Genomic DNA, 269,925 nt, shown 5'->3' with positions numbered 1-269,925 from the left:
TTTTAAAAGATGCCAGAGAGAGATACCAAAAGACAGAGGAGGATATTACTCTGACATGTGTGTACTTTGGAAAATGCTCATCACATTCTCCAGGGGCATTTCTAATTATGTGACACTATGAGAAAAAGAACTGAAAGATCCTCTTACTTTATCACCATTTGATAGCCCAAGATGCCATCTGAGCATCCTGTTTGCACAAATTTGTATCTATGAAAACAAAATAATGTTTCTAGATTGTATCATATTCGTTTAAAAGTGCACATTTGTGTACAGGCAACAAAAATAAGTATGAATATATATAAATAATAATTTATTGTTCACTTATGTTCCGTTCTTTATTGATAATTCATTAGAATCATGAATGCCTAATAAAACTACATTCTGTCACTGCTGTTACAATGTTGAAGCATATTTGTTGACATAAGTTGCAAATGGCTGCAGATGCCTACAGCGTACAAGTCTACATCTGGAGTAGTCACCTTCTGTCCTTTTTGTAGACAATGAAAAATTTCCAGAGTTCACTTTCCTCTCACACTTGCAGCATATAGTATAGAGGCCTCATCTTTTGCCGCTAAAAATCTTCAGCAAGAATGCTAAAATCTTTTTTATCTCCATCTGCAGTGCTCTCACTGTTATTCTCACAAAAGTTCTTCTGAGCATGGTTCCCATCAGAAGCATATCTTTTGCATTAAAACTCTCCAGCTTTTTTTCACTGCTTCAAATTCAGCAGTTCTCCAGGGAGAATTTGAATAGTGTCCTTCTCCCATGCAAGTATCTGGTGAAAGATTTCTTTACTACAGAAGCTAAGGATGAACTTTTTTTCTCAAAGTCATTGGACAAATGACAATGTCATCAATGTCCAGGGGGACTCCAAGAGCCAAAGTTCAATTTCTGATTTTAGGAAAACACTGTGTAGAGATCTTGAAGTTAGGAGCCTTTCCAGACTTCAGTGCAGGAACATGTTTGACTCGTTACTGGAGATTGTTTGCAGTGGTTAGTGGCAGTTACTCTGGAGACATCCTGATAAACTCTGAGACCCGCTGGGCAAAAGACCCACATGAATCCCATAAGTGGCTCCAAAAAAGTTTGAAAATTTGACAGAAAGTTGGAAAATTGCCAAAGCTAGTGATAATTTCCAACACACTGGAACAGGAGTGGTAAGGTGAAATAATTTTATTGATAGAAACACATACTTCATTAAAATAGTCCAGCGGTTGATCTCTGAACACAAAATGAGGAAACAGCGATAAAGAGCAATGGGAGACAGGGAGTGTCCCTGTGATGATAGCCACATGCATCTTTGTGTTGACAAGAGCTCTTCTGTGTGGGTGGTGGTTGGTTTTTTCCCCTATTCTGCATGCAAGATAATACGTTTAATTTCACTTTACCAGATTAATTGTATAGTCTAACCAACCATCTGGGTCTTACTTTTGAAAGGACATTTTTATGTCAGAGGTTACATCTAATTAATAACTAAGAATGAAATCCATCTCTGGAATAATTTCTACCTGCTTCACTGGCCTGTAGTCTGAATATTAAAACCTTTGTTCAGAACTCATGGCTTTCAAAATGGAAAAAATACCCCTCAAACAATAGAAATAATGCAGAACTGTTTCTTCTAGCAGAAAAATATAAATGAACTTACAAGCAAACAAAATTGGCTACTCTGTGTCTGACTACACAGACTTATAGTCCCCTATAGAAAAACATCTGTTTTACTACAGGCCAAGTTCTGAATTGTTTTGAGTCTGTCTGGGCATACATGGAAATTATGGAAAAAAAAAAAAAAAGAGGCATAGCTCTAGGGGCAGGAAAATGTTGAAAGCCTCAGTTCTCCATATATACTAAGGGAAAGAAGGAAGTGGATATACAGACATCTTCTGAATACGATGCCTGTCTTAGAGTTACAGATTTGTCATAACAGGCATACCTGAAAGGAATTGTAGCTGATAATATCCAAGTCAACATAGTCGAGGAGAGTTTTTCCCAGAGATAACATTACAGTGATGAAATACAAGAGTTTCACAGAAGACAGTGCTCGGTTCCATCGTCTCCTTAGAAAAGCCTCTTAGAGCCAAGTGCAGAAGCTCATAATGGAAGCGAAAGTCTAGAAATAGCCTTCTTTCTCCTTGTTACACATTTTCTGATTGAAAATGTCAGGGCCATTCTAGACAAAAAATTATACACTCACCTTACCACTTTGTAAGTAAACACCAGGTGAATGTAATGGGCAACACACCTCCACTATGCCCTAATTTTTACAAGAAATATACAGAAAAATTGTTTTGATGTATTTGTCTAATGTAATATATGCAATCTGAAGGTCTTGCCATGAACATTATTTTATTTGTAATAGTTTTGACAGCTTAGATAGGTTTTTCCATTATTAATTAATAAAGAATAAACAAGGGGGTTATGGTGTTCAAGAAGCAAAGCAAAGACAAGTTGTATTAAACGTTAGGAAAAAATGAGCTTATGCAAATAATTGTCATAGTGAAAAAAAAAAAGTCAGATTTCTTTTTAAGTTTGGAAAATAGACTAACAAGGAAATGAAGTGTGGAAGTGGTCATGATAGCCTAAAAATACCAAACATGCATTTTGAGGAGAATGGAGATCAGATGTTCAGGTCAGGAAAAAAAAAAGATAGTCATAATTTATAACAAAGAAGGTTTCTATTAGATCTTATGAAAGCCTTCTAACTGTACTGGTTGTTAAGCACTAGGACAAGCTATATAGGAAGGTTATGGAAATCCCTTTGTTTTATAGGAACAAATGGGATTAATTTCTACCAGGGACTGTTATAGCACACTAAATCCAGCCATATTTGATGCAGAGAGACAGAATGGAACTGCTTTGGATGTCCCATGTACTCCTATATTTCATTACTTGTGGTGTCTTTATAAAAATTAGGGCAAATCTGAAGATTTTGCTTCAACAACATGATGTCTCTCCTCATTCACGTGAATCTCAGTGTGCCTTTACACATATTTAGCTTGCTCGGTGACCCCTTCTTCCTCAGACCATCTTTTTGGCTACTTGCAAAGATCTTCACAATAGTTTCCCTTTCCTTCCTGAATGTTACACTGAAATATTGTACCACAGGCCTTAATGATGTATGCCAGATTAAAACATAGCTGTTTACTTACTTTAAAGAAAATTACAAGGATTTCAGAAACTTTTTTTAGGCTGAGGATTTTTCTTACAGCCTCCAATCATGTGGTCATGCATTGCTTTTAGCAGGACTCCAGGGCTCAAAGGGGAGTCCAGCGTGAATAAAAATGTGTCAAGTAGAAAGCTCGGTATGAAATTCATCCAGAATAACTGAGAATTGCCTAATACCTCAGTATCCAGTTGTTGAGCTGATCAGGATTGAAAATGCAGACTCTTACCATCTGAATTAGCACCCTAGTGTGTAGGAGGGCTCACCTGGACCTGTGAGGTGAGTCAGAGCGCTGAAGTTGGGCACCAAGATTTGTGGTACAATCAATGGCAGGAGGCCGTCACCTCCAGGAGAGCTGCTGAACTCTCCGAAGAGGTGCTGAGTGTGATATTTAGCCCGGACTTTTCCACCAAGAACAGAAGATAGTAAGAAGGAGATCATAAAGTAGGATGGCTCTGTAAGCTAGTGGTTGGGTACTCAGTAGTGAAGACGTGCTCAAGAATATATATTTTTTTTCTTTTTATCTAGTACTTAATAACTGGTAAAAACAGCAGAGGAAAGGTTTTCTCCCTTCTTTTTTGAAAGTTGAGCTCACCTTTTCACATCTGAATTGGGATAAGAGTCAGGTGGGAACCTCCGTGGCTGCTCTGATCAAGAAAAAATTGAAGGACCTTATGGCATAAAATATAAATGTCATCTGAAACTGTGTTCGGGCTTACGTCATGCTGGAGTGCGAACATTAGAACTCTCTTTCTGAGTCTCAAGCTTCTTAATTGCTCTTCAGGTTTATCATTGGCATCAAAGTAGGTGATCTGAATCTTATCCTATGTGTTTTTCACAATAGGAGCAAATTCGGGTGAGCTGTATTACCTATGAATGGAACTTTACTTCAGAAATTCCTAGGATGTTTTGCTTTTTAAGGATGTGTCTAAGACTTCAAAACAGCTATTAAGGTAAGGAAATGGTTTAGATACTTTCTGTCTGTTTCCTTCTTTTGTTGAGCCTTTAATAAAAAACTAGAACATTGCTTAGGTGGTGATACAAAACAGAGGTGGTGGGCTGAAACCTCCTTGTATTTATAGCGATGTACTCATTTTATAGTTCCTGATTTTCCTTCCCTCCCATCTGCAATTGTTTCATTAATTGATCACCATTTCTAGAGCCTGAAGAGAGAGTTTTGCAAGAATGGAGCTGTTTAAACAAGATTTCAGGGAAGTCCCATGTCTCATGTTATGCAGACAGTCAGAAAAGATAATCACAGTGCAGCACTAACTTTGTCAGTTATGGACTGGTTTGTGTTGGATTTCTGCTCAGCTCTAAACAGAAAAAGACCTGATACCCACTCGGTGCATTTAAGTGCTACATTAGTACCAGGCATAAAAGCATCATTAGTGATGTATGACAGGGTCCTTAACGGCTCACAGAAAGTAGAAGCTGGTTCCTTATATTGATGGCAGCTAAATGATTAGCAAGAAATTTCTAAGCATAAATATATGCTCTGCTTCCAAAAAAGCTTTCAGAAATTCTGATGACTGTGCTTATGAAGCATATTGCTGTACATGTCTTCTATCCAGCCTCGCATGCTGGTCTCATGAATCAGAACCTTTTGCTGTCTTGTTTCTTCACAAGTGTATAGATGCAGTAGAAATCCACATACCACTTCAGTCTAGTTTTTAATATATTGCTTCCTGTCCTATACCTTTTCCTCAGCTTCTGTCCCTTAATTTCATGGCATTACACCCAGGAAGTGGAGGGATCCAAAGCCAAACCAGGACTGGACAGGGGGCTTCCTGGAGCCATGTACTGATGCTGGATCCAAAATGGGGGACCTGACGCTTCTGAGCATCCAGCTATCACTAAATGATGCAACTACCTTGCAGGTAGGTCTGTCTTAGAGCTGATGTGGCCAAACAGCAGTAGAAAAAGGGAAGAAGACAGAGAATGAGTCAGTCGACCCTCTCTGGACTCTGGCTCCCTCAGCAGCCCTGCTTAAGTGGGTTTCTCTTATTATGAAGAAGGGGCAGCAGGGAAGATAAAAGAGTTTTAGCCTAGAGTCAGTGCTCTTCTGTGGCTGACAGGGAGTGCTAACCACCTCCTGTTTGTCTCAGTTACCCAAACCACCTCAGTCCCATCTCACTTCTGTCTGGAACTTTAGTGGTGCCCATTCAAATGATTCTAACATTGAAGTACCCAGCAAAACTATGTGATAAGCAGAGAATTCTGAATCTTCTTCAAGCTCAGTCTGATCCTGTGGGTTTGATGTTTATCTGTGCCCAGCTAGACCAAATTCTAAAAATATAAGCCAAATTATGTGATGTGCTGGCCGTCTAGAAGCCTTACCTTCAATCCCAGCAGAAACCTTTTCCCCTTACTCTTCTGCCAGATTATGCTGTTGAGGGCTTCAGGGGAGTTAGGTTAAACTCATAATAGGTGTTGAAAAAGAGGGTGCTGTGGAACATGCCAACTTTTTTTGTACATCCCTTATCTTCACAGGGCCTCAGAATAAGAATCAAGCCCAATATTTTCATGTGTTTTGTTAGGCAGTCAAAATAGGAGGAGGCTGCTCTGCAGCACGTATTCCGCTAGAGAGCTCCAATGCAGCAGCAGAATTTGGGATGCTATTGTCATCTTGGTTATGGGCTCTCCACGTCCTCCTTAGTGGCTTGTTCAGATGAACTCAGGATGGGGCCCTCCCAGTCAGGGACAGTGATGAGGACAAAGGTTATCTATGACTAAATTCTGGCAGGATACACTCTGCAGGTCCTCCTAAGACTTTCCAGAGTTTATGTTTCAATAATATGAAGAGTATGTATGCCCATACTTCAAGCCACAACCCACCACCATACCCCCCAGCCCCAAACTGATAACGGTTGTCTCTCCCTCTCTCTCTCTCGGCTATGAAACCTTTTTCTTCCCCTATTTTGCTTCTGAGGTTTTTGCTTAGACATGAGATTAGAAACAAAAGCAAAAAAAGTGGTTTTTTTGAAGCTGAAATCAGAATTTTTTACGGGACTTTATAACATAGCTGACTGAAGATAAAAGTTTAAAGGAAAATCCAAATACATCATTGCTCTAAAATAAAAATACTGTTAAACTAAAACCATGCATTTCATAGTAAGAAAGAAAGACACGGGGAAGCAATTTCTGTATGCAGACTGACAAGGAGGTTTTGAAATCCCCAAGCCTAATTGTTTCACTTGTTTGGAAAATTACTGAAACAGAGTTAGACACACAAACACATCTGTATTGAATACATTTATAAAGAAAGTTTTCTGTTAGGGTCAGCTTTAAAAGTAGAGCAGAGCTATGTCCTGTGATGGAAACATGAAATTAAATGGAAAGTCTGAAGCTACCCTTAGACAGGTAAGGGTAATGTAATCCTCTAGGGAAGATTTCAGAGAAAAGCAGGTTACACTGTCCCCCACCTCATGCTATGCTGCATCTTCCATTTTTCATGTTATATAAAGTATTTCATAGGAAGAGCTCTGACATTAAACCTTGTTCACAGGATTCGTCTTTGTTTATTCTGGAGGCAGAAATTTTTTTCCTAGGGTTTTCTCACAATGACTTCCTAGACCCTAGACTTACCTGGCACAGCGATTCCCCGCCTTGAATGTATGCAACAGAGACAGGTCAAATCTTGGAGCTAACACTGAATTTTGCTACTCCAAGAAATAGACCTGGGGGGTGGGTGGAGGTTGGCTGGGGCTGAGCAACTCCCACTACCAGGAGGGAAGAGGAAGCTGGTGGGAAAATGTGTGGAGCTGGGCTTGCTGCTTCTGCTACTTCCCAGGAGACGGGGAAAAAAAGGATGGTGCCTGGATAGAGCTCCTCTTCCTCCTCTCCCCAGCACTACGCACCAGCCCACTCACCACAGGAAGACAAACATCTTTGCAACGCTCCAGTATCATAAACAAGGGTAAGGGAGAAGAACAGCTGGGGTTTTTTTCTGTATCTGCTTTGCTAAGCAACTGCCTGCATTGCCCACAACTAAATCAATCATCTATAGGAGCTAGTTAATATTGCTGTGCACCTTAACTGTGATTGCTAAGTCTTTCTGTTAGAGAGAAGAACAAGGCAATCTAGTTTCTCAGAACAGCGTTGACAGAAATGGCTGTAGGCAGCTACTCAAGCTATCATTGATTTATCTCAAGTACAATCTATTTCTGGCAAGGCAAAGCTCAGTGTGAGCTAATCTGCCTTTATGTCAATAACAGGTTTATTTGTATTAGTCCAATCTGATGAGAGTTTCCTTTTGGAAAACGCATCACGTATTTCTATAAAAGCTGCAAAGCATTGTACTGCTTCATTTGGAACATTTAGTATTGTGGAGTCCCTGTCTAGAGCCTGTTCCTGCTACACCTCTTTTCAGTGACTGTCTCCCCATATGCCAAGCCATCTCTCCTTGTTTCTTAGCAGTGCAAATGCTCTTCTTCTGGCGTTCAGGTTCAAGCTCTAAGTTTGAGATCTACATATATTATAAGAACAGTGTGTAAGGATTCACAGAGATAAAATATAAGGTTTATTGGAGTTTGCTCATCAGCACAGGGACACACCTCTGACTGGAGTACTAAGGTACCCAGGAATGGTCAGAATATCCGTGTTTCATTCAAACGCAGTGGCCCTCCCTTTTATACCTGGTTCACTGAGTTATGTGGGGACTCCTGCAGTGGTTCTGGAAGGTGGTCCTCTTTCCCTTTCCCAGTAAGAGCAGACAAATTTATGTCCTGTGTTGATGTCTCATTGCTGTCACTGAAATAACACGCCACTGCACATTTTTCAAAACCAGAATGCACTTTTCCCCCACTCTTTTAAAACTTAAATGGATTTTAGTAAGACTGCGTAATATAGTCATGGCTATTGTCAGGGACATGGCTGGCATCCATAGGCATCCATCCATGGCTGGCATCCATCCTTTTTTTCAGGAATGCTTAACTATCTTTTTTAATTACACATTTCCTCATATCGAATATGGTTTACATACTGTGCCTTGGTTCTTGGAAGCTGTAAACAGTCGAGGACTTCCACTTCTCATAGACGATTTTCTATTGTCTTGGTTATGATTCTCTCAGTGAAATGCTGCTTCTAAAATTTTCTTGCCTATTATGCACAATTGTTGGAGATTGCTTTCTAAGAAGGAACATGTTTGGGGAATTTCCTTTAACGGACTAAACAGCACCTCTGACTGTACCTTCTCATTCGGATTTTCTCGTTGACATAGTGAATAATTTTAGGTATTTCCTGAGATGCTTTGTGAGAGTAGTAATTTCAAATGCTACTTCTCCGAATTCTTCATTCTAGTGTTTCACCTGAGCAGTGGCTATGTCTTCTATTAGCAATGTAACTTCATGGTGAGATCTTTAACTTCTTTTGAAAGAGGCTAATTGGCTTTTACTTAGAAAAACACAGTTGCTCTGGTGCTTTTCCTTTGAGTAAGTGCTGTATTTCATTATTATAAACAGCATAAAAATGACAAAAAGTGTTCATGCACTATGCTGAAATGATGTATGTGTATATTTTTTAGTAAGCTTTAATGTTCTAGTTGTACAGAAACTGGATATAAAACAGTACAGGCTAATATTTAGTGTCAGCTCACCTCTGATTTATTTGCATAGATTTATACCATGAAAGCCAGTGAAGTTGTCTGAAGTTTCTGGATAACTTAGACACTTTGTGGAAGAATTTTTCTTAACAATCTGCTTTTAGGAGCTTTTTTGAATAAGCAATGTAGATTTCTGCTTGTCTTCAAAATAATTCTGGAACTTCGATCTTAAGGTAATTATTGACAGGCAGAACCAGGCTTGTTATAATGTCTTCTTCTGAATAAATTGTTTAGGAACATTTTCATTTTGATGTTTCAGGTAACAATTCCTGAATTTAATCTTTTGATGCTTACTGGACTGGAGTTATGAAACCTTCCTTACAGCACTAACAGATATCGGAGGGCATAAGGTTATGCTCTTTTACCCATTAAGTTGCCAAGTTGAATTGAATGAATTTTCATCACTGTGTCTGTGAATTTCTCTTCTGTCGCATTATACCAGCATTGTAGCTGCTGTGATTTGGTGAAAAATAAAACAAAAACCACCTCAAAACACCCAACCCCAAACCCTATTTCCAGTTGTTAAGGGCACGCTCCCAAGTTACACTTGCCAGGTTTGGTTTGCTGTTACCGGTGTGGGATGTTGATCTTTCAGTTTGCAGGACGCTGCTTATTGGAGCTCTTTCTCTTTGTAAATGTGGCAAGATGCATGTGATTATGCCCCTTTGCATTCCTTAGGAGCCCTCGGACTGGCAGCCACTTAGCCTTTTGCTGTTCAGAGAAATGCCCCTCCGTCCGGCACAACCAGCAACTTTTCAGCTCCCACTGATTTTTTGGTATTTGCACAACATTTACTCCTAAAGGTCCTAAACAAATGGATCAAACAGACCTTGAAAGATTTGTTTTTCTCTTTAAAAGGGCACTCTATTTCAGGAGAATCTGGAACTTTTCTGGGGGAACACAAGGCTTGGAGAAGGGGGTATGTTGTTAGGGTTTTTTAGATGCTTTCCGAATACTGAGACAGTGGCTGCTGTGATTCTTATGCTTTGGCATTTCATAGTAGTAATTGACAGCACTCCTACACAAAAAAAGGACAATTGCAATCTAAAATGTACAAAACAGTGATCAGCATGAAACTTTTATCTGAAAACAGATATTCCTGTGACCTCTGTCTATAATGCAAACAAAAAATCCAAGTCAGGAAAGCAAAGTCTGAAAAGATACAGAAGGAAAACTTAGCAGCTGAAAAATGGGAGCCTGGTCCTGACTTCTGAATACCAGTTTTGCTGCTATTATTCTATTGACTCTAGGGAATTTATTCCAAGTCTGCTCTGGATCACTGTACAATATCCTTCCGCGTACTTAACTGTTAAGGAACCAGAACATCAATGGGGTTGCCCAGGGTCTGCAATACCAAAGCTGCAAGAGCAGCAGAGGGTATTTAATTAGCCTTAACATGCTTATGTATATGTAATGAACACAGTCACAGAGTACTCGGTTGTGTCTATTTTCTCCCTCATGCTTTATAACTGGAAGAGTGAATTTGAGAAATTTACTCCACTATAAATGGGTATAAGAGGGCATAAGTTCTGATAGTAATTACTTTACTACAGCATGGTGAGCAGGTTGTTCTTTGTAGTAAATTCTTGCTATCACATGGTCTCACGATACTGTTTCAGAGGAGCAGTTATTCTGGTATCCCTGCATTTCCCACAGCTATGGCTCAGCAAAACTCAGGCATGTTACTAGAGCACAGGTCCTTCCCCCCGCCCCGATTGCTCACTGATTAAATACCACTTCCTGCTTACTTAACTCGAAAATGTGATTATTCTTCAAGATGCAGGAAGACTGAAATTTAGACACAGTTGGAAACTGCACAATTTTTTTCCCCCAGTAAAACAACAGGGACAAACTGTTTATGCAGCTATTGGCACGCTGTTCCTGGCAGCACTACACAAAATGCAGCTGGCCGGCTGGCAGTTCTGTACTGCTCCCAGAGGCACAGCTGGAGACTTAATAAATAAAACGTGTTTCTACCAAGCACTACAGAGAAAGCAAGCTGCTTTAATGGCCACAGCAGCCACCTATCATGTTTTCTTTAAAGATTATAAGAACAGATCCATTTTCTGAGAAGAGTTTCAGTCCAGAGTTCCTTTAAAATAATTCTTATTTTAGAATAAAGGCTAATTGTGCAATACGTTCTTCATAGTTTCTCATGCAAACAGTTCTTACTGGCTATGACCCACAGCCAGTGGAAAATTCATGGACAAATCTCTGGGACTGTGAACAGCCTTTGCTAACTGCAGAAGGTCACAGAAGAAGATTATCATGCTTGGGGAACTGAAGAACTGAGTTCTTTAGCCTCACCCATTTGGTATTAAATCATTCATTTTGGAGTATTTCAGTCCATGTAGCAGCACATAATCAACTCTGTCCTTTTTAATGCAAAGGGATCTTTCTGGCCATGTTCCACTACCACAAACAAAAAAACTAAAGACAAACCTTTGAGTACTCTAATCTATACATGTCACTTTGCAAGGCAAAGAGTGCACTGGATTAATACTTTAAAGGAACTGTTCATAGCAGCTGATAATTTTCTGCTGTAACAGAATGCTGGGAAAATGCTGGTGCTATAAAAAGAAACTCTCTCCAGTTAGGTAGCAAGTAGGTGAATGGCTGGGCTTGCTGGGCAGACCAACTTCAGGCTGCTCAGCCTGCTGGCTGCCCTGCTCTCAGCCCAGCTTTTTCTTGCAGCTCTTCATGTCCATTTCTCCCTTAGTAGATTTTTCAGAAATTTGCTCTATATGCATTTGAATTATATACATATACTTAAACATTCACTTCAGTAATGAAAAATGTATTATGTTTGTACTTCTAGATACATGATTTTGACCAAAAGTACTGCACACACACTTTTTACAGTATCCTGTCAAAAAATTGTGAAATTCCATACCATGCGTGCAACTATTAACAAACAATAATAAACCAATTATCTTTCTTTTTTGTTCTTAATGAACATAAAACATAATTCACACCCCTTACATGGCAGATACACACATATATAAAAGACTGCCATAAAATATTCAATAATAGAATGTAAATACCTTTTTTTCCACATAAATGGTCTTACTTATCTTTTCTTGATCAAGACTGAAATGCCATTTGTATGATTAAGTAATAAACATCATGTAAAAATAACAAGCAGTATTCAAAGTGCACCTTACTGCTTGCCAGTTCCCCTATTCCTGACAAGCTTAGTTAAATATTAAAAAAGTTTTATCTGACAATCTCCTTGCTAGATTGTTTTTTCTGACGTGGGATAAAATACAGGGACAACTAGCACGTTCTCTGTGCCACTGTAAAATTTAAAGCTACCTATTTTTTCTTCATGTAGCAGTACGTTTAGTGTAATTACAGTCAAAAAGGTGGGGGACCACTGGTGTCACAGCAAAGGGAGGGAGTTTGGAGATTTGTTCTCAATTCTGATATACCAGCTGTTTGGGCTCTGGACCAAGAGGTCCTGGTTGAAGCTGAGGCACCCTGATGAGCCTGAGCTGTGATTAGCCAACCAACTGAGCCCTAGCATCTTGCAAGCCACAGAATTTAATGTGATTATTCTTGAAGATGGCGGGTAATTTGGGCTTCACTAGAACATATTTGGTTTTCACTAAAATGTACGTATCTTCCAAATGCTGGATTAGACCAGAAGTGAAAGTCCAGTGGCATTTGGAGTTGACATGTTTTTGGCTAGAAGCCAGTTCTGAAGCAGTCCAGTACAAGTGCACCAGTGAATGATAATCAGCTTTTTGGGTGAGGCTTGGCTCTAAGACGAGGCTAGTTTACAGCAAAAGACTGAGGTGATACATTATCTAAGGTCTGCACATTAAACAGAGAGGAAAGAATGATAATGAAATTATGAAAACATGTGGAGGCAAATATAGCTAACAAGTATATGCCACTCAGTTGATCTGAAATAAATGTGTAGCCATAATTCGCTACCCACAAAGTGGAGAATATGTTGTAAAACAGTGGCACTCTTCTTGAAACCCTAAAAGAAAGGAAAAGCATTAGAAAGAGGAAACCTGATCCAGAAAGCTCTGACTGGTTTTCATGACTTTCCTGCATGCGTTGTCATAGCACGAGCAGTAGTAGTACAGTAGACAGACTGGGCATGCTGGGTGCTTGTCAGCAAGGGCTTCTGTTGTGGCAACATCAAGTTGCAAGTTTTTAGTCTGTCAGCATAATCTATGCCCTTTCTAACACAATCCTGACAGAATTAGATGTGACTAAATTGAAATTCCGCACAGGCTTCAATGTCTGAATTGAAATGTGGGCATATGGCATCAAAATTAGTTCAGAAGTCCTGATCACAAACTCATGTCCCCATGGGAGGTTTTTGGTGGGAGAGGAAGATAGTATTTTGCAAACAATCCAAAAAATCTTTAGATCCTGTTGGTGAAAATTTTCTGGTATAAATGCTAGAGAAGCCAGCCAGGTCTATGTTAGGAAAATCTCATTCCCTAACTATTGTACCAATTAGTCTTTATAGTATGACACTGTGAACTTTCTTAACAGTATGACATTGTATTAGCTTTCTTAAGAGACACATAGTTTACGTTGAATACTGCATAGCCATGTTTAAGTCAGTATAATTAAAGGGCCCCAGCTCATCACAAGAAGGAGGACAGCCCCCACCCCAAAGATAAGCACCTTTATTTCTTGGAATCTTAAAGCCAACTGAAATAACACCAGCTCCTACAACATCTCTGTGAAATCATCCCACTATCTGGCATCACAGATAAATAACAGTAGCAAGACCTACTTCAGGGACATGTGGATCAAGAAAGAAGCAGATGGATGGTGACACCATAGCTTAATAGTTGCTTTTAAAAATGTTAGTACGTATGTGTTAAGTAGTGATTGGTCAAATCGTGTTGTACCTGAATGCTTGAAAGTTGTAAGAACCATGTGTAAAACCACATTTGGTGTGGCTCAATTTGAATGGGACACCTCATAAACACGGATAAAGAATTAGTCTTTTAATTCTATGCTTTGCATCCTAACCTCTCTCCTCGGTTGGCACAGGCCAGTTGCAAAATTTTTGTGACATCTATTTGACTTTCTGCCCACAAAAATCTGGTGGTAGAAGTGATTGTAGATGGTTGTTTGTACTGTAGTGACCATGAGATAGTTGAGTTCAAAATCCAGAGGAAGATGAGGAAGAGAAGCAGCAGAGTTAGGACCTCAGAACAACTCGCTTAAGCTTATTTAGGGAACCTCCAAGCAGAATCCAATCAGAGGCTGTCATGAGGGGGAAATGCACTCCAGAGATCTGGCTAACTTTTAAAGAAAACTTACTGAAAGTTCAAGAACATCTCCACACACAATCATTTTCTAGAAAGAGGGAGAATTTTGATGGTATTCCAGCTTGACAAAGCAAGGAACTTCTTAATGAACTAGTACGTACAAAGCATAGAAGATGTGGAAACAAGGACAGCAACACATCCGAGTGTTCTTCAGGCATTTAGTGAAAACATCAGAAAAGTCAAAGCTCAGCTGGAGCTAAAGCTAGCCAGGGACGTAGTAAGAAGGGATTCTACAAGCATGGCAGTTGAGAGATCTGTTTTCACTGATGAATGGGAGAGTCAATTTGGTGACAGATGACTCCGAAAAGGCTGAAGTATTCATTGAATTTTTTACCCCAATCATCACAAAGACTGCTCCCAGACCACTGCCTATAGGAGACTGAGAAAGAGGTTAGCCAACAGTGGGGATGCAAGAAATTAAAAACTACTTAAAAAAGCTGAGTGTATGCACAGCCATAGGCTAGCTGGTATTCACTGAAGTGTGATTGCAGAATGACTGTCTGTTACCTACAAAAACATCATAGTGATTGGAGGAAGTCCCTGCCTGGAAAGAGGTTAATATTATGTTCATCTTTAAGAGTGGCAAAAGGGAGGCTCCAGGCCAGAAAGGTTGATCAAGCTCATCTCAGTCTTGACATCATGTACTTCTGCAATCCATTTACAAGCACTGGAAAGGCAAGAAAATCCTTCAAGAACAGTAAGCACAAATTTACCACAGACAAGTCATTCTTGACCAGCTTGACTGCTTTATATAACGAAATGGCTGGCTGTGGGGACAAGGGGAGAGCAGTGGATATCAGATGCCTTAACTTTCATAAGGCTTTTGACACCATTTTCCACAGCCTTCCCAACTGTAAACTGAGGAAGCCTGCGTTGGATGAAATATGCATTGGATGGGATGAAAACTGAATCAACCTTTGGGCTCAAATGATAGTAATCAATGGCTTGACATCTAGTTGGCAGCTGATAACAAGTACTCCAGGGTTTAATACTGGGATCGATATTCTTGAATATCATCAGCAGCATCTCAAATGATGAGACAGACCACATCCTCAGAAAATGTATAAGTGACATTAAATTTGGGTAAGGTGGTTGATATGTTCACAGTCGAGATTCAGTCCAGAGGGATTTTGAGAAGCTTGAAGACTAGACCAACAGAAACTTTATGAAATTCAACAAGAAGGGTGAAGTTCTGTGCCTAGGGCAGGATAACACCAGGCATCATTACAGGCTTCAAACTGACCTGCTGAGCTGCAAACTTGCTGAGAAGGCTATGGTGGACACCAAGTTGAATATAAGCCAACAGTGTGCTCTTATTGTAGATAAGGCAAACTGCTTATTGAATAGGAAAGCATGTCCAACAAATTGAGGAAGCCATTATTCCTCTCTCCATGGTGCTGGTGTGGATGCACATGAAATATTCTGTACAGTTTTGGGCCATCTCAGTCTAGAAACTGGAGACCATCCAACCACTAAGATGATTAGGGGCCTAGAGAGTATGACTTCATGAGGAGAGTTTGAGGCTGATGGGTTTATTTAATCTAGCAAAGAGGAAGCTAAGGGGCAATGTAACCACAGTCTAAAACTACTTCAGAGGCAATTGTAAAGCGAAAGCCAAAATCTTCTCAATAGTGGCAGATGTATAACAAGAGAAAAGAGCCAGAGGCTGAACATTTTTGAACATTAGGAAAAGCTTCTTTACTTCGTGGGGGTGGGATAATGCAGCATTGGAAGACTTCATGGAGAATCTGCCCTTGGAGGTTTTCAAGGCATAGCTAATCAAGGCTGCAGCTGGTGTAATACAACATTGATGAAACTCTTAGTTTAAGCAGGAAGTTGGACCTGAGACCTCTGGACATACCCCTTCCAGCTAATATTTCTGTGATTATCTTCTGTTGTGGATCTACATTCTGTTCAAGTTCAAGTTCAGGTGAATGTGTATTTACTTGGTCTGTCTAAAGATGTTACACTGAAGAAAGGGAGTAAGAATGCACTTCAGGTAGTAGGAGATTGTCCTCTGACTTAGATCTGACTTCAGCTTGACACTGTCTTACGCACTTTGCAACGTAATCTGAGAACATACTATACTACATACAAATGCAAGAGTCAAACAGTAGTGAGAAGGTACTGTAAGTTCATAGTGGGAACTTCTCTCTGTTTAAACCTATGACAGTTTCACATGCCTGATGCTTGGGGGAAGAAAAAAAAAGTCCCAGATGCACTAGATACAGTGTGATCTGATTATGAATTCTTCTGCCTGTTGCCAGTGAACAAATATTAAGCCATACACTTCATTGTCAAGCAATGCAGTTGTGTGATTATGCAGTACTAGTTGCCCAGATCTCTTCTGTGTCTACATAATCCTATGTGTTCCTTCAAAGCTATGAATGAGAAGAAAATATTTCTCATCTGATATCATGCCACTGTAGTTAAGGAGGTGGAGAGTATTACCAGTAATAATTAAGCTTAAATGACACTGTAATATATACCATTAGCAACTCAATCCTATCCTCTATTTCAGTCTTTGTTTTTTTGAGCACTCTTGTAAGTTGCTCTGATTTAAACTTTCTATTACTTTATTTTATTTTATGTATTTTATTTTATTTCATTTTATTATTTTACTATAAATCCTCTTGCTGTGCAGAGAACAGTTTTGGGGGCTGTCTTTTTTTTCTATAACAAAATTTGTCTCTCGCTCATGCAGCTGTATTTGACCTGACAGAAATTATTGCTGAGTCAGCTCAACCCTGAATTCCAACATACTTTGGCTGCACAATTTGAGCTGGTAGGTTAACCATGGCAGCATGAGCAGGAGTTTGGCCTTGTGAAAATGACTCTTCAGACAATCTTCTACAACATATATAGGTATGGCTTGTTTTGTTCCCTGGGGGGAGATAGGAAACAGGTGGTGATACTTTAGATCCAAATCTCTTTCTAGATCTGATCTTTAGCTTTGCAACAAAATGTTGCCCTTATATGAGCTGTGATAAAACTACAGTTTAATCAATAGTGAGTGATGAAGTCATGTTTAAAATGAATTGTCAGAATGTGGGTATCCTTCCAGGAGATGTCTAGAAACTCCTTATTGATTCTGTTTGATGCTGAAGAAACCCTACAAGGATCTATATTATGTTGCAAACCTAACTATGAGGACAGGGTTAACTTGCCTGTCCGGGTGCCGGAGGCCATGTTTAGATATTTGGCATAAATATTAGATATGCCTTTAAACTAATTAAGCAGCTCCTACACTCTTACCGTCATATGTTTTCCCTCTGTTTGTACTGCTTCGAAGTTCACTGTGTTAGGGAACATACCCAACTGGAAACTAACCCAGGAAAAAAAGGTTTTGGTTATAATGACCCAGAAGAAGGGACAGATCAAGGGCTGAGAACAACTACCTGGTGACAGATGAGGAATGCTTAAAATAACACAGCCAATGAAGAAATGAATGCTCAAGTCTTATTTTTGTATGTGCTGAACTAGTTTTCTAGGAGATCTTCTGCTGCAAAAGAGACACTTCAATGTCCTCTTCCCTGTGCAGAAACCCTTCGCTGCCCAGGAGAAGCTCATTTTTCAGTTCTGAATTGCAGCAGTTAGTAAGCTGCACATCTGCTGAAGGGACACTCTCATCATTCAGGAATGGTGTTCAAGCTGACCATCTGACGTAAATTGTCTCACCATTTAATTAACAAATGTGTGGCCATCACCATCTAAATGCTTGTAACACACAGCTGTAGTGCATATAACAGCTTGCCTCTTCGACAGACCCTTTGTGCTGAAGCCTCTTTACATCTATCATCCCTTAGACTTTGTATTTAGAAGTCAACATTCTTAATTTGTTCCCTTTAAAGAAACTGCTTGTTTTTAAAAGCACTTAAAATTTCTCCAATGAGCCTTCAGGTGAATATATGATGATAATAGTAATTAATTAAGCATGGTCTTTCTAAAGATCTCACAGAAGGTTACAAAAGCTTTTAACAAATTAGTCCTTAGAACACCACTGTGATTTGGGGAAAGATTTATTATTTTTATTTCTGATTAAGAATATTAAACTTGTAGATAAATCCCTTGTCCAAGGTCCAAAAACAAATTCTGGCTGAGTACAGATTTGGAGTTCCATCAGAAGCAATGAGTTTTACCATTTGGTGTCCATATCAACAGAAAAAAGCTCACCCAGACTTTAGTTGGGCTGACTTCGTAATTGACCATAACTTTTCAGAAAACCGGAACCCTAGATAAAGACTTGAAAAGATGCATTCAAGTCTTTCTCTGCAGGCTATAGTCTTGCTCTTTGAGTACAACTAGTTGTAGAATTGTGCAATGCACAAAGCTTTAGGATTGTGCAAAGGGTAACAAAAGTAATCCTCTTTTAGGGTACTTCTTCCATCAAGTTCTGAATTCAGGTGAGTTTTGAGTGAGTCTGTAACAGTATATGGGAAGCATGTTCCTCATGAGAAGATGCTGACTGCAAGGTGATCTTCTGTAAATGTGAGTTTAGGGATTTAGAAAGGTTTGACCTCCTCTGCTGTCAGGAATGTACTGTAGAACAAGCTTTCTGGACCTGCAAACACTTAAATGACTCCTGAAGTGAGAATACTTTTCTTTGGTTATACAGGAACATTGAGCAGGTATTTGGTTAAACAAGAACTCTGAGCAGACTGAACAGCTGAGGAAAGGAGGAGACATCGAGGTAAGGTAAAGGGGCCATGTAGTCCTCTTCTTCACCACTATTTCATTCATCCAGCCAAGGATCAGAGTTTTTCTCCATGTCAACAGAAGGGAAAAAAAGGGAAGTAAGTTTAATTATTAGCAAAGGAGATTCAGGGTGGTCATTTACAATAATATCTGATGATGCATTTCTGTTTAAAAAAATGGCAATTTCCAATAAAAGGAATAACTGATATACAGAAAATATTTGGAAAAATGAGGATAGAAGTGGAAGTAAATTACTATTTGTTGCTAGTTTACAAATTGCTTTTTTAAAAAAAAAATCTCTACTAATAAATAATAAAAAGTATGTGCAAGAAAAAGGAGCATGTCAGGCTACAATAATTCATTGGTATTTCAAGACACTAAGAAAAAAAAAAAAAAAAGGTTTCCACAGGACAGGAATTATTCTTTTTTAGTGCTCAGCAAAGATAAAAGCCCAGGAAGGAAGAACTGAATACAGAAGGCATATTGATGATGGAGCAGAAAGTACTGATAAGAAGACTTTGCTTTCTGCACTCATGGGCTGCAGTCCTGAGCATGATGAGGAAGAAAATCAAACAATAACAATTTTGTTAACCAAAAACTTAAGAGAATTTACACTGAGTTTGGACTGATACCAAAGAAAGAAATTGGGCTGAAAGCTGAAAGCCAACACGGGGCTTTGGAAATGGCAAAAAGTTAATGGAGCTACCAAAGGTGCAGTCTAGTCTTCTCAGCTTCGGCACTTGCACTGTGCCTACTTTTAGGCAGCTGCTGATAACAGTCCTTTACAGGAGTCGGTGTAGAGTGAAGATGACCTAAAAGGGACTGTCTGCCCAAGTTTACATCTATTTATTAGGCAGACTAGAGCCCATTCATGCTGAGCATCTGAGATGTCAAGTGTCTCAAATATCAAGATCATGTAGAAAGGTAGGAAGAAATTGAAGTTTGAATGCCAAAACTATGATTTCACTGAAGCATCAAGATATCTGGTTGGAAAAACTGCAGGGCTAGAATATCTATATAGAAAGATGTAGTCTTTCTATGTTATCACAGATTATTTTCTCTACAGACTGTATTTTCTGGAAGGGCACTGTGTATGTATACCTTTAATGGCCTTCTCCATAGGTAGAACCTGAGGGAATCTTAATTATCCACAGAACTGTTTGAAAATAATAGACCATGACATAGCCCAGCAAGTTCTCAGAGTGTGTTGGGAACAAGTTTTTCTTTCAAATAACTGAGCAGGTAACTAAATGGACAGTACAATTTACTTCTGTTGAAAACTGTGCTCCCTGAGAACACAGAGAGAAAATGCTATCAGCATAACAACTCCTCAAAACATCATACTGCTTACTCAGAGAGGTCTTTGTCTTATTGCTATTCTATTGCTTCAGGAACTTAAAAATGATAGGCAAGGCAATTTAGATCCCTGATATGTGAAAGAAGTTGGAATAGCAGAGTAGACTGAATACTGTAAAACTGTTTTCCACCAACTCAGGAAACTACTGGATTTAGTCTTACGGTATAGTATAACAGAAAAACTCTTAATTACCAGATGACAGTCTTACAGGTATAATAACAAACCGCTTAAAGGGAAAGAGAGATAAGAATCACAGTAAAAGAGCACTGTAACTTCTTTGGGACCTCTTAAATAGTGGGGCGGGGCAACAGTGACATAAGCATGATCACGCGTGTGACACTGGTTTCAAACTGATAGTTAAGGCTTTCTTGGTGACGGGAATTTAAACTCCTCTTGCAGACATAATTAAATCTACAATCGCCACATCCTGCGTGGGTGCTCAGATCACTTATATAGACACCCCTACACACATGTGTATGAGGAAAATGACTTATAATGGATTAGCATTGAATTAACTTTAGGTGATCTGTAGATGTTCACACAAATCCAAGACTTTTCAGGATCCCAGTGTGCAGCAGACAGGCACATTTTTGTCGCGGGCAAGGCAACTGTGCTTCTAAGCAAGTAAAGGAGTTTAGCTTCTGGCATTCCAACATATTCCAGCAGGGCAGTAGGTTGCTAAACATCCTCCTATATGTGACTGTGTAAGTAGTTTTGTTCCTCCCTGTGTAGTAATTCAGACCACATAAAGAGTCTCACCAGATGACACTGGTATGAAAACAACGTAATTAATTTTATTGTCTTTGTCCATCAGTGTCTAATTAGCTGTCATGCACAAGTGGCAGAGGGTTGGTTTTTTTTTTCTTTTCTCTGGGTCTACAAATGTTAAATACAACTACTTGTCACCATTGTGTACTTTCTGTCACGGCCCACCTGACTGAAAGCTGACACTAGGCATGCCTTGATCCCTAAAAGCAATTTCTGCTTGATTTTAAGCTTATATTCTTTTTGCAACTAAGACAGGATGGCTAAATGATCAACTATGAGTGAAGGATTTCCTTGACTGTGTCTCTAAGTAGTTTTGTATGTAAGTGACCATTCACTGCTGGCTTTCCTGTCACGAGTCTTACTCACGTACGAGCTATCTTTGTGCCTTTTCTGATACTTCCTCTTACAATTTGTTCTTAGTTCATTTACCCTGGAGATCATTTTGCTGGCGCAGATTTCCTTATACGTGCTTCTAAAACTTAACCTAAAATCTGTCTCCTGAGGATCTCCAGCTCCCTATGATGTAGTTGGTACAGCTTCTGTCCTGTGCCTCAAGTCTTTGTGGTATTATAAATCAAATTTGGAAAGTGACAGATAGAATCAGTCTTTTGTAGTGACTTAGGAGAAAGTCTATGTGTCCTGAAAACAGGACTTGGATGCAAATTAAGCCATGTTGCATGCTTGCTGTACTTTACATGTTGTAATTATTATTTTTTAACTTTGGCACTCCAGTCCCATATTTGTTAACAGCACAGGTGAAGCACTCAAGTCACCAGTGCACAGGATTTAACTTATTTTGTCTCTTTGTTCTAACAGAAACTATGGGATGATCCATAACCACCCAAAGCATGTTTTAAAACAGGTGCAGAAAAATAACTTACATTGGTTGTGATTTGAAGTAGTTGGGGGGATTACAAATATGACAGTTTATGTATATGGGTAATAGAAGATAACTAATTATGAAACAGGAAAGTCTTATGCAGTGGCTATGTCAAGCCAGTCAAGTTCTCTGACCTTTCTCAAAGTATGTCAGTTTTGTTTATGAATACCTTTCAGTTTTATGCAAAAATGCTTTTGCCTGTCAAGTCAAAGTAGAATCAGTGGCATTGTTGCTGGAGGTAGAAGGTTTTCAGCCTCAGTGGTTATAAAGTGGTCCTTGATTTATGTGACGTTCTTTTTTAAAACTCTCTGGCAGATTGACAAACATCCCAGTCAGTGTATAAAAACAATGCTGTCAAAGCTAACATGTGAGTGCTAAAATGCTGGTGTTTATTAGATTACTACCATGAATTCTGAGGTGTAATTTTGTGATAACTGGAAACTTTTAAGTTCATCCCAGAAACGGTTAATAATGATGTGCATTATTATGCTACCTGTAAAGTTTCTGACTGAAACTAATTTTAGGGAATATCAGGAGTAAGCCAGTGAAGCTCCTTGTGTGTTACAGCATCATTCTGTCAACTGAATGATGATTGAAGCAGAGGGGTCAAGTGAGACTGAATATTTTACTGAGGTTTGAATATGAGGGCTCTTCAGACTGGGCAAAATCCTTCATCTTCATCACTCAGAGCCTTGCAACTCACTTCTGTTCCTTTTTCTTTGCACCTCATGCTTAGTTGTTGGGGTTGTGAAGCTTCCAGAACATGTTTCTGTCTTGTTTCCCTTCCCTTGTCCGTTTGAACACAAGGGAGATGCTCCCAGGCATGAGATGGGAGAGGAACGGTGGAGTGCCACTTCGTGCAGAGGCAGCTCGATGCAGCACAGAGGATTGAGGGCTGCTCTAAATACTGGAGCTAAACCAGGAGGAGGTCTGCAGCTGTTTTTTTGTCAGGATCCTGAAGGCATCAGTAGACCCAGTCCACCCCGTCCTGGGGCCTCCCCCACCCTGCCCATGGCCCAGGTCCCCATTCCAGCCCAGCCTGGTGCTGTCAGCCCCTGCCCCAGCCCATGGGGAGCTGTTGACCTGCACTGCTGCAAGATTTTAATTATTTTCTTTGTCTCTCTCGAATCTGCATACTTTTCATAGCTGAAACTTTATGAAAGAGTCATTGCATCCAAGAGGATTTAGGGGTGCCACCTCCTTGGAAATAGTAACACAGGTGATTATTGCATTCTTCCAAGTCTTTCAATGTTAAGCGCTGCCTTAGAAAGTGCCAGATTGCAGGTTGTCATTTCTATCTTTAGCTGTAGGCATTAGTACAGCTTATGAAACACGCAAAAGAAAAACCACCCAAACTAAAACAAAACAAAACAAAACCCCAACAAAACTGTGGGAGTTTTCACCACTGTCCTCAAAAAGAGCTGAATCAGGATTGCAGATTCTGTACCATTTGCCAAGATGACACTTTGAACATGGTGAAGGTCCACAACATGCAGCCTGGGTAGTGTGGAATATTGGTCCACACCCTGCAATTCTGGATTAGGGACCATTGTGTTAATTAAACCGTATTTTGTGCAATGTTCTTACTAGGAACATTTATGGGTTTTTTTCTTAATGAATAATTATAGTAAATACTTACTTTTAATTACTGGGATTACACTGCCTTTTTTATTTTTGCTTTTTTTTTTTTTAATCTATTATTAGTATATTTTGTAAGAACAGTTCAGTTCATGCATGCTTTAAGAAAAAAACCTGGATCTTTTCCAGTGTTCCAGCTCTGCAAAGGAAAAGAAGCAGGTTTCAGCACTGGAGTAAACGAAGTGGAAAACCCTAAAAAGGAATAATACGATGAGGCCTTTGTATTGTCAAAAAGATCCTAGTGTCTTTCTCCTTGGTGAAGACACAGAGTAAGAGCCCTGGCCTCATTGCCAATTGTTACAATATTTGATCCTTAAATACATGCCCAGCACTCATTCTCTGGTCTAGTCCCAGTCACTCTGCTTTTTATACCTACATACACATTTATCCCCAGTGCTAGCGTGAGGAAGGAAATTACCCCCAAGAGGATTTGAGGCCTAAATCCAGACGTTTAGTGGATTCAGTGAGGTTAAGAGATTAGTCACTTCAGCTCCACCCTGCAGTTTATAGAAAGCAGAAGGGGACTAAAGTCCCAAAGATCTGAATTGCTTTTCCAGCTTCCTGACTTTCTCCAAAGAGCAGAAAGGCAAATTAATTTAGCTAAGGTAGGGATGCCTGGGGTACCTTTCACCACTATTTAGACATCACAAGCATCCTAAAAATCTTCATTCACCTAATGCCTCTAAAAGTCTGTTGATACTGCCAAATGTGAAAGGATCAGAACCAAGCGAGGACCGCTGAGGCCAGCTGGCACTGATTGTCCTATATGCACAGTGCTAGAGCTAGTTGGAGTGGTTCAAAACAGGCAAGGAGTTGTTGCACTGAGAAGTGCTGAACACTCACACTCACTGTTCAGGCTACCCTTACTTCTTTTTATAGACATACTCATCTATGGTCTTGGTGCCTGAATTTCTTCTGTCAGAGTGTACATACTCAAAGCTGCTGAGATACAAGGTCGTCTTACGCTTGGTGAATCAGGTAGGAGAAAACCAACAATACCTGATCCTTTCAGTACCCCCTGAGCAGCATTATGACAAAAGTCCATGTTATTCAGAGGTAGGTGGGGAAGTATGAATTGATTGTAATCTTGAAATGGGGATGACCTTAACTACAATCCCACTTAGAAGAAACAACTGCCCGTGAAGGAGTCCATCTCCATAGCTGAGAGTTCATGGTTAAACATCTTATGTTGAATGAGGCATTTATCTAACCTACACTCCCTTTCTTCTGCCTTTCTTGCTTGGATAAGTTATGTAGCTGTTCCCTTGTCTGTGCTTTATATGAGGGTCACACAGTTCATGCTAGGAACTACATGAGATGTTAAACATGAATTTGGAACATTGCAACACTTAAGTGTGTTATGGACATATCGAGTTGAGCAACTTGCAAATGTCACTCAGGAAACCTGTGGAAAAGCTGGAACTTAATCAGGTCTCCCACAGTATAGGGAAGCCTAATTCCCTGTTCCCTCTCCTCAAAATGAGCTAATTCTGTAGCTTCTTACGTACCTCACACTGGCAAGGTCTTCCTTCTTTAGTGCTTCTTCCAGTCCTTGACCCTTCAGATGCTTGTTTGATTTTTCCGGGATCAGATTAAGAATCAAAGTATTGGGCACCAGGGAGCTCAAAGGCAAGAAGATGGCAAGTGGGAGAAGACATTCTAGTGGGAAAAGTCCAGAGGATATTTTGCGTAGCCAGGGTCTGAAAGAGCTTCTGGTGATCCTGTCACCACATTTCATTATTAATGTCCGTGCTACATTTATAGCATCCTTCTAATCAGGGACTGATATAGCAGGCAGTTATCTTGGCCAGAAATCCTGTGATCGTTTTTGGGAATTAAAACCAGGGGAAGCATGGCTATGTGAACTCAGAGTGATTCACTGAGGACAGTGAAAATAAGTAACAAAACATGATACCGGTAAGGAGGCAAAGAGGAGGAGGGGATTACTACTGCAATACAAAAAAGACTAAGGAAAATATTAGGAAAACATGCTATTGTGCAGAAAAGTAATAAGAATTACTTTGGAGAAAGCCAGATTTCTTTCTAGAAAGAAACCTAAAAACTGGGGGGATGATAGGTAAAGACAATATGGATGGCTGTTAGTAAGAGAAAACTAATAGCGGGGTACAGAAAGAGAACTATTAGTTGTAGAGAAGAAGGATCTATTTTAAATAAAATAAAAGTTCTTTTGACTTTTAAAAAGTTAAATAATAGTTAAAAAGAGAACAAGAAGTCAGAAAAAAAGTTGATGGGGATTATTTGTGAATATTAATGGCTCATTTGAAGGTTACCAGTGTATTTCCTGAATACTTCACTCATTTTTGTAGGATTTTTCTCTTCCCCTTCTAAGAAAATCTAAATAGGAAACAAAATATAAAATTAATCACAAAAGCCACACTGTTAGAGCCTTGAGACTCTTGACTAATTGTATTTGTGACTCCCTCTGAAAAAAACCCCCTGTAACAGTGAAAAACTTCACTCTACTATTAAGCATCCCATGGGGCTCTGTTTTGTAATTAAGAATCATATGAGATATTAAAACAAGTAGCATACTCAAATTTCACTCGGCTGTATTCATGAAGAAACTCTTTGTGACTCCTTTAATTAGTCCACTCAGTTTGAATACACCTGTCACAGTCTCTAGGGGTAGATATTCCTTATCCGCAACATACATGAAAAGAGGCATACCTACACAACAAATAAACACTGGAGTGCCAAACAGCTAGCAGCAATCAGAACATCTGCATACAAGACCTACTCTGCCAGATAATTGTTTCTCATAATTTTCTTTAGTCAAACCACTCTTCAGACTGCCCCAAAGTGAAATGAGTTGAAATGACAGAAGGATACCTGCAGAAGAAAAAGGTTCTCTGCAGTGCAACATGTCAGCAAAAGAGACCAAAAAAACCAAAAAATCGTAAAGGTCATCTTGCTCTCAACTTTCTCCTGTGTACCCCTAGGACTGCTGCTCTGTTCTGCTGAACTGTGATATTTTACTCATCATAGCTGGGAGAGGATCATAACTGAGAAACAGAAAACTCATTTTACTCAGTTTAATTTCAGGGGCCAGGATTGAATCAGTCAGATGTAAAGTCAGACTCCTTGGTATTACACGAAATACCTGATTTTAATAAAGATGTAAGACAAAAAAAAAGAGATCAAACTAAAAGTCCATCTAGCCTAGTATGCTGAACACTACCTAAATAGGAAATGCTTACAGAACAGTATGAGAGAAAATTTCTCTTAAGTAATCCCCCAGCCTATAGCAGGCTGTAGCTTACTGACAAAGAGCTTTTTGTACTAAATAGCTTTAAATAGATTTTTTTTTCAAGAATCCTTTTCTGTTACTTTCTGAACTGAAGTAAATTAATAGCAGCAAGTAATTCTATAGCTTGACTGTGTAAAGGCACACGTCCTTTTGTTTTGTATCTGATTTTGCCTCTCTTTGGTTTGGTTTGGGTTTTTGGTTTGGTTTAGTTTGGTTTTATTCCACTCTAAGGGGTAATAGATTTCATTCCTGTATTGGAAGAAAGAACAATTCACTTTTATCATGCTACTTGCAGAACTCTGTCATGTCTTACCTCAGCAGTGTCTCTTTCAGGATAAAGAATTCAATACAGTTCCCAACATTACATTTGCTATTCTGACTATTATTCAGAGGACATTCTCATGGAACTGCCTATTCTGTCCAAAATCTCTCATCACTCAGATTCCTGACTGATAACAGCTCAGAATTCCAGCAATTTTAGGACTGTTTTCTTCTGTGTACATCACTTCACTTACATTTTCAGAAAAAAATTATTGCATAGTCGTTTAATGTCATAAGACTTTTCTGCGATTCTTCACACTCAGTTTTCATCTTTCCTGCCTGAATAAGTTTTTATTAGCACTACACTTGTCAATTCATTATTCCTCCTCTTTGCCTAATCTTTAAAATTTCGCTGACCTCCATGATCCCTAGCACAAATCTCTGGGGAATTCCCCTGCTGATCTCCCAGCTTTGTTATAATCATTAAAAACCCTGATTACTTCCTCTTGCCATCTGTTGCCTATCTTTTGTGCAGTTCTTCTTCATTCATTTAAGGATTTTCCTTCTCATGCTTTGCCATTTTGGGTTTCTTCAGGAACATTTGATGGATGATTGTGTTGAACAATTTTTTCAAACTGAAGTGACTGCATACACAGGATTTCCCATGTCCACTTTTGCTCACTTCTCCAAAGAAATGTCTGAGGCATGACTTCCCGTGACAAAGGGGAGGCCTTTATTAACTCTTCCCTGGTATTTACCTATTTCCTTGAGTTATGTTAGAACAGAGTTCACATAACCTCCCAGCTTCAAATTAACAAAAAACTTTCTGACTACTAAGACTGCTATCAGACTACTGGGTTAGATACTTGCATATGGACCTGGAAGACTGAATATTCAAAAATATGGTCAGCCTTCTAAAGAAAATTCAAACCATTTAACAATTGAAATAAAGTTCCTCTCAAGTTCAGCTACTTAAATTTTAGGTAAGAAGCTAAGAACAAGAAACATAAGTAGTCCCAGAGGCAGTTCTTCATATTCTGACATAGGACTGGATTATAAATGAAATTTTGATGCTTTCAGGCTCCAGAACAGGCTGTAGGAGGGGGATTCATTATGCTGGCATATACTCCTTAGCGAATGGGATGAAGCTAAGCCTGGGTGCCAGGTGGTTGTGCTCTTGGCAAAAGTACTTTCCTTTTGTGTAGGAGTCTGGTGGTTAAGGATGTCATGTTAGAGACTGGAGATCAAAGTTCAGATTCTTTCTCAGCCTGTCCCATTTCACCTCTTTGCTGTCCAAAACACCACACTGTGGAACAGCAGAGAGGAAGCTGGGACTTAACCGTCATCCAGCCAAGTCAAAATATTCCGGAGACAAGAATCCAAGATTTTAGAATAACTGAAGAAGTTCACCTTGGCAGAAGAAGACATGGTTACTAACAGGAGATGACTGCCTATTTTTACCGCCTTATCAAACCTTTCCCAGTTTCGCATTGCTGTGAGTTTCCTTCCCTCTTAAGTTTTCTGTGCAGCCCTTCCCTTTCAGATCTCTGCTCATAGCAGCTGTCTTCTTTGGCTGTAAAACCACTGTGCTTACGTGTAAAGGTTGAGAATTCTTCTATTTTTTTGATAGGAGTTTCATTAAGGTCCATGCTTGTGTGTCTAGGTTACTTTAACAGCGGTGAAGTGCAGTAATTTCCAGTTGAATTTGTTGTATCTTGCTTTGTAGCTGGGCCTCTCCTCTGCACGCTTTCCTCTTTCCTTCCTCCCTTCTACCTGCCTGTCTGGACTGCTGCCCAGCAGCATTTACTACGGCTGAAATGTGCCCTGGATTGCCAGTGGTGCTGGTGCACTTTCCCAGGTTATTACTCATCTCCACCAAGGAACCTGGCAGACATCACCAACCAGAAGAGCTCTGCTTAGTGATTCTAACTGCAGCTCTAAAGTTATGATTTGTTTCTTCTGCATGCTTTCAGTTGTTGGCAAAATTATTATAATCATTGTATCTCGCTGATTTAAAGTAAAACAATATTATCTTAATTCTCTACCTGTATAATTTGGACTGAATTCTAAACAATAGATTAATCCTCTACTGTTTTGATTTATTTCTAAGACCAGAGCTATAAAAAATAGATGTTCCAGAGCTTTTCTGCACTGCATTTTTAACATCTTCCACTCCACATAAAGCAGAATAAGATAAAAGCTCTTTACAGTGATATGGAATACTGTGGGATAACACCGACCTGTCCTGCCTCAGATAGGGAATTTTTCTGTTAATCATTTGTGATCATGTTTTCCCAGAGTATGTTTCAATTCTGAGAGACTTTGAACGCTTTTTATTGTATCATTTCTCAGACAACTCCTGTTGCCAGAGAGGATTTCAAGACTTTGCCTTACAACTGATCTTTTACATAAACCAGGGGAGGATTTGTTTAAGTGTATTAATTTGATATTCTGACTGAATTGGAGAAATCCCAATCAGTTACTCACTGCACTAGGTGTTGGACTTACTATTGTGGATTGAAGCTTCTGCCCCAACAAAAAATAAGGTATTTTTCTACACACAAGGGACACAAGGACATATTGGTATATTTCTCAAAAGGAGATTGCATTTGTTGCACCAGATTTGGTCTATGCAAACAGGGCTTATGGGCTTACTTGGATTTTGGTTTTTATAAATTAGCATAGAAATTGCAACTTAGACACCCCAAATAAAAATTTTATATTCAGCAATTGCCCACAGCTCTTGCTGAAGTAAGAAACCACCTAGCTTCTCTTTACCAATCACACCTGAATACAGAACAGACTCTTCAACCATAGGTCATGTAACTGAGATTTGAGCTTTCTTCAAGCATAAGTAAACTACAGAGGACAGCAAAATGCCACTTCTCACCTCCACCTCCCATCTGCTTAACTCATACATATTCAGAGGTGACCCCAGCTGCAGATAAATAAAACTCGAACTGTGTCGGAGCACCGATTAGCATTAACTCTTCATGATGACTATGAGAGAGAAAGAATCTATTAACTCAGTTTTTGTTCCTATCTGCTCAGCCTCACTTACTCCAGTGGTTTCTTCATCACAGCTATCAGGAAAGCAGTCATTTAAAGCAGATGTGTAAAGTGGGAGGGAAGGAAGTTCGGGATTTGCAGTCATCAGTCAGAGCTGTCAGTTCAGCCCAACTTTTCTATTTAGTTGAAGGTATGAGTTGGGATGTGAGGAGAAATGGTTTACACAATGTGGAAACCTTGGAGCGTAATAACATATTTAATGCTGTTGAGCAGTTCAGACAAGCCTTATTTTAATTAAACAAACACTATAAGAGAGTTTGAAAATGGTAATGATGACAGTGGCATGTCATGAAAAACAGATACTCCTGGAAGCTCTCTTGCCATGACAAAATGAATAGAACTTCAAAATCCTGTTCATTCCCATGTCACCTAGCAAAACTCCAGGATTTACAATGAAAATATGCACGTATCTATTTATCACACGTGGATGCAAACTAATATTTCAAGACAGTTGCAAACGTATTATCATCAAAATTAGTATGAACTGCCTTGTAACAACACAACTATGAATACACTTGCTTAATTAAAGTATAAGTAAATACTTCTTGAAAGCAGTTTTATTCCTGTTAGAAGGGCTTTTTCCACATACAAAGACAGCCTACACTGAAGATGTTTGATTTCAGCTACTGCGTTTATAGGTTTGTTTTTCCATCAAGACTTCAGCTGGTGTTGAATTATTCTTTTTAAATATGACTATGTTAAATCACCTATGTGGTTTGAAGTAATTACTGATTTAGGCAGCAATTGTAAGCGACAATTTCTAATTGCTAGATGGATGACAAGATGCTAGAAATAGACAGTGCACAAAAAAACAATTAAGAAATCCTCATTCACATTGGATCTCATCTTAATGACTGAGACAAGGTCAGGCCTGTCTGCTTGATGATTAAGGGCTGTCTTCCTTGTTTTGTTCACGTACTTCTCTGTGCGGAGAAACCCTATGACACTGGGGAGTCAACAACAGAACATTTTCCTCATAAGCAATGTTTTAAAATTGGACTTAATTCACTTGCTTTTAATCAGAACATTTTAAAAGAATAACTGGTTTCTTAGATGCTATTGAAATAGTTGCAAACTCCATAACATTTTCTTACTTTTTCAGTTAGATTATTGCCAGAAAATCACTGCAAGGTTACAAGAATCAGAAATGCTAATCCATCAAAACAAGGTTGTTTCTAGAACATTTATTATAACAATTTCCTGCATTTGTGTGATTAGAAATCTGTAGGAAAAGGAGTTCATTTTCAAGGACATTCAAAAGTGGTTTCCAAAAGTCTTCTGAGTAAAAAAAAATAAATTGAAGCACGGAACCCCACACTGAAATGTAACAGATCTTCAGTGAAACTAAAGGAGGGAATCTGCCTCTCCCGGTACTTTATGGAAGTCTGTAATAATGTATTTAAAGTAAGCATATATGCTTTATATAAGAACTGCTAAGACTGCACTGACTCTTGTAATTTCTTTTTCATTTCTTTACGAACAAACTGTAAAGGTCAGATTGCTTTCTGTCTACAGTTCTCAAATTATTACCACTCTGCTAGAGTTACAGAAAAGAGGAAATCTAGCTTAAAATGATGATTTGCTCTGAAGAATTATGTAATTATAATATATTCCAATATTTAAAATATGGTCACTAGAGTTACCCCAAACGATGATAACCTTTTGCAAAAATTGGAAATTTTCAACACACACAAGCCCACCACCTGCCCCAGGAATAGTTAACCTTGCTAGAATCAGAAGACTGGTTTCACTGCTTTTTTTTTTTTCCAGTGTTTTGCTAGAAAATTTTTTCAGAAATTAAAGCCGAGATATTCATACTAATGCTTGACTCTAGAACTGGGAGTTTAATCATGCCAAACATTGTAAGATCCACAGTAAAATGATGAGCCTATTAGGTATTGCTGATTTCATAAAAGTCAAAGTTACCTGAAGTATTTCTGTTGGCTTATTGTTTCATGTGTCCACAATGTGGGTTTTTTTTTCTTTTTTTCCTTGCTGTATTGGGTTTACGTGGCAAGGTTTTGGTAGCTGGGGGGTGGCGGCTGCAGGATTGGCTTCTGTAAGAAGTTGCTAGAAGCTTCCCCCATGTCTGACAGAGCCAATGCCAGCCGGCTCCGAGATGGACCCGCCGCTGGCCAAGGCCGAGCCCATCAGCGATGGGGGTAGTGCCTCTGGGAGAACAGATTTAAGAAAGGGTAAAAAAAAAAATCTGTGCAACAGCTGTGAGAGACAGAGGTGAGACCATGTGAGAGAAACAGCCCCGCAGACCCCCAGGTCAGTGCAGAAGGAGGGGGAGGAGATGCTCCAGGCGCCGGAGCAGAGATTCCCCTGCAGCCCGTGGGGAAGACCACGGTGAGGCAGGCTGTCCCCCTGCGGCCCAGGGAGGTCCACGGGGGAGCAGATCTCCACCTGCAGCCCGGGGAGAGAGGACCCCACGCCGGAGCAGGGGGATGCCCGAAGGAGGCTGTGACCCCGTGGGAGGCCCGCACCAGAGCAGGCTCCTGGCAGGACCTGCAGACCTGTGGAGAGAGGAGCCCACGCTGGGGCAGGTTTGCTGGCAGGACTTGTGACCCCGTGGGGGACCCACGCTGGAGCAGTGTGTGCCTGAAGGACTGCAGCCCAGGGAAGGGACCCACGCTGGAGCAGTTTGTGGAGGACTGTCTCCCATGGGAGGGACCCCACAATGGAGCAGGGAAAGAGTGTAAGGAGGAAGGAGTGGTAGAAATGAAGTGCTATGAATGGACCACAACCCCCATTCCCCATCCCCCTGCACCGCTTGGGGGGAGGAGGTAGAAGGGTTGGGAGTGAAGTTGAGCCTGGGAAGAAGGTGGGGGGGAAGTTGGTTTTAGAGTTGGTTTTATTTCTCGTTATCCTACTCTGTTTAATTGGCAGTAAATTAAATTAATTTCCCTAAGATGAGTCTGTTTTGCCCATGACAATAATTAGTAAGTGATCTCCATGTCCTTATCTCAACCCGTGATCTTTTAATTGTAATTTTTTCCCCTGTCTAGTTGAGGGGAGGGAGTGATAGACCAGCTCGGTGGGCACCTGGCAGCCAGCCAAAGTCAACCCACCACACTTGCTTAGTTTTTTATTTTCTTTGTTATTTTTAGTATCTCTTTTGAATCTTTACTTTTCTCCTAATTTCCTTCTACAACATAGTCATGCTTGAGGATTGTTAGTCTATTTGCTGTCAGGTCCCTTGAGGCTGTTCAGATAGTACTTCTTATGTCTCGTTCTCCCTTATTAACATCAGAGTTTCCTTTACCCTTTTACATACTCTTTGGAGTTGAAAATTGCCTCCCAGCTTTCCTACAATTAGGTATTGTTTATACGTGTCTGGAACAAGATGATTAAAAATGAAAAGAGACGCCAAGTATCTTTGGGCTACTGGCCTCTGAACAGTCATTCCTGGCACTTGTTTAAGTATGATTTGTGCAACGTCAAGATCTGTCTCAATCCCAATATGTTTCTTGCTCTCTACTTCTTAATTTCTGGCATCGCTGCTATTCTTCCCACAGTTACTGCCAGAGCCATTAGAGACCCAAAGAGGACATGTGGTTCCAAGTCCTCACAAAGTGCAAGAAGCATTCTTGTGACATTTTGTTCAGTATCGTCGTAATTTAACAAGAATCAGTGCTCGTTACAGCTGCCCGGTAGGGAAGATAGTCTTTGAGCACAAGATACAGACATTTTCATTCTTCACACCAGATTCTGCATTCCGACCCTGATAATAATGCAAATATTAGAGGATTTTAAATGCAAGTTGTTTTCTGGGCTTCTCATTAGTTAGAAAGTCTGTATATTCCATAAAGGAAAAGTTCATTTAGCTGTTTAAGATTGCAAATATTGAAATAAAAGAATGTTTATTCAAGATATAAATAGATCAAATTCTTAAGCTGGTCACTTCCCAGGGGACCGCTGCCTCAAGGAAGCAAGAACAGCCCAGGCATTCGTGTACCTTGTTAAAGGAGCCTTTATTTCAGAAATGTAACAACCAGATGGGTGAAGCTTACAGCTTGTGTATAAAAGCTTAAAAGATAAAAGTTGTAAATAGTAAATTCACATATTAACACATTAATGTTAATGGTATCCTCTGATGATATACCTGTGGCCTGTTTTTTAAAATAATGTATTTTGAGTGGCTTTATTTGCTTAGAGTATGTCTTCTACTGAATTTAGCTTCAGACATAAAAGCTGGGGGGCTGGGCATGAGCTATTCAATGAGATCTCTACAAAAAATTTAGTTTTCTTGAATTTGACGTTGCTTTCTCATTTTTGGGAGGAAAAAAAAAAAAAGTAAGTTCCAGTTCCAGCAGCCTGTTGCCTGAATTGTGATATCATGCCTTCTTTCACCTAGCAGCATACATGACTTGCGCTTGCTAAAGTAGAAAGGAACTGCTTGTCAGTCCTTTGTAAAGCCTATGGCTTTGCATGCTGCACCTTCCTATGCCCTTGAAGATATATTTTATAAGTCAAGAACTCCCAGACAGAGATGTTCCAAGAAAGGATGTGCTGAAACACACATGGGATATACTGGAAATAAGTGCTCATTCAAAAGATGTAAGGTATACTCAACCTTACATTTTCATCAAAAGGTGTTTTACAAATATGGCACTTGTGTTTGGAAAATACAAATGAGAGGTCAAAGAAATGAAAGCTAATTAAAGTCTGCTGAGATGAAAAACAAATGTTAAGAATCTTTCCAGTAGGAGAGGAACTAAGCACTGCGAGTGTCCTACTGGGAACACTCCAGCTGACTCTGATGGGGAAAATTCTGGGCTATATGGCTAAAAAACTGATAGAAAGTCTTTTCAGTTCTGTTTTAAGAGATAGCAGAGAACTATCCACTTGAGCAGTCTAGATCTGAGATTTATATTTTTTGATGATTAAAACCAATTCTTATTTGGTAAGATTGAAATAATCTAAACCGACGACTTTATTTTTCACTGTATAGACATTGTATAAAAAAATGCACCACTTCCATTTCTTTAAATAACCAGCAATTTTTTATTTTAAAAGTTTTTTGGCAACGTTACTCTCTCTGTTTTGGGGAACATGGTAATTTCAGCTAAAAGGGATCTGATTTTCCAAAGGACAAATAGCAGTCTTTGTAAATCAGCTACGTAAATTTGAAGGCATCCAGTATAATTTGTGACTTCTGACAATAACATTTTTAGGAATCATGTACATTAGAATATTGAGTGTTTGGTTTACAGAAATAAAGCAGAGATGCTGATTTTGGACATGCTGAGACTTAGAGAATATACATGGAAATAAATGGGCTTTATCTCTGAAAAACTGAACACCACCACAGAATTTCTGATTATCCACTGCCTTATATTTATGTAACATCATTACTTTGCTAATGTAAATTCTTTTGGATTCCTGTGATCTGTCACTTGGTCTGGTTTCTATTTCTGAATGGCTCCAAATATATCCAGACTCAGTCAGAGAAGAGGACAATTGCTGTCACCAATTCTGGACATGTAAGCAGCAGGCCTAGGCAACTGGCCTAGGAAAAAATCCTACTTGAACATTTTGCTTTGAGGCACAGGAATTTCCAGTCTCACTGCCTCGACTCACCACCGATGCCAGCTCTGCAGCTTCCCCGCAGGCTCTGCGGGGATTTGCTGCGAACACTCAATTACCTGAGTAAATCTGGCAGGGATGGGTTGTCATTAAACAAGGAGCTACGCCACTTTGTAGTTTCTAAATTCAGACCAACTTTTAACTCTTGAACATGCATAGAAAGTATTACCATTGTATAAATTTCTCTTTAAATTTTTATTCCTGACTTTAGAGACTTTTAGGCTCTCTATTAAAAAAAAGCAGGTAGAAAACTACTTTCAAGGGCTCTGAATCTTTATAAACTCTATGAAAGTCCATTTCTCATGTCAGAGACTGAGCCACTGAACTCTTTGGGAACTATTTTGGTTTTTCATTAAAAGAAAAAAATCTTCCTATCCTACTGTTTTACTTGCAGTGTCAATTACTCGTGCAATGTACAGCAAAGACAAGCTCAGTGCTGTTGTAGTTTCTGAACAGAAATGCAGCATACTGCAATATCTCCCGTCTTTTCTTGTTATGCCATACAGAAAGACATAGGTGTTAAATATTTGTCAGTGTAATACTTTTTCATTAATATCACTCAGCATCGCATGGTGTGTCTAAATTAGTGTGCTCCTTGCTAAACCTTAATATTGAACTAATTTATATCTTAACATCTAATTAATTAAGAGCCATAATTATTTAATTCATGTGATAGCTCCTTTATGTGCCTCTAAAACTGCTTGAAGAAAACCACTGATTGGGATTCCATCAGCACTTCATGAAGCTTAGGATTCATGCATTGCAAGCATAGATTGTTTGACAAGTTCTAATTGTTAATTAATTGTGTATTAAATTAATTTTTACTAATTACAATATGGTGGAAGAAAGAATATAAGAATAAATGAGAATAAAAACCAATGAATCAGATAGACTAGGACAATTTCATGTTGTGATTATTTAATAAAGAGTCATACAAGCTCTTTGAACTGTGACGAAATTCACCCTGACCAAAACCCGGGAACAATGCCCATAGGCTATTTAAATTCAAGTTATGTCACTGTATCAAGTCTCGCTAACTACAGTCACTTTTTCAGGATTAAGCTCTCCCCATTACAAGTAAATCTCAGAATCAGATAAAACTGAGTTACAAAATGAGGATGAGATCAGGTCAGATAAAGCTTATATTATCATTTCTGCTCCCTACTAATACCTCATGAAGTTGAATACAGGTTATTTCTAAAATCCTGAAAATTGTTCCAGATCTTTGGAGTGCATCTTTACATGCCTTTCTGTGGGTATTATATTGAATAATACTCCTTTTTTTTTGCTTAGGGAAAAAGGGGAAACTTAATCTCAGTGGGAAATATTCTGAGCTAAATTTTTGCAGAGCAGTAGACACTCATTGCAGGTAGCTCATAAGAGCTACTTTTAATTTTCCATATAGTAAGGGTGAGAGGACTCAAGTCCTAGAAAAGCATATTTTGATTCCCGGTAGACATTCAGATGTCTACAATGTGGACAGCTAAATGTGGAAAGATGATTCCTACCCCGAATGACAGTTCATTTCTTTTGCTCCACAATACTCATATTGATTCAGAATGCAGTCAAGATTTTTCAGAAAAAAAAAATGCTACGGTCTGCTGCATGATTTTTGTTGGTTAGTGTTGGGTTTTTTTGTTGTTTTTTTTTTTAATTAAGATCTGTTAACTTTTAGTCCTGAAAAAATTTACTGAAGTTCACACGCAGGAAACAATGCACTAGCTCAGTTCTTCTAGGATGCTTGAGGGCTGCACATCACCTTCACAACAGGGAACAAGAACATGAAGATTTCCTGCAGTAAAGTGGAGAATGTCACTCGTATAGTTAAAGACAGGTTTATGCTGGATTTAGATGCTTAGAGTTGTAAGATCCAAACAGGATATGTTTTCAGGTGATCCAGAAAGATCTGGAAGTGAAATCAGGTGATGTGTTGAGTCAACACATTTTGCATTGGGTCTATACTTTGGAAGCTGGTCTTGTCCCATCTATAGAATGTGCGCTGGGCACATGCCCGCTGCCTAATGTGAATTAAACATGAAGTATCAAAATGGTATTTAGATGAGGCATAGTTCTAAAAGTGGGAATCTGATCACGGATGAATTTCGTCATAAGAAAATGAAGGCTACATAGAAATACAGTAGCCACATTAAAGAGGGCCGTAACACCTCACAAAGCACTTCAGTTGAAGCAATACACTACGCGTGGCAATGTGCCAGAGCAATAGGTCTGTATTACTGCCCCATTCTTCAGGTGAGGAACCTGAATGGTATGAAAAGTATGGCTTGGTTAAGGCTGTGCAGGGAATCATAACACAATTCCAAAGGTCTGTGTAGGCACAAATCCTCCCAGCCACACGCATTTCAGTAAGACATACATGGAAGTTTCCAAGGAAAAGGTGATATTTTTCAGGGTGTTTGCATGACGGAAAATGGCAATAGGCAAGGTTGCAAGAGGGTAAAGAGCTTAGCTACACACTAAGTTTCAGGAGACATTCTTTGAAATTGAAACAAGGCACCTGCATGTGTTCATGTATACATGCAAGCATGTATAAATGCTTAAATATTTCTTGGGTCAAAAATGGAATATTATTGCCCTTAGAGAAGAGGGCCTTCACATTTTACTTGGGCGTAGGAAAGTAAAATATCCGTAGGAAAATATGTTCTCATGTTTGCTATCCCAGAAAAGACAGACCCTCTCACAAGCCTCCTCAATTCATGGGGCAACATAAGCCTGTCATGCCAAGATGAAGATTCTTCTCATTACATGCAGATGAAGAATCAAAATACTGGGATCTGATGTCTCCAAATGGCTAAGTTGTCTTTTACTAGGTTTTTTATAAGCCCAATGGATTAAAGCTGTCTGCCAGGAAAGCTGTTGGGAGGCCATGAAAATTCACCTCCACTGCAGTTGTTTCTGTCTGTTATAAGGAGATTCGTACACATTACTTGAATGTGCATACAGATGCTATTTAGGCACGTGTACGTTAGAATCACAGACACAATAAAACTATAGACAGAGGCATGGTAGGTAAACTGACAAATATCAGCTGATAGATGTCCACGGTGTTTGATCAAGATACTGGCATGCTCCCTTGGGTACATGGACTTTGGAAAATACAATGTTCAATAAGACCTAGAATGTGTAACTGTTGTTAAAACAGTTCTCACACACAGAAGTACAGGTGGAAAAAACTTCCCTATTACATGAACGTGCAATGCTGAGATGAGCTTTTCAGTCTGCACATGCAAGACTTTTAGAGGTACTGTTCTGATACGGTCAAGATTTATCCTCTGAGAGGAGGTGGGCAGACAGCCTGACAGCAAGGCTTAGGGAAAGGAGGAGAAGTCCATGTTAGAATGTGGCAGCTGAGAAAAGGACTTGTGAAAGAAAGACTGGCAAAAAACTAACTAGAAAACCACTAACAGAGCAGAGTGCAGCGTGGAAGAAATGGTTGCAAGAAGCTGAGCGTTTCTATGTCTGTAATCCTGTGGCTGTTACTACCCAGAAAGTCTTGGGAGTGTCCTGCTGAATCCTCTCCAATACCATTTTGGGAACTTGATAAGTGACTATTGTTACTTTTTGCCTAAATCGGAGAAGCCTGAGTATAATTATAGGGAGGGTGTGCACTCCGCCACAAACATGCCTGGGTGTTTCATGTTGTGATGGCACGTTTACAATTCTGTAATCTTTATCCTATGTAATTTTAAGGATTGTTTTTAAACGCTAAACACTAACGAGTGCCCTGACTTCTCAAAGCATGAGAAAGAGGTGAAGGATACATCCTATTTCCTTTCTAGCTGTTGCAGGGTGGAAGGAAGGGCACAGCACTGGTTTTGGTAGCCCAATAAGCCTGCTCGACCACTGAACCTGTCTGACCCTGCAGTCAAAGAAGTCTGAGCTGTTCCCAGCCTCATCTCAGATCCTCTCTCAGTTCTGGTGCAGGTAAGTCAAGGATGAGGTTTATTTTTCCCTACCTGGCACATCTGCTTCTTTGTGTATGGGTGAAGCTGTTCAATATTCATTTTCTGAGGAGTGGGAGGACTTCAAAAAGAGTGCTGAATGTCAGCTGGGCAGGGAAAAGATAATGGGCAGGAGTACCATGGGCTTTACTGTTCTGAGGCTTTAGGAAGCAACACAAACAAGAACACATTACAGGATTAAGGTACCAAACTTAATTATTATTTATAAGTAACCTTTTCAGGTAAGACTATTCTGTGTACCAAAGAGCACTGATAAATCTGGTTTCGGTTGAAATCAGCTTTTTGATTAACTGATAATGCAAGAAGGTTATATACCAGGACTTCAGGCAGAGGGAGAAGAAGGGAAGTAGGAGAAGAAAGAAAAAAGTATCATGGGAGATTTTGAGAAATATAAATGTTAATGGCAGGGGACAAGAACAGAATTGGTGTGAAGCTGTAAATTCTGGAAGTGGGGGAAAAAAACTAGAGGATAATTCAATGGGGGAGGAGACAGACCGGAGGAGATGCTTGATGGAGGAGTGACTGCTGAGATGATAGAGTTGAACGTAGGAGAGACAGAGAGCTGGAGGAGGGAGGAGATTGTTGGGTAAGGGAAGAGGAGTAAAAGGAAGCACATGTAGAAAGGAAGGCAGAAGGGAAGTCTGGCAACAAGCTGGAGGCTGCAGATGTGAAAGCCACACAGGAAGCAATCAATGGGACTCCAAGAAAACCAAAGGTAGAACAGCAGCATTTACATAAGAGGACAGGTCAGAAAATATCCAGATTAATGGAAGTTTAAGGAATATTTTTGTTTCCTTCCTTTCCCTGCTAGCTTCATTTTCTGTCTAACTTTAGAGATGGAGAAACTGCATAGAAAGCCAGGCAAAGAGGCTTATGCCACGGGATGTCTCTCGAGTTAGTACATGTGTGCTGTAGCTTTATAGCTCCTGTCATACTGACTCACCTCGGGGTCCTGTTAACCCTCTGGGACAGTTTTTATCTTAACTATGAAAGGCCTTGGCAGACAGGCTGCTCACTGATGCTATTTGCTGTAACTGGAAGGAGGTGCCTCAATCTGCTGGTCAAATAAAAAAAATAATACAGTGCTTAAAACTCTAATAGTTTTTAAAAAGTATTTAAAACAGTTCATCACTGCTACGATAAAAAGATCTAGCAAAGATCCAAAAGGACAGGCAGAGGAAGCAAGAACACTGTCACTTGGCTCAGATGTTCATTTAGACAAAAAAATTCTGAACCAAAGCCTGCGGAAATCATTAGAAAGAGTCCCGTGAATTTGAACAGCTGTATTCACAGCTGTGAGCCCTCATTCTGACCTGTCTCTGTACTTTGTGTAAATAAGTATAATAAGCCCAAATATGAAGAGTCATCTCTAGTATGAAACGCCTTACCTGGCTTCCCGCATGTTGTGAGGATTAACTGGGATTAGACTGTGTTTGCAAAGAGTTATTGCAAAGAGCAAGTTCAGTTAAGCTTGTTCTGGATTGGCAACAGGGACCTGATACATTGCCTACAAGTGCTGGGCTGTTGCAGAGGGTAAAGAGCTCAGAGGCAGAGTCTGGGTTGAAAGGATTTCTTACTGCCGGTCTTTCTTGCAAAGTGCAAGTGTGAAAGAGTATTACCTTTGGCTCAGAGGTCTTGTAATTCCTTATCACTTCAGACAGTTTAGCTACCAAGGTGTTTAAACGTCTGTGCAACATTCTATTTCTCTTTGTGGCTGATGAAATACCAAGTGATTCGTAGGGCACTGGGCAGCCAGGGTTGCTACTGGGTTGTTACAGCAACTTGGTTTTCCTGTGAATAAGAAATTAACTTAGCAGGCTCTGCTGCAACTCTCCAGTTCCTGGTGGCAAGAGTAGTGAGAACAGCTCTCCCTCCGTACAGGTATGTGACCCTGCTCCTGGACTAAATGTAGTTTCTCAGCACACAGCTGGACATTGTGTTCGTTTCTTGTGACTGTACTATTGCATCCCATTGCTAACAAATGCTCTTACATGCCAGAATTATTAAAAGCAAAGACAGGTATGCCGTTCAGCCCCTATTTCTTGACTGTTTATAACTCTAAGAAGAGAGCATTCACTGAAATTTAGAAAGAGTAAATATACTGATAATCAAAGTATTTCACTTGCATATTACTATCTTGATAATATTTAATATATTGCTAATATTTCACTGTACATTGCAATTAAAAATGAGTGTATTCATGTTTTAAACTGTAACAAGTGTATAGAATCATTTGTCTGTAAATGACTATCTTATATTTAAAAGTCTATTATATAAAGGCTTATATACATTTATTATCAAAAATAAATATGAATGAAGAGAATATAAAGTGTATGGCTGATCATAAAATGCATATGGTTTATAAGTGTGTTATAAACAAACATCTGAAAATACTGTAGTAATTATTAATTATAGGAAAAAGCATATATGTGTATTTCTGTGTAGATTTAAAATTGTAATTCATGTCCAATAAAGATGCTGACGTAACGTATCTTAAATTACTTTTTATATGGAAGTCCTGAGATCAACTCAATAAATATAACATAGTCGTATAAATACTAATAACTTGTGCTAGTGATCTGATTCAACACCTGATTCAACTGATACAATAACTATGATATTAATTCAATGATTTTTTTTTAACTTGGCAAAGATGTCCTATTCATAAAAAGTGTAGTCTGTAGCTGTCTATTTTGGGGGGATTTTTTTCTGTCCTCAAGTGAGACTTCAGAAGCATTTATGTAATTGGCACAATCAGGAAGATGATCAGAAATATAGGGTTTTTTTCAGTTAAATTATTTTATTTTGGAACTGCTTTTTGTGTAACTGATAGTTATATGCATATTCCTGTAACATGGTTTCATCTGAAAGAATACTGCCTTATCTTAGCATCAGAAAATTACATGATCTGATATGTTCAGGGTATCTATTGGTTGCCTACTTCATTTACTGCTAGTGCAAGAAATCACTGCTAGTACTTTTTCAACTGCTCTGTTTTTCATAGTTGTTAATGTTTCTTAATATGCAATAATGCTACACAAATTTTCCTAATCTCTTTAGATCTTCAGCTGCTGCCAAGGTATCTCTTGTGGCAAGGGTGATTTTATTTTTTAGTTTGGGGTTTTTTTTGTGCGTGCACAATCTATGTTTTATACTTTCATTGTAGTAATGAAGTATCTATCTTCTCAAGAGAAATATGAAAAAAGGAAAAAATTCCTTTTTTGTCATGCACTCAAGAGTAGCACATTAGCACTTAGAGTAAAGAAGAGAAAAGGCATCCTTTGGTATAAGAAAATTTGTATAATAAAGTTTTTTTATAATAAAGTAGTTTAAATAAAACCTTGCTCACCAGATCCATAGGGAAAGGCTATAAAAGGTGAAAAACTCCAAGGCAGTTGGTGCACATTTTCTTGACACTGTCTGAGTATTGCTCCCTCACCCAGACTGGTAGGCAAGACCCACATGGTCTGCACCTCTGCTGCCAGCTGGAGGGGAAAATCTGCTTTTCTGAGAGCATTTCTATTAACTCTCTGCTGCCACTGCTGTAGTCTCTGGATTTTCTCTCGAGGGAGAAAGCTTGATCAGAAAGGGCTTTGGCCTGTATTAATTCTCCAGATGATTTCCTATGTTGCCCTTTCTTTTGGTAGAAAACATATGTTGTGCTGGCAGAGGCCTGGATCTCCTGGTACTGTCCCAACCACTGATTCTGATTCTCAAAGTGGGGCTGGGCAACTGTCCTAGGCCATGCGGTTGGTTAAGTAAAGCTTTCTTCTTGTGCTGGCCTGATGAAGAGCAGGGTTTTTTTCTGGCAGTAGGCTCATGGTGTGGCTTTTATACCTTGCGTCTGAGGCTGAACTGAAATCCCGGGGAAGATCTTCTGCATGTTGCTCAGACCAAGGACATGTCTCCAGGTCTGGAACATGTGAACTGAAAGAAAAAGATGTCAAAAGTTAATCTTAAACTTATGTCTTCATTAATCGGAAAAATCCCCTGTACCTATGTTGTTCTTACTTATTACACAGACAAAATTATGGTGTAGCTGGTAGGCAAAAGCTAACCATAAGGACTACCCAGTCATTCATCAAAGCCACTGCCATTGTCTGGGATGATTCATTATGGTGACTATTTCTCAACCAGGTATTGCACCAGTGAAGGAGTTTTGAATTTCCCCATTATTCTGTGACTCCTGAGCCAAGGAGAAGAGTTTTGCAAGAAGTGGAATATATCCAAGTAGGGACAAGATTTATTAAGTTTCTCTTGGCTTTCAAAAGTCATCTGCTTTCAAAATTTTTCTTCCCTACCATTGGAGCCTCCTCTCTGTGCCCTCCTTAGGTTTCAGTGAGAAACGTCTCTAGCATTAATAGACTGACCCAGCCCTTTAGGTAACAGATTTTTATAGCTCTTTGCTGCTTCGGACTCACTTAGCCTAAGTTATTATATTACAGTTTCTGTATTGGGTTCAGTTCTGCAAAGTTCCTTCCTATCTACGTTCTGAGTGACTCTCACGTGAACCCACAGGAGTGGAAGAATCAAAGTCCGCTCTATCCCTGCCTCTCTTGTGCTTTCTTCACCTGATTCCTCTGCTAAAATCACTTGAAAATAAATTTTAAAAGTGATTTTGAGGACTGAGAAAGGCAGCAGTTTATGCATGCCACAATCAGTGAAGAAAAGCTCAGAATCTATATTTTCCAGGAAAAAAAATGAATCGAAGCAGCTGCTGGGTCTTCCATCACCCATTTTTCCCTTAAAGAACCTAGTTACAGTTTGACAGAGAAACTCATCACTGGCAGGAGCCAAATATATCACGCTGTTTCCACTGTACTGCTGCCAAGTTGGTTTGAGCCAATGGTATTTTAGGATGTTTTCCGTATCATCAGAACACACTGAGAATCACACGGGACAGCACCTTAGGTCCAAACACTTCACAGAGCTGGGAAAACTACAGCTGGGACTCTTTAGTGGGTAGTGAAGGAGGTACACAGCAGTTTGGAATGAGTCTTCCAAGTTCTTGTGATGAGAAATCAGGTATTAATGCTTGTTTAGGAGGATCTTTTTTCAGGGATCCAAAGTCTGCTTGATATGAGTGGTTGGAATATGTCCCAGGGCATACAATGGAAAGCTTTGAAGGCCAACACATCTGCAGTAAAAGTCTGTGATGCAAGGTGGGCAAAAAAATGCTACACCACGTCTGCAATCTTTGGCCAAACTTTCCATTATTGTCAGGCGGTAAATATTTTGAAGTTTTCTCATTGCATTTTCTTCTTGCTTCATAGCTTGTTTGCACTTAGCAGAACCTTTTATAGTTGTCCTGGTATTGTTGGTACAGTGCACTGATGAGGGGAGGAACTGAAAGACGTTTTGGGGGAGTTTGAGTGGAACTGTTCTAACACTAACCTTCTAAAAGTTAGATGTCTAATTTAAATGAGTCGTTTAGATCCTCTGCAGTTAAAGGAGAGACATCAGTCCCTCCAAAGGATATGATACATCCTTGTCTAAGATAAGCATTTAAGGTAGATGGGATGAGTCCGTGGATGTGCTCATACCTCTCCATTGAGAGGAGAGGAAACCAAGTCATCTTCCTTAGGCCAGATGCTTACTTTTACCTGGATAAAGTTATTTGCAACAAATATTTGTAATTCACTTTAAACGAGAAAAGAATTATTGCTATGAAGCTATGTCTTTATTTTCTTTTAGGTACTTGGAGATAAGATATTAAAAGCAAAACTGAAACAACTGAAATATCTTGATACTTCCTTCTTTTAAAGTGAGGTGACCACTCCTTCCATTTAACTCTGTTCTATCACGTGGCTTTTGGAAAATGAGGTGGTACAAAATAACAGTCACAGTGAGAGTAGCTGAGACAAAGACAGCGAACATATAATTTAGGAAAACAGTATTAGTTCTATATTATTATTTTTATAATTTGGGTGTTATATATTCAAATTCTTTATAGGCAGTACTTGAAGATAGGCCATGTTCACTAGAGGAGGCTCTTCTGCAATGGAAGTGAAGTAAATTGTTGAGGTTGGTCCGGGTGGATAGCTCATGTGCTGCTGCTTCTTATGTATTGTGTGATGACATGATACACAGAAGGTTTTCATTTCCATAGGAAGTCAAACTACCTTTCATGAATACAAAATTTCACTCCCTATAAAGGAACACCTTCCACTATCTCCAAGACATGTGGAGGGGCAGAAGTCTCATCCAGCTGGTGGCATATTGCACATTTTCTTCTGTAGATGATTCATCTTTGTCATTCTCCTCCTCAGTAGAACTAAGGGCACATGAGTGAACATGAGTGTGTTGAATCAAAAGAGCTTATTTGGGGACAGGAGCCACATGTTCTTATTTTTTGTAGGTTTTCTCAATGCTTTAAATCTTTCACTACTGAGCAAGATACAACCCTTCTTGTAGGACTTAACTGTGGAGAAGCCACAGGACAACTGAGTGATGGCAACAGGATTTTGGGTAGGGAGTGTAGAAGCCACATAAGATGATGCTAATAGAATAAGCCAGATAAACAATAAATCTGTGCTTTTACTTACCATAGAAAGGAGGTAAACATAATTTGTCACACCTTTATTTCAAAGTAGGAAGAATACCCAAAGGGTTATAGAAAATCATTTTGAATGGTGAGAACATTAACCTCATCTTCTGCCCAGGGCTTGGCACTTTATCTAACAACTAGAAGGTTGTTTTTGTTTTTTTTTTTATAAAGGTTAGTGTCTGAAAAATTCAGAGGGTGCAAAAGTATAGACAGGAGTTTCCTGGATTTTTCTAATTTGCTTGCTAACCTCAGCTAGCATCTGCTAATACCTCCACGTCTGGCAAGGGATTAATGTTAAGATTAGTTTTTACAAGTTTCATAACAGGCAGGTGAAGAAAAACTCTGTGAGTGCCATGACTGTGGAAACATGGGAATATAAAGTCATGCTGTGCTGTACTGTACATCAGAGAATTCCCACAGGAATATGGGAACGTTTATGTAGGCATCCTCAAAATTCAAATTATATGTACCATTAAGGTACATCATCCCCTGATGGAAGGGATCTTAATGTAAAGAAAAAAAGGGGGAGGCATTGAATGTTTAGGAATCTCAGGGCATATAGAAAGATGATATCTTTCCTCATTTGTTCCCTCTGTGTTTAGGAAGCACCCCAAGGAAAGTGATTTCCAAAAGGGTCTGCTATGAGATATCTAGAAAAGCCAGGAATCACACTCATCTCTTCAGCATTTTCTTGTCAGTAATATGTTTATTCTAGGAAATGTGGGTGAACTTCATCTGGAATTAGCAACTGCATTTATCTTTTTCCACTTCCCGCAGTTTTCTATGTTTTCAGCGAGCACGTGAGTGTCATTTACACTACTTCTGTTTTTTGACAGTTTCTCCTTGCGGGGCAGTTTGCCTGTTGTCACAACAATGGGGACTCCAATGAAGTACATTTTTTTTTTGCTTTTTCTGTCATTGTTCTGTTGCTGTGTGTCTCTCTATTTTCCCCCTATAACCTCTGAACTCTGATATGAAGCCAGAGAACACAGAAAGACCATTGAGTACTTATGGTTTGGTTTGGTTTGTTTTTAAGAAACAGAAATGACTGACATCCAAAAGTGCACAACTTCTCTCTTAGATTCAAATCCTTTTAGCTGGTTCCTGCAGTTCAACCTGGCAGTCCTCATTTCACTGCCAAGCACTGCCTGCTAGAAGAGATTTTGCTTATATAGGATGTTAATAAGATATCATAAGTTACAAAATCAGCTGATAACTCAGCATGTATACGTTGAAAACTGAGCTTCATTACATCTGCATTAGTGCCTTTAGGATTCCAACAAAAAGACAGTAGTAGATATCTTCGTCCCTTATGGATGGTGCACGCTGAATGCCATACACTGCTCATGGAGAAAATGAGCATGGTAGGGAGCATCTCCACGGGCAGGTGTGAGTGACTGGAATTACTTCCCCTTAGAAGAGACAAAGCAGCAGTGAAGAAGGCAGTGCAGCCTGGGAGGAAAGCTGGGGGATCCCCAACAAGAGCATCCCCAGGACAGCATTGTACGAGGAGATATCCAATAGAAATAATTAATGCTAATATTCATAGAAGTAGTGCATACGAACCATAGTGTGGAGGACTGCTTCTTTCAGCAGTTAAACTCCACTCTTTAATTAAAGAATAGAGGAAAGCAATTTTACTCCACTTTTCAAGGAGGTGAAACTGGAGTTAGTCAGGGTCACCAACTTTCCCTGGCAGCAAGCCAGTACAAAGACTGTCCTACAGGTTGCTTACAAAGGAGCAGGCTCACTTTCACTCCTGCTTTCGCTACTAGGAGATAAAACCTCAATTTCGTTAATCTTCATCCACCTTAGATTTGCTTAGCAGAAGTAGATTAGAAGAAAGGAGCTTCTTCCACAGAAGCTTAACTTTCAAATAGGGCAATATCAAAAACAGAACAGTAAACAATCAGTCAAACCACAGAGAAAATACTAAACGTATGGATCACGAACTATTCAGTGCCATACCCTGAAAGTCTGGACCTAAGAATCTATTTTTGGGAGTACTTTCTCTTCTATAATTAAATAAGCCAAATATAAACCATTTCCTCTTGCTGCTGCCAGAAGAATCTTTTAAAATAATTCATTCATTTAATTCACCTGGGATGAGGAGGTATTTAAAAAATATTTGTGCAAAAGCTTGCCAAACTGATTATTGCTAATTATTAGTAGACATTGTGCTGGGGTGACACTTTGGTCTACACAGATGTCACTGTAAAAATAACTGATTTTTAGATACATTAAGAAAAAAAAGCTTCTGGGATGATGTTCACTGAACTTGCAGTAAGAGGAAGAGCCTTAGCACTTTGTGAGGAAATGTTGTAATCCAACCTGTGAAGAAAAATCCCTTTTAAAAATATTCTGACATTTCCTCATTTTTATTACTTGAAAATATACTATCACAATGATTAAGCTGCAAAGGCCTTTAGCCTGTATTTTGGTAGAGAATGACTGCAGTAGTAAGGCTTTATTTATACAGCAGAGCATGCTATATAGCGAAGAATATTTGAAACTATTCTGTATCTTAAAGAAGCTGTCAGGAACTGGTTAGTCATAACTTGCTAATATGAGCAATTTTAAAGCAAATGGACATTAGAGGAGTGACCAGGAGCCAAATAAGTAAGTTACCCTTTTGTCTCCTTGACCTTTGACTCACTTGGATCAAAATTTGACAAAGATTGCAGCTGCTAAGTATATTACCACGAGATGTAGGTAGTGGCTTTTAGTCAGACTGCAAAAATAACGCTCCCCCCCCCCCGCCCCCCAGCACCAATACAACTTAACTTTTTCTGCTGTCAAAAAAGATAAACAGGGAACTGACGTCTCTTCGAATATATAAACACTCCCTCAGAGTTTAGAGCCTATGTGCTTGGTGGGGAGATTTTCCTGCTTGTCTTCTCGTAACTTGATGCAAGTCATGTGTTAAGTACTTGTATGTTCAGCTGAAAAGTCAGTTGCCCTTATTCAAGGTGAGTCATATGCTACAACATTTAAAATCAAAGGGTTTTTCTTAGAAATACTTTTCAAATCAGTTGGTGGAAATCTTGAAAATATTTATTTGTAATATAAAATATAATGGCAGGATTTTGCAAAGCTGTTTGCAAGAAACAGTGAAATGTTACATGTATTAGTGAAATGGTTCATTACTGTGTTAGCAATGGTATTTTATGTTCAGTATTCCTGGCTTTCCCATTTGCATTCTGTCTTCTGATATTTAATATTCTTGAAACTACAGTTCTGAAGTCATGTGAATTTATAAGAAATGCATCTTTTTAAAGTGATATTTGTAGCATTTACTATTGCAGATAAAAATCTCAAAACTATAATTTCAAAGTATGTCAAAGACTAAAAAAAAAAAAGTAGAAATAATCTCTTCCCTGCAAATGTATCTCTTAATAATGTCAGGATTTTTAATCGCACCATCTGACCTTGGAGAAACTGGAATTATGTTTAAAGAAACAACATGGTTTTTGGGTTGAAACTCTTAACAGGAATTTTCAAAACCCATTTTAATTTTCACCACACACATTGCTTCTTCCCCATGTAGTTGGGGGCTCTCATTTGCAGCAATAAATCTAATCCTTTGTCAGAATTGAAGTAATGCCTTGTCAAGCAAAGTTTAAAAATTACTGTTAGAGCTAGAGAAATCATTAAGAAAATACAGATAATATTTTTTTATTTTTATAAGGGCTTGCTTTAAACTGGCATGTACAGAAGTATAAGTTAAGTAGGGAAGAAAAAGTTTAATAACATTTTGCATCTTTCCTCCTATTCAGTTGCTTATAAACTGTCTTTTCAGAGATTTGAATGGACCATTTCCATTGTCAATATTCTATTAAAGTCATTTGAAACAATATTAAAAAGTAGATACCCAAGACTCTAGAATGGGGTGAATATTCTTATTAATCCTGTAGTCAAATATAAGTTGAAATGATACTATAGTCACATAGACAATATCTGATTTTGTTATGGTATTTTCTGTTCTGCTTAAGGTAAATAATTTTCCCTTGAATATGAGTTCCCAGACACAGTTGCATTCTTACTGGAAGTTTCTACTTTAATCTTCATATTTTACATTCAGTTGTGATAGGTGAGAATAGCTTGTTGACTTCTATGTGAAACTGAGTGTTACGTTGTGAGTGCTCTTCATTGCAGTTGTGTAATGGATAATTTAAATTGCATAAATTGAGATGTGTCTAGGCTGCTATTGCATTGCGTTTGGTGGGAGAAGGGTGAATATTTTACAACTTGCAAAATCTTGGAATAGACACAAGTTGTTAGCAGCCAGTTGCTTTCTAGCTGGTTATGGCTAGTGCTAGATACCTAGTCTGCCTAACACACAATAAATCCATTGGAACAGCTTGTAGAAACTTACATGGAAATGTATTTCAGTGGAAGGTGTATATGTGTTGATTTTGAAAAGCTTCACTATGTAAGCCAAGAAAAAAAGTCTGACAATATCTAAAAGCCCTCTTTAAACACTTATGGAAGAGGTAATTTCCATTTAAATTTTAAAATGTGTATTTCCACACTTTTAAAAAAAATCTGCTAGAATAGATAGCATTGGGGGGAAAAATCAACTTGAAATATGTACTTTTCAGAATTTGCTTTCACTGAGAATTTCTGCTTCTTAGATTTGCTACAATGTGTAACAACAGTCAGATTTTTAAATTCCAACACCACTTATCCAATGAGTTGCACAGCCGTATTACGGTTCTGCTTTTGACAGAGTGAAGATCTTGATCTGAACATATCTACAAAGACATGAGAGTTGGTCCTAGTTACTTTCACTTAAAAGTTCTCCAGGTCTACTGAATTTCTAACTTGAGTTTGCTTTGAAGTTTGCTGTTAGCCACATTATGCATCCATCCGCTATGTCAAAGAGCGTTTAATAACTTGGTGTTTTTATAACTCAGTCAAGTCATCTTTTAGTTATGTTTGTGAAAAGTGCAACAAGTTGCATGAAAAGTCTGGGAAAATGGATTCTTTTTCTTAATGTTACCCCTTTGATGAGTTTCTATTGCTGTTCTTGCAAAGGCACAGAGTAACAGAGCTGGTAGAGATGCGAGCAACTAAGTAAACCTGCAGTTCAAATAAGGTGTACCTCCTCCAGCAGAAAAGCCAGGTTTACAGCTGTAAAGAGACTCTTCTCAGTCCCTAGCAAAAGGGACTTGGTCCCTTGGATGTGCAGGTAAAGCAATCAAAGGGTAAAGTTTTGATGTGGGAACCACAAGGAATGGCCTGGTGGCAGGTGGATGGATGGGCTGACTTTTATAGGAAGGATATTCTTCTGAGATTGCAAGTAGTCTTTTGGTTATTCTGCTTGCAAATGTCCACAGAGAATTGATTAAAATACCAAATGAGCTCAAATGTACAGAAATAGTCATTGTTAATGGCAAGGGAGCCAGAAACTGCTGCTAGTGCAAGAGCAGGCAAAAGGTAGGTTTTCAATGCAGATAAAAAGAGCAGTCTGGGCTCAGGTATGGACATGATATAATTGTGAGTTTGGTAGGACATAGGAGGACACATCATTAGCCTGCTGACCATGATACCTTATATGTCAGTGCATGCTGTATGTGTCCTTTTTTTAATAAAAGGACCTCATAACTGCGTTTACAAAAATAAAACACATGCTATTCCTACACTTGCTTTACTATTTAGAAATCCATGGAGATTTTTTAGCCCTTTAATCCTCTTGAGCAAACCGGGAATTCAGACTGAGTTGTTCTTCCACTTCATCTTTCTGTTTTCCTTCGCTCTCTGTGTTTGGCCTTGAATGCGTAATTAACTATGCAACAAATACCTGCTTCAAAATTGATTTAGAGATGATCACAACGTGTTAACAAACAGAAATTGGTAAGAATAAAAAGGATATGGACAATGACATCTAAAATAGATAACAGCAGATTTTGTGTTAGCTGGAGGTCTAAAGCAAGTAACAAACTTGCAAATTCTGTGGATGTGATTAATTCCTGAGCAAGAATAAATTGCAAATTGGGCAGCTCTTTGTCTCAGTTATTCATAAACAGTAACAAACAGGAAAAAGTATCACTGGGAGGTTATGTTTTACCATATCTCTCAGCACTGGTATCATTCTGATTTTCTTTACAACACCTTTCACTAGGGGCCAGATATCAAGATATGTTAGCATATATTACCAGCAACTGTTGTTTTCCAATGAGTAATTGCAGACATATTTCTTTTTCTGAGACTGAATGATCTTGAAATATAAGGTGCTACATCTTTCAAAGATCAAAATCCAGACTCACTTTAAGAAATCTGCCTTTCTGTAAGGCAATTGGGATTGATGAAACCAGGTGATGGTAAGAATGCAGCTCTAAAAGGAAAATCTAGCCATGCCTTTGTCATGAAGTGCCTGAAACAAAGTTTTATCCCTTCTGTAGTAGACTGTGGACTGCCAGAGATCTGGAAAGATGGGCTTCTCGTAGGTGCCTCCCATTAGAGGCTGGCATTCCCACCAAGGTGCTGATGGACCTTGAGGACTTCCTTACTGGCATAATGCAGAAACAGCCTGGGTAGCTCACGCTAGTGGTGTAAACTCCTGGTTTTGCCTGAAGTGGGAGCCATGGGCATTTGCAGGCTGCGTTAACTGCAGAAGGCTATAGCCTCCTCCTTTGGCACGGAGAGATTTTAGAGAAGGTGCTTGCCTCAGGAAGAGTGTCAGCTGAGTAGTAATTATGTCAGTTTGACCTAATGCAACTGAGCCAAAAACAAAACAAAACAAAACAAAGACTAGTGAAACTAGTGCAACTAAGACTACACTTATCAGTCTTTTAAAGAATTGGAATAAATAAAAAGTTAATGATATGTAACAAGTAACTAGCTTGCCAAAAGTACATGCAACTTTTTTTTTTTTTTTTTTTTTTTTTTGGCACTGGCTGTCACTGTCTGGCTGGTTTTGACATGTTATCTTCCTACCTGCTTCACCTCATGCACTTTGTACTTTGAGCTTTGGAATGTGATTTTTATCCACTCTCTCCTTATATTAGCAGCTTCTCTCAGGAAGATCAGTGAGTCTGTCAGGACCAAGAGGCGAGAAAAAAACATCAAGCCTTACAGCAAGGACATTTTTACATTGTCTACCTGCATCCTGACAAAGGAGAGGAATGGTCTGTAACAGAAACTGTGGGCTCCTCACCGGGGCTGTCATCGGTGCTGTGTTGGCTATCTTTGGAGGAGTTCTGATACCTGTTGGAGATCACCTTATAGGCAAAGCAATAAAAAAGGTAAATTCTTTTTCTTTTTTTTTTTTTTTTTCAGTCTATATGGTTTGTGGTTATTGAATAGTCATTATTTCTAAATCTTGTGTTCTGTTTCTGCTTCTTTCCTTTTTTTTTGTTTATTAAACCTAGGGTTTTTTAATATATGCAATCCAAATTTCCCTGGGAATAGATGCTGCGGCAATATTTTTTTTAATATATTAATTATATTGCCATGTTTACTTGGCTGCTCTCTTTCATGCTTCACATGAGAAGACAAAATATTGTTTTCAAGATGTGTTTTCAATAATGTAATTTAGAAGTAAGCATTTTTTATTTTCATTTTCATTATGATTGTTTCCAGTTTCTTTTTTTTTTCCCATGATGATCCACTTATTTGTTTTTCTGCATTTTTTTCTTATTTTGGTACTCATTCCATGCACTTATATTTACGTACTGCAAATAATCTAAACAAACTCCTGATGCAGAATCTAATCCTAGACTTACATGCATTCAGCTCACATTCTGTGACTATATGATCCAAGTCAATGTGCTCCACAAGACTGCAGGATCTGATCATACAAATCTCCTTGATTCAAGGAGTGTGAAGAGTAATTGAAGTAGAGTGTTGTAGACCTGACAGACACTTTTTTTTCTGTTTTTTTTAGATGATTTTATGTCTTTAAAATCTAGGGGGGGTTTAAATAAAAATGAAAAGTTAATTTGTTAAATCTGTCGTGAAAAGGGTGTATAACTGAGCATCTAAATCATGGAGTAATCTGGAGTGAAAGACCATGGAAGCCCTGGGGTGTCCACTATGGAGACATGGAGTCTCCCTGGGGTCACGGCAGCCAAAGTGGGCTCTCCTACAGTTAAAAATCTAGATACCTTAGGTCTTTGGCTGATGGTTAGTCCTCCTAATGATCTGCTGCAGTGCTGAAGACTGTGGAGATACTTATTCAAAGGCCCTTCTGAAAGACTGCCCTTAACAGCTGTTGAAGTCAATTGAGGAGGTGGATACATGAACTGTCAGGAAATGTTAAACTGTCTGTTGAGGCCCTGCCTAGATTCTAGCATCACGTTTTTTAAAAAATTGAAAAAATGGCTTCTACATAACATTTTGTCAGCAAACTCAGTGAAAACCTAACTGTGGAGGAATTTTCCAATTCTTATTGTATTTTTCATTAATTTTTCAAATTTACAGAGAATAATTTTCATTGAGAATGATTTGATAGAGAATAATTTTCAAATTTATAGAGGCTGAAGCACCTATCCTATGAAGGCAGGCTGAGAGAGTTGGGGTTGTTCAGCTCCAGGGAGACCTTATTATAGCAGCCTTCCAGTACCTAAAGGGGGCCTACAAGAAAGCTGGAGAGGGACTTTTTACAAGGGCCTGTAGCGATAGGACAAGGGTTAATGGCTTTAAAGTGAAAGAGGGTAGATTTAGATTAGATGTAAGGAAGAAGTTTTTCACTGTGAGGGTGGTGAGGTGCTGGCACAGGTTGCCCAGAGAGGTTGTGGATGCCCCATCCCTGGCAGTGTTCAAGGCCAGGTTGGATGGGGCTTTGAGCAACCTGGTCTAGTGGAAGGTGTTGGAAGCTTCCATCTGATGTAAGAGGCTTGAACTAGATGATCTTTAAGGTCCCTTCCAACCCAAACCATTCTATGATTCTATGAATAAAAAAATCTCCTTACCTTAGAAATTTACTTTGAGTTACTCCAGAGTGTTGTCTTATGCCATTAAGTATTTTCAAAGCAAATTACACATATTAGCAATGTTATGTGTTCATCTGTTTACTTATAGTAATGAACCAGTTTTACAACATGGTTTGCAAATGCCTACGTACTGAATTATATCCGCATGAGTTCTTAGTGGTAAAGTATTAGACCGAGTAATTTTTTCCTCAACCTCTTTTGAATTTTCTGCATTGTGATCGTGTTTCAGATGCTTGTACCTATTTCAAGGCAGCTTGTTTGATGTATGCATAAAGGAAAATTTGTAGCAGTATTCATGTAAGACATAAAAGAGTAAATTTGTAGAGGCTTTATTTATTTAAGTAAACGGATACTTTTTTTTCTAAGCACAAGTCATACTAGATTATTTTCTCGCTATTTGGCATGCTGACTATTCAGTAAGACCATGAGACTCTTAAGACTATTCCTTTTCAGAAAAGATATGCCAAGGTACAACAGCTGAAATATATGATCAGTTCAGCAGGTACTCAAGAGTTACCTGAATCTAATTAATTCTGATTTACCTGTGTTGATGAAAGGGATAGTAAGAAAAAAAAAAATTTGTTATTCACTGCAGTTATATTTAAGATAAGTATAGAGCTGACTGCAAAGGAAACAGCTCTGCTGAGCAGACCATATTGAAAATACTTTTTTTTTTTTTTTTCACATCTTTCACTTTTGGAAAGGTCTTTTTTTAAGTAGATATTTGGTAGAAACAGATCAGTTCCAATGACAATTTTATTTGGAATTTCTCAAGAATAGAGACTCTAGGACAGGTAAAACCCTAATGAGTGAGGTGTTCTCTCAAATATGGCCTGTAAGCATTTATATTTCCATTTGTACTCTTATAAGGCAAAGCCTGAACTTAGGTCCTCACCCACTGGGTGAAATCAAATGTCAAAATGCCACATTATTTATGAAAGGGAAAAACCATTTCAGATATCACCATTATAAGCAAAATCATATCTTAAATTCTGCACAGTCCACAGCTTGAAAAAAGACCCTTAGTTGTTCCTCTGCATATCCTATCTCAGAGTAAATTGCAGTTCTTTGCACAGGTTGACAGCAATGCAGTAAGACCAGACCTGTATTTCTAGGGAAAATGAATGTTCCCGTAAAATGTTGTTGCTGGATTAGAGAAACAAATGTTGAATAATTTTTTTTCTCCTGAATGAATAGTTTTAGGACACTTCATACTATAACATCTCAAATTGTCATGAATTAACTTGTTATCAAGATTTGATCAAATCACTTTGTCATCAATTTACTCGCAAGCAAGTCCAGCTGAACTTCTTAGCATCTCCCAATAAACAGGGACAACTTCAATTTCAAAAATCAATGCCATCAATAGTTCTTACCGTTCTTGTTCTGCTAGCAGCAGAAACCTGAGCATGCTTCCCTTAAGCACACATCTTTGCAGCTTACCGAACCCTACCAGCCTCATTTCTCCTCTGTTTCAGTGATTGAGAGATTAACCTGAGTAAACACTGCAGGACATATTTTGCTGGAAGGCTGCATACTGTTGCTGCAGCAAAGAGAAAGCATCTGTAAGTGTACAGACAGTCTCAGGTGCCCTTAGAAATTTGACAATCAGGGTATAGGCTGTTATCTCCTAGCAGGCAGGTGCTGTTCTCCACCCATGAACAGTCTGTGGGTGAACAACCCAAACAAAGTCCATGTAACACCAAGATGTTACCTCTCCCTGTGTTCCACTTTATTAACATATATCTGTGCTTCAACACAAAACACACTGCTATGTTTTCTAACACCAGACTGCTTTACCTGTTTCTCAGATCTTTTTTTAGATAAGCTGTTTCCACTCCTGCATGCGGGGGGAAGGGGCAGGGTTTTAAAAAATTTCAACATCATATTTATTTTCTGAATCTTTTTTGAGGCTCTTTAAAGAAACTGTCACTTGAAGAGCACACTCAAAATGACACCACCACCAGCAGCACCTTGGCAGGGATCCACTGAAGGAGATTAGTGCTAAGCTATTTCAGCTCTGATACTCTTCAGGGAAAGGAGACTTCCCCCTGAAAAGATGCCTTTGATTCTAGTACCAAAGGCGAAAAATCCTAGTTTCCCCAAACAGTGAATCTATCCAGAGGGGAGAGATGCCCGTCCATGAAGTTCTTAAGGGTTTAGGAAACTGTCCTTGGTACAGTTAGGAGTGAAACCTGAAAGTTTCAGAATTCTTTACAAAAAATAGTTTGTTTGAGGCTATCCAAATATACCTTTTTAACTGATTCCACACATTTTGGTTGCACATTGTCATGTCTGTTATCATTATTATTAGACATTATCATGCCTAACATTAAAAAAAAAAAAGGTTAATTTAAAACAACAAATCAGAAAGCTTGCACCTGATATTGTTGAAAGGAGATATTTTAACATGGTTCAATTACTACTTTTTGCCTTTCCCTTCCTTGAAACAATATTATTTATTTAGGCAAAATTCCCATCATTTCAGTTATGGTAAAACTTTTTTTTTTCAGCTGATCAGCTTTATTTTACCCCTAGGTCTAACCACTCAAACCCATTGGTAGCTGATTCATTTGCCAGAAAAATCTTTATCGCTACTTCTCTAAGAGCTTTTGCTTTCTACCTGAGCGTGTGAGCTCAGGAGGTTAAGAGAAGCCACATAATGTTACTTAATATATTGAATTCCTGATGAATTGATAATACAGAATGGTGTATGATTTGCTACAATACCTCAGTGCTGCACTCTTTCTGCAGAGTCCTCAGGGTCAGCCTCTGCTATTTTTAGCAATAAAGCTATCAATTTTAGCTATTATTAAGTTTAGCCATCTGTCTGTCTACATATCTGTTATCTATGATTGGCCAGATTGTATCTCCTCAGCTACTGGAGGCATAGGAAACACTTCTAATTTAAAATTGTGTTTGTGACTTTCACATGCCACTTCTTTATCTAAACTAATTAAGCTGAAGCAACTGCTGCCTCCCAGCAGAACATAAGTGATCTAATCACACATATTCCAGCATTATCAATGATAAACTTGATTGGCTTCCATAATTTTTTATGATCAAGGACTGAAAAAGGACTAAAAGCTTTGATCCAACAAAGCTTGAATAGAAAGACTACTAATAAGCTAATAATCATACACAATTGTATTGTTTGTTTCCTCCAGCTTACATATGCAGCCCAACACATAGACATAAACTGTGACAATTTTGTTACAGCCTCAAGTATTCACGGCATCTCTCAGTTCCCAGAAAATGGCATCTTTTGTCCATCTAGCCAGATCCTTTGTCAAGACAGCAACTTTGTCTTACATTTTGTATTTCTTCATCAGAAGTCATGATGGCTGAATTTAGCATAAAGCAACAAAGTACAGCAAGCTTCTATTGCTGACTGCTCAGCATTTCTTGAATTTATGTATTGCTAGTTGACCCACCACAAGTGGGGGAAAATTGTGTCAGAAACAAAAGGGCTTAAAGTTCCCATTGATTTCACTCAGTCTTGCACAGTTAGGTCATGAGATGAACTTTGCTGTGTAGCAATTATGTATTGTATAGCTACTTTTGCTAACAATAGTTAATATTGCATAAGATATTAGAGCTGATGCAGTTGACTAGGGAGTTGAGAAGTGTTTCATGTTATCAGCTGCAAATTAGCAATTTCCCAAATTACCCTACCTTTCACAATATCACAAAGCATGGCAGTGTTACTAGGGCAATATACAAGTGACCAGCATAGAGAGGGGTAATATTTAGGGCTGGCCTCACCAGTGATCAGACTGCCAAAACCCAAGGGCTTGCTGGTGTAAGGATACTAGATTTATTAAATGAAGACATGAATAAAGACAGATCTCTAGATTTTCTTCCACTTTAACCCACCATTTGCACTCGAAGTATGTGACAGAAAATCATGCACACCTCCTTTTTGGGAGAAATGTTATTAACAATAATGGCTGAATGCCACCGAAAATAATGATCTTGCTCCCTTCCTCCCCCTCCCTCTTTTGTCCTGCTGCTTCCTTTGTTTTAACTCTGGTTCTCACTTGATCCTTGCCCCTACCCACACCACCGAGCCAAGTGGCTCACTGGTAGAAAGGTAACCCAGAAAAAAAGAAAGGAAATAACTTCCCTCCAGCCCGGCAGGCAGAAACAGCTCCCTGAGGAATGAGAGCTGGCACAAAGGAAGGGGGAGGCGCGTAGATCAGGTACCGGGGGCTGCGGGAGCCGGCTTGCCCCTTTGGCCGCAGCACTGTCAGGTGGGATCAGCTGTCCCTTTGAAGCATCCCCCAAGAGTGTCCACGGTGGCATTAGCGCAGAGTAAACGCTGGGCTGCCAATCCACACAGTAACTCATTGTGACCTGGCTGTCCTGTTTACTCAGGTCCCAGGGACATCTTCATACAACGCCCGAAGTAATTTTTCTCTATCGGCATTTCCTAAGGTATAATACGGACATACTAGCTATTCTTGCATGAAAAATAAAAGAAAGCCACCCCACCTCTTTAGGTAGACAGCAAATTTGTTCTAGATCGATAAGAAAGTACATAGTATAGTGAAGTGCGGTAAGGGGCAGTATGGGATGTACATGAAAAGGCTCGTGACACAGCCTATAGTCTCAGTTTACATGGAAAGTTGTCCTGGTTGTACTTAAAAGCTGGTGTAGTCCTGCACACTCTTAGTTTTCGTTGCAATAGCAGAGAGAGGATTAGAGGCAAAGATCCACCCTTTGATAAAAATAAGATCATTCACATGGAGAAAGCTGTGAGGAAGCATGTTCCTTGTATTCTTCCAAGTCAACACAAAGTTGTAACGTGTGATCATTGCAGAATAAACATTTTTCAAAACGCCCCAAATGTCTAAAGCTGGAGGCAGGTTGCGGACTATTTCTGCACCTCTCCAGGATGGGAGGAGAGGTCCTATGGCTCAGGTACTCTGAGCAAACTCTGCAGTGGCAGAAGAGTTAGCATATCATTCTGTGCTATTATAACCCCTAGCAAAGGGTTATAAGAGAAGGGAGGAATGGATGGAGAGGATTTTTAAGAAGTAACATTACTTTAAAATCTATTGTCACAAGGTTGAAACTTCTCTATTCACCTCTGTGCCTGTGTGTTGTTGACTTCTAGAGAGATTAGTTTGTCCTCTTGGCCATATAGCTGCCAGGAATCCTTAACCATTTCCCTACCCCAGTTACACAGAGGCAGGAAGCCAAATCCTGGCATCTGTCCCCCTCCCAGGACCCTGCTGAGTACAGATCACAGACAGACTCTGAGCAGACTGAGTTGCAACTTTCTTTATATCAGCCTACTTCTCCCAGATTCTTTGAGCAATTCTCTGTGGAAACTGAAAAGGTGATTTCCAAATCATGTAAGCTTTTCTCTCTTCATCAAGGAGATGCTCTGTCCCTTGCTGGATCACAGCTGTGATGGAGTCTTTGGCCTCCTAAGGTTTGCAAAACAAGGCTGAAGAGAATTTTAGCTGTCAGGTCCGAGTGCAAGACCTCAAGCTGATGACACATTTGCTGCGGCAAGGTTTCCTTCCCCTCTCACACAAATGCACATAAATTATAGCAGATATTCAGAGAGCAAGCCCAGTGCTTTACACCACCAGCAAGGCATTTGCAACTCCACCATACAAACAGGCTTTCCACAGACAAAGCCCTGACTGTGTTACGAGTTCTCCAAGGCATGGTATTTGTTTCTAATTGCAGTGATTCTTAATTGGTAGTATCCTTTTTTTTTTTTTAATGGTGCTTGCTAAGCAAACTCCAGAGGCAGAAACCTAAGCTAGAAAGAAAATCTAGCAACTTGTAATTTAAAATGTCTTTTCTTGCTATCTGGAGGGATTCCAGCCTTTTAATTCCTGGGACTCTATGAGCCGTGCAAATTAACTAATTAATATTGCACCACTCTAATAAAAAAAAACCATTTTATATGTTGGAACCAGGCAGCCTAGATTTTCCTTCTTATTGAAAAAACTTTTCTGAATTTTTACCACCAAGGGGAAAAACTACATTATCCCAGGGCTTTGGGAAATTCATATAGAAAGACTATAGCCATATTTTGCCCTCGTTACCTAGACCTGGGAAACTTTCCTAACAAAATGTTATCAAAACTAGAGACATTTCTTAGAAAGTCTCAGTTTTGGTGATAAGAGTTTTCTGACAAAAACCAGTCCTGCAAGAACACTATTTGCTTTCTCTGGGTGCAAAATTACTTAGTGCCTGAGTAATGCTCAGAGATTAACTCTCATTTCCTCCCCTGGGCTATTTGCAAACATATGAAAAGTAGTTTATGGATTCTAAAACCTGCTGTGTATCATTCAGTCATTCAAAGATTTTTCATTTTACAAATAATCAGTGGATTTGGCAAGTATTTGGGAACTAAGGCAGAGCCCGACCACAGCAGTAGGAAAGTTTTGCTGCTGGCTAGAGTAGCAATTATATCAGCTTTGTGGGCACTTATTTTAGGGGGACTCACTTTTGCTCTCCCTGAGCAGGAATGTCAGGCTACCTTCAAATATTTGCCAAAAATGTGTGCTGCATGCCTTATATTGATGATAAAAGGGGTTTTTTTGTGTTTGTTTGGGAATGTTCTACAATGCTCTAGAAAGTAAACGCAGCCTGTCACTCATTTTTTTGTGCTTAATTTTAGCTTTGATTTTTGTCCTTTTAGGAAGCTGTCATTGCAAATGGTACCATTGCTTTTGAAAATTGGCGTGTGCCAGGAAGTTCCGTTTACAGGCAATTTTGGGTTTTCCATGTGCAAAATCCCTCAGAAGTATTAGACCAAGGAGCACGTCCAAAACTTGAACAAAGAGGACCTTACACATACAGGTAAGCAAAGCCCCCTGAATATGTGACATGTTGTATCAGAAGTTTTGTTAAAGTCAGAGAAAATTCTGCTGAGTTAAAATTTGTTTTTGAAATTCCAGCATCGTATTTTAGTCAGGCTTATTTTTAATCTATAGCTTTTCCTTTTTCAGTTTTTCCTCTGGAAAGCATTCCTTTTTCTGAATGTACTAGCTAGGGCCTAGATGCAGCAGTCCATCCCCATTCAGGGAAGCTTTTAATCATTTGCTTAATTTCAAATGTGATGTTGACATAGGACTAGTTGGTGCTTCCTGAGTTATTAAGCTCAATACCCAGCTATCACTGGCACACTTGTTATGAAGTTGCTTTCCTAAAATGATAAGATATTTATTTCTTGATATCTTTGGGGATTTATATTGTATTTGCAAGCTGGTTTTGCATTGCAGCATCTACAGCTGAGGTGCTTTGATGCCTAAAAGATTATTTATTTCTCACTGGAAATAGAGAACTCTCTGTTTATAGAGCACCTGGGAAGACACAGGAAATGGTTACACAGGAATCAGGAAACTAACCACTTAAGAAATACCACAGAAGGTGAATTCCTGCCAAACAGAAGTGTTCTACTCTGGTGGTGGTGATTGTGCCTATTTTCTTAGGCACAAATCTCTGCTAGAAGCCTAGATGAGACCACGTAAGAAATGATGGCTATAGCTCTTCTCACTGCTGCGGTCATGCTCATGTGGGACATTGGGTCTCCCTGAATCACTGTGACACTGAGTGTCTCTCTCCCTCTCAATCTCCCTTTAAATATTTAATTATTTATTAAATATTTAATTATTTATTGGCCTTGAAAATGCAAAAGTCCCCACAATTCTGTTGGGAAACTTTGTTTTAGGTCATTTGTTTTGTTAGAAGTAATATTAATTAGAAAAAAAATCTCCCAACTTTCAGGTAGGTGCTCTGCACATTAGGCTATTAATTAAAATGACATGCACAGAAACCAATCTTGAGAAGCCAAGATCCAGCTGCTTTGGGGGTAAGGCCCACCTGCACTGGCTACATCTGTACCATGGGGAAATGCTCTCCGAACCTTTTGGTCCCCCTATGCCCAGGCTGGAAGATCTGATGGAGTACCCTCAAGATCCCTTCTGGGACGGAGCTGGGACAAGGTTTGTGGACCCACAGCATAGACTAAGTCATGTGATGCCTGCTGGAGGTTGCCCCCACAGAGAGGTCAGCCAGAGGATGGGGACTTGAAGAGTTGAGCTAAAACTAGAACTGCAGCGGCTCAGAGACCTGTATCTTAGTGATCTGCTGACAAGGCATTCTTGGGAGGCTTATGAGAATCTCAGTGCAGCTGAAAGACTGCTTATAAATCTCCATATGCATACAAAATGTTATCAGAGTGACTCCTATTACGGATTTAACCTGTAATCTGTTTTGTTGCGACACAGACCTATCAAATCAAAACTTAAGAGTGTTTATTAATCATTCTGAGTCATCCCCTTCTAATTACATGCAAGCATGAGAAAGCTTAGACAAAAACGTGACAAAACATAATTAATTTAAAACAAAATATAAAAAGATACAAGGTCCATAAAATAAATAAGGTCCATGAAATAAAATAAAAAAGAAATATTTGTTTTCATTTTAGTATCAAGAAAAAAATTCCATTGGGCACTAAGGAAATATTTCCAAATGAAAAATATTTTGCAGAAAATGGAATGTTAACATATATTCACATTAAAAGTTTAGAATCCTTTCAGTGGTTATAAAATGTTCAACATTCATCTACAAAAATGTTCATCAACTTTTCAAAAAACTTCAGTCAGCATGGTTATGTGTTGTCTTGAAAGTCAAATGTTAAAAATATTCTATGTTTTTATTTTGTATTTCAAGGGTGCGATATTTACCCAAAGAAAATATCACAGAAAACTCTGATGGCACAATATCCTACATGTTGCCTAACATTGCTCATTTTGAACCTGATATGTCTGTTGGGACAGAAAATGATACCATCACGTGCCTCAACCTTGCTGTTGTTGTAAGTACAGAAACAAAATCGCAATGCCCACATTCAAATGTTGAGATACTGGAGGAAATAGGGGAGAAGTTAGGATTAGTAATACTGAAACTGCCACAGGATAGGTTTTCTCTCTATGAAGTCAGATGACATCAGTGTCAGCTAAGGATAGTGGTATTACTGTGTTTAAAAAGAAAATAAAATTCTGAGTACATTGCATATATATGTTAAGGTTTCCTTATATTCCCAGGGTAATCCTAACGGTAAATGAAAATTGACTTGTTCCTGTCTGTTATGGAGACACACACAATGAAATCCAACAGGTGTTCAAGCTCAGATTTATTCTTCAGTAGAAAAGTTAGTTAGAACTCTGGTAACAGTAGTGAACTACAGGTTCAATGATGTAAGGGGAATTAGTACTACACAGCTGACTTAAGAATCCTTGAGATTTAAAAGTGATGACTCAAAATGCGCATATCACTCACCTAAAGGATGAGGGCTCTCTCCCTTGAGGAGTTACCTCGGGCGGTGCCCCGACCCAAGGGGGAGTCCCCGACTGCAGACCCGCTGCTCTGAGGAGGACTCATTCCCACATGTCCTCCGGTGGGACCCCGTTTATACCCCTGTCGAATCTGATCTGTGGTCATTTTAATCCCTATTGGCCAAGAAGGTCACCTCGGTGTACCTGGCATGTCTCGTTTGGCCTGTTCAATTTTCAACCTGTGGCCTCTAGGGTTTGGGGTTTTTTCTCTTCTCCCTGCCTGGAGAATCTTTTCTGAGAAAGGGAGCCTATATGAAATTTTCTAGCACCCTGTCCAATTGCACCTTGAAAACTGCCAGTGATGGGGACTCTACAATGTTCCAGTCATTGACTGTTCTCACTGTAAAAAATTTCTTTCTTCTGTCAAGATGAAACCTTTCCTGGTGCAAATTGTACCCTTTGCCCCTTGTCTTCTCAATGTCGCTCCTCGTGAAGAAAGAGCCTCCATCCTCTTAGTAGCTGTCCTTTAAGTACTGGAATATTGTGATGAGGTCCCTTAAGCTTTCTTTTCTCTAGGGAGAAAAGACCTACTAATTAAAAGCAAATGGCCTTATTCAGACCAGTTATATTCTGCCTATGTCCTAATTTAGGCCAGCATCTCTCTTTCGAAAAGCTGTTCTTTTTTCCTATGCCCAGAGTCCTTCATGTCACAGTATTAACGGACACGGCTCAACTCCCACACTTTGGACCACATAGCTCTTTATGGGTCTAAGCATAGGCTCATGCCTGCAAACATCTGCGTCAGGGGGGATGAGAACAGAGGATCCAAGCCTCATTTTGCTGTTCAGAAACAAACTGGTGTAAACCTAAATTCCCAGAGAGGCTCTGCCTATCTTGTTTGACAGCACTGACTTTAATCCAGTAGAGTCCACCTTTAATATCATAACCTTGTCAAAATACTCACAAGGGAAATCAGACACATATTTTTCACACTTTCTTAACCCTGAGGGGATTGAACCCACATCTCTTCTGTCTCATAATCTTGTCATATGCATGCCTTCTGCTTACTCTGCATTCAAGTTCAGACAAAAGCAAAAGATTCATGGGGTTCAGGGGGAAGAAATGAGAGCAAAAGAGACTCTTCCATTGCTATCCCCACAGTGCTAAGTACAAAGAGATGGCCCACTAATGGGCCTAGGCTGAGCACTTACTCTAAGAGAATCACTTGTTTTTGCACAGATTTACTTATCAAAATTATTACAATTTTCTGCTTCACCAGACAGGCCAAAATAAATAATTTCTGTTTGCTTTCCACAAGCTATTCATTGTCTTTAGGGACTTGACCTTATGTTTATGCCTCTGGTAACATTCATTACAATTATTGCTGGTAAATTTACATTGTTCTTCATTGAATTAGGAAAAGTTAACCATTATTTAGAATTAAAGCTGTTGAGAAAGAAGGACTTGTTTGTTGCAAATATGTATTCTTTCTAAGTAAAGAAATAATGGAGATTCAGTGCTTGATCAGTTTTATGCAGGATACAGGTGTATTGCTGCTAGCATAACAGCAAATCTAAACCACTTATCTAAGCCAGAAGGTAATAAGGCTTGTATATTTTTACTTACATGTTTATAGTGTGAGTGAGTCTGAAGTATGTGACATATGGAGATGACAGAAAAGAGGAAGAAACCTGAAAGTGGTACAGCGCATGTTATACAGATAGGGATTTGAGATTATTACTTGGAGACATTCAAAAGCTGTCTGGCCATGGTCCTGGGAAACTGGCTCTTGGTGGTCCTGCTTGAGCAGGGACGTTGGACCAGATGACCTCAAGAGGTCCCTTCCAACCTCAACTGTCCTGTGGTTCTGTGATTAGGGATGATCTAGTGAACTCATGTAAGCAGTAAAGACAAATTGTCTACTTTTGTGTAAATTATGTCCAGTAATTGTTTTGTTAAGGAGTCAGTTTTAAGTAGAAACTTAACTTACAGTGAGCTGCAACTCTGGAAACTGGCTTTGCCAGAGATTTCTTGGAGTCATTCTCTGTGTTTTTGATCCAAAGCACATGCAGAATTTTATGCTAAACATTAATTTTATTGCTGTTGTAGGCTGCACCTGCCTTGTATACAAATACTTTTATACAACTACTACTGAACACCTGGATTAAAGCTTCTAAGTCATCCATGCTGCAGAACAGAACAGTGAAAGAGTTACTGTGGGGATACAAAGATCCTTTCTTAAACAAGGTCCCCTTCCCCTTGGACCCAGTTCTGGGAGTCTTCTACCCGGTAAGCGAAACCAATGAGGAGGCAAAGCCTTCAGTTATCATTCTGTGAATAAAAATTAAGGCAGCTGCTGTGAGGAAAAAATAATCTGACAATGCTACAATATGGTTCAGTACTGCTAACTGTTATTCCTTCTTATTATGTCTGTTACAGTATAATGGGACATTCGACGGACTTTACAAAGTCTATACTGGGAAAGAAGATATTAAAAAAACAGCCATAATTGAAAGCTATAAAAACAAAAGGTATCATATAGTTGTATAATTAAAAACCATACATATTTTCAAGGAATGGCTTTTAAGGCTTGATTCACTAAGATATAGATAAATGGAAAACCTTCAACAATGCAAAGGAGGCTGGATCAAGTCCTGGGCTTAGCAAAACCACCTCTCTCTTTCAGCTATTAATGATTCTGTTAGGAGCTCGGATTTAAGACAGTTATTGATTCTTTGATAGAATTAGTTACTTCTCTTTTGCATACTTAAATAGCTAGATCCCTTTTATCCTATTCTAGTGCATCATATAATTTATCTGAATAAATGAATGAACATCTCTATACTCTGACTTTTCTAATGGATCAGGCTTATACTAGAACAGTTATATTTATCAATACAGGTAATGAAATGGATTACATGGTGTAACATATTACATGCAGAATGACTTTTTTTTTATTTTAAAGCAATCTTGCATACTGGGAAGGCCACTGCGATTTGGTTAATGGCACAGGTGAGCCTATTAAAGCTTTTTAAAACTTCAACACATTTCTTGATATTGCAAGGGAATAATGAGATAAAATATTTAAATTAATTCCCCTGGGATTTGACAGTTCTGTATTCTGTATATTAAATGTCTATATAAATATGAATGTATACCTACTACTGCTATACATGCATATGTGTGTATCCGTTATAATATATATTATACGTTATTGTACATTATTTTATATATACATATATATACACCCTCTTCAGCTAGAGTAGATGTGGAAGAGACACAAGAAAAGAATCCAGCTCTCTGTTTCTACTAATTATCTATATGGTACAATATAACTAAGATTCTTTTCCTTTGCTATAGCAGCTGAAAAATATTTTTACATTCTAATAATGTAGATTCATTTACAATGGTGAAAAATAAAATTAAATGCACCAGAACAGACAGAATAGTTTTTTTTCTGAGATATGAAAAGAAATTGGGGTGACAAGGAAGAAGGCTGTCAGACAAGTGGTTTGGAGGCCACTTGCAAGTGAAAAGGGATGAAGAAAAGAAGTAATTTAGTTTGGGAAGAATAAACTAGAGAAGAATATTTTTGAATTTGCTTTTGGAATGCATATGAAAACAGTTGAGTGTTTAAGATACATTTGTTCAAGAGGATATTTTCTTCTTGATGAGTGAAAGAGTCGCTGTTAGGACACCACAATCTGTTGAGCTGAGGCTGGCAGATGTCATGGTGAAAGCTTTTGCAAAGAGCAGTAGGCCTTCAGTGGGCAACTATCAAAACAAGCAGGTTTTTGTTTTGTTTTTTTTTTTTTTTTCTTTTCTGTGTGTCTTTACCTGGCATATATCATTTTCCTTATAACCCAGAGCACATGGCAAGTTATTTTGAAGTATTTAAAATACATCACAAGAATCTGACTTTCCAAAAGTCTGTGAATCAAAAACAATTATCTCCTTTTCAAACCATGCAATTAATTTTATAGGAGACAATATTTTCTTAGGTTCTAAGACTTTCCTTCTTTCTTATGGAGCCTGAACCCTTTTTTCCCAGGGCCAGCTTTTTGTTTTTTCTTCTTCCACAGCTAAACAGAATAAACATACTCAGCTAACTAGACTAAGTGCTCCAGTACAGTGAAAACGTGGAGCTTTTCCTTGTTAGCAAAGGTTATTGCACAGTTTACAAAAGCATTCAATGCGACTGCTCAGGAGGGACCATATGTTTACAGAAGCAGGAGGTTTAAAAAGTCTTGTAAGCAAGTGTGAGAATTCCTTCTTATCGTGTAAGCTTTCGCACCAAAGTGCAGCATATATAGTATAAGTAAACACCTAGATTAAAATATTAAGCAGTATTCTTGTATGGGGCTTGAAATGAGTCCATGTTTGCAAACTCTCCAAGACTGCCAAGATTTAGAAATAGAGTGTGTGTCTAGGATGATCTTGGATCTTCTTTATGAAAAAGTGCTTCTGTCAGCAGTGGGCAAGTGGCAGTATGTAATTTAGCTTTTATCACTCTTGCCAACTAGATTCAAAGATACCACAGATGTTTTCAATCCCTTGGTTATGGCTGCTGACTAAGAAACTAAACAGAAATTGTAGCAAGAAGTTACAAATGTACTGGTTAAAGGTTTGTTACAACACCTCATTTGAGAAAATGGCAGAGTCCTCTTACTTAACTCGGGATGCTTGCAGTGCAGAAATATGCATCTGAACTGGCTGTGTTCTTTTTATAACAAGTAGAGAAAAAGACGTTACCAAAGTGCTATTCCTCTGACCTATTTTGCATGTCTACCATGGGGTGAGATGGGTTGTGCCCTAGAAGTCCTTCCTTCTCTCCATTAGCTATAGAGAGGATCTCAGCTTACAAAGAAGAGGTCCACTTGAGCAATCTTTGGTGAAAAAAGGTTTAGCACTCGTTATTAAATAGCCAGTTTTGAAGTCTAAAACTGTGTTTCTTGTAAGAGCTGAGTGCCATAACTGCAGAGGAACCAAGCATCTCTAGAAAGGTTTAGGTCTTTAGACTACATAAACCTTGAAGCAATGGCAACAGGTATTGGGTTTCATATTAAGCAGGATTGGTTTTTGTATCCTCTGTTTTTAATGGGCTTGATCATACAGCTTCACATCTGTGAAAAAAACCAAACCAAAACAAAACAAAAAACCAACCACAAAACAGCTGCCGTAATTTGGCTTACTTTCAAAACCAATTCAATGTTATCTGTGGAGTACCTGTCACTGTGCAATAACTTACATAAATATTTTCCCCATAAATGACTCATTTTGTTTCTCTTTTCACAACTTTATAGGAAAGTAACAGCTGAGTATTGAGCTAGAAATTAAATCATGTCTTCTAAGTGGAATTGCTTTGAAGCTCTTATTTTATTTTATTCACAGATGGGGCATCGTTCCCACCATTTATTAAGAAGGATCAGATACTGCGCTTCTTCTCCTCTGACATTTGCAGGTAGGCTGGTCCCTTCCTGATGTGCGTACACGCCTGCACGTGCCACCCAAATGCTCTTTCATTTCAGAGGGTGGCTGCGGTGGCTCTGCTTGGGCTTAGGTCCCTGAGGCAGTTCAACATAAACGTTTCACCTAAACACAAATAAATTTGTGAGCTGTGCTCATGATTCAGAACCTGATTCTACCACTTTTATTTATGCCAAGTAGCAAGCTATTTATGATGTATTTTATTTCAGCCAGTTACAGATGTATAATTCAGGAATATCTGGCACTGGTGTGAGCTGTTACAGATCTATGAAAGACATTGAGGGCCACAGGGTTCAAAGCCTTGAACTTCTAAGATCAAGACGCAGGCTATAACCTGCCTTATTTGGTCTGAGAAGGCAATAGGTACATTTGGCATTTCTGCAAAACGTCATTTATGCAGATCTGGATCTACTGTCATCCACTAGATACTCAAAATTGTTTTCTCACAGGATATTTTTACATATTTTATTTTTATGTATTTACAAACAAACAAACCTGCTTAATACATCCCATACTGATGGCTTTTCAGCCTGCTGCTTCTGCTGTGGCTAGCCAGTGTCCCCAAGTTCTCCAGTGGGATCACTGAAAGCAATGGTAAAAGATTTAAAGTGCATCACAGTGTATTTACTTTGGGAGGTTCGACCCCTTTGTCTATTTTGCTGCCTGGAAACAGCTGGTTCCTTTTAACTAGGTTTGAAGTGGGCCATTTGCTTTGCAGAAAGTTTTTTAAAGGTTGGTGTTTTCACATGAAGTTAAAGCTCTTTTTTTTGGTGAAGCTTTCCAAACTGGAAAGCATTTCACAACCATTTCACATTTTTCATGGAAAAGGGGATTCTATGCAGAGGAGAAATGATAAAATTCTTTGGATCGATTGCACACAGTTTGAGAGATCCCCCTGGCCATTTATTTCTCGCAATTAATGAACAATGAAGGACAGTAACAATTGCCCAAAGGTCATGCTGAAATGGAGTCGTGGAAAATGGTTCTGTCCATGTTGCAAAACCCAGAACCCTTCTTTCGTTTGGCTGCAATACAAAGTGTTGCTGCCCTGGTTACATTAGTGTGTAACAACCATATCTCTGTATCAGTTGATAACGTATCAGCAAAAAGAAGCTTAAGTGGTATTCTGATTCATATGCAGTGGAATAAGGTTATATGCAGAATGTTGCCTGCATCATAAAGCTTAGATTAGTATTATCAGGTCAGCAAAAATCTATAGCAGAGCTGATTTATATTGATAAGTATCTCTACTATAGTCCAAAAACTTTCAAAATTTCATAATAACAGTGGGTGTAGAAGTGTGTAGGAAAAGAGCTCTTAATTAATTTTTTAGTTTTGTGTATATTGTTTTTTAGTAGTATTTTTGTCTGTCTTTTTGTGTATTGTTGTGCTCACCTCTGAGCTTGCACATCCTTTTGTAAAAGTGTGGAATGTTCTCCGTTACACAGGAGCTCCCCTACAAACTGCTGAACAGTGTGAAGGGAGCCTGGACATTGGCTCCCCAGAGTACTTGTTTCATTTAAGAGAGAGAGATGCTTGGGGGATTCTTAAGGAGTATTGCCATGAATTCAGAGTTTTAGTCCAAATGACTGAAGCATGTTTCTCCTCTTTTGTATTCAGATCAATCTATGGAGTTTTCCAGGGCAAGCAGGATGTGAAAGGAATCTCACTCTATCGTTTCACAGTTCCTCGTGAAGCATTCGCATCACCTGCTGAAGTCAGAGATAATTATTGCTTCTGTAGAGATGAAGTCATATCAAAGAACTGCACAATAGCTGGAGTCCTAGACATTAGCGCCTGCAAAGCAGGTACAGTAGTGACATGATACTACCAAAGAAGCCATTTAACTGTGGAGAAAGCACGTGTCCTGTAGCTGAGGTGGTACGCCAAGATCCAGGATGTTCGTGTTTGTCTGAATTCTTCCACAGATTGCCTGTGAGACCTTTCACATTTCTGCAGCCTTATTTCCCAAAATGAGGACTATAATATTTCTGCATTCTGCATAGTGCTCTGCAAAATAGATTGTATACTGAAACTGTGGGAATGCATGTATAGAAAGGAAAGGAGGGGAAACTGTATAAAAGCCAGAGATAGTCACGGTCTTTGTATTTGTGATAATTCACACACTCTGTGTGTGTGTGTACAACTATACGCATGCAGAGACTGTGAGACACTACTGGCTTAATTTAGCATCAGTATAATAAAATAAATATATACAGAGTCTGTGTTTGGTGCAGAGTGGACAGCATGGGTTCCCTTCAGGCTTGCTTTCTACTAAAACAAGATCAGGAAGCTGCAGGGAAAGACTGACAGTCAGATCCTCACCTCAGCGTGAAACTGGAAGCACTGCCAGCTCCACAGTGTAGACACAGACAAGCAGGATTTGTAACGACAATTTGTTTCACCATGCAAATTTTCCTCACAACAGTAGAATCACAGAAAAGCTCAAATTTTTTTTTGAGGGGGGTGGGTGGGACTATTAACATTTTTATGAGGATTGTGTGTCTATATAAAAAACTATGTTTGCATGGAAAATGGCCTCAGAAGGTGAGCACTGAAACAAGGCTTAATGATTCAAGTGAGTTTGTTTTTTTCAAATAGGAAGACCGGTATTTATCTCTCTTCCACATTTTCTTCATGCAAGTGATTCTGTATTGCATGATGTTGAAGGCCTGAGCCCAAATGAGAAGGAGCACGAGACGTTTCTAGATGTAGAGCCTGTAAGTACAAATATTTAATAATTGTAACTCAGTAAACTTGCAATGTTTAAATTTAATTGTAGTAGAGTAGGCCTTTTACCAGGGGGATGAGCAGAAGATACAATATATTCATACTTGCTTTTGCAAGATCTGCTCACAAAAGTGTTATGGTTTTAGCAGGGGAAATTTAGAGCAGAACTTTTTCTCATTCTGACCTTCAAAGTCTGGAAAATAAGTTTTGATTTTTTTCTTATTGGGAATGTAAGATTAAATAGATTCTGCAAACTTTGAAGTATGCTATATCTTTTCTATGACCTTTAAGTACTTTCAGAAAATTCTTTCCTATGAAAGTTCTTCTCTTCCCTCTATACTTAATTTTTTTTCATTTTCTATTGCTAGCCATTATTGTATAATTACTATCTAAGTTGAAATTAAATAATATAGACCAGTTTATTTCCAAGAAAATTTCTAGAAGTCTGAACAGACTACTCTAGAACAGACCTAATATAGTCTTTGTGACTCGGATTGTGCAACAGAGATCCCAAACTGAATGAATTTATGACAGCTCTGATTTTGATTGCCTTGCTTCCAATTTTACCTCTACTTCTGTTCAAGTGATTCGGATTCTTAACTTTAAGTGTATTTACCAAAGTTTTCTGAATTGTGTGATGAATTCTAAGGTTCCAAGATTTTATTTTGCTCTGAATTTGGGTGAAAAGTTAAAATTCAGGATTTCTTACTAAAATATTTTCAGGCATATAATTTGACAGTTAAGCTATGTAACTTCAATGAGGAGATCGATAGTTGTTTCACCTTATTTGGAATAGAGACATCAACCAGAATTTCCTAAATCTGATAGGAAATTTTCAAGAATCACACCCTGTCTTATTTTTGTGGAGCACAGAGGAGAAAAGAAGGAGATGAAGAAAAGATCTGATCTTTGTTTTGATAAGTTTGTTCTAATAGGAAATGTTTGGGTTTGGTCCTATGCAAATTAAATATCCTTCTTGATGAAAAAGAAAATTTAGCTAATTTGTGGTGGAAAAAAAACCCAAAACATATTTTTATATAAAACATTTCATGACTGTTTTAGTATTTTTAAACTTTTTTTACCTCCAATTTTAATTGCAAATTAAAAAAGTAACTATGGTAAAGCCACAAAATCAGAACTTCTATGAGAAATTAAAGACTCTTAGAAACATTAAAATTTCATACAAATGGAATCCTTAAAAACATAAGGATAAGATAACACCAAAGTGCTTTTTGACACGGTCCATATTCTAGGCTTAGGTATCCAATTCAAAAATCTAAATTAATGTGGGATTTTTTTCCCTGGTTTTAGATCACTGGTTTTACACTACAGTTTGCGAAAAGGCTGCAAGTAAACCTCCTTGTGAAGCCTGCACCAAAAATTGAGTAAGTACTACTTCATTATTTTGTTTTTAAAGACTTTTTTTCAAGAGGCCTGATTGGTCTATGAGAGTGTCAGAAATGGCTGGGAAAAGAAGGAATAAAAATACTTTCCCAAAGCTTTTTCAGTTTTCTTGCAAAAATTTCAGTCATGACTTTTCAGAGAACACAAATTTCAGCCAAAGAGCAAGCCTTCTTGAGTAACGCACTGCCCAAGTATTTTAGCACACATTTGATTTCCCCACAGAAGCTTACAAGGCAACATTATTATGCTATTCTTAAGAACAACATTCTTGCAAAACCCAAATGGGGACCATGAGGATGAACTAGAAGGCAAAATGTATTTTCTGTAATAAATCCAATGAGAGAGAGAATTTATGTGTGCTCTATCACTAGATGGATTTCATCCCAAGGATTGACCGGCCTCCAGCTGTTTCTTTCTCTTCATTGGCCCAAATGTACATGTACAGACATGCATTTTGGGATCCTGTACATCTGGCAGCTGAACACCACACAGATCTTCAGACCCTCCCACCAACACCTAGCTATGTCCAGCCTTTCTTTCTTTTTTCTGACTACCCACATATGGAAGACTAGACAGAAAGAGATGGTTCCCGATATGTAAAATGGCTGTTATCAATTGTAGGCTTACTTTTTTTTTAGTCCAAAACTATACTAAAAAGGTACACCTGGAAGGTAGAAATGTAGTTAGAGGAGAATAAAAATGTTTAAGTAGAGACTGGGCCTATGCAACAAACTAAAGGTAACATGCTGTACTTATTTTCTCATTTCAGAGCTTTATCAAAAGTTCAAAAACCTTATATTTTTCCTCTTCTTTGGCTAAATGAGGTTAGTATATTTTCTGTCATTTAATCTTCACTGTTTAAAAAAAAAAAGAAGAAAAGAAATGACCTAGCTTTTTCAGTCTTGGTGCCCTGAAATTGGGCAATTAAATTCATGCTGTGGTTTGCATGTATATATTCAGCAAGTGAGGGCTTGCATACTTACCTTTCACTGATATTTTTCTTGCACTGTTTCAGTCTGCTGTTATTGGGGATGCGAAAGCAGAAATGTTCAGAAATAAAGTCACTGGTCGGGTCCAGATGCTGAGTGTGCTGCAGATGGTGTTAATGATCACAGGTTCTGTGCTGTTCATCGCATTCATGGGTTCCTATTTCATCTGCAGATCAAAGAAATTAAAATAAGTAAGTAAGCACTAACAGCTCAGTCCTCAGCACTTTTCCTCAGGGTTTCAAGAAGTTCAGAATCATTACCTATTTAGCTGTTCTTATTTTTTAAGTGCTAGTAAATTCAGCAGTTGTTCTGTGTGAAATCATCCAGATAATTTAGCTAATGTTTTCAAATTCTCTTCCCAGCCTTAATCTTTCAGGATGCTCTTAACACACTCAGGAGAGGGTGTTGGGAATTATATCAGAAGACCAACATTTTTTTATTCCAAAACACAACACGATTGTTGTGAGTTTATGCAAATAGACATTTTATCCAAGACTGCTAAACTGTTCAGAAGTGCCCTCTAGTACTTCTCTGGGACTGAGGCCACACAGCTGCAGATTCCTGTGCTCTTCCAGGACATACCCCTGACTGAGGGGTTTCAGAGAACCCCCTGTAAATGACATTTTTTACTGAGTATTGGATAGGGTTTCTCACTTCTTTCTCTCAGTTGTGCATCACTGTTATGTTAGTCTAAACATCTCCTGAACATACCTAGCCCACTAAGACTAAATATACTCCCATCATGGGTAGAATAACCAAGTGGCGAATTAATGCACTGACATCTAGGGAAACAAACACATTTTTGGAGTGATTTAAAAGAAGTGAAGAGACATGAATGTTATGGTGAAAAGTATGCTGTAGTAAAGAGACATTTTTAAGACAAAGACTTACCGCATCGCATGCTGCATTCTGATTTTATTTCACTACAGGTAACAGAAGACTTCAAAGGTAGTCAATGTTTAATTGACATTTCAGCCAAGCAGCATGTTACAATTCAGAGACAAAAGGTATGATTCAAGGCACAGTCAGTCCACATGCTATGGAATTCAACGTGCTTTTCCATTTTGATAAGACCAACTCACTAACCCAAATAAGTTGATGTTTCCAAAGGTCTGCGCTTCTGACATCAATAACGAGACCACCATGGAAACTATGCTTTCAAATAACTTTGATTATTTGAACATTGTTACAAATTTTAACTGGCATTCAAGCAGACTGAAGTTGAGGTGCAGTTGGATTTTAGTCCACCTTCTGCCATTTAAGCAACTTGCTACTTTTTTTTCTTCCGGGATTTGCAAGACAAATGAAAGCGGTTTGCTGATGTTCTGTCTCTGAGCACAGGCTGGGAATGACAACACCTTTGAGCTCATGCTGTGCTCTAGATGCTCTCATTGCAACGTTTCTTTCTGTTCCTTCAAGGAATGGAAGCTGCTGCAATAGAACTGCTCTCTGTCCTCTATTCAGGGATGTGAATTGCGTTGAATGTGAAGTTTAATATGTAAGGTTACTAACTGTAATACACGAAGTTAATAAAAGACTTACTAAAATATGTTGTTTATACATTTTATATGGAGATGGCTCATAGACACACCACAGTCATTTGTACGTTGATGTTGTTCATCAACATTTGGCTCCACAGCTGTTTAGTAATCTGAACCACTCCCTAACTCCCAACCTGCTCCACAGCTCCTTCAGTTGCCTCCCGTGTGCTTTTCTTTCTGGCTCTTGCTTGAACACCAGCCTCTGCTCTGCCCTAACCCCACTTCGCCCAAGTCCTGCCTTAGAGAACGATCTGATATGTCACCTTTAGGGTCAAGAGAAAATATTCCGGAATGCTCCAGACACAGGAAAGACTAAGATAATGGTTTTGATCAAACATCAGAGGGTTCCACTTCCTTGCTATAGAAGAACATAAATTAAAACAGGTAGCCCCAATTCTTTACCGATAAATCATCTGCCACAAGGAAATCTGTGCAACTGTTTGTTTAATGAGGTGCGCTGGCCTGTAGACAGGTAGCAAACACTGCCATCTGCGTAAATGGTTTACTTTTTCATTTAATCTGAATGCCATATCTTAGAAATGAGAGTCAATGGGGCAGATACTGAGTGTTGTGGGGTCTCTTCCCATGGACTCACTGAATTCAGAATGAGAGCCTAAGTTCAGCACTTTATAAGATTTCTTCTTGGATCTTTTGTCCCCTTAAATAAGAGCTGCAAGGAAAAAGGAAAATCAAACATGGCCAGCCTCTCATAGCCTGGTGTTTGGAAATAATGCTACAATGGACTTTAAACCAGAAAGGTTTGTCTTGCTAGTAAAGGGCAATATCTTTGGCCAGGTGTCTTTAGTAAGGTGTTTTCACCCTTTGGAAATAAAGCGAAAAACCCAACAGACTAAAATGCTGTTGTTTTAATCCCATGTTCCTTGTGGACAAAGTTGTGTAGCTATAAGCAGAGCTGATGAATCACAGAAATCCCAAGAGATTATTCTTGAAGGCAAGGTCTATGTGGTACATGGCTACACTCTCTTTTTCCAGCCATGATGGAAATGCAAAGTAACAGGGCAGGAGATGTGAATGAGGCATGACACTCACTTTGAGAGCCTGTGCATTTGATTACTCATGGTGCTTGCTAGTCAATGAAAAACAAGACCTTTCTCTGATCTCTACATTATTGCTGGTGTCATATGTGATGCTCTGTTCCCATATTAGTTTGGGGACAGTTTGACACAACTGAAGGCATCCCTACAGTCCTATGGACTGGTCAAAAAAGTATGAGGACAGCTAAAGTCATTAAGTCACCTTCTCCTATGAAACAAGCACAGCTCTGCTGTGGTTCAAGATCTGACAACAAGTTTTTATAATAAAACTAGTCTTTCATGCCAGAATCTAATGGTGAGATCGTTTCAAAAAAGGAACAGCAATGCTCCTGTCATTTTTGATACACTAGCGTTTCAGCTTCATTTTCTGTGGCTTCAAGCCAATTGTCAGCAAGTTAGCATTTGCTCTACTAGTGTTGTTTAGTGCTCTGTGGTGATCCAGCAAGTCAGGCCGTGATTTTAAATGTCTCAGGGCCCAATTCTGCATGCACAAAATTACGTTTGTTCATATGTATAATCTCATTGATCTCGATGCAGGTTTGGACTTTTAAACTATGTTCAGCACCTAGATTGCACTTGAATTATAATTAGTAGTTATTTTGTCCAAAGCATCAGTTACAGTTATTGTTAATTCATGTTATTAAGGCTAATGGTAAGTATTTACATTTGTTCAAACAGTGCAGGATAAACATTTATTAGAAATGTTAATGAACTCAATACAAATAAAATAAAGCTCAAACTCTTCTTTCTGAGATCCTTATGTCTAATTGTAAATAAAATCTTCTGTGTTGAATAATCAAGTTCTTGTGTTTCTTTTCTTGGTATTTTGGATGTGTTTTCTTTTCCTAGAAATTGATTTTATAAATTGATGAATAAGCGAGCTTTTGGCTAACCTTGTTATGTCATTGTACTCTGGCACATCACAGCTGCTTAGAAGTGCATATCACCTCTCATGTTGCCACTTGATATATTATGAATACCAGTGACATACAACATTTATGCTCTGGATTACAAAAAGCAGGAGACTTTGTGGGCAAAGCTGAGCACCAGCATGTCTAAACTGAAGTGATTCTAAAACAATCCTAGGAAACCAAGCTCAGAGAGAGACCACTTTCGACTCCCTTGAGCTGGAGGTGTTGGCAGCATGGTGTCAGCACATCCAGCAGCACATTACAACAGCCTTCGCTGGCTCTGCTGGCCCAGCAGGTCGGGTGGGAGGCAAGCCTGGCTACGTTCATGCCTCACATTCCCCACCCTCCCCAGGTCCTTATGGGTGAAAACCACTAGTGAAAATCAGATCTAACCCAAGATCTAACAGCCCATATACTTACACTCCAGAGCTGGTGTGCCAGCTCTTGATGTCTAACCGTAATTATACTTTCAAAGCCTTTCTTAAAACCTGTTCTTCCCACCTAGCCTACCAGTGTCTGTTAAGGTAATGTAAACATGCTACTACACCCTGAAAAAGAAAGAAAATTGATGTTTTCTCTGTTCTTTTAACTGTGAGACTAGGCAAGGACTTGTTTTATTCACGGGTGTACGCATCAACAGTATTTAAAAAAATAATAAATTTAATAACTAATAAAATATGTTTACAGCTTTTTCAGTAGCCATATAAAACACAGAACCAAAGAGGCAAATGACACACACTTACCAAACACAAACTGCATTTATAAATAGATGCTATTCGTTTTCTATTCTCTGTCCCCTCTTTGCATACCAGATATCCCTGAGGCTCTGTGGTCGCACCCTCTCTCAGCAGTACCCAAAGGAGCCAGGGATTTAAGGTCAGGCTGGGACCTTTCTCAGCTCTACTGTGTAAGAAAAGAAACCAAATGCTTTGCAGTAGGCGCCACCCAAAGGGCATACAGTTTTTCACAAGTTCTCCTGCTTCATTTCAGCATAGGCAGTCAGAAATAATGCTGGCTGAAATTCCTTGTTGCTCTCTCTGCCAGCTGACATTACCAGAAATAATTACATCGCTTTAAAAGCAGTGTGAGAAAAAACACATCCTAAGTGTCAGCTGAATGACAGATTGTCAGATGCAGCACTAAGACAGAAATTTTGATGCCCATTAATAGTCTGAAGTGTTTTGCTAAGCCCAGGGTTTCCCCTGAGTTCTGTGAATCAGTGTTTTACGAAATACGTGCTTGATATAACCAGACACACCCATATTTTTCAGGAGAGCATCACTTGTGTAACACCAAGGATTTGTGGACAAATCAGGACTTACATATAGCCATGTGTGTGCTCTTTTCTGTGACTTAGGTTTTGGATGAACCTTAGACACATTTGCAATTTCAGCCCCATTCAGCTCCACTAGAAAATTTGTGTGTAGGACTGGGAAAGTCACATTTTTGCCCTTAGGTTTTCCTCATAATTTTTCCAAATGGAAAGCCTACATATGTGAATGCTTCTAAAGGTAAATGTCTCCACTGATACTTTCTTTCATGATAGGAGCTAAAACATGACTGAGACCTCAAACCGGCAGCGGAAGGTAAAAGCCTGCTAGAGGTGCAGGTGCTTTTGAGTACTGACATATAAATTCAAGCATTTCCTGTGCTTTTACCACAAATGTGGAAGCATATCCTTCTCTGTGCACTCACTCTACAGGTGTAACTGTTTATCTTTGCACTGGTCAAACACTGGGTCCGCTTTGCGAAATCAGGAGTGTGCAGTACAATTAATGCGTGCACGCGCACATATACATTGACTGTCATGTGGCAGCAGCTGCATTTTATTCTGCAGTCTTGACAACCTCAGCCTGGTTGTCTCAATCAGGATAAACTGAAGAACACTGTTGACATTCATGGACTCACACTGACAGAAAACAAGGACAACAGGGGAACCAGGATCCTCTAATTATTTCTATTTTTCCTATGAGCAATGGGAAAAAGCACTAAGAAAGAACTTCTGGCAAAGCATATACTTTAGTTCAATGACAAGTCAGTGCAGTTAAGAGGTTAATTCAGAAAATCTACTCCAGCCACCGTCTAATCTTCCAGGCACCAGACAGAGACTTCCCTGAGCACCCAGGAGCATCACCCACTTTGCTGAATGGATGTACATATGTGTCTCCCATGTAAGATCATTTGGCACTTAGTACAGTCCTGAAGGAGCCATATCTGATAGACATACACAACGTTTCTAGCAGTAAAAATAAGTTAATGACTAGAGGTATCAGCCAGAATGTGGGTTCCAAAAGCTCCTATTTTTATGTGAATCCATTTAGATTACACTAATTCAGATGAAGAGGGTATGCTATGATTCAGGTTAGTTCTCCAAATGAGGCTAAAGTCCTAGAGGAAGATGACTGCTAATCCACAAAAATGAAGAGGATCTTGGCTCTACTTTGGATACTGGTTGAGAGACAGAGGACTTTTTTTATGCTGGTTTTAATTCTTACTGGGTTAAAACCAGAAGTATTCTACAAATCAAGGACCATAAACTCTTGATCTCCCTTTCTAGCTAGGTGCAAGAACTATATAACACAAGTGCTAAATGCATCTTCTCCTTAAGGAAGGAGAAAGATGGAACACTTTTTGGAGTTCAGATGATGTATTTCTTAGCACATCAGCTTTTATGAATCCAGATGAGAGCCAGATTTTACCCTGTGTTTCACCTGAATTCCCTCCTGGGGCCAAGCACCCCTTAGGCATTGCAGCACCAACTATCAAAACATTTAAGTACTTCTGTTTAATGCTGTTTTGACCCCAAAGGAGCTGCTCTGTCTGGAATACCTGAGTGAAGAGGCTGGATGTCCCTGAAGTCTGGCCAAGTTTTACACAAAGATGAAGAAAGGCACATCTGCACAGATGGTTTACCATGGCAATGCCTCATACCCCTGTGGAAAACTTTCAAGAGTGTATTTAGCTCAAAGTCATCTGCTAAGAGTGTCAGTCCTGCAATCTGGACTTCACGGCTTCATGAACAGGAGAGTGGACAGTGGCCCTGGCTGCAGTGGTGGAGGGCAGATCACACTGCATCAAAGCCTACCAGATAGCAGGTGATAGTGGTTCTTCAGTAATATCTGATATCTGTTTATTCACTAATAGCTGAAAATTGAATTGAAAATTCTCACATTTGATTGAGACAGAACAAGTGAAGCAGATGAGTTTAAACCAGACATGGTGGTACTACCTTAAACTAATACATTTGACTTTGCATTTCAACCTCTCTGATGTAGCACAAATGGGAGACAGGTTAAGCAACTATCTCTGATCAATCAGATCTGAGCTGAGACCTGTTAAATGGTTTTATGAATGTTTAAATCTACGACAAGTGGTTAAATTCACCTATTTGGTCTTCATCTGAAAGACACCAGAAGTTCTCACTATTGCACAAAGGATGATGAAATAGGTTTACAGGCACAAAGATTTATTTCTGGGGTCCATAACTCATGGTATACAGCAACTGTAACAGTAACTCTTCCATTTGGGCAAAACAAAATCCAAAATCCAAATATACAAGGGAAGAAAGGGGAAAGAGAGAAGGGAAAAGAAAAGGGGAATGTGCTCCCAAGTGGCCAACCCTGATGAGAAGTGATAGGGGTCTCTCCAGATGAGCATCCTCTTCAGGGCATCCTGTCCAGTGAAGCACTGACTGCAAATACCATTTTCAAAGTAACTGCAGTTATATCTTGATCTTGTCATTGCTTTCCCTCCCTCATTGTGCTAATAAGGTTGATGGACACATGCTTAATTCTGGAACAGATTTTGCAGCTCTATTTGGCTGCTGAGCCTTGTGTGTGTACATTACTGGGAAATGTTAATTGTCTGTCTGAAAAACTCTTATCTACCATGCTCTACTTGCTCCCTAATATATGTCTTTAAAGTAAAAACTATGAAGCAGGGAATGAAATGTAGAGGGAGGAAGGAAGGGCAACTCACATGGCAATGGCAATGACTTTTGACAAAACCTAACTGCACAGCCATAACAGCAATTTTTGAGTGCCCTTGTGCAGGGCAATGATGAAAAGAGAACTCTGGAAGACCAGGACAGGGAGAACAGCTGCAGACGCAGGTAGGGGTGTGCAGGTGGATGGCTGTAAAGTGAAAGGCAGGCTGCAGTGCTCCGCAAGAAGCACTACAAGGCTGAACACAGCAGGCCCTGGGCATTGCACAGGTTGGGGCACCAGGAACATCATACCACTAGTGAGTTTGTTGCCCACCAGCCTCCAAACTGTTTACTGCTCATACCTTACCAAGTGTGGGTGTGTGCCGTACACACATACAAGCAATCCAGGGAAAGCAGGAACGCTGTGAAAGTCTCAGTTGCCTAACTATATAAATACAATATATCTCAGGACACCTAATTTTTTTATTAGCAGCTAGTTTAGGAAGCCTGGAACTCCCATAGAGTCCATATCATACCACTTGCCCCTCACGTATATCTCAAATATCCAGAGCGTGTCATGTGAGAAGTCTTGCTAGATCATTTTATAATCTCTTTCCATAGTTGCCTTTTTCAGGACTGGGCTCATTAACACAGTTGCTGGGCCGAAAACAAGGCAGAAAGTGAGGTCATGAGTACAGGAGGCCACAAAATTCATGTAGGAGGTTAGTCACCAAGACTTTTTGGCTAGCTTTGGCAGAGTGCCTCTGAGACAGCTGGCTTTTGCATACCCCCATCTCAGGTACCCAATCCTCCCTTGCTGAGCAGCCAGGTTACGTTATTTATAAATATGGGACCAGGTACTTAAAACTTAAATCCTTTGCTGTTTTTGCTTCACACCTAAGCCCTTTTATGGAACCTCCCCTAAACCTCTTTGTAGACAGAAGAGAGAAATAAATGAAAAGAATACCCAGCTAAATAATTCAGGAGCAGATTTCTGTTAACTTCTCTTACTAATCTCTTCTAAGTTTTTTTTACAGCCACTTCTTGGATGTGTTTAGGAAGAAATGTTCTCTTGCAGCTTGAAACCCTGAATGGCATATTGTGGTTTAACCCCAGCCAGCAACTGAGCCCCACCCAGCTGCTCACTCGCTCCCCCCTGGTGGGATGGGGGAGAGAATCTGAAGAGTACAAGTGAGAAAACTCGTGGGCTGAGATAAAGACAGTTTAATAGGGAAAGCAAAAGTGGCACACACAAGCAAAGCAAACCAAGGAATTCATTCCCCACTTCCCACGGGCAGGCAGGTGTTCAGCCATCTCCAGGAAAGCAGGGCTCCATCACGCCTAACGGTGACTTGGGAAGACAAACGCCCTCACTCTGAACGTCCCCCCTTCCTCCTTCTTCCCCCAGCTTTATATGCTGAGCATGACGTCCTATGGTCTGGAATGTCCCTTGGGCCAGTTGGGGTCAGCTGTCCATCTGTGTCCCCTCCCAACTTCTTGTGCCCCCCCCAGCCTCCTCACTGGTGGGGTGGGCTGAGGAGCAGAAAAGCCCTTGGCTCTGGGTAAGCACTGCTCAGCAGTAACGAACACATCCCTGTCTTATCAACATTCTTCTCATACTAAATCCAAACCACAACACTATACCAGCTACTGTGAAGAAAATTAACTCTACCCCAGCCGAAACCAGGACACATGTTTAGATATAAAAATGCTTATTTCACAGTTTTGACAACATTAAATTTTTTGGTCCACATGCATCCACACAGCAAAACTTGGGAATGCAACACACCTGCCAGAAGTGGCAGAGATCAATGCTTTACAACTCACTGAGTCACTGTTTGCAGTGTAGGAGTAATGTGCAAACCATGGAGCAATCCCAAAGGCAAACAGCGAATAAATTTGAATGAGAAATGAGACTTAACGTATTTGCATTCTATTTGCAAGCAAATACTGAGCTGAAAGAGGAAACACTGTGCAAAGCTTACCTGCAGATTGTCCTTTCTGCATTACAGGGAGAGGGTACACAGGCTCTTCCCTGGGTTTTCCGACATCTAGGAAAGGAAACTGGAAGGGCTGAGAGCTTCAAATTTCTCGTGCTGGTCCCTCACAACACTGATTCTCGCTCCTTTAGAAAAAGAAGGAATGAGACTAGAGATTTCTCTTAAGAATTTCCTGCTGCCACTACATAATAACCTTGCAATCGAACATTTCTGAAAACCCTCCTTACTTTTAGACGCGTTTGCTGCTACCCGCCAGGCCTCGCGGAGCAGTTTCTGGGATGTACACTAGATGGCAATGCGACATCTGGGCTGACTCTCCCCAGTTCTCCCCAGTGCCCGTCCTGTCCAGAGCGGCTCGCCCCGCTCCGGGGCTGGGTGGATACTCGTGGCCGTGGTGAGACTTCAGCTGAGGGCCCTTTTTTCGCATTAACCCGGAGCATAAAGTAAGCATTGTGTCACCGCCTCACACAGCTTGGTGGTGTTGCAACAGTTGCCTAATGCATGCATATATGTTAGGGTATGGCTTCCACAAGAACTAGTCACTGTGGAGAATGTTTTTTTTGCAAAGTTGCACTTCAGCTTGTGAAGAAATGTGAACTCGGAGAGTTCACATACTCTCAGGCATGCGAACGATGTGAAGATGCTCCACTTGCTGTTTGCCAGCCTCTGCAGACCCTGGTGCCTGCTCGGAGGGCCAGGCTGGCCACCTCTGGTGAAGGACAGGAGAAAGTATGCAAGACCTTCAGGCTCAGCAAACCCAGTCGCTGCCCCTTACCATACCATCAGAACAACATCTCTCACTTTCCAAGACTCTTCCTTTTTAATATCCCCATTCTCTATCCAGAAAACTCACCTTCTCTGATTCTCTCTGCTTCCTGTGGCTGACAGGACATCTGACCGTGACCTGCTTGAGCATTTGAGCTCAGCTTTACTTACAATGCTGACATGTCTAGAAATGGCTCTGTAGGTATTTGTGTAATTTTGTATTTGAAATAGTTGCTTAAGTATGGTTACAGCATCCCTCCCAGATTTTCTGTTGTAAATCAAGGCTCCAACCATTAATTGATACGCTGCCTTTAGTGCAGGACATGTTTTGGTTGAAGAGAAAGGAGGTTATGTTTCTATCTTTTGTATCATATTACAATGAAGGTGGCTACATAGACAGTTATATGTTGAGATAACACTTGCACCGATAATAACAGTATCCAGTTAATAGGGTGCCCATGATAGCAGCCCTGAATGACAGGAACTTAAAAAAAATCATGTAAACTGCAAACTTGACTTTGTAGCTTACCTTCAAAATCATGTCTATAGGATGTTCTGTAGGGCTTTCCGAGTAAGCAGGACATGAGCTATTTCTGATCCCCAGTGTCAAAATTATAGTGCAAGCCCTGCTGAGAACCAGCACCTCAGCAGGCTGGTCAGGTCTAGCTGAAATTATGGTTAGACTGCTATTCACCTGTGTCCATTATTTATGGAAATAAAGTATTTATCCAGCTGTGTATATTTATTGCCTTTAATAATAACATATGTATATTTCCTGGAGTTATGAAGATTGGACAGCAGTCTCTCTTTTATTTAGAAAATGAAACTTATTAAAAAACCATGTAATATGTTTTTCCTTACATGGTCATGTTTTTAAAGCTAAAAATATTAAGAACATAAAAGATCTTTGAGAATACTATGAAATGATTTCTCAGAAATCGGTTTCCCTCAAAATAATATTTTTTTAAATAATTGTTTCAACTAATTTTTTTGTATTGATGTAATTCAGGGAAGAGATGAGAAATTTTGAGTCTCTCCTGAAATTCAATCGCATTAAAATTGAAGATATCATCAAAGAAGGAAAAATAAGATTTTGTTGGGTTTGACCACCTCAATTTCCAGGACTGATTATTTGTGGATGTGTGGGAGGGATGATATGTATATATGTATGTATGTTTTCATGTATAATTACTGACAAAAAGAGAAATGTTGGAGTCTGTGTCTGAGAAGTCGTGGGTTATGATCTCTTATGCCAGTGAGATGACATCCTAATACTTAGGTGAAAGCACTTCTTGTAACACTCAGGAAACCCTTTACAATGATGGACGATCAGTTTATTTTTCAAAATCAAACAGCTTGAATTATATGGACAGAGAGTCAGAACTAGACTTTTAAGTTATTCCTCAGAGAAATTAGGATCAAGATGTTACATCAAAAGTTATCTGTGTTGCTAAACAGAGAAGGTGCCAAACACTGGGCTTTTTCAAGTTTCGCTCCCTGTTTCTATTTGCAACATGCATGCGTGGATGTCCTGAAGATATGGTTTCAGTTGAGTGGCCTACGTCTGGTATGAGGAGGATATTGGAAGTGTGTCCAATCGTCACTGTATGTTATGGAATTTTCTGGTAACAATTTTACTATGAGGATTTAATCCTAAATTTTACAGTAATTTAGTATATAATTTCTCTTATGACCTTTTAATATATATAATTACCACATTGGTCTTTTCATACATTTTAAACAAGAAGCCTCTACCTTTGGCTCCTGACTGAAATTATTTTTTGGCTTACCTGCCTTTTGCTGAAGAAAAATGAGTTTTAAATAGCTTTACCCATACAAACTGAACTTGGCACGGAGATGATCCTGCAGGGAGCTGGTACCATGATGAAGGCTTTTGTGTTGTTGCGTTTAAAATGGTTTAGAAATTTGTACCCATTATCCAAATTAGCTCTGCAAATGAGCTTTGCAGCAAGTCTTACCTGACTGAAGCTCGGCGCATGGTAGCTTGGCATCCATGCTGAAGACTTAGCCTTCACACTGAGTGCCTGAAGGGCAGGGTGAGCATTTCCACGTCTGAGTAGGTGGCAGAGGCGTGTTAAAATGACAAACATGAAATGTATATTAAACTTTCTCCATTACTGGCTTTGCCAAAGAAGACTTCATAGGCAGCTGCCGTCGCATGAATTTATCTCCAGCTGCTGACTCGCCAGGGAGCACACACAGCTGCTGATATCTAAAATATTGCCTTTTGCTACTTCTGTCCCCATCGGTCTGCTTCCTCCAGCCCTCAGCAGTGGCTGCTGATGGTTCCTCCAGACAGGCATTGACAACTAGTAAACATGCAGAAAGCCGTACTGTGAAGCAGACAGTTGCTGCACACATGACATTATTACCACATACCCACATAAATAAGAACAAAAAGTAAAATTGCACCACCTGATAAGGCTCTCCATTACATCATCTGCGAACACACCCATGACATTGTATACTACATCACACCCTGCTCACCCATTTCTTCTGCCTTGAAAACCACCCATTGCTTTGATAACAACTGTTTTCCAACTCCGTGCACAACTGTACCTGAAACCCCCGAAACCTGAAACTCAGGGCGGTAAAATCAGATCACTGGCAATGAGGCAACAGAAATGCACCTGTGAAGATAACACGTACCATGGCCCTTCAGCTGGGTGCGGCCCCACACTCTTGACCAACTTCACCGTCATAACTCAACAAAATGATGGTGAATGTAATAGGGGAAAAGACGTACAAACATGTCTTGGACATACTATAACTTTTTTTTCTGTGTGACTCAGCCTTATATACAAGACTGATAATGTCTCTAAGTACCTGCCAGCCCTTTTGCTTGAAGAAGTCCATGCTTCAGTGTTTTGGGTTTGTGTGGCAGGTTTTGGTAGCGGCGGAGGGGCCGCAGGGCCGGCTCCTGTGAGGAGCTGCTGGAAGCTTCCCCGGCTCCGAGTGGGACCCGCCTCTGGCCCAGGCCAAGCCCGCCAGCGACGGTGGTAGCCCCTGTGGGAGAGCAGAGTTAAGAAGGGGAACCTGCAGCAGAGAGAGGAGTGGGATGGGAGAGGAGCCCCTCTGCGGGTACCGAGGTCAGGGAGGAAGGCGGGCAGGAGGGGCTGCCCCCGCAGCCCGCGGGGAGACCAGGCGGCAGGCTGTCCCCCCCGGCCCGCGGAGGGGAGCGGGGGAGCAGATGCCCACCTGCAGCCCGGGGAGAGAGGAGCCCACGCCGGAGCAGGGGGTGGATGCCCCCCCAAGATGGCCACGGCTCCGTGGGGAAGCCTGTGCTCGAGCAGCCTGTGCCTGAAGGACTGCAGCCCACAGAAAGGACCCACGCTGGAGCAGTTTGTGAAGGACTGCAGCCTGTAGGAAGGACTCATGTTGGAGAAGTTCACGGAGGACTGTTTCCCATGGGAGGGACCCCACGGTGGAGCAGGGGAGGAGTGAGGAGGACGGAGCGGCAGAGACAGCGTGTGGCGAGCTGACCCCAACCCCCATTCCCCGTCCCCCTGCGCCGCTGGAGGGGAGGAGGGAGAGAAAATTGGGAGTGGAGTTGAGCCGGGAAGAAGGGAGGGGTGGGGGGAAGGTCTTTTTAAGATTTGGTTTTACTTCCCATTATCCTGTTTTGATTTGATTAGTAGTAACTTAAATTGACTTTGTTTCTTTCCCCAAGTTGAGTCTGGTTTTTGCCCATGACCATAGTTGGTGAGTGATCCCTCCCTGTCCTAGTCTCGACCCATGAGCTTTTCGTTATATTTTCTCCTCATCCCAGCAAGATGGAGGAGTGAGCGAGCAGCCGCATGGTGCTTTGTTGCCAGCTTCGCTTAAACCATGATATTCAGTGCAAAAAATGTGTGTCCAGGGCTTTTCCACATGGGGTATTAGTGTTTTACTCTAGTGATTAATTTGGTCAGAGCACGGGGCAACATGTCAGTCAGAGAGCTGCAGAGCCTGAGGCCGGGCAGCCAGCAGTCTGACGGGGCCTGGCCCTCCTTTGGGGAAGGGCACAGCCATTTTCAGGTGCCATTGACTTCTGAGCTTTACAGGATTAGGAAAAAGATTTGAAAAGAGTCACGGATTTCTTGGCAGGATTGAGGCATTTTAATAACTGTGGTATCAAAGGATAAAAACGCTTTACTCATTTTCCAGGCCACAGTCCCAGCTCTTGGTGGTCACAGTTGGGCCTCAGACCTGCACTTCCCTCAGGCAGCAGTCCTGTCTTCCAGAGCTTAAACCTTCACGTACAGGGCATTTAAAACCCAAATGTTCAAAGAGATCTGATTATTGAAGAGCTGCTTACTCCTATTAATTTCAGTGGGTCTTAAATAATAGTTAGTCAGCTACCCTTGGGCCCAAGGCTCAGGTTGCTCTGGTTGTAAAGAGCCCTGAAAATATGACCCCAGGGTGATCGATCATGAGGCCTACCAATACCCACCTAACCAAAAGAGCAACTGGTAACTATAACCCAAAGCTAGAGTATAATGGATGCCATTTGAATAGCACAGGTTTGGATTGCAAACCATGCGTGACATACTGCAAATGGTGACCTGGTCTGTCTTTGAATAGGTAGCCCAACCCAGCTCCCACAAATTCGATAGAAATTTTTTCATGAGTGCAGTCAGTGTCGGTTTGAGACACTTTGCCTTAATGAAAGGTGTCTTGCAAATAAAAACTTGTCTGCTTTGTCTTGTTTCTGTGTTCAGAGGTTGAGTGTTGCAAACCAGAAGGTATGCAAACAGCAAGTATTTAGCGAAGTTCCAAATAACACCTCTTAGTAAAAGTTTTTACTCATTCTTGTATGCATTTTTCTACTGAAAATCAGTGGTTTATAGGCAAAAGTTAATAAATGTACCAGCTTTCAGCATCTGGAGAAATCATAGTCCAAAATAAATTGTATGCTTTACACATTGTTTAGCTCTGGTGTGGTCACTTGATTCCTGAGGAATGAACACATTCTGTGTGTGTAGGACAAACTCTTCACCCTAAGAATGCAATCTAGCAAACACCAGCTGTTTAGGGTTTTAGCCAACAGAACAGGAGGAAAAAAATAAAATAAAAAAAAGCTAGAAAGCTGTATTTACAGCTGCTTTAGCACTTAATACCATTAATTTCTTTCAGACTCAGAACAAAACTGACCTTTAAGAGTAGCAAACTTGGAATATAAATGCAAAACATGGCCCAATTATGAAAGCTCTGATATAAAGCAGGTTTTATTCTTACAGTGCTTGTCAAGCCCTTGGCTTGGAACTGCAAAGCTCTTTGGTTGCCATGCTTTTCCAGGCAGACGATAAATCTGCCAGCTTTATGCAGTTTGATATGACAGTATGGCTCGTGCAATTCTTTTAAGCAATGAAAATATGCCTGAGACCACAAGATTGTGTCACAGATAAGGGAGCTCCCTCTTGCATTGTCTTTTTCACAGGGATGCTAAGGGTATTGAAATGCTTCTGGCTCATGCACATATGGTCACTTATTGATTGGTTCTGTAGATCCAGTTATAGCAAATGACATTATATACCCTCCTCCCTAATTATGTAATGAAATTCTCTTGGGCTGCAACAATTTCCATATCAAAGTGGGTGGTTCATGCATAAATATAATGATTGGAGCTGAAGCAATCCCTTTAAAAGCAGAGGCATAAGGCCAAAGGCCATTTCCTACCGTTAAATTAGATAATTTAAAATCAAGTTGGATCAGGTAGGTTGCTATGGTCATAGAGGTGTGCTGGGCAGTCTGAGTTACTCTGTCAGAAAGGACATAAGGCTGTACATCTCTTCAGCTTGTAGTGGTCTGGAAGCTGGAAAAGGTGGAGGAGGCAGTTCCTGGAAGCAGCTCCCCAGCAGCATAGAGAGGTTAATGATCATCCAGGTATATCCACCAGAGTCAAGCAACTCAGTCCTCACTGCAGCCTTTCAACTGTCCCGCCCTGTGACTCCTTCTGCCTCTTATCTGCTTTGTGGACCTAGATGGAGGCCGTCATTTATGTATTTGAACAGGGCCAAGAGCAAAGGACTACTGCTCTGGCCTGGGGCCTTTATGTGCTGTTACAGTGCAATACGGAGGAGGTTGATACTCTTCAGTTAGAGTTATGTTACCTTTCGTCCAAAGATGAGGGAAGAGGGGACTGAACCCAGGGCACTCATTGTGCTCATGTCCCAGTGCACGCCCCTGAGTGAACTGGCATGTATGAATTCTTTCAGCTGATCCATGGTCTTGGTGTTACTACTCTTACTTCCTTCCAGCTCCCAACTCTTCAGTCACCCCAGGAGGCAGCTATGCTGATGCTTATCTCACCCAGTGTTATGTGTCCTTACCATAGGTATTGCACCCCACATTACACCTTCTTTATAGTTAATGGACAAAAAGAGGCACTTGTGAGTCATGATTCCTCTAAGCTTAAGACTTGTGATGAGATATACCACAAATGACAAAAGCTTTTTTCTAACCATTTGACTGAGGAATTGAAAGTAGTAGCTCACATGAATGCCTCCCCTCATGATATTTGTTGTGTTTAGGGCTGCCCAGCACTAAGTGACACTTCCTGACCACAGTCAGCTAAGCTTCATCTGCCCACATGTGAGCACACCAGTTACCAAAGCTCTTGGGAGTTTTGAGGATTTCCACAGCAGATATTATTCCAATTACAAAGCATGAGCCTATGATTGTTCTCAGACTATGTGCAACCCCAGGTAAACACATCCAGAGAAAGCCTCCTCCCCTCCTCCCTTTTCAGTCACATGTCACGGGGCTAACGCAAATGCCAATCCTTCCCCAACCAGAAGAGATTTTAATCTACTTCTCTCAACCAACTTGAGGCTATCATGTCCCTCGTTGCATCTTAGGCAGGGGTATCTAAATCTTTCTTGCTGAGGTTGGCTGGCTTTGCATGGCAAAGAGAAGAAAGGAGAAAAGAAATCTCACAAACCTCAATAACACAGTGCTCAGGACTGTCACCTGGCAGAGAAACCAGCACTCTGAGCACTCACTTTGAGCACTGAAGCCTCCCTTTTGTACAGATTGCACTGAAAATCCAGCCCAGAGCCTCCATCTAGCTCCTACTACATGGAGCAGCCCAACATTGTGGCCTGAGGCTTGCTCAACATCTCTCTTGCTCAAAAGGGAGGACTGACAGCAGCAAATCCTACATGAATAAATCAATGAGTTCTGCATTCATGTGACAGGTCCTTCTGCAATAATTCGAAACTTACTCCTCCAGAAAGTGTGTTAATGTTTATGTGAAAGCCCTCTGACCTTATAGAGGTATTGTTTATCTCAGTAGATAGGGCAATAAACAGCTGCATCAATATTTACCTTAACAGAAAAGTGTTTTCTCTGTAACAGTTCTCTTCTTTTTTGTGTTTTCTCCAGCACATGGACTGCAAAAAAAACACCGCTTTGTTTCTTCAGTTTTCAAATTAGAGGGAAAAGGGAGCTGCCTGCTATTTTGCAAACATGCAACCACATTCACAGCAATGGCTGAACTGTGATCAGCTTTCTCGTGTTGCTGAAAGCCGCTGTGTGGTGGTAGGCATGCTGCTCCTGCAGACTTTACAGCAGTCAGCTAGCACATATCAGCAAAGGTCCAACTCATCTTCCCAAGACTAGTTACAGAATACTAGCAACTGTTTGCTTACAAGCAGAATATGAGGACCGTATTGGTACACATTGCGTTTATTTGCTATAGCTCATTTTTCAGCAGTTCAAACCCTTTTTTTATCTTTGTGAAAAGGCCAGTATGCAATTTGGGGTCAGTGGTGATAAGAGAAGTTGAAAATATTGGAGGTTAAATATCCTCTGAGACTTACATTTTCATTTCAGCTGTTACTGTGCGTGAGTAGCTGTCCACAGAACAGAGTGTGAGATCTGGGATGACACATTCATTTTGAATTGCAACCAATTTTTTGACCAGCCAAATGAAAATATAAATTCAGGCTGTGTTCAACTGTCTCTGCAGTTTTCCCGTATTAATTACGTCACATGTTTCTTCGAGTCAGTGGACCCAAGTGAGTTACAAACAAACAAACAAAGAAAAACACAGAACCACCCTGCAAAGACAGCTAGGGAGACCAAGGGTCAAGTTGTGGCAGCAAGGAAAATTAAACTGCACAACTGGTACAAATTCCTATATTAAGGAAGACAAAATAATCTTCAGAGATACAAAGCACCAGCCAAGCAGCTGTACCCTATGGCAATGGAAGGGATTTTTAGAATTTACTTTTTTAAAAATTTCTATCCTTAAAATCAACTCAGTATTCAGTTAAAGGGGCACTGTTAATAGTTTCTGGTCCAGGGTTGGACTCTAGAACTGACTCATTTTACAGGTTTTAAGTGTGGAGGCACACTGTAAACCCAAGTTTTAAGTACTCTCTGATCAACAGTAAGGAGAATACGAGCCATATGCTCATTAATGTAACGCAGAAGCGTATTCTAGCACCATCTAGCCAACTTCAAAGGCAACTTCAAGTCAACAAACAGGCCCCGAGTGTCACAATTCATCAAACTGGCAATTATCGGTGTTGGTATAGATGGTGGACTAAACAGCACGGTTCCAGGAACAGCCAAGGTTGAAAAGTCATGCATGTCTCCCAGTTTGGTTCAAGGCTGCATTCACTCCTGAAAAAATGTGGTTCTTCCTACAAGAGAGAACCTCCAGTGAAGAAACTCTTTAGCTATCTTACTTATTACTCGGTGTGGAGGAAATAATCCAGTTATTTGGGTTTCTGAGTGGTTCGAGGCATGGAGATGATGGAGAGGAATAAAATTGTCACAGTTATGACTGACATCTGTCAAATAAAATCAACAGTGGGGTACATTTTAATTTCTCTTTTACTGCATAACGCCAGAACCTGTAGGGGTTTATTTAATTCTGATTTTGGTTTTGATTTTTTCTTAATACTACTGAGCCCATTTTTCTCTGGTTATTTATTTTTTTTAAATATACCTTCTGAATAATTTCTCATTGCTGTGTGTTTGTGATATCCTGACATTGTATATGGTTACTATGGCCATAGTAACCTAAAATAAATAACAGAAAATAAGTGTTCTTCTCAGTGACTTGGAATGAATTTATGAAGAGAGGATATAGAGCACCCACGATCAGGTGGTGAGAAAGATTTCAAATGCAGAAGACCCTGGACACAGGAAAAAGAAGGCTGAGCATGATTCTCAGAAAGCCAAATCCCACAGGCCTCATTCAGCCCTCACTCATCCAAGCTGAGTAACTAATGTCAGTAGGAGTTTTCACTAGAAGCCTGCCTTAAGGAACTGAGGAAAGGAGTACATTGGACTGGACTGCAATTTAATACGTCTTCAAGTAAATACTTGCTGGATCTTTCCTGGGATCTGGGGATGGGAATTGCTAGATGATGCATGTGTTAGCCAAGGAGTTTATGACATTTGCACAAGACTCAGGGTATTTTAGCATGAACTGTCTTGACTTAAATTCTGGTTCTTTCATGAATTATATATTTCCTGCTCTTTTCCAGTAGCTAAATTTCAAGTTCAAGGTATGATGTATCTTAAGGACTGTCTTGTTTAGAGAAAGACAGGTGTGCAGCATGCAGAAAGCATTACAGAAACTATTCTCCCACCTTGCAGCTGAAAGAGGTCACTACCAAGCATTATTTGCAAATCAGAGCTTTCCTGGTTATTGCACCAACCTTCCCAGTGCTGTATCCTTCTTCAGGGTGCCGCTAAGTCCCAAAGCTGTCTTTGTGCACCTTAGTGCTTTGTCCTGGTAAAGGGAGTTAAAATAATGGCCTAGATCCAGTTGTTGCTTTGCAAAATTCTGGTGATGAAAAGCAGCTGTGAACTGACTTAATCAACCAGTTAAATGGTGTTTATGACTGTTTCAGCTTTCTGGGACAGCACAGAGTAGCTGGAGTGAACCAAAGGAGAGGCCCAGAGTTGCCAGTGTGAGGCAAAGGAAGAGGGACTGCATCATCTCCTGCTCTCCCTCACTGACAAGTAAGGCAAAATCTGGTGTAAATGGGGCCAGGGGGACGCGGCATCTGGTATGGCATGACACTGTTTGCCACACTCAGCTCTGCCTTCACAGCCAGTAACAGCTCAGACAACAGCAGTTACTTCAGAGGTTTCCCTCAGAGTGAGATTTATTCTTGGCATCCAAACCTGAGTGCTCTCAATGCAGGAAGACTTGTACCATTTCCAAGATTTCTGCTGGCTGACTTTACAGTTGGCTGGAGGATGCAGGGGAAGTTTCTGTTCAGCTTATATGGTTTTCGCCGTCGTGTCATTAGCTCCTTTCAAAATAACAGCTTGCCTTCTTGACAGGAACAAATAAACTGGCAAGGCAATTCTTTCTTTGTTAATCTCTAACTGGTCTCCAGCAACACTAGAAAATGAACCGTCTCTAACTCCATTTAGGGCTCCTTGGCCAGTGTATACCGCACCACAACAGCCCCCGTGCCGGGAGACAACTAGCATGCTCCAAAGGGCCAGGTGGTTACCAAATGGAAGCAAACATTATTCCCTACTTCTGGAGCCCTGGATAATCTACCAGGCATATTGTTATGTGCTTTAACCATTTCCTGGTAGACAGCTCCAGACATCTCTAGGTGGAGGACACAGCACAGGACAGATCCATACATAGGACAAATTCATATGTAGGTAAATATCATAAATCTTTCTAGTCCTCAGAAATCTTTGAAAGGGGAGAAAATTTCTGAGCTCCTTTTGTTCCATATATGTGAAGGAGGCATCTGGATTTGTTGCTGTGATGATAAAGGTGATCTTTCCCTTCCATGGCAAAGGCCTTTGATCTTTTCCCCCAAAGAAATGTCTTAGGAACATTTTTTTGTGCTCATTGATTTGGATAGCTTGGCCTAATTCTTTTGATTATTGACCTTTCTGAGTTACAAGATAATTTCTCCTACAGGTAATTTAACTGAATGTATTTGTGACTGGCAATCTGACAAATAGATCTGTATAATATCATCTATTGATATTCTTTCTCTCCATCCTTTACTTTACCTCAAGTTCCTCAAAACAAAATCCTTGAGCTAGGGTACTTGTATTGTCAAGCATGAAATAAAGAATAGTCTGCAATATGAATACAGTGCTGAAAAAACAGAACAAAATACTACCTAAATGACTTTTGAGTGTGAATATATATATTCAACTAAGTAGTCTGGTTCTGATGTTTGTTCTTAAGCTCAAAGGCTACAAATATCTTGGAAGTACTTCTTTATATTTTGTTTGTTAACTGACACTACAAAGCAGACAAGCTTGATGAAGCCAATAATGTGTGGCACCTTTTGAAGATTATAATAGATAATATATTTCAGAGTATTGGAATGAACGGGGTTTGTAAAGCTAAATTAAAGTAGCCCCTCTGGGACTACTAGCCTGAGCTCAGCTGAGGAAAGGAAAGGGAAAAAAGAAGAGTCCATACAGAATAGGAAGAGTAGAACCCTAAAGGAAGAAGAGCTTTTGAAAGAGGAAGTGGTTGAATTTTTAATGAAAATTGAGGGGGGCATAAAAGCTCTTGAAAGGACTCCATTGAGTCCTTGTTGTGACCAGTGAAAGGATATTAATCTTGGTGAGCTTTGACTATGGGAGAATTGGACCTGCAAGGACGAAAGAACATATTTTTCCATCGTATAACAACATGTAGTAGCAAGTCAATATTCACAGTGTTCACATAAGGACCATGGCATGTTGCATTGCTGTTTTTTTCTGGGGTCCTGTTCCTCTCTGCCTGTCATTTTGAGCAAAGTCTTAAAAATCTTGCAAGTTTTTTTCCAAATATTGTATCAATTGCTGAAAGGATTTAGGTAGATATCACAGATGATACTATATGTAATACTATTTTTACTGAGGTCTTATTAGATAAAAGGCCTGAAAGGATGCCCTGGACATAACTTCCTAAGATGTCAACTTGAAAGCAAGTATAAATCCTATGTCTCTTAGAGACCTTTGAAATGGAGACAGAGAGAGAAGATACTGAAAAAAGAACTACTGCAAAGAGCCAAGGAACAATACTGAAAAAAGAACTACTGCAAAGAGCCAAGGAACAACAACTATCCAAACAAGTTGTGAGCCTAAGGTTAAGTAGATACATTTTTGCTTACTCTTTTCCCCATGCTACATGTTGCTATACAAGTTGCTCAGCTAGAAAACAGTCCTTATTTACTCTCATTTCTCATGCACAACAATACTGGCCATTTTTTTAATTTGCTTTCTCTAAAATCCTTTGAAAAAAGTTCTAGGGCTTTTTAAAATGTTGAATATTTTGAAATCCCTTGGCCTAAACTGTCTTGAATGTGGAGCTCAGCAAACATTTGGGTTCGTTTATAAGGCTGGCATTCGAATCAGGAGTAATGAAGCTGATACATTGCTAAGAATACACAAATGCTGTTTGCTTTGTAAAGCTGTATATAGAATCCAATAATGAGTCCTGGGATACAGGACAGTCTATCACTGTAAAGTAATTATTTGTTGACTGCTGAGCCAGCTGTGTTGAATTTGCATCTTGGAGTGTTCAGAATGCCAAAGCATCTTTAAATCTCAGTCTTTAGTTTAGATTAGACAAGTTAAATGACAGCACATTTTTTATTTCTTACACTCTGCTTGTCTCCTGATGCTAAAAGGAAATTCTTGTTGAGATAGTGCAGAAGAAGGTAAGTTAGGAAGGGGAGTGATTAGAAGAAAGGGCTTTTGTCAACCAATTACTTGTCTTTTAAAATGCTCTCAGAGATGGTAGCTGCTCTACCCACAAGCTATTGATGTCTTGGGACCATGAGGTCTGATTCTGCCTATGTTGAAACAGAAAAGGACATACATTAATGTTAAAGATAGCTAAATGGATCAGCAAATACTGTATGGGGAAAGCTCCTCTGTATGCAGGTAGTTGTATGTACGCATGTATGTATCTGGAACCTGCTGGTGAGTGTGTGTAGTTTTACTTGGGCTCATATCACACGAAGTCACTTCTCCCCAGACCGTGTCGGGGTGCATGAGAAGGGCTTCGCAAGCCAGCTGCAGTGCAAAGGATAAAGAAGTATTGGTCTCCTGAGACCTAGGCAATTGATTTAGGCAAAAGCCGCAATGTCTCAACCTGCTTTTATGGCCTGCCCCACAGAATTACATCTGCTGACTTAATTCTGGAGGCAACAATTAATTCCAGAGGCAAAAATCATCCTGTAGCATTGGGAGCCAGCCTGTTGTTAGTGGTGCCTCCTGTGCAGGCAGCATTTTTCACTGGTTCCCTCTGGGCTTCTGTGGCTGCATAGAGGAGGCTGCACTTGACACTGCTCTGTCCCGCAGGGATCCTGCATGGGCACACACATCACAACAGACTGTATAAGTATGTGGGGTTTGCACCCCGCTTTCATTTGAAGGGAGACCTTAGAAAGGTTTTGTCACCAGAAGAGAGACCTTAGCAAAAGCAGTAGCTCCCAGATGGAAAAAAAAAAAAAAAAATTCCAACAGACATTTGAAAGACAAAGGAGAAAGCTCAGATCTTTGAAGATCTCACACCTGATGTCTGGAGAAGTCCCCTGTCTCGTTTTGCCACTGCTCGGAGCTAAGGAATCAAAGCAATAAGTGTTGAACCATGCTGCAACCCTGCAGGAGGGGGAAAAAAAGGGAAGGGGGAGAAGATCAGCAAAAGACAACTGAGCAGGATATAAAGACAGGATCAGATCTGGGAAAGGTTTCTCAGCGTGTAAACTCTGTAAATGCCCAGCTTTTTTGGAGCCTAATCCAAACATTTCCTACAGCATGTGGGAGTGCTCGAAACCTCAGCTTCCGACCCGAACTGGCCTGAGTGCTGAGCAGGTAACTATCCAGTATCAGCATATCTAAGAACCAGCCAGTACGGAAATCCTGGAGTGAGGTAATCTTACCCACTCACACCTCATAAAGCCTTGCAGGAACCTATCTATCTGGGAAATCAAAATCCAGGTTTAACGATCCAGAACCTTGTTGTGAAGGTCAGTATTTGTGACATTTAATTTTTAATTATTATCCCAAAGAACTGAGGAGGCCCTATGCTTTCTTGTTAAAACCCATCTGGAAAAACAGATGATAAGAAGAGCAGTAATAACACTGCTTGGATGATAGATGCAGGAAAAAGGAGAATACTATAGGTGTCATGCAGTTATTTCACTCAAGTACAAGCCAGGAAACGGGAGAGAGCTGCGGCTCCCTGCGGCGCAGCCCCCCCAGCCTGCCCCCTCTGCAGAGCTGCTTGGAGAATGCTGAGTCCCAGCTGAAAGAAAAAGCTGAACACCACAATTCGTTTCATCGGCAGGATTTCACAGAATGCACCTGTTTTTTTGTTTGTTTGGAGGTTTTTGTGTTTTTTTCCCCAGTGAAATAAAAGCAGAAAGCATTTACACTTCACTCCCCTTTTTTAGTCAGATATTTCTGATTGACTTTATACTTCTAGTAGAAAACCAATTTTTCTTTTCTTTTCGTTTTTTTTTTTACAATGAATATAATGAATAAATGTTAACCTGCTTAAATGCAAGGTCTTTATAAGGGATAATTTCTGAAAGAATTCATCTCTGACTCTTCGTGTACTCCTGGAAACCTCCGTGACTGAGTGTTCAGCATAGAGCAGTGCTCAGAATTGATCAGCTGCCATACCTGACACTGTGAGTGGTTTTCTGGACTTGTTTAAGAAAGTCTACGGGATTGCTTTTCAGATAAAAAAATCAAGTTCCTTATTTTTAACACACATCTATAAAGGGGAAAACAACAAATTTTTAAGTTGTTGCAACACACTTTATTTTGTCAGGCAAATAGTATTTTAGATATTCAATTAAATAGCACTATGTTAAACTACATTTTGTTCTTTCTTACACACTATATAATGCATATTCACTGTAATGACAGTTTCATCATGCTAGGAACTTGTACACATACCTACACTTTTAAAAACAAGATCTTCTTAATAAAACACGCATATCTACAGTAACAACAATTGCAAAGAACACATTGTTAGGTCAAGATTTCAGCAAACTTTACAAACTACACAAAATAAAAATAGCCAAAAAAATATCAGTACATGGTGAAGTTCTTAGCAGAGAACATATCTTTACATTTGGTGAAGTTATGCCTAGAAGTCATTTTGCTTTTGTATTTTTTAAGGAAAAAAATTATGTACATTATTTAGTAATCCTTAAAATAGGAAGTATTAAATAGCACAAACAATATTACAGTCTTAAGTTTTGGTGTTACCTACAGTAGAGGGGCTACTTTAAACACATAAAAATTGCAGTTTGTCTATTCTGTACATTTAAGTCCAAACCCTCAGCTGATATAAACCACAGTAGCTAAATGGACAGCAAGGAAGTTACATTAGTTTATACCAGCTGAGCATCTGGCTCCTGACTACTCTATACACAGGGGAAGGCTGCTAAAGCATGGAAGCTTGGACCAGTTACGCACTGACAGAAGCTTATTATATATATGCTGAAGTTTTCATGCAGCAGGAAAATGTTAGTTTAAGTATAATCCCTTAAACAGTCATACCATAATAATGGTATATGAAGCAGCTTTAAAAATATTATTTTATAATCATATGAAACTCTGAACTATGCTGATTGTTTTAACGGAATCCCTTATTGCCAATATTCTATTAGAAAACAGTGTAACTATAATTTCTGAGGCCTAATGGGGGCCTATTAAAATATCACTATACCTAACCACTTAAAGGGTAAATTGTACCCTTAAATACCTATTAATCACTATTCCATCTGGAAGCAATTATGATCCTCACAATAGACATTAATATCACACAAACTCTGCAGTGAATCTGCTGGGAAAATAGGAAGAGCATGGCAGCATACAGAGTATATGCACTAATGTCATTCCAGGAGGTAGTTCTATTTTGTGGCACTCGATTTTTGGTTTGTCACTTACACACTTCAGAAGTCAGTCATCCTCAGAAAAAAAAAAAAAGTAGTTTGCTGCACTGAAAGTCAGCTGGGGAAAAAAAAAAATAAAATACTTGTTTTGCCTTACCCATCTCATTTTCCTTTTTTTTCTCCAGAGTCTGCTTTGCCAGCTCTTGGGGCCAGATCCAAGCTCACTGAAGTCACAGAGAAAGTTTCCCAATGATTTCCACCAGAAGAACCTTAGATACCAGTGGCTACATCTTGCAGAAATATGCATTCAGGCCTTGATTAAGGAAAGCACTTAACTAGATGGCAATATATGAGCAGGCTGGCATTGCCATCCCCTTTGAAGCAAGCAGTAAGCACACAAACTAAATTCAAAGAGCTCCCACCAGCGTCAAAGGGACTTACGAGACAGTGTTTAAGTGGTTTGATCAATCAGGGCCTATTTCCCAGCTATTCTGCATCAGGTGGTGATAAAGTGACACATCTAACTGATATCAGGTAAATACCAGAGTCACCTCCACTGCACTACATCTTAATTCACACTGGCACAAACCCAGATGTGTTCTACGCCCTGGAGAGTTACTCCCAGCATATTCCAACAGAAGCAGAATCAAAATAATGCCCAAGTGTTTCAACAAAGACCCATTAAAATGTTTAAAACTATGTTTTAAAATACAGTATCCATCTGCTACTGGCTGGAACTAGCAACGTCTAAAAAATATTTTTTCTTATCTTCTTTGGGTTCAGTAATTATTTTCAATCAATTTTCTTTCCAGAAATTTACCATCTTTTTTTTTTTTTTTGAGCTTAACATAGCTCAGTTTTGAGCTGAACACTACTTTATATTTTTGTATACTATCATAAAATATCGTGGAATAAACCACAATTTTTCTAAGGTACTCATACATTTTTAATACCTGTTATCTATCTCCTTTGAACAGACTCAGTGGCTTTCGGAACACTCTTACACAGTAAAATGAGGAAGATTTGTCCCTGTTTTTTGGCACTAGTGTTGCTCAAAAAAAAAAAAAAAAAAGTGATAGTTTTTCCCAGGATGGCTTGATGCACATTTACTCAGTTTTCAACTAAACATACTTCATTAGACTTGACAGCTGCTTCTTAAACAAAAATATTTCTGTTTAAACATGCCTCTCAAGTTGTTATACTTTTTGGTTTTTGACCCAAACCCATTTTTCAGTTTTATTTTTCCCTCATTCTTTTTTTTTTCTTTTTTTTTTTCCCTGATCTTCTTTTCAGCAGAAAATGGAAAATAAGAGGAAATTATGAAAATAACATTGAAATGAAAAAGGGTACAAAGACTGGAAAATGGAAATGGCTTAATTAAAAACTTCTAGTTAAAATATTTGTAACTTCGAGAAAACAGTTGAAAAAATAATGTTTTAAAATTTTCAAAGACACTCATGACTTGTTTCCACATTGTAGACCAGCTCCAATTGAATCATGAAACAGATTAAAGATAACTTACGTTTTTCATTTCTGAGTAAACACTATACAGTATACCCACATTCTGTCCTTTGAAAAAAACTGGAGTGTAATTCTTTGAAAAATAGCTAAAATACCTAAGTCACTTAGGTGTTTTTCAAAATTGTATGTATACTGAACATTTTCATGTTACCTTTGTGCCACTTATAAAGCTATGTAGTGTTATAGGACACCCTATTTTAATAAAAATCAATATGAGCAGAGATATTTTAAGTTACATTCCAGAACTCATTAATTTATTACAACTCATACTATGCACAATAATCAGTGTTTCCTCTGATAAAGTATATAATTTTTTTTTCTTCTACTCATTCCTTCATTTGACCTCTGAATGAATGAAACATTTCTACTATACTTGCTTCCTATCAGCATGCATTCACATGATTTGAACAATGAGTGAAAGCTGTAAACTCAATATTGAACAGTAAACAAGAATAAACTCATGTTCTTAAATGCAGTGCAAGGAAATCTTAGTACCATCCTACTCTGAGCATGCATCTTAGCCCAGATTCTTTCACCACCAGTCTGGTTGGTACAGTTCCAGAGTTGCAAGATAATGCATTGATTTTGTAAAAATTTCTATTCAGCTGTAATTAAATACTGACATGTTAAAGGTGAATCTGGTTTAAGATGAATACCCCGCTTTGCTTCTAGGACAGAGCCCAACCTAGTGTCAGCAAGCATCTAGGAAAGAAAATGCTCTCAATTATTTTCTTTAGTTAAGTTACACTGCATTTTATTGGGAGACGGATCTTTTCTGAGGCTTGTTGGATTTTTATTTAAATTTTTATCAGATTTGCTCAAATTTGTTCTCAATAGACAAATATAAGCCCCCTATAGTGAGGACAAAGATATCTATTACTACAAAATAAAATTAAGATCCAGGTAATTGATTCCTTCTGTTTCTACTTTTCCTGCTATTGATAAGGGCCTTTAGTTTGCTGTAGTCCCCTCTCATCTTCTGGGATTCTTCCCTCTGCTGACCTTGCTGTCTACTGTCTTTGCAGTACTGGTTAATCATCTGCATTTCTGAGTGGCTGAAAGCTCCCACAAAGTCCTTTGGGTGGAACTGCAGCGCTCGCACCGAGCTGGCCCAGGTCCAAGGGGACCACTTGTCAGTCATGAAGGCCACCATCTCTGAATCCAACACTTTGAAATTGATCTTTGCCAAGGTCTGCTTGAAGCTGTTCTCTGTTGCGATGCAGTGGTAAAGCCCCCGGTCGCTGTCTTGGACAGAGCGAATGAGGAGTCCTTGCTCAGTAGCTATGATCCTCTCATTCAGCTTGACCTAAAGGGCAAAACGACAGAAGGAATGTTTTAGGGAATGTTATGGAACAACAGAGTCTTGGACCTCTTGGTAAATCTCACTTCGAACACCTCTTTCTTTCTTAACGGGTTTCATAAAGGTACTGTGTTTTGCTTTATCGTATCTCCCAGAGACCACTGCTATTGCTATTGTTAGGAGAGAACTTACCTCAAGGTAGGTAAGTGTCGCTAAAGAAAAGGACTTCAATATTTTTATTTGTTATGTTACAATAGATTGGATCAGGATGAAGACAAAGATGCAAATCTGAAGACTACCTGAAAGAAGAGTTTTCATAATGTTCAAATAGCAGAACTGAGGAAATGAACTTTTATTTGCCAGGGCTACACCCCTGAGAATGTCCCTTCCAGCATCAGAGACTGCTGCCGAGTCTAGATGGAAGAAAGGCGCAAAATTGGGGTTGATCTGTCATTGAACACAAGGTGGCTTCTGGTTAAATGTTTTGACTTTGAGCAGGTTCCCGGGGCTAACTTCTGAAGAACTCTAGCTGCACTGCGGAGTCTATAGCCTGGTGTAGAAGTTCTCATCACAGTGACCTCAGCTGGGACTTGGCTCACTGGAAACCAAGAGCAATATCTCAACTCTCCTATTTCCTTTCTGGCTTCAGACTCTGGACAATCCCAGGAGATGGTCACATCATCTGAAGGAAGGAAGCTACTGCAGCTTGTTGAGTTATCATCTGATCTTAAATGATTGTGCACACGTGCCTTTGCATATCAGCTGTGAAGTGTAGAAATTGCTAATTTAACCCATTGTGAAAGAATACCAGTGCTGGTATTTTTATGAATGACACTTCTATTTTGCCACTGCACTTTGAATTATACCTGATTTCCTTGGGCATTCATTTATTTACTATGCTATTCTGTTATTGTAAACATTTGTAGACATTGTGGAGGTAAGATTTTCAGAAATCTGAGAGCTTGAAATGTAATTAACCCTTTGATTTCTTTAGTTTGTCTGTTGTTATTTAAAACTGCATTGATTCTAATACAGTTATTGACCATAAGAACAAAAAAGGGAGATGCTCTGCTGAAACAAAGTGTTAAAGAATTGCACCTAGATTGCCAGGACACGGCTTGAGTTTTTGAAGAGTACCTGAGAAAAACAGCATGAAAGACTCAGTGAAAGGCTTGTAAGTCCTTGGAAAATGGCCTGATATGAGAATAATGTTTTTCAGTATTCATAATCTATCAACAGACACCATATTATTTAATATTTCCTTTGGAAAGATGTTCCTTCTTATTCATATAGTAACTACCTTAGATTTGAAATGGATTTTTCCCCTTTTATGTTACTTAAGGAAGGCACATTCCCCATAAACAATCATACGGTATATTACAGTGCTGAAACTTGAGAGCCTTAGAGAGTGCAGTAATGGAAAATGTGATTGCACCATGGTGGGGAAATGCTTTTGTCAATACGTGTTCTTAGCCTGGACTAGTTTCTTGCTAAAGAAACCTTTCACATTTCTCCCACTTTTGCCTTTTGTCTCTTCAATAGCACAGAAGGGCTACTGCATGCTGGCTTCTTCCTGAACTTTATATAGGTTATTGCTTTTATGCCTATTTCCTCAGATCAATAAGAAGTCCTGAGTGCTGCAAATCTTCAGTTTGCAATTAGTAAGGTGTGAAGAAAAAATTCATTAACTAGTTCCCTGACTTTAGGGGCTGACAGGAATTTTCTGATAGCCATTCTGTTCTGACAGAAATCACTGGGGCTGAGGAGTCAAGTCCCAGCTATACCGAAGAGTCTGCCCTTATTTATGTGAGTAAAGTGCTGGCCACTGTCCTGCATCCACACAAATTTTCCAGCTTCGCTGTAACCAGACTGTCTGATGAAAACACAGATGCTCCCTCGCCTTGGCCCAGGGAGTGATGAGATGCTGACTGAGGTCCCTTCCAGAGCTACTGCTCATATTACTCACCTCTTTCCTCCTGTCATTGTCTTTCTGTAGCAGCCACTTAATAGAAGCCTGAGGAGATTTGGGTGTGCATTCGAGAAAGGTGGTGTTGTTTTTTACTCCATACTGAACTATTTCTGCAGCGTTTCTGTATGCTAGAAAGAAAAAGAAAACAGGTCAGGCTACTGTGAATGACGATTTGATATAGAAAGCAAGTAACTGTTTGCAATACCGGTAAAATGAATATCTGATCCTGATATTGGCCAATAATAAGTAATTTAAGGCACAGAATTTTCAGAGAAATGAAATGAAATGTGAAGAAGCGCATCCAGTTCCAAATACCAGTGATTTCAATCCGACATGGTCTGTTCTGAGAAAGTAGGATACCTGTGGGCTGGCAAGCTCTGCTGATGGGATAACTGAGCTCAGGGATATTGTTCCCTGAAATGAGCTCATTCTCTACTACTACAAGAACACATGTCTAGAACTATCCAAAGGAGAATGAAGCATTTAATATCTTTCTTCACACTTCACCAGTTTACAAGCTGGGGGGCTATGGCTGCATGACTCAAAATACAGCAGCCTGCCCCAGCGAAGGCTCTGGCTGTTCCAGCTGCGTGCAGCATCACAGGGAGGCGAGAGAGGGCAGACTTGGCTCCCACTCCTCCTGCAAAGCGAGGAAGGGACTTGGCTCTAAATCTGAAATGCAATGAGTACGTAGACAGGCCAGCAACAGAGAGCAGGACAGATTTATAGCACTCCAGCAACACCTGGGCAAGTGCTGAGCGTATGTCATCGCTTAGACTTGTTGTGCCCCTTTATAGTCTTGATAGATGAACAATTGGCAGTTACCGGTAGGAACTTTTACATGCTCATTGCTTGGCCCAAATCATAGTATTTGTCCTGAAAACAATACACTTCCAGATTTAAAAGCTTACATCATATATGAAATACATTTTTTTTTTTGACAAAGGAGCAATGGATACCAAATGATATGAGAAATGCAAATACCTAGAGGTCTACACGTCTAAAATCTCACTCTGTTTTGCACAGTCCTAAGACTGGTTTTCCTCAGACTCTACTTTATCTCTCATTCTTTTCAGCTTCTTTCATCAACCGATATGTGAAATTGGAATCTATTCTGCTAAAGGAAGGAGACTTTGCTTGGTTCTAGTTCTTCAAAGTTTTTAGCACATTTATGAGGTTGTACCAAAATCAATTGTAACTTTTAGGAGAATAATGTGGAAATATTTTGCATTCAAAAACCGTAAGCTAGAAAAGAGCTTATCTGTGGGCTGACCTATCTGTAGCTGTGGAACAGTGAGAATCAGAGCTGCAACATATTATTATTAATTTTATGTACACTGGAACTAGGTGTACCACAGAAAGGCATTTTTGTCTGTTTAATTGATCAATATATATCTAAATTCTTACCTGCTCCATACTACTACTACTCATACATGCTAAGAAAAAGACTGAGAGAACATAAATGCATTTCTCTAATGTCCATAAGGGCTAACACAAGCATAACAATATTAAACAGAACACTTGAAAAGCAATCATACAAGCCCCTTAGTTCTTGATGATCTATTTAAAAATCGCAATATGCCAAAAATGTTGAGTTATACATGCTGAGAAGTCTAAGGCATGCAACCTATGATGTTTAAAGACTTAATTTCAAGATTATGGTTCCCTATGAACTTGGAAGATTTCTTGCTGTTGCCTGACTCCCTGCTCTTTTGTCCTTTAGGTAGATTTAATTTTCCCCCCCAACATAGTAGTTTTGCTATAAGTGGCTTTAATTATATTTTGAAAGAGTCTAAGTTGCTGTTTCTTTTTATCTTTTTTTCCACTGGGGAAACAACTGACATCTACCTATGCTACATCCCACCGCTGTCACCAAAACATCCTTTAAAAAGTTGCTAAAATACATAAACCTATAAATACATCCACATTAAAAGAAACGGTTGGAAAACAAGAAACCTGTTTCACAAGACTGTCAAGGTTTAAACATTTGTTTTCCCTCAGCCCAGAAAGCAGACAGTTGACATTGTCACATTTTCCACCCAGAAAGAGGAGTCACCCACCCTTGGGACAGACAATGGGTGGGTGGTCACAGCACATGCCTGCAAGGTAGGACACGCAGCTCAAGTTACTTCATGATTCAGAGCCTAAGCTTTAATATGGATCTCTCAGAGCTCAGGTACATACTCTAATGGTGGGGTCATCTTTTGTATTTACCTGTTGAAACTATTCAGCTTCATATAAATGACCTAATACTGAGTCATGGGGAAAGACCCGCTGGCGCTGTAGATGGGAAGCTAGAGCACAATTAGCCGCAGTTGGGCTGAGGGATCTACACCTGAGTGACTGTTGTGGTCTGTTTTGATCCAGGAGATTCTTCTGAGACCCAGCAGAGACCATTTCAGTGGAATTATTATTTACTGAACCTTTCACATGCAACTCTTAAAGCATTGTTCTTTCATTCAAAAAAGTCAATCAAAAATTTACAATCAGATCTATTATATGATCTCCACATGGTACAGATGAGAATGCACTTCAAAATGCAGGCTCAGAAACAGAGGTGAAAGGAGCATAATTCTCTAATACGTGCCCTTGATTTGATGGCTTACATTGCCACCACCTAGCTCAGACATGCATGTGGTTGAAGAGGATTAAGCTGCCTTTATGTATGTGTCTACTCTTACTATGACTTTGGCCATATTTGACTGCTGTCCATCAATTTGGAGAAAGTGGTAGCTGGGAGGGCAGAGCATTGGCTCACTTGTCCACCCACTCCATGCCAGGCTGATGAAACAGTTGCACATGCTGGAACTAAGAGACTTCATAAAGAGATTTGGAATGGTTTATTTTCCCATGTAAAGAGAGAAAGGAATAATCCTAATTCAAAAGACAGGCCTAGAACTTGCTGTTTGCTGAAAGATGTGCTCCAAAACTCAATATGGCATCAAATATTCAGAATAATTTTGAGGTCCAAGACTTAAATACATGAAGAGGCATTAATAAAGACTGAAGGGATTTAGAAGTAGAAAAGCCCTCAAACTAACTGTACTTGTTTCTAGTAAACACTGTCAGATTCTCATTTCATGTATGCTAAACTATGTATTTCATGGTTCATCATTTTATCATACGTATGCAAGTTTCATGTAATTGCAAGGAAATATGTTAAAATCAAATCAAAACAAAACTCAGACTTGGAAAATAATTATGCTTTACCAGTAAACCACACAGATAATGTGAGTTATGATGAATCACATAAATGAAAGTCATGCATTCTTTATATAGCATGAGGATCTCTAAATTATAGTACCTTTCAGGTTGAAACCTCGGCACTGAGTCAGAGGATTTCCATGTCTCACGTCTTGCCTACGACTCCTCCTGAAATATTTTGTAAAAACAAAATGTTATTCCAAGATAGCTACACTGCAAATAAACACTTTTTTTATTTGTGGGTTTGGGTTTTTTTTACTAGATCAACTGTTAGGGATAGTTCATGACCTACTGTGAGCGTGCTTTACTCTTGGTAGGCTTGCTAGAGTGAAGATACTGTTTAAGTGAATAATCAGTTTATCAAATGTTTGTACTTTTGGTAGGTAAATAGTTTTGCAATGGTGGTATAGAGATGGAAGGGTTAGAGGTGATGCATGAAATAGACATAGCTTCACAGTTGCAAGACCTAACATTCAAAGCCAGAACCCCCAGCTGGAACTCTTCATAAAGGCAAGCACCTACGGATGAGATGCGTAAGAGTCACAGTGCTTGTATCTAATGCGCCAACAGAAAATTAAGATATAGGGCATGCTCCCTCCTTGATTTTGGCAGGCACCTTATTTTTAGTGCCTCTAGCCACCTTGGTAGCAGTGTGACTGAAGTATTCATCCAGAATAGTGGAGAGCTAAGATTCAGTTCTGTTGTCTGCTTGAGGGTATCTATTGCCAAAAGATACTCAAACTCACCAAGTCTCAGAATATTTCTAAATGAGACTTTGTTATATTATTTGGATGACAGACGCAAAATCACGATTCTGTAGCAAATTAGTTAGGGAGCTTACTGGGATTGGGAACACTGGCATTTCAGCCCTCCTCAGCTAGGAGGTCACAGCTCTCAGAATTCAGTGCATGAAACTGTGCTACCTGAATTTTTTATTCTTAAGATCTGTTATTTTATTTGCTGAATATTCTGTAAGTTAGCTCAGTATTTATCAAGTTCAACAAAAAAATATATTGGTGATAGATTGTTGCAAATGGATGCTGCTGGGATACGGAACAGCTGTATTCTGAACTATGTAATAATGACTTGCAAGATCAGAAACCATGAAAAAAGCCCCTGGAACTCCAGTACTGCTGAGTGAAGGGTGATGCCTCTATGGCCACATTATACCAGGTAGTGCACAAACACCCAGAGACAGTGTTTATAATCCTGTGTCACCCGATCCTTCACTGCATTGTTTTAAAAGGAAACATTTGAAAGGTGATGTTTCAAAGGAGTAATTTCTGACATTCCAAGTATATTTTTGATGGTAACCATCAAAAATATTTCATCTTTTGCCTTGGGATCTTAACCCTTGTGAACTATTTATGTGAGTCAAAGGAGACAATGAAGAATTTCTGAGTGAATTTCAGGATTCCGGTGCTACCGTGAGCTGCTCCACACTGTCAGAAATGGCAGGCCGCTTGCATTAAGCAGTTCTGAGAATGTAAACTTACAGTCTGATATTTATAAAAAAAAAGTTGAGAAGGTGGTGCTTAGAAAATAAAGATAATACTGTCAGGTGTTTTGGGTAAATCAATGTTGGATGAGGAACCACAGTAATCCATGGGAGACAGAAGTGTCAAAAGAAGCACATAAGCAAGTATGTCCAGCAGATACTACTGTCTAGACTATGGGATTTGGCTCTAATTACCAAAGTTTTCTCCTTCACAATCTTTCTTGTTAGATAAAGTGACAACTCATTTCCTTCACATATGAAAACCAGATTTTTTTCCATACAGTTTCAGGTGTTTATTTTGGTTTGATATAAAAAGCAAATTGCAAACAAAACGTCAGCATGAAAGCAAGCCCCAGTGGAAATAACCTTGGGTGTATATAATGGGGATGGCAAAGAATCCACTGGAAACTGCGCAGACTGGGTATACCTGACTGCTCATTATATCTTTTGGCAGCTATGTTAGTGTAGGAGGTAGGTGGCCTGAGACTTGGGGATTTTTCTTTTCTTTCCTCCCCCCATCTTCTGACCTTTGTTCCATGGAAGAAAACAATCATTTTGCCGACTGGAGGCTGAATATGCTGAGTGAAAGCAGTAAAAACTCCAGATACTTTGCCAACGGATACATGGCCAGGTTAGCCTTTACCTTTCAATCTCAAATAAGGAATGAGTCAAGAAAACTTTGCAATAACAAAAGCAATTGTCTATAATCCCAGGGGATGACATTGTCATCAGCTGGTTGGGTCACTGAAGCAGAGCCAAGCTTTGCCTGTTTCTGTCCACTGTCTGCCTCCATGTAGGTAAAGGAGTAAAGCCCATTAACTGCATCTGGTATTCTGCATCTACAGCTCAGGTGCAGGCAGTGAGCGCAGTGGCACGTGGTGGGTAAAGCTCTGGCATACATCTGAAAGGTTCATCTCCTCTGCAGTAATACCTCATTGTGTATTCTGTAGCTTTGTTTGTCTATGATGAAGTGAAATCTTAGTAATACAAGAGCTCACTACAGCCTCCTGCTATTAAATATTTCCCTTGGGAGGAGGAAAGAGGCTCCTGTTTTGCATAAGAATTATGAGATGGACTATTAGCTCTGCTGTAAATTAAAGAGAAATTGCTTTCCCTGTCTGCTTTAATAAATCTCATGTCAAAAACTCCAAATCTGCAGGCATTACATGGAAATCACATTTGCCTAAAATTTCCCTGGAAATAATTCTTCTCACTTAGGAGCAAATGAGGAACAAAAAAAAATAAATGACTTTATTCCTCAGACAGCCCGAGAGGTATTTTGCTGTGTTTAGGGCTATCATAATTACATCCATAGCAAGCAACTGAATTTAAACAAAGGGAAAAAATGTTTCACTGATTTTGTGTGCGTGAGCCAGAAGGATTAATATGATTAGGAATGTTTTTTTACTTCTTTTTTTCAGTCCGTTATTTTAAATATGAAAAGGCAAGCTCTTTATCATACACTCTTGCAACACACACTCCTAGGTGATGAACAATGCCAAGCACAATAGCTACGGAGGTATTGTTTGTAAATGCTCCTGAAAGGAATGACATCCCACTTCTCCATCACATTACAGCACCCCAGGCTACATAGCAGAACAAAAGCCTTTCATCGCAGACTTCACTGGCCTGCTTAGTACTGCTCACCTTTTCCCTGTGGGGTAAAACCTGGAGCAGGAGTTTCCATCCCAGGCACAGTATGGATCTCGGGCTAGGCAACAGTCGGCACAGGCGGTCCCGTAGATGTGGCAGCGATGCAAGGACACCTGGGTGACCCCTTCATCTGAGCTCACGTACAGCTGTTGCTGTAGAAGGAAATGGAAAGATTTATTTCAGATGTGGAGGAGCTTCACCCAAGACTCGGCTAAAGCACCTAAAAACCTTTCAATTAATTTTGGAATTAACTCAAGACCAAAAGGGGAGCCACTAATATACATAAAGCCAAGACAAACAGAAATCCCCCAGGTGAACAGGCCTATAATATTTCCACCTTCCTGTCAGAAAACACTTAGAAACACTGGGGAATGTTAATGTTTTTTGGACATTGAGTGTCATTGTTCTGTTCTGGGGCACATAGGCTGAGTTAATATTGCTCAGATTTGAGAACTTGGTTCTTACTCAGTAAGGATTATTGGCTCAGGCCTTTGAACTAAGTATTTTCTCTGCATATAGTCACTTTAATAAATATTATGCAGAGTTCCTGGTTGGATTCTCCAGTGCATGGATTTCCAAGACATAAAACCTAGAGATTATGTTGAGGCTTAGGGCCAGATTCTGATAGCCTTATATACCTGGACAAATAAGCCAGAAGAACTTCTATAATAAATTAGAGCTTTTGCAAAAGAAGTTCAAAGTGAATAGGTCATCACCAAAATCTGGGCCAAAATGACTGCTTTACTCAGCAACAATTAACCAATCATTCTTAAAATATAAATTAATGATCAACAAAAACCTTGAAACTCTCCCGATCTTTTTGTCATAAAACTAAAAAATTACACTAAATTCAATTAAGTGAATAATGTTTACTTATTAGTAATTTTATAAAATATTGAGCAACATGTTGCTTGCAAAATCATGGAATACATATTTTTAGTTTGGGCATTTAACATTTCAGCAGAAATCCTCTCAGCTCTATTCATCATTCTTACTGTCATCATTTATTACTAAGAAACAAAGACGCACAATTGCACCATGGACCCAACAGCCCCAACACTGCCTTTCTGCATGGATCAGACTTCCAGGGGAAAATTTTATTTAGGCCTTAAAGAAAAAAAGGGGAGAGCAAATTTCCTCTTTTAGTACTTTTTTTCCTTAATTCTCAAACAAAACAACAAAAAAATGGACACTTTCAGTGAATTAGAAATGATACATAATGAATAGAAATTCTTTTATCTTAGTGGCTCTGGAATATAAAAAACAGCTCATGCGAACTTCAGTCAAGTTTCTCCATATTCATTATGGAACATCTGCCTATACTTAGTATGCTGCACAAAACCTGGTATTCTAACACCTTTAAGTCAATTTGCTTCTCAATTAATAAGCACTAAGTAAGCATCCTACTTTTCTTTACCTTTTTAGATGAAATCTTCATTGTCGTTATAGGAGAATTACTCTGAAAGACAAAATTCCAAACCACATTTATAAGGACTCTCTTGTTAATACTGTCCCAACATTAAAATTTAAAATTCAATAAAACCTAAGTAAGTCATAGCTAAGAAAACTATAACTTTTCATATCTTACAAAGGCATTACTCACTCCTACTAATTTTTTGCTATTTTCAGAACTAAACAAATTACATATATACAATTAATGTCTCACACAATGTATTGGCTAAACTCAACCGCATTATTATTACTCAAGTGCATCAACAAGTTTTTGTACACTTCTAATTAACCTGCATCTGTGTTACCTCAGCAATATAGGAGCAATGTGTTTTGAAGCCATTATTCTCACTTTGTAATAAGCAACAATGTTTGTTCTTTGATGATGATGATAAGGAAAAATCATACAATAGCTCATGCATATTTACCACATGATCTGGATAAGAATATGTCATATTTCTCCTACACATTTTCTACAGTGCATAGAGTTTGGTTACCATCCAACATATACGTTCAGATAATCAATGACTAGAATGTTAAAAATGGCATGTGTGTTATTGAACGTTTCTTTCCCAGAGACAGTACTGTATACTACTGTGTGTCACCGCTGCAGTCTTTTATTGTCTGTGTCCAAACCAAACGTCAAAGAGCTAGAAAAGGAATTATCAAATTCATTGCCTTAAGCAAGTGAAGCAATTCATTATTCTCATCCGAACAAATGATAAAATTGATGGTAATAAAAATGCTCAGGATTTTTTTAAGATTTAGCATTTGTTCAGTCACAAAAGAAAGCCATAACGGTGGGCTAGGATTAATTGCAGTGGACTACAAGCACAGCAGGGAGGCCAGGACTAGAAACGCTGGCTGCGAATCACGTGAATTGACAAAGGTTGGAAGGAGTTTAGGGCTGCTGCAGTATTTCATGAACTGTCTAGAGACTCAAGGTCAAATGCAACATTGGATCTGATGCCACATTCTCCTTTCCTTGCTTATACTCTGGAAAGGAATCAGTGCTTTGCTTACTCTCGATATTTACTAGCACACAGCCAGTGATCTCATTTCCGCTCTCTTGGAAAGACTCATCAAAATACTGCCATGCTGCCCGCACGGATTGCAATGGTAGAGGTTACGACATCATGATTTTTAGGGTGCAGGATAATAGAGTCTGTGCACAGACACCCAGAAACTAGGTTTATGTTGAGAATTCCTCTCAGCCCACCTATCTTCTTGCTGTACTAATTTATGTTTCAGTAAATGGAATTAGTAATACTTGGGTGAAGGGTACTCTTTAGGTAATATTACTCACATATATCTTTTTTAAAGGGAAGTCTTCAACAAAAGCCTAGCAAGACTAATTATGCCTTTATGAGGGTTAACACAGTGTGTATTCTTTTCCTTAAAGAATTGTTAATGCTGCCTGTCTAGATAAAAAAGCTTAGATTTTCCTTTTTGTATCCCCTCAATGAAGTAGAGAAAAGCCCATGACAAAACCCTTAACTAAGTTTTATAGACGCATACTACCATTTGCCCCGAGACTACCTGACTTAAAGAACAGCCCATTCAAAAGTTTGAAAGGGATTTTTCAACATGAGGGTGAACATTTTCTTTAGGTTATTACAAGCTGCTACATGCCAAAGTAATTGACAGAGGCTATTCCCCTATTTCTCCCTGTAGTTGTTTGTGTTTCTTTTCAGCTCATTTTGTGTTAAGCTTGTAGTTTTCTTGACTCCAGAGGCCTGTGGCTTTGAAGAACTGGAGTTAAGCAAAACCAGCACTAGTTTGCTTCCATTCTGCAGCTCAGAATCAGGAAGATTATCAGATAATCAAGGAAGTACAAAAATCTTAGATTCCATCTGTAAATAGTGACAGTCTCAAGACGTGATGCCAGCGATAAAAGTTGCCTTCTGGCAGCCACTATAACATTACCTTGTAAAAATGTGATTGGCCCCTTCTAGCTAGTACAACAACATAAAAAATAAGCAACTTAAATATAGGGGGAAAAAAGGACTTAAGCTAGCTACAGCCTTCATAACAGTGGACATTTTATATTCTGCTTTGCATGGGTATCAAGATGACAGCATGCACATTTACTTGATCTTTTATCAAGTCACAGTTGCCCTTGCCAAAGTCTCTTAGAACAAAGTGTTTGTGTGAACATACACATTGGAAGAGTAAAAGTAGGAGCAAGCCAAACCTGAAAAACCTCCAGCTCTTCTAAAATGAGTTCTCCACTTGCAGAGAAGTTGGTGGGTAGGACAACAACTTTTTGTACGGTTCCTTGATCTGGAAAAGATAAGAAAAAGTGAGACCATGTGACAGAGACAGAGAGAAAGAAAAAAAACCTAGATGAACCATTATCAATTATGAAAAGAAACCATCAAAGCAAGCACTATCACATAGAGAAAGGTAAGAAAAGTTCAGTAATTTCTAGGGGTTTGGGTCAGAAAGAACTATGAGATGATTCCTTATATAGGAATATTATATACAGTATTCTCACATCTGAACACGAAGAAGTCATAGTAAGATTGGAGTTACTACCATTACTGTTACCATTCTACCCAAAAGGATCAATCAAAATCAGTATCTTCTGTACTAGTTGCTGTACAGACACACAGACAGAGGCAGTATCTATCCTAATGATCTTAAAGTAAAAACACAGCAATATCAACAGGTTAAAGGGAGCTACTGCAGAATTTAATATATATTCATATTCGTCAATAAAATGTAATGACAACTGATGACATGAAAGATAAACATTCCAAAGAATAACTCTATCTACACCTAAACAAAGACGAAAGCTTTTTTTTTTTCAGGAAAGTCAAACAATAATCAAATCTGTTACATATTGGTAGGAGTTAATATTTTGGTCCACAAGGAAAAAAGGAAAAGCAAGGTGAAGTTATTTTAGCTACTCTATCATGGCTGTCCTCTCAAAATACAGTTCCAAGCCTCCCTCAGATCAAAGGAGTAAGAAGTAAGAAGGATGGGGCAATAGCAGTGTTTTTGCAGGGTAGATGTGATGAGTGAGACCAAAGGGGATATTTGTGATTCGTTTTCCAAATTTGTTATGTGGAAAGAATATATGAGATGGAGAGGTCCATCTGTGAAGGCTCTTAAAGGCTCAGACAGCCACTGAAGTATTTCTGATGTGGCAGAAAAGGCGGACTGTGGGAGAATCACAAGGACAAGCATTTTTACTTGGAAAAAGCACAGCGCATAGAATTCCTCTTGCCTGAAAGGCCTGGAAATTAGACTGAGTAGTATAAATTTATTTGCTCAATACTGATTCTGAGGAATGAGACCACATGGTATAGATTCTGTTCGGCCTTCAAAAGTTTTATGAGCAATATAGACTTGTGCGGTTAGTAAAACATTAGTATAGCACAATATAGGTAATTATCTACGTGTATTTTTATGAATTTGTGACCGAGGAAAGGAAATCTCAGCTTCCTGTTTGGCAATTCATGATGTAGACAACATAAACTGAAAAAGGGCAATTTTGCTTCGCTTTTAAGGTCAGTGACTAAATTGCATAGCTGAAGCTGCAGGGCAAGTTGGTTACAGTAAATAATTTACATCTTCTTATTTCCCTGGAGGAAGCCAGCAGATAATAATATATTTTATTTAAAAAAAAATAAGGTTTAAAGCCAGAATATTGATGTGTAATGACCTGACCACACACAGAGAGCACATTGCAGTATTTTGTCATTTAAAGAAAAAAAAAGAACGAAAAGAGAATTTGAAAGCTGACAAGACTTAAAAATGCATAGCTATCAATTGTACATGCTCAGGGCACGTTAGGCATGAATTTTTCATGAGAATTTTCTGTGGAGAACATTTATTCTCATTATTCAATGGCACGATAAACCAGTTCCTTCCGAAGAAACTTTACTGAAACTAAATCTTGTGATAGCACAGCTGTGGTCTAGACTGGGTGCCAGTATTAGCAGAGCTATGAGAACCTGAGAGAGATTTACTAACTGCCAGGGCCCACCGAAGCTTTAAACTGCTGCAGATGCATCCCTCGTTGGAGCTAAGGAGAAGCATGTGCATATGCACGTGCATGAGTGTGTGTGCATTTCTGCTCCTGCTAAAGGGAATAACCCACTCACAAATATATACAGCTTAAGTCCAGTCTACCTCTGCCTCTTTGCATCCTTTTATCAGTGTGTTCTCTCTAACATTAAAACATACCGTACAAAATACCGTATCAGAAGTGCAGGAAGGAGTTGCAGCCTTTTGTGGTTTTTTTCAGCTGCCTGAAAAGTCTCAACTACCTGTAACCCTGACATACAGGGCACTAAGCATGTTGACAGTGACCTTACCTGCAAAGGAATGTGAGGCTGCTGAGCCTCTGAAGAACCAGTTTATTTCAATGATCCATTAGCGCATGCCACACATTTAAAATTCCTAAATTGTCTTCAGTCCTCAAACATTGCCCCGAACAGAAATCAGAGCCTGAAGGGAGATTTTATCCCGGGCATTGGCACAGAAAATACTGATAATGCCTGACGCCAACTCCTTGTGTCCTAATAACCTTTCCTATTTGAAAAGTAGGTTCCTATCTACCTTTTTGTCACACCCCAGAAAAATACACAGAGTTAAGGACTGTTTACCTCAGTATTCATTTCCCTTCACTCAATATTTTACCATTTGCTTTGACTCAGTATTGTACCATGAGGGACAGATCCTTGCAGAAAGGAATGTTCCATTGTTTTAGAGGAAACTTAACACAACATTTAAAATAAATATTCATGTTATGGAAAGTAGGCAGTAGAAAGCTATTAATTAAATAAAATTACTTAAAGCAAGGGATTCTAATAGTCTGTACATATATATATATAGAGATATATACACATACTTCCAACAATACATGGCTTATAGGCTATAGCCCTCCACCACTTCTGGAAATAGTTTTTCTACTGTTTCTCAGCCTTTTCCTTAATAAATGAAAAGCAAATATTTGTGCCCAAAACCCACTTCTTATTTCCTTCTCAGTAGTACTGATCTCTCCACTATAAGCACAGTAGCTGACAAATCAAGTCACTTATACATGTTCACATCAGAAAGCTTATGGTACATCTGAGTTTTGTTGAAAACCTTATTTGCTTATTCCCTTTAATGGCAAGGCAGCAAACTAAATTCCCTGGGTCAGAAGGAAGGTTGGAAAGGATGCAGCACTGTGCACTGCAGGAGATATATGCAAAGTAGCACTGCCTGAGCTGTTTCCCAGTGTATTTAACAATAGATGATCTTTTGCATTGTAAATCAGGCATAAGAGATCACTAAACAAGTGTAAGTCAAATTTTTTCATGTTTAGGTCAACACATGAAATTATAAGCTAATTCTGTAAAAATCATAAAAGTGAACAGGATGGTTTCCTTCACCGTTTACTTGTTACTTCCAGAAATCCACTTGAAAACAGTTCTACATTGTTATGATTTCACACAGTCATGAAAAAAGCTATTGTGTCTCCAGAATATCAATCCACCACTAGAATGCATGAAGTGAAGGGGCAGATTTATGCTCACCAATTCCCTAACTTTTCACTCGGAGCTGTTTGCAGCCTCACATCAGCCCAGCAGTCTGTGAGCCGAGGGCAAATGGACAAACAAGAAGGAATGTCCTCAAGCTGACAGCAAGAGGACAAGAGTGACTCATAACGTTTTTCTGTTTCAAACCTGCTTGAATGACTGCAGGTATCCCAGCTTGGCATGGAAGACAATGTTACTGGGATCATGTTCCTTCTGAGAGGACTGAGAAACAGGGAATAGCAAGGGAGGAAAGTGCTAATATCCTGTAGGGAGGAAAGTGCTAACATCCTGTAGACTAAAAAATGGTATAGAGAGTATGCAGAGTGGGAAATAAATGGAGAAGGAAGGCAGTCCAATAAATGGTCCAAGGAAGGAAGAAGAAGAGACAAATTAATAATAATGGTAGTAGTAGTAATAATAATAAAATATTCCTTGAAATGCAGGGCATTATTGTAGGCTGGTATTAATCAGCTAAGCTTCATTGATAGCAGTTGGACTATGCCTGATTACACTAACTCCTGGTCTGGCTGACCATGGCCAATGGAAAAGGCAAAGCTTAATGAACAGCAATTAAAAATACACAGGTGTTTGGCTGAATCTGCAGGTGTGAGTTTAAACCTCATTTTCTGAATTTCGACTAGCTTTTCTTTCCCCAGCCCTAAGTGAACACTGCAGTTGTCAGTACTGTGAGCCTCACAGAGAGTCAGGACCCATCTATCCCTGAGCCACATCACATGCACAAATTCAACAACAAATAAAACCCCTGACTTTTCCACATCATAAAAAAAGGACTGCAATGGACACCAACTGCTACTCTGACAGGAGTTTCACAGAGAGGCTTCCTGCAGTAATCTCCCTCCCTGATGTGTCTGATGTTGCTGGAGACCCTCTGAAAACTTTTCTCTGTCTTGTACCTGTCAGTCTAGTGGCAGCTTAATTATTTTTGGTCTCTAATCTGGGTTGAACCTGATGCAAACGAATAACATTATGAAGAAAAAAGAAAGCAAAGAGTTTGCAGAACGCTTACAATCTCTCTGAGAAAAAGTTGAGGCTCAGCAGAGCACCTGAGATGGTGGCAGGTTAGCAGTCAGGGCTGAGAGCCAGGTCCCCACGCTCTCTGCTGTCCTTAGGTTTCTGGTGCAAGTCAGGGATCCAATCACAGCCACCTAACCTCTCTGTGCTTTAGTTCACTCATCTGTCAAATGGGTGTAATTTTTTTCCAGCTCATAGTATTACCGTGAAACCTCATAAAATTCAAGCTGCATCAAAACCCAAAAAGACAGATGCAAATGTCTAATGAGCTCACATTTGAGGGTGGAACTTTCACATAGCCCCAGCTCAGTCAAACTTTTGGGACACGCTATGAGCTTGTTCGAACAAAACAGAACAGGGGAAATGAAACAGGTGGAGGCACGCCCTCTTAATTTATGTATCTTCTTAAAAGGCTGTGAAAAGGCTTTGGATGAGTTCATCAACGAAAGGGTTTGAATGACTCAGACACTATGACCAAGAGGAAGAAGGAAACCATCTGCTGCCTGTTGTGCCACTGTTGTGCAACATCATCTTCCCAAGCTCACAGTCACGAAGCTACAGCCAGCAAATCTATAGGAGGCAAGTTTGCTCTTCTGACCAGATTATCACTCTCTGCTAGAATCTGTAGCTCATTACATGATTTTGGCTATTACATTACTGGAGGCTACTGTTGTCAGCAAGGGTTAGTTTTCCAAAAAGACAGCCATCATGTAACACCATGAAAATGAGTATTACAACCTTATGCTTTGAAGACACTTACTGCATCCAGACTTTGAAAACAAGTGTTGCATCAGAGAAGAAAAGATAATAAGAAACATCGATCAACCTCATGCCACATCAGATGCATGTGGCTCACATTAATCTTCTGAATAAGCCACACTGAAATCTGAAGGGCCTTTTCATGACAGTGACTTAGATCTCTTTCCACAAAAACATATCCCATCTTGATAGCAAGGAGCCGAAAAAAATCCTATTGGTGCCTATGGCTGTTTAATGTACCCAAGTTTGACCCAGACATTTAAATATTTTCATAACACCAAGAGCAATAAAAAAACCCGTGCATAATCTTTTGGTTGTGCAATCTGCATGTACTTTGACCGAAAGCTTTCGTACTGCAAGCAGTAGGTGGCATGCTTAAAAAACAAATATTAATCTCAGGAAAATGTTCTCATGCTGTTTTACTGCTGTTCTTAAAACTCAGATGGAAAACAATCTTCCAAAGGATAAACAGAAAATATTGAAAGCTTGGGTTCTTTAGATATAACTGAAATGAGTAAAGTCATTACAGTAAAACTCTAGGGTGAATCAAAAACTTCAAGACTCAGTCCTGGCCTACCACAGAAATGGGATAATTGAAGCAGAACTCTAACCCCGAATTCCTGAACTGAATATGTTATTACTCATTGCATAGGGAAAAATTATCATCGGCATCGCCCTTGTCAAATACGCAAATGAGCGATTACATTCTATCCAAGTAAATTATCCCTCGGTGTTTGGGAAGATGAGGTATAGAGCACTCTTCTCTTGTAGCACTGCCCTCTACCATTAAACAGTTGTTCCTTACGCTAAATCAGCTCATTTCGGGGGGGGTGAAGAGATCCCTTTGGGTGGACTTAACAAAACCAGCAAGTTTTGTCAAGTGCTTTGGGAGTCTTCACGTTGAAAAGCATAGGGAAAACAGGAGATGGTTATCTTTTGAAAAGTGGGTGGAATGCTGCAAGAACAATGCCTGTCCCTGGGATTTATTTGTTAGCTATGTAGGTGAGCGAGGGAGAAAAGCAATGTATTAACTCTGGGCATGGACCAGGCCCTGTGAGCTCAGCACTTTTGTCTGGGGGTGCATAGGAAACACTACATTTAGTTCACCTTAATGTGAAAAAATGACGCAGCTGCCTATACCCTCCTATGCCATGGCTACATGATGAAAACCACTGGGGTTCTTGGAGCTTTATACTTCTGTTATTCTTCAATTGTATTCAGGAACTGATTTATTACTGAGGCTATAGAGGAGGAAGAGAGGAAAAGCTAAACATTTTGTATGCTCTGCATCTGGCAAGACATAAAACACTCCAATTTCAAGCATGAGACAGGTCACTGACAGTGACAGACATGGCTGGCAACATCTCAGTTCAGCAGCAGTAACTCATCATCTGAGCTGAGTGTAATTGTCACCAGGTGTCAAGTCCCATTGTCTCCGGCTGTGGGGCTCCAGGCTCCCAAGGAAATTATCACATGAAATTCTCCTATACAATCTGGTTTTTGCATTTGCTGGGACAAACTGACACCAAAGCAAATCCCCTCTGCATTCCTTTTGACAGTTAATATCTCTATCGAATCCTCCTGAGTCTCACAGAAAGCAGAGAATAAAGAAAACAAGTTTCTCCTCTCAGTGGCTGAAACCTGATCACTTTTATTTAAAAGGACTGAGAAATGCAGTAACTTACATCGTACCAATTTCTTCTAAGGAAGACCTTGGAAGCTATTAATGTCCTGTGCCCTGCTCAGGAAGAATAATGCCTCCCCTCCAACCAACTAGAAAGCAGACAATGATCCTCATCTCCAATGTAATGTGGAAGATAAAGCAATGAATATAAAGTATCAAGCTGCAGTTTATGTATTTGATCCATCATGGATCCTGTGCTGATCCCACAGAAGAGGATTAACAAAATGTAAGAACAAACTGAGGTATGTTAACCTTTTTAATGAATCACAGAGGTACGTGTAAGGCCACACTGACCACTTAAAAAGAGCCAGAAGCTAATCAAAGTATAAAATGAAATTACCCATATTTATCTCTTGCAGAATTACTAAAAAGCTAACTATCAATATTGTGATTTCATGCACATTTCAAATTTTCATTACATTTCCAGTATGAACTGTCACTGCTACATTAACGATCCTATATTGGTTGGAAACTTATATGTCTTTATCTTTTCCACTAATCTTTAGTAGAATTTTCTTCCTATTGACACTAGATGCTTATAGAGCATTTTAAAACAATGGCACCACTATATAAAAATTGCATAAAATGTTCATTTGAAAGATCTGTACTAGCCTACCAAGCTATTACTCTGGCTAAACACAGTGATTTGGCAAGGAATAAAGCTAAGAGAAAACCAAACCATCTCTTTTACTAAGTGTTCTTGTGGAGTTGTGTAACAGCAGTAGGGACATCTATTAACATTTCTGATATTTCTACAGTAGTGTACAAAGACTCTTTTCTTTACTTCTTTAGGAAACGAGGAAAATTACCCTAAGGGGTCCCAAAGTCAAGAACTGTAGCTGCATTAATTAAACTAAAAAGAAAATGTGGTTACATGTTAGGGGAGGCGGGGGGAAACGCACCTCAAGAAAGCACTGTCCTAATTAGCTTAATTTGGTAGTTTCTAATGACTCTGCAAGTAGGATCAAAGTGATCTTCAAGAACACCTTAAAACTCACTTATCAACTGCCAAACAAGGAAACAAAAATACCCAGATAAAAAACTTGATGAAATTCCTAATGTAATTCATTACCCAGAGCTTCTTCTACCCTGACTATGCCTTATAGTATTCTAAGCATTCACAGTACAGTAGACGGTGACCTGGCAAAGGTTTGACACAAGAACACAAATGAAGTGTTTCTGTTTTCCTGTCTCCTTTCACTGAGCCGCAGAAGCCTCTAGGCTGGACAGGGTCTCTAGAAGTCATCTGGTCCAGTCCCCCATTCAAAGCGGGTCAGTTAGAGCAGGTTGCTCAGGGCTGTGGCAGGTTGGGTTTTGAATCCTTTGAGTCTTTGAGGAAGGAGAATTCACAGCCTCTCTGGGCCCTTGTTCCAATGTTTGATCACGCTGACAGTGAAAACCTTTTCCTTTATATCTAATTGCAATGTCCAACATTGCAACTTGTGTGCAATCCTTCTCACTCTGACACTGAGCACCTAGAGAAGAGTCCAGATCTGTTTTTTCCCATTAGGTAGTTGTACCCTCCCATTAGGTAGTTGTCAACAGCAGTAAGGTCTCCCCTTAGCTTTCTCTGAATAAACCCAATTGTCTCAGCCTCTTCTCATACATCACATGCTACAGTCCTTCAACTGATCTTGTTCCATTAGGTCAATGTTTTCCTTGCACTGGGGAGCCCACAACTGGACATGGTACTCCTCACAGGAGTCAAATACAGGCGAAGAATCCCTTCCAGCAACCTGCTGGCTGGATACGCTTCTGCTAATACAGCACCATACGCAGTTGGCCTCCTTTGGTACACAAGGCACCCTGCTGATTTTGATAGTTGGGGAGGTTTTTCTAAGAAGAGTGAAGAGAGTTTCTTTTAATCCTGCCCCTATAGAAGCCTGACGTTCCTGAGAGATTTTTTAGCACCAGCTTCCTAAATCTATTATAACAGGAAGGTTATTCCCAGCCCCATGTGAGTTTGTTGGCAGACACGGTTATTCTACAAGCAGAAAACAACCAGGACCCCAATAATATGTGAGCCATAAAAGCAATGCAAGCCATCTCTGTAATTATTTTCTGATGTTCACAGATATATTTGTTCTCCTGGAGTTCTTTTCCTTTGTTCTACTTGAAACCATCTGTAGTAAAAAAGATTAGCCTTTGTGCCTATCACTCTATAATGCCCTGTTAAGCCAGCAGCAGTTTCAGACGTGAATGAATCCTAGGGTCTAGCCAGAGTACCACTCCGCTTGTCTGCTTCAATCAGAAGAGTGTGATTCATATCTGAATATTTTAAAAAATCAAAATTGATCAGTATGAGAATCACTTGACCTGTTCCCTGCAGACTGCAGAAGCATAACACCAGATTCAAATCTGATGTAACTAAAAACAAAATGTAGGTTATATTAGACAGAAATTATTTCAGAATACTTGGATCAAATTCTCTGTGTCCACTACTGCTAGGACTCCAGCCATTTGTTTCTTGTTCTCTGCTAAGTACTTCCATATTTTTACTTTTTTTTTTTTTTGTGGAGTTGTTATTTCTGCCTTTGTAACATCCTGATCAGCTTGTGTTTTTCTTCAGAAGTAGCTTACACAGCATATAGTAAATAATGATGATGTGAGTATACAAAACAATACAAAGCCAGATTTTGGTATTTTTACTCATGTTAGAGTGCATCAAATTCTAATGCGGAATCCTGTTGCAGACAAACCATTTTCAAGAGAATATTATAATTTAGATCAAATACGTTATACACTAGTGTTGATTTCTGTCTCAAATAAAATTCCTATCAATACATTGTATCTCTTGCACATAAATAACATCTATAGTAAACATAAAAATGTGCAGAAAGTAAAAAGAACATAATGTATGGATTTCTATAGACATTTTTGTAGATAGCAAATACATTTAAACAAATGTTTCTGAAAGCTGTAAGTTGTACATATTGGGGTTGACTGCAAATTATAATGCAATGGGGGAAAACGACTGTTGCTAAGTTTGTCTGACCTGTTCCAAGAAACAAGACGTGATATCTTCCGTCAGCAGCATTCACTCGATCCACAGCAATCTTTGTATACTTGTAGTCGGCTCCTATCCGGATGATTAATGGCCTCTTGTGTATTGGGTAAATGGGATTAAACATCAAAGGGTGATTCCTGATGAAGGTCACAACATCGTCTGGAAACTCTTTGGTTGTCCGCATATTAGGTGTGAAGGCTCCTCCTGGACACTGTAAGAAACATGGACAGTAATGCTTAACAATACTTGCCATCTTTCAAAGAGTTTTCATCTCCAACTCATTTACAAATATTGACAGATAGTTGACAAAGTAAGTTCCCAAAAGAGCGCTTCAGACTCTGACTGAAAGTAATTATGTTCCAGTAATGGGAATGAAGTGCTTGAATAGCTGCGCTTTGAACTCCCATCAATTCCGATAAAGCAAACACAAATGTATTTTTGCCCTTTCAAAACCCAGCTTGATGGCAAAGATCCATACTTCTGGACCTATTTCCACATTCTTTATGCTTCCAAACTGCCTGTTGAAAAAAAAACATCCAAGCGATTGGTATGGGAAGATACCAAACTTTTGCAGCTGATATGTTACAGAATTAGTACAAAGGCAAAAGGTAAAATCTGATACTGAACTGTAATTTGCTCAATATCCCTCCAGCCATTACATTGATTATGAGATGGTGAAAGGGCCTGTGACTCATTTTCATTTGAAAAAGCAGTAATATGGAGTTGATGAGGGGGTCCCATGACAACTCATTTCTATCTGAAAAGATTGACCATTCACAAGATCTTGTCTATACTTTCCCCTATGCCTGAGAAGTAACAGAGGTCCATGAATACTCTGGATGCTTCTTTAAATGTAATGAAGAACCATCCCAATAATCAGCTCTCAGGCATTGTGGACCTCATGAGGAAATACAAGTAATCTTAGAAAACTCAAGTGTTTACTGAGAGAGAAACTAAAAGAAGACTGTGGGAAGAACTCGGGAGCTATGTAACTGGTACAATGTTCTGGATGTACCTATGTTAATTTACATGACTTTTTTTCAGCTACTGTTACCTCACTTCCTATTGCTGCTCCTGAGCTTTCATTTTCCCCCTTACCAGATTTCTGAGCTGTGGAAGTCTCCTCAGAGTATCGGAGCTGTTCAGAAATGTTTCAACAAATATTTTTCCAGTTAGAAAATGTTGATTTGTTCAATACGAAGCATTTAATGGAAACTTGTTTATTTTGATGAGGACCATTCTTATGTCTAGGATGGAATTTCTGGTCAAAACCACAGACACAAAAATAGCTAGTAGCTTAGGGAGAGATTTACCTCACCTGACTTCTACTGTCTCAAAGTCAGGCATTTATTCTTAGTTGGCCATCTAGGTTTCCTCTGTAGGCAGTAATTCAGACTACATGCCCTGCTTTTAGATGGCTAAAATTACATAAAATGAATCATACTCTGAGAGACTAGGAAACTTGCTGGGGATATATGAGTCATGCGTCCAACCTACCTGATGCAAGCAAATGTTAGAATCTGGGTCTTCACCTCCCAGGGGATCCCTCTAACCACCAGGCAGGAGTGCCCGTTCTACCCTTGCTGCTGAAAGCTGTTCCACCTTATGCACCTAATAAACTATTCATCGGGCAATACGAGGGACCAAGTAAAGAGGGGACTGCGGCCTAATCCCAGTCTCTAGGATCATCTTCTGGCTCAGTTAGGATTTAATTATTTAGACAAAGTAGAACAGCTCTGGTAGGATTTCTTTAAAAGAAACTGCTCTGGCATCAGTTACCTTCAGGAAGAAGAACTGGAACTCAGCTCAGATATGGGTCTCTTTTCTCATCTGACATCCTTGACAATTGATTCTTCTGGACTCTTATTTATCCTGGGAGGTTTGGATTGGTTCTCACTAGAAATGACACTACATGCTAGCCCTCCAAGATTGCTCGCAAAATTGACTTCTTATTATCTTGTTTGCTCTACTCCTTCCCTCTGTGGCACTTCCATCCACAGCCTTCCAGGAAATGTATGGATCTATCTGCTATGATTAGCAACAAATGCTGAAAAAAGAACTGTGTTCATAAATTTGTGGGCTATTAGCAAGATTATTCTACTTGGTAGTGATCTGCCAGACCCCAGTTCCTCTCCAGAGGGATTCTGTTTCACGAGCAGTTCAGATTAAACTTTCCTGTCCCGCATAGCTCAGTGAAAAGACTTTCTCTGATACTTTCTATCCTTCCATTCTTGACTTGGAAATTATAAGACCTTTGTCTGTGACTTCCTGCAAAAATGTCTGTGCTATGGTTCACCCCAGTATGACCCTAAAAACTTACATTATATCGTTGTTCTGAGGAAAGCCTCAACAAACATCTTTAGTCATTTAATTCTTTTGCTATGCCCTGTATAAATGAATGAGAAGCAAAAGATGTTACTGAAGAACCCTATAAGCTCTCCCTTTCCTGGAGGGATTGAATGTGTATCCTTCACACCTCATTCAAGGACTTGGCTACATGATATTTATGTTCACAGTTGATCACCATGCAGCTAGATTGCAGAGAGAAACAGAATTCTTTAATTTACAGCATATTCTCCAACATGCTGTAGGTATAAAAACTATTTCTGTAAACTCTGAAAAATGGAAACTATCCTTAAACTTCACTGAATTTAGTAGCAAGCTGCCAATTATGTAATTTTTTTTTTCCTTTCTTTTTCCATAAGTAAGTTTTGCTTGTGGAGAAATAAGAAACCATTGGTATTTAGTGAAGGGCAGCCAAACACTGCGGAGTTAATTATGGCCAAATGAACGTATTGCTTTATTTAATCATGCTGAAGCTATACTGAAGCCTTTTCTTTGTTTATCCAATGTGCTGTGACACAATGAACATTTATTTCTGTCCAAAAGTTTATTATGAATATCTCTTTAGGCAACTGTAAAGTAGGATTTTCCATGTCATACAAAAAAGCATCCCTGTCTAGTCCAGCATCCCAGAAGTTGTGAAACCCCTATGTTCCAGAGGAAAGAGGCTCATGCCCCATAGTCTGCAAGCATGGCTATTCAAATTTAACCTTTTGAACACAAATTCTCAGCAGCAGAAAAATCCCCATGTCCCGATTTTTACAGATGCTTTGTCATAAGTGAAAAATAGAGTTTGTGGAATGCATTTAAAGGTGGAACTTTTTGACACTGAAAAAAAAGCAAAGTCCCGTCTTGGAAAATACACCTTTATAATACCGTGTTGTGGCTGAATTGTGAGGAAGCACAGAAAAGCCAGTGATCAGAAAACAAGCAATGATCATCTTAAAAGAATCTCTCTTGGCTTTATTTTTTGTGTGAGCTATGATCTAAGAATTTATCTTCACATTCGGAGCTCAACGGCACATCTGAAAAATGTAGATAATTTCTGGCACCATGTTAAATCCAAATCTGAATTTTCTTTTTCCCTTTACATTGTGCTGCCCAATTCCTTTAGGCCCATGTGGAATACCTCATAAACCTCCATGAGGCGAACCAAGAATAACATGGCAGTGGTTGAGGAAACACATACAAATACAATATTCTGAAGCAGTAAGAAACTCTGAAAAGTGACTAATCACAAGAGCGTGAAACTTCCTGTTTAAATGGGGCATTTCTTCTTTTTTTGGTAAAGTTTAAGCTTAAAGTCTCAGTGAACTCATAAGATTACAGCGGTATGAATTAATTGCAAAGAATAATGCTAGCATTGGACCTTAGTGGAATATCAGGTATTGATTAGCTAATTCTAGAGATCTGGGAACATAAAGTCCTAAATCTTATAGCCAGTAATAACTGCACTAAAATGTCATGGAGAATTGTGTGAACAGGGAGAGCTATTCCATGTATCTGAGCATTAGTGTATGAGAGAAAAAGAGAGAGAGAGAAAGAACAAGATCTACAGCACAAAGATGAATATGAATGAAATAGTGATATGGTTAAAGGTTCTTGCAGTGACTTGCAAAATTAAAATAAAAATTGATTTCCTGTGATAAATGGAAAAGCAACAAAGTGTTCATCTAAAAAAAAAATTATAACTACATCGCTGAGAGATGATTTATGATTCTGTGCATACTTATTTAATTCTGATACTTAAGAAATTGTAAGAAGACTTCATAGGAGTCAACAAAAGTCCACACTACCATACTTCATTTAGCAAATATGGATTTAGAGAAGATTCTAGAGAAAGTTCAAACATTCTTCATTAAAGCTGGAAATATTAGACTTCATACTTTTGCTATATCTAAATTAAGAATAGTGCAAATAAGTAAATAAAGACAAAAGTGCATCAACAGCAATTTTTCTACACCATAAAGGTGAAAAGAAAAAAAACCAAACAATTTTGTTTAAAACCTTTTATGAGACATTTTTGTAAAACTTGGAAACAGAGCTAGCTCTAATGGTGTACAGAATTAATTGGAAGATTATTACTGCCCCTGATTCAGTGAAAGAAAGTGCTGAAAAATTTTCAAGGCATACAAAAAGCATTCTTATCAAGAAGGACTACTACGATAAACTGATCGGCATGAAAACTCATCTATTTATAGGTCTCTCTTCTAAGATTCAGTACACGACAGCGTATTAGACCTAGTCAAATGACAAGTCCCAGGTGCCTGGTTCTCTACTACATCTCCCAAGCATCCCAGTGGAGCTGCAAAACTTTAGAGTACTATGGAAAATTCATGCAGACTGAAGACAAACTTACATACGTTTGGATCCAGACTGTAGAACACACTCACAATGCTGTCTTTGTATGCTTTTTATTTAGCTATCTTCCGCTCAATTGTACACACAAATTGTAAATGTACATGTAAACAAGATGACTGTCATCTAGTGAAATAATTCTTAACACCTTTTCAGCAGAAAGAACAAGAGTGTTCAACATTTTGCATGACTTTCAATTCTTTCTAGAAGATTTCCAGATACTACATGATTTGTATGGCAAGCTGAGAAGCAAATAAAATTGTTCTGAAGTGTAACCAAGTGTCATAGTCCCACATAGTCCATTCTCTTGGAATAAATAATATTTATTTATGTATTAAACATAGACAAGTAGTTGGCAAGCCTGCATAAACATCTTTGTACTTACAGTGCCAGGTCGTGGGTATGGAATTCTGCCCTGATATGGAATCAGCTGGTGGTTTGGGCCCTCCTTGTGTGCAAATGGCCCATTGAACACGGTCTGGATGTCAGATAGATGATACACACACACAGCTGAGCCTTTAAATATGGAGCTGGAAGACAGTAGGAAAAAGTTAGTATTGCAATCTACCAACTTCTGTATAGCTTTTCCATCATTTTGCATGGTCCAATGACAAAGGATACCTCTAAAATAATATATTTAATACAGTTTAATGCTTAAGTAGCATGGATTTAATACATCAACTAATCTAGCTTTTCAATATACACCATTACTCCTTAAGACCCAGCAACTCTTTGAACAGTGAACCAAAAAAAGAGGGAGGAAGGTACTACCCTACTTATTTTATAAATATATTTTATTTATATTTAAAATATATTTTTATAAGAAAATTTCCTAGTGTTGAATATAAAAGATATATAATCTGGTCCCAGTTAAATCAATGGCAAAAATATTGCTGACTCCAGTGAGACAAGAGTTTCATAAACGTTGTACTGCCAAGCTCAGCACAGGTTTTCAGAACTCCCTACCAGTATATTAACCACAAGACCTCCATGAGCCTCCTAAAATACATGGGTAAAAAATTAATCAAAACATCCAGTGCAATTACAATTGGTTAGATTATTACAATCAGTTGCCAGCTTTTCTAAGCAAAATGGGGACAGGTTGTGGCTGTAAAGGAATTACTCCTATACAGTCCTCAAATCCACCCACAAAACTGGTCTTACAAAGACCCCTTCAAGAGGTTGAAGTCTGATGCTTCCTGAGGAGAACCCGGGGGGGGTCACCTATGAGAAGGGCATGGTTTTTCCACCGCTCTGGGTTCAGCAATGGTCGCAGATGGTCTCAGAGAGCACAAGCCCTGAATGGCCTCCATCACCCTGTGATGATGAAGGGCAGTAGGGAAATAATTTCCAGAGTGATGCTAAGGCTGAATGCAGTGAATTAACTCCTTTTTTTCTCTCAAAGCATGTAAGGCTTGAGATATTTATCTTAACAAAGTGGAAACTCCAGACAGTCTAAAATCTGCCTGATGTTAACTGTAGGATGAAGATAATCCAAGTAACTCTCTGTCTTCAATTGAAAAATAAAAAAAACACTCCAGAAAAAACCTGAAAACATTACACATAGTGTCTAAAGAAGGAAAGTGCAATCCACATTGCTCTCAGCTATATATGGATATATCAGTAGGAGGAACCTTTTAGATGGATCATGGTATTTGTGGAAATTTTAGTAGGTATTAATAGGTTTTAAGAAATGTATTTTGTTTTTTCCAGATGTTTTATGTTAGATTTATAGCAGATTATGCCACTAAAATAATTTTCTTCAATATTACTTGGTTTCCCTCTGTATGGTTTAGTTAAAAATACTAGTAGTTATTTGCTGGGATGTTTCTCTCTTGCTACTGTGATGAGTTGGAGGTCTACAGAGGTGAAGATAAGGGAACTGTTAAGGAGCAAAAATCCTTATGATTGCTGTATTTAACTAGGTGACACATTCAATTTATAGTTGAGCAAAGAGGAAGAAAGCATAGACCATGTGGTTGACGATAACAGAAATGCGTGAGTGTAAATACTTCAATAGAGAGAGAAAACAGCTGAAGAGCCAGGAAAAAGTGAAGTTTTCTCTTTGTTGTCACCTTATATGGGTCTGTGATTCAAACCTCATTTCCACTGCAGGAATACCAGGAGAATTAGGTAAAAGTGTTTCCAGTTCAGGCATGTTGCATCCACAACCTAATCATAAGTGTGGTTTTACTGCTAAACATAACCTCAGCATTTTCTCTTTCTGTGCAGTAGGAATCATAAAATGTAGACAGCACCAGCTGTTTACAAGTTATGGGATTCTTTTTTTCACAATTAAATAGACTAAAATCATATTTTCCTGGCTGATTCACATATTTGAGAAAGCAGATCCCAGGATCTGCATGGAAAAACACAGAAAAGTGTATCAGGAAAAAATATTTTTTCATGCAAGGATTCTTCTACCAGAAACTGCCATTAAATGAATTATTAGTAATAAATTAAATAATTTTCTAATTTGATCAAATAATTTAAATGAAATTTTAATAAAAGCAGAAAACCTCTTTGAGGGTAAGTAATAACATCTAAATAAGACAGGACAGTATATCAGAAATCAGTAAGCAGTAACTATTTCTACTCTGTATACTACTACTATGTGGCAAGGGCAAGAGAAAAGTGAAAAAAATAAAGGTAGAGATGGCAGAATCTGTTGGTCCACCTGTCAGTCTATCTTTGTGGAGAGTTTCAGCATAGTAAGCCATATGTAGTACTTCCACGGCCCTTGGGAGCTCACTGACTGCTTTCTAAACTGGACAGTAAGTGAGTACTACCGACTGATAATGAGGAGCTTAAGGCTGCAAGGAGGTGATCAAATGCCACATAAGCTTGTCTTTTCGTAGCCAGCTGAAGCCGACATGGGTTATTTGCCATCTGTGCGATCATCTGCCAGCTGAGAGCCTGGAAATGATTTGTATGAATTCATGTAAGAATTCCCGGTTTGATCCTTCAGGGTGCTGGATGTCCTTCAGGAGGTGTTAAGTGCTCTCAGATGCCACATGAGTTTGCTGCATTGAAGTCATTTAGCTTTCTGCTGCTGAACAAGTGGCCCTCCACAGAAATGTTTTCCCAGTGCCAGCTGACAGCATGTCAGGGAGCAGCTTGCTCCAAGCAGCATAGCTCTAACATGGATACCACCAGGAATGATACCGAGACTGTCACTCCTGCAAACGATGGCCACAGCAGATAAACAAAATTGCACAGAACAGCCTTGACCACAAACCATCACTTTCATTTTTCATATAGAAAATTGGGCAGATCGGAAAGGTAACTTTTTTCAAATCTCCCCATTTACCTTGATGTTGTAAAAATTCCATACACAAGTGTTGTTCTGGGGTTATCTGTCTCTAAAAGAAACACATCCTCTGTAAGAAAGAAAAGAAAAAAAAGTATTTTGAATACTAATAAAAACTTTATTTTCCAGTTTAATTTATGACTTCATTCCTGCTGAAGTCAACAGTAGTTTTGTCTCAGTCTTGAATGGGAAAAAGCAGACATCATATGAATGGACCGTATGCATAAATCTAGCATTTGGACATTCAGAAACAGATTTGGAAATTAGCTCCACACCATCTAGCATTATGAAGACAGAAGGCAAAGTTTTTCAAATATGTTCAGGATCCATGTCACACGTTTCTTTCAGCTGGGTCTTGTTTCAGGAGGTTGTTTAACAGTAGGCAAACCTTTAAGTTGTAGTAGGTCAAAGACAAAGAGTTCCCATAGACGGATGTAATCCAAAGCAGGACAATTAGGTGTTTTGTCGTACAGTACACGCTCTAGATGCCCTTAGTAGCTCATTTTCTACATGACATGAATGACACAGAGCTTTCCAGTGACGACACTGAGAGATGTAAACCTCCCAGCTCCCGTTGTGTAGGGGTTTGTTGACTGCACTATGCAAAACTGTACCTGCTCACTGACCTGAATTTGCCCACTGTTACCTCTGATCTGCTGGTTTTTTTTACACTTCAGTGAAAAATACTTCAATCTCTGACAGCTTCTCCTTACAAATGTTTTTAATAACTATAATGAAGCTACCTCTTAAACTTATTTTACAACACACAAAAAGACTGAACTGTTTGAGCTTTTTATCATAGAATATGTTCTTTAGCTTTCCATTCATTTATATGGCTACTTCATTTAACCCTCTGAATTTTTTAAATATTCTTTTAAATATGCCAAAAGCAAAAGACTTCATCATGCAGAACTGGAAGTGTTACACTCTTCTGCATTATACATGAAAACAGAAGCATGTGCTTGCTCTTTCCCATTTTTCTGCATTTCCAGCTGTGGCTCTATTCCTCCTCTTTGCTAGAGGATTGTGCTGGGAGCCCAGGCTGAGAACATTGTCTCCTATTCTCCTACATTTTGTCATACGGAAAACTAAAAGCAGTTATCCTACTGCTTTGCTGAAGAGGATGGGCTGGTAAATCACAGTTCTGAAAGATAAGTTGCTGTGGCAGTGCTAAGAGGCGCTGGGAACTTCTGAAAGTCAGTCCTCCAAGCACCTTGCACATTCTGAGCTACAGCAAGTTAGGATCTGCTCCTAGGCCCATCAGGTTCCATCGAAACCTTGAACCAAAGCAAGTACACCAAATAGTCATAAAGATATCAGGTCAAAAAGATTCCAAACCCCATTTCCTATGTTGAGAATCAGGAATAATGACAGAGAAAAAAGAGAGAGATTACAATGGAGAGAAGGTCAGAATCAGATGCAGCCCCAGTGTGGGGCCCATTAGTTATTTATATTATTTATAATATTTATATTTATATTTCTATTTACATTTATACTAATACACATACCAAATCTTCCAATACCTGAATTTAGAACTATGACTTTGTACATCACAGCTGGGGACAATACAGAATTTGAAACTGTCTGATAATGTTGTTTGGCACTTAAGTATCAAGATATGCATCTATTAATTACTTAATGAAAGGAAACCTCTTGTGACTACTATATAGATTATTCACCAAATATTTGCAGTGTTTCATATGTTGAACTGAAAATCTAAGTGCCTGGAGGAATCCTGAGAAATTATATTTATTTATAGTATTATCGGTGCCAGTAACAGGATTTATTGGTATTATCTTGAACTATCAAACTGAGGCCTCTACCTAGTGATCAAAAAAGAAAAACTGTATTGTGGAAAGGTGTGTGTTACACAGCGGTGTAAGAAACAGTTTCAAAGAAATGTATGTTAAAAAATCTCTACCATAATCCTAACTAGCAGCAAAATAACAGTAGACTCACTTACATGTTCCCTTCCAAATATTAACTCTTTACATATATAATTCCTTTACATAGTCAAGATTAATTACCTTTATTTCAAAGATAATGATAATTACCCAGAGAAATTTATGAAGAATTTTTTCATTTCCTGTCATAAAACTGCAAGGGGAATTTTGTCACAAATTTCTACAGAGCCAAGATTTCACTGTCAACAACTTGAATAAGGGCCTGTATGAACATCAGTAATTAAATATGCACAGGGTGCAAGATTTAGATAAAACTTTTAAGGGATTTTTTTGCCATACCTAATTCATCAAAGTACGTTTCTGTTCCATCTTCATCCATTACTGAGCACACAAGTCTTGCTTTCAGGAATGTTGTCCACTTGTTGACGAGACTACGCTGACCACCTGTGTCATTCTGGAAAGGAATATTATTTTCAGAAAAAAAATACAGCACAGCTAACCTTTTACTGGGCTTTCCCACATTTCCCTCAGGTTAATTTCACTCATCATCTAGACAATTATGCTGGTAAATTCAATATAACAATTAGAGAGGCCTAAACAAAATCCCCTCACCTAAACGCTCCAGATAGAGGAAAAACAAGAACTAGTTTTCTGAGCAGACTTTCTGTGCTGGGCTAGCAGGCTTGGGAGGGTCGGGCAGTAGATTTTGTGCAGCAGCAGTGTGGGTAGGTATGGTTGGGAAGGACTGTGGAGGTCTGTATCACTCACTGACACCCAGAGCGGAGAAGTCCACGCTATCTCTAAAAGGTCTAATAGTCCTATGGAGGGATGTTTCTTCTAGTCCTGACAGCAGTATAGCTGCACCTGATGTAGTAGCGTGGGTCAAGCTAGTTTCGTGCTGTTGCAAGTCCTGCTAGCGTGGTCCAGAGCTGGCTTGGTCACGGCTGGCTCGAGATCTTTCCATCTCTCTCTGGTGCAAGGTGGAAACCGTAACTGCTAAACCAGATGGAGCAGCACAGAGGTGATAGCTCCTGCCTTGCTCTGCTGGCGAATGCCTTATCTAAGAGCAGTACCTTCCAAACTGCATAGCACAGTGGCACCCAAGGAAAGGGAAAAAGGAAATGTAGAAGCTAGGCAAATGTGATTTCGATGAAATGCTGTGCGTGTTTCACTGGTGCTCCTGGAGCTGGTAATCCCACTTTTTGGGTGACCCATAAGGGGTCTTTTGGGGGGGTCTTTCTTGGCACCATCGTACTAATATATTTGGCCAGTCTCAAAGGTGTTGATACATGAATATGACAGTATACAAGTATACAAATATGAATGGCTCAGATTTATTTTCATTGGCTTTGGGATTCTGCCACTGACTTCAGTGTAAGTCTAAACAGGCTGAGGCCTTTCAGAAATCATCTGGGCTTCATTATAACAGTAACAATAACAAATACAGCTATAATTGTTACTGTGAAAAGTCTTCTTGCAAAATATCCAAAAAGGCCTTTGGGCACCCTCACAAAAATATAGAAATCAGTTATCATAAAAGCGATCATATGCCTTATCATATCGCCAGAGAAGGAATTTAACACAATCCTAACACATCCCACACCCATGCACAACAACATCACAAAGCACCAAATTCTAAAGAAGACCCAGATTAAAGACAGGGAATACACAAACGCTCACAATTATCTTCCTGAGCCTTTCCAAAAGAAGGAATGAAAAGGCTAGCAATAATTATGCATTTATAATTTTTCTCTCATTAAAAAAAATCCATTTCACCAGAGATATTAATAGCTGCTTCAATAATTTTTCATCTACAGTTGATTACAGATATGAAAAAGGAAATAGAGACAATGAGGAGTGCTGTGATCGTAAATTAATTACTGCACAGGAGTAGCCATAACTCCTGAATTTAATTTTCCTGTGCACGATTTTAAAGTTAGACTCACACATACATCAATGCAAGAACTCAGAAAGGACAGATACTGTAAAAATGAAAACAATATTTGAAAGTTAAATCAACCCATTTAAAAGCTTGGCTCTGTTATTTCCAATGTGTTTCAAAGATTTTGGGGGGGGGGTGTCTGTGTGAAAGACTTCACTGTCTTATAATTCAGTATTTCTAACCAAAGAATGTACCTTATTTGTGCAAAGGACAGCAAGTTTGGAAATGCAACACAGGTAACTATTCTGACTCAGTCAGAGAAATACACTCTACATTTCCATCATTATAGGTATAGCCAGAGATACATAACATGTTCAGACCCTAGCTGTGTGTTCAGTAACAGGTCTTCTTAATTATGAACGTGGAAGCTGAAACAGGAAATTTGTTTCGAATATAGATCAAAGGCTTTTCAATTATTTAGTCTTTTAGCTTATCATGTCACACCAGCAGCTTGTCCCAACAACCTGGCAAACAAAATAGTTCTTACTGGGCATATTCTTGCAATCATTGAATGAATTTGCTTTGTGCTGCCACTGTTGTCTGTGAGTCTCTCTTTGAAGAAGAAGTAGATTTTGGCATCATTGGGGTCAGTGCCATCTGGGATAACATGAGCATCCACAAAAATAGGCTCTGAAATGAAACAGTATACCAAAAAGATGAAACCAAAAGATGTATCAGTATAAGCAATTAATGATTTGACAGTTACCAACTGCTATATAATGCATATGCTGCTATGTACTGCTGTGGCAGGTTAAGCTATATGCTCTAGACTCATGTCTGTGTGTACCAGATATCACCAGGTAAAGGCTTCTTGCTGGCAGACTTAAGTTTCTGCGTCCTCGCATTTTATTGCACAGCAGATTTTCAGAAAAGCAATTCAAATGCAGAAGCAGTAGTATTAGATTACTGCAGAGATTCAAAGACTCGGAGGAAGAAGAGGGAAGAATCAGTGTGTTATCAGGGGCACTTAAGGAAAGACTTGTTGAGGCAAACCATAAAAGTAAGCAGTTGAAAGACTCATTAGGAAAAGAACAAATAAGGTACATAAATAAGAGAGGAAGATAACTCGTAGAACACAGAAAAGGAAAGCAGGGTACGCAAATGCTTGAACAGCTTTTGACTTCATATCTGAGGTTGATATACATAACCGAGTGTACATACAAAACACTGCAAAGGACCACTAGTGAGAGAGCAAAATAATTTATTTCCTTAACAGCAAGCTTATAATGGACAGTGGAGGAGCCCTCAGAAGACCTTCTCCTTTGTCTGAAGGAAGAAGCAGACCCTCTTTCTGTATGAAGGTTATTTCTTTTCAATGATCATGCAAGATTGCTTGATCGGTTGAAATCCAGCACAAAACTTGAAACAACCCAATACAGAGGTTGGATGTCTGACAGAAAACTCACTTTACACTGCAGCATTTTTCTATTCACATGAGCCCATTCTCAATTAATACAACAACTGTCATGACTCTGGCTCTAAAAGAACATAGAAATAAATTGTGATTGTCAAGAACCTGTTCTGAGCATATGTAACAGGTAGACTTTCCGGAAATTAGGCATTTTAATGGTTCTTTTTCCCTAATTCATTATAGGGTGCACACTTCAGGGTGTTCAGATAAGTGTAAGAATGTATAGCAAACAGAAGAAAAATTTAGAAAGCAGACATAGTTTCCCGTTCATAGTGAATTGAATTTATTCTGATTGCAGTCCTGTGATTTCACTGTAGTCACAGCCACACAGGAATAACAAGAGTCACCCTAAAAATAGTCAAGACAAAAACACAGGAACTTTACTTCAACATACCTGAAGGCTTTTTTAAATTGGAACTGCTATGTTAGTTGCTCTATAACCTTTGACATCTATCTTTGCTTGGAGATTTTAATTCAAAATAGTTCAGTTGGAAGGAGTCAGTAAAGTCAGGGAGAATTTTCACATTGATTTCAGTGAAGCCAAGAGTTAAGCACTTGCACTCAGAAATTAGTTTTCCTACTGTGTTTTGACAATCAATTTCTTACCACTGAAATAAATGGCAATAATGGGACTCTATTCTGCACACATTTTGAATGCAAGTGGTGGTGAGTCTTCTGTACAGAGGTGGATCAGCCTGAATTAACTGAAGTTGGCAATTCATTAGAAAAATCTTAGAATCAAGCACTCTAATTAAAGGCAATGTCTGATGCAGTAAGGGTGGAAAAGGCACTGCCCTAGAAGTCAGACTGATCACTTGGCCATTTGAAAGGCATTTGCTTTCATACACTTTCCCTTGAACAGTTTGGTTTAGTCTTAGTGCAAGAAAGGCCATCAGGTGGGGTGGCCTAAGAGGTTGGCTCATGCAGTGCAGTGAACCCTTTACATCTGTGCATGCTCTACAATATGTATTTACACACATTTCTTCATGGTTCACCTTCATAAATTAAATTCAGAGAAAAGCTCTTTAGAAGACAAGCTTTTTATTTTAAACAAAACAAAGCAGAATCTCTGTGAAACCCATTAAAAGCTCTGGTAAAACAATGGCATCTCACCACTCAGCCACTTGGAGTTGTGCTGGTCGGTTCGCACTGCATTCCTCCTGGTCAGACTCCGAAAAATGGCTGCATCCGTCCCCATGAAATCAATATACATTCCCGAAAAAAGTTCTTCATCTGCAAAGAATTGAAACGGAGGGGAAAAAGCAAAAGCATTGTTATGGCTTTTGGGAAATCCGTATTTACTGATCTATTTTTACTTTAAACTCGTCAGCTCTTTATTTACACAGAAGTCTATACAGACAAGTATTGGGTCATGGGAATGGGGTTTCCCTCTGATTTATGAAGACACAATCTAGAATGCACAAGAATCATCAGATTTTTCTTAAAGATTTTAAGGAACTGCATAATTAAATGCAACAGAGAACTGCATATGTGGTGAACCTTTCTTTGATATGGAGTTTAGTGCTCAACTTTCACTGCTAAGGATCACTGGAAAATCAGGCTAGTGTTATCAAAAAGAATCACATTCAATTTTTTTAAGTACATACTTCAAAAAGCTTTTTTTTGTTATGGGAGAAGACAAAATGACTGGGCTGAATTTATTGCTGGTGTAAACTGGCACAACATCTATTGCAGTCAATGGATCAGTGCCAATTTTTACCAACAGTATTGTCAAGGCTGCCCCAGGCAGCCTCAAGCTGACTTCAGTATTGCAGAGGCCAGACAATCATATTATTGAACTTTACGCAGAGTAATACGGAGCAACAAATGTCCCCTTTTATGTACTTGATTCTAAGTATAGAGTCATTATGCTTGAACAGAATGAGACATGCAACTCTTACATTAACAGAACCATGAACTTCTGCTCCCTGCACAGGGCTGAAAATTCAGTCCATCAGTCAGGATGTATATCTGTGTTTGTGTGAGTCTGTGTGTGTGCATAAATATACGTATATATAATTATAATTCTAATTACACATACTATCATTTTCTACTCCATGAATAACCAAGCAATTTCCACTAACTAATGGCAATGAAACCCCAGAGTAGAAAACAGTAGCTAAAATAAACTCTAACTCTCATAGTGGGAGTGGTGGCTGAATACATTCCAGTACAGCTGGGTCCTTTGATTGATGTTTTTGTCTGAATTCCTGGACTACCCAGAGAGTGTGGTCAAGCTGGCAAGAGTCACAGGTTCAGAAGCGCTTGAGGCTATTTTTATGCTCTGTGTGTGTGTGTGAGTGTGTGTCTGTGTGTGTGCATCAATATGGAAGACTATTGGCTCATGAGAGAATTAAAACTCTGGAGATTTTGTTTTTCTGTTGCTGACTACAGCCTGAACTGAACCCCTGCAGAGCAGCCAGCAGCACTCTTCTGCTCTCATCTCTCCCAGTGATGACAAGATTCATACACAGGGGACTTAAACAATGCACTCATTGCATGTTTGGGAAGCATTTACTTCCTGAGCATGTATTGACAGAATGATGCTAGATCTGTACTGGTTTAGAACTGATTTTATTTATTTGTCTCATTGCCTCAATCCACCAGAGCTTTATTCTTATTATGAAATAAATTGGCTGAAAGAGATCAGGCTTATGGTTCTCACTAAACGTTATATACGGCCCTATGCATATACACATACGCACACACTTTAACAATAGTACTACACTATGTAATTTTAATCCTATTACATATCAATGCTATTAGTTATGTCTTAAGCATTCCTAGTGTCTGCTTGCTAATCATGTATCAGATGATATCCGTCAGCTCCACTTCCTTTTGGTTAAATTCTTAAATTCCACACAGCACTTGGTTTGCACAGCACAACTAGTTCACACTACTTCTCTTTGTTACTGGGGGGAATTACTGAATTGATGAGGTATGTCTGCTTTTATAAATATCTCCGAGTCTTGGTGGGGAGAGAGACATGCATCCTGCACATTAGTTATGCCAAGCTTCTTCAAAGCACATTTTTCATTGCTTTGATGCAAAACTGTTTTTGTACAATGGCAAATTGTACCAAGTTCAAATTTGTTTTTATAGCATCACTTTCCTCTGAAGGGTGAATCAGCTTTCCTGCTGTATTCTAGGCTGCTGATGCCCAAAATTGTCAAGAAATTGCATCTATATTTAAAAATGGTTCTTTTGTTGTGGAAGAGTTAGCCGGTCTGGCAGTATTTCCCCATCTTCTGAAGCGAGGGGAAGGAATTCCTCCTGCAGAAGAATGCTCAAAGGAGAGTCCAGTACATGGCCTCGGTCCCCTCATTATAACTCAAGCTGTGACTTACAAAATCTTCCCTTTTCCGGCATGGGTATTGAGGTTAAATTCATTCAAGCTTAATGTTTTTGAAGTGACTGGACTTTGTAGTAACAGGGAGAAAGTATAAAACCCAATCTGTGGGACTCTTGAAAAAGAATGTGACCTTTGTGGAAGAATTTAAACTTTGTAGATGAATTATGTCATGAAAGATAAGTCAAACACTAGGGAAGGTCTCTTCAGTCACATAACTGAGAGATCAAGGAAGATAACAAAGTCTACTAAGATGAACAAAGCTGCCATAGATCTGTTGTAGAAAAAAATCAGCTTACTGTATATACAGTAATTCAGAAGCAATGTACTTTAATGGTGTTTCAAAAAAATCCAGAAGGAACAAGGAAAGGAAACTTTATTATTTAATGACAGGTGATTCACTTAATCATACCAGAACAGCAATGAGTAGCAGTGGATTAATCCATCACTGACTTTGAACAAACATTTTCTTTACACAGTGAGTGTCTGTAAACACTGACCATAGATCACTGATGAAATAAAGATATAAGTGCAGCCAAGGTTCAGAGAGGTATCTAGGTAGCATTTACCTGTCTTCTAACTTCAACTGAAGCAACTTTATCGCTTCAGTTCATACATTTGTGAATGAAGTTACTTGTCCTTTGTACTAAATATATTTGCAATGAGGAATCAGAAAAAAAAAAGGGTAATTTATATTTTGAACAGACCATGTAGGATAGACTATATGACACTTCTCTTAAGCTCCATGAGACTCAAACTTTAAAGGAAATATCTGGCACAATATGTAATTGCCATTGATTTCAGTGGAAGCCGAACGGCAGAAACACCTCACATTGTTCACTTGTAAAGCTTGGGTGAAATATGCAGTAGCTGTGTGCACCAAGTTTTATTTGCTAAGAAAGCCTGAAAAATCTGTGCAACTGCTGTTTCCTTTATAGTCAAAAATATAGCAAGGAGTAGGCACATGTTGAAAAATCAAGGCTTTGGCACTAGAAGTCTGTGAACATGCTGCAAATGTGAAAGGTCGGGTTACACTAAGTATATATAACGCATCTCCTGGGTGAAAAAGAAAAAAAAAAGTTTCTTTTACTGATGACTTGGGTTGCACAAAGCATATGTCCCCTTTGAGTTTTCAGTTAGGTGTGCAATAGGCACTGCAGTAATTCTTTGTATGGGCTATATCTCACGGTCACTGAGTACAGTTGCCACCAATTCACAAGAATACTTGAGGTATGTTGGTTTTATCACTTTCTGGCCTTTCAAAATGGAAGAAAATTGCAAAGTTGGTTGGGTATAAAGCCAATTGAAGAATGAAGAGCCTTGCAATAGCTGGTGGGCTCTACAGCAGAGATGACAACAAAAATGAATTTCAAAGTAACTAAAGTCTTCAGGCTTTCTTTCCCTGGCTACAATTTTACATTTACAAGATTTTACAAGTAATGAAATGAGACACAAGAGCTGTCTAGGATGAACAAGGTCAGAAACTGTTCAAACATAAAATGCTAGACAGGGTAATGTAAAGTTGAAACTAATCCTGGGAAAAAATGTGTAAGCTGGGAAAGGGACAACCTTTTGTTTTTTTGTTTCTCTCTCTCTCCCTTTCAACAGCTTATTTCTGCATTTCATTCATACACCCACCTTTAGCTTCATGTAAACCTTGAAACAAGGATGGACCCAACCCTTGTGCCCATCAGCCAGACACAAGGTACTGCTCCTTGGCGGCTGAATTCTGTGTCTGGCTCGTTTCAGGCATCCCGTCAATCCACACCATGCGTGATCATAGGGGTTTAGACCTCAGCAACTTGGAGTATCTTTACTTACTGATCATAACAGACACCGTGTTCACATTAGGGTTGAAAGAACAGCGTCCCTTTCCTGATTCACACTTGGAGTCGATCTTGAAGATTTGTTCCTGCAATGTAGATTTGTGTGTCACTTCTCATTTCAGAAACCATCAGACGTAAAGTGATTTTTATGCTTGGCTATTTCCAGCATTAACAATGCTCGGCACTGCTGGGCACTTTTGCTGTACTATCAGAGGTTTAGCTTTCCTATTCAGAATTTCGTCATGTTTTTAGACAACTTTTTCATTGGTACCCATTTATTTTCAAGAATCTTGTTATAAATTCAAGACACTGAAACAAAGAATTTCTCCCTCTAGCTCAGTTATGCTTTGGAGAGGTTGACTGATCTCTGCAATAGCATCTGTGGAGATTACTTCTGTGTTATTGAAGTTATTTGTCATTTATTTGCTGAATACGTCGTGATACTTATACTAGTCTAGGACATTATAATAAAGCTACTAGAACAATAATACATATTAAATAAAAATCTCTTATGACAACTGTCATTTGGTGATAGTATAAATCATTTGCTCTTTGCTGAGCTATCAGACCTCCAAAAATCCCTTAAATCATATTTATTTTCTTCAATAGCATCTCCTGGATTATGGATAAAGCTCCAATTCCCTAGCGATAGATGATTTATCAATACCTCTTGCCATAGCCTGAAATCTCTTGGAAATTTTTTCGCTGTATAGGAATGTTGGTATGGGGATTTGTTTATATTTGATTTGATTTATAAATAGGAAATACATTTGGCAAAGTAGAAGCAACCTGGACTACAGCTTGAAATACAAACAGCCTGAATATCTTTAGAAAATTCACCCATCTCGGTGCACCTCTTTATTTCTTGGTTCCCAGCAATACTGAAGGGCACAGCATGCTGAGCAAGAAGTGACTCGGGTCCAAGTCTGTTCCTTATAAACTGCAGTCAGTAATGGTAGAGACATCAATCCACAGCCCGTCGACTCTCATACCATTGTATACCAAACAAACAACTTGTTCCTAGCCTCCCGTAACAAACTTCTAATCTTTAATAAAAGGCCAAAAGACACAATTGCAAGGAAAAAACCACCCAAACTTAAAACATTTCTATTTCAACAGAAAAAGGTAGCTGGCAAAAATTCCAAAGAAAGGCTTCTGTGATGTAGATGTCAATGTATTAGTTATTCGACTAAGGGCAGCAACTCTTCATATTCCCTTTAACAACTAATGTAAATCTCAGGGGAACGGGGATGCCACACAGCTCACTGAGCAGCCATTTGGCAACAGCAAATTGGAGACTCCACCAACCTGAAATGCTCAGCTACAGGAGGAAGTTTTCATATCCATGATCCCCTATCTCTTTCCCCCCCTTCTGTTTTGCCTAATTTAATCACAGAGATCTTATCTATTGTTTCAGTAATAAGCTCTCTAAACAATGTTAAAACGTAAGTATGAAGTTTCTAATATGATCTTGGGTTGGGGTTTTTTTGTTGTTTTACTTCTAGATTTATATGCAGCTTGATGTTTATCCATAGTTACTATATTAAACCACTATTTACCAATGCAAAATGGCCATTACTGCACTATTAAACTAGCTCCAGGACTACACGTGATTTTCATATATATTAAACTACTTTTTAGTCTATAATTAATTCACATAGTGATTACATTTCCTTCTGTTTTCATTTACTTTGACATTAGAATATATTTGGGTGACTAAGAGAGTCATTACCAAGGACCAAAGTATCAAGTGTGCCAGGCAAGAAAATGAATTATTTTTTAACCTCTGTTTCAGGGAAAAGGGCAACATTCTGCCTCATCAATGAAACTGCCTTTTTTTGTGAGATTATGTGGAATCCTGGAGACAAAAGAGCAAAACAGGCCCAGTTCTTATGATTGTTGGATATGACTCTTACTGTCAGATTTTGTAGCTTCTAGTGAAAAACAGATGTGTTTTCTAAAATATCCATTTTGCACGTGCAAAACCAGCCTTCTGTGCATGGAAAACTGTACTAAATTAAAGGTGAAATGATAAAAGCAGAGAAAAAAAATTAATTCTCACTAGTCCCATCAGCACTACATAGTTCTTCATTCTGCTCTATTAATTAGTCATGCACTGATATATGCAATGAGTTCAGAAGGAAATGCTTGGTTTAAAACTGTTATGCTATTGTTGGCCTGTACAGTAAAGGCTTTGAGCCTGTACAGTAATGATGCCTACAGTCAAGTGTCTGACAGACTCCAGACGTCTGAAACAGCAGTTTATTTAATCAATTGATCATAGGCATGTAGCTATAGAGACAGGCTAAGTGAAGCCAGTCCTGCTCTTCCAAGACATATCTTTATTTTTAACTTAAGAAATTTAACATCTTGCATAATCTGGAGATGTCATTTCCACCCCCCCGCCCCAATTTAATTTATAAAAAAGCTAAAATAATGAGGTTCAGAGTTATCTGGGCTACAGTACTATTGCTTAAGCTGATAAAGCAATATTGCATTAATTAGAGACAAATAAGATCACTTTCCATGTTTTAAATAATTTGTCAAGGAATAGGATAATGCTGAGGAAAGCTGACCTCTGCTTCAAAATACATCAAAATAAGTTAATGTAGACTCTGTTAACCAGAAGGATGGATTTACTTATTCAGTTCTGCTTGCTTGTGCTTTTAAATCCAAGGCTATGAACCTCTACTTTTAGATAATTAATTAGGACTGAAGGTGCAGTGATTCAGACTACATACTCTATTAAGGAGGCTGCAGCCAAGTAGGGATCTACCAAAAGTCACTGAGATCATCCCATGCAAACCTACCTGGAGAAACAATGATGTATCACCTCTCTGGGAATCTCTGCAGTAGTCTTGGGTCTTGGCCAGAATTCCCATCCCACTCCCAGTGAAATCAGTGATGATCCCAGTGTCTTCCCTAGGAGCCAGCCCAGCTTTTAAAGCTGCCCTCACATGGCAAAACTCCAGGTGGCACGCTCTGATCTTCTTTCCCAACACATCTGCTTCCACATTGTACAGGAAAATATACTGCACCCCCCCGTGCCTGCAGACATGAATCTGACCCAAAAGCTACTGAGGTGCTGGGTCTCAGTTAAGTGCTTTTCTTTCTCCTGGTTGCTTAATTTATTACCTATTACGTTTACACATAAACAAACATTTCACTTTCAAATTAGGAAACTTGGACAACATACTTATGAAACACCTGGTACTTTGTATATTGAAAATACACAGTGAAACTGAATCTAGAAAAACTGGAGACCTACCTAGAGAAAGTAAGATTTACACCCTGGAAGATCTCACAGTGAGGAGAAAACTTACTGACTTCATCCTGGCAGAATCTAATGGGGCAAAACTTGTGCAGCAGATGAAAGTTACCTGTACTGGGATTGCATCTAGTGGGTATTAAGCTGAAGTCCAGCAACGCTTCACATACCTGAATAGTTAGCCCACTTAAGGGCTTCTCCCAGGAATCAGTAACACATGGAAGTTATAAAAAGTGAACTGCATATTTTACTTTTTATCTAACTGGCTATTTCCTTTCAAGTGTTTCTTGGCAATTTTTCCAACAAATGGCAGGACTGAATTCACCAGACAGCATCAGATAAAAAGTAGTATCAAATGTAGCCCAGCATTTGGTATGATTGTGGAATTTTGGACAACCATCCCATTTGAGGCATGGCTTTCGGTCATGGCTTTGCTTCCAGCTGGTAACAGGTCAGAAAACCATGGACCTTTGTTCTTTTTCTATTTAACGTGGGTGAAGGAACCTATTTGGATCATTGACTTTGCATTTTCAAAATTTTGAGTTTTGTATAACACTAGTAAGATGCACCACAAAATGAGTGGGTAGAATGAAAAGAGACTTACCTCGGACCTGCGTCCTCTGTTGACATACACACACACGGGGCTGAAGGCACCGCTGCCGCAGACGTACAGGTGTGTGCGATTGTATGACTGTATCACGCGCACAAAATTTCCACAGCCATGCTGCAGAGAATACAGAAAAAAATAATTTCACATTGGCAAATGTTATTAGATGTTGAGAACTCTAGGGAATAGACATGGTTTAGAATTTTAATAGTATCATGAAAACAGCTACGGAGTTTAGTAGTCTCTGGATTTGACCAGCTGTAGACTTCTGTTTTCATGCCATTTTGCCTAGTCTGGGAACTGGGCATTGATAGGGCACTACAGAGGAGTTATAGAGGAGTGCATATAATTTTCCCATTTCCACACAGTAATCTAATTTTCATCCACAGACTTCTCTGTACCTTGCATGGGAAGAAGCAGGGCCTGTGCAGGAAAACAAGAAGTAACCTTATGAAGTTGCCTTAAGGACACCTCCAAAACAGTCTCTTTTTTCCCCCTAATTTTTTCATCATATCTGGAGATAATTAAAAAGCAAAGCAAGCCCAAATCTCAGATCCCATTGTTTGTATAAACAATTTCTTTCCAAAACTTTAAAACTCTGAACAACACAAAGGAAGTTTGCAGTGAATTGTTGCTTCATATTGAAGATCAACAGTAACATCTTCAAATCAGTATGAAAATTAAAACAGAAGGTTAAGGGCCACACAGTTTCACACCATCGGATTTACAGTTTTATCCTTCCAGCATACCCCTTTCTACTCTTGCTCTTTCCTTTTTTGACTATGATCAACTGCTAATGCACTTTAGGTTGAAAATAGATTTTTTTCTGAATAATTTTTCTTACTGAGATCCCAGAACTGCCTTCGTATTCAATTGTCCAAACCTTCACCAAAGACAGTGAGAATTGCATGTGTTCTGTGAGCACAGGATTGGAAACTGTGTCATCAGTCATCTTCATGCAAATCAGTAGAGTTAATCCTTGTTTAGCAGACTGCACAGTTTATTTGTATTTAAAGGTATTCACATTTTTGGTTCAGCAGGAGCTGGTACCGTACTACAACATCTGAATTCAACGGAGTTTCTCTACAGGGAACACTGCATGTCCTCAGTTAAGTGCTAGCTCTAGCTGTATCAGAAAAATCCTTTAAGCCAGTCAAAATATACTGTTTCTCTAAAGCTGAGGGCTCTTCCTAAATGTTTCCATTTTCTCATATCCAGCTATCTTAGTTTGGCTCAAAGATGGCTTTAGTAATGTCTTCCTATAAAAATCGTGTTTTTCTCAGCAGTACTGCCAATCCACATTACGGGTGTGGAGAGGGAAGAAGGCCAGGTGAAGGGATACCACTAGCGAATATATGCCAGAGTGTAAATTGTTGCTTTCTTTTCTTGCTGTTTGCAGAAGACTTTTCTAGAAGACTCCTAGATAAAGGATTACATGCTGAGAAGTCTCAGAATGAAAGTTTTCAAGGATCAGGACCATGAAACAATATCTACATGAACAGTACTTGTACATGGCACTTGATACTCTGCTTCAGTACCATGTCATGTGCTTTCCAGAGTGTCTATAGCAAGAACACAGCAGTGGTTAGGTGAACGGCTCTTTTCTTTAAGGACAGCCTTCTGGGGTAACCATCTGACACATACTGTGTCTTAATGTCTCTTCACTAATGATTTACACACAAGTAACACAATTTGGCTCAATACAAACATTCTCATATTTTAATGCTGTCCGGCAGGAAGACCATTTTATGATTTCCGAGCCTTCGCCCATCTCTCTAGTGTTGAACCACTGAACTCCATTTGCAGTTTGCTACATGATTAATCTGGGTACCGCACTCTGACTCCACAAGCCAACAGAGCAAGAAATTGTTATTTCAGAATATATTTTGTAGGACTGCCATTCAAGAGCACCCATGCTTCAATTTCCCTTTCCTTGATATTGGAGTACTTTGTGCTTTTAAATCACTCTGGTCTGAGGTGACATGAGATAGCTCTCTTTAGGATGGATGTTTGTCAAAGGTGGTGGCTAAGTTGTAGCTATTCACACACTACCCGTGCTTCTCTTGGAGCTGATACCAAAACTCACTCAGTAGCAGTGTCTGGGGAACTGCCTTACTGTAGATATCCGAAAGTCAGACATCTATACCCTAGGATCTCATCACAGTAAATGGAGAGAAATAGATGTCATACTAATGTAAGCATTCAAGTTAGCCTGGTAAACATATTATTTAGAGGTGACAATTTCTGTTCAGTAACAAAAAAGGTAGCCAAAGATGACAAATTCAGACACCAATGTTTGCCTAATGGTAGGGCAGACAAATGCCCTCAGAATATCCCTGGAAAAGAATTCGCTGATTGCATGAAGTCCTTTACCAGCTGCTCCAAGTCTACCTATTCTTTTTTTACCTTGTGATAATCACTAGTCTCTGACAGGTCCAAAGTTATCATGCACGCACTCCCCCCGCCCCGGCCTTTTTTTTTTCATTTGAAATTCTTAATTCTTCTGAATTCACTCACTGCTTCTCCCTTTATTATCAGGAATGAAACTCACAAGAATGCTATTAAAGTAGAGCTATAAATTTTAAGTTGCAAACAGTGATTTAGCATTGGGTTCTCTTTTTCTCATTATTTCAGTGAGCTTTCAATAAGACGCATCATTGATTTTAGTGAGAGCAGCTCTTCACTACCTTTTTTTTTTCTCTTTTAAACTCTTGAGGACAAATACTGAGAAACTTAATGTAAACTATTTTTGGAACTTTATTTTTCTTCTGCAACGCACAGCTGGGAATTAAAAAAGTCAATTAAAGTTGATGCACATGGACATTCTTAATTAACTACGTTCTAAGGTATTAGCTGTACCCACAATTAAACTTTTGTAAAAACAGAGGTTCTACCCAGAAATCTGTCCACTAATGCAGCAACATTTGGCTACTTCAGTATGATTAAAAAGTATGAGGAAAGTCTCACCACCAAATAGCCAAGATTAAAAGTTCTCCAGAGAGCCCAGTACTTAGTAGTGTCTTAGTTTTTTCTTTTCCAATGGAACACATATTTTGCATACTACATTCTGCTTAGAGTATCATCTACATTTTTCCTACTTTTGTCCTAGAAGTGTCATCATATGTTGGAAACATGACTAAGACTAATGAACTTTTGTATTTCAAAGAAAAGAAAATTCTTTAACCAGTCTATCACAAGTTAATGATGCAGCTGACATAGTAACTAGGGTCAACAATGATCACCATTAACAAAGCTGTATGTTTTATTTTCACATTTAGTGCAACTTAACAGGCCACTGGCTGTAGAATTTACTGCACACCGCAGTAACCAGAACAATGTAAAGATGTATAGAAAAATAGGATATTCAATAGGAGAAATACTTGTTTTTCACTACCATAGCTATCAGGAAAAAAAGTAGATACTCTGCCATACCAACCAATATAGTTATTCATAAAGAATCATTCTGTTGTTCTGCAGCAATATAGTGAATTACCCTCCACAGCTTTGAAAAAGCAGTATTACAGCAACACTCCAGTAGGCCAACCTTCTGGTTTCCTTACATTCATAACAGATGTTCAAAATAAAGCCCACGCATATTTCTCCTACAGAATAGACTCAGGTGAATTATTGTAACATTGCAGTAACTGAATTGCATGTTATCTGTAGGCTTAGTTAACAATATAAAATATGTAGCTAAAATAAATAGAAATATTAGGCATGATATAGAGACCTTTGAAATAAATAACAGTTTTTATACTGAATTCAGTGGTCTTTTGCATTAATTCTATTGTTTCTGAAATTAAAAGCTATACTTATATACACCTGCTTTCATCCTTCAATCACTTCATTATTTATGATCCTAGATATATGCTGAGGAGTATGTTCCAAAGATGATTATACCTAATGTGAAGGCTTCTGATTTCCATAGTTTTTTCTCAAATAAAAATATAAGCAAAATTTCATTGGTTTTTCTTATAAATGTCATAGTGAGAAATTGCAATTTTCTAGGTCAGATTAGATTCTGAATTCTAATACTAAAATATTGTTTGGAAAACAGCTATATCTAAAGACCTAAAAGGAAAGCCAGGATAAAGATCTTTAGGTGCTGCTGAACTGGTAAAAAGTCAAAAGGTAACTGAATAGAACTATGAAATATGACTTTCTGCTTTTTGTTTTACAACTTAGCTGTCTTCTGTTAATAAAACCTTGGCATATACAGGCTGTAAATTCAAATTACTTTAGGAAGATAACCATATTAATATACAACTCTGCCAAAGACAGGATCTGCTATACTGTACCACTCACTGGGTCTTTCGAAATACCTCATTTCTATCTATTATCTATAAAGATTGTATGGGGAAATTACCATCTGATTCAGGTCCTTCGGAAGGTGTCTGCATTTAGATGGGAGAATAATCAGCTGCGGTGCAAAACGACTCAGCATAACGTCTCCCTGGTCTGTGGTTCCTGTGATTCCAGAGTTCAACTTTACCTCTTTTCAGGAAAGCATACTGGTTTCCAGATACGTATTTGGGCGTTGTTTTGTGGAAGTAATGGAAGGAGCTGTTTGGGGCGTTCCTGAGCCTGGGGTGTTCAGGCTGCAGAGCGGGTACCACCCGCCCGTAGAGTCTGCTCCTGGGGCGGGCAGGCAGCCGGAGCGCCTCCCCACCCCGACCAGCAGATCAGCGGGCGGTTCAGCATCGTCCCCAGGACACAGCTGGAAAAGTACTACTACCCAGTTTGACTAGTAACAAGGAAAAAAGGCGAGGAAGTGGACAACGCGTATCTTTTTCCATCTGTCAAAGTCTGAAGGCGCATTCTGTTTACATAGCCTGTTTTTTCACAATTTCACTTTATTGTTTGGCCTGCAGAGCATTTAAAAAGCGAAACAAACACTTCTTTCATTTTGTTTTGGCTGCACTCAAGGTGCTCTTACTTTATTGCCAAGTATGTAATTTGCGTATGTGTGTGCATGTGCATGTGGACTATAACTTACCGTAGGATCTTTGCCAGCCATTTTACACTCTTCAACCTTGTTTGCTGACGCTGGCCAGAAAATCTGTAAGGAAAGAAATATCTTTTAAGTAACATAATTATTACTTAATTTAAACGAAACATTTCATTGCCTAACTTTGACTAATAAGTTAATATTTTGATATCTTTTACACCTTGATTATAAGGAAAAAAAGGATTTTCATTGATAAATGAAAACAACTTTCTGTCTTAGCATGCAGTAAACAAAATAAAGGCCCAGGTCTTTAGCTGATAAAAATTAAGTTTATTACACATTTTTAAGATAAGTTAATTTATTTAGACTCCTTTCTTCTAAATAAGAGAGTTTTTTCATCACTATTGCCTAAACTACTGTCCATCTTTACTTTTTTCTTTTACTGAACTTGTAGAAATTACTCACACTAGAAACCAGAAGACTAAAGGTTCTGCAAGAAGGGTTCTTGTAACAATTTTTTTTATTTTAACAGCAAGGGTTTGGATAGATTATGATAAAACCTGCTTAAAATCTTAAGATTTCAGGCTGATTTCTTTCAGACAGTTTTCTGACAAACACCTCAATGTCTGAATGTTTATCTGATCTATACTCAAACTCTAAAGATTTTGGGCTTCTTCCATTATTTATTTTGATTTTGAAACAGAAAAGACATCCATTAGAAATTTAGTAGGTGACAGAGCCTGATAAAATTTAGCCTCAAGATAACATAAATAATAGCATTAAAAGATCTCTGTATATATATACATACATATATATGCAGAGAGTTGTAGGTATGTATGCATATGTATACAGAGTTTCTATAGAGGCATAAGGTTAGCAAAGTGAATCTGTTATAAAAATAAAGAAACAAATGAAAGTACGTGTGGAATTGCAGAGATTAATTCTGAGCCTAATACTGGGTGATCACATTCACTGCCAGAATATTCTGCGCGTTTTTTTGCTTTCTGTAGATTTTTTTAATTCTTGTTTTTCCAGGCCTAAACAGACTGTTGAAATGCCTCACAGCTTTATAACGCAAAATATATTTCATGCAGCAGAGGCCTTCCTCTCCAACCTAACTCTGCACAGAATAAAAACTGACCTGCTGAGGGGAGGCTGGAGCGTGCCGTGCGGGAGCACAGCAGCTCCTGGACAAGGGTGGCCGGATCACTGGTGGAAGGGGAATTAGCGAAAAGGTCACACAAGCTATTTCAGATCCGAGAAGGCGGCCCCATTTCAGAGGAAGATTTCTGTACCATTAGGAGGAGGAAGGATGCGTTCACGCCATCACACGAGAGGCATTTAATTTAAATGTGTAAGTTAGAGTTAGCCTCCCTGGACTCCCTGAACAATCAATTCAGGTAGACAGGCATGTCCAGAGGGTGATTCAGAGCAAAGCCTAATTTAACTGTGCTTAATCACCCTCCAGCGGGGCCTCCGCTCTCTCTGCTGACACATTAAAAGCCTTGCCTCTTAAGGCAGGCATTTAACTTCACTGCTGCGAGCTGGATATCTCTGCCCCTCGATACTCCTGAGGTACAGAAATAAAGCCCGTAGATTAAAGGATCGGATGAATTTGGTAGAACAAGGCCTTTACAGTGCACTTCAAGGTAGTGTCATAGCTGTAATAACCTAAAGATAGGCATGGCAAAGTCTGTAGAGAGGTATTATCTTAACAGTCAGGCTTCTGGGCACACAAGTGCTTCTGCAGGCCACCTATTTTAAAAGCAGAGAAGCTGGATTCAAACTGGCTCTAGAAACAAGAGAGGAATCTGTGAAAGTGGTTTAAACATTTGATAATTTGATTATTTTCATATACAGGCTGCCTACAACAGTTTGGGGAGGTGGGACACAGAGAGTCCATAGATAATGGCATCTCGATAAGTGAGAGAAGAAGCCAGAAAAGAGGTGGTGTCAACAGGGAGATGCAGGTCATAGTGTCCAAAAAACCCCAAACAGGAGGTGTCTCACCTACCCAACCGAAGGGCAAGGGCTGACACAGACATAATAAAAGATTGGAAAATAGTTCAGCGATTAAGCTTCAGAGTACAAAACAAAAATAAATGTAGTCGAAGGTTAAAGGCAATTCTGTCCCTCTTAGTTTTTTTCCCTATGGCCTGAAAACAATAATATGTATCTTATTCTTCCTTACAGGCTTTTTTTTTTTTTTTAAACTGTATCTCTGAATTATCTTAAATCTTGGAGAGGAGCATAAACCATCAACCCGTATGAATTTTCCTTATGAGGCCAAGCCATGCTGAATGTCACTTCAAAACGAGTAAACAGGTCAGTTTTTAAGCAGTGTTTGAGGAGCAGGCATGCTAATAGCTTGTTCATCTTGCACTGCACATAAAACAAGGACTAACAATTCAATAAGGTGCGGGCCTGGACTTCTGCCAGCTGCAGAATAATAAAATACACATTTTTTGTCTTAAAAAGAAAGGCATGTAGTAAAGCAACCTTGGATTCTCAAAATAAATCATGAACTTACACTGAGAGGGTCCTGGCTTATATTGTTAATATTCAAAGACAGAATATGATCTTTGCTGCCCACGTAGATCCGATCCTGATCTTCATCCATTAATAATATCCTGTAATCCAGGGGACTGTGGGATATTCTGTGATATTCAGAGGTCTTAGTTTCTTGCAGCTCTGAAATAGTAAAGACAACAACTTAGTCAAGGGGTTCAGTTGCCTTTCTTGCTTGACAACTGCATTTCTTTCTAAATAAAGGCATCTTTGAACACAAGTGGGTTCAATAAGAGAAGAAGAACCCTCATCAGACACCTGGTACTAATGCAATGGTTGAATTAAAACAAATTTTCCTTTCCCAGTTTGAATGCAATTCTTTTGTATGTTAAGTAGCTAGACATACCATAAAAATCAGGCATTGCTGTTATTCATTCATCTAATTAATTCTTATTTTAATGGATATGATTATTTACAGCTTTGGCTTTTAAGGAAGATCATATATTAAATTAATCAATGTGTTCAATACATTTTGAAGTTTATGACAGCAGAAAATCTGCAAGATCAATGAAAACTACATAAGAACAGTTTACTTTCTTTTCCTAACAGGGGGCTTCACTAAGAATAGGTTTTTATTGTTTTCAAGGTCAAATTTTTTTTAGTTCTTCATCAGCATGCATGGCTTATTTAAAGGAAAAAAAAATGTATTCAGTCAAGCCTGAATGTGTCCATTTATTCAGTTTTTTGTTTATGGGATTTGGACCAAACTATCAGAACTGTAGAACTAGCTCTATTTTTCCACATAAAACTTTCTTCAATGAAGTGAAGTGAAAAACATCCTTTGATCTCAGTAGTGCAGGATCAGGCCTGTTACAGGAATAGCACAAGCATCTGCAATATAAGTATTACTTGCTGCCCTTGAGAAAGCTCAGCCTTCCTGTCTTTGCTTGGCCAATATGTTTTGGCCTCCACTGAGATTATTTTTCTTTTTAGTAATAACAGAAGGGATATTTCTCAAGACATGAAAATAGAAAAATAAAACTTTAATAATCAATTTGTCCTTATTCAAATATTTAACATATAATTATGCTTTCTTACCTCATGAGCATTGTTATTGGATTTTGTTCCCTGTGACTCTAAAAGGGTGGCAAATACACAGTACATACAAAAATGAAGCCCTGCTATAATGTTTATTCATAAATCTAAGAACTGAGTCCACATCCCTTTTGCAAACTGTTTGTCTGGGATGATATGGCTTGTCACTGTTGCTAAAGCCTAGTTTTTGCTAAAAGCAAAGTTTTTGCTCACTAGTTCCCTAAAGAAAACAGTAGATGTCTTAACTAAAATTAGTCGTCTAAGCCTTTAAAATGACTAGATTAACGTGAGCTAATAATATTTTGGAAAACAAAACTCTCAAAACAAACATATTTCTGAATATGTGCTCTGTTAAAAAAAAAAGTGTGCCTAATATATGCACTTTCTGTAAAACACATATTTAACTGGAAGCATAATTTTTTTCTTTGAAAATTACTTGGAGAGCAATTTTTGACAAGCTGTAGACAACATACAGGCAAAGGCTGCACTCTTGGGACTTATACCTGTCTACTAGAGATCTAATGATTGAAAGAACACTTATCAGAACATGATTTGCATTGATAAATATGATACATAACTCCATTTAATTTTTATCATGATTGCTAAATAGTTTCATAGGATGATGAAAAATATCTTCAGTTACGGAAAGATATGATGTTTTGATTCACTTAGATGTATGACAGCTTTCAGGAGCTAAGGGTTGCCTACATGCATTTATTTATGGTAATATTAAAAAAAATTACAAATAATATTTCTATTTCATATGTCCCTCAACAAAAGATAAACACACAATCAAGATTTACAGTCTGCGCCTAAAAGCTTAAACTGAAACAGTACTCATTAAATATATATGAAAATTGTCCACATCATTTTCAGAAGTCTTTCTTCAGTGCTTGAAAAATCAATTGTTTTACTTTATTTTAAAAAATGCTCCCTGTAAGCTTTTAGCAAGGATTTTCAAAGGCACCTGGGAGACTCATCAGCATAGTGCCATTAAAATGCAGTCCCTTTGCCCTCTCTGAAATTCTCAGACTGACCTTCCGTAACAAGCCTGAGAAGCTAGTGCTCATCCCTTTTCCTGGTGGCCTTATTAACTTTACTGTAATATCTGGCAGCTGTAAGGTGAAACTGAACCTTCGCATAACCGTATATTTGATATACTAGGAAAGCACAGATAAACTGGGAGAGGCAGCAGTTTCCTGCACAGCATTGGGTAAATGTGAGCACAGTGATTGCACAATGTAATGCCCCTTCTTATTGCTTCAGTGACTGACAACGATTGACAAAGAATAAGCCATGATCGACATAAAAGATGATCAAGACCATGATGATTGTTATTAAGCAAGAGACAAAAATAGCAACAGATATTTGATTTCCACAACTTTCATTTATCAAAATCCATTATTTGCCTCGATTTTTAACCTCTTTGCAATGGTATTATTCTTTCTAAGGCACCTGAAGGGTAATCTGTCTCCATTAAGCTGCTGATGAGGAGAATATCTTATGACATGTCACTAGACTTCAGAAACTCAACGCCATTCGTAAGAGGAAGGAAAGCCCTGAAACAAATAGTTTCATACAGATTTACTAGTTTCATTTTTTTCAGTGCTGAAGCTTACAGTTTATTAGCCTCTTAGGGCTACTCGAGCAAGTGGGGAGGGAGTTTATAACTGATTAGATTTTCTTTTCATTTAAGAAAATTTACCACACAATAACCCAAGAAAATTTGATTTTTAAAAGATTTACTATCTGGGTGTTGTTACTTGGAAAGAACCATGTCTGGAAAGATGCTGTAAGGTCTTCCACATTCCTTTTAATCTCCAAAAATTTTTATAAATAAATGATGTAAACAATTACTGACCTTCAAAGCAAATTCTATTCCATGCTTTGGGAATTTAACCAAACATTCAAGGCAGTAAACCCTGTATGGAGGAAGCTGTTGCGGACAGCTCTCTGTGAATATTAACAAGTTTGTTTGACAATAACACAAAAGGTTATAATATATTCCATATGCAAATAACTGTCATCCTTAATGATACAAGAATAATCTTTGTTCGCCTTTCTTTCATCAGTCAGTGAATTTAGTTTTGGCTTTCCTCAATGATAAAGCCAATCCCAACTTGATCCCTAGTGTTAGAAATCTGATCTTAGAGGACAGGTTATGTAGCTCTTGTCCCTTTTAATGAAAAACAAAAGCTTCAGTGAACTGTCTCCCCAGAACTATTATTAGTATTATTGAACTGCACATTTTGAAGATCCCAATGACTGGGATTTTTCTCCGTATACAGCATACGGCTTACTGACAATTAGGCAGTTTAACACCTACTCTTTAATTACCCTTCTAATCCACCACAAAAGAAGTTAATGCAAGTATTATTTTTAAAAAAGTTGTGTTCTTGCAGGAGAAACAACAAAATATTTGTGTAATATCCATTATTAACATCACAAAGCCTTTGCAACGCTCAAAACTCATTGTGTTGGCCAGAACAAAACAAATTGCAGCTATCAGAGACTGGAAACCCGGGAAGGTGGAGAAATCTCCCCCGCTGACGAACACAGCCTTTTATACCCAAACTGTCCAACCTGCATAAGGGTATATGAGCTAGATCCACTCATCAGGTAGTCCTCCAAATGTCGTCTTTAATCACTTAACATCAACCTTTCATCAATTCTTAATTCCAAATCACTGGTGTCACAATGCTGAAAACACAGCTTGACTTTCCTAACGTAAGGGATATAATAATGCCTAATATGTAAGATAAGACCCTAATATAACTGACTTCCTTAGAGGACATCTTATACTAATATAGATGTTTGATATGTATGTTACTGAAACTAATATAATTTTTAGCAAGACCTTCCCAAAATATGATTATTTCCTATTCACAGACCCACATAACCACTTGTTACTGAAAAGTTCAATATAATCAAGAAATTATATTGCCGAGTTTGGTAAGCTACCGCCGTGGTATGCAGGCATCCCCAGCCCAAGTTCAAAGCACTGAGTTTATCCACAGATAAGGTGTGGATAAACTACGATACGTGAAAGAGTACACGCAGTCGTCTCTGCACAGTACCATCTCTGGGTTTCCAGCCTGGCAGGGCTTCTCTGAGCAAATCTAGAATGCTCTGTCAAGCTTTTAATTTAGGATCCCCCGGGGCAAAGTACAAGAAATGATGTTTACCTCCTCTTTCCTGCTGGCATAGGGATTCAGTCTCAGAAGGTTGTTTATGGGGAAGTTCAGAGCAGAGAGAGAGGTTTGGTGTATGTGCCTCAAAAAAAGCAGGGAGTAAAGCACAGGCATCCAGTTTCACACGCAGAACCACCGTGAAGGATACAAACATAGCTTTCCAGAAAGATGGGCTACATCTTCCCAGGGAACCTCTGCTGCCCAGATCGACATGGATTTTATGAAGCCTTAGTGATTTGGAACTCAGCAATACAATGCTGTTTTCTTTTATTCCCTCATGGGGTACGGGGTCCACAAATGACAGGCCTTGTGTACATCTAGCAGTAGGCTTGACAACATTAGCTTCTAGTTAAGGAGACTGTAAGACCTTCTTAAGCCGCAGTAAACCTTCAGTTTGTGCCAACAAATATGCCAGCCCATGCCAAATGTGAAATTGCAATGTAAAATCTCACTTTCTAGGAACAGGAATGAAACCTTACCCCTGCCCCCTCCCCCCGAAATAAATATTGAAGTAGAACGATATTTTTGCTTATAGTATCAAATGAAAATGGCACCCTTTTACTCATAGGTCACTTTTGAACAGGTAAAAAAGTAATTTGCACATATAAATTTGGAGAGAGGCTGTACATAATGTTGCTAGCATTGAAAGGAAAGGCAATATATTTAAAACATGTGAGTGGAATCAGAGGTATCTGCAAATTTATGAAAAATAATTTGAAAAAATGCTTCAGACAGAAGAAAAGCTCTGTTTTAGTTTAGTTTAAATATTTTCCTTTCTACTTTGTATGGACTACGTTCTCTGTTTTGTACCTTCTTAGTAGAAAGAACTGGAAAATATCTAGTTAAAAGATATTGGATTTAATAAGAATCTAATATCTTTAGCTATTGTTTTCTCGGCCTTAGTTCTGATTTTTTAGTGTAAAGACTTGCAAGAAATAAATGTATTCTTTTTATAGTTTACACAGTACCTGTGGAAAAAGGATGCTATTTATAATGCTGCTTTTCAACTATGTGAGGACACAGTGTGACTATTTGTTTAATTTTATGTACAGAAAGAGAACAAGGAAAGTCTGACTATTTCTTTTCAAAACTTCAGAACGAGTCACCTTTGCACTGTGGATATTCCTTTTCTTTGAAGAAACCTGTATTGATTCCTTCTGCTTAAGGGGGGGGAGATAAGAGAGCTATTAAAGCATTTTGCCACTGCTCATGCAGTGTTCAAACTAAAGCCCAACCCTCAGCCAGCTCTCAAGTGAAGTTGATTATAAATGTGTACGCAGTCATTTGGCCAAAGAGCCATAAGCAGCCAGATGTGCTACTAGTCAGTCCCTTGTGTGCCTTAACCACAAAGCCCAAAAAGCTCAGGTGGACCTTTGACCTTTTCTTTATCTCTTTATCTCTTCTTCACGCATGAGAAGTCTTTGCACTTTGTTTTAATGCTGTTAGAATGAAATTTGGCTTTCTGTATAAGGAGGTAATAGGTTTATAAGGACTGGAAACCACAGATGTGCACACTTGCTAGCTTCTGAATCTGTCTGAAAGGGTTTTAATTAATTAATTTTAAGAGCAAGTGAGAGGGGAGAAAATAGATTTACAAGTGCTCATAAAATCACAGGCTAACTAATTAACAAGATGACTTGGAGGATAGGGAGGAAGGGAGTTCAGACAGTACAGGCTGAAACAGGAGCCCTCTTTGCCCAGAGCTAAAATGTATAATTTGCTAGAAGGAAATTTAATTGCTGTATTTGGAATGAGAGTAAATAACAAGGAAATGTCAATGATACCTAAATATGACCTGGTTTAAATATACACCTTGAATACTTGTTGGTATATTTTCTAAATGAGTTGAAAATGGACTTTAAACATTACTGGACTGAGATAGTCCAGTCTTTTATAAATAGAAATAATAGCACCAAGGTGAAGTCTTTGGAGAGTCAGGCCCAGAGGTAGCTATAACATGTCTGAAGAACAATCATTCACCTTGAGTAGATCAACATACACATTAGGAGCAGTAAAACACTCAATAGCTCTTTGTGAAGGGGACCATGTGTTGATAGGAAAAGACATACCAGTTAATAGTTGACCTTAAGCAGAGCGTTCACATATGTCAGTAGATGAGCGGTTTTTTTACAGTTCACAACACACATAGAAGTCCTAAAATCCTGGTAACTCATAGTCTTTCAAAAGATCATAATGGAGTATTAACTGGCTTTTGTTCTTGGGGCTTTTTAAAAGTCATACTGAAAGGGGAATCACTCATGACAGCGCTGTTTTATTAAAATTATCAAAAACTATCAGGGAACCTTTCATCTTTGATTTACTACTTTGAAGAGTGAAGAAGAGGGGGCAGATCCACTGAGGTGTGGGCAGCTGCCAGTTTTGTGCAGAAGGAATGTGCTTTCTAAGCAAAGGCAAACACACAACAAGAGAAAGTCACTTTCTTGTGTGTGGCAAAATGTATTAACATGGCTCTGTGGCACATTCATCAACCCAATGTACCCCACAATGTTAACTGCATTTTTATTGAAGCTCTACATTATGAATAACTGATACTATTAAAATGATGATTTTTTCTTTTACTTACATAGATAGTGTCATGATGAAATCATACCACATTCCACAATAGAAGCCCCATCCGAAACAAAGAGGAAAAATATGTCAACTTTTTCCAAACTGCAGTTGCATAGCTATTCCAAGTCTTGCCAAATATTCCAGTATTGAGATTCTTTCATTGAGAATTATGCAAGACCACCCACACCCTCCAGCCAGCCAGTCTCGCTAGGCTGTAGACACTTCTAGGCATGATTTTCAGATTATTCCTCCACTTACCCCACTGTAAACCTGGAATAACTCCTCTGAAGTCTGTATAGGTATTTCAATAAAAACATCGAAAAGCGGGCTTCTTGTTTTTCAGTAAGTAGCGTGCAGTTATAATTTTACCGGTCATCAGCTATATCCCTTTATATAATTGCAATTTGTGGGGTTTATTTCAGAAGATGTCACAAATACTGCCTCTCTACAGAACCTTCCAGAAGAAGATATCTGATTTTTCAAATATTACCTTGCTCATTTATGTCCATTATTAACGTGTCCAGGCTTTATTCTCATTTTTGGTCCCAAAACAATGAGAGAACTTTGGCAAGCATGGAGAGCCATAAAGACAGGCCAACTGGGTTTACGATTACTGCCGCTGAGTTAGCCACGTCAGATGGGAGCCAGTCTTCTCCATGTCTTGTGTATAAAGAGCTTGTGTATAACAGCTCTGCAGTGTGCAAACTGCTCTCCAAGAGCTGTAAGCTGCATACTTCAAAGTCTGCACAGTTATACAGAGTTTACCCTTTTGTTTCCTTCCAAAAGACATGGAGAGGGTCCTTGCCACATTGCCTAAGGCTGCACAAGCTCAACCTGTCTCACCCCCTAGCCTGGGTGCACACAGTGGCTTTGCCGTTGGCACTTGAGATGTTTTTGTTTTCCAGATGCAGGAGCGAGAAGCTTTCAGTTGCCAAGTATGACATTATTTTTGAGACGGAGTAAGAAAAAAAGCCATGCCCGTGGAGAAGTCAGACAAATTCCACATTATTTTACTTCTGGAAGTAGTATATCTTTTCATTGTAGTCTCTTGTGTTTTCTCTCTTACTCTTTTTTTCTAGAGGACCAGCAATCACGTCACTGGAGGAACGGCTGTGCTTCCTCCTGCGATGCTCAGTCACACAGAGAAATGTTCCAAGCAGCTATCAGAGGAACTGGCCAGATGAAGCCCTGACTGTATGCAGACACCAAAACTCTTTGATCCAAATTTAAAGAAAGATATGAGAACTGGAAGAAAGTGAATTATTGTAATTGCCTGTCTGAGAAATGAATTAAAACTGAAGCTAGTGCTATTCTCCAAGTCAGAACTGGGCAACAACATGAGACTTGTGAGCTGTTCTCCCAATTCATTCATCTTCATCCCGTTTGTGGCTAGTGGGTTGACCTCTGGGAGGAGAACGAGGTCTGAGTGGACTTGTCATTAGTTTTGCATCTCATTCAGGCTGTTATTTTTGTGATAAAAGCAAACCTTTTTAGGCTTAGGTTTGAGTGTCTGACTATTTATTTCCCACAAACTGATGTGGCAGATGATGTCGGCGGGGATGTTTTTGAATACTGGGGAGGGAGACAGAGGAGCCGGGAGAGTGTAAGTAAGGTTGAGTGGAAGGTAGGTTGTTTTACTGCTAGAATTGTCACTCTTTGCAAGTCTACCTTTCTGTTTCATCGTAAGAGTGTACTTTGCAGGTTTACTGAGGTAGCTTGTAGACAGCGAAGACATAATTTGCCCTTTCCAAAATTGACAGAGGCAGCTACTCCCCAAATGTGCAGTTTAAGGTGTTAATACATTTTCATTGATGTACCTACAAGCCTGCCTCTGAATTGTAGTGAAGAACCATCAAATGTTGCAAAATAATCAACACCTTAAGTAATGAAAGTATGGTAGTAGTCTTAACTTTTTTGACCAAAAAGGCTTTTCACATCAACCCATATGCACAGTCTTTCTTTTTCTCTCTGAGCGTATTGTCACTAAACTGCAGAATTACTCTTGTTGCCAGAGCTAATAAAAACTCATTGAGAAAACACAGCTCAACCACTGAAATATTTGATTATGGTTTCTGTAATAAAGTAAGAACCCACTTCACTGTGGTGAGGCAGAGGAACCCTTTTCATTATATCCCTTTCTCTCCTTCAAAGAGCAACCTCCCCAGAGATTCAGCCAATCTCCGTGTATTTAGGATTGGCATTACTGCCCTTGCTGCAGTAATCTTTGCCTTTATTGATGTTACCAACTTGAGCTGCAATTTTAGCCATGCCACTTTATCCACAGATCTCCTTAAAACATATTGGTCCTTTCTTCGGCAGTCACTTCTCACCCGTACTCTGTATAAAAAAGGGCAACAGTATATGCAGGCTTGGTTACAGTTTCATTATTATTATTATCATTTTAATCAAATTAGGATTAGCTATCAGGCATAAAGAGATCAAGCTAAATCCCAAGTGCTTAGCTTTTATTCATTGTTCAGTAAAATAATGTAAAATTTACTCAGCTGAAGAAGGCTTGGAGGGTGGTATTTCACATTCAAAAGAATTTCATTAATAAATTCATTTCAATGGACTGGTGAATTAAGTGGTGGTATTTTTAGACACAGACAATTCTGAATACAGAGGGATGCTCATAAAAGAAGCCAAGTTGTCTGTAACAAAAATAAGGAAACAGGTATGGGGGATGGTAGGTATCATATAACTAGGTAAACTACTGCTCTCTTTTTTAGTGTGTTTTCTTGCTTCTTCTCAGTATCAGTATGTCAGTCAATGGTATGCATATACCTGGTGTCTATTATACACTCTTGGCTATATATCAGATAATCATCTATATATACCAAGTCTAGAAAGTTAGCAAGCTCTGCTTTACATGTGGGAAGAATAAAAGAAACACTTATTCTCGCTCCACTATATGCAAAAACAAAGCAGCTGGAGGTCAACAAATGGCATCCCCCCTTCAGTGAACCTTCAATGAACCCCTAGTCCAACACGATGCCAGAAGGATCATTATATTGGAGATAACAAACTTTAGAGACAGCCACACTCAATTCCACAGTTCTTTCACAACTGTATTTATGCAAATCTCCTCTTGATAGTTCTACTTCTAGAATAGAAATACTAGAATAGTAGAATATTTCTCCACAATATTCTTCATTCCTTTTCCTATATTTCTTTGTTATTCTGTATGGTTAAATTACCCCTTGTAGCCTAATTTGGGCTCTTTGATAAAATTTGATTTTGCATCCAAGAGGCCACCCAGCCTTTTGCACTGACAGGAAGCAAGCTGCTTTCTGGACGTGGGTGTTTGGGATGCCTCCTGAAGCCAAGGAAAGTTTGGTTTGTGAGAAGAGCAAAGGTCAAGCCTATCCCTAACTGTTTTCCTGTTGTTTTTTCCCCTTGAAATACATTTTTCTGGTATATTAAATGCATTCACTCCCATCAGAGGAATAGCTACGTGGTTTCATTGGATTGCACATTAAGTTGTTGGTTTTTTGTTTTTTTTTTTTCCAAATTACTGTAATGCCACAACCTGCTTCACTGGACACAGGGTTTGGCCACATCCCCCAGAGGACTTCAGAGGTTGGACACAACTGGAAATTATTAATTTCATCATCAGTGTTCACTGTTGGTGTTGCTGAACACCTAAGATTGTTATCAGTACTTTCAATATTAAATTAATTAAGACTTAGGGTTTTTTTTAATGTCAACTTCAAAACCAAAATATTTCCAAGCATGTGTGCAGTGAAAATTATTTTATTTAAGCTTACTTTATTTCTGTATGGATTTGGAAGCTGGAAGTGGATTTGTCACTCTTAGGTATCATTTATGAGATGTGGCTGTCTCTACTGCTGGCTCAGTGGGAGTAGGAGCGCTGTGCTCAAGCCCTGATAGAAGACGTGTTCAGTGGGTAGCATGCTTGCTGTTTAAACACACAGAACGTAACTGTATTTCACTCGTTTTCGCACCATGAAGACTTGACACATAGAGTGAATTTAGGAGCACATTCCAGAGCTGCATGCTACCATCAATCTTCAAGTGATCACCAGCTGGTATTTGGGTGCACAATAAAAGTCATGTTTAGTGGGCTGAGCATAGCCTGGTGGATTAGAGTCCACTCAACTCTAAATCCTATTCTGCTGGTATTTGACCTAAGACATGTCATATAAACTCTGAGTTACATATGTAAAGTGGAGGTAACAGTTTGGTATTTATTTGACTGGGTTGTTTTTGGGTTGTACTTGGTAATGTACAAAACAGCCTTTGAAATTAAAATGAAATAGCTGGAGGAAGTTATTTCAAGTGTGTTTCACATGCAAAAAGAGAGATTTTTTTTGTTTGTTTTAAGTCCAGACTCTTCAGACTTAATAAGCTCAGCCAAAACTCTGGTTTGGATTTAAGAGATAACTTTTATGCTTTTCTGTTTAGATTTCATCTGAACGGGAAGCCATTTAAATAAATAAACCTTCTGCAGTCACTCACTCCATGTTTAAACTAGACTTGCTGTATTTATTCGGCAGGATGACCATTTAGTATTTGGCCAAAAGAAGGAAAAAAGTATAAGAATTCCCCTTCTTGCATTTCCACAGATATAAAAAAATTTTAGATATAACCTACTTGTTTATATTCAACTTTCAGTTATGAAGCATCTCATGGTTACAACACTACCACTTTTAGATAATGGTAGGCTCTAACAGGAGTGAGCTCTTCGTTCATTTGGATGTGCTGAATATCAACAAAGAGAAAAAGGAAGATAAATCATTGCTTCCAGGTAAAAGACAGAAGAGTCAAGAAGAGTAACATACTCTGCTGAAGTCCTACGTGGACCTCTTACAGGTTCGGCACAGAAAGAGCAGGTTAAAGAAAGGAAGGACTTGAAGAGCAATCCAAAACTGAAGGGTATTTAGACTCCTGACAGCTTAAAATTGGCACACTGCAGGTATAGGACAGGAAGTGGTAGTGGACAGTATGGCATAGAAGTCAACCACAGTTAGCCACTGATCTCTGTAGCAAACTACTAATTGTAGCAGAGGATGATGCAAGTGCCCTCACTATAAGTCTCTGTGTCCTTGACCCTGAAACAAAAAAAAAATTGCACTAACTTTAAAGGCAAAACTCACAGCTTGTGTCCTTTGTGTATGCCCTGTACTCATATTTTGGAAGCACAAGCAAAATAAAGTGGCTATTCATTTAAAGCATAATGTACAAATATCTAGAACAAAGGAGATTTGTTTCGTGATCAGAACAGGGAACTATAAGTCAGAACTCCTGGGCACTTGCTCTCTGACCTTTAACAAATCTCTCACCCTCCATTTATGTCAGTTTAACCATCTGCTATGTTTATAACAACATTTACCTGTCTTTCAGAATTACTATCAAGTTCAGCTAATGTATGTTTGCCGAAAAAAAACAAATGAAAGGCGTTTCTATGTTCAAGGTATTATTCTAATTCATGTTGCTGCTAACCATTTAGGCTTATTGCATAATACATTTAAATCACTCCATTTTACAGGTACACACGCTTTAGTGTTTCTGTATTGTATAAATTAATGCTGCTTAATGCACAATCCATTTCAGCTCCATTAAATAGACAATGTCATGAATTCTATTGTAGTAGAAAGGAAATCTCTACCACGTGATTGTGACAGAGTAGAGACAGTTCTGAATAGCTTTTAATCAGAATTTGTTTACTAAAGGCATGTTAACTTCCCTAGATTTGCCCATGAGGAGAAACGCCAAACAGTAACCTTTTGAACTCTTAACTTGAATGCAAAATATTTTTAACAGGTTTAAGTCTTTTAGCTGGTGTTTAATAGGGCTTTCACTATTTTATAAGACATATTTTGACTAGTTCCCTTAAATACCTTCACCTTCATAGAATGTCACGGTATATTTCAACTGTTTATCAGTTATGGAAAACTAAAAGCAACTCCAATAACTTTTAACTTTGTTAAACTGATCTCTCATAGCTGCTCCTCTTCCTTGGCTCTGCTCACTATTCAATGTCAGGTTATTGGGTGGTTTACTGGCACTGAAAGTTCCTAGAAGCAGGTGTCTCTTGCATCAGATACATACTGAGTGTAGAATAAATAATTTAAGCTTATTTTTAGGTATTTTTGGTGGCAATCTATTGTAAAGCCTAAGCATTATCCACTAAAGACACCGCAATCTAGAGATACCTTTCTCGTTTGTGCTACAAAAGTTATCAAATCTACTCCTTGTAATGGGAATATCATTAGCCTGAGAATCACAACACTACACAACCCTAGGTTTATTGTCACTGACCAGTAGTCTGTTGATCTGATTTTCTGCTGCATTGCTCCAAAAGTTCCAAGTCTCAACACCCATAAAATCAACAGAGATGCACTGGAATAAAATATGGTTAAAATTAGGAATCAGTTCTTAGCTCTCCAACTGACAGTCAGGAATAGTCTCCAAATTTATCATATTTACCAGTTGGCTGCAAGTAAAATTTTCAAAATTGTTGAAATATGAGCTCAGGGTGAGAAACGACCTAGAAGTTCAGACGCTTGGGCTCTACTCCTGGTATTAATACTAAGCTAGAGTGCAGACAATCATTCTTAGAAATGTGACTCTCAGTTTTGCAATACCTGTCAGACTCACCTTCTGGTACAGCAACCCTAAGGCAGAACTGAGAAGAGCACAAGTATCCAGCTACTTGCAGTAATATTTCAGACATTAGACTTCTGCCTTTTTTCACAGCTACTGCAGATCATTTGGTGCAGGTTGGTAAGGCCTGACCATGCATATCAGGTTCACCAAAGAATTTAGGCAGAGAAATTATTTGTTATGCATGCCAATAAACCTTAGGCAGCCAGCTCCTTCACCAAACCAATGCAAAGAGAAAACTATACTGGGCATGCCCAGTAGTACAGCTTTTGTCTATGAAAATTTCTGATTATGAGCTAGGCTGCATTTTCCTGAATTAATATTCTGAACTTAGGCTCTTAATTCCCACCTAGATGCCAGATTAGGTGCATAAGTGGTGTATTGAATATGTTCCTGGTTACACTTCCCGGCTATACTGCACTTCCTTTACTCTAGCTTTGGGCATGTTGCAACTACTGCCATCTCTTCTACAGGTAAACTCAGTACTACAACGCCACTTTATATTCCAAAATATGACTACCAAAAGAATTCACCAATACCTGTTAATTTCATAACTAAGGAAACATTCTGGAGTCTGGCAAAATATGTTTTCCCTTTTGCACTTCATTCTGTTTTACATGCACTGTACTCAAATAATCATGCAGCTATGATATTGCTACACTCAGAAGTCTAATTCCCGAGCCTTATCGCAAGAGGCAAAGCAGGCTGTCCCAGACTTCTCACTGCCTGTCAGATGACCTGTCCTTTTACGGCATCAAATCAATGCACGGTAGTCCAGAAATAGAACGATTAATGATTTACAACTCGTAAGACAAAGTACACACAAAGGAGTTCATCCATCAGTGTTCCTCATACCGAATGAAATGGTCACAAATCCCGCACTGCCAGAAAATACATCACCTTCTTCAGGTTTAAAACATGACAAGACAATGAGGGCAGTGTATTTTAGGCCTGGATATGAGAAAATGGAAACCTTAACAATCAATGACTATTCTGGGGAGAAACATTCTGCTGAAGAAGGCAGAAATGAAGTCATCATTTTCAGGTGTTTCCTGAAATGAAGAACAGTGACACAAGAACCTAACTGTCCACACTGATATAATTTTCACTTTTTTCATTGATTTCAACCTTCTTCTGCAGGTTCCTGTTTTTTTTTGTTTTGTTTTGTTTTTCTCTATTGATTAGAAAAGAAGCCTGGATTATTAACTCAGACTAGATATTTAACATTTAGATGACAGCGCTAGAAGTAGGTGAATTTCCTCAATAGGATAAAAATCCAACTTTGGCTCACCTGATACCTCCAGGGAGAAGTGTAACAGTGACAGTAAAAGAAATAATCTGAAAACAGTTCAGTAAAAGGGGTTTGTTTGTTTCAATGGTTGACTTTGGGCCATTGAAATAAAAAAGATCTAATTCTTTATAAATATATTGAACTCTAATGTAATTGCAAACCTCCAAGCAGAACAAAAATCACACAGACAGGAGTTGGATTTATCATCTTAGAAAGCAAGTGACATATGAGGAGAGGAAGGAAGGGAAGACAATAAAATATCTGCAATTTGAATACATTTACATTTATTTCCTGATAACATTAAATACCACCTAATATCCCCCTGCCCCTCACACACTAAGCCAATGCAAACCAAAGGTCCTGAAAATACTATTTATAGAAGCAATCAGAATGTGATTTTTCATAGAAGCAAGAAAATAATCATGTGAATAAATGTTTGCAAGTTCAGTCAGGCTGCATGTTACCGATATTTAGATGCCATTCACAAAGAGCACTGTGCAGATCATATAATTAATACAGTTTTTCTCCTTCAGTTCTGCTTTCCTTTTGCCAGCTCTCTAAAAAGGCAAAGGACTATGCTTTTAGCTGGTATGAACTTGTGTGCATCAATTGAGATGACAGACAGTCCAGGTCCAAGTGTGAACTATAGTATGCTTCCAAACATTGGTTAACATTTCTTTTTTAAAATTATAAAATGCAGTTGCTAAAAGACAATTTTTGTGCTGTGCCTTGGCCCCCAAATTATTCATATCCTGCAAAAATTCTGCTTCAAGTAGCTGACACCAAAAATCCATTCAGTTGTTCAAATATGATATTTTAAATCTCTGACAAGGTTATTTATAAATATTGAATTATTTTAATTAAAATAAGACCTATCAATTATGTTAATTAATAGTGGTAATGTGTGGATGTGTGCCTAACAACTGAATATAGAGTGTAATTTGTTTGAACTGTTTTTTCTGCTGTAATGATATTGTTACTCAGGAGACATTAGTACTTGACTAGATTTAATTGAACAAAGGAAACTATGTCAATAGCCTTGGGAAAAACATTCTAATCAGAAATGAGCAAGTATTTAAACAAGCTTGCCTCTGTACTGAAAAAAAAAAAAAATAGAAAAGGCATAAAATAACTGCTGATGATTAAGATATGAGGACATAAAAAATGTGCATTACCATTCTGGAATAGACAAAATATTAAAATATTCCCAGAATCTCATCACTGTTGCTATATGTCAAGGTAAAAAGCACTTAATTATTGTGGGTGTGTATGTCAGAATACCACACTGTGATAAGGGATGTGTTATTTCTGATTCCATTTCATGACACAGGAGACGATGCTCTTATATCTTTTGTCTCAGTTTGTGAATTCATTAAGTTGACACATTTTTGCCTACATCTTGCCTTTAAAATTATAGTGAGTAGCCGTTGAAAGCCAGTTGACTTGGCTTTGAGCTGGTATTACCCAAGCTTTTCGTACTGAAAAAACACATAATTCTGGTAACAAGGACCTTTTAGGTTAACCTGAGCTCTGCTACTGGCCAGCTGCATAACTATGGGCACATCATTTCATTTGTCTGTTTCTCCTTCTGGCTTTGGTCTGTCTTGTTTATTTAGATTATAAACTCCTCAAGATGGGGCCACAGACAGCTTCCAAACCTCTATGCAGAAGGGCAGGGACAGCATATTGCTTAATTTCAGTTTATTGCAATATCAATGGAAAAAAAAGTTTTATAGTGGCTTAAATAATTTGGAGGGGGGTTCATACAAATGCCTGTTTTTTATTAATTAGTTTTTAAACAGTGCTTTTGGCTGAAAGATTTTCGGCTCCTAATTTGTATTTTGAACAGTGTCAGAGCAATATTCTTATTGGAAAGTTTCCTTCAGGTTGCCTTCTGTCTGCTTCACTGTCAGGAGATCCAGGATAAATACGTTATCATTGCTATTGAGTCACTCAACCACATTAACAACTGAAACCAAACCCAAATCCTCTGTGGCCGTTAGGATTACAAACAATCTAAGCATCATGTTCTGGAGCAAATAAACAGGCAAGAAACACATAGGAAAGTGATACGTAACAATTGCCTTTGAATATTAAACAAGGCAGGTCAGTAGAAGGTCAAAAATATTTTGTATGGCAGCACAAACCACAGGCCCGAAGTTAGGATTTCCATTAAGTTACAACAGACCTGCAAACATTATAGGAGCAAAAGCAAGGGCATTCTTCCAAAACCCGATAGCTCCACCACCCTTTCTGACTCAGTGAATACATAAGCAATTAAGAGGGGGCTCAGGAGGTCCATTTTAAGCATTCTGGGTTATCTGAGAGTAGGGACATGGCTTGCACTAGTCTTTCTTTTCCATTAATAAAGTCAAATCCCAAGAAGATGTGAGTTTGTCCGTACACTGATCAGGCAGGCTGTAGAAAGTCATATAGTCTGCCGCAGGCATCTAGTTTAAAGTACTGAATTTAGGAGCCCAGTTTCTAGAACCCTTATATATTCTCATTGAGAGAGAAAGATTAGTGGGTTAAACAGAGCAGGGAAGTAGCTTAGATTCTCTGAAGCTCCCTCTGAAGGAACCTGCCTTAGTTTATTGAGTTGAAACAGAGCCTAAAGAGATGAGGTTCTAACTCCAATTTACAAATAATTCTCAGTTTACTTCATCAGCATAAGGGCACACCTAATAGCATAAATTCCCCATGAGGTCTCAGAACAGGTGGAAAGTATACCTCCTTGAATAAAAGACCATAGTCATTTTTCAAAACTCCAGGCCCATACGTCAGTGGTTATACATTTTTTCTTGCAAGTATTTTAAAATGCTGCAATGTCATACATGTCTCTTACAGGAATCATTAGCAACATGAGAGTAACAAATTGTAACTTTAATTAATAAAACTTCCATCTTCCTTTTATGCCGTTCCAAGGAGATTAAACACTTCCAGAGCTGATCCAGTCTCTGTAGATCTTTAACCCTGTGTTCACTCCTTTTGCAATCAATGGGATTCACAAGATTCCACTGAAAGATTGGTGGCTCTATTTTCAGTAGGACAAGGCTAAAAGGTTGAAATAAACCAGGAACTTTTAAAGAACGCAGACAGGGCACAAGGAGAAAATAAGGGCAGATTTTGATCTGCTACAGTTGTAATATGGTATACTCCAGTAAAATATTAAGCACATAAGAGTTTAACTGAAAACATACAAGAAGTTCCACTAGGACTTCTCAGGAATGCAAGCTAAGCATCTTTAAATGCTCTGTTGGACCAGTTTTTAATTTCAGGTAAAAAAGAAAGTGAAGAAAGACAATCACATATGAGGGAAAAGAAAGAAAACAAGCAAGGAAATGAAAATATTGGGTTAGTTATTTGTCCTAGTTTCAGCTGGAATAGAGTTAACTGTCTTCCTAGTAGCTGGTACAGTGCTATGTTTTGAGTTCAGTATGAGAAGAATGTTGATAGCACACTGATGTTTTCAGTTGCTGCTAGTAGTGTTTAGACTAAAGTCAAGGATTTTTCAGCTTCTCATGCCCAGACAGCGAGAAAGCTGGAGGGGCACAAGAAGTTGGCACGGGACACAGTCAGGGCACCTGATACCAACAGGGTATTCCATACCATGGGACGTCCCATCCAGTATAGGAACTGGGAAGCGGGGGCGGGGGGGGAATCGCCGCTCGGGGACTAGCTGGGTGTCGATCAGCAGGTGGTGAGCAATTGCACTGCGCATCATTTGTACATTCCAATCCTTCCATTATTGCTGTTGTCATTTTATTAGTATTATCATTATCATTATTAGTTTCTTCTTTTCTGTTCTATTAAACTGTTCTTATCTCAACCCGTGGGTTTTGCTTCTTCTTCCCGATTTTCTCCCCCATCCCACTGGGTGGGGGGGAGTGAGTGAGCGGCTGCGTGGTGCTTAGCTGCTGGCTGGGGTTAAACCACGACATTATTACAAATGAGAATAGTGATGTCAGTGTTTTAAAATACACAGCAGTGTCTTACTGAAAGATAGGAAGCTGGAAGTTGTAAATAAACACTGGGCTGCCACAATTATGTATTGCTATCCCAGCAGAGGAAATAATCAACAAGAAACAAGAGGGTTATGGAAAAAAAAAAAAAAAAAAGGAGAGCAAGAAGAGGAGAAAATACCATTCTAGAAATAAGATTGCCAATACAGCTGAAAATTGGTTTGCACACTGTTTTCTTACTCCTGCCTCAATGCAATCTTGCTTGGACGCATTTAAGAACAGTCATTTTCAAGAGTACTTTTAGGTTAAGGAAACAAAGAGGGATGGTGGATGGATACTCCTCATACACCCAAGATGCTAATATATCTATCTGATAATTTATTTGTCAGACAATATTAATTTACTTCAGATTCAAAGTAAAATTGCAACTCTTTGTGCAACACAAACATAAGGCAAACTCTGTCAGAAACAGTTGCACCTCTGTAAACAAGTCAAAGAAGAGAAATTAGAAACATAAAGAGTAAAAGTGACCTGCCAAAAGTCATCCAAGACCGTAACTGGGAAGGGTACTTACTGCCAAGGCCCACTTTCATGTCCTGTAAGAGCAAGGGTAGCATCTTGGCCTTTCCTTAAGCGAAGGGAGGAATCATTTGGGAACATTCATCCCCGAGGAGGCTGTATGTGGCAGAGCCAGGATCCCTTCTCGGAGCCCCAGTTCAAGTTGGCTCCTCTGAAGCCTTTCCAATGTCCTTGGAGGGACCAAGTGCTCTGGCCACGTACTTGCATGGGTAGCAAATAAGCAGCACATGCTTGAGGAGAAAAATGTGGAACCCCCTACTTTAAACAGCCATTAATGGTTTGTGGCTTAACTAAAAATAACAATGGCTGGAAACACAATCTCAATTTGTTTTTTCTTTATGGGTTCAAATTATGCTGTGCAGTGACCAAGACATTTCATGAGATTCAGTCCAAAGGGGTTCAAATTTTACTGTCCCAGGAGGATGGGTTGGTTGTATATCCCCAGGAAACCTGTCAGAAGGAAGTTGGCTTTTATAAAGCCCACGCTAATACACTTCACTCCCAGCCTCCCACATTACAGAAAATCAAGCTAAGACATCACTCAGCCCACCTGCACATGCTTCCCTTGCGTTTTATCGGTATGTATTTCACTTGGTTAACAGCTACTAATAATAATGTTTGAGGAACAAGGGAAAGTTTGATGTGGGCAAAAAGAAGTATCTTTTCTCTTGTAAACTTAAAGAAAAAAACCTGCCCAAACACAGATATTCTAGAGAGAAACAAGCGTGCAATCTAGCAACCCAATTTTCGGCACACAACAGCCTCCAAGTACAGCATGTGAAGTGGCAAAGGCTTGTTACTTCCACACTTTGTCACCGACATCGAAGTCCACTGACAACTCTTAGATCTTCCGGCTTGTCTTACTTGACATTTGTTACTCTTGCTCTACTTAATGTGCTTTGCACTGAATGTATACGAAGCTATTTGTTACTTCTGTTTCCTATTAGCAGAGGATTTATGTCACTGCATTAGAATGCTATTACAATGAATAAACTCATCACCACCCTGAAAACAAAAACAAGGAGAATAGGAAGAAAAGAAAAAGAAAACCCAGATGCACATCCGGAGAGAAAAGAGTTCTAAAGTTCCCTAAAAAAATATATATTTTGGCCACGTATGTATATCTTGGCAAGTCAATGTCCCAAATGCAAAATGTAAGGGCTTTGGCCCAAAAAGTAGAAGAATTTTTGAAGCAGCCACTGACATGTCCAATAGCAGAGATGTGCTTCAAAGAAAATTCAGAGAGCAAAGAAGAATGTATGTTTGTCCCTGTGTGCTCAGAAGGAAGCAGCAGGATATGCTGGTCTCCAGTTAATGCTGCCATCCTCTTTCACATCATCAAAGAGGGTACAAATTTTCACTGCTCTTATAAATATTACCACCTTGAGGAATATTACACAAGTCAAAAGTTCAGAGAAATCATTTTTTTAACAAACAAACAAATACTTGGCAGAGAAAGAGAAGTGTTCAGAGCAATCTGAATAGCGAGACAAATACAGTCATTTTTGCCAAACATTGGCTTACACTGACAGGAATGAGCAGAAGTGTGACTAAATCTAATTCAAGACCATTTCTGCTAAAGGAGATCAGGGGTTGAAGATTTAAGAAAACAAAGTTACTGGTACTGCAAAGATCATAAAACAATCATGGAAACTAGCAAATTATTTCTGTTTTATAATGAGAACAGAATAGAAGAAGATGACTCAATTTCTGTGAAATAAAACAATAAAACTTTCTCTGTTCCGCCGAAATGAGGCCAGTTACTAAGACTCAAGGAAATTTGGTAATTTCTTCCTTGAAATCTGATTGTGAATGTTGATTCCCACTATTCTTCTACGGCTCAGCTAGAAGAAGAAGGTCTGAACTCTCACAGGAAACGTGGCAGCACCTCCAGCTTGTTTGGATGTGCTTTGATATTTCCTGAAGTCTAATTTTCAGAGTTAGTCACTTTTTCAGAGTCTTTCCTCTGACACAAACTGAAGCACGATTTCCGACAAAGAGATAGCCAATTAGCAACGCCGAGTCTCACACAGGGCTTGGTCCAAGCCCGTGAGAGACCTCCCAAGTTTTTGTTCCTGCACGCACCAGGCTCCACACGCGGGGCCGTGTGAACGGTTACCTCCCCCCCGTCAGGGCACTCGCAGGGGGCGGGCAGGGCACGCCGGCCAGGGGCTGAGGCCAAGGACTCCTGCAAGGGAGCGTGCTTCCCAGAAAGCGCTCCCGAGCTCTTCCCAGGGCGCGACACCCCGGTCTCGCTGATCTGCACGCTGACCGTGCTGGTGCAGCGGGCCGGTCGGTGGGTCCTGGCACACATCGCTCCACAAGCGGCAGAAAAGTACGGCACGGAAGGAACTGGTCTGAGGGTGACCATACGAATGAGTCTTCTGTACAAAGCACGTGACTTACCGCGTATAGCATTAGCGGCAATAGAAAAACTTGATAGAGAAAACAGAAATGCAATAGAAAACATTGTTTTCAATAGGTCGGGGAGACAGTGAACCGACGCGCGCTTTGTCGAACAAGGTGACCCCGAAGCCAGGCAGACGGAAGGCTGAGAAAGGACTGAGTGCAGACGGAATGGAAGTTGGCCTTCAAAGTTCTTGTGTTTATCAGCAGCAAACTAAATCTTGACTTTATTGAGGCTCTCCCCATCAGTGTAACTGACTGAGCTGTAAAAACAGGCCACATAATAATGAGGGTTTAGATAATGTTTCCCAGCACAAATGTTGCACAGAAGCTTCATTTGTTGCCTAACACTGCATAGGGAAATCATAAATACTAGTTGGAAATATATAGGTCTTTATGGACTCATAATACATTTGTATCTGTTACAACCAGGATTAAGCTGTATACAGCTAGACCTGCAGGCTAAATAATAGCAGGTTTAATTAATTTGTTAAAGCCATATAAAGTATTCAGCTTTCTAAGTACAACAATTCTATTCATCCAGGCTGACTGAATACCAGTAATTGCCTAACAGCAAATCTAGCTATGAGACAATGCAAGCATTCAAATAGCAAAAATTACACGTAGCAATAAGTTAATACGGTAAACTTCATAAAGCAAGTGTTCATAGTGAAAAAAAGTGATAGAAAATAGTATGTAAAAATAATAAAATTAGTGTATTATTGCACTTGAGAAATAAACATTTTGTCTCTCAAAATTAATTCCTTCTCCCTCCAGGGAGACACACAACCTCACAGCCACTGTCCAAGAAGAGCTCTAATCCTGCTCGCTACATATATCCAGGGAAAAAGCAATGGAATTGACTTGCTTAATTTTTGGAGGTTTTCATCTTGAGTAGGAATAGCTTACTTGACCAGACTGAAGTACCTTTCTGTGATCAGATCAGCTGCTTTGGCCTGAAACTTAGTATCCTTTCTTTTGAATTTCACTTAGGAGGGGGATAGGGTGTGAGCTATTCATATGGATACTACTAATTTATTTTTAAAAGGTTCCATAAGGAAATCTGGTAGAAGGCAAGAAATCGGACCATTGCTTCAAAAGAATCAGGGTAGTGCTCTCAACCTTCTTACATGCCATTTTGAGGATTAGATTTACAAATGTAGGTCATATATACAAAGCAATTTAAAAAGTAGTAACCAACATTTATGTTGCAGCAGGCAATAAAACAATAACTTGCAGTAACACTGCCCCAAGGATTCCAAACCACTTTAATTAAGTCTTAAAACATAGCCTAGAGAAGAGTGACCACAGTATAGAGAACACATCTCTCAACAACCAGCTCCAGGTAAAAGGCAATAGCTGTTTCACACCACATAGCAAACAACACTCAAGCTTGGGGATAAGAATAAAAGTGAATACTGAAGCCAAACAAAGCTGCAGATGGTAGGTCAAACACAAAAGTCAGAGGCTTAGATTTTACACAGCTATATATGGGTTCACACTTCATGTCTGAGTCTTCAAACTTCAGTAACCTGACTTCTGTTTAATATTTCACCTAAAGAATAGCACCTCCAACAGCACAAAGCCATCAAACTTTATTCTGGCTGTACTGATTTAGGGGATGGACAACCTCTGAACCACCAGCCAAACTGCAGCAGCAGCTGGGTGTGCCTGGGTGCAGATCCAGCTCCAATTAACTCTACACCCTCAAGAGCTGGCAGGATCCTTGCGCGAACCAGAGCAGCTGCAAAACCTAGGTGGAGTGCTGTCTCAAGCTGTCTGTAATGCACATTAATTTGCTAAGTGTGGAAAAATATACTGTGCAATATTTACAGTTAAAAATCTAACAAAGCTATGTTTTGACATTGAATACAGAGTTCTGTGGCTTTTGAGTATCTACGTGGAAACTTGTCACTAATACTGGTTTACAGTTCATGTCATCCTCCACCTATGCAGATCTAGACACATAAAGATAGCCAGGTATAAAGGTTTGGAAAACCTTGGCTAGTGCTCTCAGCAGCTTTCAGCCAAGGCTGAAAATAAGCATTACAGAGAGCAGTCTTCATGATGAACACTAATTAGTTGGCAAAATACTTAAGAAAACATGTATGTTACAAATAAGCAAAGGGAGGTTTGGGTATTTTTCCCAGAAAAATCCCCAAAACATGTTAAAAGGACAATGCTTTCTATGTCAATGGATCAATTTTAACACGCTAATGCTCTGAACATTCAGCTCGTTACTCATTTGTTCTTTTCTACTGCTTGGATTTGTAAGAGGTACATTGGCTGCATAGCATTCAGGCCAAAATGTATGTTTATATGCTGACAGTGCAGCAGATTATCAACAAGCACAACTTTGGGCAGCAAAGTTTTAAATGGTGTAACTTGGGCATGTGGACAGAGATTTCTATTTCATTGGCATGATCTGTAACCATTAACAAATACCTGCTGCTTCTCACGCTCAAAATAAAAGTGGAATCCTCAGAAACTCAGAGCCCTGGATATTTGGAAAAGGTTTTTTGGTCTTTTAATGTTGTAGTTCAGTAAAACAAAGCCCACTCATCACCCTTGAAAAATGCCATGTCCTTGGAAACCTTTTTAAACCGTCCTTTGGAAACAATTTTGACAGAGAAGTAGCATATTTGTTATTATTCACTGCTCCTTATTCAACCAAAAATAGCATGTTAAGCTTCCATAGCTACCGAGCACAGAGAACCCACAACAATCTTGGGAATATTTTTGTTATTTCTCAGTGTCAGCAAAAAAAGACTAGCAAACAAACAAAGAGAAAACTCCCCAAAGAAGCTAAGAAGTCTATTGTTCTACACTTGACTGCATTGTGAATATGTTCTATATTTGTGTGTTGAACTTCTTTAAAACTTAACCAACACTGAGGAATACTGAATGATTTAATGGCCATGTGAGTTTTTTCTGTCATGTGCATACAACTGACCAAAGCTGTGTTGCCTGGTGGCAAAATCAAGTATAATATGCCTCATAGAAATAGAAAATCTATTCATCACCTGCCAATCGTCACTGATAGTAACAATACTTGCTAATTAACTACACAGAAAAGGTCAAGGAAGGAGGCATCGGAAATGAGATTCCTGTGGTGAGGTCCTACGTATAACTCGGTTTGACCAAAACAACTTACATCTGGACAAAATTAGCACTCATACTGCAGCTTCTTTGAACTCTGAGATAGTGGCCAAAGTGGCTTGGATGCAAATATATGTATGTGTGTATATATAAACACAGACGCACACGACTCAAAAAGACTGCCAACCAAGTTTTTTGTAGGGCCAGTCACCAAGACATACAAGAATGTGTGTCACATCTGTTAATGTTACACTCGGAACTTCAACCAGAGGCAGAGAAAAAGGACATAATGTGATTAAGTGGAAGATGCATACGTGGAAAAAAAAAGGAAAAAAGGACACTGTCATCTTTGAGGGCACATTAAACAGTGAAGAGAACTGAGCTTTCAGATGTAAAACACATGGCCAAGGCTTGTAATTTACAATACAAGAGTCTAAAAATGTAAAGAATCTCATTATACCAGCCAGGTTAAACATTTAAATTCCAACACGGAAAATTATTCTGTTGCTAGTTTTCTTCAGAGCTTTGACTTCTGTTAACTCCTGTCAGAATTGCCAGGACTGCATGCATCAAGTGAGAGAAAAGATTTAAATATGTTCTCAAAGCAGCTTTCCACCATTTACACTAATATTCTCTTACTGATTTTAAAATTTGCTGGTTGACAAGGCCTAGAACTTTAATGAAATGCTAAATATAAAAGACTATGTCTTCAATACCAGTGGAATAAAGCCAGAACAATGTAACATTACTGCAAAACTGGCACGGTTTCATAGTAACTCTATATAGCTTTCCAAATCCAAAATTTGGGTTTGCAACCAGCAAAAGACTTACTGTTAAAATGCTTGAACACATTTGTCGCTCCCCATAAAAGTGTGCAAAGGAAGGACATATGCGACATGTGCTCAGATTTCTTGTTTCCGTACCCTTTCTTCAAAATATTCTTGCAAAATATGCCACCAACAGCATGATGCCAAGTGCCTTAAGGGTCACGCTGGGCTTGCTTCACAGGGCTACAATGATTATATCATGGTGGCGTTGACATGCAGCCATGTCCAAACAGCTGCTAAAGAGATGACAGGATACCATCTGTCAGGAAAAACCATGCCCAGCTGCTGTCTAATCTGAAGATTACTTTGCTGACATGATGCAGATGGCACGAAAAGCTTCATTACCAGGTTAGTTAACCACGTTAAAAAAAATCCGCTGTTACAACAGCAAAAGCCTTTCTACAGCTATAACAATGAGGCCTGACAAAAATGGTGCTCACCCCATGGCACAGCAGAAGGCATTGCAATCCACCAGACAGAAGATGAACGCTAACAAGATACTAAAAGTTCTGACAGCCTCTGCTGCAAGGCTGCCAACGCTCTCTGTCAGGATAATTTGTTCTTATAAACAAATCGTGTCTGTCCTCTAAGTTCATCCTTCTCTAAGGCCCCCCGTGACACAGGGTGTATCCCGGACCTCTGAGCAAGGAAACCAGCGGGTCCCTCTGTCCAGATAGCTGCCAGCAGGCACCTCTGGCGCTGGCCCACGGAGCACAGTTAATTCCGTGAGAGAACAGATCTCACCCAAAATGCAAGAAAGAACATTCCCATAGGTAGCTTTGTCACCCAGGTGAGCAAGGAGAAGGCTTTTGTTTTCTGGAACACCAGCTTTCTCCTTCCTACTATCAAACTGAATTTCATTTTCTTCATCGCTTTGCCTATTAAGGAAATTGGTAGCACCTCCAAGGACTTCAAAGAGCAGTTAGCTGACATTAACAAGCCCACTGCTTTTCTTTCTCCTGCTTCCAAGAAAAATTGTTTGCTGTAAGCAAAAAGATGCTGAAGTACCCCTTCCAGTATGTTTATAGCTTTACATTAACGATGATCATGTTTTCTTTGTGATTCACTTTGCATGTCTGCTGATTGGAATAAATTATACAGATTTCATTGCTGTAACATGAAAAGTATGAGAGGAATTTTCCATCTAAAAGGTTTAGCAATACAACTCACTTTCAGTAAGATTTGTCCTGTCAGGCCATAATTGCTTCGGAGAGCCCCACCCTTTAGTCAGTTTAGTAAAAATGATAATGTCATTTCATAATACAGGCATACAGTATACTGTATTTCACAAATATATACGGTCCTGTAGTCTCTTCCAAAATTTGTAAAATAAAAAAGAGAGGAAGCAATGCCAAATGCGGAAAAGGAACTTTGTCTTAATCGTGTACTTAGTTTACAATTAGCAAACACAGTTATTCCATTTAAGGTTACAAACTGAGGATGCAGAACTCATAAAGAAGATTGCAGCTAGTAAAGAAGCTGGATGACTAATGTCTTCTTCTCATGCTTTTTCATTCTTTAAGGAAGAGGTTTTAAATAACAAGGAATGCAGGGACAGTATCAATAGTAGTTGCTCTACAAGCAGTAATTTTTTAGAATGCTCTCTACATGCTATTTAGGTAGGATTATATGGAATACTAACTAAATAAATTGTAAACTGTCCCTCTCTTCCAATACACTCTGTGCAGCTCTAAACAACTTGTGCATGAGCACACAAGAATTCACACGATCAGTGATCAGCAAAGTGAAGGTTCAGGAGCTGGAATTCCCTTTAGATGCTTATGTAAAACATAACTAGATACACCTTAAGATGAAAGTAAATAATGGAAATTAAGAAGTCGTGATTGTGAACTCTCTGTGGACTGCACTGACCCAGACTTCGCATTACCAAATCCCTGTTGAGGTGACTCAGACTGAGTCCAGGCATACACAATAGTAAATGCTGGTCTTGTTCTGTCTTACGTGCCTATACTTACCATAATACCTGTCAAATTTTCAAGTGTCTTTATTCTCATAGTGTATCTGTGATGTAGCATTGATACTGATCCACTGATGGGAAATTACAGACAGAGGACTACGGTACTTGCACAAAGCATCACAGCAAAGCTGTTAAGCAGTAGGAAGGTGAACCTCCTCCATCTGCAGGAGGCACCACAGCTGCTTGGTCAGCCTTCTGCCAAAACACATCCAGGCAAAAATTGGCAGAAACATAATTTTGCTTCCCTAAACATCAAAACCTGGATTAGGGTATGTAACACATTCAGAGAAGCAGGGGGGGTGCTGTATCATGCTCGTACCTGTGTCTAAAGGAGTAATGTAGGCTCTCTTGAACTTGGACAATTGAGATGACTTCTCTGTGCTTCAGTTTACCTATTGGATAAAGTCCCCTGCAAAGCTTTTGATGCTTCTTTCTCTAAAAACATTATTAAAATGCCAAATATTGTTATTGTTGCTACCATTCAAGTTTTTGAGTCAGCAGAACAGGTCTGCATATCTTACAAACAACCACCGTGTTGAAATTCTTTACATACTTTTGCAGTGTAGGCTGGATAAATCCCTGTAAATGTAATGGTTTGGTTCTCCCTTCTTTACAGAAACCGGAAAATTTTCAGATGCTCGGGGGAAAATATATTTTATATTTTCCAAAACAGTGTTTTCCTTTTGAGGGTAAATATGAAATTGTAAAACATATAATAAACTTTCCACTATGTTTTTCATAAAAGCTAGAACTATTGCTTCATTCACATATTAAATGCATGCTGCTAGTGCTGCTAGCCTCAGTGAAAGCTCTCCTTTCTTTTCTGACACTGCTGTACTAACAACAAAATCTACCAAGAGTGAGAAACCACACTGCCCACCCAGCACTCGCTGCAGCAAAGTCCAGACAGTATTGGTTGTTGTCTCTACAATATCCTAAACGCAGGAGTGAAAAGCTGCCAGTAGCCATTCCTTTTTCTTCTTCTTTTTTTTTTTTTTTTTTTTTTTTTTTTTTTTGTTGTTCCCCTCTGCATTTTACAAAGAAGCAGCAGCTCCAAGAACAACTCTCTGGCAGGGTGCTGTACATGCTGACTTGGAAACTCATCCCTGATTCTAATCCAAACCAGCAGGCTGTGAAGAAAACCATCGTCTCTCAAGTGCAGCAAACATTTCTTCCCCGCCCCCCCAGTCTACTGAGACATTGTGTCATCAAAGATTTTATTGTCCCAGCAGGTGGGGGTTACGTACCTCGCAGATACCAACGTTTTCAATTACAAGTCAAACACGATGCATTGTTTTTTAAAGGGATATTTTTTGTTAAATGGTATGAAAATCATTCTGTACAGTTACAGAGCTATATCAAGTCACTTAGATAGCAGAAGGATCAGTGTGGCAGCCGTAGAGCACATCTGCAGTCACAGCTATATCTTAGGAAGATTTCCTCCTATAGCTGTAGAACAGAACAGTTATGCACACAAATGTTGAAGACATATTTGATTCAAACCCACTGTAATTAAAACAAATATGAATCCTTTAGGCCATTGCTGCCATCCAGCAAATCAGCTTCAAATACTTGCACAACCAGAAGATCAGCTCTGTGTCAGTACGTGCCTGTTGTACCATCTCCTTCCACATTCTGCGTTACTGCCAAATAGTTTTCCCTTCCAAAATATTATGTTGATATTTTAAATACTATGTTAATAGACTTTTGTATGTATCTCTGCACTTAAAAGTCAACAAGATAGAAGACATCTCCTATCCTATCCCTAAGAGTACAGTGTGCGGTACATCATTATGTTTTGATGCTTATAATGTTTTCAAAAGCATTAACCCATCTGTAAGTGCAAGGCCTGTACCCTGTTGCATTTCTGGTGCAACAATCGTTTCTGACAAAAACTAGAAATCTTTAATTATTGATGGGAAAACCTGGTGTTTTCCTGGAGCACAGAAGAACCCTGAGATATCAAAAACGATGCTGCTTAAATAGCTGAACACCCTCAGTACACAAGCCCCTGGATTATAGCCTCTCCCTTTTCCTCCATATGGGTAACTTCAGCCTAGCACCTACATTCAGAATTGTAAATCTAGTTCGGAGCTTCCCTATATTACAGTGCGTTTTAGAGGTGCACTCGATTCTCAGTTCCAGGGACGCATCCTGGAACTAAACTGTATGTAAGACTTACAATGTTATCAGAACTAAGGCTTTTAGAGTAGCTATAGCAGTTTCAGACAGTCAAATACGTATGTTCCCCCTAGGTCCCTAATATTTAATCATGGAAATATTAAGTGATTTTACGGCTGGAATCCCACCAGAAAGTAGATACTCTATACATTCAGCACATTAAGTATTCATCATTCCTTATGGGAGTAGCTGATAAGAAATGCTAACAGGCAAGTGGATTTGGCATGTGTGTGAGGGAAAGGCTGACCTTCACAAAAATGTGATGGATGGAAAAAAAATATGCATTTAGAGCTTACATTGGGGATGCCTCCCCTTTCTGCAGATCCAGCAGTGTTTTTAACTCACTAATATTTTAACCAGGCACAGCATTTACCTTACGCTTCTACTAGCCAAAACCACCTCATTATTATTAGTTCCCTGTGGCCTTTATTATTCTTTATCAGCATAATGAATCACATCAGACCAATATGATAAATGCATCTAGCTTCCAGTTCTGCTGTGCTTACCTCAGGTGTGGCAGCATGGAGGGGTCAGTCTAAGTAAAACATTTGTGTTGAACCTCAAATAAAAAGTAAAACACAACTACAAACCATCAAAAGACCAAGTCCTGACCTCCGCCAGAAGCTCTCACATCCTTCCGGTCCTTTCTTGAAAAAACTATCACTGCTCAATGAGGGGTGGTGGCTCATCTTGGCTCATTCTTTCAAGATCAGCTTCATCAGTTATTTATTCACTCCTCTGCATCTCTATGGGGATATCACTAATTCAGACCAATTTTGGCCCAAAAAGTTACATACAGGTGCAGTAACGCTTCCTTCCACACAAATACATTTTGTGTGTATCTGAATTACGTTGGCTAAATGCCTCTTGTAGTATTTATCTTTAAAGCTAGGCAGATATAGGCTGGCTCGGTTCTTGGCAGGGAGGTCACTTAGGCACTATTTGCAGATGTAAAGAAGTGGTATTCAAGCAGTTGGTAAATACCAGCCCAACTTCTATGCCCTTTCAAGACAAATTCACTGAACCAAGTAATTAATTTTTTGTTGAATGTCCATATGTTTGATGCAAAGGTGTAGTCTAGTTTCACAAATGGTAAATATTAGAGATATAGCCTATTCCAGAAAGTTGTTGTATAGTAACACTGCTTACAGTTATTACCGACTTTTTGTAGAAGTGAAGCCCCTGGAGATACTACCAAAATGCCACTACAGCTGTTATAGTAAGAAATAATTATTTTCCTGGATTTCGTTGTTCATGATTTGTTTGTTTGAGGACCTAGTACATGGAGGCAAAAAGTTTCTTTGTATGTATAGACTACACCAGCAGTAGAAGAGTTTTCTGGTTGTAGTTCTAGCCAAATAGATATTGCAATAATCATTTAAGGTTGAAAGGGATGAATAACACAAAATTAAGCTATTTCTCTTTGCACTTCCCCGACTGAAAACCTGATCAATCCACTTAATTTATTGTACACTTTACAGAAGAGCATATTCACTATGAAGCAAAATGAGGCTGCTTATTTACTCATTTGCAGAATACTGAAAATACACTGGGTAGGATCCAAAACCTGATAAACTTACTCATTTTAGGAAGGATTGTGGAATCCACAGGATTTCATGAACTTCAGCTTAAGCCAGGGTGCAAAATTTCTATTTCTTCCTTTAGTACATTGCTTTTTAACCTTTTAGCAGCTGGTCTTTAAATATGCTGCCCTCTCTTCCTCTCCTGCCTTGTGTCACTGCATCTTTATTCACCCTCAAAGCGCTGCTGCTGCGTCCCCACCAGCCTCTGCTTTCTTCCTTTTCCCTCAGGGTGCGGGCTCTGCTGCAGCCGTACTCGCAGCCTTTGCCTAAAGTGCCCAGAGAGCTTACAAGTCTGGACTCTGCTCCACGCTATACCTCACTTCCAATACTGAAGGTGGACTGGCACACTTTTAAAAATGCGTGTGCAGGAGTTCAATACTCATGTTCATTTAATATTGATGACCAAAGCCACTCAAGAAGCAGCGAGAAGCAATTAAAGGTGAGCAAACACTTGAGATCACAAAGAACACTCTAATGCACAAAATCAAGTTATAAAACCACGAAACCAATAGAATTGCCATGGCAAAACTTACTGGCAGTAACAATGGATTTATATTTCAATTTACATTTTTCCTTTCTGGTATATATGGTTCATTCCAATAGCTCAAGTTGTATTTTCTTTGGGCGTACTGTACTGCTCTGTTTAAACTTCTGGCTCAGTCAAAGTTAGGGTAAGAACATGGGACATCCCTAGAGGGATTCCAGAAAAGTTAGTAGACATCTTCAGTCCAGGAAACTCAACTCAGCACAGTATGATATGGAAAAAAATAAAAGGGAAAACCAACATGAAAGCTGAATGAAAAATGTGGGAAATGCCAGGCTTATAATACTATGCACCACAGCACAAACGATGGCATCACTCAGAGATGGCAGGCATCCCAGACCTGTATCAGGAAATATGTAATTTTGCAAAAGCAACTGAAAAGTGAATTTTGGAACCACCTTATAATTATGGCCACTAGTACATTTTTGGAGGAAAGGTTTCATTTGTAAGTTTGTCTGGATGCACACTCCTAGATATTTCACTTTTTAATAAGCAGTCCATAGAGCCCTAGCACAGACTGTGGTGGAGAGACCATGAAAATGAGATAACTTTTATAACACATATATTATGGAAATATATGGAATACATGCAATATATGGAAATGTATGGAATATATCAGTATTCATTTCTGATATATGAAAAATATGTAATTCATCAGCATCAAACACCAACATGTTGCCCTCCTACAAAACTACTGCAGAAGTAACAGTTTTCATTAAAAAATGTTAAAGGTTATGGATTGTTGCCAATTACTTGACTAATTTATATTTCAGCAAAGGCAGGAAATACAGGTTTTATTTATTATACCACTCACATGGAAGCTAATGTAATGGACCAAGTCAAAATGGAGAAGCAGTTGGTAAGGATCACAATGTTATTATACTGTCCTGCAGAGCTAAAGAAGGATCAATTTATGTAGATAGGCTTACAATATTTTTTTTCTGATTGTCGTGGTAGGAAGACAATTAACTCTATCCCAGCTGAATCCAGGACACTGATAAATATGTAATTCTCTGGGGACCATCACTCCCATTCTTCCAACACAACCTGTTTAAGCCTGCACAGTTGAAGCTTCTCCTATGAATCCCTACTACAAATGAAGTCAGTAGCTCCCTGCCTTGTCCTCCATGAATATGGGGAACAACTGATAAGCTCCATGGCTGTAACAGTTTTGAAGACTTAGCAAGTTCCCTTCTCCCACACTATGAGTCTTCTCCTTTCCAGACTAAACAAACCCAGTTATTTCAAGCTTTCCTTGCAGCTCATATCTTTTATACCTCTTATCAGTCCTGTTGCTGTCCTCCCGATTCCCTTCACTTTGCCTACATCTCTGCTATGTGTGGTGACCAAAACTGCACTTGTCAGTGTGCAGTAGAATAGTTGCCTCCTATGCCTGAAATGGACATTTCCATTAATTTATCTGACATACTTACGTTATTACTTAGCCTGCAAGGTATTACACCTAACTCCAGCTCTGTGATAGTGCTGCCCAATTTTCTTCCATTTTTCATTTGACCATTTAATTTCTTCTCCCTGATTGCACAGACAGACTTTGCAGTTCTCCTTATTGAATTTCAATTTATTGATTTCAGACCATTTTTCAATTCAGTGAGATTATTTTGAGCTCTGACCTTATCCTCCAAAAATCTTGAAACTCCTCTCAGCTTGGTGTCGTGTTCAAATGTGGAAATTCTATTCCATCATCCAAGCTGCTGCTGAAAATGTGTAATAGAAATAGATTCCAGGCAGACACTTTGCAATCACACTAGAGAAGTCTTTCCAGTTTGACAGCAAAACAGTATTCTTAAATTATGTTCCATCCACTAAGCATATATTAAATTAATCTAGACCTTAATTCTGTAGTTTGCTTTAATGAATTTACAATGGGGCAATGTTAAGTCAAGCTGTAACAGATGCACTTCCTTACATCCATAAAAGCAGACACTCTATAAAAGAGCGAATTTGGATCAGACTAAAATCTACTTTAGTCCTTATAAATTTACTTTGATTCTATTCACCTCGCTATGCTTCCAACACATTTAAACTGACTGTTACAGCATTTTGTTTAATTTGGAAGTTTTTTGGTTCCAGTATTATTGACAGGTCTGTACTTTTTTAAACCCTCTGTTTACTTCTTTGCAAAGAGCAGCCTCATCTTTCCTGATGCACCATGCTCTGATCCACTTGGACATTACCATCCTCCAAGGACTCTTGAAGAGACTCACTAATGCTGCACTTAGCAAGTAAGAAAAAGAGTCACTTATTATATGATTAAAAATGAAGACACAAGTCTATAGTGTTAAACTGTGATAACAGGAACCTGGCACTGTTTGGGATGGTGCCAGGTAGCACTTTCCCAACCAAATACTGAGGTTGGGTGCCATATGGAAATTGCCAGGGATGACTCCCAGCAAATGCTTTGGATGCAGATCGCCTGTTTTGGAGACAAAGGTACTTTGTAGTGGAGACCTGGGCTGTTTCATGCCCCATGGCATCAGTACCCAGGAAAGTTCCTAGGAAATCATATTTGCAAACATAGTCCTGAACTGAAGGATTCCTTTCGCTTTCCTTAAATTTGTCTAGGATAAACTCAATCAGCCTCTCACACTTGAAAATATCTAGCTTGTATAAATACCCTTTAACTTCTTCTTCTTGTATTATGATCAGTGTTTCTCTCTTTCTCTACGCTGAAGTAAACTGTTATACATGTAACCACAATATCTTTATTTGCTCTCTTTTCAGTCAGCTACAGATTTGTACTTTTCTTTTGCATTTCTTACTCATATCAAGACCTGCAGGATAAAAAAATCTTTGCTGTACTTGCATAATTCAGAATGAGGCTTACAGTAAATTGTCAACCTGCTCTAAAGTAACTCTTGAATAAGAGCAGTTCATCCATTCTCCACTGACTCGTCAAGTAACAAGCAGTTTTTCTAAGACAAAGTTAGGTTTTAGTGGATTTAGTGTTAAAACACACATTTCAAAATAGTTTTGTATCATTATATATGCTTCTACTTCCATTTGCCTAAAAGCACTGCAACATAAGAAAGCAAGGATCTCTGATGCAAGCATTCATTTGCACTTTTGGTCAAATTATTTGTAGACCTTTCCAAAATGACATAGTTAATCAGATTTTTCTGTTAGTTTAGTAGCCAGAAATGACCACTCTATCAGAGTCTTACATGGTTTTTAGATTAAACAGAAGTTACTCAACACTTTCATTTTCAATTGCTTAACTGAAATAGTTTGGGCTAATTTTTTCCTTTTTGGCTGTCTGCCTTGGGCTGAAACCCTGGAAATTTTCAGCTACTCATTTCTGCTCTTCTAAAAAAGGAGACTAGGGATAATATATCTTCTTGACCATGCTAGTGTAAATAACTTTTCATATAAATGTTTGAGCATCCCTTCAATGACTGTTCTGAAATTTTACAAGGAAGTATCCTCTTCTGTCTTCTGGAAAAAGGACCCATGTGTGCCCAAAATGCGGACCTTTGAGAAATGATACTTTGCCTGTGCCCAGCAGAGACATGTTCCAGCTGGGATCGAATGCTGCATGTCAGGCCAAGATGCCAGACCAAAGAGAAAGAAGCTTGCCTCAGGTGAACCCTTTCCACAAACTCAGTCTTACACTCGTTCTGCCCTTCCAACACAAGGTCGGGCAGGATATGGAGGTAACCCCTCCAACGAAATACAATGGGTAACACCAGGAGGGAGGCTGGCCTATGGTCAAAAGTGACTTCTCCTCTAGGTTTGGAGAACAAGGGTCATCTCACTGCTTTTGCCACTTAAATGGCAGAGGATTGAATGACCTCAAAAATCATATATGGCTTGTAATTTTTATGAGCATTAGGATGATTATAGAATTTCAGCAGAAGAGGAAGGGGGCATTCAGAGTGCTTTTTCAAACACTGTTGTGAAGTTTTTTATTCATTCATTCAGCTTTACTTTGAAAGAAGACTAATGCTGCAAATTCAAGCACTCAGAAGATGGAAACTGCCCGAATAAAATCTAATTTGACCTCTATGTTATTGTGAATTATAATATTATGAATTATAACATGTTTCTTAATTACTGAATCAGCACATTTTTCCTTAGTACTCCAAGTAACTCATTCAGTGCATGGAATATTGAATAACCTTCAAGTAATTCAATATTTTTTCATCTTCATTCTTCAGTGATGGGAATTATTCAACCTCTCTTAAGACAATATTTTTAATTCCTCTGCAGTTTTTTAATGCGGCTCAGTGTAGCATCTGAGTGCCTTTAGAAACGTTAACTAGAGTACTATTATAACATGTCTATTAACTTAGAGATGGAGAATTGAATTTAAGAAAAATTGGGGTATGCAACTGAAGACACAAAGATATATTTCTTTGTAGATTTTAATATTGCATAGTACTTTATATGTCCAGTTGTATGTTGCTTATTATCAAGCCTCAAGTTTAAATATTTGTCACTACTGCAATCAAACAGGAATCTCATCCCTGCTGAAAGCACTTTGTGACCAGCTGAAAACACTACTTAACTGACTGGTCTAACACTGTCAATGAAAACTGTGGAACAGAGAAGAAGAGGACTCAATTCCCTCAGAAACATTGAGTTGAAATTTTTCTTTTCCACTTTGTACCTTCTGCAAATAAATGACAGTAGAGATCCACAGCCAGGAATTGTATCTCAGGCCCTGACTAATTCCGAAGATGGAGGTAGCCTACAAGAAAATGGCATGATAATTTCACAATACATGATCACAAAGCAGCTGAGTTAAATTTAGGCTGGCTATTTTCTAGCCTTTTAGTGATTGACCTGATCCTTCAGTAATGCTCTCTTCACATGGCTGGGTTTTGGAAGAGTTTTGTAATGAGTCTAATTCTCACCCATGCTCACTCATCAGTTCTATTTCCAGGCTGATGTGAAGGGGGAGCTCTGTGAATAGCTGACCTAATATACTAAAAGGCTTCACATTTCACAAGCTCTTAGGCTTTCTGATCTTTGATAATATAGTTTGTCAGTTTTTCACTTTTTATCCAACCTGGGATCCTATCAGAAAATGCCGACAGGCTCCCTCTGAGACAAGAGCCTCCACAGCAACATTTAGGTCATGGGAATCTTTCAACTGACTTCAAGGGACAGTGGATCAGATTTTAAAAAGATGCCAAAAGTATGTGTTTCTCTGTATTTCACAGGGCTTCAGATGACTGCTCAGACAACAGGCAACACGCTAGTGTGTACACTGAATCGTGACAACATTGGGCTTAGTCTGCCAGGCTGATGAGTGTATGTAGGAGTTCTTGACCTACTCATACATTGCAAGAGAGATTCCACGGCTCAGAGCTAAGGTAACCAAAACCTTTGAAGTAGGCTATAAACATACATAGTGCACAAATAACCTCGTGGTTTTGTTTCTTGCTAGAGGAAATTTTCAGTGTATTTATAATGTCCTTTGATGCTCCCTGTAAATTTGCAAACAAGAGGCCACATGTCCTTTCGATGAAACTTCAGTTGTAAATATATGTAAAACAAGCTGCTGGAAGAGTTTGGAAGAGTTTGAAATAAACAAACAGAAAGAGTTACACATACATCACCAAAACACAGCTTAGTTAAATTTTAAAAGCTCAACAAGGCAAGCTTTGGATCCCACAAGTTACAAAGGGTTGTTTAAATAGCTCTTTTTAACTAGTTATTTAAACTAAGAACACCATGTCTGAACAGGAGATTAAGAAACACACAGGCTATGTGTTTCAGCACTTTTTAAACAAACCCCCACAAGCTAGGCACATTAGAATTAAACAGACACAATTAGGAATGACATCCCTTTCTCCTGCATACTATTTCACTCATTTCTAGAGCTCAGCTCAAACAAAATCTAATGTGTGGATCTGAAATACTCAGACATATTATTTTATCCTAAATCATGGAAAAGGACTGGAAAGGACTGTCTCAAGGCCTCTTGTATTAGATGGAAGCAAATCTAGAGAGGCAACTTATCTTGAAAAGGTATTGGTGGAAATAAGACGTAGGTTCTGTAAAATGGGCTGTGTACTACACGCTAAGTCAGAATCTAAATAGATGCCAGCTTAACCTGGAAGTCTGGATATTTTGTTGGTCACCATCCATGATGAGAGGACAGAAATCTTGTTTAACTTGATGAACTTCTATTTTCTAGCCAAAAGCCCGCTCTTGTCCTTGCTAACTAGAACACATACTTCAGGTGAAAAAAATATGTTATGGTTGTCCCAAGCAACAGAAAGTAACAACAAGACTCTGAGCATCACCATACAGCATATGAAAAGAAAGGAAAACTGTACACGTCTTTAACAATGTACACATCTGCAGCTTCTTTTGTACTTGTACTGAAGATCGCTTTCCGCTGCTTTGAAAGAGGTAGTGATACACTGTGCTGGAAGAGTATTTTAACTCCTCTGAAAGACACTAGGGAATGATGTATTAGCAGCAGTGTTGAAATAACCTGGATGCAAGCAGGATGTCACGAGCAGCACCGTGAATGGTTTTGCAATGGCACACAGCATAAAAATGGTTTGTTTCAGTAGACTTTGATCCATACAATCTGTCATTATTGCTCTCCACAACAAACCACAGAAAATATCAAGGCAGGATTCTTTTAAAAATCCCCTTTATTTTAGGCCTTTCACTTGGGCTTTCTCTTTTCAAAGCATACATTAAATCCAGGTCTTCACGATTTGTGGGTATTTTTGCAAAAATCTATCCGCATTTCACACACATATTTACAACTTTGGTTTTCTGCAGATTTCTTCCAGCCTATCCAAGCCCACAGGTATTGATGCTCATGCAAGAAAAAGCCCCAATTTAAACTATGTTGCTTTATGCCAGCTGATAGGGAAGTGTCAGTCTTTACTCTACAAATATTGAAACATCTTGCAGATAAAAACCCATGGACTAGGGTACACTGAATGTATTTCTTGGTAGGATCTCCAGTGTAGCAACTACAGACAGCCTGCTCGCCAGTGAACAAGTTACCAGTTTGATTAGCTTTTACAAACATTCATCTTTTGCTGCCCCAAACATTTGAATGAGACTAGGCAACCCTTTCATCCAAATGAGTTGCTGTTGCACACTGTACCATTAGCTTATATAAACCTGCTGCTGTAAGCATCCATTACCACAGCCTGGCAGTGACATATTGATTTTCAAGCTGGAACTACTTCCCTTGAGACTAGAGAGCATATGGCTGTTTGTTAGACCTGCTGGGTAAAACATGTTGATGGCTAAAAGGAAGAAGATGGAAAAAGTAGGTGTGAGTCTTTGTGGTTTTTTTTTTTTTTAATTATTACAATTCTTAAAATAATAATAATTCAGTCTTAGTAACGGCCTTTTTTTGACCAAATGAGCTTCAGACTGGGTCTTCCTCTGTGTTTATTACACAGATAGAAATTCATGAGCACTGGAGTTACAATCAATAGTGATATCAAGTTGAAACTATTAGATTTTGAGCTAAAACAAAGTATTGAAAGGCAGCACGAGGGACTATTGGTAAATATGTGACTGAGATCATAATTAAACACCTGTTATACAGAGCCTGGCCAGACAGCCGGACAGCCATGCAATCTGTAAGAGTCTTTCTGTGAAATGCTTAATGGGCTTTATGTTAGAACATAAAGAAAGTTGTTTTAGCTCACACCAAAGGTCTGCACAGTGTCTACCCCAAAACAGCTACAGGGGCAGAATATAATGGAAATGATTTTTCAAATGAGATTCCATCTTTTCCCCATAAAACGCCTCCACACATGTTTTAGATCAGTATTTGGTATATCTCAATTTCTATGTTTAGCAGTCTAACCAGTCAGATTTACTGAAACTTTTTAGGATGGACATGTAAAATAAATTATACTAAGTGGCAAAGTTAAACATTTCAAACAGATTTCAACTGAGGCACTCAGAAAAGCTGTGTCAAACTCTTTTAACCTCCCGAGTTTTGATACACTGATGAGGTACAGTTTCCTCCCTGAACACACTCATAAACTTTACTATATGCTCAACGGTAAGTAGTGTCCTCTTCATGGCAGATAGATACCCAAAATCCATAAAGAAAATAAAAACTTAAAAGCATTAGGTGAATGCTCAGGAAACAATATTTACAAATTGTAGCCTAAAGGCAATGGTTTCATCATTCAAGCTGTCAAGTCACGCAGTGGCTCCCTGGATGCAAGCTCCAGACTTCTTAGATATAAGTGTATTGGAGCTTTCTTACCTAGTGAAAACAGTGCTCACTACAGGGTTCAAAGCAGTTTGGGCAACTTTAAAATCAGTACAAAGAGAGAAAGCAAAAATATAGTTATCAGGCAGAAAATGGGAGCAACCTGTTCCTATACGGTACACACCCATGGAGTAAGCTGTAGTCTGTAGTGGTTAAAGTCCCAGTTCAGAGGATCACATGATCAGAAGAACATTTAGAATTTATTATGTAATTCTGTTTTAGTAATGATTAAGGACAGTCAATCATTACTGTAAGGTGACCTCTGAAAGGAACAGGAGCTTACGTATGACAACTGTAGGGAAGTGTTTCTTTTTTCTGTCCCTCAATTTAGATTTGCAACATGGGAGATTTTCACAGTAAACTGCTTTGCTTCCATACTCAACTTTTCTTCGGGGATTAGCCTAGTAGCAGCCTGGACCAGCTGCAATCCAATCTGGTCCCACTAATACTTTTAATATTTAGACTGAAAACCATTTTTACCCGAAGATTCCCCCAAATCTTTTTACCTGTCTGTTCCAGACAAAGACTTGCTTATATTGGAAAACCGAATAAATTAGCAAAAGAAAAACTGCAGTCATTTATGTTTCAGAGAGCCAAATAGTAGCTACAAAATAAAAATGCATATATTGGATGGGTTTATGTACGGGTGGACAGATCACAAATCACTACTCCAAGATGCTTTAGAAGTTCTGCTCCAGGCAGATTTCATTAAAAGTGTTCAACAGTTGAAGAAGCAAAACATTGCAGTACATTGTTTTAGTGATTTTAGTGATTTAATGATTTCTGAGCTTCCACTTTGTGGGCACAGAGAAGCGAAGGCAGCGAAAGCAGTACCCAGTACTGGAGAGCGGGCACAAAGGTGGGAGGCAGAGCAGGAACAGGTAGAGTGAAAGAGCAGCACGCACCGAGCCCTTCGCAGGTGCCACGGTGCATGGGAGGCGAGGCAAAAACCTGTTGTGAGAAGACAGCCGGCACTGCGTTGTTCCTCATAACTCTCTCCCCCCATAAATCTCTCCACAATACTCCTGTAATACCAAATCATAAGACAATTACGTTTCTCGATTGTTACATGAATGCTAAATCCCCTGAGCAGCAAATGAGTCCCTCGTGGGAAATACTTAGGAGCATTACAGAAAGAAAAGGTGGAACACTTGAAGCAACAGGAAATTTCTATTCATCTTGAACATGATTTAATGGATACAAAGTTCTTCCTTCCTCGGAAGCCCGTAAGTGGCCCACTGAGGTTAACTAAATTAGACTCCAAGACAGACTAACCAAAGCTTTTTATAACGACTTTTCTGAAGGAAAAAAAAAAAAAAATTCTTTCCCACTTGAATTCAGCTCAGTACTTTCCTGGCTGGTCTGCTCATTCTGAAGCAGGGTCCCCTTCTGCCTTCCTCCCGCTATCATTCCCCACTCTTCCTCTCATCCCTCTGCTGCCAAGCAGAGGCTGCCACTGAGGCACACTCACCAGCGGTGCTAAGGCTCGCTCAGCCCACTTTGTTCCAGGACCTATCACAAGCCTCCCTGGAAAAATGCTATTCTTAAAAGCTCATTTTATTAGAAACTTGAAAATGTATTTTAATCACTTTTAACAAATGGTGAGAGTGTCTAATGAGCAGAAGTAATTGCTGGACACGAGGCACCTGTGAAACAAACTAACCTACTGCTCTAAGCCTGATCCACGTAAATTCAGTTACGGACTGTCAAACTAGGTTTTATGGACACTGTCAGACCGGTGGGTTAGAAAGCAAGACCTCCAGTGCTCAGTGCCTCCTGAACTTTTCCTAACTAATTCTGGCACACCTTTAACCATAAAGTTCAGAGACTTCCAAAAATACGCTGCACGAAGCACAGCTGCCCGCTGGCAGTGGCATCTCCGGCGGCTGTGCACCGTGCCACGGGCACGGGGGGACGGCCGTGACCCCAGAGCGGCTCGCAGGGCAGCTCTGCCGTCTGGACAAAAAGTCAGGAGAGCTCAGCCCCGGCACGGGCCGTGGCACCGCAGAGCCGTGCCGAGAGCCCTGCCCGGCCGCGGCGGCCGGTGGGCAGCCGTGCTGCTCTCACAGGGGCGCGAGAGTGGGCAGGGACGGTCAGGCTTACCCACACGTGCACCGCCCCAGGAAAATCCAATTCCTTGTTCGGGCATGGGTATGTGTAAAGCCTGAGAAGCGCAGGATCAAACCAGGCTCGGGAAGAATGACCATTGCAGCTGCTGTAGCATTATTACACAAAACTCTGTATTTAATTTTGGAAAGTAATAATGGATAGAGGCGGGAGAGAAAATAACATAAAATGTAACTGAAGATTAGAAGGACTGATTTCTTCTATCTTATTTTCAGTTCTGATGCCTAATCCACATTGTAAAGTGATAGCTGAGCCTTATTTCTGTAGCAATGTTCTCATCCAGGTTTTTTGGGTTTTATGCAAAAACTCTTCACAGTAGGTAATGAAAAACTGCTTTTAAATCCAAGGACAAATTGTAATGATTCCAATGAAAATATAAGCATTTTGGATTTTATTTCATACTTGTTCTAACGCTTCTTGCAAATTTTTTCATACCTTCAAGGAAGTGATAAAGCTAATGGGCTTAAAAGGTACAGCCTACATTAATTTACTCTACGTAAAGAACAGCAGCATCAAATTAATTAAATACCATTAATTAAACACCATGCCCTATTGCATACCTAAATACTTCTGCACTTTAAACCTGCCTGCTGCATGGCACACAGACATTTAACCATAAAGAAAGCAAACAAACAAACCAGAAATTCTTCTTATTTTGCATATACCATATAACTAATTTTACAATCCTTTGAAGCCTATGCAAGTTAAAACTGCCTTCAGGCATCTTATGCACCTAAAATGAAAAAAAAAAACCAAACCCCAAACAAAAAACCAACAACCCATCTAAGTCTAATCTGTTTTGTTAGTTTGATTTACCTGGGTCCTATTTTGCAAGGACACATTTGCTAGAAAAATAGTATCTTAAGCATTAGAGAAACACAAGCTTTTCCTGAGCATCATGGTGAGTCTTGGTTTCTATTGTTCCTTAACAAAAGCCCATTCACTCCTCCCGAGCGCTCTCTCTCCCTTTTAACTCCAGCTCAAAGAACTGTGGATCAGCTAAACATTTTCTTCTTAAGACTGCAAATTCCTCAGCAGTGCAACTTCTTTCTTGTTACATGGTAAACAACAGGCATACGGAGATGATTTTACATGCATATTGCACAACAGCAGTAAAAACTCCACTGCTGAACTACATTTTCATCTCCTTTCCATGACTATCTTCTTTCAGGGCATGCAGACAGGATGAGTAAATGCGGAGGCTGCTTTCTGTGGAATATGCCTTAATGCTGTAAGAGAGGCCAAGGAGGCAGCAGATTTCTAAGCTGTATAATAAGAAGTGCCGGCACCGGTGACAATTGTCTGGGTAAACAATATTACACCAAGCCTGAGGCTCACACCAAGCTTCAGACCTAAATATCCTCGTTGGTTAACTACGAGGCCGTTCAGAGCACAAGTCTATAGGGCCAAGTTAAAAACCTGCTTTTGATGGAAGCCCTCGGCAGAACAGACGTACCCATACACATGAAGAATATATAGAGAAAGGGTTCAGAGTTGGCAGCAAGTCTCTGTTACAAAGAAATCTGCTTTCACTGGAATATTCCAACACTGGTAACAATGCTGACAATATCAGTCACGGAGTGAGAAACACGTAACTGGTTCCTACATCATAAAGCCCCTATTCCAGTATTACAACACTGTGTCTGGATCTCTCTGCTTCTTTTCTGCATATACCAACCATAGCAGACTGCCTTGACACCTAAAAGCAGCATCATGAAGTGCTGCGGGGAGAAGTGGGGAGACAAATCCCTGAGATGAAAGCAGCCTAATGCAGCATCGCTGCCTGCTCTTACCAGCAACCTAACTTAGTATGGGTCTCCCCCATCGCACCTGTCAAGGTAATCCTTTCTCAGGCATCAGTAAGGAAATTACTTGAGCGACCTTCAGGTGCGTGACTTCAGGTATCGCTTCCTTTTGTAAGTAAAACCTGAGATTTCCATCTCCAGTCAAACTGGCAACATCTAGGACGAATTAGTCTGAAAACCTCTGGAACGACACACCCTCCAATTCACGCTTCTGTCCTACTGCACATGTGGTCCTTAGAGGGCAAGAATAGACATGTGTCTGAATATATTAAAAAGCTCAGAGTGCAGCTCTACACATTTGTACAGCTGGTGAGTCAATGGCAAAATGACAAGTTTCAGGAAACAGCATGCACATAAACATGTAAATAGAGTTGTACAAAGTCTTGGCTCTATTACTTCACTAGTACCGTGTTACGGGTGATACGTTAGTGTGCCCATGGACTTGGCTCACTGTATTTTTACTATTTCAAATCTAATACCTTAATACACAATTAGGAAGGTGATGCATATTCACTGACTTCAAGGGAGTTAGTCTGGATTTGCACACATTAAATTACCATTAGAACAATGGAAGCTTATGCACCTGCAAGAAATTAAAAATGCACTGAATTGTATTTAGCATTACTTTGAACCCTACCTGGAGGAATCCCATCATAGAACAGCCCTTTACCACCCTGAGATTATCCATGGAATAACGAACTCCCTTGCCAAGCTCTTCAGTATTAGTAGTGTGAAGGAAAACTGGCATGAGTTTGGAGCGCTCTAAGTATTCAAGAGACTGAAGAGACCGAATTACGAAGGAAGATCAAGAAAACATGAACAAACAAACAAACCGAAGCATGGCCAGCAAGGCCAAAAAATTATTGTAAAGCAACGTAACAGTTCTGTGTGAGTGCTCTGTGCTCAGACGGGATAGGATTAGGATGGTGCACAAAAGTATAATTCACTGTTACAAAGAGTTACAAAATAGAAAACAAAGGCTCATAGTTAGAAAATAATTCTTCTTCCTGAAATAACAGCTCAGAAAAAAGTTTCTGTGCTCAGGACATTCATTACTAAACAAGAGAAAGCACTACAAAAATGTGCTGGAGCAAACACTTTTTTGCTAAAATGAGGTGGATTAGAGGAGTTGAAGATTTCTGATATTTCTGATTTTCACAATTCCTACATTTATAAGACATGTCTTTTCATTAGAACTGGATTTAAATATTGATTGGGTCTATTTCCTAAGACAGAGGTCTCACAATGACAGTTTGTGCCTGTGTGTGTATGTGTGCACACACAGACAAAGGGATAGAGAAGTGTGTGTACATGTGTATGTATTAGGAAAAGAGAGATACTGAGATATCTTTCTTACCTGAGGCAAAAATTATAAAGTGCTCTGAATTCACAAGTATGTTGAATAGATATCTATCCTGTTGCTTAAGGGAAGGAGACATAAAAGCTCCAAGAAACAATTAAAGTTAATGAAACAGAGCCAAATTCTCTGCTGGCGTAATTTCATTAGAGGTAAGTGCAGCTGCCCCCACATACATAGCTGAGAAGGCTACTTGAATGATGAAGAGAGAAGAGGGAGTCAGCCTAAATGTGTGGTTTCAAATTGTATTTTTCACTGTCAGCACAAATTGTAATTGCAACATAGGGCAATTTTTATTAATTACGCACTTCAGAATTAGCTCATAAGTATGTATTGCCCTGCATTTCACAGTTTTTAAATGAATATCTTCAGGATTGTTCTGATATGTGTATTGACTATATTCACCCTGACTCTCTTTTATCTTTTTTTTTCCTTTACTTCTGTAAAAATAATTTGTAAAACTAAATTCACAGCCTCCATCATTTTGTATTTGCTTTCAGTGCAGTAGTTTCCTTCAAGTCATAAAATAAATTGTTCTTAGAAGCACCAAACAACAATTTAATTAACCTTATCGAAGTTTTAAAGGAGATATTCACCAGGGCTTAAATTTCTTCCAGAACACAGGCATCTCTGTATGTCTGTATGCAGCAATTGGGGATCACTAGCATATAGAAATGACAGATTTGTTCACTCCTAACAGCAAGAACTTAAAACCTATAAGCACAGGAGTATCTTCTGGCAACATACACAAATTTAACTCAGTTTTGGCATCTGTGTGCCAGCCTAAAGCCAGGCCAAAGTGTTAGCAGCCTTCCAAAATTAGACGTTTCCCGACATCCAGCCTTGGAGATGCAACACAACGCTAATCTATGAGGCCTAATCTGTGCAGAAGACAAAGAGAAGATTTCGGGGCCAGGTGGCTAATGTCCCCCATCAGTAGGCTACAGGAATCATCTGGTGGAAGTGAAGAATGGAACAGCGGATGGCCACAGCTCTGGTCTTCCACCATCCCAAAGGCTGCTGCTAATGGACAGTTTCTCTGAGAAACAGAGCTACCAGTTACTATAAAATAAAGCTGCAATTATGAAAACAAGAAACTGCAGCTAGGACTCGGATCTCATCTACTGCCCTTTATGCCTCTCAGTCTAGTTCAGTTCATTCTGAGTTATTTTCTGTGTATAGTGGCAGAGCTGAAAGAGAGCAGTGTAAAGCACACCTCTCTGATTACCTTATGTCTCCTACTTAAAACAGTTATTTAAGAAACATGGGCTGGAATTGGAACTTGTGCCTCTTTGCTTCCAAATTAAGATGGAAATTAAAACATTTTTTCTCTCTTTATTATATACAATGCAGAAAAGAAAGTAATCTCTGCTCAGTTCTTCAAATGTAAACTATGTAAATATTTCTCTTCAGGCAATGACGCTTCATGTGGATTCCAGGCTGATGGAGGTACCTCCCTGCAGACCTGAATAAGACAACTAAATGCCAAGATTGTGTCCTATTCCTGTCCTCAGAGATTCTCCCCTAGGTACTTCCAGGTAATGTTTAAAGAAGCATGATGATTTTTGGCAGCATTTGTTTATTTCACAGGGTTGATTGAGCTCCCAATCTGAGATCCCTAGCTCTCCCCATGGGCTCAAGAGCAAGCACAGCCACCTAACACAGGCTTTGAATTCCACTCCAGGAGCCAGTCACGTAATGTTTTTGCCCGACATTTCAGCACATTATTCCTTTGTTGTATTAGCCCTCACTTTGTAATATTGTTTGCATGCAGTCACCATCTAGTATGTTGTGCATTCCAGCATACAACATACAGCAAGTAGCATCATTCACTGGTAAATTTTCTGTTGAAGCTCATCCAATGCATATTAATAAAAAGTTTTCAGATATTCATGTTAGACACCTTTGTACATGATTGTGCCACTGCCTGTTAGCCCTTATACTGTTTGCTAGTGAAGTGAGAACAACTTAAGTTCTCAAATCACAGCTCACCACTTACCACAGGTATCTGTCACTCAACTGCAATGATCCAGCCTTTATCCTAGAGCTAACAAGGCCTGGGAAAGTGTGTAACTATGAGGATGCTTGGGTGAGAATTTAATGTTGCTACAGAAAGCTAATCCAATCTATCCAGACATAAAATGCATTCATACTTGTTGCTTTTAAGCTGAGCTACTAGTGCATCTACCCAAGAATATTTTGAACACATATTCTTGTTCAGTTCTTATTTCTTGCTCTAAGGTAAATACTTTATAGGCATATTTTTTGTGTATTTAATGAGACATAAGTGTGCTTCCACTGGATGCTTAAGTGCATTAAAAAAGCCATGGTATGTGGCTACCAGGCTTATATGGTATGTAAACCAGACTGTCAAAAGTGACTGTATTCCTACCCAGTGGTTAAAGGCACAAAAGAACCATGGGAACCTTGCTCTAGCTTTTATTTTTGGCTTTAGTAAAACAAACCCTAATTCTTTATTTGTCAAATTACTATCTGTTACAGTTTGAACTTTCCTTAAGCTTTACTCTCCTAATGAAGTTTAATCTGTCTCTGGCTTGAAGCAAAAGAGCATTGTGTGTTTGTGTGTAGGCAGTGTGAATGTGGTTTTGCAGAAAAGGAAGTCTTCTGAATGTTGGGGGCTAAAATCAATGGAAAATGGAAGCCAGCCTATTGCTCTTGTTTTTCCAGCTGTCAAATTTTACTCTAATAAAGTAGATAGTATTTCTTTACAACCCCATTAGTTTTTCCTAAGCAAACTGACAATACCATTCACTGTTCTGTGAACGCAATCTCCATAATTTATGCTATTCTTCTGTGAGAAATACTCTGAACACTTGTGTCTAGAAAAAGGAACCTTTCAGCAATGTGTTCAGAGGCCCAAACACCTCTTCTACTTTATTTTACTTTTCAACTTGGACAGGGGACTAGATACAGAAGGGAGCAAATGTGAATCAAATTGGAGGAGACAGTAAGTGTGAAGAATTGTCAGGGCAATGCACATTTTAGCCTGGCAAAATAGTACACAGTCTCTTAAGAAGCTTAGAAATAAATAACAATAGATTTTATAGAAAGAGAAGGACATTAAAGAGATCAGCTCTATGAAATCCTTCTATAATTATACTATTTGAAAGGCAGTCAAATTGGGGATGGGGGAAGGGTGCAGAAAGCAGGAACTCCTTCTTTGCTACGTGAGACGATCCATGATTTCACATAGGATCTTCATCTATTAAACTTGTATCTACACAGTGGATCCTCAGCTTTCTGACCCATGGTTTTGTAATGTGTGAAAATCTCTCCAATGTGTTGCACTGCTGAAGATTCAGCACGTCTAGCTATTAATAGGAGTCAACATGAGAGTAGGGAGAAAAACTCTGCAGCTATAGAAATTTGAATTTATATTTGCAGAGAATACAGTTACCTCCTCAGTACTTCTATGGTCCTCATAACTCAGGTATTTGCAAGTCTCGGAGTCACTAATAAACTTTATTTTTCCAACCCCCCCTGTGAATAAAGAGGCAGCATTAGCGCAAATGGCCACATATGTACCAGCAGTACTAAAAGGTTTATAAACATTTCTAGGTATCTCATGTTTCTTATGCAACCTTGTTGATAATGTTTTCATTAAAGACACTCTGTAGCTGAGCATTCTTCTTTTCATTTTGAAAAATCTTTATTTGATTTTGATTCTGCATAATCAAACTCCAATCAGTAAGGCTGGCATTTGGGTTTTACTTTTTCCCTTCCTCTAATGATTTGACATGCTGGGAGAAACGGTCCTACTCTCGGTCTGTTTCAGAAGAATCTTATTATTATCATAATGGAAAAAGGCAGCTTTAATCAGTTAGGTATGAGACATATTTAACTGACTGCAGGAGAGACAGTAATGAATTATTGCTTCCCATCCACCCCCGTATTATTCCCACTAACACAAGCGTTAGCACTGCTCTGCTGAAAAAGCGAGTATTTTGCTTTTGATTTCACCTTCTCTTCTGAACTGTAGTGTAACATTCCCTCAATTAGGAAAATTAATATTCTCAAATGTGAAAATATTAACTAACTGTATGAGACAGCACAATTACAGAGCAGGTCTGTTTCTTTAACCTTTGTCTGAACTTGTAAATTACTGATTTCTTTTTGTGGTAGCTGCTTGACATGCCTCATTTCAGTTGCTGCCAGTTGTCATAAGATGGCAAAGTACACAAAAATCTTTAATTCTGCTTCCACCAGACAAACCTCAACAAAAAGCTTGGGTGCAGTCGTGTGGGGTAGAGGCTAAAAAGAAAAGAAGGAAAAAACAAACCTGCAAACCAACTCTGTCTCTATAAATAATGCAAAGTGGCAATTACTGGGACAGCAGCAAACACGTACCCTTTTCATCATTGCCAAGGGAGCAGCCAGGCCTGTCCTGAGATGTGCAAGTGCCACTCTGTTAATACATCCCTGCTACCACGGGCTCTGAAACCTCTGAACTGGATAAACACTTCATGCTCAAGGTGGGACATAAGAAAAAATTGTAAAAATATAGAAGTGATTCTAATATTTTTTGTTTTCATTCTAAGTTTCATTAGAAAATTGAATACTCTTTTACAGTGAAAAAAATCATTCAACACTGTCATTTATCACTGTGTTCATAAATGCACACCTCCTTTTAGGGTGGAGAGTGATTAAATGTAGATTTCTAATTGAAATACTGAACCCACTGGAAAACATGATCATGATCCAAAGTTCAGTAACATCACTGGACTTCATGCTTTGTTTTCTTTTTTTTCCCCCAACAAAATGAAATTTCTTTTTAGTTGTTGTTTCCTTCTGTTTTGCCAAAACCAAATGGAAACATGTAAGGCAGAGAAAGACTGCTGCAATGCAAGCATATACTGTGGATAAAACTCTGCAGACCATTTTGAAATTAAAATGCATCTGTTCGAAGTGTGTGGAGACACAGGCATGAATACAGATATTTTTTTAAAGTTTGGACCATAAGGTTTTGTAACACAAAGTTCTGTAACACAATCTTACTTTAATTTGTGTGTAACATCCATAAAATTGAACTTGGAATGAAAGCTGGAAGAAACAGCCTTTCCATCTCCTTTCTTTCCTGAAGAGTTTCCTTTGGTTTTGACATTTTACTTGCTTCTTTCTGAGGGCTCATTCTATCTAGAATGCCCTGGTTATGCTGGAGGAGCAGTTTTCAGTTGTTGCAACTCTGACTTAACAGTAAAAAAAACCCCAACATAATAAAAAAACTTGCAAGACTTATTCCTGCATTCTGGATCACCGTTGCACGTCGCTATCTAGCCAAAACCACACCAAGAGACTGTGACCTCTTCGCTGTGCTAAATACTAGGGCAGAATTCCTGTCGGGTGGGATATGTATACGGAAGTGAAAAGTCCTAATCCTGTAACACCATTTACGTTAATTATGGTCTACAAGCAGAGCAGCACTAAATCTGTTATTCCCTTTACCTTGTTTTCAGCCTCTTTTTTCACGTGCAGGAGGAGACAAGGCAGAGAAGGTGTGGCAGCTGGGCAAACAGAGGCAGCATATTTTGCTATGAACTGTGACCCCCAAATCCTAAGCCATATTTGTGGAAAAGAACAATTGCTTTATCCAAGAACAATCTTGTTGGTATTTTCTATCAATAAAGAAATCATCAAAGGATTTTTTTTCCTAACTTAATTTAGAAAGAAAATAGTTTTATTTGTTCTTCAAAAAAAACCCTTCATCTCATCTAGTCTTTTTTATCATTGGCATTTATTATAGTAGATAACAGCTGCTGAGAGCCTTCAATCACAGAGCTTTTGAAGGCTGATGGAAGCATCAAGCTAATATTTTCAATGGCTCTGGGATCTGAACCCATATCCTCAGGATTAAGGCAGATCAAATGAAAATGAATACCTCTTTACAGACAAAATCCACCTATCCTTTACCACACAGAGAATGAATTTGTCTGCACAAAGCAGAGTCTAAAGAGGTGAACTGAGATCTTTTCTATTTTATTATTCATATACAAGCTATTTTGCTCCTGGTTTGGTATTACCAAAATGACACAATGCTTTGATTTCCCCCAGTGATAAGAATTAACACTCAAAATGTAAATTAATAGGGAACTGGTAATGGATACACAGGCTTTTCCTTTTAAACTGCTTATATGAATTGAGTTATGGGCAGGAATCAAAAGGCAGCCTCAGAAAGTTATAGAGAAACTTCCCTAAAAATGGCTGGCAGGTGAGTTCCTCATCATACCATAATATCCAGCCTCACAAAATACTCAACTGCCATGGGACACAACACACATTTGTTCACACTCTCTGGAAAAAAAACTCAGTAGTTGACTCCAACCCCACTGGAGCCAACAAAATCCTCCTTTTTCTTCCCCAGCTGGACACCGCAACAACTTAATAGTCATTAAGTACATACACAGACAGATATATGGTCCTGATTCTGATCTTCCTCAGTTTTAAAGTGGCTGAATGATGAACTATTATAATACGAATGGAGTCAGACTCTGTTCATATTGTACGTGGAGATGAGCCTGGAGAGGGGTGAAGAGATGGTGGGCAGTTACTGATGTGAGCAGCTCACCATTAGAATGGAAGAATCACTTTCCATGACTAAAAATAAGCCAAAGAACAAATAAAGTTTCTGGAGCACATGGCATACATGGGGAGATGAGAGAACTGGGTTTGTTCAGTTCTAAGATGCAAAGGAAAAGGGGAAATCTTATTGCTGTGTACAATGACCTACTGGGAGGCCACTGGAACATTGAGATTTAGGGGTGGGATTTCCACCCTTGCAGTTACTCAAGACTGAAGTGGACACATCCCAGACCTGATCTAATCAGACCTGCTTTGAGCAGGATGTTGGCTGGAGGTCCCTTCCAACCCACACCATTCTGTCATTCTATGGAACACAGGAAAAATATAGTGTTTTTGTTAAATAATGTCAGTAAAAGACCATTACAGTCTTTCAGAGAGGTTGAAGAAGTCTCCCTAAGTCTGTACAGCCTAACAATCAATACACGTCTAATGACTTTTTCAAATATTCAAAATAATTCAGTACCAATCACATGACTGAAAAGAATAAGCTCAGAAGCACATATCATACTACTAGGTTTTTGTATGCTGGTTGTGCATGCATGTATATGTGTGTGTGTGTGCACATTTATTATTAAACAACAGAGCTCAAGCTTGCAAACTCAGCCACTGAAAAGAAAGCAAATACCATAGCTTGGCCAAATTTAGAATGATATGCATGTGAAACGGGATGTGGCCAGGTAGTTTAGAATTTTTACTCTGGACGTTGCCATTTTAATATCGTTTTTGCAAACTTTTTTTGCTATACATCTGCCATACTTAAGATAACATGAAACTTGCCCAGAAGTAGACACATATACCTCCACAAACACAGTATGTACTGTAGAAGTCTGCTTTATCTGTTCTATGTAGCATTATACGCATGTACAGATACAAACTTTGCAAATAAACTAGAACCAGACGTCACAGTAAGTAAAGATCTAATATCTGTTCTGAGACCAAATGTATACTGTGAAATTTGGTCCGAAATGTCACTTATTTACTTTAACCTTAATTTAAATTTAGTATTAAAGGAGTTCAATAGAATTTTAAAAATAAATAAATTAATAAATTCTGCACCTGTAAATTTAGTTACATTCTGCACACTCCTTCATAACATGTAGTGATTTACTCATAATATGAATGAGCTCAGTTTAACAACAAGAAGGCAATCTCTTTTTCTTAAACAAGAGAACAAAGGAGATTATGTACAGAAAATACAGGTAGAATCTGACATTGCTTTCATATCATTTCATGTAATGCTGCATATCTAGGATTTCTGCCATTCTTTAGAAGAGGAATTTTTATATTTTACTATGCAGCTACAGTCAGATCCATGTTTTTCTTTTCCACACCAGGGAAATCTGTATTAAATTGTAAGAGAACAATTCACACAACATGCAAGGCTTCAAACTTGGAAACCCGCACTTTAGGCACAATAATTTGCAGTAGGCATCTAAATAAAAATTCCTGTTGGTGAGTGTTTATAGCTGCATTGTGGACACAGTCTGCCAGGTCATTTGGGTCAGATTTCTGACCTTTTTGAGAAAAGCTAACTTTCTTCTTCAGAACTGCTTTAGTAGATAAGCTGTGCTGGAAACACTGCCAAAATAGATACCAACGTCTTAATACTCACACCCACTGATAGCTGATATAATCACAGAACCACAAAGCACACAGGCTGGAAAGGACATCTGAAGGTTATGTCAGCCAAAATCCTGCTCAAAACAGGGTTAGCTACTGAAGTGAGATGGGTTTGCACAGGACCTCGTCTAGCTGAGTTTCAAATACCTGGAGTGATGGAGAGTCCATTGCCTCCTTGTACAACCTGTTTCTGTGTCTCACCATGCTCATGGAGAAAAAAAAAAGAAAAAAAGTCCTACCATCTAAACAGAATTTCTTTTGCTAAAACTTGAGAGTTTTGCCTTTTGTCCTGTCACTGTGCACTTCTGAGAAGAGTCTGGCTCTGTCCTCTCTATACTCTCCCCACCAGATGGTTGAAGATAGCCAGGAGATGGCCCTTAACCCTCTCTTCTCCAGGCTGAAGAAGATCAGATGTCTCAGCCTCTCCTTTTCCTCCACGTGCTCCAGCACCCATAACAGATCAGCGGTCCCTCACCGGGCTTCTTCCATTTCACCAGCACCTCTTATGCTGGGAGGGCCCAAAACTGGACACAGCAATCTCTTTCCCTGACCTCTTCTCTCCACAAATCAAAACAAATAAATTGGCATGATGCAGAAAACTTTAACATATAAATGACACAGTTGGCCAGAACTATGCTCAATTCTTGCGTAGAAAATTAATATTTTGCCTCCCAACTGAGCCTAAAGAGAATACACATGTGTACTTTCTTCAGCACGAGAAAACTTGGTATCAGATCTGAAGTCAGCTTCAAAGGAGCTGGAGACTACCTCTAGAGCAGACATTATGGCTGAATGTTCTCATACAACGTGAGCTGGGGCTTCATAATAATAACTTCAATACACAATAAACTTCATCCCAACTCCTTGTGCCTGCGAGTAATCTCCACAAGACCCTTTCACCTCTTGGTGACTGCTAGCTCACCCCCTCACCCTCCACAGAGGAATAGTTGCTTTCTTGAAAGGGCCCTTTAGAGAAAAAATGTCCCACAATCTGCTATTTCTCTTTCACACATTTCCACGTAGGACTCCTACCTATCAACCAAGAATTAGACCCACTTTGAACAAAACTCATTTTCAGCTGCTCAGCAAACAGGTTGGGGCTATCACAGACACAGAGCAGGAAAAATAAGCAAAGGGAACAGTAAACAGTGAGTGGCCACCTTGTTTATTCAGAGTGCTGTGGTTTATTGATGTTACCCACAATCTCAAGTTTAGTTGATCTTAGTTGTTAGAGGTTTTCTCTCACATCCAACCTGATCTGAAAGGGAGTTTTCTCCATCCGGCTAGGGAAGCTTTCAACAGCCATAGGCAAGCCACAAACCCCTCCCGAAGCCACTGTCCCCTCATGTGTAGAAAGAGGATAACCTTAAAGCAAAGGTCCTTCAGGCACCACGCAGAGTGAAAAGAAAAAACTCAGCTGCTGGCCTGTTGGACAAGTCCAGGCAGACTTCTTTCACCTCTTTAAGGACAAGATAAGAGAGGAACTGAGTATACAAGAAGGACAGGCTGCCTCATAACCAGCATTCAATGCCTAACTCCAATACCAATACTAATACCAATACACCAATACCAATAAAAATGCAGTCAATAGAAGCACAAATATAGCCATAATAACAATTATAACAATAACAATAATAATGGAGAGAGATCTCATCACTGTACTGCAGTGCTGGATGTATCTATAGTGCTCTTACGAGGGACAGTTCTTTGGCAATGACACCCTGAGAATCTGGAATGAAATGTATTTTTTTTTGAAATAGCAAATGGAAATTAAGTCATCATTTGTGGCAGATTCCTGTATCTGCAAACAAATCCAACTCAAGAAAAGTTGGGTTTTTTAAAAAATAAATATTTAATTCTATTAGATCACACCCCCCCAACACATCTATGTAAATTACCACAGCAGGTATGAAGCCTGCCCTAGTATTGATTCAGCTGGCACAACCTTCCTCTATAAAACCCTCCTCAGAGCTCCTGCATCAGGGTGGTCTTCTCTCCCCAGCTGCTGAGGAGATGCTGAATTCCTGTGCTTGCCCCTCTCCCCCAGCGCCTGCTTTTACTGAAGTGGACACAGCAGCAACTTTAACTAGTCCAGTTGCATACATACACACAAATGCAGCAAGGCTCACGTTCTTTCTCTTCTATAAGCGCCGTGCTCGTGCTTCATGAACTCACTGCTCATCTTCAGGGTGCTGGGGTGGGAGGTAGAATTCGTCAGCTAAAGAAGCACATACTGTGCAAGCAAAGATTCTCCTGTGTCTCAAAGGAAAAGATGGGACCAGATAAAAAGCCTGCTGTTTGTTGGACCTGGCTAGTGGGCCAAACCATGCTGGCCAAGTTTGTAGTGCAGGTAGTGGTATACCTGACCACATCTGAAAGTTTCAAATTATTTTTGCAATTTTATGCAGTTTAGCCACTTTAGGAAAAGACTTTGTCAGCTGCCCGTGTGAGCTTAAGAAAACGTTTACCTGAGCTCAAGAAATAGTAAAGAGGGAGTTTGAAGAAACATCCAACAAAATAAATATCATTGACATTTGATTCTTTTCCTACTCTCCCTTTGAAAATTATGTTTGAAAAAGTCTTACATTTGCAAATATCCCTAAAAACCCCAAGGTTTCTATTGGAGAAATGAATGGCTGACACCATTCTCACTTTAAAGGGACATACCACAACTATAAAGATGATAAGTAATTAAATCAGAAGTAATGGCTTTACAGGCATATTCATTTTTGTATTTTATAGCCATGTATGCACAGCTTTATTTCCCTAATGCAAACCACAATGAAACACCTCATGAGGGCTTTACACTCTTTTGTCTTTGCTGTAGGTTTGTCTGCTTTAGGAAAAAAAAATAAAAAGATGGTGCATTATTTTCAACAGTGGCAGGAAGTGGGTTTTTAGCCGAATCAGCTTAAAAAATTCCAGCTGTGTTCACGTTGAAGCCATCTAAAAGTCTAAGCCTGGGATCAGCTCTCCATGCCAACTAAATCCTTTTCAGGCCTCAAAAAGTAAATTTTTGAAAAAATGCCAAGCCTCTCCTTGAAAATAACATCTTAATTGGTTGATATTAACAAGCCAGAAAGTGCCATTCTGAAGATGCAAGTGCTCACATTTTTGTATACTAATTTGATACCGTGCCTTGTAAGAGCACTCAACATATTAACACAGAGACTATCTCAGAAAACTGCAATGACAGGCACGCAGGCTGGTTATTTCAGACAAGGAGGAATTTCTAAGAACTGTAGAAACCAAATGTGTTATGAACTATTCTGTGTTGTTGAAATGCACCAGAAAGGCCAAAGAAGTGTGTGACGGTGTTTCCCCCAAGAAAAACACCGTGTTTCATTCCCCAGCTGGCTGTGGCTCACTAGAGGATAAGGAAGCTCCACTCCTGTTCTCTTCTGAGATCAGTAGCTGTTTTCAAGGAGTTTCTGTATCAGTTTTAAATTCACACCTAGTAAAATGTCTGGGATCAAAAAGCAGAAAAAGCAGGCGTACATATTGATGTATGTATGATACAGTGTTTTGAATACACATGCTTTTTTGCATTAAAAATAAATTACTGGAGGATTATGAATACCTCTATCCTACTATCTTTCCATCTTTGTTTCCTGTTACACTATTAATTTTTGTGTGCATATATACCATGATATTTATCTTCTGCTGTTCAAACCTTTGCATTCTTCGTCTGTTACATGAGAAGGAAAGAAAACGAACCTCGTCATTCTCAGCCACTGAACTGAACGAGCGATCAGACACTTGCCTCACATATTTCCCTTATCCCTGTAAATCTAACTTTGCGGCTCCTTTAAGCTGGGAGACTGAGAGATATAGCCTGATTTACACAGATGTTAAAAGAAGCCAAATATTTGCCCAATTTAATTGATTCTGAGCTGACAGAAATTGATCTATTCTGCATAACTCAAAGCTTTTAAAAACAAATCTATTTTTCATTAAGAATGGTAAAGGGAAATGATATTAAGCAAAAGAAAAAAATTCTAAGAAACAACAACAAATGATCAGAAAAACAGGTGACTAAGAAAGCCAATTACTCTCAGGGAAGGATTTACAAGACCTTGTTTTTTTCAGCTGCATTTGCAAAGCAATATAGGAACTATGAAATTGCAAAGGAAATACTAAAAGGAGACAACAGCTGAGACGAGATAGTTGAAAGTGGATTTTAGTGTCACACATTTACTGTGTAACTCTAAAGCAAAGTACTTCTTTTCTTCATTTCAGAATGCCAGTCTGACCCTCTTAATGTCTGAAAGTGATGCCTTTAGTTAAAGAATTTGGCTTTAGCTTAATTTTGGTTTGTTGTTTTTGTTTTTTTTTAAAGAAAATTAACTGCCAAGACACATTTTTTTTCCATTAAGCAACTTGGCAGTCCAGGGTGATTGTGATGTCTTCTCATCTACATTCTAGAAGATAATTTTGGTGAGGCAATCATTTATCCCAGAGCAGTGAGTAAGATTAAGCAGAACAGTTCAAAAGTCGGGGTATTAATTCCAAACTATTTCTAATTGTTGCATTTCACGAAATCATATTTGCATTTGAAATTTGTAGTAGAAGTAAAAACTTCTCATAAAAATAGAGTGTGTTTTATATGAAGTATTTACTTACACCCCCCAAATAAAAACAACGAAACCCCCAAACCAATACCATTCTTCCTTCCCCAGGATTACCGACATCATTAAACATGTCATATCACATTCATGAGATGGTGGCCAAATTAAGAACTGGCCAAATTAAGAAGAGCTCAGCCCTGAGAGGTGCTCATAGACCAAACTCTAAGCTCGTGGTGATTTGAGGGCCTTCACACACCAGGTCTGAAATTCACTTTCTCTCCCTAACAACACACAGAGTTCCTAATAGATCCTGCATTTCTTGGCACTCCCTGATTGCACTCACTGGAATCGTGTACCGGTGAAATGCTGTTCCAGAGATTTTTCTGTCAAGATGGTTTGATGAGGGGTTCCAGAAGAAAAGTTTTTTTTCAGATAATGATGAAATACCATGGGCTACAGTTTCTGGTAGATAAGATGTAAGATGGTAGCAAGACATTTCTTCAAATTGTTGTCTCCTGTTTGCATCACTGTCTTGGAATATAAAATAATTATTTTAAGATCATTATTTAAAAATATTTATACCGCGTTTCTGAAAATAATCTAGGCATAATCTGGGGTATTAATTGTGGTAATCGAGGAGCCTTTGTAGCACTCACTTTTGCATAACTGATTTGCTGGGTGAGAGTAGCAGTTGGGAATATTCCAAATACTAGCTTCTGTCAAAGGGACAGGAAACATAACCTCCATCAACCTTATGCACGCAAGAAGCAAGAGACTTCTCAAGGAGAGATAGTTAGCCTTATATTCACAAAGATAAGAAAAAACCCTAAATTCTCTAAATGCTCCCATGATTTCACGGGAGAGGCAAAGCTATCACTCCTTATCTTCCTTCCACTGTGATACCAGAGTCTTAGCTTCAGTAAACCAGTAAGCAGGATTTCTGCTTCCAGGAAGAAGCCGTATCAATGGCAGATGAAGTAATAATGCAAATGCAATTGTACCAAGATTGCATTGAAAGGGAACGGAGGAAGGACAGATGGTGTAAACCTTCCATTAATCACCATTGTTCACTTTGAACACGCACTTATCTTGATTTGCACACTTCGCAGTAAGACAGAAGATCCAACATCACACTGATTCGCACAGGTAAGGGAGTATTTTTCACTCCTCAGTTGCAACCCTGAGACCCCAACTCTGTAATCGGAAGAGCAGGGGAAAACACACAGCCGCCTTTTACCCTGGTGACCGCTGCAGCCACTGCCGCCTCAGTGTGAGAGGAGATGAGAAGGCACACTGTGAATCAGCAAACCGTGTCCCTGTGACAAAGGCCTTGCCCTGAGAAAGAGTGGCTAGTCGTTTTATTAAGGAGTGTTATTGAGAACACTGAAAAGTCAGCACCAAAAAGAACAAAATACACATGTTGAGGAAACGGCCGGTTCAAATGACAGGATAAGGTCTTGGTCTATGTATTTATTCATGGCAGGATCTCAGTCAACGCACTTCAATAAAATGAGTAATTATTGTGAGTCACGTCACTAATTACATCTGATACACAAAAAGGCTTGTGCAGCACCACATATCAAAGTGCACTGTGAACTCATCCAGTATGGAAATGGCTCACAGAGGAGCTCTTGTTACTGGTACTCGAGCAGTCCTGAAAAAGATAGGGTATTAGAAATGTCTATGCCATTTTTCTCTCATCGCATTTTTTTAAACATAAAAGAAGATGTGTTGTACAATAATGGCAATATAACTGCCCATGTAGGGACTTCAGCATTTGCCTTGGACAGGCAACACAAGGGAGAATTGTAATGAGAGAGCAGTGGAATTGGCCAAGATAAGCTGCTTTCTTCTATGACAAGTAGAGAGAGCCAAGATGTGTCGAATCTGTCAAAATGTTCTAAGATAAAGTTTGATTTTTCCATACCAAAATAAAAAAAAAAAAAAGAGATGGTTCAGATACAGGTCAAATTGACTGAGTTGGGGAACAGAAAGAGATTAAAGGAAGTAATTTCTTAGATAACAGGTCTACTTTTACCGTGCAAGAAACACTCAAGTATTCTCAAACTTTGTAAAATTTGGATGAGTTCTTCATCCAAGAGTAGGATTACATTTATAAGCTTTTTCCCTAAATTTGGGGCCTGAGAATTAACTACCTTGAAGACCACATACTTATTTGTGCTTTCCTATGAGGGTATCTCTTGTAGTAACTTCAGAGAACAAAGAACTAGACCAAACATCGCCTGTGACTTCACCTTTATTGCATGATCGTTTTCATAACTGCAGTCACAGCACATGGTACAATCTAACTTTAAATACAGAAAAAATACACGAAATTCCCCTCTCCTGTACACTCACGTCAACAATAATGACAGTGAAGCCAAGTCAGTGACACCGCCATGAAACAAAAGTGAGTGTGAAAATAAGTAGATTCAATGTCATTTGGCATATGGGACCTCCATCCATGGAACTCTAGAAATAATACTGAGCTTTTTACACGCTTCCCTTAATATCTATTTGAATTTTTTTTTTTTTTTTTTTTTTTTTTTTACATTTAACTCATAGCCTATTCAGGTAATTCAATTTCTATACAAGTAAGATTTATTGCATTATGTCTCTGTTTATTTTAACAACAGAGAGGAAAAAAAAAAAAGACAAAGCAAGAAAAAAATTCCATACACGGGGAAGATTAAGTCTAAAAATGACCCCCAAAGACTTCAATTCGTAAATTAGGTATTTGTCTTTAAGAACAACCAAAGTTGTCCGTTCAACCAAATGTAAAAATACCAACTTCACTATTACAGGTAAGAAAGAATTTTATTTCTAGTTGACAGTATTCAAAAGTGAGTTAAGTTTTTAGATCTCCAGTGCAAGACAATTGAAGGGGAAGAATTTTCATATGGTTGGTGTTCAACGCTTTATAAATTAATATTATTTAAGATCCATGAAGCTGTGAAAGCCACAAATCAGTTACTTTTGATAAAATCTGACCCACAATTTGCTGAAAATTATGCAACTATATAAACACTCAAGAGAGTTTTGTATGAGTTCTGCATATAAACAAAAATAAAACCATGGTTCTCTCTTCTCTCTCTCTTTTTCTTTTCTCTCTCTCTCTTTTTTTTTTAAAAATGCTTTACCTCTACTTCATTTTGCAAGTAACTTTCATTCCATGGACACCACCAAAGATCCAATCAACTAACTATTTGAGCATAAACCGTTGCCTACTAGACTGTCATCAGCACAAAGTCCCCCAAATAATAAATGAACTTTTTATTAACTGTGGTAACATTAACATTACAATGAGGGATTGTTTAAAAACAAGTTGTACTGCTGTTGCTCAAGAGCTCAAAGAAAATGGTTCTCAGTTCCTTTATTTTTCCTTGAGGGTAACCACAGGGGTTGCATTAAATCTTTTAAAATATGTTGACAGTTGAATAAGTGCTGCTGTTGCTCTGGTGACATTTTATGCTTTTTAATTGTCATTAATGAAGCTGACTGATACTTTCTTAAAAGTGCTTTACGTGTTCTCGTAATTTTATGACAAAAAGAGGAACAAAACCGTCTGCAAATTAGCCTTGATCCACTTCTCATATGGAATTTCCACTGGAGACAATGGGAGAATCTGCATGGGAAATATCTGCTTGACCAGACATTTTAGGTAGGAATGCATGAAATGTTCCCAGTAAATTGTGAAATTATCATTTGGTTGTGTGTCTCCATATAAATTCAAAGCTCAAAGAAGATTTGTTTGAGTGTATTTTCAAAAATAAGTTCTGGAACTGCTTTGACCAATTCAGAATCTGATGTTAAAATGGTATGGCCCAACATTGTAAGGCTGCAATAAAACCCAAAATGTAAATGAGAGTTGGCATGAAATGAAAGTCTGACACAATCCTCGAGTCTACTAACTCCTTTCTTATTTCGGTAATACTCCCACTGATTTGAGAAAGGTTTTGCCCCTGTGAAGACTGAAGGATACAGCTCCCAATTATCTGTTCAGGAACGTGCAGTAACGAGGAGGAGTGCATGCAGCTTGAGAAACAGCAGGCACTGTACTTGATAGTTCATAAACAGATAAGGTAAGTCTTTTGCTATGGGGAGAAAATAAACTATGGTGCTTTAAATTATGATGGGTGATTTAAGTAGACTAAGGAAGATTATTCTGCGGACAAGGAGCCAGAAGAGGTAAGAGGAGGGGGCATGGTATCCTAATAGTGTAGGGAGACACGGCGAGTCCTTTGCTTCCCCCATCCCAGGTTCCCTCACTCTTGCATGCTCCATGGTAATGCAGCAGATGATTCCCCAACGCTACTGGGGCTGCTGCACCACGGGCTTCACATCTTTGCAGTTTCAGAATCAGAAAAAGCTGGAGCCATCTTTCTTTCTTCAACTGCAGTGGCTTTTCAAGTGCAGATGTTGTACAAATATTGATGGTTCAAGCCATCTCAGCTGAACAGGACAATGAGCTCATGACAGATCATTCCAAGCAAGGTGAGAATCCTTTTGCCTGATCCTCTGTAGGCCTAGTGTCATGTATAACCACATATATCTGTGCAAAGCATGCAGTTCAGCTCCAGCCTGGCCCTTCCTTTCATCCAAGTAAATGGCTATACAAGGTGCAAAGCAATAGAAATCAGGCCTCGGGGTTCTGTACAGCAGTGCAATTTTCAAGACACTCAGGGTGCAGAAAGCAGTAAGTTCCACACTCACGTCAGACGTACATTTAACAATCTCAGCTAAGTCATGAACTACATTTTAATTAGACAAGGGGCCAGGCTTTTGATTTCAAAAATAGAAATTAGGGTTGCAGTCCTTCATCCATTGAAGTTAATTGCAAAATCCCTATTATCAGGCTCTTGAGGTATTACCCAGGCTTACTTTTTAATTACATTTGATTCTTAATGAAGTAGATGGCAAAGAGAAAAGCAGCCCATGATTCAAACGATTCGCATTTTTATCTTTCCTGATGAACAACAGAATAGGTCAAGATACTTGCTGGATTTTCCCATGAGAAATGCTGCAATGTGAATAAGCTCAATTGACTTGATCCTGAAGGAGCAGGTTAGCTTTGAAAAGCATCACTCATTTTCTCCTCCTGTATACATTCTACCCCCAAAACTTATGCAATGTAATTATAGACACCAAGCCAAATCCAATTCAGAACTTGAAAAATATCATGTAAGTATCCTAAGCTTGAATGACTTGTCTTTATTGTCTAATGTCATTTAAAACATAAGGAGTCCTAATTATAGTTTTATTTTCAAATGATGCACTTTAAAAGAATGACAATTCTCCATAAAAACTGACAACTTCGCAGGGCATGGAGACAGCCAATAACTTGATATTTCTGCATGATTTAAAAACAATAAGCTATGAAGGAGCTTATGCAGAAGGAGTATGTTATCACACTTGGCTACAGAACAATACAAAGTTTCATCTTTTTCTCCTATATCAGTACCCATGTAAATAAACGAAGATTTATAGAAGTTCATACTACTGGTGGGGCCATTACCTTGTTATACACGACAACCTGCAAACTCTTTTCATATAATGAAACTGTTTCCTACCATCTGGAAATCGGGCTTAAAAATAAAATTAGTGTTTTCATATTATACAAAAAAGGTCAGCCCTTTATTTCAGACATTACTTGTCATATTATAAAATGCATAATTAATTGTTTTTTTTTTTTTAAGGTTGAATGTTGAGATAAGTATTAGAGAAGGTAAAACATCCATTGTAAGATAATCAGATAGTATTGCAAGGCCCTGGTGAGACTTACTTTCCCCTAACTTTCACTGAGGCTACAGACTCAGTTTTACCCATCCTATTTGCCTCTCATTATGATTCTTTCCCATTCACAAGGTTGAATACCGCAAAACCTGAACACTTCCTACTTCATGCTCATACCAGAAATCAGGGGAAGCCTAGATTACTTTCAAGGCCACCATGGACATGACGTGGAAATCTGAATCAGCCTGTTCTGCGTAACTGTGACAAACCTGCAGGTGTAGCACACAACCACAGCCGAACTTGCTTCTGTGTTGAGTTGTACTGAATCAGTACCATCTACATTAAGTCGGCATTACTTAAGCAAGGAAAAGAAATTCCCACCTACTTCTTCATTTGGCAGTTCCCTCCTGGAATGCAATTTCTACTCTTGCTTTTACTGGAACCATGCTAATTTACACCTATTAAGTATTGTGCTCATAAGTTTAGGGCCCTATACTCTACAATATGAAGTATCTTGTAATTGTTCAGTCTGCTGGTTGGTATTTCTGGAAGGTCAAACTTGGCAGGTCTCCTGCCAGATGTCTCTCAGACTCAGGAGTACATAGGTATGATCACTGCGGCAAATAGCAGTTGGAGATACTTACTAGCTGTGATTATTTATAAAGGGATTCCTAAAGACTATTCAGAGCACACAGAATATTCCCATGGCAGGACATGGCAGTTGCAGGGCATCCCTGCACTCGTGAGCCATACAAACCATCCCAATGCAGACGGTATCGGTGCAGGGAGCAGCAAGGCCTCATGCCTTGAAGACAATCGCAGAAAAGGCAGCGTGCTGAAGAAAGCCACTGCCCCTATAGTGACAGAAAATTTCTCCTCAAATTTAACAGAAACTGTAAGCCTGAAGAACACACATATTCTGAAGTGGTGGCTAAAATCAGCATTTAAGACAGGGATTCATACTAGAAGAATAAGCTACCTTACTCTTAAAGTAATAGTGGGGTAATTGCAGCAATAAGGAACTGCTCATCACGTCAGAAGTAAAAACACCTTTCTTTTGAAAATATTAATTTTGATTGCTTTTTTTACAGTATGCAGGCATCCGTGATTGCCACATGCTATGTACATCTGACATATCGTATAAAGCACACAAGGAATGATACTTTGTCAAAGGACTCCGTGCCTGGCTTACTGTCTTGGTAAACCTTCAGGCAGCCTGATTTTCAAAGTATGAAGTGTCTCAGTTGGGCACCGAATGAAAGCAGCTCAAATCATTAATAACCTCCACTACATGCCAGGTGCTATTATCTTTCCCAAACAAAATTAAGGATAAGAAGTAAAACCTTTAGTTGTCAGTAAGCCATAATAACTCCCAAAATAAAGACAAGGTATTATTAATTATGTACCTATAGTAGCACTGAACTTGAGGTAAATATCAAATTTAGGCTGACAGCCACCTCAGCAACACAAACTGAAAATAATAATTGTGGACAGAGATCAAAAAGCCCATTTCAACTCAGTTATTGAATTTAAGGGGAAGAAGAAAATGTTCAATCATAACATTTGCTTAAGAATGTTTATCTTCTTTCTTACCATTGAATGTTAAAAACACCCTTGCTTGAGGCTGGGAAGATCCTTTTACACTGCTAAAGTAAATAAATATCCCAATCAACACGTGCAGTGCAAGAGATGCCATCTCTTCAGATTTGCAACTTAATATCCAAGAAACGAAACCTGAAAGACAGAGATAGCACATTACTGTTGTTATACAATTTTGTGGAGCAAAAACAATAGTACAAAAAGATCTGTGTTAGAAAGCTCTTCCAGCTGAAGCCATAATACATGATAATGTGAAGGAGGTACAGTGCTTCTGTTTTTTCTTTGTACATCTGAAAATGGTTTTCCCCAGCGGTCTTCTGTGCTGGCACAAAAGGAGCTCTCTGCCTGTTAGTATGAACCAACAGAGCCTGAGTTTTGGCTAAGGCAGACTAGAGCATTAGATTCAGTTTATTTAAATAAGGACAATTCCACCTGCTGGAAAAATAATTATACTAAATGTCAAGGCAGAGCAAAGCAAGGACAGGAGATAAAGTTTCACGAATAAAAAGCTGGCTGATATTTTTAGATGTCTCTCCTTACTTTACATCATATTTGATCTCCCTCTCATGTTTGGGGGGGGGGGGGGGGGGGGCAGGGCATGGGACAGGTTTGGGTTGTTGGGTGTTTTTTTCCTTTAACATTTGAAATCAAAGGTGCTTGGAAATGAGCTTTAAGTTTTAGTAAGTCAAGTTCTCTAATAGCCCTCTAGATCTTCTTTTAATATGAAATCCTGACTACGTACGTCACTAATTTCAAAACCATTTAAACCAAAAGTATTTCAACATGCTTGAAACTTTTAGTCAACATTTGCTTTTTGGGCTAGCTTCTTTTGGGATGCTTACCTGCTCTCATAGGCTTCTACAGAGCACTAAGAATAGCCAGTGTTGGACAGTGCATTACATGTGATACTTCTGCTACTCCTCCTGCATATCTACTGAACCTACATTCATTTTATAGGGTTTAGCTGCTGAGAAGACTGAGCTCCTCAGAGAATCAGAAAACACCCCAAAACAAATCTGCATCTTTTCTTAGCTTTGGAAGGGCTTGAGCTCACTGGAGTCAGTGGCACTTTCCTATCAATTCCAATGGACTTTGGACCAGACCCATAAAACCCAGCAGAATTTAGAAGCTGAAGATTGCATATCTATAATGCTCCTAAACTTCATCTCTCCAAAACCAGTAAAGTCCAAATTTCATTTTACCTATGATAACAATTTTGTTCTTCAGCTCAGCTGCAAAAGTGAGAATAAAACACACCCTGATTGTAGGCCCATTCTACTTTCCTGCTTATATATATTTTCTCTTTTTGGCATCAACAGCCCTTCTACTAGACACCACTTACTGGTTAATCAGGTGATATATTTGAGTCCATGGTAACTGGCAGCACCTTGAAGGATATAAACCCTACAGCTAGAAGACAGCATTAAAGGCTATACATTTATTTCATCACGAATTTTGTTGCCTGTGCAATCATCTTACACTTCTTTACCTCAGCTTTGCTCTAGCACTACAGTCCCTCCAGTGGAAGCCAGTATTTCTACACGGTTGTTCACTCGGTCCCTCTGAGATTCACACCTGTCCTAAAAGAACCGGCTGTAATCACCACAGCATGGCAGGAACCAGCTGTCAGGCAGGGATGACTTTAGGTCAACGCCAATTTGGGCTGGATCCACACCACTGACTTACTGGTAAAAGCCCCGTATCTCATTACTACTTCTGTCATTCCCTATCCACTCACTGTAAATCGTTTTGAAAGGCTTCTCTCTGCATGAGAACTTCGTACGAAGTTGGGGGTGGGACGGGGAGCATGCGAGCGAGCACACAGCTCTGTAGCCCACACTCTAAACTCTCCTTCACGATTTGCTCTGGAGTACGGAGAAATGCATGAAGATCAAGTAATGCTACAACTCTGCTAATTGACAAAAACACCAGTGTCAGACATTTGCCAGCTACAGATCGGCTCTACAGGAGAAACATATCCATTCTGGCCCAGTTCCAAATTATCTCTAAGGGTCTGTTAACTAATAGAATGGTAGTTGCAGAGTTTTCGCCAAGAATAATTTTTAAACAGGCTGCATGAACTCTAGTATTAATGCTGCTTTGTGGGCTTTAAATTTAAAACCTTGTGACTAGCCCATGGGATGTCTTCTAACTTACCGCTCTTCTAAGAGAGAAATGCCATTAAATCCTGATAAAATTTCTTTGTCGGGCCAAAACAAATAGCCAATCATACAGAACATGTGATTTAACAGATGCAATGGGATTAGTATTTTACAGTAGTAGCACTATGCTTTCTTTGCACTAGAGATAAAAAGTCAAAGAGGAACAAGTAACAAGTGTGTGGCTTTCTCTCTTCCTCTAAATGATATTATAGGAAAGAATAATAACGAAAAACCTTTCAGCACTCTTTCCCTCCCACTCTCATGCCTCCTGCCAATGCTAGTGCAGTTACGGGAGTGAAACATTGCTACATTTCATTGCTCAAATTGCAGATCTTCACCGTTAACACAGAAGTGACAGGCAAATACAAGATTCAAATTCTGAGCTGCGTGGTTCCTACCCAGCTGTTAGACACATAAATAATAAATGCACATGGAGCCAAAAAGCTACCTCAGGGTGTCTGACATCTGAGTTACCTAATGGAAATAGGTTTAATTTCAGAGATTTACATACCTGGTAACTGAACACAAACTCACTGCAGGTCTGACTCTCGGTTTGGGCTAATATCCCAGTTCTGAATTTATCTCAGTAAGTCATGATACTATATTCAGCATGCCCTGCGCACATGATCTCTGCTGACAACCCACAGACCTAAAACCTTGCAAGCACTTTTAAAGAATCTTTTGGGACAGACAAAAGGCAATATGTAATCACGTTTCTGCTCTTATGCCCTATTCTAACTGTAAACAAACCGGCAAACCGCTACTAAAGTGAAGTGGTGAAGTTTTCCTGCCACGGAGGTCGCTTTCGGCTTGCTGTATCGCTTTTGGAAAGTATTCTATAGCTTTGCTGTGAAGTGCTGCGCAGGTGTCATCCGCTACAGGCAGAGCCCTACCCTTAAATCCTGTAAGGAAAATCACTCAGCAGAAGAAAGGAAAGGAAGGGGGAAAAAAACCCCGCCAAACACAGACTACGCTAATCTGGAAAATATTGCTTCAACTATCTGCGAACAGCAGGAAAATCCAAACATCAAACACATTTCACATCTATTACAGCAAAGAAAGAGAACTTTCAATTATGCTTACCCAGCTATTGGAGGAACCAGTAATACAGATTTCTATCTGGTTTCTATCAGTTTATGGGCTCCACTCCTGCTACCAGAACATTTTAATTCCAAACCTGGCTTACTGTGGGGAGGGAAAAAAACGGAAAAACAGAAGGAGAAGTCTCTCTTCCCGGTGGCTGCAAAGGTACTGCCGGCTCCTTTGTAAAACAGTCCTGACAGCTGGGCTCCTACGGCGCGGGGAGCGCTCGTCCCCGGCCCTCAGGGGAGCACCTAGCAGGGAGCGGGCAGCGGCCGGGCGCTGCCGGGGACGGCTCCGCTTTCCAGCCAGAGGCGCTGCCCTGCCCTCGCCGCCGCCGCCGCCGCCGCCGCGCTAGCGAGGCGAGGCTCCGCGGCCCCCGGCGCATCATTAGCTGAGCAAATCGGGGCTCGAGCTCATAAATAATGGCGAGGCCACACCCCGCCCAGCGCGCCGCGGGGGCCGCACCGACCCGGCCCGACCGGCCCGCCTCGCCTCGCCTCGCCTCGCCTCGCCTCAGGCAGCGCGGGGCCGCCGGCTCCGCTCCGCGGCGGTGAGCGGGGTGGGGGGGGGGGGGCAGGACACACTCGAGGGCTTTTTCGGGGGACGCCCCCACACGCTCCGCGGCAGGTAGCTGGCCGGGGCTCGCTGTGAGGCGGGAGGGAAACTCGGCGGGAAAGTTTCCGGGCGAGCCCCGCCGGGCCGAGCGCCGGGGGGGACAGGCGCCGGGGGGGACGGGGGCGGCCCCGCGGGGAGCCGGGCGGCGGGCCGGGAGCGGAGCCCCCCGGGAGCGGCGGCGGGCGGAGGGGCTGCGGCGGGGGGGAGCGGGGAGGTTTCGGGGGAGGCCGGTAGATGTCACTGTGAAGAGAGGGAAGGAGGCAGGGCTGTGGCGAGGAGGAAACCGGGTCGCGGCCAGCCCCGGTCAGGGGGGCTGCTTCTCTTTCGCTGCGGTCTCTTTTCCGTCTCCCGAATTGTTTCCTCGATTTGGAACTTCAGCCGAGCGAAGGAGAGTAGGAAAGGAGCGCGAGAGCAGTGGTTCGGTAGGTTTGTAGTTCGGTCTCCCGATCGCTCCGGGAGTTTCACCGCAAGCTTTCAGAAGCTCTCCTGCCGGCTCGGAGACTGGCAGCTGCGTGTGCTCCAGCTCGGTTTTCCCCAAGATACACCGAGCAAACTTTCCGGGTTTGGTGAGGTTTGTGCTCTCGTGGCAGCGGGACAGCTTGGAAAATCTCACCCAAGGTGTCTTGAAAATGTGAACTGCAGCGTAGCTCCATTAAAGCCACGAGGATTTTCCAAACAACAGTATTTGGGTTCTGGCTTAGGTTTTCCTAAGTTGTCTGGCAAGCACATTCTGTGCTGGTCTGACCTGCTAGGTGCAAACTTGTTTTGAATCAGGATTTCCACTTCTGCGGAGAGAGATGGTCTCTGATCCAGCAGAGGCGGTGCGGGTTGCGCAGCAGGGAACTGTCGCGGCAATACTTCGGGGAGCACGTCTCACGATACACGCGCAGCCGTGTGCGGCGGGCAGAAATGTGTGAACAAGTACCCGCAGTGAATCAGTGCGCGCGTTCAGGTTGCAGTTTCGTCTCCCAGCTGTTACACGCTCTGGCCTTACTAACCAAAACGGTCAATAACACTAATGCGTTATAGCCAGGGAGCAGGGAGTAGCCTGAATACACTGCCCTCACTAAACAAATTTTGTCTATACACGTGGATGTCTTTATGGCCTGTGTCCATAGGCTACTTTGTGTAAAAAGCTCACCTGCATGAGTTAGGGTCACACATGTTTCAAAGGCAGTTTCTGCCCCAGGCTTCAGTGCCAGCCTAGCAAGGTTAGTGGTTTCTTCAAGCACGAAATTCCAGTCTTATAAGGCACTTATAATCCCAGAGAACCTGGAAGTATGGGATGCCCCCTCCTCTGAAATGAAACGTTGGATTTGCAACTGATGCCAGAGGAGAAATGGGTCCAGAATTTTGAAGAGCTTGACCCACTTCAGATTGTATCTTGAGGATGACTGAGCTCATGCTGGCAGATGAACTGAACTCTCCAGATCATGAGTCCTTAAAAATATTGATGGTCTTCCAGTTCTGCTCCTCTAACACAAATAAACTATGCAGAAATGCGTGAACATTTGCTGTCCCAGAGAGCAGTTAAATTAAGCCATCAGAGAGCTTGTTCTCTGGGCAGGCAGGGTGGCTGTGAACATGATGCTGCTCACCCTTGAAATGTGGTGATGTTCAAATGCCTCAGCCTGACAGCAGCACCCAGGCAAAAGGAGAAGTCACTTGTCTGCTTTGGAAAATCCCCACAACTAAGTGCAATTAGAGATCACCACACCAAGCAACAGAAGTGAATCAGCTAATCCAGTATTCTCCCTCTTGCTGTGGTCTGTGCAGGGTGACTCAGAGGAGAGTGCACAGAAAACCACAAAGCAAATATGAAATAACCTGTCTTTTAGGAGATTTTTGGGAGATGTGTAATGGGTGGCAATGCCAGTCAAAGAAAAAGGAGAGTGTTACCATGAAATACCAACACTAAAAATTATGATGATTCTAACTGTCCTCCCCAAATGTTTTTGCCTCAGTAAATAATAATTAAAAAAAAGAAGCACGATAATTCTACTTTTTCTTCTTAAAATTCAGTATAATAATCTCCTAGGTAAGATCACAAACACATGCTCCTAATAATATAGCATTAGAAAAAGACATCAGAAAGAATACGCTCAAGCATGAATCAACATCAGCATTAGTTAAAGTCACTTGTGTTTGTCTGTGCTTTTGTATGTATGGACACGGGGGAGCCATCTGGCTATCTGCATTTCTTTTTCACATGTGCTAGCTACAACAGAGATAAAAAGGTAAAATGGAACATTGAGGAAAATTATGGGGCTTTCCAACACTCCCTCAAGAACTTTGGGTTTGTAAAATAGCAAATGAACTACAAAGAGACAAACGCAAAACTTTAATCTGTGAGATACCATCACACTCATATATCTGTTAGGCAAAGCAAGAGTATGCTAATTTTAAAAACAAAAAGCAAATTGAAACAAGAATAAGCATGTCATATTGATTTATTTGTATTTAACATGCGCATATGTGCGGGTCAGAGCATGATTATTAACTTTAAAAAGCAGTTTGAACTTCACAGCTGGGCTGAGTGAAATGGTTAAAGTTTTACTTTGGATGTTTTGTAATAGCATGTATTAGCTTCAAGCAAAACTCATGGAATGGAAATTACTTCTCCAAACTATGAGGTGGGGTTTCAGTATTTACTGGCATGAATCAGCCCTGTGAGTGAAATGAACAGTATGCCAAACTGTTGCTTTCCAGGCTGTGTATTTTACCGGCTAACACGGGGATGAGGACCAATAAGTTGGACTCTGCTTTGAAGCTGATTTTTAATCATTCCTCTGTTACACAAAGCATACAAGGTAGTGTACAATTTGCTTCTAGTTCTTATTTGGTGCATGTGAGATTTACAACTGTATGCAGTTACTCCAGGTTGTATCACATGTGTCAGGACAGAGTCAGGCCCTCGCTCTCAGCTTCAGAGTCGGAGCAGTTCTGACTCTTGCAGTGTGATCTGAGCAGGCAAACCCACATGGCCAAAACAAACAGACGCTGATTTTGTTGTATCTGTGCATGGTGTTTGCTTCTTACCCAAACAAATCATCCTAATGGACTCAGGCCTAGCTTTAGACCTAAACACTAACTGAAGCCAGGAACAAGAGAGGCAAGAGTGGATTTGGGCGTTTACTTAACATTTTGGTTTGGGGTTTGGCTGTTTTGTTTTGTTGTGTTTCTCCCCACTTAGATTTTAAGCTCCTGAAAAAGTGAACGGTTTATAGGAATGAGTAGGACCAGAAGGAACAGAGGCTTAAAAGAGGGAAGACGGAGAAGAGAAACCAAGATGGCAGAGGAGGAAGACAGGAACCTCCTGAGACAGAGTTGTATGGATGAAGACGGCAATGTGGAAGAGAATCAAATAATCTCACTGGATTGGCAACAGCTAGCCATTAAGAAGATCAACAGGTTCAATAATGTTTCTGCCTTGAACACAAGCACAGACTTACAATTCGGACAAGATCAAATGCTAGCTATTATAAAGGAAAATGTAGTAAAGGCATGATAAAGTGACCATCAAGTGTAATCATTCCTTCCTTAAAAAATCAAAGGAACTGTGTATACAGCAAGTGTCCAGATTCCAAGTGGTGAGAGAAAATGGTATTAATTTCTATATCCTCTGTCTTCATTTAAGAGTGTCAAATCACCTTATAGAAATGTAATGTCATTAGGTAATCCAGTTAGTTCATCTTTGTTTATTTTCTTTCTTACAGTTACATGAACTGGGGAAAGTGTGAAATGTATCAGCAGTTTATTGTGGGAAGGCTATTAGGTGTTCGTTTTGAAGGTGTGCTAATATGAATAGCAATTTATATTCTTTTTCACAACAAATAGTCCAAAGATTCAAGAGGCAGTCAAGATGAATCTACTGGGGATACCACTGTGTGATCAGAGATGGTGTAAGGTCCTTGAACATAGCGTGCCCTGACTGGTCAATGGGCTTATTCACGTGGGTCAAATTAGGACTGCTCATGAAGAGTGAGGCTTCATCACCAAGGTCAAAGCGTTATAAAACTGTTGGCATGGAACTAACAATGAGTTGTCAAACTGAATTCATCAGTTTGCTTTTTACTACTCAAGGTTCTATGAAAGTCCATTTGCAGGAGACAGTTTGTCTTTTCACAGCTTAAGAAAAATTAGGTGCTTAGGAACAGAATCAGTGTAACCACATTAGTGAAGCACTATTACCTGTATGGGAACAGAGGAAAACATTATACTCTTAATTTGATAAAATTCCAGTTGTCTCCAGTCAAATAGACCCAGCTCTGAATGGCTTCCCTGGAAGTCAGTGAGCCAGCACTTCATGGTGACCTCTGTCATTGAACAGACTGTGATTTCTGTAAGGTCATCACCAAATAAGTACTTCTGTGTCTGTACAAAAGATGTAAGCTGATTCCTGGTATGCTACCAGGCCTTCATGCCTCCTCTTTTCAGTGAGGCAACCACATTATTGCTGTGTCTAGGAGAAGCACAGTGTTTCGGTCAGATTTTCCACCTTTTAGCCACTATGACTAAATGAGGTCAGTGATATAACCAGTCACTGTGCTTACGCAAAGCTGGGGTTTGGGTTTTTAACAAATAAAACAAGTCATTATTTTGCAAGTTGATTAGTAAGAATATGTATTAGGAAGACTTGAATGAAAAGGGGTGGGTTGTTGATGCACCAAGGATGGATTCAGGCCAAGCAAGCCATAAATAGAAGAAAGCACAAGTGCATAAAGAGGATGCAACACTGTGTAATCTGTGTATTGGAAGTACGTGGAATGAAGGTCCTATGGTTCAAAGAGCTCTACAAACACACAGGGAAGTAAAGCAGGAGTGGCTGTTGAGAAGCTTTTTATCCAAACAGACAAATAGAGATAGGAGAGGAGGAGAGGTGAGAAGATTACTGAAGGATAGAGGAGGGCAGTGACATAACCCTGGGCATCATGGCTGTTTCCAGCACGACATGCCACTCTCCAGCCTGGTGCTTGATCCATTGCTACATGCTACAGGGCTCACAGCATTCAAGGGAGTCCTCTCACTCTGTTGGAAGGAGGTTTTGGAAAGGTAACTTTTTGCCATTGATTCAGCTACTTCAGTGTTTATAGAGCATTATGTGAATCACTGGTTTGGGGGGGGGGGGGGGGAAGAAGGCTTATGATTTTTCCCCATTCTTCTTAGGTTTGAAACACACTCCTAGAAGCCTGATTATATAAAACACCCACCCTCAGACTGGTCCCAGATAATATACCAGCACAGTCCTATTTCGCACCGTCCTTCATCTTCAGATGAAGAGTAATGACTGCATAGCCTGCAGTCTTCAATTTGTTTTGTTCTCTGTAAGTACGGACTAGGCTTTACTTTTATTTGTCAGCTAATTGCTCACTGCATATTGTTTGCATTCTGCAAGCTGTTACTTTAGAAGAGGATATATGAAAATTCTGCATATTCCTTTCCCTAAAGAAGTTTTTCCCATGCAGAAGAAATAAAAGTTAAAGAACTTGTGTCTCCAGATGAAATAAGAACAAAACTAATGAAAGGGGTCATACTTGAAATTGTGCATGCCAAGCGGAGCATTGACTGAAACAATCTGAATAATGCCCACTGTCCCCTGGAGATGTCAAGATGTGCGCATATGGACCAGAGGACGCTGAGGAATGGAACAGGCCCCAGAGATGTCTCCTCTCCTACTCATCAAGCCTGATCCTTTTGCATTACATCCTAGCTGTCACTGGAGTTGGAATTTAACTAGATCTCTCAAGTGACCCACTATGACCATTCTTACCTTTGCTGCAGGAAACTGAAGTAGCAGTGGTGATTTTAATGTAAATTCAAAGTACTCTGTAATTCCCCAAACGTGGAAAACATTGAAATGCTATAGAATTCAAGTCCTAATTCTTTACCATAGCATTATCTCAGTATTAAGGAAGACATTCTCACTTCCAGCAAAGTGTTCTTTTCCATTTCTTTAAGAGGCTGTCATGTTGTCTGCTATGAACCAAGGTTTGTCTCTGGAATCAGCATGGTACAGGTGGTAGTGTACTGATGTTTTAGCTGTAATACTGATCATTTTAGTGCTTTGTTGTATAGATACCACTGCATTCTTCTAAGGTCCTAAAGAAGATAAAATTGAAGCTCTGGTCTTTATTGTCTTCTGTGCTGTATTCTTGATTGTGTGAACTCTGTTCTTCCTTTGTCACAGGTATTCATACAGTGCCTCCGAATGCTCGTGATTCATGGGGACAAGAGCTCTGTTTTCCTTTTTTCACTGTCAGTGCAATAGAGGTTTTGAAAGGCTCTTAAAAATGCTTTTTTGCAGTATATTAAGTTATCATATTTCAATCATCAAAACCCTTCCTGAAAGCTACCCCATTGTATTCATTAGAATGTGTTGCATAAAAAGCATGAGCAAACACTTGGCCTGGATAGTGAAAGCCTATGAAGTCAATGTATGTTCAGTGGGGTTTAAGAAAGTCTGCTGACTTCTTTGTACAATTTGGGGGCCTCAGGACAATCAGGATATGGGTTAAATTAAAATAACATTAAGTCATCAGCTTAAACCCAAATTTTATTAGTTAAAAAAGGACTGAGAAGCAGCCATAGAATCTGACCTACCTATTTGTTGGCTATTATAGACTAAAAATATGCTTTATGCCTATTATTTTATTAATTGCCCGCTCAAAGTTAGCACAGGCTGTATGGAAGCGTCTGATGCACGAGAAATACAGCATCACATTATCTAACATTATGAATTAAATCTCAGAATTTTCTATCCTACTGAAAAGTTTCTGTTGCTTTAACTTGGTTCTTGGCTTCTTAATGAAAGAACCACAACTTAAGGTAAGTCTACATTTAATTTTTTCTTGAACAGCATAAACATTCCACTAAATATTTATCTTTTTTTAATCCGACTCTCCCCAGAACATCTGTTAATTGAATCTTTATTTGAATCTATAAGCAGTAGTTTGGTTTAAGCCAAGAAGGCAAAAAAAAAATCCATAGTTTGGATGGCAGCCAGAACACAGTATCTTTTCCAAAATTACACCTTTATAGCTTAAAATTAATTTATTCGTTGTCAGTTATTCAAAGTGAATTAGGAGGAAGAAAAGGCAAAAGAAAAACACAGAATAGATTCAAAATATTTCTTAAGAACTTTATTATTTGGTATTTTGCTATTGGTAATGTTTAAAAACACTTAACTTGTACCACTTCATACAGATTTATCTTAATGCACTTCCAAAGTATTGTGAAATTGGAGATAAACATTTTCAGTAATATTTCACCACAGTCTTGCCTGTTTATTCCTTACAGTTTACTTATATTACAAACACTTCCAGAAATCAGTTACATTCTTTGCTTTCAATATCAATAAATATATGCATAATATATGCTTGCTCTTTGCTTTACATACACTCATTTTAATTTAGCAATTGGCAAAGAACACTCATCAAAATATTCTAAAAATGAGTTCTTTATCCTAATTGTTAAAAAAAAATGCTTCTAGCACTGGCTTTTCCTCTCAAATATCACAGAACTGGAGGAAGTATAAAGAAAAAAAAAGTTAATGTAACTCATTATGACTGTAATATCATGCACAGCATATTTTTCTTTGTCATTATTTTTTCCTTCCAGGATAAGTGTTTTATTCTGAAAATAAATTCATAATGTAAATTATCTTTGACCAGATAAATTTGGGGGATTCCCTAAATTTTGCCATAAGAGGGCATTATTCATGCACTTAGAATAGAAAATGCATCTCAATATAAGCACATATGTTTTAAGAAATGGCAATTCTCTACACTTAGGCACCAAAAGAGTAAAAAATATGAATACTTCTGTAGTTAAGCATACCTTGAATGAGTTGCTGGGACAGGCATAGTTCACTATCTTGGGTTTTCTTACTGGATAGTCTGAAAATACAGGGAAGACCTCTATCCTGCAGAAAGGGAAGACCAAAGAGGAGGCAAAGTACTACTTTTGCAGTTTAGAAATTACCACGGAAGAAGACAAAGCCAAAAGTTGGTGGTTTGACCTGTGGATGCAGTTCAAAAGTATGTCTAGGCAGGGTCAACACTGAGCACTTGTTTATGCTCTCCATGCAAATGGAAATTAAAGATGCTTCAAGTGCTTCCCTTGAAACAAGCACCAAGACAGCAAAAATGAGACCCTTGAAGCTTTATTATGAAAAAAGGACTGAATAAAAATTAGAGCATGTGTGAGGCAAAGGACATGAATTCCTAAGTTCCTGCTGTGAATCAAAATAAAAAAGAACTTAAACCTGAGCCTGTAACATTTTTTATAAGTGATGTAGATTGTGAGAATGGGAGGAATATAGAGATGTGCTGTGTCAAAATATGGACCTGAGAAAACTTTGGGATGGAAAAGAGTTGTCTGTTCTCCCTTCCCCACCCAAAAATTCAGAGTAGAAGTTAGATCCCAAAACATAGTGTAATGGCTTCTGCTAACGTCAGTGAATGTTGGACTGTTTCCCAGAAAGATAGAAAATCTTCATTCTGGAATAAGAAAAGGTGTTAACAAAAAAATAGGCACTATGTGGGGTTTTCAGAGCCCTGAAAGACTGTTGCCATGTAAGCTGCAGTTCTGTTCTTCATGAACAGAGAGACTCAGGACCACACGTTGGGTGTCTTGGACAGCGATTGTCTGTGTCTTACCCTGTATGCCTGTTCAATCAGGTATTGCAAATGTCTCTAGACAAGTATTTGGTTGCATCACCCTTGTCCACCCCAACGAGCAATGGATTCTTTTAATTCTGAGTCTTTCAGAACATCATTTTCTGACTTAATATTATTTAGCATATACCAAGGATGTATTTCATTGTCCTGTTTCCTGGAATTATGTAATTTATCACATGACGTCTACCTCTAAATCACTTTCACTAACAACTATAGGGAAAAACAATTTGACAAGCAGAATACAAATTGCTTTCAGATATGTTTTGGATATTCTCCAGCCTGTCAGATTTTTTTTTCCATTGGCATATACCAGAAAAACGCAGAGATCCAGCAGTAATCTGTTGTTTGCAGAAACTGGTAGTTGAAATGTAGAGCTGAATTTGGTAATTTTGTCATCTGGGTAGTTTAATGAAGAATTATTAATTAATATTAAAATAATTCTGTAGGGGAAGGATTTGTGGTCTTTGAATTTCAACCCACTTCATCATTGCATGGACATTACATTAAGCGTTGAAAAGCCAGTGCTGCAGTTGGCACAAAAAAATATTATTCTGGTGAAGCCAGTAAATCCACTGAGTTATGAACTGGCAAATAATTTATGTTAACACCTGCATATCTTTATGAGAACTAGATACATTCCCCAAGGCAATGATACCTCAGTATCTGTACTGGAATCCCTGCCATTAAAAATGGAAATCATATCAATGAAATTCTGCATCTGCAACCTCAGATTTTTCACCTTCTTTCTGCTTTAGGAAGAATGCCAGGATTCTCTTTAAATTAATCAGGTAACAAATATTTGAAATGATGAACTATAGCCTGGCTAAATTCCAACAAACAAACTGGCGTCTTTATTGGGAACAGGTTGAAATCAGACGGCTATGACTGGCTGCTTTTGGGAGTGCTGCATTTGCTCCGCTTGTGGAATGATAAGTGGAGATGCTTGTATGGCTTCACATACATGCCTGAACAAAATCATAAGATTTTTGTTTGTCAAACATACCAGCTACTGCTCCTCCAAAATTCTCCCTGTTTTTCTGTAATTTTTTTTTGTCTTTGTTGCTATTGCTGTGATTACTATCTACATACTTGGAGATCTGAAGCAATAGGTGGCAAATGGAAGTTTGCAGTTACATGTAAATAATTGGAGAATTATACTCAGTAGCAGGGAATTATACTGCTGACTGTTGGGCCTTTTAGGTGCAGCAAAGTCTTATGGCTCCTGGAGAGGCAGGCACTTGCATCGAGAGCATCTAACACATCCTTAAGACTCAACTGGAGATGGGCGTGCAATAGTGTCTGTACCTATTCGGGAGCAAGGAGCCTTCTGCCAGGCAATTTTCTCCTTTATATTACAAGCAGGCTTAGGGTATCTTTTAATAATAATAGTAATAATAAAAAGACAGTGTACCTCCTCTGTTGCTTCAGTTCTCTCTTTAGCACAAACATTATGCATCCTGGGAACACATATTAGGTACAGGTTTCAAGGTTTTTCAGTATTTTTTCGGGTACCTTTAAACACACAACTGCTTCATGAAATGTTATTTTAGGCCGTTCATTAGAACTGTTTTGAAAACAGGCAGGGTAGTCAGGTATGAAAGAGCTATTACTACTCTCTCAGAAGGAAATATCTGTTATCACTTGAAGAGTCATTGGCTTCCATAGGCCAGCAGATACACTTTCCTTCGGTCTCTTGTGGCATCACTCTGAAGGAATGCTACAGCCTTCAAACTTGTACTCAGGTGTCCCACTTTCCTATTTCTACCTGGTTTCTGGGACAATAGTTTTATTCAGGTTGGGCCTGGTAAAAAAAACATATGAGATTATGAAGAAGTATTTTCTCTTCACGTCTGTAGCTTTTGGATTAAAAGCAAACAAACAAACAAACAAACTTCCCTCCTCCCCCCGCTAAAACCTGATATAAATGCAGAACTCTAAATTTCTTCTGTGATGGTTAATTCCTGTGTGTCACATCACCTTCAATCCTATGTGCCTTGACTTTACCTCCCACAGAAAAGGAGACAAGGAGACTCCCTTGCCGCATTCTTTCTCTAGCTTCTCTATTTGAATAGGAAACTTTTCAGAAAGGATCTGTTTCTCAATGCATTCTTCACCTAATGCTATATTGCCTTTAGGTGGATTCTTAAAACTAATCCATTATGACTCAAAACAAACACTGAAGGGCTTTTAAGAAGCCTTCAGCGAAATCCAGTAATGCCAGACCATACCTGTGTTTTTGATGTTGTACAAATCTACTTTGTCGGAGATAGTGTCGCACATTTGCTGTATTTGTATGAGACTTCCTTTCAAATCAAGAGAAGGCATGAAGTTAGCAACCTAGCTAAATTTGAAAGAAGTCGCTGCAGAAAAAAGAACATTTATCAAGAGTATTTTCTATCATCTTTCAAACTCTGTGAGCATTCATAGAACAATCCTGATATGCAGAAAAAAAATCATTTAAAGCACAAATGAATATTTGTGAGCTGCCTCAAACAGCCTCAGGACTTACTCCTGCTTATCTTCATCTTTGGGTAATGACTGGTTAAAATATTTTTGAATAATGAGGGCATTATCAAAAATCAAGTCTATTCACAAAAGATGCATGAAAAGAAAATGGGGCTCAAGTTGTTGAATACATTTTTCATTCTGAATAGTTTGTCAGACTCTATTTACATCTTAGAGAGGATATTGATTTCCTAATTGGTTTTAAAATACACATTCACTTTGTAAATATTTAAAGATGCTAATTTTCTTTTCCTATCATAGAAACTTATTTTTGACAATAATCTTTTTAAAGTATCTTTGTTAGTGAAGAAATATTTCGGCCCTCGCTGCTGACTGCTTCACACCTTGTTTGGTGGTTTACACAGGTGCAGGGTGATGTAAATTGCAATCAAGAGAGAATGATTTAATTTTTAATTTTATTTTTATGTTCGTCTTGCACAATTGCAATAAGTGAAAATCATGTGATTTCCATATATGGGGTTAGTAATTTCTTATGACACAGGAACACAGAATTTGTACACAGATCAGCTGCTTTCAGTGAGCAGATGGCCCCCTGCACACAGTCTAAATAAAAGTAATTTTTATATAGGATGTACTAGTATGAGGGAAACAAACAAAAATTCATTTTGGATTTTTTTTTATCACTTAGATTCCATTTGAGGTTATATCATCTTAGCTGGTATCAGTAAAAAATAAACTGCAAATAATAGCATTGAAGGGAATTCAGAGTAAAAAGTTCACTTTCTGCAAAAAATCACAAACATAATGTCTAGTTATCATCAAAAGCTCTAGAGAAGTTAGAAATAAAGCATGTTTTACTAGCATTTACAGATTTAAAAAAGCACATCAAGATAAAATGACGAATCAAACCTTTATTTTTTAATCTTTAGTATCAAAAGAAATTCAAATCCTTTGGTATTTAACATATACAGAGAATCCCAGACGCTGAAATGTTCCATTCTTTTAATACTGTTTCATGTCCCTGTTCCTTAAAGTCTACATTTTCTTTAGAAATTTCTCTCTGAGGATGAAACAAAATCTTCCAAGCTATCAAAGCTGGTGCGCTAGGTTGGGAAACCTGTATTCTATAGCAAATAGCTGAAAGTGTTTTCTCATTCTTCATGTCTGCCTAAATTGTAGATTTTATCAGACCATTTCAGAAAAATTAGGCTATCATCTGTTGGGGAGGGGGGAGCTTAAATGAAAAAATTATACTATATATTATATAATCATATATCATATCATATCATATCATATTAAAATATATAATATATAATATAATCTCAGTCACAAAGGAGAGCATGGGTTTTGTTGTAAATTATATTAATGTTAGCGCAGTGTTACTCACCTGCAGTCACTGGAACTGTCTCTTGTTGACATTTTTGTCACCTGAAAAATGAATTGAATGAAACCACAGATTCACAGAATGATTTAGTTTTGCAGGGATTTAATCTTGTTCAATCCCCTCTCAAAGCAGGACTAACTCTGGAGTTAAATTCAACCTCAAAGTGAGATCACGTTGCTCCTTATCCCGTCAGGTCTTGAAAACCTCCAAGGACCGATGTTCTGCCACCTCCCTGAGCAGCCTGCTCCTGCCCATAGGCACTCTCATAGTGAAGAATTTTTCCTCCTGTCTTAGTGGAGTTTCCTTACATCGGTTTTGGCCCATCCTTTCCTTGATTACACCCTGTCCTTTCACTGGGCTCCTGCAAGGAGAATCTGCCTCTCTGTTTGTGACTCCCTTTTATCTAGTCAAGACTGCTATTTGATCCCCCTTTTCTGTCCTATTTTCTAGTTCTGTTTGCTCTTCCTGGCCTTTAAGCCAGGAATTGGATGTCAAACTCCAGCTGATTCTGAGCGTGGGCTAGTGGCCATGAGGTAAAGCAAAGGACAGGGTGTGGGGCAGGTGGAAAACAAGGTTTTCTCTTCCATATAAAAACAGCAAGAGGGGATTTCTGCGTCCATGACTCAGTGGGCATGGAGCAGGAGAGAAAGTGCCAACTCAGTTGCCCAATCTGTGCACAAAAGGACAGCTGCAGCAGAGAGTTAAACTTTCTGAGATTCATTTTTAAATGGAAAATTTAAGAATCAATGTTGGTTTCAAGAACCGTTTGTACTAGATGAAACTGCCTCAGCACATCCTTGATCTGAGCAATGATATATATTTGAATTTATAATCGAGGGCTGGAATTTATAGCAAAAGATTATGTATGAGTGAGTAGTCTATGAAGGAATACCTCACTGGCAATCTGACCAACTTTGTGTAAGGGAAGTGAACTGATGAATATATACCGTATGTTTAGATTGTGTAAGTAGAGGCAATCCTCAGTGACTTCAGAGAAGCTGTCCTTGTTTACACCAGCTAGGAGCTAGCCTCGTGCATATAATTTGCAGCTGAATAAATGCAGATGTTAGCATTATACAAAGCTTACAGAGTTTCAGGTTACTTTTGTTAAACAAGGCATCTAGCCCACAAGTTTGGATTTGGCAGCATTGCACTGCACTGCTGTCTGAGAAGAGACATAGGTTTGGAAGTGAACGTGGCATTTTTGAGCCTTTGGAAAAAACAAGTTTGTATATCCTAACTGTACAAGAAGTCTTCCAAGGCAGAGAAAGTAAGGCAATGAAAAGGAGGTTATATGGAAAGTGAAACAGTGAAATATGAGAAGATAATGTGTGTACCTGAAACTTCGCACCTTGCACACCTGCCTTTTGCCAAAATACATGAGTAACTGCATCATCTACAGCACTGGCATCTTAAGGATGCTCCAGTTTACCAAAGGCAGGTTGAGTTTTCTTCAGGTTTGTGTTCAGTGTATTTACATCCATTGTAGAAAATACTGGGCTTCCAGCAGATACTGACATTATCTAATGACAGATGCTATGACACAGTCTTGATTTATGATGAATAACTCTAGCAGTCTCCCTGAAGTCAATGGGAGGGCTCACATAATTTAAGTGCTGCCTAGCAAGGAAAGAGTGGTAAGGACCAAACCTTTACTTACTTAACAGCACTGGCAAGATTTTAAAGCCCATGAGAAGATGCTAATTAGGCATGAGGGAAATAGTTGTCGTGATGATATATTTTATTTCATTAGGAGAATATACAGTGTATTCAACTTGGCTGACTTTTTCAGCAGCTTTGCAAACAAATCTGGGATAAACAGAAAATGAGTGATACTGCTGACAACAATCTAACCGGGCAAATGTGTTATGGTACAAACTAACAAGTACAAAAATTGCTGTTGCTGCATCTATACTGTAGCACCCAGGAATGGTTTCCTATTTCCATGCAAAGGAAAGTTGGGTACTTGGCATAAAAGGAAGACAGTGTGTGTCTGATTGTGTGCCAGCTTGAATGACTGATGGATCAGAATCACAAGGCTCATTGTAACTTCAGGAGAAAGTAGGTGAAGATGCAGCCTGTATCTTTACTATCATGTATATGCTGATCAGTATAGTGTCATTGCTTGAAGATCGTATGACTCATTCTCTGCTGTTTGTTTGCTGTTTCTCATGGTTATTTATCAGGAATATCTGTATATGCAATCAGCTCAATGATAAAGCTCATAAAGAATCAAAATCCAGTTTTGTTTCAATATATTGTGAGATTAAAATTGTAGTCCTAGCTTTGTGAGTCTGCATACAGTGATTAAATAAAAGTCAGTTTAGAGAAAACCTAGGGCCTGTATCCTGCAGAAGATTAGAGTAGCTTGGCAGGGTAAATCTTCCAGGCCTTTTGTTCTAAGAACATACTGATCCAAAATTTTATTGTGGAGAAAATCATTATTCCACAATGCAAGAGACCTTGCACTAACATTTTACACAACTGGGGAAAAAATAATTTCTTTTAAGCAGCCAACAGATTTTTCTGCAATATCATGTGCTTCTCTTCCCACTTTTGCCTCTGTTTCCTGTAAAGTTTGCTCAACCATTTACGCACTGGAATAAATTCACTGGGTTGGTGAGATTCACTAATGAAGATAAAGACATCCAGATCCGCAAAGCATGTTATGGTTTCTCTCTCTACTTTTCCTGCTAATAGGAGTTCACTTCCAGCCTGAGTTACAGAGTTGCAGACAGATCTGAATGCCAAGCAGGGACATGCTGTATTCATTTGTGTTTTTACATAATTGCACTCTGTCTTTGACTTTGGTCGCCTTGACTGTAGCTTCCTGCACGGGTAGCCAGCATGCCATACAATTGCTGTAAGTCCCTCTCTTTGATCTTCCTCTCAAACTACACCTTATTCTGGCGTTCCATCTAAAGCTAGCTATCCAACCTGGCATCCTTGCCCTTTCTTGCAGTACTTTAAAAGCAATCACCCCCAATTTAAATGCTGGCTTTAACAAGGAACATGTCAATTGCTCTTTGCAGCTATTTTATTTTTACAGTACTCTGAAACTTTTCCTCCTTTGGAAAAAAAAAAAAATCTATATTTTGCCTCTTCACATTTCATATTCTCAGGACTATATTCTCTGTCCCTGAATAAAGTCTTTACACTATGTATTATAATTGTTACACAATTACTTGTAAAAGTAGAAAGTATGTCACTGATCTCCCTTTAAGCAGTCAGGTATCAATCCTGGGTTCCTTTAAAACCAAAGTGAATCAACAGAACCTAATGAGGAGTGATAACATTGCATACACTATGCTCAGGATTAGGAATCCCTGCCAAAAGCTCTTGTTGAGGCTTTGGAGGAGCTATATCAAGAGGAACTAAAAGCAGAGTAGTGAAATATTCAGATAGCTCTGGTCTTATCTCCATTCTCTCTTACAGCAAGAGCAAGCATTTACCCTTTCTCCTCAATTCTAATTCATATGAGAAAGAACAAGACCAATGTCTCTGAGAAACAGCATAAAATTATGCCTTCATTAGCTAAAAAACATATGTGAGCACAAAATGGGAGATACTGGCACTGTGGCTGCAGTTTGGTATAATGTAGTATTGAATTCAGGTGTAGTGTTTCAGTGGTGGGTTAGAAAGTTTCTGGAATAAGTACATTTTTTAACTAACAAAGAAACCAACATTTGCAGCACATAGGAAGCCAGTGACTACCAGAGTGGTTCTGCAACCCCCAGAAAATTAGTCATATCAAAACATCCCTTGCCTTGTTAATGTGGCAGCGTGGCTGTTTTACTACAGTTTTTTAGCAAAAAAGCAGACACTTGAAACTTTCAGATTGAATTCCTAAGCCTCTGTCCCAATTTTTGACAGAGCTTTTGTTTCAACAGACAATGAACCTGCAAGATTTTCAAAATGCTGAGAGTGCTGTTGTTTTCCTCAGATGTCTCAAGACAAAGAGGTAGAAATTAGCTCTTGGGACTTCTTATAGAAAATACAACTAGGGCAGTTTTACGGACACGGATGCCACATAACTGTACAAATGTGTCATGGGAACATACCATTTACCAGCCATTATTTACAGGGAAGTCTAATGCTGCCTTATCCTCTTCATAATACCACACCTGAATGTAGCCAGGCACGATTACTCCAGTATCAGAGCTGCTGTAGATGGCAACTTCTTTGTCAGCTGAATGTCTCTCTCCCATCACGGAAACATGACAGCTAAATTCAGCAATGAAAGCTCTACTATATAGTCATATAGTTATTATCAGAACTACTTAGCACATCACTACTTTGAGTAAAGTCTCACAGGTTTAAAATACACTGAACTAGTTCTTTAATTTTTTTAACCTCACTGATAAAATAGTTCTATACAAACAAGAGCTCAGAGTGTGTCAGTGGTCAAAAAAGCAAATAAAATATCAGGAATTGTTAGGAAAGGAATAGAAAGAGAAACAAAACCCCATAGTTAAGCTAGTGTATGATTCCTTGTTTCATAATCTGCGTACTTTGCCATCTCAAAAGAAAGAAACATGGGCAATAAGGTTAAACAGATACAGAACAGTTTTCATACAAGAAACAACTGAAGTAGGTTGGATCTCCTCAGCCTACAAAAGAGAAAGTTTAGGAGTATGATAAAGATCTGCAAAATAATGAGTACCATAGAGAGGGTAGATAGGGATCTATTCATGGTTTTTTCCAGTACAAGATCCATCAGATGGTCCCCCTCTACTATCATCTAGGAGTAGAGAATTTCAAAACAAACAAAAAGAAGTGATTATTCATGCAACAGGTTTTATGACCATGGAGCTCTTTGCCAAAAGATGCTTTGTTTGCAAAGCATTTATATGGGTTAGCAGACAGATTGGACGATCACTTAGAAAATAAATCTGAAAGTAGCTGGAGGCAAACAGTATTATGGGTGAAATATTATACATGCTTGCTCTGTCCTCTTTTTCTTTATATGTCCACAGGTGGACATTTCTGGAGACATTACTGGGCTAGGTGGACTCTCAAAGCAGTATGGCTGGTTTTATATGTGATGAAAACTATCACAAAAGATGTGTCTTAGAAGTACTTACCTGCAGTGATGCTGCCATCAAAGAATGTGGGTTTCCTAGTTGTCTGGAATGTAGAGAAAAAGATGAGGTGCAAATTCAGTATAATATTTTGTGTTTAAACATGTGTGACTGGAAAGTTTTCCACACGGAAAGTCTGTAAGGGGATCACTTTTCTTGCATTTCATTTTGTTGTCTTAAGAGGACCAATTCAATGCAGAACTCTAGCATAATATGCCTGGGGATCTTGACTCATACAGCAGGCAGACATATAGGAGCTCTGAAAATGAGGAATAATAAGTAAGTCTTCTTCAAACTTAGTAATTAAATTGATCTTACTCTCCTCTGGTAGTTTGATGATGATCCATAAAGCTGGATGAGACATAAAGCTGATCATTTGCCATTATTAAGTACCCCATAATTTATTTAAGGTCTGATCTTGAGAAGTGAAAACACTCCTGCAACATCTGAAGACTTGCAAAATTGCAGGGCTTAGCACTTATCCAAATTGGTGATTAGCGAGAACGGAGATGTTAGTCCTATGGTCCTTGTCAAATTCCAACTAAGTGAAAGTACTCTTTATAGTGGTGCCTACATTTTCCTTCTGGTTTTATATGGATACGATATTTTTCAAGCCTCCTCCCAGAAAAGTAGTGTGCTGACTAAGTCAGTATGATTCATGTTTCATGCCCTATATGTGGATGTATTCCAACAAAACAGAAATCCTGAGAATGACTGCAGTACTGCAGAACTGAGCTCTACTAGACAACTATTAAGTGTAATGCACTGGCTTTGTATAAGGGATCCAAACATAAAGTAATTTTTTATCCTGTATCTAATATACAGCCAGATAAATGGGCTCCACTGAATGGCTTAAAATCATAGCCTGTGACAACAGATATTGTGTATTTTGAGTATGGAAGAATAAGAACAACCTTTTCTTATACAGCTCATAAAAATGCTTCATGAGCTTTTGGTGAGGGAATGTTGGAACAAAGAGCACTTATGAAGGAGGAGAAATCCTCACAGCATAAAAAAGACCACTTATTGAACTTTCCTATAATTCAGGGGCAAAAAGAATTAAATCACTTCCCCGCTCCCCCCCCCCCCCCCCCATGTACTGGCAGATTTTTTCTATAGGCTTATAAAAGGATATATAAAATTTGCAGATGATGGGATATATCTCCCATATTGGCAGCTCTGAGCATCTTGACTGTAGACAGTGCAGTCAGCAAGTTCAGTAGGATGATGTCAGTTTACTCCTGATGAAGTCTGGGTATGATTTTTAGAGCCTTTGTAATCTGTCTGGACCATGGACACAGACATATATTTCACATGACATCTGGATATCTTAAAAAGCATTTCTGGATGAAACACTGCTGTCATATAGTAAAATATTAGGAGATGGCTGCATTTATTAAAAAAATGTACCCTTTTTTAGAAGCCATCTCCGGAATCTTTTGACTACCGAAAAAAGATCTTTCAGGCCCAAATCTCGCAGCAAGCCCAGATACAGGCCTGATTATTGCATCGAAGACAGAGGGGTGAAAGTGGATTTCTGCTGGTGCAGGAGAAGAAGGCCTGCGCCGTGCGGGCTGTGAGACCAGCCCAGCAGCTTTCCCCCGTCTGACTCAGCACGTGTTTCCATGGCAGACTGGGATCCAACGCGGGGAATGCTGGGGGGTAAACAAAAAGGAGCAGTTTTACATTACCCCCTTACTCCACTGCTGTGACCAACTCTTACATTCCTCGCTTGTGCCTGTTGGCAGCAAGCTTTGATATGGATTTGAACTTTCAAGCTTGAGTTGTTTTTATTAACAAAGAGAGTTCTCTGTACCAGGCAGCAATTGAGGCGGGGGGGGGGAGAAGAAGGAAAAAAGATTATAATTCTACATAGTCAATTTCTATCTGTCTGGTAGAGAGGCAAAAGATTTCAAGATGTTTTATCATACACCTGTATTCCTGACCATGTGAATTCTCTGAAGTATTTGGCAGCAAGCTGAGGATTGCCAAAACCCTGTTTCTGCTTGGTGGTTGTGTTTGGTACGCTACAACAAATCATAACGATATCTTGAAGCATAAAGGTTATTGATAGTTCCTGTGTTTTATTTTGGTAAGGATTTAATTTTCACTGAATCCTCTTCTATTCCAGAAATACATTAGTAACTCTAGTGAAACCCCACCTAGGTAACCTGTGCTTATTTCTGACTGATAGAGAACAAAAGGTTCTCTCTTTATACTGTACTTCTGCAGCAGTTTATGGTGGTGAGCATAGTTTGACTGCATTGGGTTGATATGAATAAACTGTAATACTTGACATTCTTTTGTTGGCATTAGATTTTTATGTTCTTATGTCTTTGAGATGGTAATTTGAGTATTGTCCAAGGAAAGTGACTTACATTTCTGCTTTTTTATAAATAAAATGCTTTTTTATGTCAGCTGGCATGGCATGGCCATTATCCTCAGTTACATTGCACAGGTGTATCTGGGGACGTACTATGAAGGCGATGGGGTTGTACAGGTGTAAACAAAGGAAAAATATAAGGGTAATAGAGGAAGAGAAATGTGTCTGCAGAATACTTATGAATATTGCTAATGCACAAATGATGAAGAGCACAGAGTAAACATGCAGGGCATTAGCTGAGTCAGGGAACAAGAGAGGGAGAAAAAGCTGGGAAATTTGATTTGGCAACAATGAAGACCTTCACAAGCTAAAATAAAATTGAATTTTTAAGTAAAAATAGTAATTAAAAATCAAATTGAATATCTGAAGCATTGATATCTGCTCAGGTTAAAAAGGGTACTGATATTGTTATGTCTGCAATGTATTCTAAATTGTTTGCTCCCCATGCTTTTGACAGCATATTTATTTGTAGTCAAAAACATAGTTCCCAACATAAAGGAGTGAGATTTTTGAACTCTCTTAGCTAGCAGATCTATTATTTGTATAAAGGTTGCTAGGATTGTCTCCTCTCCTTTCCTAGTACAATAATTGCATTTGTTTAAAAGCTACACAGAACTTCAAAAACTCACACACCAAACAAAATGTAAATGGTTCTGTGACCCTGTTAACCCACTTAAGCTGACGTCTGTTATTACCAGCTCCCCTTATGCTTAAGGGAAATTGCTGCTTTTTTTTCCTCTGCAAACAGTTGTTACATCTTGGGTCAAGCCAGTTGTTCAAGGTCCAAATAAAGAGGAAGCCTGATTTTATGGTATGAGTCACTAAGCTTATGATGCAAGTGGTGCCTTTTTGTTTGGGCTGGGAATTTTGAAGGGTAAATGAATGAGCACAGCATCAAACTGTGTATCCAGTAAACGCATGGGGATACTGGCCATGACACACTTAGGAAAGACCAGTGACATCTATGCTGAAACTTTCCACTGATAATCTAAACTGGAAAAATGCCATGATGCTTTTTCTAATAGTATATAGGATCACAATAAGTTTCTGTTACTGTGTTGAACTTTGTTATGTCAGCTAAGTTTAATGAATATTAATCAGACTTGAAAAAAATTAAAAGTGCTTTGATGTTTTGGTATTCCTGTTTTGGATTTTATCTGCTTTTGGAGATACAGTGCATCAATTTATATGTAAAACACAGATGTGAAATTCTTAATGTCATTACAAACTCTTAAAATTGCAATGTTTTATTTTTCATATTTCTGCTTTTTCCTTTTTCCTGGGTGAAATAAAAACTGTGATGAGAACTGTAATCCTTTGTCAACTGCTATCTTCTGGTTTTGGATTGATGATTTAGCTGAGTGTTAGATTTTCTAAAGGTATGTAGACATGCAGAGCTGCCACCAAGGCACTTAATGGGATTTTCTGAAGTTTCTAACCTAGCCTGATTTCACTGGGAGATGGGAACATCCTACTAGGCATCTGTAGGCCACCAGACATTGATTTGTTTCTGCATATCCCTGCCAAAAATGTGTTATAAACCTGGCCTTTGATCCTTACTACTGTAAGTATTTAATCTCATTATATTTATACACTAGTGCACAGGGAGTCTGGATCAAATCTCTCTCTTGGGAACCTATTATTTAATTTATTCTTCAGATATATTTCTGAGACCCCAGCTAGAGTACTGTGTTCAGCTCTGGGGCCTCGAACATAAGAAGGACATGGAACTGTTGGAGTGAGTCCAGAGGAGGGCCGTGAAGATGATCAGAGGGCTGGAGCACCTCTCCTATGAGGACAGGCTGAGAGAGTTGGCATTGTTCAGCCTGGAGAAGAGAAGGCTCCGGGGAGACCTTATAGCAAACTTCCAGTACCTAAAGGGGGCCTGCAAGAAAGCTGGAGAGGGACTCTGTATCGCGGATTGTAGTGATAGGACGAGGGGTAAAGGGTTTAAACTGAAAGAGGTAGGTTTAGATTAGATATTAGGAAGAAATTCTTTACTGTGAGAGTGGTGAGGCACTGGCACAGGTTGCCCAGAGAGGTTGTGGATGCCCCATCCCTGGCAGTGTTCGAGGCCAGGTTGGATAGGGCTTTGAGCAACCTGAGCTAGTGAAAGATGTCCCTGCTTATTGCAGGGGAGGGTTGGACTAGATGATCTTTAAAGGTCCCTTCCAACCCAAACTATTCTATGATTCTATGATATTTCTGTATTCTTCTTCCATGTGCTTTTTGCTGGGTCATTAGTGACTGCTGAGCCTGCTAACAAGTCTAGGTCAAATCCCATAAAAGTGTCTTCTTTCTCTCTCTGACTAATTGCCTTATTGCCTTACCCTTTCCAGATAAGTGATATGGGAAGGTGGTAAGAGTGATCCCCCAGGCCCTTTCCAGCAGAGGAAGACCAAAACCTAACATGTTAAGTCACCTTAACCTCATCAAGGAGTAGGCAGAAGAGCTCATCTGGGCATTGTTTAGAAGAACAAGTCAAGAAGCGCTCTGGCATCTGAGGAATTGCATCTACATCTGGTGATCATGTACTGTGTAGGTGACTGAAAGATTGAGTCTTCCTGCCTCTCTGCCTATATACCCTCTACACCTACTTCACACTAGTATATCCACATCTGAGCAGATTGCAAAAGAAAGCGTCTTCTTTAAAAGAGAGGCATGGACTTCTACCTCCTCTTGTCCCCTTGTTCTGCTAGTTGGGGATGTGCTTAGAAACTCTTTGAATGCCTCTGCCCTCCCAAAGCCTGTCTAAGGGCTTTTTCTCCCATGGAGGTATGCTGTGCTTCCCAGTATCTGCAGTTTTGCTGGGGAAGTGCTACTGTAGATATGTAATGCCATTCTTGTGGTAGAGGAATTTTCTTTTTATTCGCCCTTGGAGTTGTGCTCCTGCAGCCATACCAATTGCTCCAATCAAAGCTAATCCTTAATCTTCGCAATTTCTAATTCATCAAATGCAAATATATGCTAAAGTCTACAAAGTTTGCTTGAATTACTGTGCTGCCTTCTTCATAGAAGATAATCGTAGGGTGATTAAGGGTGAGGAAAGGGTGCTGATAGGAAATTTTTTCTCTTATTGTAAAGCAGCTGACAAGACAGCAGAGGTTCTTCTGGCTCTTTTGACATACCCAGCTGTGAGCAGCCAGTTCAGATTCACTCAGCAGTGATCTGGGCATATTTTCTTTCTCATGGCCATATCCCAGAAATCATAAGAACTGGAATGTGGTGTTTCTCTCACACATACGATGTGTACTAACTGTTGCTAGGTTGCTTTGAGCTACTTAGTGGCACCAATCTACCACAGAAAGGGGAAAAAAAAAAAAAAAAAAAAAAAGCCCCTACTACAATTCACGTTTTGTTACAGGAAGTAATTTCATAATATAATTTGGGGATTAAATCCTGAAGATTCTCCATACCTTTACTGACGTGCCCAGGACCCTGATTTTTCATGAGCGTTCAATATCTAAAGTCCTCTCTCAGCTCATTGTTGATAAATACTAGAAAAGGTGCGTCTGCCTCCCAACATCTTCAGTAGCAAACTCAGTATCTCATAGGATTAAACCATAAGTCAAGCTGTCTTTGTGTTACTATTCAAGTGGAGGGAGCTACAACAAGAATAAAAAAATAGCACTGAGTTTTCTGTAAGTTGTGAGGCACACTGGCAGAAAGGAAGGACCCATATGGTTGACTATAAAAACAAAAATTCAAGTCTTTTCTTTTTGACCTGATAGTTCTTGTCTTAATTTCATTCCTGGCTGTTTTTTACCTTTTATCAGCAGTGTAAATACTCTCCAGCACTTTTCTGTTCTCAGCATTTACATCAATGTGATTTGTCAATGATATGCTAATTTTCTTTAGCATTAAAACTAAATACAAGTTGGCCTAATTTCCAAGAAAAGCACTGATCAAAACCTCTGAATATTAACATGCAGAACTGTTGTTAGAATCTGTTACAGAGGACAGCTAATGTAAAAGTACAGAAGTGTCCAAGCAAGGATCCCTGATTATGAAGAATTCATGGTAGAAAATAGTAGTTGCTCTCCAGCTAGCTTATAAAGACAACCCATAACAGATCAGTGGAATAGCTGGATCTAAATCATTCTACACTTACTGAGTGTCTTGCAATGGTGTTGTCTTTTGTTTGTGTTGTTTAGAAAACTATTGCCAAGTCAGAGGTCTGAAGCTTATTATAATTGTGTGTATGATATATACAATAAAAAATAGCTGATTGAAATCTCAACCAAAACCAAGATGCAAAAACTGCCTTGATCACAGACATAACAAGAAATAACAGGCAACTCTTTGTGTAACCAGTGTCTTTGAAAATGACTTTTTAGATTTATCATTACCCTTTTACACAAGGTTGTGAGTCGCTAATTTTTTTTCTTAAGAAATTGCCTTTAGAAACAGTCACTGTTCTGACAAAGAAGTCTTTCAGATATACTCTGTGCCTTTGATGGATGTTTAAGCTTTTTCCTCCAGGAGTGACAAAAGAGAAATAGTGTTGATTCCACTTTTTATAAATGTTCCTTTATACAATGTGTAGTATATATAGTCCTAATGATGCATACTTGCAAACCTGGCAAGACAACTAAGACAACATATTTTATAAAACATGGTCCAAAATCTCAGGTTTATTTAAAAAAAAAGAAAAAAAAATTAAAAATAAGCTCTCAGAAACTGTGAGAGAGGACAATTTAAGGAAGTATGGGTAAAGAAAGTTAATAAAACATTTTAAATCCTACTAGTTGTTTTTGGTTTTACCCTACTCCTGTTAATTCCCAAGGCTTAAAAAGTACATTGTTTTATTTTTCACATTTTTCCTCAGTATTTGTAGATCTCCGTGGATAATAAACTATGCCCAGCAGTGGATGGAATTCCATTTTACTTGGAACTATTAGTGATAGATCTTTATATAATTTCTAGAATATTTGGAAAGGTTATTTGTAAGTTAGTACAACTTCAAACCCCTTCAATTTGATGAGAAAATATAACCCTTATTATATGACATCAAATTGCTATATTAAACAACTTTATCATCTTATGAACCGACCAAATGACTAACTTTTGAACCCATAATAACCTTTTTAATTGATGCAAGGACATAGAGAATATAATGACCAATTCTTGCAGTAAATCTTTTGTACTCAGCTATTGCAGTGATTTTAATTGCCTATTCCTGAGAGCAAAACCTGCACTGACGAGCAATAGCTGCCTTATTGAGTTAGGCCCCAATGAGCTACATTTATCATATAATCATAGAATGGTTTAGGTTGGAAGGGACCTTTAAAGATGATCTAGTCTAACACCCCTGCCATGGGCAGGGACATCTTTCACTAGCTCAGGCTGCTCAAAAGCCCCATCCAACCTGACCTTGAACACTTCCAGGGATGGGGCATCCACAACCTCTCAGGGGAACCTGCTCCAGTGCCTCACCATCCTCATTGCAAAAAACTTCTCCCTTATGTCCAGTCTAAATCTACCCTCTTTCAGTTTAAAGTAATTTTGTCTTGTCCTGCCACTACAGACTCTGCTAAAAAGTCTCTCGCCCCCTTTATATATTAAATGCTGCATTAAGGTGTCCCCAGAGCCTTCTCTACTCCAGGCTGAACAAGCCCAACTCTCTCAACCTTTCTTCATAGAAGAGGTGTTCCAGCCCTCTGGTCATTTTTTTGGCTCTCATATGGACCTCTTCTAACAGGTTGATCTCTTTCTTGTACTGGGAACCACAGGGCTGGACGCAATACTCCAGGTGGGGTCCCATGAGAGCAGAGTAGACTGGCAGAATCACCTCCCTTGACCTGCTGGCCATGGGGTTTTTTATGCAGCCCAGGATATGATTGCCTTTCTGGGCTGCAAGTGCACATTGCTGGCTCATGTCCAGTTTTTTCATCCACCAGTATCCCCCAAGTCCTTCTCCACAGGGCTGTTCTCAATCCATTCATCCCCCAGCCTGTATTGATATTGGGGATTGCCCTGACCCATGTGCAGGACCTTGCACTTGGCCTTGTTGAACTTCATGAGGCTCGCACAGGCCCACTCCTCAAGCCTGTCAAGGTCCGTCTGGATGGCATCCCTTCCCTGAAGTGTATCAACTGCACCATGGAGCTTGGTGTCATCTGCAAACTTGCTGAGGGTGCACTTGATCCCACTGTCTATGTCACTGATGAAGATACTAAATAGTTTTGATCCCAGTATGGACCCTTGAGGGACACTACTTGTTACTGATCTCCATTTGGAGATAGAGCCATTGACTGCAACTCTTTGGATGCGGCCATCCAGCCAATTCCTTATCCATCTAATAGCCCATTCATCAAACTCATCTCTCTCCAATTTAGAAGTAAGAATGTTGTGGGGGACCATATCAAAGGCCTTATCGAAGTCCAGATAGACGACATCCGTTGCTCTTCCCTTGTCTACTGATGCAGTCCCTCCATTGTAGAAGGCCACTAGATCAGTCAGGCACGATTTGCCCTTTATGAAGCTGTGTTGTCTGTCTCTAATCACTTCCCTGTGTTCCATATGCTTCAACATAACTTCCAGGAAGATCTGTTCCATGATCTTACCGGTCACTGAGCTAAGGCTGACTCATCAGTAGTTCCCAGGGTCCTCCTTATTACCCTCTTGAAGTAATGGATGAAGTTACATCTGTGTGGTGGTTTGACCCTTGCTGGATGCCAGGTGCCCACCAAAGCTGCTCTATCACTCCCCTCCTCAGCTGGGCAGGGGAGAGAAAATATAATGAAAGGCTCCTGGGTTGAGGTAAGGACAGGGAGACACCACTTACCAATTACTAGCACAGGCAAAACAGGCCTGTCTTGGGGAAAATTAATTTCGTTTATTACCAATCAAATCAGAGTAGGGTAATGAGAAATAAAACCAAATCTTAAAACACCTTCCCCCACCCTCCCTTCTTGCCAGGCACAACTTCACTCCTGAGTTCTCTACATCCTGCTCTCCAGCAGCACAGGGGGACAGGGAATGGGGGTTGGGGCTGGTTCATCACACGCTCTCTGCTGCTCCTTCCTCCTCAGGGGGAGGACTCATCACTCCTCCCCTGCTCCACTGTGGGGTCCCTCCCATGGGAAACAGTCCTCCATGAACTTCTCCAGTGTGGGTCCTTCCCACGGGCTGCAGTTCTTCATGAACTGCTCCAGCGTGGGTCCCTTCCCTGGGCTGCAGTCCTTCAGGCACAGACTGCTCCAGCGTGGGTCCCTTCCATGGGGTCACAAGTCCTGCCAGCAAACCTGCCGCAGCGTGGGCTCCTCTCTCCACAGGGCCACAGGTCCTGCCAGGAGCCTTCTCCAGCGCAGGCTTCCCACGGGGTCACAGCCTCCTTTGGGCATCCCCCTGCTCTGGCGTGGGGTCCTCTCTCCCCGGGCTGCAGGTGGAGATCTGCTCCCCCGTGGACCTCCCTGGGCCGCAGGGGGACAGCCTGCCTCACCATGGTCTTCCCCACGGGCTGCAGGGGAATCTCTGCTCCGGCGCCTGGAGCATCTCCTCCCCCTCCTTCTGCACTGACCTGGGGGTCTGCGGGGCTGTTTCTCTCACATATTCTCACTCCTTTCTCCGGCTGCAGTTTCTGTTCCACAGCAACTTTTTTCCCGTTCTTAAATCTGTTCTCCCAGAGGCACTACCCCCATCGCTGATGGGCTCGGCCTTGGCCAGCGGCGGGTCCATCTCGGAGCCGGCTGGCATTGGCCCTGTCAGACATGGGGGAAGCTTCTGGCACCTTCTCACAGAAGCCATCCCTGTAGCTTCCCTGCTACCAAACCTATTGGGTTTGCCATGCAAACCCAATACAATCTGCCTCTGATTTAAATAGCAGATTCTCTTCTAAATGTTTTCCAAACCTCCTGGCTCAATGCAAAGATGAATCCATCTTTTTCAATAGGCCCAGGTGGCATTTTTGTCCAGTAGCACTTCCAAAAGGTAATGGAAAGCCAACTACTTAATTCAGGAGAGTTCTAAGTTCCTGTTTTTAGGCAAGAATAGATTTTCATCTCTACCTCCACCATACAGAGCAGGAGGGGAGCATCAGGTTTATATTTAGTCTCTCTACCTTGGAAAACAGGTGCTTTCTCTGAGCACCTGCAGGTGACTTCTGACTTTGCCAATCCTGGCATTTTCACATAGCTTTCTTAAGTTCTGAACTTGGGAATGAGGTGAGATGGTTTTAGTTACACTTTTATGGACTGTACAACTTTTCCCACTTACAGAATTTTTTGGTGGTGTGTGGGGTTTTATTTTTAGTCTTAATGACACATCAGTTTCTAGAGCATTTTTTCCATAAAATATTTTACTTAAAGACAGATTAATTGAGTTTGTCTATGGTCACATTTTTATGTTAAAAGAAAACTCTGAGGAAGAAGGAATTCCTGTAATTTTAAACTTGACCAATTTTAATCCAGCAGAATAATGCAAATCTAATTTGTATTACTGAAAAATTATAAATGCACATGCAGGAGAAATTAGTCCTTAGTTCTGTTGCTAAATAAAATTTTTGTTCTCCAAAGTGATAATTCTAGTACTGTAAAATAACACGATAAGTAAGGTAAGGGGCAACTAATAACATCATGTGCATTTTAATACATTTGCCTAGATGATAAACAGGTTGCTTTAATCTTTCCCATCACAAATGTCATGTAACATAAGCCTTGTTTCTCTTCTCCCATACATGTACCATATATCTCAGCTGACTTCAAGAGAGTTACTATACCATTAGAAAAGCATGTGGTTCCTAGCATGGGTTTGACATTTGCCTCAGGCAAGTTCTGGAGAGGATTACTGTTCATGTGTACCAATGTTGTGAGAACATTAGGTAAGAAATGCTTAAATATGAAATCAGAGTGAAAACATTAATACTTGGTCCATATCATGTCTATTATTCTAATAGTTCTGTCTTCCTGTGTGATTGTTTTTTAACTGCAAAGATGTATGACAAACTTATACATGCTTTGATAAACATTAGGCTCTTCTAGTCATTTTCTGTCATTCGGAAGCTGATCTTAATAAAATTTCTATGCATTCACACTTACTAAAGCTAGCATAGCTTTTACACAAGCCAAGCAAGAATAAATTAGTATGCATTTCTTCTAAAGATATGGTTTTGTTTGTCTTTCTTGTGGTGATGTCAATAACAGTTTTTTTCTGTGAATTTAGCTTAAATTGGCTAAAATATTTAAAGCTGAAACCAAGAAGCTGACCTGAAATTCATTAAAAAATATATATAAAATCTGTTTATTATAAATTCTGCCATTACAGGGAATAAAAACGAATTTACAAAGATGAGACACACAAAGCTAAATTGTTAACAGATTTTCCTTCCTACCTGAAAGAAATAAAATATAGTGTTCATATGGGAGAAATATGGAGCCAAATACATATGCACATTGCCTTGCTTTTCTTTCCCCTTTCCGCCAAGTATTTTCTCCTTCTTTTCACAGCTGGCTGACCTAATGGAGGCTCAAAAGCTAATGCAGGAATCATACCCTGAAGGATTAGCTGTGCCATTTAGCACTGGCTCTCTGCGTAGAGAAGTACAGCTCCATACCTCTCTGAAAGGCAAACTTCTTGCACAACCGTGTATTGTGTCATCAAACAAGCCAAGCCAGAGCTTTTTCTTTTTTTTTTTTTTTTTTTCCTCCAGAATATTCAGCTTCCTTTCCTTTTTTAGGCAGTGAATGCGTAGGAAGTGGGGCGAGCTTCTAGCCTGAGCCACTCCCTTCCTCTTTTAGGCCATGCAGCTGTGCGTTTGCTTTTATGAACACGTGCAGATAGACTTGAACTTGTTTTGTCTGTACTCCAGGGTAGGTGGATGTGAGCCAGCTCCAATCTGTCAGTGAGCTGGCTATGTTAGCATAGCGCTGTACCAAACCTGCTGAGCTCTGCTGAGACTCTGCTGTTATCGCTGAGGTGCAATGACACACTCATGCATCTTCATAGTTTAAGAGATTGGACAAGGGTTGGGTCTGGCCAGATCAAAATCTCCATAGGGTGTGTATGGATGTACTTCCAATCTGTGTCTACATCTTTATCCCACTGTTGCACAAGGGGGGAGAGGGGGGGAATGGAAATGAAGGGAAGCCTCTTATGCTTACTTTCATTTCCTTGCTATTTAAACTTCAAGCAGAAGGGGGTCAAGCTAACTCTAAAACTGCTATAGGAGAAATTAAGGACCATTTATGCTTATTTAATCAATAGAAAATGGTCTGTGTTTGATTTCATTTGATATTAGTTTTGTCTTTAACTGATAATAACTTAGAACAGACAAATTTAATCAAGCTCCTTTAGATTATTCAGGATGTGTCTCATGGATATATATGGCGGTTTAGATATTTAGTGCAGATGTCAAGAGCTATGCTTTAGGTGGGTGTCTACACTGTGGTATCTGATACTGTAATCAAGCTCCCCTCCTTCTGACGTTAATAAACCTATAAACAATAGATGTCAGACAAAAGCATACTGTTAGAAAGGGGAACTTATTGTACTGTAATTATATCAATAGCACCTAGGAGTGCCAGATAACAGTCAGATGACATCTTGTTCGAAGACATATGGGGGTAATATGGGGAAGCGTGTGAATTTGTATGAGATTCGTGAAGTCATGTAGTCATTTTGTATTACAAAACCCCCCAAGAATAATGTGCATCATCTATATATCATCCTAAATAAAGTTAAGCTGAAAGAATGAACTATCTTGATCCACAGTACCAGACAAAACCAAAATAATTCTCCCAAAGTTATGATATGGGACAGGAAAATTAGAGAAGTCTGCAAGGCTGTTTGTTAGTTAATTTTCCTCCTGTATTCTGAAGAGAACATGCTCCATGGCTGCTCTAATAAACAACATAGATGAAATTGCACCAGATTTGGCTCCCTTTATGCCACATAGTCTTTTCATACTACCCCAGCAAACCTCTATCCCTACATGCTTCCAGCAACACAGGCTCTAATGTCATTTCACATACTCTTTACTGAAAAACCCCACACATATAGTAACTATGTATTGAGAGAACAGAAGGAACATATGGAGCCAGAAAGATGAATGTCTCTCCAGTGCTGTGTAGTGTGGTTTCACCAGTGTGCTTTAAGGAAAGTATTAGCATGTTCACAAGCCACTCCACATCATTTGGGTTGGGGAATCAGGGACCGCTGCCTGGCAGAAGTATTTAGCACAGTTAGGTACAGCAGTAATATATTTAAGACAGGGTTGTAAAAAACACCTTTAATTCAGGTTACTCCATTCTGGCTACCTGTATTTAGAAAGGGAACTCTAAACTTCAGAAGAACTGAATCTCTGAAATCTCATTTGGCCTGGCCAAAAACTGATGTACTATGAAATATAGGTCTCAGGGGAAGCTTTGGATGTCAAGCATCTGCTAAGAAGTAGCACATTTCAGCAACTGAAAGTCAAACGAAAGCTGGAAACAGTATGTAGAAGTGTGAACACACATCTGTGGATCTGTAAATACTTTATTCCTTGAAAAATGTAATGCCATTAGTCCCAAAGCTATTCAGATCCCGAGTTTACTGTTTTCTTCTGGAAAAAGTCAGGGCCAGGTTTGGAAGCGGGGTGATGGAGGCAGTGCATTGCATGCTTTCTCTTTTAGAGTCTGGACAAGCCATTCATCCACAACTCCCAAGTACTTCCACTCTCCTACAGAAATTTGAACAGGGATTTTCAGTCTTTCAGGAAAATCCCTTATCCTTTATGCTTCTGACTCTCTTGAGCTGCTGCTTCTTCTGCCTCTCACGTTTCAACTGTTCGTTTTGAATGGAATGCAAGACCAAGGAGAATTGTTTGTTGGCTTAAGCATTACTACATTCCCTCAGAATGCTTTCTTGTTCTAAATATTTCATAATTTGTACAAGATAAAACATATCAGAAGAAAACATTAATAAGAATGAATGACAGAATCACCGTGATCTAGCAGTTGTGGCACTTTCCCAGAAGGTAGGAAATGTAGCTCAACACTCAAAAACTTAAGTCTGAGTCACCCTCATAAATGTAATGGAGATCCAAGTGAAATACTTATTTCAGCCCAAGCTCCTCCCCCCCGCCCTTTTAAACACACAAAATTAATCCTGTTTCAGACTTAATTTTAAAGGAGGGAGAGGATTGGATTGTTAATTGATAGAAAAAAGCAACAATTGCACAATCCATCTGAAGGGAAAGAGCTTATTGAGAGAGGGTGGAAATACAAACAGTGGGCTGTTTAGATTTAACCCACCTAAAAATTGGGATGACTGATTTTGATACTTGCTCACAGTCTGCTGCAACTGACTGATAATTTTTTTGTAATTACATTTGCAAGTTATTGTTCAACTGGAATATATTAAAAAATCACTCAGGAGAGCTATGAGTGGCACCCTCACTTCGCTAAGGTCAGTGAAGATATATCATCGGGGTCAAGTTTCATCCGATAAAGACAGAATACTCAGACTGAAGCCGATTTAAACTACACAGCTTGGCTGGAAGTTGTTTATACATATTATACACTGCAGAGCAATGTGGAGATTTCAAAGCTGTCATTAAGTTAGTAGGCTCAGTCTTGCTACAGGGCCATAGAAGCCAACACATATGTTGCAAGTAATGCAGATAGCCTGAATGGGATTTATCTTAACAGCTGCGCCTTCCTACCCGACACCTGAGATAGTTAACTAAGGTCTGTTTGTAATATTTGAAGAATAGAAACTTAGGGAACAATTAATCTCCTCGTAAAGTAAAAAGCTAGTGTAAGTCAGATGACTTGCACCCTACCTGTTTGTTTCTACTGACTGTATAGAAAGGGTGATTAGATCAAATAGAGAAAACTATTATATACCTGCAAAGATATGTGAGATGAATATCACTGTCCTTGTCCTTGACCTTGTTTATCCTTGTCCCCTGGGCATCTGTGAGATTTTCAGCTCTTTGTTGCTTACAGCAGAGCCAAAAAATACCTCAAGTGTGTCTTTCTTCAGGCTGTTTTCCAATTGTTTTCTTATGGACCTTTTAGAGGTGTAAATAGGCAAATTATATCTGCTTTAAAGGAAATTAAGAACATTCCAAGCTTTTATAAAGCTTCATGGTGTTTTGGGTTTGCGTGGCAGGGTTTTGGTAGCGGCGGAGGGGCCGCAGGGCCGGCTCCTGTGAGGAGCTGCTGGACGCTTCCCCGGCTCCGAGCGGGACCCGCCTCTGGCCCAGGCCGAGCCCGCCAGCGATGGCGGTAACACCTGTGGGAGAGCAGAGTTAAGAAGGGGAACCTGCAGCAGAGAGGGGAGTGGGATGGGAGAGGAGCCCCTCTGCGGGTACCGAGGTCAGGGAGGAAGGCGGGCAGGAGGGGCTGCCCCCGCAGCCCGCGGGGAGACCAGACGGCGGGCTGTCCCCCCCGGCCCGCGGAGGGGAGCGGGGGAGCAGATGCCCACCTGCAGCCCGGGGAGAGAGGAGCCCACGCCGGAGCAGGGGGCGGATGCCCCCCAAGATGGCCGCGGCTCCGTGGGGAAGCCCGCGCTGGGGTCTGTGACTGAAGGTCGGCCCGCGGGAAGGACCCACGCTGGAGCAGTTTGTGAGGAACTGCAGCCCGTGGGAAGGAGTCACCTTGGAGAAGTTCACGGAGGACTGTGTCCCGTGGGAGGGACCCCGCGCTGGAGCAGGGGAGGAGTGAGGAGTCCTCCCCCTGAGGAGGACGGAGCGGCAGAGACAGCGTGTGAGGAACCGACCCCAACCCCCATTCCCCGTCCCCCTGCGCCGCTCTGGGGGAGGAGGGAGAGAACAGGGAGTGGAGTTGAGCCGGGAAGGAGGGAGGGGTGGGGGGAAGGTGTTCTCAGGTTTGGGTTTACTTCTCAGTGTCCTTGTTTTGATTTGATTTCTAGTAAATTAAATTGATTTTGTTTCTTTCCCCAAGTTGAGCCTGTCTTTTGCCCGTGACGATAAGTGGGGAGTGATCCCTCCCTGTCCTTATCTTGACTCACAAATGTTTCCTTGTATTTTCTCCTCCTATCCCACCAGGGCTGGGGGGAAGGAGTGAGCAAGCAGCATCGTGGTGCTTTGTTACTGGCTGTGCTTAAACTACGACACATGGATCTGGTTTGGAAATAGAGAAGGAAGGGGAATGGTTGGTAAATGAGGTCTTAATTGTTTTTTCCAGATGCTTCGCGACTCTGAATGAACTGGATTGCAGAACAGGAGTGTCAGTTCAGCACAGTGACATACCTCTCTGTAAGTGTTACTAGGAATCACAAGGCTGCAAACCTTTATTAATTTTAATAAATGGGAGATGGCAAGAAAGGCAGTGCAATGCCAAAAGGGAAAGGATTTAATTTCTGATTGCATCTTCCTTCTTTAAAAGAAAAAAGATTTAATAGTCTTTCCTTGTAGTTGGTACAGTGCTTTCCAGTATGGTTAACAGGAAACAAAACTTTAAATTTTTTTAATTTTTCAGGAAAAAAAATCTCAGAGTTAGGATGGCTTTTAGCGCTTTAAGAACTCTTTGGGCCTTTTTTGTCTGCAAAAACCTCTTAGAAATTTCCCAAGAGAGGACTGTATCATGTAGTTTCCAAGACTTAGGAATGGTAACTATACTGCAACTCCTGGCTAGCAATGAAAAATACATGAAAATAAAAAATAAAAATGACATTAATTTTTAACTATTTAGTTTGGTTCAGATTGGCCAAGTAATAAGCTGAATGTCATTTTAAATTATTAAATTTCCATTACTCTGTTTATTATGCTGTTGGATTTCCAGTGACTGTTTTTTACTTTCACTTCTCTGAAGGTATTTATTGTATTTGGGATTTTCAAAATAATAACAAGTAAACTCCCTTGCATCAATGACTCCCATACAGTTCAAGTTTAGATCCAAATTTTAATCCATACTTTAGGAAATCCTACATCAGAGGAATCTAAAATATTTTTGCTTTGTACAAAAAATGGAGAATATAGCTGTGAGGCTGTCTCCTGAAAACCCTGACATGTGATGAGCACTGTCCCAGAACTGTGTGGTATAGTGAATTCAAGATAGGCTGTGTCTCATACTCCAGCTTGAAGAGTCTGATGTAAAATACTTTACTCCTGGGGCTTCCTAAATCTCTGAAGCTGTTAAAGATTAGGAATACCATTTGTGGCCTGAGTCTCCACAATATCCCAGACTATGAGTTTTGTGTTAAATGGTTAAGTGATGGAATAAAGAATATAACCTTGAAGTCTGAATTCCAGATTTTCAGATTCCTTGGGCTAAGCATAATTATGGAATATCTGCTTTATTCCAAGAGTTCAAGAAGCAAAATCTAATTTTCCTTTTCTCCCTTAAATATAGGAATTCATTTGAATAGATAAACTAATTTTGCATTTATAAGTAAAAGCCATGGTAGATCATCATACTCAATTTAGATTCAAATACAGAGAACTTTGGATATAAAACCAAACCGAACCTGAACTCTATTTTTTTAAACTGAATCTCAATTCCAAATTCTTAGATTTTTGTCTTCCAATAAAATTAATGAAAAACATATGAAAATATGTTAAAGGAGAAGTGTGTTCATGCTGAGCTGAATGTGGAAGTAGTTGGGAAACCTATAGGCCCAACGCCAGCTGAAAGATCTTCCAAATTCTGTCTGAGCAACTACAGTTTGAGACAGATACGGGATTTCCAGACCTCAAAAGGTATATTTATGTACTAGGAGTTAAGAAGGTGAAGAGGAGTAAAGAAATCGGTTGTTTCAGGAAGAAAACGATCATATTGCACTACACATTCTTTGTTCAGTGGTCCATACAATACCGCAGAAGCTGCGTATAAACCTGGCAGTAGAAGGAGGAGACCAATACAAGTTCTATGTTTTGCTCAGAGGAGAGGAAACAATAGAGACATTAAAAAAAAATAAAATTCCTCCAAATAAGTGCCAGGACATGAAGTAATGAATATTTGGTACAGCTTAAAAAAGTAACAGGGTTTTTATCCATGCCAGTATGATATGGAAAGCCTATTTGAAACTCTGCTCAATCATGACCTCAGGCTGGAGGACCTCATCACTGGAACAGACTTCAAGTGTTCAATGTTTTCAAGATTATATGGGATGTTAATAACGAAACGGCAGCTCTCTTCCAGCCTCCCATGTATGGAGACTGCAGTTTCGCAGCGAGAATGCTTTTTGGCAGAATAATGTAATTCACATCCACAGCAGATTATTGTAAACCATACAGCCACCTTCTGTAAAGAGTTTCATTGTCCACTTGAGAAACAAATCTGGAATGCCAATACAAATGATACATTTCATGTTTTTTCCCTGTATAGAAAAGTGTGAAAATAACACATGGATGGACACAGTAAGTGAGAAGAGAGGAAGGGGAAATACTTTCCACAATAGTAGAGCTGTAAAAGTCCAAGGAGTAGAAAGGTGGTTGGTTCACACACCTAGAATATAGACAAGGTTGGCTATAGACTCCTTTTAATGGTGTTAAGTAATGGACATGCATACTATGTCCTTAACAACATAAGGGAGAAATAAAGTGTTGCCAATATTGTTGAAGAGGTTTTGTACTGTGGGGTGTTTGAATTTGAAATTTCAAGTGAGTTGGTGGAGCTTCTGTGTCTCATTCACACTGCACATCTGAAAGGTACAGAGTTTCATAGGTCAGAGTACAGGTAAGTAACAGTGTTAAGCATTGAAAAGGGGAATTTAAATAAATTAAAAAATGAAATTACTTGGTTTTATGGAAGTGTGCTTAGAAAAGAATATTTTATGTCCAGCCTGCAGTTTGACTAGTTTGTCAAACCTTCAGTGACATTCTATGTTCAAGCCACAAATTTGTATTTGTAAACTGATTCACTTGTATGTAATGTGTGCTAATGGAGAAAAGACAATTTGTCCAGGCCTTTGTTTTCTCCTTTGCAAATAACATGTTTACCTGATCAACAACAGAGTACTTACATCTTATGTATTGTTTTATGCAACAGTATTGGCACTTCTCTACATAAGCATGCATATATATATGTAAAAATAGTTTCAAATATATATGTGTATATAGATACACATACATATATATGTGCACATATATATCTATGTGAATGTGTACATACATGTATGTTTCTGTATGTGTATATATGTATGTGCCTGCACACACACATATACAAATATATTTTTATATATGAATATAGGCATGCACACACACACACACATTTAACCATTTTTTGAGGTTCTTCTGCATTTCCATAATGAGAAATCTATTTCACAGTGTGTGAAGCTACTATATTTGGAGAAAACAGATTGCTGTAACTAAGCTAATTCATTAGGGCTATTTATTTATTTATTTATGTATTTAGAGTCCTGTATCTATTGATTCCCTTTTGCCACTGACTTTATATGTGACACTAAGGTCTCATTGGAGGTCCAATGAAACTAATGAAAATCAATTGCAACATTTTTGTGTTGCATTAGATGGAAACAAATAGACATGTCATTACTAAACAAATTGGATTACAAGAAGTAAATATAAGTTACTTTAATACAAGGACAATCTTGATGCAAAAATAAATTGCTATAAACTGCAAATGAATTCAAATAGCCTGGAAAGCAAAAGGTTTCTATCCACTAAAAGGATGTTTTGGAGCATCTAGTACATAGAAAAATTAGGATTATAAGTGGTTTTAGGATGGTGCTGGACAAAATTACTAAGGAGATTGTATGATATGGTTGCAAATGGTAACAGTAGACTGGATTTGGTGCCCTTGGTCTCAAAGTTTATCTGTAACTGTTGCTTATGTTGTAATTCTTAGAGAGAAGCAAATCTTGAAAATTTTCAGTCAGCTCTACTTTTGGAGCTTCACAAAGGATGGACTGGTTGAGATTTCTTAAACTTCTGCCTTCAGAACAGAACAGCTGTTCTAAACAATTTAGTTAGAATAAAATGATCAGAATTAATCAGTGAGAAGGGATCCAGTAAATGATAGTTTCAGTGGCAGGTATTTTTCAGTTTTGTTCTTGTATATATCAAAAAACCCTGCCATTTTGAAATAAGAAATATCATACAAATTTTCAATGTTTGTGGCTTCACTTTTTAAACAGATCCATCCACATTATTAAAAACTGGTCATAGTTCAGCAGCATAATTGACTTAGCAATTACATATAGATAGTATATCCCAATTATTTGAAATATTTGGTACCTGAACTTGATAGTGCTAGATTGATGCTGCTAAATTCTTACATGTTTAGCATTTGCCAGAATGCATTAGAACTAAAACACATTGCTGTCATTCTTGTATCTTGGCTTCAGCAAAATGACATTTTTTTAGTTCAAGTATTATAACTATACTGGTTCAGACTAGCCTCAATGCTTTTTTTTCAGCACCAGTAAGCATTTGATAATGAACTTTCCAGGGCCAATACACTTATGGCTTAACTGTAATTCTCAACCTGAGAAGTCATAAAACCAAAGGTTTTGGTGGCTTGTGTTCATGTTTATTTGAATCACTTTCTTCTAAAAAGTTGAACTGCAAATCTTATGAGAACAGGCTCTCTTGAGCTTTCCAAGACTGTTCCTCAATCCAGTTTGGAAAGTATTCAGAAATAGCTTTATTTTCATTATTTCACGTTCAGTTCTCTTCCTGTGTCAGAACTTGATAATGCAGACCAAAGGTGGAAATGATAAAAGGTCAGAGACTTTTATATAAATGAAATTCTCATTTTAGGCAGCTGAGGTTTATTGTCTGAGTTTGAGGCAGTAGTTTTATTATTATTATTGTTGTTGTTGTTGTTGTTTTGTTGTTGTTGCCATTGTTACTATTATTAACATCATTATTCCTGCTTAATTAAACTGCAGAATATTTGTAGGAATTGTCAAATAAACATAATTACTGCCAAAATTTGGTCCTAGTGCATATTCAGTTCTATTGGATCCCTTTGAAATTATCTATCAGTGGCAATGTGTTGAAGCATGTCTTTTCCCAAACAGGTTTTTCATAAATTCTGTTCATTTTTATATTACTGATTAATGTGTGGTACACTTTTGCATCAATTACTAGTTAAAATGCATTTTGTATGAGAACTATAACTTTTTACACAAGGCTTCATTCTCTTGCTGTTCATTTTCATATGGCGTAATTGTAAAATCTAATGACTGTTTTATTAAGGGAATGTGTTCCCTCCCAAAGAGTTTGACAAACACTTCAGTTTATTTCTGAACAGGGCTCTACTGTTTGACTGCTAGCTTTATATCTGATATAATGGTTTATAACTATGGTACCTGACATATATCATGTTAACTAGTACCTGTAGCTTTTTTATTAAATATATGCAGCTTGACAAATCTAGAGGCCAACCCACATAAGGCAGCTTCAAAACAGCAAATCTTTATTATTTTCCATCTCTGTCTGGGCAAAACACTCAGTCCACAAAAGTTTCAATGCCACCATTTACTACAAGTCACTGAGATATAAACAAATTACTAAAAAGAGGCATATGTGTCATTTAAGAGAACAAGAGAAGGGCAATCTGTCTTCACACCCCTGCAAGAAGAAAGGCTGTTTTATTTTGAAAGGAATGCAAGGCATTAGAAGTCACTTGCTATTTACTAGAGCTGTAGCTATAAAACATCACACAATTTTGAAAGCTCGGCTTTTAAAATAATTTCAGTGGCAAACTCTGAGGTCAAGGTCTAGAGTAATTGCCTAAGTAACACAACTAATAGCTACAATTCTTGAAACTAGGCACCTAGGTTGTAAACCAGCAAGGAAATTAAGCATCACCAATGTGGCTGAGAAAAAGGCATCTCTGAAGGCTACTTACTGAGCAAGACATCATCCTCAGCTACCCAACGTGATGTACTAAGAAGAGAAATTTGTCTGAACTTCCCCTTCCCCTTTTAGCTTAAACCTTTTTGTTCAGGTCATGTCTTACATGGGAAGTCTATTTCACTTTAAAAAGCTATAGGAAAAAAATAGAAATAGTTCGAAGGTCAGGTAACGGTCCACAGATTTCTTTTCCTGCAGGCAATTGCCAGGATACTGTCATTCTTCTGGACCCCTAAGTTCTGCATCACTGGTTGTGTAGTGGCCCAGCTTCAACAAATCAGAAAAGGGTTTTTCCCAAAATTTCTCTATACCTTTATTCTCTATTATCACCAAAGCTCAAATATTCTCAGCAGGATGGGTTTGAATTCCCTTAGGTTAGAGAGGGAATTAAACTCAGACTTCTCACTTTTAAAAATTAATTTACTTACTGCATTGACTGCATTGCTATGATGCAAATAGTAGGAGGAAGGTCACTATCACAGTGAAACAAAGTGAAAGCAATGGTTTGTGCTGAAACTTGTATTTGATGGCACTCATAATGAACCATATTTCTTAATGGACTTGCAAATTTGGATATTTTGTTCCCTTGGCCCTGAACTGCAGTTGGACTTTAAGCAAGAGCTCCATAGCCCAGGAAGGTTCTGTGCTGGCAAGGGTGGGTAGGAAATGTGAAAGATGAACTGGAATGTGTTGGATAAGCATAGAGTGCAGAGCTAGAGTATGGATTTTATGGGTTATGGTACTGAACTGAAGACCCTACTTTTTACTGAAACTCTATCTTAGGTGTTGAATGAGGCACTTCGGGTCCTTTCCTATAAAACTGTGAGGTTATGCCAATAACTGCAGTTTATAAACTATAGAATTGAACTCTATAGCTGGTGATGATTTATTTTTCTTACAGCCTTCAGTCATTTTATCAAAACAGTTTGATGAACTGAGACAATAAATGTTTTGTATTAACGTGTAAATAAACATGGTGTTATATAGTCAAGTGATCAGAACATACGGAGATTTGCTTTGGACATACTCATTTCAGCATGACAAGAAGGGTGAAAGACTACAAAGGCAACCTTGATGTTTCAGTAATATGCAAATAATTGCTTTCACAATAGCTGAAATACAGCAATAGTATAAAGCAATTTTTGATTATACCAAGTTTTCTTGAAGAGAAAAAAAGAGAGCAGTAACAAAATACTGAAACTGAGAGAAATACTTGCACCTTTAAACACCTACCTAACTTATAAACTTAAAGTCAAGTGCTAGCATTTGTGTGAAATGAGTTGCCTTTGAATACATAGAAAGATGCCACTAAGCAGGGCAAAGTTTGCAGTCAGAGATAATTTTTTACTAGAGAAGGTGTCATTACTGGGGTGTGGGGGGGGAGAAGTTGAGAGTGATTGCTCTGGGTTTTGTTCAATTATTTTATTCAATGGGATAGAAAGGCAGTTGGTACCTGTGGAGCAGAAGGGAAAGATAACAAAGCCATTAGACTTGTCCTGTGGTACAGAGAGAGAGAGAAGAAAGGGCGAGGGAGGAGAAGGTAGTTTTAAAAATTCAATGTAATTTTATTTTGCATTTGATTCTCTAAAATTTGCTCTTGGTCATTAACCACCATTCATAGCAGTGTATGCTACACCCCGTGGGAATGAGCTGAAATCACAGGCATAGATTTCAGCGGGCTTTGTTGGCACAATTATATCATTTTGTTGTCTATGTCTTGGTAACTTCTTGCAGGAAGAAAGACAGACACAGAAAATGTTTCACAAAAGGTGCTCTGCATCACTTTGTTTTGGGAGCTCATAATTCCACAGGATGATGAGTGGCATTTCTCACTGTGGTTCAGTTGTGAATGACATGAAATGAAGTAAACCACACCAGACTGATATGACTACTTCTGTATCTAATTCCTTCCGTTGTTTTGGGGGTAATTCCGGTATCTTTTTCTAGCTGAATCATAAGGGTCCCTAAAGAAAGATGTCAGAGATGAGCTTTTATTTTGGGAAAATATTTATTTCCCCATATCCTAATAAATCCAGTCACTGGATTTAAGTGACACTGCAGGTGCTGCTCACCCTGTTCTCTTCAAAGGTTGGACTTAACCCAGGTGAAAATTTTGGCTTCATGAAGTCAGTGACAAAACTCCCACTGACTCCACTGAGGTCAGGAAGGGTAACATTGGATAATTGTCTTCCCAATTGGATAATTGCTGTCTTCCCTATTGTCTCAGTAAAATAGGTAAAAAGTGGCTCTAACTCAGATTTACAGATGTGTAGTTTTCAGGCCCAAAAAGTTGTTGAATGAAAGCCGAGACACATATTCTTTAAATGACTGTAGCATGTTTGGGATATAGTTAAGTTACAGGGTGTGTACAGCAGGGAATAACACTGTGTAGATTAAGGATTGTTTACCCTGCAAATCCTAGGCAACAGCCCCCATTTTTAAAGTTAATGTGCGAGTGATACAGGATTTCCCAGAACTACCAAAATGAAAATCAAACAATAGCAAGACAACATGTGTTATAAACATGTACCTATAAGTTGTAAGGATTTTTTTTTTCTCCTTTATTACCATTTATATTATCATTTGCACTAAAGAAAAATGGGGATTCTAACTGTGTTGGCTGCTGAACCAGCTAGGGAGTAACCAAGCAAAGAAAGAGGAAATAGAGACAAAGAAATGTGGCTAAAAGTCATGGGTTGTCTAGGTCAGCATCATACAGACAGTCAGGGACAAAACAGAACCAGTGCTGAAGATTAAGGGTGTTGTGTCCTAGAGCATATGCGTTATCATAGGAAGAAATTGAAGTCTTACAGTACCATACATTGACCTATACATTACCTATGAAGTGGTGCCATTTTTCCAAAGCAAAACTGTTCAACTTTTTAATTCAATCAACTTAGATTGGCTGAAGTTAAAATAAATGGGATTTTGAATGTACTGGCAGGTATTTAGCAGGCAGTTTTCTGACTGGGCAAAGATGAAATCATCACAAAAGATAGTTGATTTGACATTAATTTTAGGATTCCTGTTCCTGCTCATGTTGATGAATGATGGTTTCCAGCTACCCAGAGGTTTGGTCTCATAAGAGGACAGCATTTTGGTGAAAAAAATCCAACCACCAAAAACCTTAATCTGAGCCATTGAAAGGATAGAATTATATTAAATAGCACAGGAAAAAAAAAGCAAAAGAAAGATCTTTTTATGTAGAAGTTCGGAATAAGAACATCCCCTTAAAAAATGCAGTTCACATAGAAAAAAAGGCATAGCTAATTTCTCAAGTAACAAGCAAGATAGAAAATGCAGAAATCAAATTTCTTAAAAGAATTGCTACAGGAAATCTATGTACTATCTGGGCACTAGACCAGAGCAATTTGTGTGTGGTTATCTGAATGCAAAAACAATATGCAGCTCTAATTGAAGGAAGGGGAATTTGGCCCACAGAGTCATTGTTTACCAGTCGAAACAGAGATTTAAGAAAATATAGACTTGTCTAATTTGTAGTTTTGGAGTAAATCAAGGAGTGCTGTTTAGATTAGTTTTTGCTGAATGCCCCTGTTTACTTGAATTAAGTGCTGCTCAAGAAATAGAAGAAGACATAGACCAGACATTCTATAATTTAAACAGTCTGATAACAGAAAACATACCGTATGCTAAAGGGAAGTGTCTGTTGATTTTGCTTTACTTTTCATTCATTTACTAATTTAAATAGATTTTAAGCCACCTGCATAAATTTGAGCATATTTGACTAAGAGTTGGCCAAAGACCAGAATAGCAGCAGAAGCAGCTCAAGAGAAGGAAAGTCCTGTTGTAGAGCTAGAAATAAGATGAACTTTAGCAGTACAGATGAACCCATGAAGACCTGCAGACTAAGAAAAATGAAGTTCATGTCATGGGAACTGTTTAATCGGGAATTATACATAAGTGCTGTGCTGTATTAGAGCACGAGGCATAGGGTGCAGATGCAGGCATCTACTAGTAAGGTAGCGTGGTGCCCTGAGGAGTGTCAGCCCGGCCCCCAAATGAGCCAAAATCCTGAATGAAACTCACTGACTCTCCAGTCATTGCACGGAGACAATTAGAAATATCAGGAAGATGACCCAAAACTTGCACTTAAGCAGAAATGTATTTAGCACAGAGCTGCATCTGCACTCTTGCTTCATCTCTGGAAGATCCAGATCCAGGCTTCTCTGCTCAGCACACAGGGGCCCAAATCCTCGCATAGTCTGTATGGTAAAGGCAATATTTGGAACAGACTTCATCCTACCTGCTGAAAGTGAAAGATCAAACCATAGCCAAAGCCAGACAGCCTACAAGAAAGTGTGACTCTGTACTTGGTGTTTAAGGTGCTGAACTTGGTTTAACTATATACAAAACTTTTGCAGTTATGGTACTGAGCTGATCTGGGCTGCGATCCCAGATGTTAGGACTGCAGCCTGGAAGGAGACGTGCATTCCACCCACGCCCTGCGATAGCGCAAACATTAGCAGAAAGACTGTGTTTCTCCGAGGTTAATGCTTTACCATGGGAATACAATCTGTTTCCCATCTGCCTCTCCGACCTCTTCTCCCTCCACCGGTGAATCCTGGAACAATTTCAGCAGTAGGCATGTGGAGCGTGCTTCCTTTCCTGAACCACAGAGTGATTAGGGCACTCTGCTGAGAGATATGGGTTTGAATCCCTGTAAGCAGGTTAAAATATTATTACAGTCCTTTTTCATCCAAATCCTGGGGTTGAAAACCAAAAGTAACATCAAAGCAGTATCATTTCCTTCCTATGCTTAGCAAAACTTCTAGTAACGTGATGGGTGTACAGTGTTCATACAGCCCTCAGTTTGATCTTGTTGCCAGTGTGGAAGATGTATGCTAATTGTAGTGAATTCAGTCGTCTCTCACTCAAATGACTTATTTTGAGTATGATGGAAAAAAAGCTGTCCTTCGGGAATTCTTTGCCTTGCTTCTTTTCTGAATGGATTGTATAGGAAATAATTTTACTTAGTGTTGTCCCAGATTGGGAGACATAATCCTTTGTTCTTTTCTAAACGCACAACACACTCCAGGCACTTTCCACTCCCCTGCCCTGACCTCCTTCATTTTTTGAAAGGTTTTTCTACTTGTACTGAACTCCCTGTGTTAATACTCTCCCTGTTGCAGCACACTGGTGGAACGTACAGTCCTGTCCCAGATACAAATGTCTGGCACAATGTTCCCAGCTTGGAATCGGCTGTTTATGACTTTCCCTAGCAGCATGACAGCGCCCTGTGATTAAATACATTCAGATTTCTCTCTGTCCTACTTTAGTTTATGTTGACCAAAAATAT

General features: G+C 39.2%; 2 protein-coding genes and 1 long non-coding RNA gene across 11 annotated transcripts; 2 read left to right on the top strand and 1 right to left on the bottom strand.

Moving 5' to 3' along the window:
• Positions 1-39,382: 39,382 nt before the first annotated feature.
• Positions 39,383-76,526, top strand: CD36 (CD36 molecule). Of its 5 annotated transcripts, none has more exons than XM_030015467.2 (14): positions 39,383-39,538; positions 53,134-53,370; positions 61,727-61,887; positions 63,763-63,907; positions 66,477-66,656; positions 66,807-66,898; positions 67,333-67,379; positions 69,759-69,828; positions 71,475-71,662; positions 72,456-72,574; positions 73,896-73,969; positions 74,758-74,812; positions 75,004-75,168; positions 75,907-76,526. In XM_030015467.2, exons 2-13 carry the CDS (start codon positions 53,251-53,253, stop codon positions 75,166-75,168), a joined length of 1,416 nt encoding a protein of 471 aa, XP_029871327.1. In that variant the 5' UTR covers positions 39,383-39,538; positions 53,134-53,250; the 3' UTR covers positions 75,907-76,526. The 5 variants fall into 5 exon arrangements, with proteins under 5 accessions (XP_029871327.1, XP_040979779.1, XP_029871328.1 ...); XM_041123845.1 differs by lacking the exon at positions 39,383-39,538 and adding an exon at positions 40,277-40,291; XM_030015468.2 differs by lacking the exon at positions 39,383-39,538 and adding an exon at positions 40,306-40,322 and having other exon boundaries at positions 53,137-53,370.
• A 24,529-nt stretch (positions 76,527-101,055) lies between these two features.
• SEMA3C (semaphorin 3C) lies at positions 101,056-224,628 on the bottom strand. Of its 2 annotated transcripts, none has more exons than XM_030015335.2 (18): positions 224,231-224,628; positions 220,980-221,120; positions 155,435-155,595; positions 152,953-153,015; positions 147,954-148,073; positions 144,077-144,167; positions 140,020-140,139; positions 137,983-138,125; positions 135,893-136,007; positions 133,650-133,719; positions 130,725-130,869; positions 125,627-125,849; positions 115,817-115,905; positions 113,591-113,632; positions 112,168-112,325; positions 109,123-109,190; positions 105,816-105,946; positions 101,056-103,855 (listed from the first exon to the last, which is right to left on the bottom strand). In XM_030015335.2, exons 2-18 carry the CDS (start codon positions 221,080-221,082, stop codon positions 103,442-103,444), a joined length of 2,256 nt encoding a protein of 751 aa, XP_029871195.1. In that variant the 5' UTR covers positions 221,083-221,120; positions 224,231-224,628; the 3' UTR covers positions 101,056-103,441. The 2 variants fall into 2 exon arrangements, with proteins under 2 accessions (XP_029871195.1, XP_029871196.1); XM_030015336.2 differs by lacking the exon at positions 224,231-224,628 and adding an exon at positions 223,659-223,768.
• An 89-nt stretch (positions 224,629-224,717) lies between these two features.
• On the top strand, positions 224,718-230,964 carry LOC115341828. 4 transcript variants are annotated; one of them, XR_003923539.2, is made up of 4 exons: positions 224,718-224,780; positions 225,620-225,797; positions 227,555-227,655; positions 228,039-230,964. It is a non-coding gene; the product is annotated as an uncharacterized LOC115341828 (long non-coding RNA). The 4 variants fall into 4 exon arrangements; XR_003923536.2 differs by lacking the exon at positions 225,620-225,797 and having other exon boundaries at positions 224,721-224,780; XR_003923538.2 differs by lacking the exons at positions 224,718-224,780; positions 225,620-225,797 and adding an exon at positions 225,110-225,237.
• The last annotated feature ends 38,961 nt before the right edge of the window (positions 230,965-269,925 follow it).

Source organism: Aquila chrysaetos, chromosome 5 (assembly GCF_900496995.4).
Source record: "Aquila chrysaetos chrysaetos chromosome 5, bAquChr1.4, whole genome shotgun sequence".
Taxonomy (NCBI): domain Eukaryota; kingdom Metazoa; phylum Chordata; class Aves; order Accipitriformes; family Accipitridae; genus Aquila; species Aquila chrysaetos.
Note: the sequence above shows the minus strand (reverse complement) of the source record. Positions and strands in the feature narration are given on the sequence as shown.

Excerpts from the sequence above, each read along its gene's own strand:
- CD36 (XM_030015467.2), top strand. The coding sequence starts at position 53,251 with ATGGTCTGTAACAGAAACTGTGGGCTCCTCACCGGGGCTGTCATCGGT. Across the intron at positions 66,899-67,332 it reads GAAAGCTATAAAAACAAAAG|CAATCTTGCATACTGGGAAG; the intron begins GTATCATATAGT and ends TTTATTTTAAAG. Across the intron at positions 69,829-71,474 it reads TTCTCCTCTGACATTTGCAG|ATCAATCTATGGAGTTTTCC; the intron begins GTAGGCTGGTCC and ends TTTTGTATTCAG.
- SEMA3C (XM_030015335.2), bottom strand. The coding sequence starts at position 221,082 with ATGGCATCTCTTGCACTGCACGTGTTGATTGGGATATTTATTTACTTT. Across the intron at positions 153,016-155,434 it reads TAAGCCAGGACCCTCTCAGT|ATTTTCTGGCCAGCGTCAGC; the intron begins GTAAGTTCATGA and ends CTTTCCTTACAG. Across the intron at positions 133,720-135,892 it reads AACGTACTTTGATGAATTAG|AGGATGTGTTTCTTTTAGAG; the intron begins GTATGGCAAAAA and ends TCTTTCTTACAG.